This window comes from Pagrus major, chromosome 18 (genome assembly GCF_040436345.1).
Source record: "Pagrus major chromosome 18, Pma_NU_1.0".
Classification (NCBI taxonomy): Eukaryota; Metazoa; Chordata; class Actinopteri; order Spariformes; family Sparidae; genus Pagrus; species Pagrus major.
The window spans coordinates 24,992,614-25,280,971 of NC_133232.1; the positions used below are offsets into that span (position 1 = coordinate 24,992,614).

The 288,358-nt window shown below is 40.6% G+C and overlaps 7 protein-coding genes across 9 annotated transcripts in view; 3 read left to right on the forward strand and 4 right to left on the reverse strand.

Annotated features, from left to right (window-relative positions):
- LOC141012937 (putative methyltransferase NSUN7) overlaps positions 1-15,224 on the forward strand; it is a 23,831-nt gene extending 8,607 nt beyond the window's left edge. The window contains exons 4-13 of the mRNA XM_073486480.1: positions 2,366-2,496; positions 2,634-2,786; positions 3,400-3,583; positions 4,494-4,728; positions 5,317-5,460; positions 7,533-7,634; positions 9,232-9,373; positions 9,981-10,098; positions 14,415-14,667; positions 14,926-15,224. Coding sequence (XP_073342581.1) covers positions 2,366-2,496; positions 2,634-2,786; positions 3,400-3,583; positions 4,494-4,728; positions 5,317-5,460; positions 7,533-7,634; positions 9,232-9,373; positions 9,981-10,098; positions 14,415-14,667; positions 14,926-15,224 — 1,761 coding nt within the window. The remainder of the gene's footprint in view (positions 1-2,365; positions 2,497-2,633; positions 2,787-3,399; positions 3,584-4,493; positions 4,729-5,316; positions 5,461-7,532; positions 7,635-9,231; positions 9,374-9,980; positions 10,099-14,414; positions 14,668-14,925) is intronic.
- A 2,069-nt stretch (positions 15,225-17,293) lies between these two features.
- On the reverse strand, positions 17,294-54,711 carry LOC141013479 (amyloid beta precursor protein binding family B member 2-like). Its single transcript, XM_073487231.1, has 11 exons — positions 54,639-54,711; positions 51,840-51,986; positions 51,339-51,466; positions 33,319-33,324; positions 28,892-29,006; positions 22,930-23,005; positions 22,248-22,250; positions 19,057-19,137; positions 18,854-18,969; positions 18,539-18,721; positions 17,294-17,524 (listed from the first exon to the last, which is right to left on the reverse strand). The coding sequence occupies exons 1-11, from the start codon at positions 54,639-54,641 to the stop codon at positions 17,348-17,350; spliced, it is 1,035 nt and encodes a 344-aa protein (XP_073343332.1). The 5' UTR covers positions 54,642-54,711; the 3' UTR covers positions 17,294-17,347.
- Positions 54,712-66,270: 11,559 nt separating this feature from the next.
- dele1 (DAP3 binding cell death enhancer 1) lies at positions 66,271-73,604 on the reverse strand. Its single transcript, XM_073487631.1, has 12 exons — positions 73,434-73,604; positions 71,729-71,846; positions 71,157-71,259; positions 69,697-69,841; positions 69,167-69,394; positions 68,970-69,052; positions 68,735-68,828; positions 68,455-68,597; positions 68,206-68,364; positions 67,777-67,869; positions 67,239-67,398; positions 66,271-67,112 (listed from the first exon to the last, which is right to left on the reverse strand). The coding sequence occupies exons 1-12, from the start codon at positions 73,462-73,464 to the stop codon at positions 66,874-66,876; spliced, it is 1,596 nt and encodes a 531-aa protein (XP_073343732.1). The 5' UTR covers positions 73,465-73,604; the 3' UTR covers positions 66,271-66,873.
- A 3,811-nt stretch (positions 73,605-77,415) lies between these two features.
- On the forward strand, positions 77,416-86,320 carry LOC141013672 (uncharacterized). Of its 2 annotated transcripts, none has more exons than XR_012180441.1 (4): positions 77,416-77,515; positions 78,600-78,675; positions 85,025-85,114; positions 85,724-86,320. XR_012180441.1 is itself a non-coding variant. In XM_073487484.1 (4 exons), the coding sequence occupies exons 1-4, from the start codon at positions 83,999-84,001 to the stop codon at positions 86,027-86,029; spliced, it is 654 nt and encodes a 217-aa protein (XP_073343585.1). In that variant the 5' UTR covers positions 83,968-83,998; the 3' UTR covers positions 86,030-86,320. The 2 variants fall into 2 exon arrangements, 1 of the variants encoding a protein (XP_073343585.1); XM_073487484.1 differs by lacking the exons at positions 77,416-77,515; positions 78,600-78,675 and adding exons at positions 83,968-84,103; positions 84,490-84,642.
- Positions 86,321-89,227: 2,907 nt separating this feature from the next.
- On the forward strand, positions 89,228-102,948 carry bicc2 (bicaudal C homolog 2). Its single transcript, XM_073487542.1, has 19 exons — positions 89,228-89,489; positions 91,586-91,632; positions 91,991-92,060; positions 92,190-92,269; positions 92,511-92,672; positions 92,762-92,815; positions 94,186-94,401; positions 94,508-94,759; positions 94,949-95,080; positions 95,384-95,573; positions 96,505-96,638; positions 96,726-96,922; positions 97,412-97,517; positions 98,527-98,566; positions 100,450-100,613; positions 101,412-101,622; positions 102,224-102,393; positions 102,603-102,702; positions 102,818-102,948. The coding sequence occupies exons 1-19, from the start codon at positions 89,228-89,230 to the stop codon at positions 102,946-102,948; spliced, it is 2,718 nt and encodes a 905-aa protein (XP_073343643.1).
- A 5,636-nt stretch (positions 102,949-108,584) lies between these two features.
- Positions 108,585-227,321, reverse strand: spock1 (SPARC (osteonectin), cwcv and kazal like domains proteoglycan 1). The gene is made up of 12 exons (XM_073487147.1): positions 227,257-227,321; positions 226,503-226,640; positions 167,359-167,404; positions 151,133-151,213; positions 136,796-136,910; positions 132,357-132,489; positions 128,504-128,624; positions 114,798-114,917; positions 114,122-114,343; positions 113,472-113,534; positions 111,681-111,818; positions 108,585-109,956 (listed from the first exon to the last, which is right to left on the reverse strand). The coding sequence occupies exons 2-12, from the start codon at positions 226,635-226,637 to the stop codon at positions 109,760-109,762; spliced, it is 1,371 nt and encodes a 456-aa protein (XP_073343248.1). The 5' UTR covers positions 226,638-226,640; positions 227,257-227,321; the 3' UTR covers positions 108,585-109,759.
- A 32,407-nt stretch (positions 227,322-259,728) lies between these two features.
- Positions 259,729-271,636, reverse strand: LOC141013784 (uncharacterized). Of its 2 annotated transcripts, XM_073487645.1 has the most exons (11): positions 271,573-271,589; positions 271,374-271,477; positions 271,109-271,246; positions 269,426-269,522; positions 268,211-268,302; positions 268,020-268,103; positions 267,792-267,853; positions 266,341-266,439; positions 265,802-265,856; positions 262,783-262,971; positions 259,729-262,274 (listed from the first exon to the last, which is right to left on the reverse strand). In XM_073487645.1, exons 3-11 carry the CDS (start codon positions 271,229-271,231, stop codon positions 261,333-261,335), a joined length of 1,743 nt encoding a protein of 580 aa, XP_073343746.1. In that variant the 5' UTR covers positions 271,232-271,246; positions 271,374-271,477; positions 271,573-271,589; the 3' UTR covers positions 259,729-261,332. The 2 variants fall into 2 exon arrangements, with proteins under 2 accessions (XP_073343746.1, XP_073343745.1); XM_073487644.1 differs by lacking the exon at positions 271,374-271,477 and having other exon boundaries at positions 271,573-271,636.
- Between the last annotated feature and the right edge of the window lie 16,722 nt (positions 271,637-288,358).

Genomic DNA, 288,358 nt, shown 5'->3' on the forward strand with positions numbered 1-288,358 from the left:
CTACTTCAGTTTAGGTGCAAACATATACACCCATTAATACACATGAATGCATGTTTGCGAAGCACTTCCCACACAGACACACGCAAACATACAGTACACTCACACTGTAGCCTTGTGAAATATGGCCCTGGGTAAAATGAATGGCTCTCCCTGTGTGTCTGTGGCAGGTCGTTACTCTGCATCCCTCTGGCGAGACAATAAAGCCTAGACACAATGAGACAGTCTTTAGAACTCACTCTCACCTCCTTTTACACTGCTGGCATCTATAAAGTTCAACCTTGATAGAGAGAGGAGAAAGAGGTAGAGGGTGAGAGGGAATAGGTGGGTTGGAGGAAGGGAGGTACATGAGAGTGTTTGGAGGAAAAAAATGAGAATGAAAAATGAAGATATACATAGGCTTGCATGCTGAAATAGCCTGAGGCGCCTTTGATCACAGTGGAAGGAGAAAATGAAGCCTAAATCCTGTGGTAGATGGAAATAGCAATGTGACAATGTAAATGTGAGGCAAGCATATTAGGTACACTGGTACATTCAATGTGAAATAGGCCCAAGCCCCACGTAAAATGAGCACTAAGAAACTTTAATTACATCTAGATTCTTGAAAGTAGTTCACATAGTAGGTTCCTCAGTTTAATGTTTAAAATCACCATGTACCAGCTGAGAATTATACATGGTGCCTATGTATGTCTCACAGTCTCAAAATACTTGAATTTTATCATTGGCCAAGTTTATCATCTAGCATTTAGAAGATCCTGCTTATAGTCGCATAATAAAATCAAACATTAGTTCAAGTAAAATGAGACCAAGTCAGTTTCTTATGTCATGGGCATGTTTACTGTAGGTTAGTTTCCCACCATGGGACGCTGCTGCTAGGCAACTCAATGACTGGGATTTTTCCCACACCCAAGGGTTTAACCTTGATAAAGGGCAAGTGGAACTCGAGAGACTAGAGAGAGGAGAAGTGGAGTGCCACCTGCCTCTGAAACCGACCTTTCCAAAAATGAAATTAGAAGCCTCTGGAATGAATAATAAGTGCCGGCTAATTCCTGAGCTGCGGCATAAACCCTTGTAGCATTCTAGCTTCTCGGCCCATTAGCCCAGTAGTAAGGATGTTGCAAGCTGCTGCTGCCGTGGAACACCATCTGCCACTAATGCGACTGGTGCCCTCGCACCCTTAGGGACAGAAAGGTGGAGAGAGAGAGAGAGAGAGAGAGAGAAAGATGGGAATGGGAAGAAAAAGAGAGAGAGGGAAGAGAGCTGAAGGGATGTAGATAATTGTGGGGGAGGAGAGGTAGAGACAACTCTTCCGTCTCTGTTTAATTAAGTGGCAGCAGTAGGGTCATGCCAGGACATCCTTGAGCGTCAGTGTGTGTGTGTGCGTGTCAGTTTCTGCAAACTAGATCATTTAAGAATCAATACCGATAAATTGTTCCGCTGCACTATACCCTTCATTAGGTAACCAAGTAGAGCAATCACAAGTACACTATATGCAAGTTTGAGGTTGTGTTGTCTAGATTGTGTTAATATGTACGTTCCTGCAGTGTTGAAGGTTTCCCACCATCTAATAAGTTGGTGACAACAACGTTACAACATGCTTTTTACAAGATCTGTAGAGCACTGTGTTAATTCACTGCTATGCAAGCCGCACATTCCCTGCAGCTGCAGTTTCACATTAAAAGCATTTCACTTGTGCAAGTTCACTTTCATTTTGAAGAATGCTAGACACAGGACGTGTATTGTTCAGTGAGTTTAGCACTTGCTACTATCATTCATCAAAAATGCGTTTCCAGAGTCATTTTCAGCATTTTTTGGCGGAACAAGATGTAGCTATTAAATGAAGAGTTGCAGGTGACAGGCTGCACACCTCCATCTTGTCAGTGAGGTAACCAACTCCCTCTCCCTCATTAACGTTTTCTGGTTTCCTGTTAGCATTGGGGTTAAATCAGAAATATTGCCAATAGTCGCTTTAGCTTTTCACTTTGACAACAAATTCTCTGCCATCATCGGGTTGGTCAACTCCCCCTACTCTTGTTACCTGATAACTGAAATGTGACTCCTGTTTGTAATTCTTGCATCCATCATCTGATTATGAATTGATTAAAAAAAGCAAAATGACGTGGGGCCAATGGAAAAGTAATGTAATCTGTGTATGCCCGACCACTGGGTAACGCCAACTACTGTGGCAAGCCTATTGTAGATATGTTTTACATGCAGCTAACCTTTGAGGTGTTGTTCACAGCTTGTATTCCAGGCAAAAAATGTGTCTATTAGGCATATAGCCTCTATCCATGTTTGTCCATTTTCATTGTTCTCTTGTCAAAACAGAAGCCACCAATCAGCTGTCCTTTTTGTTGTTATGCTCTAGGCAGATGATCAGATGAGCCTTGTTGCTGTCATGCTCTATGACTTCCAGGACAGAAAGTTCCTCCCACGGAAATGCCAGGGTGAGGAAAAGGTCTTACAGAAAGTTAGAGATGTGGACAACTGCCTGCTCAGGTAATGAAAGAAAAATAACAGGAAGAAAACAGCAAAAAATAAGAAAGATCTTAAACTTGGAGTGGAATTATAAAAGGAAGTTCGAATTGAGGAAGAAATATAAAAAAATCTCTGTCTCTCGTATTTCTTATACGTAGGTTTAAAACCAAGCTGGCAGCCTCTCTGGCCCGCTGCAGGATCAAACATGACCTCTTGTCCATTGAGTGTATCCTGCCGGAGAGTGTGAAGATCAAGCAGGAGAGATCAAGCTGCCTGCCACTGTACGCATGGGTCAACACACTGAAGAGCAGGTCGGCTGAGCACACACGCACATACACCACTCACTCATCCGCTCAGAAGCAGATAACGTACACCTGTACATGCTCACCTGTATATAAACTCAGGAATGCACTGTAAGCATACAGTATATGGAGTGTGTGCAAGCCTCTGCACACAGACCTTTAACTTGGGGTGCTGCCCAATGTTTTATGGGCCAGGTGCCCAGCTGACATCCAATTAAACCACCGTGTGTGTGTATGTGTGTGTGTCTATGTGTTGTTGTGTGTGTGTGCTAACGTGTGTTCTTGCACGCGCCCCGACAGGCTGATTCAGTTAGGTGTAAATCCTGCTGCTGTGGACAGATTCAATCAGGAACAACCCCCAGCAAGCTCTGGGACTGTAAAGGTCACCTGTTGGGACTAGTGGTGTGTGTGTGTGTGTGCATGTGTAAACCTCAATGGCTTTTACAGCACATTTTATTATTATTAAAGTCTTGTAAAAGGCCATATAGCAATTCTACACTATGATTATCTATAATGATAGCCCTCTTTCCTTCCACCTCTCACCTTTTTCCCTCTTTCCCTCAACCTTTCTCTTGGGCCTCCTCTTATCTGCTCTCCTCCCCCTCCTCTCCTTTGTTTCTAGCCTTGATGAGGTCCAATGTGAGCTGAAGAGTGCTGGCTTCTCTCAGGTGAAATCGATTGGGCAGCTGGACGGCCAGACTTTCTGTCTAGATCCCCACTGCGGGGATGTACTGGTACTCCCTGCTCAGCTGAAGGCTCAGCTGTGTTCCACCAAGCTGCTTAGCGACCACAAACTCATCATACAGGTACAAGCTGCACACAGAGCGGGGAAATGTTTCTGACAAGAGCAGCCTTCTCCCTGCAGACTTTCATATAGCTGTGGAAATCAGTTCAGCCCCATCAATCTTCCCGGATATTTATCACATCACTTTGGTAATGGATTTGCTAAAATTGATTATAAGACTGAGATCCCTTATGCCAACTAAGATTAGTTTTCCCAGATACAAATATTTCACATCACTTCCTCTCATACTTCACTCCGAGCCATAAAGAATTCTCCTGGCTGGGCGGGGGAGAGCGGTTTAATCATTTAATTTCTACTCCATTAAAGTCAAGCTGCCGTGCAAACTGTAAGCAGAACACAGCACCACAACACAATTAAATCAGATTTTGCAGCCAAATTCAATCAAATATTCAACACCACTGCCTAATTAATCACCCCCTTCTCTCTCCATCACACTGTCTCTCGTCTGTTTTTTATGTATTTTCAAATGCCCTTGTTCTTCTCCTCCTTGGGTTGTCTTTCCTGACAAAACCTGTGATCTGGCTACTAAGTACAGAAACTCAAGCCAGTCCAGTGGTTCCACAGCGTATGTTCGGCACTATTTTCAGAGGGGACCCCATTGGTTGAAGGGCATCTCTGTTGTAATCTTACTCTCGTTCTTTCTCTATTTACCTCTTTTGCTCCCTCTGCTCCTCTAGCCGCCCCTCAGTACCTGCTTTGCAACAACTGCTCAAGTCTCCCTCTCCTCTTTCATCTATTCTATTCTCAATTCTGTGTACCGCTCATTTTTTCTCCGACTTTCACTTAACCACATTTGTGTCTCATCAGATTGCAGAGTGCTTCTATTGTGCAGAAACCTGAATCTAGAAGTCTGAAGTTAAAGTCTTTTGGTCTCATTGTCAAACTAACACTTCTTCTCAATGTGTCTGCAGGATAAATCATGCAGCCTGGGTCCAAACGCAGTGTCCTCCTTGCTGCCAGAAGAAGGAGATGTTCTTATGGTGGGCTGCTTCTCCGGCCTCACTGTCTCCCACACTGCCTCCCTAAGTGCAGAGAAACTTAAAGCCAATGGCAAGGGCGAGCCCACAGTCTACGTTTGTGTCGGTGATCGGACGAACGCTCAGAGGGAGGAGCTACAGCGGGTTGTCATTGCCATGGGCTGCAAGAGTAGGCATAAAATGGATGTGTCCATAAGTGCAGTATCTGTTTGAGTCATTGTATGAGAGCAAAAAAGAGGACAGAGGCAGAAAGAGATGGAAGCAGAGAAAACAGCTGTCTATGTATTGTCATTGTTTTATTTTACCGTCTGTGTCTTTTATGTGAATGAAAGGAAGAGTGGGAAACACTGGTCTATTATTTTTTCAAACTGATTGCTCTTTTATTAGCAAATAACTGCTTTGGAAAATTAGCTTTTATGGTAAAATGGCTAAATTTTATCAGATTATTAGACATTTTAAAAAAGATTTGAGGTAATCAGACAGAGAGTGAACATACGGAGCAAAAACCAGACGATGTCTGCTGAAATTCTGAGCTGTATGTAAATATTACATGCTGAGAGTAGCTGCCTTCTCAGCAAGTCATTAGGGAAACAATTAAGCGCATTTGACAAAGATGGCATTTTTTGAAATGCAAAAGACACCCTTAGGCAGGGGTGTTTTTCTGCAATGAAATAAGGGGGACCTTGTGAACAGACTTGAAGCAGTGATATAATTTATATATGTGATTATCCCTTAACTCTGTATGCATTCTGCTTAGATGTGAAGCTGATACCAGAAGACTTCCAGTCTTTGGATGGGGGTGACAAGCGACTTCAGAGGGTGCAAGTCATCCTGTTGACCCCAAAGTGTTCTCTGTCTGCAGTCAGCAACCTGGTTGAATACATACTGCAAGAGAAAAGAGGTACAAAGAGATCTACGTGCCACAGCAAAGCCATGTGTGGATTTCAGAAATACATGTTGTGACCTAGTCTACATGACACCCTGCAGTACGCATACTGAAACAGATTCAGTGTCGGTAGGCTATTACTTGTGATGTGTAACCAGTGTGATTGTTGTGGGCGGGACATTGAGTGAACAGACATTGGTGATTACAAACAAAGAGGGTGATGCATCATAACTTAATTAATTTTATCAGCAATCAGACAAAAAGCAAAACAAAAAACACACTGATTCCAATAATAAAAAAAAATTGGATTTGATAGTCAGCCAAGGCAATAATTGGTCTATCCTATAGTGGGTCTACAACATTCATACTGCAGCATTCAAACTGCATGACAATGAGCACACAAACTAATTTTCTGCGAATGCAAATTGTTTAAGTTCCTAAACCTTTGAGGGTCTGGCTAAATATAAAAGTAAATGTTTTGAAGCAGCAGTGCTACCTTACTCTTTAAACTAAGGTTTAAAAGTAAAGTTGTAGGCAACTAGATTTAAGGTTTGATGCAGCAGTATTTATTGATGATCAGTATAAAATAGAATGATTTCACGATAAACAACTGCGTTAGAGAGGCTACTTTAGAGCTTCCTTTTCTATGTTCAAACACAAGATGAAGAGCATGAGTATAGATAACAGTTTCCATTTCATACGTTTTGTTGCTATGTTTGTTTTGAAGGTAATTATTACGGCTGTCCCGAATACCAATTTTTGGCCTCTGGTAGTAATTAATAGCTTTACTAGCAGGGGTAGTGGTGATATATTAAATTCTGAGTATATCAGAGGGACCTCACCTTGCTTTTCCCCTTACTTCTCTACACCTGTGGTCTCTTTATTGCACACATTGGCTGGCCTGCCCCGCCTTATGTCTCTTTTTCGCTCTCTGTCCCTGCATATGTCCGTTCTGTGGACTCGACAGCATAAGTTTTATAAAGTCAGCCAAAAAACACAACTAGTAAACTGGATAATTTTACCTGCGATTCGGTTTTCACAACAGCTCGTGAGCAGTCTGTCACACAATCCAAACACATGTGAAACCAAACTGGGCGCACTCACAAGCTTTTACAAAACAGTGGCATAAGTAGACCTACATTAAACAGGAGAGGTCGCTTGACAATCAGAATGCATTTACAGGAGAGGTTCAATACCTGGGCTGATACCGGAGAACATCTCTCTCTCTCTTTTTCTCTGTGGAGTATGTGCAGGTACCGGAAGGATAGAGCGAGGGCACATTGATCAATCACAGATGGCGTTGTTCTCTCAGACTTATAAAAAAATTTAAATAAGAAATGCTGTAATGTGTTGCCAAATATACTTTAGCAGCCATTTATATACCTGGGCGGCCAGCCCAAGTAAAGTCTGTGTGTTGGAAACACTATGCCATGTTTTTATGAGAGAGTGAGAGAGAGAGCGCAGCCATAAAAATAGAAAGTCAATATGTGGCATTTTGATATTGTGCCAGAAATAAATGAATGTAGGCCTATTGGGAACCTTTTTGCCATCGGTATGCACTTTTTGTGACATAATAACAGCTACTTTGCAGTTGACCTCTATTAATGATTGGTCTATTTTTAGCAGGGGAAAAAAATATAAAAACTGAAAGAGGCTGCGGTGAAAGCCTGGTAAAGCATCACAAAAGAAGAATGCAAAGGTTTGGTGATGACAGTGGGTCGCAGGCTTGATGCAGTTATTGCCAGCAAAGGATTTGCAACTAAATATTAAGTGTTATTCACCTAATCTATTTTTAGTTCCTATACTTTTGCTCACCTAAAATGTTGGTGTTCTGTTACAAATGATACTATCTTCTAAGTTGTGTAACAGATCTAGATGTACCTGGAAATGAAAGCTGAAATGCTGATCTCTTATCCCATATTCATCTTTTGATGTCAAACCCAAATGTTATCAGTGTACAGCAAAAATAAAGGAATTGGCCTCGCTGTTCCAATAGTTTTGGAGGGACTGTATGTAACCCGTACTCACACTCAAACAGATGAGCTGATAAAACAGAGATTCTGCTCTTCACTTCTTGGTTTTCTCAGACACAGACCTGCTGCAGGACTTATCCCAGGGTTCCATAGCCCAGAGCAAACTGGAAGCTCTGGTAGCCCAGCAGAGAAAGGATATTGATCACGCCTTGGAGTGTGAGTGTCAAACCACCAACTCTCATGTTGACATGCACATGCACACGCTCAGACACATGCACCATACGAGCTCAGTCTGGAGCGTGTAGCCTCTCTCACCTCTCTGACACATTAAAGCTTATACTTCCTAATTATCTAATCTGGTATGCCATTAGACTGAAGCCTTGTGGTATCCCTGGGAGATTGTCTGAGTCTTAATTAGGAATGCTAATGTTGCTCTGTGCAGTTCAACCACAGTCTGCTGCAACATTAAATGCATATTTTAAACAAGTGATTAGTGATTCTGCTTTGTACTGCGTTTTTTCTATAGAACTCAACATATCAGATGGACCTACTTTGTTAAGTCACATCATTTTCTTTCCTATACAAATTTCACAGATCTATTATTATTTGACTCCATGAGCTTTATTCCTTAGTCTCAGTCTATCTTGTAATATTCAGCGCTCCTCTCTCTGTGTAGGTCTGGGTCATGGTCAATGAGTAGGTGGAGTCTTCGCAGGTGGAGGCAATGAAAACAGGCTCCTCTAATCAAACAGCCATTGATCGACCCTCGTCTAGGTTTTTGCCAGTGTAGATACTTTCTAATAGGACTGTTAATTAATGGTGGGTGTGTATTGAGTGCCGTGGCTCGGTTGAGTCGATGGTCTCATTTCACTGCCTCTACATAGACACACCCATAGACAAGTGCTCACACAAACATATGAAAACACTCCTCCATAGTGTCCCAGCTGTGAGGTGTTGTAGAACAGGACATCTCACATCTCAGTACTCTCGTCTTCTTGACTCAGTTCCTCTTCCTAAGAAGCAACATTACACATTTGTTTAGAGCCGATCTGTCACATCTGAGCAGGTTTTATTTGTTATCAGCTCAGTGTTAATTGTTTCTGTCGGGCTATAATTAGAGAGCAAGAAAGAAATCAAAGCACAAATGAAGGAAATCAAACGGCCAATCACAAATTTACAAGCCAGCGGCAGTTGAATAAGATAAGCCATGTACGCACGTAAACAGTGCAAAGAAATTAATATTCGAGAGCGCATTTCTTCAAAGGGTGCGCTTGATGAGGAGGATGGCTCAGTCTGAATAATCATATTAAATTGTCATAAAATGAGAAGAAGAAACTTTTGAACTTAATGTGTGTGTTGTCGTCTGCTGTACTGCTTTAATTGAACATGAAATGAGTTTGTTGTTTAGGGGTGTGGATTCATTTTAGATATATTTACATATAAAAATGTCATGTACTGTAGCTGCGACATACTGAGGTTGAGTATTATCTACATCAGTGGTTCTCAGACTTTTTCATGTTAAGGACCCCTAAACTGACTCAAATTAGACCACAACCCCCAACCCCCTGATATGATTTTTGATTTTAGATGTGTAATTACAGAAAGTTTATGAAACCCATGACCAAAATAGTCTTCCATTCTGTCTTTGTTTTACTTATGGAAGGAATTATACTGAAAATAAATGATTCCCCTTTTTACTGGAAACCCTCTGGAACTCCCTACTTGGTGTTTCTCTGGTCCCAACTTTGAGAATTACTGATATGCATTTTGTATAATACAGTATGTTGATACAATGCACACCTATTTTCGACAGTCCCTAAGGTTTTGGCAGTGGTGTATTCTACTTGTTCATCGTACCCGGAGGAGAATCAGGAGGTGGTGAGCAGAGCTCTGGAGCGAGCCAAGGCTGACTCAGAGCAGGAGGGGGAACCAAAACAAGCGAACTTCAGCCTAAGGTCAGCCTCAGTGTCTTGATGCACTCTTTGCATCTGTCTCTGTCATTGTCTTTCTTTGTCTGTTTGCCTCGCTGTCTGTCAGCCTGCTGGGTTGTTTGTCTGTCTCCCTTCAGACAGGTTTCTGTCAAAGTCTCAGCACACCTCAGGCGTCAAGAACTGAACGAGTTTGAAAATATAATCAAAGGTGCCAGTTTATGTCTCTAAATGCTGTGAAAAGGGCAAACAAAAAAGATTTTCAGACCCTTTGGCTTTGCATTTTATTTTTTTGGTTTGTTTGTTTGTGTGTGTGTGCATGCGTGCGTGCGTGCATGTGTGTGTTTGAAGAACTAAAGACTTGTTGAAATGAACCATTCCTGTAGACTCCTGGCTGCAGTGAGCTGGCTTGGTGTGCTGGCCATGCCTCAGGCTATGCTAAATAAAACATACACATAATATCACTTGTATGGAGCACATATGGCCATTATTATGCTATAATAACTGATGGATTTTTGTGCCTTACTTAGTTATTTAATGTGATTTAAGTTGTATGTTTAGCAGCTTGCTTTATGCATTTTTTTTAATAGGCCATTATTCTGTTTGTGTATATGTGTGTTTCGTCCAGGCTTAGTCAATCCCTGTTCAGCATTCCTGACCATGCTGAGAGCCCGGCCGAAACAGAACCCTTCTTTGTGTTGGAGCCCTCAGAAGAGAGCAATGGCTGCTTTCTGGCTGTTATCAACAGAGAGGTAAGAATCTCTTAAACTGAAACCTTAAAGAAAGGATGATATCTGCAGTCCCAATATTCGGTATATCATTTATGTCAATATTTTATCAAGAATAGTAGCAACCACAGGAAACCACCATGGCTCAGTGTTGAAGCCAATCTTATAATTTAGTTGTTTAGTAGTTTATTTGTTAGTTTTTGTAGCAGTTGCAATTGTTATGGGCCCGTATTCACAAACATTCTCAGAATTCTCTCAGAGAGCTCCTAACGTCGCCTAAATATTTCTAGCAAGCAGTCCTAGCTTAAGAGTGATTTAGGAAATGTCTGACTCTGAGCAAGAAAAGGACAGAAACTTCTATCTTAGTAAGGAGGCAGGGTTGACCCTGTTGCTAGGTGTGACACATTCTTTTAAAAGCTGTGATTGGTTGATCAAAAAAGAAATAGCAATGCAATCTTGGTGATAATGGGCATGAAAAGGACAGTAAAATCAATAGGCGTAATTGTAGAATTTAGCCTCTATTAAGACATGATGTAATAATAAATATTATTTCATGTTAAACACAGGCCTACTTGTGTAGTAGCCTATTGACATGCTAATAGATGTTTGCTTACATGTATTTACCATGCAGGTCATTTTAAAAAGTCTACTTAATCCATTTGATATGATATGAAGTTTAGAATTATATTAAAGGGTGCACACCAGTGAGGAGTGTTACATAACAGGACAGAGACTGGGGCTGAGCTGTAAGTGTTTGTGTGATCACTATATTGATGGAAAATTGTGTTTCCAACTATCTCAGTGTTGTGATCACTTTAATTTCTGTTCTTATGGCATTACTGCGTTGGGTCTGAGATGTGAGCGCAATCAGACATTATCTCCCTCTATGTCTTCCCACCTTTTTCTCCTCTGCTTAAGAAACTCCTAAGTCTCTTGAAAGTTCTCCTCCTTACTCTGAACAGATTTTCACCTTTGAAGCTCTCACACACTCACACTTGGCAATCCGTACCGTGCCCAAGCACTTTTGACCCCTGAAGTCCAGTTTTTTAGACTAGTGTGAGCACTTTTTTGGAAGAGTTGTGCTTCGGCACTGTATGGTTGCTCATGCATAAGCACAAGCATGGGTATGCAACAGGGCTAAGATGCTTTGTTAATAACTTTATTGTTTACTAGGACCTAGTCTTAATTTTAAGGAAAAAAGGAAAAGAAGATGAATTTTCACAGAATTTCATCACTAGGAGCAACTCTTTGTACAAGGCAGTTATGAATACGGCCTCTAATGTTATAAATTTAGGATTGGTAAAAACCTATATGCTTTTTCTCGTAAAATGCAAAGTCTGGATCTTTTTCGACAGGTTGTCCACATGATCATAGTACTTCTTGAACACAATCCATTGTAGTGCCTTCCAAAAAGTTACTCCAACCGTCCATTCCTGCTTCTGCTTTCAGACAGTGCAGCCAAAGAGAAAAGCAGGGACAAATTTAGCCCTTTTAGCATCCGGCCCTGGCAAGCTGTCAGGTTTTCGGTGACAGGAAAGATCCAATATTAGCCCTGGACCTGACAATGGATTTTCCAGCATGATACCAGAGTGTTTGGCTGAATGTTATATGTGTGAGTGACCATTTATTTAGTGTTCAGATAGAAAAGTTATCTTTGAGTGTAATTTCTTACACACATGCATACATATGTACACACGCATATGCAGTGTACACCGAAGTTAAACAATGACTGATACTTTATGTCCTTCACCCGCTCTCTTCTGCGTCCTGTAAGGCCAGTTTGCTCTCTTATGTTACACACAGACGCAGACACCACAGACACAGGGTGATAGAAGTTTGATTGGTGAGCTTTAAGACAAGCGTGGGAATTATGATGAAGCTGCGCCGCCTGCTATCTGTCAAAAACAATTCATCCACTGGGAAACTGCAGAGTGTTTGTCTTGTAAGTGGAGCCCTTTGAATGCCTTTTTATCTGGGCAGAAAGGGTGAGGCGAGCTGGGAACCAGGCTACTTAAGATGAGATCAAGTGAAAAAGAACATCACAGGCTGTGACAGGTGCTTGGTCAAACTCTTGAGACAAAAAAACGTAGAGGAGGAAAGAGGTCAGGCAGCTAGACGAAATGAGAATGTTGGGTCACAGATGCAGGCCTCTGATCAGAAATCAGTAAGAGAAAATGTGAGATGTAGGTGGAGAAGGTGGCGGGATGAGTGTGAATGGATGCTGAAATGGGAAAAGAAAGTCAGGTAAGTTAGAATCAGATGAAGTAATGACATGAGTGAAAGAGGTCGAGCAGTTACAGCACAGAGACTGTCTTGTGTGTGAATATGTCCATGAAGGTTTTTGAAGGGTTTACTGTAGCATTTCAACAATGTGTGTGTCTGAAAGGACCTTTCTGATAAATTGTCTTTTGTGAACATTAATAATTGGGATGCAGTCTGTCTCTGACTCTATTGTGTTGTCTAGTCACAGGCTTTTAAGTCTCTTAGTTTTCCTATTTCAGCCAAACTCTCCTTTCTACTATCACCCGACTCTTCTCCTCTATTATTTTTGTTGGTGGTTGTTAAGTGAGACAGGAGGAGCTCTAACTGGCTATAAGTGCAGTGCGTTGTAGTGGATCTGCCCGGTTAGTAAATGTACATCAGCAAACCTCATCAAATCTGTGTGACCGGGCTCCCCCACATCCTCGTAATCCACAACCTACTCCTTCACATTATGAAATCTGCTCTCACACTTACGCTTATGATTGTGGGGTTATTAAGCCGCCGTACCCCCACCGGGTGTGACGGAGCTCTCTCGCACAGAAGCGTCTGTTCCTCTCTGGCCGTCCATCATGTTTTATACCTCCACAGATAGGAATGAAAAGATAATCAAACTGCAGTAATGGTGCTTCAAACAGGATTTTTTTTTCTCCCTTCCTCTAATAAACTCAGCTAATCAAAAGTTATTGTGGCACTCTGAAAAGCGCCATAAAAATAGCAATTATATAAGCGTTTGAATGCTGTCTGGCTTACATCGGCTGTCATAGTAAAGTTCTTTATGAGCCCTCCATACAGAAACAGCTGGGAACAATAAAGACAGTCGAGTGATGTGTATCTGGCCTAATGTCCAGAAGACACAGAGCACATCACAGGTGGACAGACCCCAACCTCTGAAGGACAAATCCTGATCAGCTTTTTGGGAGTACTTTCATAAATTTGCATGTAATTGCCAAAATATATTGGACGTAATGATTCTGAATGTAAATATTGGTTCAGCTCCAGTGGACGCAGTGGCAGCTAAGTTTGTTGAGTGTTGAAGGAAATAAGAGATTTACAGAGTATGGCATAGTTGGTTAGTGGAGATGGAGAGGAAGTGAGATTTACAGAGGTGAGGGGGAAGAAAGGGAGGCGAGGGAGAGTGTCTGATGAATAATTCAGCGCCCCCTGTCTGTATGAGTTAGCATCAATGAAGTTCAGGGCGTCCACCAAAGACTGCATTACAGTAGTGCTTCTGAAGCATGTTTACCTGTGTGCACAGAGTGTAACATCAAGTACAGCCTATGTGCAGAACGCACACTTAACAGTATGTATGCAGACATACCTGTGTATATAGAATTACAGACAGCTTTGCCAAACACATATGCATTTGCATTAAAGTACAAACAAGCACTTAAAAACAAAGTACACACATAAACCCACACAGGCTTCCTGTCCCCGTAGTGTACGCTGTGCTTGTGAATTATTCAGGCGTTGAGGAGAGCAGGAGGCTGCTGTGTGGGCTGGTGCTGAGACAGCAGGTGACCCTGCAGCCAACAGCAAGGACATGGTGGCTCCTCTCCTCTCCTCTCCTCTCCTCTCCTCTCCTCTCCTCTCCTCTCCTCTCCTCTCCTCTCCTCTCCTCTCCTCTCCTCTCCTCTCCTCTCCTCTCCTCTCCTCTCCTGCACTAAAACATCTGTGCACAGCAGCTAGACCATTAATTCTGCTTTTGTTATGGAAGACAAATGTATTTTTTAGTGTATCCATTAAATGTTGATTCTATGATTTTGTTTAGTGCTTAAACAATGTAGATTTGTGATGAAGCCAGAAGTGCTTGAACAATGTAGTGGTATGATTTAGGTACTTCTTAGGACAGATGAACCATTGTATCAGCACACATTTCTGTCTTTAATGCCAGATGTCTCTGTAAACAAAAGAACAATGTCAAATATATGTTGTTATTTGATACTGAAGTGTCCAGGTGGTCTGTCCGTGAGTGAGATCATCAGGTACCTGGAGGGCCAGTTGTTTGCTTCAGTATAAAAATATGTTTAATTCACCAGTACATTCACTATAAAAGATATTGCTTTGTCGCATCTCAACAGCCAGAGCCAGTGGTCAAAGAGGCACCACATGAAGTGATTCTCAGGGCAAATGCCAAAGGGATACTGGACGGGATCGTCTCCAACCACCAGCTAACCAGAAAAGAGAAGCGCAGTCCTACCAACAAGACGACAAAAATAACTCATGCTTGCAACTCTCAGTCCAGCCTCTCTGTCAGTATTCAATCCAGAAACCAAGAGATGTTGGGCAGCAGCAGTATGACTTTGTGTGGACATCAGCGGCAGTCATTACAAGGTGGGCATGATTACTTGAGTCCTATATCTTGCGAGGTATGTACAACTGGTTAAAGAAGACATTCTGGTAAATACGTTAATTCACTTTCTCACCGAAAGTTAAATGAGAAGATTGATGCCGATGTATCAATCTTCAATCTTGAATGGAAGTAGTTCAACATGTAATGTCATGGACTTTCATATCCCATCATATATCATCATCTCGATGCTTTCTATACTCTCCTCTCCCTCTGACCTGTGTCTTGTTTTTGTCCTTTAGGAAAAGCCAAAGCACTGCACTCACAGGCTTCAAAGAACACTGTGTCCAGCTCCTTCTCTTCCTCCAAACAAGACAGCACCTCCTCCTCCAAATCAGAAAAGAGCACAACCAAGAAAAGCATTCACTCTGTACTCAACCTTACATCTTCCACCTCCTCCCTGCATCCTGGCCCTCCCCCTGCTACCCCACTGGCCCCAGTTGTCCGTCCCCGCAGAGCTCATCAAGAGGTGCGGAAGCCTGTGGTGTTCGTCCTACCTCGCGTTCACTTCCCGGACTTTTTCCCGCCTCAACACAGCTGAAAAGGAATCAGCCCCAGCTTCAACTACAACCGGTGGAGGAGCCCTGCTCCCAGTGTACATCTGTCCCGCTCCAGTCTCACAAAGGATGCCATGGTCAAATCCCGGCCTCTGTTTTAAGCTCACAAACACCAACACTAATATAAGAGAAGTATTAACTTTTGTGCCAAATGTTTAAATAAAGTCAGTACACCAAAATGTATAGTGTTATTAAACTGCCAAATGTAGGTCACCTTAAATGGTCGTAGAGCCATTATTACTTGTCATTATAGCAGCGTCTTTGTGTGCCGTAAAGAACAACCTTGCCACAGTCAGACTCTAATCAAACTGCGTATATTTATAGGGCCAATGTCATTTCAATGTGACTACATGATGAATAGCTGTAACAGTACATGGGCTTCCACTGACCTGAAAAAATAAAGGACATATTCAAGAAGCTAATACTTCTTTTTCTTTTGCTAATGCATTTATTGTCACAACAGATTACATTTACATGGTGTAGAGATGAGTGAAGAACAGAACTGAAATGATTTACAGCATCTCTGTCGTTTGTTTCGTTTTGTCTGTGTGTGTCTTTTTCCTTTAGATCGGACTGCATTCATTCACAGAGTTCATGTCGAGTGCAGGTGGTGGCCCCGAGCCATAGGAGCAGTGTGAAGGTTTTGATAGCAGTGACAGCAGACTTTTTTTTTTTTTTTTTTTACTGCTGTATGTGCCTGTGTATGTGTGTGTATGTGTGTGTGAGTGGGAGTAGACTGGCTGGATTTACTGAGGAAGAGAAAATATAGTTAACCCTTACTGTCTGGCACAGACTTGATCTTTTCCTTGGTGTCCTTGCAGGACAAACACTGTTGTGTACCACTGTTCATACAGCCAAGAGCGCTTCACATCTGCCAGAGTCAAGGCCTGGATCTTGAATTTCTTGCTACCACATAAATCTCGGGTGTATGCATAAAGATTCCTGAGGAAATTGTAAAGTCTGAACATAAGAAATGTAACATTCCCGAGCTTTTATGCTCAGCTTTTCTATAATGTATGCAAAAAAATTACAATCTTAACTAATTTAAAGCTTCAAAATACGTACATTAAAAACTGATAACTTTCTTTTGCTGATCTCATTCATCAGGGAATGGAAAGTAAAAACTGACAATCCTTAATTGTTTTTCAGTAAATGGGGCTGAGAGTAACCTTTCATGTATAGGTTAGACTTTTTTTTTTTTGCCAGTGTAAATCCAGTCATGGTCAAGTGGAGATGACTTGTGCTGAGAGCATCTATTTCTCATGTGTTCACCACTCTTCTTACCTCGTCAACATAAAACTTTATCCCATCAAGAAAACATGCAAAATCAAAACCCACGTCTGTCTCTTTCTCTGTCATCTCTCCGTCATATCTACAAGCCTTTTGCCCTAAATTCTCTCTTCCTACGTACAATCATTTACATACACTTCATTATTACAATCACTTCATTCATCCTCAAGGGACATCTGTCTGTTTCAAGTCTGTCACACATCGAAGGGATCGAAACATTTCTATGCCTTTTGGTAGTGGAGTGGGGTGTTGACAGGTCCTGTCTTATCTGGTCTTGGTGGCTTCACCTGTCGGAATCCAGTGACAGCAAGTTGACACCTTTTCCCGTCCTGGATGGCTCCTGTAGCTTGGCGTCCAGTCGTGGAGCTCTGACTGTGCTGATGGATGTTTTTACAGAAGGGGACAGAGCATGAAAGAAAACTGAGTCTGTTAACAGAGTCTTTCTCCTCTGGGTTATCCTGCATCCTGTCTGTAGAGCGCTTGATCGAGTAATCCATCTAGCCCAGAAATCACAGACACTGAGGGCCAATGAAGCCACTTGGACTCAGCAGCGTTCAAAGGTCAAAGTTCAACCAGTGACACATTCCTCCTCATGAAACAGATAAGTCTTCTTGCTATTTTTTTTTTTAATCATCAGACATACTGGATGATTGCTCCTCTTTCCTTCAACTGCGGTGGTGTTTGTTAACATATATGTACATCATTGGTTACCATGACTGGTACTGATTACGTGTTGTTGTGGCGGTAGTGTGTGAGTGGCGTCCAGGCGTCAGCCGGGGGTGGGAGGGGAGGGGTTTTCTGTGGTCACTGGTGACGGTCATTGCTGAGGGAGTTCTGACGGCTGTTTCTTGGTTTTCAGAGTGTCTATGAGAGACTGGACACCACGTTTCACGCTGGTGGTCACCCGGCGGGTCACCGAGTCCGGAGAGGGCGCAGAGGAGGAGCCAGCGCGTTGGGAGGGCGGCCGTGCCACCAAACACTTCTGATACCGCAGCTGAGGGAGAAGAGCACAGGGTTAGATGGGTTGTTGTCACCTGGGCTTTGGGTTAGGATGAACTTATCTGTAGTTTGTGGGTCATTTATTTTCCAACCATATTTAATAACAGTCAGCATACATCATTTGATTCAAGAGAACCTTAAGTTTCAGTCTGCCTTATTTAAAGTCCCAATTTTACAGTTGGTTTGTCTGAAAATGGATGAATTTAAAGGAATAAAAAAAAAAAACGCCAGTCAAAATTTGTTTTGAGTACATTTGAATTAGTACATCAAGTACATCTTGACTTCTATTTGAATTTTTGTCTACATTTGACCTTTCCTAAGCAACTTACAGCCATTTATTATAATATTATCCAAGGCATTTTTAAGTGAAAAACAGGTTTAATCCTACATTTAAATTTACGCAGATGTTTCCAATAAAAAGTTCAGAGAGTAAAAAGAAAGGTTATAAAATCATAACAGAGGATACTGAAGCAAAAGTGACTTTAGTAAGTGAAATATAGTATCCATTGAACATGAACAACAAAGTGAATTGGCTACAACCATTGCTTTTACCCGCCACCGGCTGTCTAGGTCTTTGAGCGTTAATTAGAGTATTTACATGCACGCCTGCATGTAAACAGGAATATTAATAGAATGTTATTTTTCATTATGCTAAACTATGTAAACCGTTTAATAGAAATATTGTCTTTTTTGGAAAAAGGGGAAAAACTGAGTGCATATAAACAAAGTCATTGTGTCATTCTACATTTCAGTTTCTGTCTTGATTTAGAGACCAAACCACGTTAGCTATTTACGCTTACCGTCTCTGTGCTAAGCTAGGCTAACTTCATATTAACTATACAGACATGAGAGCAGTATCGATCTTCTCATCTTTCTATTGGCAAGAAAGCAACAAGCATTTTTTCCTAAAATGTTGTTATATATTTTGATATTCTTTTAAATATAATACCATATTTAGGAATAATGACAAATAGTCTCATCTGATAGCAAAATAATTAAATATTCATACCACACATGCTGCCTGCACAGCCTCAGACACACTGCCTGCGTTGGGCTCGCACCAGAACACATGACACTGGAAATGCTGGTTCCCAGTGTCCATGATGAAGGCAAATGAGTGGATATCCCGTCCCACGCCCATGAAGGACAAGAAGCGGACACGACACTCCACCAGTGCCTCCTCTTCCTCTTCCTGCACAGACAGCCAAGAGAAGACTCAGACTTAGACTCTAAACTCTTCTCTAATAGATCATCTTTCTCTAATCGACATTCACATCTTTTATTTATGTGAACCTCCTCAGGACACAAACAGGAAGTCCCTTGCCTTTTCTTTGATGACAGCCAGAGTGGTGTCAGCAATACTCAGTATGACAGGAGTCCAGTCCTCTTTGCCTGTGGAGGACAGGAGGGTATCTACGGCCCCATTTATGATGTCCATACCTGAGGACAAAACACATGAAAGTCTGAGCAGTGTGACAGAGTTTATTACAGGATGCAGGAGGTGTGATTATGTGTGTATGAGTTTACCTATGGGGCGAGACACAGATGTCATACCCAGATACAGCACATGAAACTTCTGCACCAGCTCAGTCTTTGGCATGGGAAACTCTGCAGAGAGAAAACACACACACACACGCATTAAAACACACGCACAGATCACCCGCAGGGAATTTGTATCACACAACAACATCTAACACAAAGTTCCAAAAGAGAAGTCCACACATGATAATTGGCTTAAACTAGAGAAATAAACAAACACTGGTGAATATTTTAATAATTTAGAGTGCTGTTGACATGATTAGGGCATGATAAATATATTCACACATGAGCGTGCAGGATTTCAGAATTTTCTGCATGAAGAGCCCAGCTGTGCCTGTTTACACAACGTCCTGCAGGCAGAAGAGATCGCCATACAGAGAAAACGAGGAGGATCAAAGATGTGGTCTCACCTGCATTTCAATCAGCGCACACCTTCGCATCATTTACCCTCAGGACCTCGCTATTTACACACCGTGCAATACGCTACATGAGCTCGAGATGATTTCTGACAAGGTGAAATGCAAAACACTAAAAGTGGTGAAATGTTTAACTACGCAATTTAAAGGCTGTTGATCCTTAAATGTGCCCAAAGACAAAACAATAAATATTCAACAGAATCCAACTCAAAATGGTGACATTAATTATTAACTATCTGCTGCGTTGTTAATGACACATCCAGTTCAATTTGTTACTGATGGCATTTATGTGCAAACCTAACGACAGCTGATAGGATATGAGTGCACCTACTGTACATAAGAGTTTAAGGTGCAGGCTGTGTGCAGCATTATCCCCTTGGTTCCTTTGCCTCCTTGCCTGATATCAGACTGAACTATCAACTCATTAAACTGTTTCCATCTTCAGTAAGTTCGGCGGAGTGGGCGGATTGGAAGGTCTGAACCCTGCAGGCAATTTGTTTCCCTAATTACATTGTCATCTCTCGAGTTTCGACTCACTCATAAAGACGGTAAATGCCCAAATACTTTGGATTAAGTGTTGGATACGGGCAGGCCAGATGCTAAAATGTATCACAACACCACTGTGTACACCACTGGTAATAGGAATGCATGGTATGGATTTTGTTTTCAGCCGATTCCGATAATTATCTGCTTCTCATGGCCGATACTGATAAGATAACTAATAATTTCACATTTTTGTATTTTAAAAAGAAGTTCCTAACCTGTAGCTTATGCACACCTGAGGTCAAGAGGTCTCAGATGCAGTGAGCGAAAACTGATGATTCATCATTCCTTAGGTTTAATATGATTTGTTGTGTTAAACGTTGTGTCTTCCTCTGAAACTGTAAAATACGTCCACATCAGTGCCAACACATTTGGCTCTCTAGGCTACACTGTGTGGTTCTACACAGGTGCAAGATTTTGTCATCATGAGCGTGACCACAGTGTGCTGCACTCTGTTTATTGACAGATTGCAAACCAACTTTACCACCTGCTGTATCGGAGTGTGTAAATGCTGCGATAGTTAAGTCAATAAAAGCAGTTTGGCTACATATATTTGGTTCCATTCATTAGCTAAAATTTCACCTCACAATTTCTAACTTGCGTTACGATTCACTGCAATAATAAATATTTTGTTCCCTGTGCCCTCGGTTGAGATTTATGTTTGCTCTAAGCATGCTCTGTCCTTTGTCTCGTAGTGTTGCTTCACATTGCTGCTTTTAATAACTTGTTATGGATTCAGACATGAGTCATACTAATTTTGAACTGCCTGTGGGAGGAATAAACATCTAAGAGTCCAGTCTTGATTAGAGTTTTGTTTTTCGCTGACTTACTTCTCTGAATGTTGTCTCTCGTCTCATCTCTCAACTTTGTGTTCATCGCAACTCAAATCACAGTGCTTGACTTGACTTGAGTAGCATCACGTGAGGGATTTAAAATGCATGCATGTCTGTGAGTTTCCTGGACCACTAGTCCCGCAAAGGCTACAAAAGCTGCAATGGTTTAAATTGGAACGTTCTGTCAAAATGTAATCATTTTCAGTAATTTATCAGTTACAGGTCCACGTCTGGACAGGTTAGTCTGGGCCCAGACCTGGACAGTGGTCTGCCTATTAGTGAGGGATGGAGAGGGATGGCAGGTTAACAAAGGTGATGCAATTTGGTCATTTTGCTAACAAGGGGGAGAGCATCTCCCCTCGTGCCCCCTAAAATCGCCTATTGCCCACTTTTTAACATATAAAAAATAAGGACAGCAAACAGTGCACTGCAGAATTAGTACATTTTTAATGTTTGATGTATTCATGATATTAACATATTGCTCTCAAAGTGATATCTGGAATCAGACAACACTGCACCACTTTTAAGTCTGTGCTGTGCCCTGCAATTTGAAAATTTTTAGACTTTCCAACCCCTTCATATCTTTTGTTACGCTATCACGAAGACACACTGTCACTGTGAGATGAAAGCACAGAAAGATCTGAATCATTTAAAAGATGCTTGAATCATTTAAACAGTGCATACATCGTGACTCAACAGCAGGCTGAAGAGGAGCAGTGTTTTGATGCCTTCTCCTGGTTGAAAAGTTTCAAACCTTTTTGACCTCTGACTACATCCATCACATGGGTGCGGTTGGTGTAGTCAGAACTGTGCTCTAATGCACCTGTGCCCACACACAACAATGATGACAAAGTGTCCGGGAGTGCACCGTCACATCACCCCATTAAGGTGGTGGGGCGTGTTAAGTTTCGCCCATTTTGCACAACCCACATCTTAATTACTGAATTCCAGAGATTAACAATTCATCATGAAGTCATCTCCCTGTGATCGGTATGGACTGAGGGAGGGAAATCAATCAGGGATAATGGCTTTTGCCTGGATTCACCTCATCAGTGTACTATCTGGTCGGTAATATCCCTCAGTCATGATGTACTGCTAAAGCTCAGAAAACAGTAGTTACATGAATGATGAACAGTGAGAGCTTCTCATGCGCGAGTTCCCGGCCAAATCTGATGACGACAGCAGGGCCATTATCCTGGTATTGGAGCTCATCCCAAATCATTTGGCACTAATCTCCTAAAATGTGTCCCAACACAGGATTGCACACTCCCCAGCTACCCTGAAGAGATCTAATCCAGACGAGAACAGGAACTGTTTCCCATCCACGGACCTCTAGTGCTAACGGATTGGTCTGTCTACTTCAAGGGCATCTCCTCTCACTGTATACCAACTGGTTTTCAGTTAAAAGACTATGAGTTCAACAAGTTATAGCTTTAAAAGATGTGAGGGATGTTTCACCAATAAGTTCTTTGATCCTGGGTTGGGATGTGTGCCGTGGAGCACCAGGCCTTGCCTCAAAGAACCACTAATTGGGTTTTAATGAGGTCGACTGCCTCTGTAAGTGAAGAGCCGATATAGTTCTTTTATATTCTGATGCCTGAGCTCCTTTCCCCCCACGCTCAGCAGATACACACACCAGCTGAAGTTACAGCGGAGGATGAATCGCGCTGGTGCTTTTTCTCTTTCTTCCTATAATTACTTGGGACTGAGAGGAACAAGCGGTGGGACTTAGCGAAATGGGAAACGGTGAATAGAATTAGCGCTGGGAGGATAAAGCTCAGCGATTGTGGAACGAGGAGCTGTTCTGGAGTCAGCAATATCTGTGTGTAATTGAACCAAACACTGCTATCTTTTCTATTAACAAATGTTCAGAGTAGCTCCTGAGGCGATAAGGTCATTTTTTAAAAAACATATACATGGTTTCAGAAGAGGAATGCTGTAATATGAGACACGATATCACAGCAGGGAAGATAGCACACGGCTGACAAATCTAATTCTCTCACGAGGGAACTACAAAAGAACAAGACTCAAAGAAAAAGATGTGTGTGTGTTTGTGTGTGTGTGGGTACCTTGTAGGGGTACATCGGAGCCAGTCTGGGAGGAGCTGCCAGCTGCAGCCTTAGCACTTTTCCTTTCAGCCATAATCTAGACGAGGGGAGAAGGAAAAAATGGAGAGAGGGGAGGATGAATGGCACAGAAAGAAAGAGAAGACAAGAGGGGGAAGAAGGAGAAGACAGGAGGGGTGACAGAGAAGGAGAGAAGGGGTAAGCAACCAGAATTTGAATCGGGGAGAAGACGAGGTAAGGTATGGTTAAGGGGTCATTTAGGTTTAGATTGTCTCATAAATTTGTATCAAATGTTTAATTTTTTAAACACATTAATAACCTACTTTAAAAGATAAGGCTGGTGATGTTCTATATTTTAGTTATTGGAAATGAATCCAATGAAAAGTATGTCCAGTATGTCTCATCATACATAAATCTTCAGGGTTACAAATATACACATTAGTGTAATGCAATTCAATACAACAGCACTGCAATAAGTTCTGCCTTTAAAAATATAATGACGTTCAGTTTTGATTGTCAGAGAGGTATTCATTTAACTATATGTTTATTATTGAGGTTGCGGTCAATTTGAAGACTGCCTATAATGTGAGTGTTCCACATTCATGAGGTGTGGGCGTCATGGTCCTATCTTTGTCTCGATACACTCCGGTCTTGGTCATGACTTGGTCTCGGTTTAGGTGGTCTTGAGTACAACATAGGGTTGCAGTGGTGTTGATGTCAACTGCATTATAGTGATTATAGTAAAAATATTTTGTTCGCTTTATTGGCTTTCTAACATTGTCAACAAAAAGACTTAGATTTGTTACGTACTGAGGACTATTTTTGCAGTGGATTTGGTGTAGTATATGTATTTATATTGTATTTATATACAGCAATGGAGCTTTATGGCACAGAAGAATAAGCTGTTTTTTCTGCTGAGAATAAGAAAAATATAGAGTATTACCAGCTTCATCCTTTAAAACCTTCTCTTTGAAATGATGTATTTGAATGTAAGAGTCTCAAAAGAAGCTGTCTCTTTTCTTTTTTTTTCTTTCCTTCATGCTGCAGTGTACACACTCCTTAAAGAGTCTTGAATATTCTGCATGGCCTCTGCACTGAGCTGCTGCACTCTTGCTGCTACAGATACTTGATTAATTGTAGGTGTCATTAATCAAAGTGTATGGTGAGTCTGCAACTCTGCTCACAGGGGAACATGCAAGAAAACGTAGGCACACACACACACACACACACACACACACACACACACACACACACACTCCCTCTCTCTCTCTCTCACATACACACAGACACACTCAAAGGAACCCCGCTCAGCGCAGCTGCAAGACTCGGGTCACCAAGTTTCTCCGCTGCAGTAAAGAGAAAACTACCACTATGTTTAAAATAGGTGGTGTGAAGAGTCATGGTCACACACACACACACACACACACACACACATACATAGACATAGATAGAGATATACAGTCCTCCTTCAGTTTGGGGTAGGCGATAAGAAGACATTAATGGAAAAAAACCTTCCACTCTAAATGGGTCAACATGTCTCAAAGGGAGTAGATCTGTCGTTCCAGGTAGATTCATCCTTTACAAGGTCACTGCTGGACCGAGCACAGTTTCTCTTTGTGTACAGAAGGCTGTGTGTGTGTGTGTGTAGGGGGGAGTTATCTATTACTGTTACACTGCAGTAAACATTGGCTAGCAGTGAAACATTCATTGTCTGTCTTTATGTTACAGATATTGTTGGTGTTCTAATGACTAACCCTGACCAGTGCACTTCTCATACTTGTGATAGGAACCTATCAAACTGTTACTGAAGGGAAGTCAGTGGGGCCGGAAAAGACTTCAGACTGAAGTATTCTTATGAGCTCAGGTGCTGTTCTGTTATTTAACAAATCCCATAAAAACACTGAGTCAGTCTCCCGATATTTTCTGACTAAAGTCTGTTAATTAGCACCACCAAGGCAATTATGTTTTCGCGTTTATGTGTTTGTTGGTTGGTTGGTTTGTGGGCAGGATTACACAAAAACTACTGAAGAGTTTTTCACTAAACTTGAATGGAGGATGGGCCCAGAATAGACCCCATTAACTTTTGGTGCGATTCAGGATTTTTTTCTTTACGTTCTTTAACATTGCGAGATAGGATGATTTTGTTACTGTCTCAGGGTATAATGCATGGATCATGATCAATAGAATCAGATAAAAAGTAAGATATGTCAGATATGTCGCTATCAAGTTTGATATTGGATTAGGCTTGATTGAATTAAAGGGGACTGTTGGGCCTTGGCGGAGGTATGCACTCTACCGAGTGCCAGTCCAGGTCCCACTGTCATATATTTATTTAAAGCTGGGTCGTTAACATAAAATGTCTTCTCTTAAAAGGGTCACAAAAAGCAGTGTCCTCTGCTGCCCAAAATATCTCTTACCAGAGGTTGATTTAGTTTTGTGAACTTACACCACCGTTAATAAGAAGCATCTGACATTCAGTAATATGACATTCTTCCAGTAAAATTACCTGAGAAGTAGACACAAAGAGGTAACAAGACATCTGGGACAAATTAGGAAAATATTCAGGCCAGATCACGGACATTTATAAAAAGGTTAATGTAAGTGCTGTGGATGAAATCTTTTTTTGTGCTATCTGAAGGGAAAAGTCAATAAGTAAATGATTTATGCGTGCAGTCAACAACCTAAATCTTTCTCTAGATTTTTGCAAAAGAGATATCATGACATGATCCAACATTTAAGCTTCTCCTCTCAAGCTATACCCAGACAATCAACAAATTTTAGTGAACAAGTGTGTGAATCCAGCAGGTGAATGATTTGCTTATCTGCAGTGGCGGTAAGTTAACGCTAGGTAAGCAGGACAGCTGAGGAGAGGCAGCCTGTTGTATCACTGCAGAGCAACTTTTTCACTAACCTTGTGACAGACAAGAAGGACACATGTAACCATAGAAACTCATATTACATCTAGAACCAGAAATGTTGAACTTGTTTTAAAAAGTCTTTATCAATAACTTTCTGAATTAGACACATTGTGTTTTCCGGAGCTGATGATGGAAGTAGCTCATCTCTGCTGAGAGTTGCACATGTGCATTGCACAGTACTGATCAGACAGCTGACTTTACTTGGGCAACACGGCTTGGGTAGTGATGTGGAAGCCACTGACATTATAATGGTGGTTACTTATATTAGGCTATCTTTTACTTCAGTCTCTCTTTCAAACTCACAGCCGACTGAACAACGTTCAAGGCTGCTTGAACAGAGACAAAAGTGTTAACAAACCAACGTCCTGAACTTCAACACAATAGCTTCACGTCTGACAAGGGGTGAAATTAGCGATTGTACTCATTCACATAAGAGAAAAAAACCAGATGTTAGTGGGTGTTAGTGGGTTTTTTGACGAGTGTGAAAGGGGGTTTAAGATTCACAAAAAGAGTGAGGATTACATTCTTGGCAGCAAACAGAATTGGAAATGCTGGACTTGGGGTCAAAAGTCACAATTTCAATTTCCAAGACCTTTCATGCCTCGCCTTTGAGATGCTGGATAGGAGCCTTTGGGACCTGATCAGAGAGAGAAAAATGTTCAAATGTTCCCTGTCACACAACAACTGCTCTCCACATCAGAAGCCCTGAGGTGTATCGGCATCCTTCAAAGAGGCCTAATATTATATATATTATACTTGTCATACACAAGGACAGCCCTTCAGTGTGAATTTAATCAACTTTGGTTTGTCCAGTGTCCAAAGTGACACAAGTATGAACTAAACCTTGTAGCCACAGTGCTCCAGAGGTGGCCTTTTGCCTCCCAAAATCTGAAGCCATTGATATGTGAGGACTGAGATGTGTCATGGCATTCTCGTATTTAGGCATCAACCATTTCCCTTAAAACTCCATTTATCACTGGTGTACACCTGCTGGGTCAGACAGGGGACAACCTGCTGAATGTTATGAAGAACACCTGGCAATATTTCAGCAGGGAACAGAGCTACATCAATCCAGAGTGCAGGTGAGTCGCCATATGAATACAATATAACAACTGGTGTCGAGCCAGTTTCATGGAGGGACATGGCCAGAAATCTGGATGATGCAATCCAAATATAGGAGATGCCATTCATTGTGGCATTTCTGAGTCTACTAGAAGGGCAACTTCAACAGAAAGCTAAAATGAGTCACTCCTAGTAAGCCCTAAGGTTTGTCACAATGACTCACCATGGACCGCTTAAATGACCGAGAAGAATCTGTCACCTACAGTGAAGCTGACAAAGAGTCAGGACATAACTGAGCTGACAGAGTCAGGAGGTCAAAGGGCTTCAGCTGCCACTTATTCATATAAAAGAGAGACACGCACTGCTTTGAATTTTACCTACTGCTGTGTTACAAAGCTTCAGTTCACAGTGGTTCAAAGGACATAGATTCTGATACCGCTCCAGTAACAGAGACATCACCGGAGCTGTTTGCTGTGACAGGGCTTCAGTTGTCAGTGACTTACACGATGGAGCCTCAAGAACTGCTACTTCTAGTGATGAAGATCTGACACTACTAGACTCAGACACATCACCAGAACTACCTTTGATCCCAGAGCTTCATCGGCCACTGCCAGGAGAATCTGTTTTCTGAGGATCGGCAAATTTGCTTGTTTTGAATACTCACAAGGTCATGTATGAAGAAAGACATCTCACACTCCTGTTTTTGTGGAGGAGCAACAACCACTGACAGATTGGTGTCAGTTCGTTTCTGGTGCTATGGTGCTCAGTGCATACAAAACTAGTAGGTAATCATTAAATATTAATTACATAATCATTAGTTACTCTTTTTGTGCACCCCTCACATAAAGTGATTCAATACTGAGCAGTTACTAAGTAGTCTCTCAGTACATGATGATTATGACAATGAGCTACTGAGTTTATACTGGGTGTTCACAATTAGCTCTTTAATAACATACATAGACATTCATTTATATTCACATCCAGGTCATACTCTGTCGCACTGTTGATGCTTAGTCTTCTCCCGGTCTGTTCTCCACTAACTTATCATTTTTTACAATATAGTCCTCAAGTAACAGTTATTCAAGGATTACTTACAAACGATTCAGTCATTATCAGGTCGTTCCTGATTCATTTCTCACTTGTTCCTTAGTAACTACTTAATGTGAAGAGTGACCAAATTAGCCTCAAATGAACTCAATGATTCAGGAGTGGTTTCACAGTTTCACAGTTTTTTTTTTTTTGTCTTAGTTAATATTGTTTGTTCTCTGGCCATTTGGCCTAATAGAAGAAGCAGCAATAAAAACTATATAATACATTATATTATATAAAGTTAGATTTTATTGAATGCCAAACTGATTCTAACAAGAAACAAAAAGTGAAAACAGTGAGTTTAAATCTCTTTACAACTGTAATCTCTGTTTTGAGGAGATAGACAGCAGTGACTGCATTGGGAGAGGAGGGGATTACTGATTAGTGTGTATGTGTGTGAGGGAGGGAGAGAGAGAGAAAGTTTGTATCAAGTGTTTGACTTCAATTGATGCTGCAGCTTTGCACCCTCAAGGATCCGGGATTCCCTGTCCTTGAGAGGGTTAAGACACTGTTACCATGAGCTCTCTCTCTCTCTCTCTCTCTCTCTCTTTCTCTCTCACACACACACACACACACACACACACACTGAAAACCCTTTTAAGAAACCCTGCATATGCTCTGTAACCTGAATCTTATCTCCTCTCCATGCTCTTACTTCTCTACGAAAAGATAACAGAAATCTTGTTTTCCCCTCCTGTCCATTGTTTTTTTATAACACATCCATGTAGGAGTAGCATCTAAAGTCATAACCCTAAAACGTGGCTCTGGATAACTGCATCAGCAGAAAAAGATTTTTGTTCTCTCTTCAGTAGTCACCCTAATTAAAGCTTGATAGCTACTTTCAGAGCAGCAGATAAGCTCATTCATGCGGAGGCGGCAGCAATAACGACACCCACCTTGGAGCAGATTTCGTGGAGACTTGTGGCGATGGCTGCGGCAGGAGTATCACATCGGAACACGTGGCACTTCAGCACGCGTGTGTTCTTGTCTCTCGCCACGTAGGCAAAGTCCCTGAAACACGGAGAGAAGACACAGAACAATTACCACACGTGAATTTCTAATGCAGGTGGGAAACAAACACGATATACCTTGTTGCACCTCCACAGCAGATGGACCAAACATGTTGCTTTGTTAAAGGGGCTGTAGGTAACAATCTGTTGTCTCATAATGCAGATTATTCAATATTTATCCAGCGTGTACACTTGATTTCTATTTAAATTTCAGTGACTTCAGTGCAAGTTTCAGCCCATTCTCATCAAAAAAGTGACCATATGCCTGTCTGTCTCTGTCTTTCTCTAAACCAACCAGTCAAAGCAGATGGCTGCCCACCTTCAGTCCGGGTCTGCTCGAGGTTTCTGCCTGTTCAAAGGCATATTTTTCTTGCCACTGTCACGAGTGTTTGCTCATGGGGGAACGTTGGCTAAATTAAAGAGTATGGTCTATTCATGCTCTAATGTAATGCTTTAATTGGCACTCTACAAACAAAACTGACTTGACTTGACATAAGGGTTACAACAGTCTGAGATTTGCAACCGTCATGTCGTTTGGAAGTCGCTGGCAATCGATCGATTCTGTCATTTAGGTATGAGGATGTGTTGCAAGTTTTTGTACACATTTCCCAGCTGCCCTCTAAATTTTATGCTTATATGTTGGAGGAAATGAAAAAGACCAAACCACAACAAACTGAAAAAAATAAAAATAAAAATCATTTGTAAGAAAATAAAAAAACAGTTTCTTTCCTCCATAAGAAGGAAATTAATTTTGCGTGTAGCATGAGGTAAGTGTGTGTATTTGCGTGTCTGATAAGGGAGATGGGGAAGGATAACCGTGGGTTCTTCAGGGTTTAGATATGTTATGATAAATAACCTCATTGCATTAATAAGCCCATTACCGGATCTCATCTTTTTGTTAATTGTTATAACTAAGCGACATTTGTTCCATCTCACAACACTTCTTAATTCCATATATTATACGTGGGAGTCTGGTTTTATCTACTTAACTTCACTGCACTGATTATCTGCGACTAGAAGCTCAACAAATAGGTTACAGTTTTCCCCTCAAAGCCTGCTGGTATCACTCCTTGGAGAACCACTTTTGGACATTGTGGCATATTAAGCTTAAACACCTCTTCCCAGAGGCCACCTAATATGCGGATATGATTGCCAATTTGTATTTTACATTCCCTTCAGCATTTTCCTTGAGTTTGTAATCGGCAGCGTCTGGAAATATCTTGATTACTTTTCATTTGAAATCCCTCTCAGTGATTTTATTCTCAGTTATTCTCATTCCCCTTTTGTCCATGTATTGGAGTGGCTTTTACATATTTTCTTCATTCTGTATGTGTTGTCAGGAGTTGACTCATTGCAAACATCAAAAAACAGTCTGTCCTTGAACCTGTCTTCTCTTCTGAAAGAAAAACTTTCAAACCCTCCCGCTGCAGCCGTGCGCATTGTTAGCTGTTTGGGACTGGAATAACGAGTGAGCGAAGAGCGTTTCACGAAATTTCATGCAGAAGTTAAAAAAGCTAATGACAACGCAACATTTTTATTACCCCGTTTTGCATCATGACACATTTGCTCTGCTCTAATTAGCTCTTTCGTTTATTGTGAAAGTGTTGCTTCGTTATTTTACAACTAGACGGCTGCCATAAGAATATTGCTGCAATTCCTGGTGCACCAGTTAAGGTTTATTTGCAGAAGAGATTACTTAAAGCCCCTTTAACATGTGAGCCATGACAACAGGTTCCTCTGTACGACTCATTCCTTCACTAAAAATGGCGGTTGCCTATTTTGGCTATGATGACACACACACACACACAAATAGGTTCACACAAGCATAGAGCGTGGCAGATGTGTGTCCCAGTGCCCGAGGAAACAATGTGCCGAGCGTTTCACAGTGAAAGTGACAAGTGTGAGGGTGAGACAGAAAGAGGAAGATCCACCGAGAGGCAAACTTTCTGCAGAGAGTGGGTGGCAGCACACATACAAGATGAAACATAGACACGTTTCTTCCTCATTAACAGGTGCGACAAGCTGCAGCACAAAAGGTAAGCGGATGTGTTTCCAGTGATTGAGTAAACAGATGAAGCAAGAGTGAAAGAGGGGAGTGGGGACATGCAGAGAAGCCAACTGGATGGCAGTGTCACCAGATGCAGAGCAGCTTCATGCGCACGCACACACACCCGCCTTCACACACACACACACACACACACACACATTACAGTACAGTGCACAGTCCCAAATAACCATAGACCCAAACAGAAATATGGCAAACACAGCCGGCATTTATCACAGTGGGCTCTTTGTGTTTATGAGTCCATTATCCGGCCCGTCTCTTCTGCTTAATTGTGTGCTCACACACTTCGGGTCGATAATGCTCGCCCCGCCTGTGGCCAGAAAGTAAAATTGTACAATGGGATGTGTTTGTGTGTGTGTGTGCGTGTGTGTGTGTGTGTGTGTGTGGTAAGTGTATGCGTCCAGTGCACTTTGTTCAGGGACATTTGAGCGGTGTGTCACCAAAGCAGCATGAGTGGCCTTGCCTTGCATACTACAAATGGCTCTTTTATGACTTCTGTAGCCTCTCCGGGGGATCAAAACGCTATAAAACAGCATGCAACTCTTAATAGGAAATAGCCTGTGGCCAGTGCGGCTCGCTGATGATTTAACACCAGTGATTTAGACCTTAGTTGCTGCTGCACTCCTGTGAAGAGCAACAGTGACTCTGGGCAAAGCAAAGCCACTGATTTGATGCCTGAAGTGACATATGTGATTGCACGAGGAGGAGAGGAGGTGGGAGTCTTGATACAACGATTACTGAAAACAATGGAGAGGCAGATCACACTTGAGCACACCACGAAGAGCAATTACCTTTCTCTGGGTCCCGGGAAGCAGAAGGGATGAAAGGAGGGTGGTGGGAGAAATGGTGAGGAAAGAATAAATGAGGTTAAGAGAGAAAGTGGGAAATTAAGAGACGGGAAAAATGAAAGGATGAGAGAATTGTATTATGACAAAAGATGAAAAGGGAAATGAAAAACGGGATAAGGAGGTGGGATAGAAAAAAACAGGAGCAATGTTAATACACACGACTCTGTGAGTCAGAAACAGACACAACGCTCTTTCACCTCAATCTTCCCATGAGCTCTGTGTGTGTGTGTGTGTGTGTGTGTGCGCACTGGAGCTCAGTTCTATGTACTTTTCATTTCAGTGGCTTAGCGTTCTGCTACATTATGACACAGCACACCTTTCGTACAAAATGCTCGAACACACTCATGCACACACACCTTGTTTTTTTTACCGCAGCGCTCCCCCTCCCCCCCCACTTCCCTCCACCTTTTTCCTCCTCCTCCCCATCTTTCTTTCATCCTCCAGTTTGCCTTGGTTCTTTTAATCTTCCCTTCCCTTTCCAGAGCCATCTCCATCTCTCACTCCTGTCCTCACTCTCTTTTCTTCCCACAACAGGAGAAGCCCCCTCCTCGCGCGAAAGAAAGAAAGACGCAACACAGAATGATTCATATCAACAGTGTAACTTATCACAGCCGTTCTCTTCCAAATAGTGTGTGACACTATCTATTATCAGGTACACTACAAAGGAGGCACAGGCTGCAAGAACAGAGGGCTAATTCAAACATCGGCTGCCTTTGATTCTTTGATGATCCACTTAGCAAGAAGCTGTGTGTGTGTGTGTGTGTGTTTGTGTGTGTGTGTGTGTGTGTAGCAGCTGGCAGCTTATTTCAAACAGGAATCTTCAGAGTCAGAACACCAGAGCTGCTGCTGCTTTAACTTGCTCTCCAAACAGCCGGTGGTCGCCCACACACACACACACACACACACACACACACACACACACACACACACACACACACACACACACACACACACACACACACTAGGAGGGTAAATCAATACATATAAACTGCTGAAAAGCTCACATTCACCACATGTAAATGTCTCTGCACATGCCATATGAAAATTGCATCTCCCTCTGTTTGAATTTCATTCATGATTTTTTTGCTCTGAATCCATTTACTTCTCATTGTACTTCCTTCTGCTCCATTTCAAATTCTGACTCCATGCTTTTTTCACTGTCAGTCATTTTGGTGGAATTGGATTTTTGCTGTCAAAGTTTTCAATGGCTCGGAAGCTGCTCTCCATTTACCTTGACACTGCACCTCATTCTTCTCTCTCTTCTGCATGTGAGAGTCAGACTGAAAGTGTTGCAAATGCTTTATCACTGATGATGGAACCACATCACACCTGATTCAAACCCACAACAGTATCACATCTACCCCCAAAAAAAACCTCAGTATAGTCATGATCACACTGACCTCTCTCTACTTTGACAGCACGAGACTAATGCAAAGACAGCCACACCTAAAAATGTATCTTTTTCTCTCTGTTATTGCTTTTCCTCAACACTCAGCCAGTGTTTTTTCACAGCTGAAAATTGACCATTTCAGAAGTGAGGAAATATCAATTTTCATCATACAACAACTTCAGCTTGGTCTGTAGGAAAAGTAGGAATGAAGCCATATGGTGTTCACATTAAGTTATATTTATGTTCATTTATGTTTATTTGATGTGTTCAGGTAATACTGTTCATCTGCTTAACTGGTAGCATTAATGAGCTGTGATCAATCCACTAGTTTTTAACCAATCCAAGGGTGTAGGTTCCTTTTAAACACTGGGGGAGACACAGATGTTCTTGGTGGAAGTTAAATAAATATAAAGGTATATGATGTTTGTCAAAGTGTTTCACTTTCATGTGTTTATTAAGGAGGGATAAATGCACGTGCTGCTCTAAACATTGAGGGGGATGAATGAGAAACAAAACATCTTTGTGATAACAAGCAATGCGTTAATGTGGTTTGACACAGTAAAGGTCAAGCCCTTACAGTCTTTTTTTATTTTTGGCTCTTTCTGCACATTTCTCTCTTAAGTTATGTCTTTTTTACTTTCCAATCATTGCATACTGTATGTAATTTTGTTTCTTTTTACTGATCTATTATGTGTTTTTCTTTTATGTGCAATGAAATACAAAAAAGAAAAAAAGCAAGGTGGAGATTGAACCAGCTGAGACTCGACAGAGTAGATGTGCTGTGTCTGTCCAAAACACAGGGCAGTAGCATGTATTAGTCATGGAGTATTTTAAAGAACACCATTTATTTATTGGTCTGGTGCCAGATGTGTAATTCTGCTGGGAGATACAATACATTCATGTAGTTTTCTGTCTACATAAGTGACAAGTTTTGTCTGAAACACTTAAATCAGCCTTAAGAAACTTAACTGCATGGTAAATGTGAATGTCAACCCGATTCCAAATCAGGTGGGTTGCTCGCCGTGTAAAATGTAAATAAAAACAGAATACAAGCCTTTACAAATCAATTGCGTTTACCAGTTCTACGTAGTGTTCCTGAGCTGTATTTCATCACCTCGCCCCATCGCATTTCACAACTTTCACAGTCTTTTGTTGCCCCTGTCCCAACATAGTGTTGGCATCAAATACAGATTAAGCATGTATTTAGAAAAATCAATTAAGTTGACAGTAAAACATTAAATGTATTGTCTTTTTGGACTGTTTTTAATTGGGTATATATCAAAAAGGATGAGCACATTTTTTGACTACTAAATATGACCTTATATGTTTGCTTAAAATTTGGAAAATGAACAAATGCAGTCATTTTTTCTAGTGATTTGGCATTTTAGTGTAGACAGAAATGTTCATGAAAACATCCTAAAAGTGTAAATGTGGATACAGATAAACAACATTTTAGTGTGCCAGAGAGGACAAAAGTAATGTTAATGGAGAAGGTGACACATGGTAGAGACAGACAGGCAGCGAATGAACCAGCAACTGGAGATGAATGACACGCACACCTTGGAGATGCAGGGAGAGTTCTTGGCAGGAAAGTGAAGAGACAGGATAGATAAAATATCCAGAGAGAGGGGAGTGATAAAGGCAGGAGGCCAGAAAGTCAAAATAAAAAGGTGGGAGCGTAGTAGAGAGGAACGGCAACGAGGTGTGAGACACACTGGGGGCCAGGATGGCGGAGGAAGTGATGGAGAGGAAAAAGACAGGTAAAAAGAGGTATGAGATGAAAGGTATGAAAAGCACCAAAGCAGAGAGATGAGTTAAAGCAAGACTCCCTCCACTCGTCTCTCTCTCTCTCTCTCTCTGCGCTCCACATATTTCCAGAGCTGAATAAAGGATGACTGACTCACTACTACCAATCTCTCTTTGATCCTGATGGCTCCGAGGCAGGCTCGGCTAGAGAGGATGTGTACAACTCGGAGATTAAATGAGGTCACAGTTGCAGATGTATGGTGAACCGGGTTTTAAAAAGGTCGCACAGAACCGGCACGTCTGCAGCTCTGACATCAGTCACCCACCATCAGTAGTACTACACTCACAGCAGTGTGTCGTAGTAACATTAGCATATGTGCAGTTGAAGGAAAATCCCACCCTTGCATACTTAAACCCGGTTTCAGTTTGTAATATTTTAAGTTTGATCCCACACTTTTACAGCAGGCAACTGTTATATGTTTAGATTTCTTATATGTGCAATTATTCTCCCATTCATTCAAGTGGAATAAAACATAAGAGAGTGTAGAAATATCATCCACTGCTGACAAATGCTGATGACAAATGTGAGAAGAAGAAACGTGAGAAGAAAATCTATAATGCAAAACACTGAGGACCACTGGTGCTGAAGTTGGTCGTGAAATTGGCGTCGTTGCCTCCTTCATAATGATTTTCTGCATGAAATGAGACTATTGATTGTTAGTGTAAATGCAAGAAAGCTGCAACCAAAACCGGATTTTTCCACACTCATGTCACACTGTGATCACACTATGAGCTGCACTGGTGGGCTGAAGTTAGGGACCGTCTCAAATATATCATTTTCAACCCATTTTAACTCCCCATGCATCAAATACAGCAGCCTGGTCAGTGGTCCTATGCTTCTGAGTTGGATGCTGTAGTTACGCCTCCGGCAACACATCTTGAAGCGCCCCTCTGGTGCAGTAGTGTAGAGAGCGAGAAAAGATGAAGAGGAAGGAGAATCCACTGTTACGAATACTAATTGTGTTGATATTTTGTACGAGTCACCATAATTTGGAGCCCCATATTACGTTAGATAAGTGTTTAATATGGTGTTTAAATTACCAAGACTGAGATATCTAAAGTGTTTCCTAACTGCCATCAATTAGCTCACAGAAGACCGAACTGGGACCGTTTGAAGTCAGTAATGGTCCAAAATATATAATATGTCATATATATTAACTATAACTCTTTATTGGCAAGCTTTATTTTGAAAGCTACTGGATATTGCATATTAGATATGAGTGCTAACTTGACCACTGAGCCTTTATTTTGAAAGCCTACTGGATGTTGCATATTATTTATTATGACTATCTTGACTGCAGAGCCTTTCATGTGCAAAACTAACTCTAGAGGGGTAGATAGGTAGAGCGTCATAGTTTGAAGCATAAGGCCACTGACCAATCTGCCAAATTTGACACGCTGGGAGTGAGAACGTCTTGTTATCGTGATATAAGACCGTCTTACATTTTGGATGTTGTTATACGGTGATATGACAGAAGTGATGTCTTTTCCTGCTTTTAAAGGCTGCATTAGATAAAGTGATGTACTTTCTGAACTTCAGACGAATACTTGACTTTACCCACTTAGTCATTACATTCAGATGACTGATGATTACTTATCAAAAATCTCATTGATCTCACCGATTCGTAGGCAATTGGACTTGTTTCAGTTTCTTTTTTTCAAGAAACCAGTGTCCTACGATATAGCACTTAAAATGACCAAGTAGTCATCCCTACAATATATCAATATTGAGGTATTTTGGTGATATTTGATTTAGCCAGTCTTAGCATTAACGACGTGCTCTGAAGAAGATATCAAGATATATATACAGTATATATTGTGTATTGCAATATAACCTTAATATATCACAATATTATTTTAAAGCTGTATTGCCCAGCACTGCAGTTTTAAGATTTTTGTCTATAGTTTTCTCGCTCTTTTCTTTATTGACACTTTTTATGTGGCTCTCCATCTATTATATTCACCAAAAGTCATGCAATATGGCCCAATTGACTTTTCTGTTTTCTTAACTGTTAAAATGGTTACATTTCCATTAACATTAACCATATTTTCATATGTAAATCATGCTTTAATATTTGATTAATTAAGGTACAATGCTAAAATATGATGCTTTTTTGTATATTTTGTGAGTAGAATGTGTGTGTACACAGACAATAATGCAACTAAATCAAGTAATAACCTGAACACAAAAACAAATACATATTTTTTGTGAAATAAACTGATACAGATAGTGACACTCCTACTGCACATGATGTCAAGTATTTACTTCTGGCCTTTTATCTATAAAAAATAAGAGAATAACATCACTTAACAACTAAACAGGCCCAGGAAAGGGTTTTCTAGTGTTCATTCCCTCCTTATTTTTTGCCATAAGCATCACAATTTGGAAATGTACGACTCAATTATGTAGATAAAACGCTAGTTTCACTGATAATACTGTATTATTTAGATTCAAGCACTTCCATAAAATATAGAGAATAACTTGACTATGCATCTTCAGGTGATAAAAGGCTGTAATAAAAACTAAAGTGTCCACAACCGCTGCGATAAAAGAGGCTTTTTAAGAGGCAGTGAAAACAACACAAATGTAACTAGTCCCCCGCCTGCTCTGCTGTGCTTTCCTCCGCTCTGTAGCTCCCAGTATCGCTCAGTAGAGACTCGTGTCCTCTCCAACCATCTGTCACGCACGCACACAGACACACAGAGCACCGTGGCATCACACACACTTCACACAGACTTCAATTATCAAACAGCTTTACAGAGTGTCTGGTTGGTGGCGGACGCTATGCTAATGCACTTACATACGCTAACTGCACAGCCAAGTGCTGATTAGAAATGTCTGAGGAGGAAGTTCTGGTGACTCTCCTGTCAGCAGAAAGGAGACAGGGTGGCCAGGTGTGTGTGTGTACAGTGTGTGTGTGTGTGTGTGTGTGTGTGTGGAAATATGCTATTGATTGCAACTGAACTGCTAACTCTATGATTGCTGACAGGGTTGTGACTTTGGCTTCAGTCCAAAGTGAATGTGGATCTGATCCAGTTTCACAGCGAGATTCAACGCTGAAGTGTGACATGTGAGAGCAACAGCAGCTGGATGGTGATTTAGAGGAAAGCCCTTTTATCACACTGTAAAGAGAATAACAAATCACCTCACAGGTATGTTTATATTTAGCAGCTGTTTCCCTCTGACGATTCTTCCGTAAAAAGCAGGTTTTTAAAAAGTTGATGCAGCGTGAAATCATCCCCAATAGAGCCAAGCACTTGGCAATATGTTTAAGTTGAAGACTATAATCAGTGCAAAGGCAAAATAAACACATATGACAGCTATAATCATATTCATGAAAAGTATGAGTAGCAGTTAATCCCGAAAAATCCGCCCTAAAGCTTCCTGCGTAGGAAACATTTCTGCTGTCGGGTTTTTATTTTTGATTAATTCTCATTATCTACATGTGTCTGATGGAAAAATCGAAATTTTCATTTGTCCAAACTTAATAAACATCTCAACACACTGCTGAGCATTTTATAAATTGGACCCCTGAGTGCTGATAATTGTGTTTGCAGAAAACAATGCTGCTTGTGACTAAAGTTAATTGCAGTTTATTGCAATGGAATGTAGAATATGGTGATAAAAGGCCCAATAAAACTCACAGATTAAACCAGAAAAGAAGCAAAGTACACACTTTACAGAGCCATTAATAAAGTACGGAGCTGCTGACAGATATTCGGTTGGTTTTACAGTACTGCACTATTGATGGCTCTGTAAAGTCTCCACTATCTGCTATTTACAGTTGTGTCCATAGTATGCTTAGATATCCAACATGTTAATTAGAGCCTGATACTGGGCGGCCGATACTGTAATCTATATTTGAGAGTCTAGAGTCAACAATATATTGGTGAACATTTATTTTTGTCATTAACATTTCTGTTTATTTCATGTTTGGGTGTGAGTTTTGTGTTTGTTTAACTTTTCAGCCTCTCGCATTCTCTGATTAGTTGAAGAAAAATTGTGATTGTGGATTTTATCAGAGTAAAGTTAGCCATTGTCAATAATGACAGCCCATAATAGAACAGTAATTCAAACTAATCAGTTTCATTTGTAAAGTAAAGACAGGAACTATGAGCTCTGACAACACTCTCACAATAAACAAATATAGGTGGAAAATTGATGAAGTTAAACAACAAAGATTAACCTAAAGTAACATTTTCTCAGGTTTTATTCAAACAATCTCACTTATCTGAAGACAGAGATAAGTGGAGTCGAAGCACTGCTGGGTGTTTCTGGTGATCACGTTACATTGCGCTCTTCTAGTCTTATCAACCACTTGAAATGCTTTACAACACAAGTCAGCATTCACACACTTGTGGCAAAGGCTACCCTGCAAGCTTCCACCTACTTATCAGGAACAATAACCATTCATACACACACACTGATGGAAGAGAAAATTGGGGTGCGGTATCTTGCCAAAAGACAATTCAACTTTTTGGCTGCAGGGTTCGGGGATTGAACCACCGACCCTCTGATTAGAGGACAATGGCTCTACCTCCTGAGCAACAGCCGCCTAAAAAGGTCTGTCTCTTTAGCAGTCCTTTCCATAATGTTATCAGACACTTAAAATGACAATCTGAGCCCAGTAGTGGCAAAAACAAGCACTTTAAATGTACAGTGTGTAATTTCTGCTGCTGTGGGTCTCTCAATGAAAACAAAAGATGCAAGTAACATCGATCATGGGGGTTGTTGTCTTCATTGTTAAGCAGCCACCATTGCTGATGAAGGTCTATCCACGTGACTGGCTGGATTGTTGACAGATGAGGGGATGTATTAGTCATGTTCATCGACTACCTTCCTCACTCTCTGACTCTTTCGCTGAAGTTATAGTGAGAGTTACCTTGAATTTTTATCTTTATTTAATTTATATATAAGTTCTTCACAATGAAAATCCTCTGTTACTTCGTTTTTTAAAAACCTTTATTACGATGCAGCAAAATCAGCAAATGTTGGGTTTTCACCATCAGTAACCTAACATGACTCCTGAAATAGCTGAAAACGAACACGATGAAACAGAAAAACATACCAGATATCTGAAAGTGCGAACAGGGACACTGGAGAGAAACTCAAAACCACGGAGATTCAGTAAGGAGCTACAAAATTACTGAGAGCTGAACACACAGAGACTTTTAAAATACATGCAATAACAGACATAAGTTGAGTCTGACAACGCTCCCTGTTTGAGGGAGCGATGCAGGCCATAATGGGCTGGTGCTAGTGCTGATTCGAAGTTGGTTCAACCTGTGAACCTTTTAACAACCAGTATGCTTCTCCACAGGCATGAGAGCCGCTGTAGATTCACATCATTCAGTCACTGTATACGTCTCCAATTTCCCAGCAGTGCTAGGAACAACGATGGCGCTGTTCAGTTTTCCCAGCCCGAAGCCATTCCTTTGGCTGTCAAAATGCAAAGAACTGGTTCCAGAGTATGTACCGGCTCAAACCAGCACCTGAACCGCCTTGGTTGAAAAGGGTTGAAGATGTCACCGCAGCCCGCTTGGAGGCGGGGTGAGCGCTCCTCGGCCCTACTCCGGCGAGGGTCCATCGCGGGCATGCCTTGGACCAACTGGTAAAACTAGTAATAAAAATGCAAATCAGCATGGCTCGGTTTGACTTGGCGTGGCCAACGGTGCCAGTGGAAAACCCCCACAATTAAGTCATTTTGTAAAAAAACTTCAGAAAAAAGGTTTGGGGCTGAAAAGAAAAACAGTCCATGGAGCAGGATTTTGGAGTTTATTTGGTTCCAGCAAAGTAACACCAGTAAACCATCCACAGTGGCACCAGAGTACCTACAGCCTGTGTGACAACTGAGCAGGGTAAACCCCTCTGCAACCTGGTGAATTAGTCATGGCCCACAGCCATTAGGCCTAATGTAGAATGTCTGTACGTAATTACCTCTCTACACCGTAAACTTGTTTACAGCACCAAGATGAGCAACCAAATGAGCACCCAGGGCCAGAGGGCACAGTGAAGGAGGAGGAGGAGGAGGAGGAGGCCCTCTTTGCATCACTGGTACCACACCACACACACTCACAGGCAGACAGAAACACACACACATAATCACTAATATTGCCCAAGGCAGAGAAAAACTAGGACAAAATCAAGTCGAAATAAAAATAAAACTGTTGTCTGCTGTGTATTAAACAGTATACCCAACAAACGGCGCTGCCTGTGTGATTTGAGCAGACAGTTGTCGTCGTTCACAGCAGCAGCAGCAGCAGCAGCAGCAGTGCCTCACCCTCAGTGCCTCTGCATCATTTCTAAGAAAAACGCAAAGATTCACAAAGCCGATGGTGAAAATAGTGATTCGCTGAAAAAGGGGGAGAAACACGTACGATCCCAGTTTATGTTCGTGCAGCTTTGTGACCCAATTCCAAGCGTTCGGTGTGGCAAACGAGAGAGGGAGGGGCAACAAGCTGAGGAGGCACACGCAGTACCCATGTGTCAACAGTCGTCGTATTTCATTACATATTTAAGAGCAGAGATGGGTGGGTGGGTGGGAGAGATGGAAAGACAGAGTATGTGTGTGTGTGTGTGAGGAATGAGGGATGAGGGGAAGAAAGAGGGATTCTGGGTGGGCAAGAGAGGGAGAAAGATAATGTCCTGCTGTTCTCTCCGCTCTTGATCATTTATACATCACACTGCTCCGGAGTGTGTGTGTGTGTGTGTGTGTGTGTGTCTGTGGCTGCGTGTTCATGTTCATGTGTGTGTGATTTTGTACACAAGCGCCGATATTCCCGACTGAGACAAAGCTTCAGTGAGATGTCACTTCTGCAAGACTCCCCCATTCATGTATCTTACTAATGTATGTGTGTGTGTGTGTGTGTGTGTGAGTGAGAGAGAGATAAAGAGTGTGTGTGGGAGAGCGCAGGGATTTGGTGTCGACTGAGTGTCGAGTTCTGCCGAGCTCTACTCACAGAGCAGTTAGGATCATGCTGTATGCATGTAACCTAATTAGCTGCATGTGCCATAAATCATTATGCTTCACACAAACACACTGCACAGTCTCTTTCTCATTCTACTTGAAGTGGATATGCTGAAAATGTAAAGGCACAGTGCAACCAAATAACAAAAAGATAGTTTTTTTTTTTCTAACTAGAGATGAAATGAGAAGTCAGTTAATTGAATGGCTGATTGACAGGAAATGAGCATTCCCTTGTTGCAGCTGCCTGTCTTTGTCTGATAGTAACTGGATCATTTTTGTGTTTTGGACTGTTGGTCAGAAAAAGAAGCTATTCAGAGACGTTAATTTGGGCTTTTGCAGATTGTAGCAGGCTTCCTTTTCAATTTTCCAAACAAATAATTGAAGAAAAAAAATCCTTCTCGAGTCTTTTGTGGTTTGATTTGAGCTATTCACCTCTGAGATTTCTGCTGCGAGTAATTTCCATTAAAACCTTTTTCCTGGTGACTGTACTATGTGTTCTGTGGCTTACTCAGAAAACCAGTTATAGTCTGGGTCCAGACCTTTGAATCCGTCCATTTCAGTGTAACGAGTTGACAATTAAGTTGAATATCAAAAGCAGAACTGTGAAGCTGTTTCTGGAAGGACATGTTGTCGAATGACAGAGGCATACATTTTAAAGATGGATAACTTAAAAACCTGCGCAAATGAAACCAAAACGTGTCTGTATGACTTAAAGCAACATTATGTAGAAATTGGCATTTTGCGCGATCAAGATATGGGTTAATTTAGCTGGTCTCTTGCTAAAGCTGTTCCAAACTATTACATTTGATTGACATGTTATCAGGTCATCAGGTTGAACTCATTTGAATCGGAGGAGTTGAATGATTTGAATAAAGTGTGATATTGATTCTGAAATAACTTAGGTGAGATTAATTTACCACCTAATACATTTATTCTGCTGGGGACATCAAGAACTGCACCACTGAAAACATAATCAAAAACCTACATTAAGCGCTTCCAAACATGTCGGGTATTCAAATATATTCAGCTCAAACTACCTGTGGCCACTACTGTAGTCATCTGTAGTCTGAATAGATGGACGGGCTACAGGCAGACACTGCCTGCGCCAGCGTCCTGCTGCGTTCATCCCTGTATGATCGGTGAATATCAGCATCACCTGCCACGGCCCGGCACCAGTGAGGGTTTTATCGGGAGGAGATTTATTGGCTGGTGGGGCAAGGGAGGGGATCTATAGGAGGAACAGGAGGAGTAATCCGTCAGAAAGACAGGGATTACAGCAGGTGTGCCTAACAATGCTAATGTAAGAGAGAGAGAGGCGGAGAGGGAGAGGTGAGGACAAAATGTTGAGTGAGTGTCTTTGTTTGTAACTCTCTCTGTGTGTGTGTGTGTGTGTGTGTGTGTGTGTGTGTGTGTGTGACATATGACTCTTGGCTGGTCAGCTCCCGCCGTAATGACCCTTCAGAGAATGAGGGTTTCTGGGAGGCTGGGTGGACATATCCTGGACATGAGTGTGTGTGTGTGATGGATTGTGTGAAGATGGAAGGTGCTGACGTGGAGGAGCGATGACTTGCAGGGGAAAGAGAGAGGTTGGTACAGGGCTCAAACCGAAGGAGGAGAGGCCATCAATCACTGTGGCGCTCTATCGAGTGGGTCGAGGTGTTGGGGCTCGGTCCCTGAGGGCCGTCAGAGGGGTCTTGCATGTTAATTAAGGCTACGAGGGGCCTTGACATCAGCAAATAGTCCCTGGAAGGGTGACGGCAACAGCCCAAACATGCACATACAAACTCATCGACATAAATGGAGGCGATCGCTTGAGTGTATTCAGTGTTAAAATATTAATAATACTGGAGGCTTGCGTGTGTCCTCTGCTTTCTTCTTCTCTTCTTATCTCTTGTCTTCTTTTCTCTTGTCTTCTTCTCTTCCTTTCTTCTTGTCTTTCGTGTTCTCTTCTCTCCTCCCTCCGTCTCTACATGCCACAGCTGTCCGAAGAAGGTCAACATCGGGGGGAAATGAGCGTGGCCAGAGGGAATAAGCAAGCATTGCTGCCCGCTAATGAATATGAATGAACATGTAACGAGTGTGTGTACCTATAGTTCACTTTAATAGCAGGAAACACACACAGACATTAGGGCTGAACTGTTAAAGGCGGCACAAACCCTCAGCTTGTCTCAATCCTAATAAGTGTCACACGCCAAGGACAAGAAAACAAGCAGGAACTACCCCCCTCATGTTGTAAATCATCTCACTCCGGCTTTTTTGTTCTTCGCTTAGTGTTTCCCTGCTCATTCCTCATCCTCCTCTCTCCTCCTCCTCCTCCTCTGTGAAGGCATTTATCATGTGCACACACACATTCCTTCACCCAGGTATGTATCCTCACTTAAACAAATTCAGAATGCAGTGCATGATGTCAAAAATAGTAATACGTTTCGGCTCTGCAGATACACACACACAAACACACACACTCATAAAACCAAGTGCAATATCAAACAGTTTCAAACGGCCGTGACACACACTTTGAAAAATCCCCGCAGCACATCCAGACTCTTTAATCCCGTCTTTCTCAATCCTCCCTTTGCTTACTTCATCTCTATTTCTTTCTCTGACTCTTATGTTTTTTTTCTTTTTGCATTCCTATCTGGCTCCCTGAACGTCTCGCTCATGTCTGTGTGTGTGACTCTGGCTGCAAACCTGCTTCTGCTGCTGCTGCCAGCCCACATCACTACACCTGACAGCTAGCCAGAGAGAGAGAGGGACGAGGGAGAGAGGGAGAGACAGAAAGTACACAGCTTGAAGTCAAACACACAGCAGGAGGCTGAGAAGTAAATGAGTGCAAAAATAAAGCGAGAGCTAATGAATGAAAGTAGGTCTGGGAGCTGTGTCCTCTACACAAACAGAGCAGTTAGGAATCAAAACAGGAGAGAGGGAGAGGAAGAGAGGCAGTAATGGATGACTGTAAGGAGAGGGATGGATGGATGGATGGATGGAGGAGTGAATAAATAACAGATACTCACACAGGCAGACATGCTCGCCCCGTTAAAGACGACTACTTCCTTGCCTTGTTAGCTCCTCCGCCACGGTGACATTGCTACAGCCCTTCTCCGTGGTACCCGGGGGAAAATCTTTTCCCGTCTGCCTCTCTGTTTCTTCTTCTTTTTTTTCTTTTAATCCTCTGGGGCTCCTTTCCCCCTTCTTCTCTCCCTCTTTCTTTCCCTTCCCCCCTGCGTCTCCCTCTCCCCCTCTTCCTCCTCCTCCTCCTCTACCCTCTGCTACACCTTTTCTCTCCCTATCTTCCTCTACGGTCAGCTTCCTTTGCTCCGCTCGCCCGGTCCGAAGAGTCTCCTGCAAAGTCCTGCCGTGTCCTAATCAGTGCGAGCAGGGAAGCATGCGCAGCCTCTTCCTCCCTCACTGGCTCTCCATCGCTCTGTTTATATCCCACTCTCTCTCTCAAAAGCACCGCCACTCTTTTTTTTCCCCACCTGCTTGACTATCTTCTCCTCTTCCTCGGCTGCTGCTATCTTTGTCTCACTGAAGCTGGGAAAAAAAAGGGGAAGGCTTACACCCGGCTAAAGTGCAACGACGGGACAAACAAAGAAGAAGAAGCAAAGCTGTGCAGCCAATGGCACAAGAGGGAGGCAGAAAGAGCACTGGAGACAAAGAGTAGAAATAGCGCAAGAGCATTACAGACAGAAAGAGGGGATGGATGGAAAAGTGGGGGGTGGGGGGCACAGACACACCCACTCATTCACCATCACACACACATACAAACAGAGTGCTCCAGATATAGACCTATGACTTCATCAATTCAAGCCCACGTGCAGACTCTCACCACACACGAGTGTGCACAGGGTCGGACTTGCTGAGTGCTCCAGATTTAGCTTCATGACTTCATCGAGGAGCAAACCCCCACTCCAACCCCTCGTCCCGCCCCGCTTAAGAGACACAGGAACTCATTCATATTGAATCAGGCTGAAGGAGATAGAGAGAACATTCAGGACTAGACTGGGAATATTCCTCAGATAGATGGATAGAGGAAGAGACAGGAGACATGAAGAGAGATGGATGGAAGGCGCGAAAGGAGGTTTACTCTGAGGAACCTGACACGCATAAATTCAGAGACATCTCTGTGTCTCTTTCACTCCTTCAATTTTTTTTTTTTTTTTTTTAGTTCATTGTTCATAATGCGCCCCCTTAATTTCCCCGTTCTTTCCTCCCTCCCTTTCTTCTTTACATAATTCAGAAGGTGTCTTTCTTCTTTCGGCCTATCGCCATCTACCAGCTTCAGTCAATTAGCTCGCAGCATTATCTGTCTGACTTTAACACACACACACACACACACACACACTAACACACACACACAAAATACACAGTATGAAGGAATACTGAATACTTAAGGAAGCATGCGGACCTCCACCTGGACTCAGCATCTCTCTCCAAAGCCATGGGTATTAATATGCTGCTATAACAGTCTAAAGCTCCACGGGCCTCATTTATAAAAGCGTTCTTAGATATATACTTGAACTTTGTCTGAAGATCATTTCTGATGGTGTGCTTGTGTTCGATTCATAAAAGATGCCGAGCATACAAAGCCACCCCTAAGCAGGTTTTAAGAATCCTGCGTGTAACTTACACACCTGTGACCTATAAATCTCAAATCAACTTAAATTGACAACACCTGCCTTGTGACCTCCACTTACATAATGGCAGCATAAATGAGGGTTCAGTCAGGAGCAGCTAAACAGCTTTTTTTTAAAGATAGATTTTGGGGCTTTTTGTTCTTCACTCAGTGTTTCCCTGCTCATCTCTTATCCTCCTCTCTCCTCCTCCTCAGCAGCCAAAATGTTTAAATGTTTTGAACATTCTTGGCGCTTTAAGTTGCCATCAAACAGCCCTTTCCTTTGGCACTACATTCCCTCAACCGTACTTGACGGCAACGTAAAGCGCCAAAAATGTTCAACACTTAAATGGATGTACATTTTTTAGATGGGACTTATTTTAGGTGAAATTACATCCTGCTGCTTGTCTGGTTTATAGCAGTACAATGCCCTGTACGTGCTGCTTCTCCACACAGGCGGAGATCTGATGCTCATCTTCTGCAGGTAATACACTGACTAAGGGATAAGTACCTCTTACAACCCCACATCAAAAGACCTTAGCCATCACTATAAAGGACAACTCAATATCATACTGTTTTACTTTGTTCATATTTGGCGGACCCTGCCGCCTGTCTAGCTTCAAACAGTGCTTTGGGGACCTTATTTTCCCCTGAGAATAGCTTGTTTATTCAGTTATGGAAAAGATAAATGGAGTGAGAAAACAATAAATATTTCAGAGTTTGTATTATTACCTCATTAATATTGTAAATATCACAATTCTGAGTTTGAATTTCTTTTCCAAAACTACATAGTGCCCTTTAAAAAGAAAAATAAGAACACATTAACACATAGCATGGAGAAACCAACAATACAGACCAACCAAGATGAAAACACACATGACTTTACAACGAATGCAAGAGCCTGCTTGTTGAAATATAAAATGAGAAATGATAATCATGGTAAAATAAACTATAAGCCTTTCACATTCTGTTCACTGACATACAATGAGCCCTTAGGCAAGAAGCTAAAGCCACCTACACATCGGGAAGTAGACAGATTATACCAATTATATAATGATCACTTCCGAATACATATTATAAAGCTTTCCGAGTGATCACAAGTGTACAGCCTCCTCCACCATATGGGACTCTGCACACACATTCCCCACAGACCAGGGTTAATGTCTGCTCAGTCTTCTGCTCTGATAAAACACAGAAACATTGTTCCAGATACACTGACAAGTTTCTCTAGAGTATAGAGTCCAGTATCTTTCCTGAATATACAGAATACTAATGACAGAATACAATACAAGAGCTGCACTTGTATACAATTGTATATTAAACCCCCCCCTTTTTTTTATGAATCATGCTTTGTGCACAGGGATGTCCTTTAACTGTTGCCACAAAGTTGAAGGCACATTGTCAAAATTATTATCATCCTCAATTAAAAATCGACAGGGTCACCCAAACCATGAAAAAACAGCTCCAGACTAAAAGCACTTATAGAGGTTTCCACATACTCTCGTGTGCACAGCTGCACTAAATGAGCTGCACACACTTTGATTACAGTGCACTCTAGTGGCAAGACAAAGCTATTCCAACCTCTGGCAAAACACTGTCCTTGTCTCTCTCACACACACCAACACACGCAATCCCTCTTCACATGCGGGACGCTATAAAACAATTTGCTGCTTATATGGAAAGTGCATTTGCGGTCTCAGAGCATCAAATATCTTCGAAGTCATACACACTCCGGGCCGGGGTAGAATTATTGCACATTCAAAGTCATGAGCCTGAAACCAAACAGACGAGTGCAGACTGCAGATTTTTAAAGTGCTGGTGGGAGGAGAGGATGAAGAGAGCTGTTATGCTGTAAAGAGAGAGCGAGAGAGAGAGAGAGAGAGAGAGAGAGAGAGAGAGAGAGAAAGATGGAGGGAGAGAAAATAAGGATAAGAGGGAGAGCTAGTCCAGGCCCTCCCCTCTCCCCTCCACTACACGCTTTATCCATTACCGCTGAGAGAGACAGCCACTGAAAAGTTTCTCAATCCTCTGAGACAGTGGAGGGTGGAGGGACTCTCTTTCTTTCTTTCCCTCTTTTTATCACACACACACACGCACACAGCTAATGTTGTTGAGGGACAGAAAAAAGGAAAAAGACAGGAGGAGAGAAGAAGAGCGGGATGCTGCATCCCACAGCCTCTCTACGACTATGGCAGCACTTAAAAGACAAAGAGAAAGACAAAGAAGAGAAAGGTAGAAAGACATACAGTCAGGAAACAAGACGCTGCAAGTATGGGCGAGGGAAGTGAGATCAAGCGTTTTGCACAGACGCTATTTTTAACTCCATTTTCACCCAATCCCTTAACAGCTGATTACACATGTCAGGGCCAGACAGCTCCTTGCACTGCAAAACCTCCACCACTCCCCTCATTTGTACGGTCATTGTGTGACACATCTCCACAGTGAATCTCCCAAAGTCTCTTAGCTCTTAGAGGTTTAATATTTAGCATTGAGAAAAGATTTTCACAAGGCTCCAACACTGGTGTCAGGACGGAGTGTGTTAAGTTTGTTACACTTCATTTTACAGGTCATGGAAAGAAGCTGGTAAAACCAAGAAACATATCTGAAGTTTCTTTGAAACTGTCCCCCAAATTACCACAACAATTACCTCAAAATGTATAGAAAATGACCCCAACATGATTTAATAATAATATTCTGCAATTTTCCAATAAGTAATATGAACCTCTATGGGCAGTCCTTTCAGTCCTAAATGAACTTACTTATGGGACAGTAGATCTAGACATACCTATGTTGCCATAGGTAGATTGATGATTCACTGATACACTTGAGGAATTAGAAGGTTTTTAAGGTGTATCTCAGCTCACAGGTGTCTTGTATCAAATTTGAGAATCAGTGTCCTTTTTGAATTTGAGAGTAAATAAATCAAAATTACCCCAGGCTACAGTTTTTCGTAAACCCCCCCCCAAAAAAACCCCCAAATAAATCTTAGTTACCATCCACACAGTCTGAAAAAAATAGTCAACTGTTGATTTGTAGCTCTGAGAAAGAATTGGATCGACAAGCTGATGAACTTTGTGCCCGATTCTGAGAAAAGAATTACGACCAAAGAATTTTACATACATGTATGTGTAAGGATCATGAAAGAGACAGTAATAGTATTTTATCGCAGCCTGTGGTCTTGACCAACAGTTGACTTCACCTTTGTCTCAGTCCACTAAAAGTGTTGTCAGAAAACATTGGCAGATTCTATCTAGTGATCTCATTGTTGGCCACCAATTTGTTAACAGTCCGATATTTGCTACTAAGCGATTGAGTAATTTGTATGTCTATGTTAGACCTACACATGTTTCCTTCCCTGGGAAATTTTGCTTGTTTGAACTAAAGATCAAGAATCAAGTTTAGGAAGTTGGAGTTCTCTGTCCTGATAATCTGTCCTAAAATTGGCAGGGATACCAGAAAATGTATTTCCTCTTTTACTGCATGAGCAGGGGGAGGAGAGACATGTTTTACTGACCAAACACTCTATAACAGTGATTACTGTTGCAAGATAGAGCTAGTTAACACTTACTCTAATGAGAAAATAATACTTACAGCATTTTTAAGCAGAAACCAGTTGGAAGTTTCCTGGAAATATATGAAAGAAAAACTACCAGCTACTTATTAACAACTTGTTGGAAAATAGCAGAATGTTATTATTAAATAATGCCAGGGTCATTTCAATACATTTTGAGGTAATTTGGGGGTAATTTAAAAGAAATTTCAAACATGTTACTACCTAATTACCCTGAAATTTCCCCCCGGACTTGGAAAATGAAGTGTTATCGTATATGCACACACGCAAATAAGCCCATCCTACATATTACATATATGCATGTATGGATATTACTGTACATCAGCACATATCTTTCCAGATATGTAAAGGCCTTGTGTGAGTGTTGGAAGTGGTTGCTCCATGGGTTAATGGAAACCTTCAAGGGCCCATATCGATGAGGGCTTAGCTTGTACCCCCATTAGCAGCTGTGCAAGCCTCAGCACACCGTCAGCTCAGCAGTGAAAGGTTAAGACCGTGGGACGCTGCCAAATGACTGAAGGCCCCACAGGTTCTCAGTCTGGATGGAAACGTGGAGCAATGAGCATAATTATGGTGTTCTGAACGCAGTTTGTGCATATATGCATCGCATAATTATGAGGCTGATTCCATTCTCTGATGATTAGTTCAACCTCCTGAATCAGCTTCTAGCAGCGAGAATGATTACACAGAACACATGCATTATATAGTGTGTCACTGTATGTGCACATTAATGTGTGTGTCTGCAGCCTGATTCACATGTTTGTGTGTGCTCTTGTTTGCATCTCATTCAAATTCAAGAAGAAATAATACACTTGGAAGTAGAGCAGCAACAATTACACAGAAGATGAAGAAGAAGAAGAAGAAGAAGAAGAAGAGCATTTTATAGACTAAATAATTGATTAACTGTAAAAAAACAAACAAAAGAGCCGGTTAAGTAACATTGAAAATCTTTGGTTGGAGCCCTACTTGGAGCCACTGAAATCTTGGGATCGAATAGCCAAGCATACTCGCAAAGCAACACTGACAAACAAAGGTGTCTTATTAGGAGAAGGATGTTTGCGAGGTCCCCCTACCTGTCGTGGTCTCGGCCGACGCCCCACACACGGATGCTACTGATTGGCTGAGAGTGGAGCAGGCTGCGATCGTCCGGGTCAACAAGGGTCAACATGCGATCCTGAAGCACTAACAGCATCCCTTTACCCTGTCAGACCACAAAGAGGGAAACACTATAACCTCTGCTCACAACCTGACCAGGAACCTTCAAGGGGTTGCAGGATGATTAAAAACATGAGATGATTTGATGAAATTGATGGCTTTAACTCTTCAGGCCTCTAAAAATGACAATCAAATTAAAAAAAAAAGAAGAATGGGCTCTACCAACTGTTTTGGTTGTTGCCATCCAGGAGCAAAGGTGAGTCTGCTTCCACACACACACATTCAAACTAAGAAGGCAAACCACTCTTCTTACAACTCATACTTGCAAACTGTGACAAGGTGTTGTGTCTTGCCAACAATACACCTCCTATACATCCTGTATACATGTATGTAACTATAGTCCCTGCTGACACACTGACCTCTCCCCAGACACCGGCTGAGTCTCGTATGTCCCTCCTGCAGTAGGACAGCTGTCTGATACAGTGGTGGACGGCCACACTGCTCCGCCCCTCACACAGGTCCTGTTCTGCCATCTCCACCCAGCCCAGAGACCGCACTGGAAAAGACTGGACACACACACACACACACACACACACACACACACAAGTTTATTGTTAAATGTCAAAATATCCTGCCCCCATTGCATATCTTTGAATTATTTATTTCTAATATGGGCATTGGCATTGACCCAAAAATCTAGCATTGGTTGGGTTCTAATACTGAGAGCAGTGTAAACCTTGTAGGTGCACACATATTCAGCCAATAAAGCAAATTCTGATTCTGATGATGAACAAACAGTTTGGGGAGTCATTTTCCTGTTCAATTTAATTGTTCTTTTCCAAATGAGTTTGACTAATCCGTGGTTTTGTTTAAAACGTGTCTCATTATCTGATTACTTGTGCGTTTTGCCCTGTCGATCTTCTTTACAGCAATGTCGCCACTGTCCCAGATCGCATTCTCAGTAATTAACTTGTAGATTAAAACATAACTGAAAGAAGCCTCGGCCACATGTAGAGAAATACGAGAGTTTTCCTTTAAAACTCTTCATCACAACTCACCGTTAAACATTAGTTTAATCATTCTGATCTTAAACACAGTGCAGGCGCAGTAGCTGAGACAAAATTCCTCTTAAAATTGAATCTTGCTTACAGAAGTACAGTAGAGTGACAGCTACTGTACCAGCCATCAGAGCGATAACTGAGAGAGGTTTGATTGGGGAAGGCAACACATGAAATATGAAATACTGTGCGTGGGTGTAAGTGTGTGTGTGTGTTTTGTATCTGTATGTGTGTGTACTCTGCCTCAGGCCAGCAGCTATCACTCTCCTCTCTCCTCTCTTCCTTCAACTCTTTCTTCTTCTTTCTCTCCATCACAGCAGGGAGCTCCCCTCTGCTGAGGAGAAGCTCACGATAAATTCTCCTTGCCCCGTAACAGTGTCAAGCAAACACGCACATAAGCACACACACATCCACACATCGTCTCTCTCTCTCTCTCTCTCTCTCTCTTTCTCTCTCCCTCTCTTCCACTGGCCATTTTCTTCACTCTTGGTCTCTCCCTCATTAAACTTTCACACATCCTGAGATCAGATCTGAACTCCCACTCGTCTCCCCTGTGTTTTTTGGGTTCCTCTGAGGTACTGGAGTATCACAGGCTTTTCTTTCACTTGAACATGTAGAAGTCTTATTTTCTGTCCTTGGTGAGTTTAGTTTGTTCTTTTTCTTAACGTGGCACTTTTGGATTTAAAATCTAAAATACGATTTGACATTTGCCATAACTTTATACCATCTTACTGCACAAAAGTGAGCATACGTTTGATTAAATGTTGGATTAATTGAATACATGAACTCCCCAACGTTCATTCTTTGTTGTGTCTCCAAAATGATCATTTCCCCTGTCTGTCTTTACCAAATTCAACCACAGAGCTAGCTTCCCCAGCTCATTCATTTATTCACTCCTGCTTTCACTGAGACCATCCCACATGTCTGCTGGCTGAGCCTCTCTATATGATGTTGTTCCAGCAAAACCTGATTTGGCTGTAAACAATTCACCACGGATCAGTTCACGAAGTAACCACAGAGTGGTGCTGCAACATACAGAGAGAAAGGGAGGGGACAGGACGCCACTGAGCAGGTTCATTACCTCATTGCAAACAATGCCTGGTGACTCCCCTTCAATAACAAACACATGATATGTGAAAAGGCGGATGCTTTGTTCAACAAATACATCCTCATCAAACATTATAAATGAATGCAGTGTCTGGAATACAAATAATTAAATGTGATAATCTCTGAAACCTGTTCTTTCATTTTCTGGAGGCATTTCTTCATCAGAAGTCATACAACGTAGATATGTTGGGTTTAAGTGTGTTTCTCCATGCATCCATACTTCAAAGTCAATGAGATCAGATAAAGGGACGTAAGTATTTATTTATCACTATTTTTGTATGCATCTATATCAGTGTTTTCCAATACTGGTCCTTGCCTCCCTGCTGCAACACCTGATTCAAATGATCAGCTTGTCATCAAGCTCTGCTGAAGCCTGACAACGACCAGGGCTGGTATTGAAAAACACAGATCTATATGTACAAGGTACAGTATATGTAGGTGTGTGTAGATATCTACCTGTATTTATGTGTATGTGTATGGATATGTGTATATGTGTACATGTATGTACGGATGTGCTTCATTGGATGAGTTGTAATCTAACTTGTGCCTTTTAATGCATTCTCTGATGCAACAATAACGGTGCTCTGTTAGCGGAGTGGAGAGAAACACTGAGACCAGGCACTCGAGAACGTGCACAAAGTCACACCCTTGGACTGTCATGGAGTCCTTCACAAAGAAATCCGAAGTCCAGCAGCATTTAACAACTTAAACAAGGTGTCCACAGGCTTGTATAGGGAACCGAGATGGACAGGAAGGTCTAATTTTTCACTCCACGTTACAATCCGCTCATACATGGTCAAAAGTGATTAATACATGTTCAATGTTAATGTTGTCTTGTATTGTCTTCAGCTACTGTACATGTACTGTGATTAAGACCTTTGACCATATGTAATAATAACAATAAAAAAAAGACACATTTCCTCAGCCACTATTTTTGTCTTGTGTCACTGACAAACATAATTATGATTATTATATTCCGTTTCTGTCATCCTCCTAGGTCCATCCTACACACTGGACCTTAAAGTATGTTCTCTGCTGTTATTATGATCTTACCATTGCCTCTGGATCGGAGAAGGTATTGTTGAGGTCCACTGTCTCTAGCTGGGCTGGAGGGCTGCAGAGAACCATCAGACAGAACAATCGGTCACAGTCGAGTCATATCACACAAAGTAGTATATGAAAAAAACATCAGCCTCAGGCTTTGCTGCACAAATCTAGTCAGAAACACTAGAGATTATACATATTTCTCTACTGTAGCGTAAGTCTGTGTGTTACTTGAGTTTAAGTGAAGCATAACGGAGTGTAGCCCCTTCAAACGCCTTCAGACTGGGATCTGGATAGACTGGATAGTCTTTCAGCTCCTGGAGCAAAACAGATATTCAAAAAGTGAGACATGAAATGAAATTAAATGAAAGAATGAAGATGAAAAACTAGCAGATTGTAATATTGCTTTTCCAACGTATTTGATCTATTTGCTTTGTAATAACTGAAGAGGATAATACTCATTTTAACTTGATATTAGAGATATTCATCTTTGTTGAATATGCACTTCAGACAGGCCTGGACAGAGATTACTGTGTGCTCATTTCAATTTAATAAATGCAGCAGTGAAAGCAGAGATATGTCGATAACACGATCAAGCTTTTGGGGGAAAATGACTAATGTCAGCCATGCAGAGTGTCACTCTGACGAACCAGAGCTAATATGTTGACTGTGATGTGAAGATTTTTGACAACAAAGGGAAACCAAGAATGGAGGATTTTGGAGCTGCTGCTGATGATTCCAAACTACTCATTCAAGGAATATGTCAGCAACAGTATACAATAATAAACAGATAATAGTGTTTTTGCAACATTTCCGCTCAAAATGTTTCAATAAAGCCATCCAAACAATTTAACAAACAATTGTATTTGGACAATGAAATCTAGAGAGAGAGAATTTCAACAAGTGAACACCCAAATAAATGTGACTCACGTTGGCTGCGCAGGTGGTGATGTTGAGATTTGGTCCAGAAGAGGTGACATCATTGGAGGGGGTGGAGGAGGAGGAGGAGGGGGAGGGGGAGGAGCCAGAGGGTGAGGGGACCGGCTCCACCGAGCTGTCAGATATCAGACTGCTGGGGCGCTGTGGGAGAGAGAGAGACGGAGAGAGATGCAGCATGGCGAGAGAAACACTGAGACAGACAGAGGAGGGTGTCCACATCACTGATCAGCAGCAGCACTAAAATATATTGGACTTAGATTCATAGAGGTTCCACCCTGAACGCAGCAACATGATTAACTATTACACATGGGGTTAATTTCTTTTTAATGTTTTAGAAAACTAATTTTCTAAATGTTTGACAAAACAATCTTAACTCAAGGTCCACTTATTTACTCAGAGCTTTCAATCACTAAGACAGATACACATGGATAATCTAAACAGCAATGGTGTCATTATTCTATAACCATTACAATGTGCAATCAACGTTACTTCATAATGATAAATCAAAGGTGAAATATGTCAGAAATTCAGTTTAAAACATTCAAAAATGACCTAAAAGAGTGACAGCAGATATGCCAGAAACATAGATAACATGACTTTTCCTTACTTTTCCAATTCAAGGCTTCAGCATTTGACCTTTCATCCAAAACTGGAGATAAAAGTGCCTCAACTGAAAACGTTTTCCACCGATAATGTGTATGATTTGCTATTACTGTTGCTGTAAATGTGTCAGCAGCATGAGGAAAAAGCACATATTTCCGGAGGCCCTCAATGGCCATACGTTGGGGATAACAAAGACCACTTTATCACGATAATAGACTAATTCATCATGTTATCCTGAGAAAACGAGATAAATTAATCTGTTATCAGATATCATGAGCAAAAGTGTGCTTCCACACAGAGTGATGTGTGTGGATGTGCAGGTATCCTCATCTTTTACACATCACTGAACATTTAGCCTTGAATGAATAAACGTCTGTCTGATGAAAAAGATGTCGATGTTTTCTTAAAGCATATATTCATTGAACCTTTGAAGATATAACACTATCATCGTAGATATTCAGCAGGATAAAATGTATTCTCTCTGGGAATTGACTATGTTGGCATTAAACAACCTTCAGCTTTAATAAAGAAAACATTAAAACCCACACTGGTTAAAGCTGAGTTTGTACTATCAAGTTAAATATAAATATGTCCGTGGGTCCTCTCACCTCGTTGGGTGGTTTGAGGGAGTCCTGTGTTTCCTGTTGCGGTTCAAGTTCAGTGTCTTTGTCGGTATCAGGAGGGGTTTGTTGGTTTCCAGCAGCAACAGGTCGGTGGTACTGTGTGGTGCCGGTGGGGACGTGCCAGAAATAGACCTCTGATGAGTCTGAGATCTCCCGCCAGCCTGGGGGCAGGTCCCCATCACCCCATATGTCTGATGGGTGATACACAAACACATATTGCCTGTGAGTGTATCACACAAATGCATACTGTACACATGCATGCTTGCTAGAACACATATGATCATGACATACACACACACAGGGGATAAACTGAGTAAATTTCAGAGATGCTCGGCCTGTCCCTACTTAGTTTCTGTTGTCATAGCAACTCCAGGGCTCATCCCCTGTAGCAGGACCCACAGGGCAGCAGCATGTCTCTCTTCCTCTCTCTCTCCTGCGTTTCTTCTTTACTGTCTGCCTTCTTATATTTCTCTCCATACCCTCACACTTACTATTGTTTTGTCATACATCGCAGGCAATCATCACTCGCTAAATCCAGCTCTGCTTTCCCCCCTTTTTTTTCCTTGTTCACACCCTGCTATCTGCAATATCCTATCCCTCTGTCCATCCTAATCACTCTCTGCGCCATAAGGTGGCTCACAGGGGCCTTAAAGGTTCCAGCAGTATTGCTGGAGTGACTTGCTCGCTAAAGAAGAGGTGTTTGGTAAATTTCCAGATCAGACAGTCTGGAGGAGGTAGAGGGAGGGAGAGAGGAAGAGGAGGAGAGTGTAAAACAGGCACGATTAAAGGCTGACACAGATATGCTGATTTTTTAAAAGACAAACACACGTTTCTAACCTGTCTCTCGGGGCGTCTGAGGAGAGGGTGTCTCCTGGGACAGGGTGGTCCAGCTGGAGTCTTCATCCTCTGATGGAGTATCAGGAGTCATATCCATTCTCAAGCCCACTTTAGGGAGTCCAGTCTCTGGCTCAGGATCAGGCTGGGTTGTGGGCGCCCTGTTCCTGGTCGGAGTGTTCCTCTCTGATGCCCGGGCCTGTTTAGGTGAAGAGGGTGGGTACTGTTGCAAGAACTGGTTCTCATTGTTGGGGTGCAGCTCCACCTTGATCACCCGGGGCTGGGAGCTCCGAGGAGGCTTTGCAGGACTGCGTGGACTCGCCTGAACCTGGACACAAAGCTCCTCTCTGACCTGAGCTGGAGCCTGGTTCTGGTTGTCTGGGATCCACTCGGGGCTGTTGCTGGAAGAGGAGCAGGTGGAGGAAAGAGGGGCTTCCACCACCACTGGTAGAAGAGGCTGTCTTGGTGTTGGTGTGGGGTCATCTTCCTCCTCCTCCTCCTCCACCTCCACCACCGGCTCCACCTCCTCCTTCTCTTCCTGGCAGCTCTGCTTGATGCTGGGCTTCTCCTCCTTCTGGCTCTCCCTCTCCTTGGCAGGGCTGGCCTGCTCCTTCTCTGGGGAAGGCTGTTGCTTCTTCTCCTCCTTGTCCTCTTTTTTCCCCCAGCTGAGATCCAGATCCCAGCCCTTCTCATGGTACTCCAGGAAGCTCTTGGTCCTCCTTCTGAACGGGGGCAGCTGTGAGTTGTCTTTTCCAAACTCTAGCCAATCAGAAGTGGGGTTATTGATGAGATCATTGTGGATTTTGCCCTCTGTATTGGCCCGGCTCAGCTCCAGCTGCTGACTCTCAGCTCTTCTCTGCATGTTGGCCCCATTCTTGGCTAGTTTGGGGTTGGTTGTGTTGAAGAGTGAGGAGGAGGACGAGGAGGAGTAGAGGGCAGAGCTGGAGGAGGACTTGGTCGGGAGACCCCGCCCTCTGGTTACAGGTTGGTTTTTGGAGGCCAGGTTGTCACTGATCCCCATGGCGCTCCGCACACTGGTCATCGCATACCTCTGACGGCTCTTTGGCAAGGTGGCCGAACTTCCTGTTTCCATGGACTCCTTGATGACATCTCGCCCCAGCAGCTGGTTGTACGACGAGCGAAGGGTAAGGGAGGTGGGAGGGGTGGCGGAGCTGCTGCTGCTGCGATTGGCCAGACCCACATTAGAAGGGGAGGAGCCAGAGCGGGAGAGAGGAGGAGTTTGTACTGACGTCATGGCTGACTGGAAATACACTGGCGTGATCGAGCTGATGAGAGAAGAGACAGAAGTCATTACAGTCAGTGGTGGAAGAAGAAGTATTCAGATCCTTTACTTAGTAAAAATACAAAATGGTCCATAATGAATATTGCGACCACACCTATGATTTGCAATAAGTATTCGATAACATCACCTGTAAGAAGCACTTTGGTAACAAGTTCTGGAATGACTACTGTAATAATACATATCGTGATGAGCACCTGGATAATAGGCCAAGATAGCACATTTTTATTTAAGATTATATCGTTGTTTATTATCAAGATGGAGGCTATATTAATTGACAATTTTTTTTTTGTTTTTAAGTTTGCTCAGCTCTAGATGGATGTATGTGATCAGGCCACATTGTGATATAATCATGTTACCAGAATTGGAATTGCATGACGGTAACTTCTGTCTCACTACGTTTACCACTGAATAACAGACTTCAGCTGTGCACTCACTGATGTTCCTTCACTGACTGTGAGGGGGATCGCAGTGAGCAGGAGGTGTGCAACTAAAAGTGCAACTTTAGAGCTACGGCAGCTACATGAGTCATAAATGCCAAACCATAAATCAATGTTTTTAAAGTTTTTGAAATGTTGTACTACAATTCTTTGTTACTTACTGGCACAACAATAGGTAGATGATGATGGAGTACATACTGTATGTGATGAGCTCAGCCTGCATATTGTATCAGTCAGGTTCGGCTTCATCTGTCATTTTAATGCATTCAATCAAGTTCCTTTTAATTAATTGAGCTTCATTGGCATGACATGTAGATCTGAACATAAATGAAATCCAAATACATTTAGATTAAATGTAATAAACTAGTAAATGTGTCACAAGAAATAGATTCTTTGTGTTGTGTATTTTTCTGGATAATAATGACTATAAAGACTATAAAAACTGTGTTCAGCGCCATGACACTAAGATTATGTTGACTAAGAACACTTTTTTCTTTAGATTTTTGGAAAGATACAGAAGGAAGTGTTCCTTACTTTTTATTTTTCCTGAGTCAGAGTACAATAATACTCATTCTTCAAGCTTGATAGCTGCTTTTATGCCTCTGTGCAACTGGTTGGTCAGTGGGTCAGTATATTCTTAAACGGTTTTCTGCTTATATGTTGTATTAATTTACTATACTACAAAAATATGTAACATAAAATGACATAACATAACATGAAATAAAATTATATAACATAACAGGACATGACATGACATAAAATATATATAACATAACATAACATGACATGACATAACATAACATGACATGACATTAAATGACATAACATAACATCACATAACATTATATCACATAACATAAAATGACATGACATAATATAAAATAACATAACATAACATGACATGACATAACATAAATTACATGACATGATATATAACATAACATAACATAACATGACATGACATTAAATGACATAACATAACATCACATAACATTATATTACATAACATAAAATGACATGACATAATATAACATAACATAACATGACATGACATAACATAAATTACATTACATAATATATAACATAACATAACATAACATGACATGACATGACATAACATAAATTACATTACATAATATATAACATAACATAACATTACATTACATGATATGACATGAAATGACATAACATAACATCACATAACATTACATTACATAACAACATAAAATAAAATAACATAAAATAATATAACAAAATAACATAACATAACATAACACAATATAAAATAACACAACAGAACATCTTTTTTGTAATTTCTGATGCAAGTAGACTACTCTCTGATTTTTCTTTGTGTCTCTGTGTATCTCTAACATCATCATAGGGGGTGACATCATCAACTTGAGACATTCAGTACTGTGTCACTCATTTGCATTTCTCTGATGTTACAACTGAACATAAAGCCGATAAAACATCTTTACTCTTTGCTCCCACTGGCTGCAGCACAGTCGGTCTCAGCTGTTATTACCGTTACACTGGGGTACCGACTCTTTTCCAGCCTCACGCCCCTTTTACACATAAGGTGTCACTGTTGAAGTGTCCAAAAACACTGCATCAAAGTCATGAAGCTGGATGGCATTTGCATGATATTGGGAGTGAGTCAGACCCTCAGTGTATTCATCCAGGACTGACATTCAAAGACGGGGCTGAGCCGTAAGCCAGCCTGTGGGGAGGAGAAGTGGCAGCCAGCTCCTGCTAACAAGCTAGCCGTGTCTCTTTTATCTCTGGCTGATTCAGCCCTGTGATACTGAATACAGACAGATGGATAGCAACAAAGACAGCGGCAGAGAATCAAATGATCTTAAAGACACGGCACATGTATGGCCTGCATCACTGTCAACTTCTGTTATTGAATGATTTGATTTTAATTTAAAGCCTGTGGAAAACCGGTAAACAGCTGAACACAGGTAGAAACACATGCCCAGGCACGCAAGCATAATATGTAAACATCCTGTCACATCATAAACACACACACACACACACCCCAAACAATGCTGCAGACATCATCAGCGCCTTTTCTCAGAAACATGGAAACTACAAGGGCAGCAGATTTTAAAGCATGATAACATCTTGGGAAAGAACAGAGGCAGGGTTTTTGGAGGGCAGTTCACTTTGTTCATGCGGGGCCCCTATCGACTCCCCTCTCCCTGGGTGGCTGTCTTGTTGTCCCTCTGTCACTGAGCCAGACAATCACAACAACCTGTTTGTGCTGAGTCTGCGCTGCACGCTCCAAGGCCTGTGACTCAGACACAAACACACTGTCAACAGGTATAAACTACCTGCACTGTCTCATCAGAGCAACAGCTATTCTCGATCATATAAATACCTTGTAACTCCCTTAAAATAATGGATTATATTGTAGTCTGAATTTTGGGGCTTATGAGAACGTTTTAAAAACAAAATGATGTCCAAAATGTTTTGACGCTAGGGCTGCATGATGAGAAAATAATCATATTGTGATTATTCTGACAGATATTGCAATTGCATTATCATTCAACCCTAACCCTAATCTTTTTTGCCTCACAATTTTCATTTTCACTGATATAAAAACCCCATCTTGACGGTATGACATTTGTTGAGGTCTGTACCAAAAGGGGCTGCGATATCAGATTATCCCTCCATGATTATCGTGACCAAATTAATTCACAATAACAATATTATCTCTATATCTCTAGAAATTTTAAAAGAAAATGCTAGCAATCAAATCTATCTTTAACATTGTTTACTGTGTGTTTTGTCTATTTTTTGGGCAAATAAGTTACCCTTATATAGGGAGGTGGAGAGAGAGTACAAAAAAATGTTCACTCGATTACTTGTGAAAAGGCAACCAGATAAACTCATGAACAAAAGATGCACAAGGCCGAACATGTGCGCTGGATAATTCACGCACTATTATCACGTATAATATCAATATTTCACAGTTATAGTGAATATCGTGACACCCCTAGAACCAAACAAACATGTTTTCTTACATCTGGAGAACAAGATTTGCACACCTGGGCATCTCTGCAGCTCTAGAATACTTCATTATAATGCTGTTTTATCACACAATTTACTATGAATTCACACAAACAATAAGGGTGTTTAAAATGATGAATAATCCTTGACATTTCATAAATGTACAACCACTTTATCTTGTTTACATGTGGACATTCTCAAATGTTTGGTTAGGCACAAAAATGCCCTAAATGCTGTAAAAAAACAGCAAAAAAACAAACAAAAAAGGGTTAGAAACTAGAAACTGAATGGCACTCAGTAGAACCATAATTAAAGATCACCAGATCAAGGATCTAATGTTAAAGAAAGTGAGGAATAATTCCTGGATCTGTCTATTATCTGGATCTGCACCAAAAATTAACGGGGTCTATCCTGGGCCGAGCCCCATCCTCCATCAGCAGTTGGCCGTATTGTGATTCTGATGATATTTCCATTAGATTTGCAGCACTAATCGATACCAAACTAAAAGCCTCAAAAGCTGGCGATACAAGCCTTCCACCTGATGGCAACAAATTGTGCCTTGAGCCACTGGAGCTGCAAATCACAGCAAATATGTTGCATGACTCAGAGGACGAATTACACATCCTGACACAGCCCCCAATAGCTGACAAGGAGCAATAAACAAACAGCAGCTCATCTCCCCATTGTCCCTCTCTGCTACTTCTTCATAAGACAAAGTGGATCATCTGGATAAAGATAGCAACCTTTACTTCCTCTCCCCCTGTCTGACAATGCAGCCCGATCTCCATTAGTTAAACAAAGTGGGGCGAGGAGGAGAGGACGCGAGGGGAGTGGTGAGGAGAACAGGACGGTTATTAGAGGGAGAAAGCAAGAATGACACAGCAGTTTGCAGGACAGTGGGGCACGGTTCACACACACACACACACACACACACACACACACACACACACACACACACACACACAAACAGAGGTATTTAAACTGATGTCCTCAATAAATCCGTTGTGCTCAACAACAGCAGAGGTCATTCATGAGATGCACAAGCTTGTCACAAGACAGGAAACAATCTGTATACTAATAAATCAATGATGTCTCGTTACTCTGTTCGCTTTAGGGTTATGGTTGCACTGGAGTACAACTGAGGATACAAGAATTGAATACAAGTCATGAACTCAGATTTACTTGTATGATTAAAAAAAAAAAAGAGGACTTGTTGACAAAATCCTACCTTCCCTCTCTATTTTTAGAGTAAGGTGTGAAAACAGGATCTTATCTCCTCTAACTGTTTATACTGTCTGCTCACCTTGTATGCAGACGAACAGACATGAGTGTTTTCACCTGAAGGTCACACTAAAGAGAAAGATCTGATCCTTATCACTACACCTCAGTAATGATCTTTGGAGATTCATCATCAGACACTGACAGAGATCTCGGCCTGTCAGATCAACTTCCTCCCCCTGTAATGGCAGGCCTCTTTGCTCAACTCTGAACTGCACCCACTGCCTCACGAATGAAATGCAACAGATGACAGCACGAGCTGGGCAGAAAATGAACTTGAGAAAGTCGATGATGTCATGGGTGGAGTATCTGGCCCCTTCTTTCCTTGCCGCCACCTGAATAAACTCCCTCTCTGATGTTTGAGAATCATCATCTTTAAATCAACCGAATCAGCCGAGGTGGAGTCGCCAATAACGCGGAAGCAAAGCTGTCGATATGTGAGGCGCAGTAAATCCTCAGCATCCTCCCCTCTCTCTCCAGCCCCAGCCCCAGCCCCATCAACCAGCACCAGCACCAGCAGCAGCACCACCGCCGCACTGGGAGGGGAGCGCATCCTATCGAGAGCATCTATTTACATCCACTCACCGCTCCTCGGTCAGCCTCCGGGCTTCTGCGCCTCCGCTCCCGCGACGACACGCACAGTAGTAGTGAGCAGGGGCCGAGGTCGACAGCCGCTTATAAGTGCCAGTCCGCCCGTAGCTGCAGCCGACCGCCCGTATTGGGATCACATCACATCATCTGCCCTCCCAGCCCGGCTCGGTGCTCACTGCTGGCGGCCAAAGCTGCGCTTTCTCTCTGCGCCAGAGGATCCCGGAGCGGCGCGGCGCTGTGGAGCTGACCAATCAGAGGCGCGGACGCAGCACGCTCGGCGCACGGAGGAGACGCAAGAACAATAAATCTACCGGTATTATTTTGCTGCTCAGGTAATGAAATCACACATCACCGGAGTCTTACGTCATGCATTAGTCTGTGGAAATGTGAATGGTTTACGCTGCTCAAGGATGTAATTATATATTAAGTAAATCCAGAAAGTTCAGCGGACTGCCGACTTAATTATTCTACTGGGGAAGTTTCACATCCATAAAGCCAAGTTCTCAAGGTCTCGCCCATCGTTTGAATCCTCTAGAGTGGAATTTAAGAAATACTTTGAGTTCATCCAATTTAGAAACAAGGAATGTGCTGATACAGTAGATACATTAGATGATAGATTCAAAGAAATCTGATACCTGCTATCTCATTTTTTTTTGCCTTTTCTTCTTCTTCTTCTTCTGCCTTGTTGAAAGTCTCCCTGAAAGAAAAGCTCTGTGCACTGTACGATATTTATGTTGTCATGATGCCTGTGTCTTTTTTTTTGTATTCATGTCACACCTTGTCATTGACAAATGATCAATAAAGCTTTTTTTTCAAAAATATTTTTAAAAAATGGTTCAGTGCTGCATTCTTCTTAAGTTTAGGAAAGACACTTGTGTGAACTGTCACTGTGTGAAATGTACCCAGAAACGAAGCTGCACCTGTTCTGGTAATGTCTGGAAAGGTTACATTGTTAACATTGAGTCTGAATGTGTGTTTGCAATGGTAAAAAAACGTCATCATCGAAATTATTGATAATGATTTTATTGACCATTTTAGAAAAGTACCATATCCATAAAGTCAAATATGGTCACTCTAAACCTTAATTCATTGTTCTTGAAAAGGAAACCAAACACTACATTATCACCATTTTTGATTCAAAAAATTGAAAGCATTTATTATCCTTGTTTGATATTTTAATTTGAGGACCCCCCTGTCTCTGTTGTTGTTGGTCTGTGGTCTGTATTCATGACTTTAAGGGTAGCTCCACCAATTTTACACATTACAGGTCTTGGGGAGTACTACTACATATGAGATAAAAAGCAGTATAAAGTCTTTTGAGGCTCCAGAGGAAGCTGCATGTCATCTGATAAATTGCCTCCAGTCATGCCACTCAGTGGCTAAGCTGCACTGTGGGCAATGTAGGCTAGATTTGAAAAGCAATCCACTGGTGTAGCATTGCACTCCTATAACACTGCTGGAGTCATTGCAGTTTAAAAACAAATAATCAAAATCTAAACAGCAGAACCAGAGATACTGCCATTTTGACTCCACTCATTCTCCTTCCTTTTCAAAACCTGCCACCTACATTACCCACAATGCAATTTAGCTACTGACGGAAATTTATCAGATTACTTGCAGCTTCCTCTGGAGCCACAGGAGGTTTTATACTACTTTTTTCCACGGTAGTACTCCCCAGGATCTGCGAACACACACTGTAAAATTGGTGGTTACACTTTAAATGTTTCTGTGTATGGTTTGTACTTGTTAATAGAGACAGAAATGGGTTACAGTACTCACATGATCACTGTACCTGAAACTGCACTTTCTTCCCCCCTTTAAATAAATATTGTATTAGGATTGACTCAAAGCGGTCTCGAAACTAATGTTACCATCTGTAAAGTTATTTCCATACAGAGAGAAGAACATATACCCCAGAATGTACTTTAGTACTACTTAATTAAAATTATACTCTCTGCTCCTTAACCGTTTATGCTCATCAGTGAATTTCAATGGTAATTAACCACACAGCCATAAAACAACTTTTTTGGATATTTTTTTAATATTGAACTTGTGCGTATAACAACAGAACATCCTCCTTACAGTGCATCATAATTCACTTTGGTTTGAGTATAGTTAACAGGTTGGACTATCACAAAACATGTAGTAACTTCCCTTTTTCTCCACTGAAGTTGTTATTAGTGATAGACAAGCATGAACCATTTGACTTATTAAGAACGTGTAATATTGAAGGTTAAAATATGACACTAATGTAAAGCACTTTGCCAGCCTCAGAGGCACAAAGGGACAAAATTATGACACTGTTCTAATGTCTGAGACAAGTCACCACTTGATATTCCCAACCTACACAAAGGCACCTAGATCACATTTTCTTACCCAGAGTAGAACTTGTAATACAGAAAACACAACACTTGTATAGAAACATAATAAAAAAAACTTCTATGATTTCCAAGACCATTTATCCAACATCTCTTTCAGATTTGTAAAAAAAACATCAACACACTCGCATATAAAACTCTCACTCTAATCCAGACTTCACTAGATGTACACACTTGACCTTTCTCCTCTGGTGAAAATACATTCACACTATGAAATACATTCCTCAGTTTGGCTCACGATAACTACCCAATCCCTACAGTCCACTGGCAGACTCCTCCCTCAGTGCTGAGGGGGTGGAGATGAAGAGGCGTGGAGGACAGCGGCGGGGGGACACCCAGGCTCCCGGTGCTCCAGGAGTGAGGCAGGAGGGTATGGGTGATGGAGTGACTGGTAGAGGGAGGGACGAGACTGGCCAGGGAGGAGAGATGCTTGGCTATAGAGAAACATGGAGCTGAACGGATGGAGCGCAATACTGCGTCTTCTGAAGAAGAGAAGAATAATATCAGTGCTGTCTTGGCTCATTAAAACCTTATCAAATGCAGCACCATTGCTAAAAAATGCACAAAATCTAATGACTAATACAAATGCGAACAGCATGTGTGCTTACCCCCGATGTCTTTGCCGTTAGGAGGTGTCAGTAGGCTCTTGGCCTGTTTGTTGCCAGCCTGAGCGGCTCGTTTGTAATATTCAATTGCCTTCCTCAAATTCTGCTGCACCCCGAAGCCGCTCTCAAAACACTGACCCAGGAAGAGCAGGGCGGTGTCATCCTGCAAACACAAAAAAACAGGATTTTTAAAAAAATTTTTTTATCTACAACAACAATCGTCTATATGTAAGGACATAGATCACAAACTGAAACCAGGGACTTGAATAGACACAGCAGTACGAGCAGAGGGCTGAAGTTGTCACTATTAAAACAATCACAATAGCTTTGTACCTCTGTACCTCAAAACGGGTTTGTAGCAAGAGTAAGTAACAGTATTACTTCAACAAAACTACAGCAGAGAGTTGAAGAAGCATATTCTATAAATAAGCTGTTAACATCAAACAGCAGGTGATGGTGGGGGTTCTCTGAGATGGCACACTGGGAGTGAAGGTGATAAAGCCACAGATAAAACTCTAGAAGCATCTAGAAGGGTACTCACTCCACTCTCTGCTGCCATCCTCAGGTATCGGACAGACTTGCTCCCGTCTCTCACCGGCTCCTGAGAGTAGACTGAGGCCAGGCAGACCTGAGCCTGAGGAGGGAGGGAAACAGAGAGTTGGTTCACACCCACAGTAACACAGCGATCAGATGATTGTTTGTTAAAGCGCAGGTACAGGGTACAATTACTCTATTAATCAATTAGTGGATTTACAGAAAATAATCTGCAAATACTTTTGATAGTTGCTTAATCATTCAGTCCCTTTTCAAGCAGAAAATGCCAAATATTCTTAAGTTCCAGCTTCTCATTTGTGAGGATTTTCTCCTTTTCTTTAGCGATACTTAAGTAAATATATATAAAGTTTTGTTCCCATAGTCAGACTAAACAGTATTATGTGAAGTTTAAGAAGATGTCATGGCAATTTTCTACCTTGGTGAGTCCAGCTGCAGCAGACTGTTCCAGTAAGTTGATGGCTGTGTTCAGTTCCTCCAAGCTCTGGCGCCCCCTGCTGGTCAGTAGCAGCTTTGCATAGCGGTACTGAGCCTGTTTGTGACCCCCAACTGCTGCCTGCCAGTAGTAATACAAAGCCTTCAAAAGAAAACACATGAGAATCATCTCAAGACGTGTTCAGACTGATGGAGCACTCCAGAAACTAAAGTGTGCTGTCTGGATTCAAACCTTCTCGTTGTCCTTGCTGACTCCTCTGCCTTTCTCGTAGCACACACCCGTGTTAAACTGGGCTTTGCTGTAACCCTGCTGAGCTGCAGCTAAGAAACATGTAAAAGCTTCCTCGTAGTTCTTACTCTTGGCACTTTCTAGACCTGCCATAAACAGAGAGATGAAGATATTAGTTATGGACAGAAAACAAATATTGTTTATTCTTCAAACTTTAAAAGGGAAAACATGTGTTTGTTCGTTGAACATTACTGGGTGTGTAACCATGTCAATAAACTATTACCAATGATGTTGAGGATAACAGGGACGCTAGAGTCTCCCACATGTTGGAGGTTAAGTGCTGCGCCTGCCAGCCTCTCCTCATCAGGCAGCATATCCTGAAAACACAGACGAGCATAAAAAACAAAACAAAAACAATCAAGATTAGATTGACAGTCAGATAGTCAGTCAGGATGAGCAAAAGATGTTGCTGTCTTAAAAATAAAACATCACACAAACTAAAGGAGGCCGACTTTCACCTTATCATTAGCATCTTTAGTCTCCGTGTTATCTCGGTTGGCATCATTCTGCAGAGGACAGGATGCCGACAGCAGTGATTCCTCTGTGAGTCAGGCAAGAATACATTATTATTTTCCTCCCACACATACTAGTTAAACAACATTTTGTGAAAAATACAAATCTGTCAACTTTTACGAGCAAGGAGCACAAAACAAACCGGGAATTGGAGATTCCTGGTCAAGGAGTGCCCTCTGTTGGTCAGAGTTGGAGCAGTCAGCAGTCAGATGATCGTGCTCACTGCTGCTGTGAACACTGGTGCCACCTGCGCTGCTGCTGCTGTTGCTGCTGCTGCTCTGAGCCAGGGACACATCTTCATTCTGTCTCTCTGGCACCTCCTGCAGATGCAACACACTCCTTCCTCTGGGCAGGACATCACGTTGAGACACTGGAGAAGCCAGACAGACAAAAAACAAAGTCAGAATTCTGATCACACAAGAACCAGATGTGAAAGAGTGAGATGGTTAATTTGAACATTTGTATTTTGTACATTTAACAGGTTGAACATTAAATATATTTTGCATTTGACCTGTAACAAATTGCATATAGGTTGAAAAGGATTTGTAAATCATAGTATTCTCTTTTTATTTATGTTGTACACAGTTTTCCAACTTTTTTTGCATTGGGGTTGTAAAATGTAAACCATCAGTGTTCCTACTGCTTACTTACAGTAATGCGATAAATACTCACAGATATCCAGCAGGATGCGACAGCCACACTTGTGCAGGGTTGAGGGCACTGTCAGGGCTCCAGTGATCGGACTTGGCTCAGTGCCTGAAGACAGTCGGGAGTGGATCCTCCTGCAGATCTGCATGAACAGAACTGCTGCAGCACCCTGTGGACAAACATCAGCTCCACTGTCATCGCTGTCATGACAACATGAGATACCAACATACTCTATATCCCACGAGCGGCCAACCATGTGCCACAAAGAGCAAACAGTCGGGTTTTCAACAGATTTTCTCAACAGACTGACAAGTAGGGCTGCATGATATTGAAAAAAAAGACATTGAGATAATTGGATTTTCTGTGATATATATTGTGATATGAAAAATTTAACAGATTTTGTAGGGGAGTGCATCAAGGACCCAAAGTAGGCCCTTCTTTGTTTGATAAATTGATCGAGAATGATTTTGATTGGTGGTTTGATGTGTATGCAGCTAACTCCCATGTAGTCAAGAACCCTTAAATCAGACAGATTTCTTTTAAAGATTAGTCGTGGAAAACGAGAACTGTCCGAGTTTTGCTTTTATATCAAGCAACAAAAAAGTTGTAGCATGACGTGTTCGTGTTTATTTGCCTTACTTGACATTACACATCCTGCAATGTGACTGCAGGGAATGCGCACATTGTGATGTCAATGCTGAAACGATCTATTGTGCAGCCCTATTGATAAGCCCTTCTTTGAGTGGATGGTGTCTTACATGCTCATAAAAAATGCTACACATTTACAGGGCTGTGTGATGCAACCACATTCTGATATCCTGATACAGGTCATTTAAGATAAGATTTTATTGATCCCTCACTGGGGAAATTTACCTGTCCCAGCAGCTTACAGCAGTGATTGAGTGATAGAAAATTGAAAAAGCAAGACAAAATAGAATAATAGAAAATTTACACCCATTATTGTATTACACACAGTGTGTAGTAGTATACTAAAAATGATATATAAATAAAATAAATGTAATTGCAGAGACATTGTAAACAAACAGGAATTGCACAAGGTAGTTGCACTGTGTAAATGTGAGGGATGTACTGATGTGGATGTGCCAAGCACTTTTCAATCCTTGAAAATACGACACCAAATATTAAACTGTTTTCAAGAATTTCTTGCACCCGTATGAACCCTGGTATTTCTATGTCTGGGACCCCCGGAAGACTAAGGGCAAAAACATCGATGTGCTTTTAATGGGGATCCTTAAATAAATGCAAAACACAAACAATTCCTGTCAAATAGTGCATGAAGCCAGGCCATCATGCACTATTTGTCTAATCAGTCCAGACTGTTAAAACCCTCAGTGAGAGGCCTCCTGACACCTTCCTTTAATTTAGAACTGTGATGAACTGATGACATCCAAAAACTCATATGGGACACATTAGTAAATGTGTGAGGTCTTTTATATTTGAAGATGTGATAAGAAAAGACGTACCAATCCCACAGCATCCAGAGCTGTGTAGCGTGGAAGCTCGGCATATCCGAACTGAAAGGTTCTCTGTTTCTTCCTCCTCTCTCCATCTTCCTCTTTTTGAGAGCTGACAGAAAAACAGCACACAAAAAATATAACAATGATAAATGTATGTTTCTATTTCCAATCTACTGTATTAAGGCATCACAGAAATACTGTGTTCAAGTCAGATGGCTTTGTTTCTGTTCCCTCAACAAACCCTGTTCATGCTTACAGCAGATGCTGCTGTATGATGCAACCATCTGAAAGCGCGGCAGCAAGTGTGCTACAGGCAGGGAACAGGTTCAAAGAGGGGGTAAAGGCACAGGAAAGGAGAGGGAAGGGGATGGTCTCTGAGGTTTGACCTCAACTGAAAAGGTTCTCTTTTCATCAGCTGACATTATGGGCAGTGGTTTGAGGGCAAAGACATGATCAAAGTGACTCACTCAATGCTTTTCTTTTCTATTTATTTCTTTTTTTCTTTCTGAGCTCTTGTCATCAGACCTGGTAGAAGTGTGAAGACTGAAAAATACAGAGGATTGAGGTGGAGAAAGTACCTGCAGTCGGAGGTGTGTCGAGAGGTGGAGAGGACAGTCGAGCTGCTGATGACTTCGTCCTCCACATGGTGGTTCTGTGGCAGTCGCAGGGGGGTGCTGCCGTTATATCGGTGGAGTACTGAGAAGTGATGGGAAGAGAAAAACAGCAGAAATTAGACATTAAAGTCCAGTGTTTGAATTTGAGTGAAATAAATGAGGTTGTCCTCCTCAGAAGTACTTGACATACAAAAGATGCTCCTTAATTTCCAAATGAATTCTCGGAAGAACGATGTTTAATATGATACCAAGTAGAGAAAAAAAAGAGACAAAGATCTGAGACAGTTATTTCAGTTTAGTTACTTTTGCAGTTATAGGCGATTGTTGAGTTTTCTCATGAGAACTGCTCCATGTGAACCTAAGTAAATACTCATTAACTAATTCAGAGTTATTACTGAAAACTTTACCCTCCAAATGTTTTGAACTGTATGCAGGATTGTGGACAAATATCACATTTTTGCATGTGCAGCAGATCTGCTGCACACTGCCCAAAACACTCTCTTGATAAGACACTTGAACTAATTGAAATTAATTCACAATTAATTAATTCAAGTGTATGCTTTTGCCTATACTGAGTACCAAATTACAAAGTCCTTTTCAATTATTTAGTTAATTTCTAAAAAACTGATAGCCAGTTAACAGTAAGAATTAGCCTATGCCATTTTTTCCTCGTGCAGATGTGTTTTAAAGAGGTGGTAGGAACCCAAATAATGTGCTCTGATTAGTTATCTTGCATACACTACCTGTATGAAAAGAAATCTGACTGACTGAGCCAGTGTCTTCTTTTAAGTCTCTTCTGAAAATGTACTTTTATCGAAAAGCATATCCTGATTTTATCTAATTAGCCTGCTTATTTTATTTGTTTTAACTTGTTGTTTATTATTTCAGATTTTTGCTTTTCTTGTACATTTTTTCTCTTATTTTGTATCGTATTTCCTTTTATCTATGTAAAGCACTTTGTACTTTGATTTGATAAGTGTTCTACAAATAAAGTTTATTATTAATATTATTGTTATTTTTAAAATCAGTAGTATCAGGTTTTTGTAAATACAAAAGGTGTAGTTTTGCAGTGTAATATTTAATCTGATAAGTTTCTCCTAAATATATGTTATGTAATCAGCAATGACTCATGAGTAAATCTATGCCATGCCAACTTAAAACACAATATTAAGAAAAAAACAAGAGTAAGAATTGCAAAAAAAAAATAGAAACACAAATTTCTGCACCCTGGCTTTTGTGTATGCACCTAAACAACATACACGAGCAGGTGTTTCATGCTGTTAACTGTCTGTGTGTGTACACTTGATACCGTAATGTGTGTTTATGTGTGCAACAGCATTACAGTTCAGCCACACACAGCCTACAGAAACACTTCAGTTGTGGCAGCAGCTCAACAGGATCTGACTTCACCGGCTTCGACCAAAATAAACCGGTTGGCGGTGTCACTTACACTTGACAGAGTGTTTTTAATGTGCATTGACTTCTCTAGCTGTTAGCTAAACTCGTAGACAGCTAACGCTACGTAACAAGTAACAATAACAGCGTTTATGTCTCAATAAAAGCGACACTTGGTGATAATTAGTCTGCGTGAGGAAACAACACGCCACTAGCTGCTCGTTAACTAAGTGAAAGGGGGAGTTTCTCGACTGTCAAAGACATTTTCTCTCACCTCTCCCGACAAAGCCTGAAACTCTCCACATGGTTCGTCTTCTACAGCAGCTTTAGGTGAAGGATTTTCTCCGAGAAGACATGTTTAGGTCCACCCGGAGGGTCGTCTGGCCCCATGGATGACAGCAGCATGAAGACTCTCTCCTGTTTGTTTGGCGGTCACGCGATGTGTCGGGTGGACCAACCCGGAAGTGTCGCAGGTGACGCAACCGAAAATGTTCAAATGTTGGAGAAGGTGTTTTACAGCTGCTCAGCGCCCCCGTGTGGTGCGAGGGGGGATGACAGCCTCACAGCAGAAACTAAAACGACCCCTTGAGTCTATTTCTGAATCATGAAACAGGAGGAGAAGAAGCATTATGGTAAATAAAAGCCTCATACTTTATGTGGATTATATAATACGCTATAATAATAATTTATTCGTGAATTAAATCAAGCAATTGGTGAATAAATGTAGATTTTGTCATGCTTGTTTATAGTATTTATATGAGGCTGTGTGTGTGTAGTTATTTACATACATTCAATTGTCCTCCTGGGACTGTTTGCTGTTCTGATTTGTATGAGGTCCATATATTGTGTGGTTAGATGCTTTCTGCATACATATTATTATGTTTATTGTTGATTAATGTTTCTGAATATCAATGATATATGTGATGATTTGTGTATTCTTATACTGGATATTTTAAAACTTTGACTACTTTTGGGACAAACAAAACAAATAACTTTAAAAAATAAAATAATTAAGTGAGTGGCAAATGTATAATGCTATTAATAAGGCAAAGTAAAAAGAAAAAAGTAGTATAAAGCCTTTTGTTGCTCCAGATGAAGCTGTATTTAATCAGATATAATATTCTCCTTTGATGTCACTCAGTGGCTAATTTGCATTGTGGGTAATGTAGGCAACACTGCACTTCTATAAAAAACATATAACAAAATCAACACAGCAGCATCAGAGATATCACCTCTTTTACTCCACATATTCGTCTTCCTTTTCAAAACCTGCCACCTTAGCTACAATGCAACTTAGCTTCTGAGTGACATCACTTGAGTCAAATTTATTGATTTATTTACATCTAGTGCCCTCTAGAACAACAAAAGGCTTTATACTCCTTTTTTTAAAAAAAACATACGTAGTAGTACTCACCAAGACCTGTAAAAACACTTTAATGTGTGAAGTTGGTGGAGTCACCCTTTAATAGACTTTTTTTCTACAGGAGACATTTTGATTAGTAGCACAGGTGTTACTAATGACATTAATAATGGCTTTGTTACATTCAAGAGTCCCAGTAAGTCATGACACTGTGAACGTGAGCCAGTATGCACAATACCAGGACCCTGAAACTGAAGCAGCTAAATGGAATTCAGCCATCATTAACTGTATTATTTACAACTGTGATTTGTGCCACTGTGAAATGGCAAAATGTCTGTGACTCAGGGGTTTATTCCAACATTGCATGACATTTATGGGACAAGATGCATGCCTGTTAAGTATTAATTGTGGCTTTACAGAAAATATAATTTAACACTTAACCCTTTGGGCTTTGACCATTCATACTTTCAATTAACTAAATGAAACCATCTGAGAGGTTTAGAGGAGAAATCGCTTTCAGGTGTAACTGCTGACAACTCATCCACTCTCTGTCTCTCTCACTCCTGGATATTCATTAACTTACGACATGAGTGAGACAGTGTGTGGGAGTTTTCTCATTTGTATTCAAATTGTGCTTTCCTCCAATGCACCTGCCACATATTCAAGTGTGCAGAGTCTTTTAAAGACATCTGAAACATGACAAGACACTGCTTTTCAGTGTGGGGTCACGAGCTAAAGTGGTTCGAAACCACTTGTTTAATCTTTAACAATGTGTTGTATTTTATGGGCTTGTCGCACAGCACCATTTAAAAGTGTAGACTCACCTGTTATACTGGTGTTTTTCTTTTTTGCCTTCAATAATGGCCTTTCTAACATAGATAAAAACAGAAGTACTTCTTTCTGCCCTTGAACCATTGTACAGCCTTTTGTGTAGAAATACTACACTTCATACTTACATCTATTGTAAGAAGGACTTTCTACAATATAAAGCATGAAAGACCATTTAAAATGATAAAGTGGCCCTCTCAACCATCTGAATGAACTGAATATAGCTTTTATAACAGGCAGTGCCAAACCATTCAGCAGTAGTTTTTATATTAAATCTTAAAATGAAAAGCAGCTGTCAGATAAATGTGGCGAATAAGAAGTATAGAGTAGCATTCAATGAAAATGCTGAAGTTTAAGTACCTAAATTGTTCTTAAGTGGGATACTTGAGTACATGTTCTTAGTTACCCAGCTCCATAACCATGTTTGAATCCAGTGCCAGGCATTCGGTTGTGAATGAGCAGGCAACCAGAAAGTCATAAACTCCAGTGACAGGGGAGAAATAAGATTTCAAATATTGCTTAGCACGGATTAAGTCCCCTCCCAGCTTTAAATTTCTCAAACTTCAGAACTGGAGTACAGACTGAAACACGAGTGAAAACAAACTGCTCAATTAGTCAGCCCCGGTGGGACTCTGTTTCCAGCTCGACGCGGTGTTTTCCATATTGCCCAGACAAATTTGGCCCCGGGCGAATCAACAAACATTATTTGGCAGTGCAGAGGTCTTGCTAACATTACAAACTACTGCAGGCTAGACTTATTCGCCCAAGGAGGATGGTAAGTGAAAGACATGATGACTGTGTCACCATGGAAACTGGTCAAGGAGTGAATTATTCCAGGTTTAATCTGACTTCACAACTGCAGATCTCCTCCCTCCAGCCCCCCTGTTAAACCCCCGTCTGACTGGAAGAGTGTGTGTTTCCAGGAAGAGTCAGAAGCGTGCGTCACTGTTTGACCCGCGGGCAGAGGAAAGAAAAGCCAAACCGTCCTGCAGAATGACTGATGGGTGCTGGACAGTTTACGAAGTCAACCCTTGACCCTATGAGGGAATCTTTCATTCATCTAGATAGAAAGATGGATCAGTACCAGCCTCCTTCTTCACTACAACACTTCACAGCCAATTATACTTTTACACTAAGCACTGAACAGGCCCTCTGATCCTGAGAAACCTCACTGGATGTAACAGACAGATGTGTCCTCAGAGAAATTCTGTGAGAAGAGAGAAGTGCTACAGGAGCCAGAAGTGCGGGAATTAATGTCAAAATATTGTTTAATGTTTGATCAGACTCCATCATAAAGCCCCGTGGTCTCTGTGTTATTCATGACTATGCAGAAACCTCATTTGAAAATAAAATACCACTTCTCTCTGGGAGCTGAATGTCTGCAAATTATTGATTAGCATATTCAATATTTTTCTTTTCAGGTATTTATATTTGAGCATTGCGACAATGTTGTGGTGTGTGCACTGGTTTTAAAACAGCGTTTTAAAAATACAGTTCCCTATTTATGCAGCCTGTATCTCTAATATATACACATGAGCCAATATTTAAAGGCAGGGTGGTGTAGAATTAAGATTGGTGAGGTAATACTCTTATGTTTACCAGTATTTTTGTAATTTCATACTGAAAAGATAATAGCATTTTCTTCACATTCTTGTTGCAATTTAAACCTAGTTTAGGCTCCTGAAAGTCCTGCAGCACACAAATCAGGAAAAAAAACTGTCCATCTGAGCCGGGTTTTACTGAGTTAATGAGTCTCCCACACTGTAAATTGTGATTTTGTCTGTTTGTTATCTTAACATATTATTCTATGTCATTAGGACACATGATTACTGAGGTTGTTATAATAACATGAAATTATTAGTTAAAAACGTCTCAACTACAAAATAAATGCCAATTTGAAAATCCAGGCCCAACTGAATTAGAAATGTAAGTCAACTTGACTTTGGAGATAAAAACGCCTGCACGCTTTTCTTGAAATGCATTGTGGGAATACAGCTGCGAGCAGGTGAACGCGCTCCTTTCCTCCCTTCCTCCATTTTGGACGCAAGTTGGAGGGCATCGTCGACCGCATGTTTCTTCGGAGGTAAAACTTTCACTCGGTGAATTCAGGATTTATTCCGACGACACAGACAGAGCGGTGGGGGAGAAAACGAGTCGACAAGTATTTGGTGAGTTTTCTTTTGTTTTTCTGTCGAGTTATGTGGTTTAACAAGGTGATATGGTTTTAAAGCTAACTTTTAGCTAACTTAGTCTTTGATAAGTGCATGGGAGAAACTCGAATTCAACAGGTTTACTGTTGTAGTTTTCGGTTTGATAAGGGATATAAGTGTGAGGATAATTATATTTTTGGCGTTTGGTGAGTTTGCTCGGTATTTATTCAGTTGCCGTAAATTAACGGGCTGTGTGTGTCTGTGGGGTGGGGTGGTGTGGGGGGGTAGGTGTGTGTGTGCAGCGGGGGAAAAAACGATGTGACGAGTACAAATGTGTAGAAAAAGAACCGTGTGTTTTTCAGGTGTAGCTAAATTAGCAAAGTGAGCAGTGCTGGGAGGGGGTGTCTAGGCTGTGGTGTGTGTGTGTGGGTCGGTACTCTGCACAGACACAGTGGAAAAATTGTGTAAATGTCTACTCAACTGTTAAAAGTTAGTCTTAATCACATTGTTTCTAAACCGTGGCTAACGTTAGCAGTGCTAATAGCACCAGAGTCTGCATGCCTGTGCTGAACGCGTTAACTTTACACTGGCTTCGTCCAGCTTGTGGTGGGGTTATGGAGGTGTGCGCTCCACACACACAAGATGCCTGCAGTGGAAAAATGTGAATGTCTGGTCAACTAGTCTAAAAGTAAAATATAAAGTTAAGCAAAATGAGCACGATTTATTTAACAGGGGTAAGAACATCTGGGAGAAAAATGTGTGTATTAAAAGCCTTTTTTTTGTTTTTGTTTGTGTGTTTGCCGAGTGTGACTAACATTAGCAGTGCTAAAGCAACAGCAGCTTTCTGTTCTTGCTGAGGTCAAATGGTGATATTCCAGTTTCTTATAGGCTACCACAGTTTATGATACGCTTTGGATGGACTAATGGGGGAATAAAGTAAAGAATATTTCATAGGTGATAAGAAGTTTTGTAATATTTTATTATTGTGAATGTTCAATTTGATCTATATCTATTTAGCTTATGTTCATTTTTGTTTTTAAAAAAATTAAAACTTAATCTCTTAAGATTTTAAATACATTTTGTTATTGACTGTCCTCAGCAGTAAGTTGCGGAGCTTCCTGCACCAGTACTCGTGCTGCTTCTCCATTACGGGCCCTGCTGAATGTCATCCATGAAAGGTAATACTCGACTATATAAGTACCTGATAACCACACTTCAAATAATCTGAATTCTCTCTGAGTAGTATAAAGTGCTCTTGAAACTTTCATCCAAGTTTTATGGATGAAATGTTAAGATATGTAAACAACAAATGATTAATTAAGATGTTTGTCAGTACATTGTGTTAGCGGTTCTTAACCTGGGGGTCAGAATATCACGGGTTGTTGTGAGATCACAGGAAATTATAGAAAGGGTGCTAGAACAAGAAATATGAAATAAAAGCTCAGAAAAAAATATTGTTTGCAAAACAGGAAATGTGGAAAAAAAGAAGGCTTAGGATTGTAATAGCGTTCATAACTGAGTTTTTTTTTTGTGTGTGTTGGTTTTGTATAATCTTTTTCCATAGGTCCATGATGACAACTGGCTTTCTCCTGCCCTTTGTTTCATCTTTTTTTTTTTATACTGTTGAATGAAGTGGACTTGTAAACTCTGTACGTTTTTTTGTGGAAATCGTAAGAGAATCCTTGAACATTACCAAAGTAGCCACAGACATTACGGAAGAAATTGTCCACTACCCTGCATATACAAAGACTGTGCGCAGTATTTCAGATCTAAAAAATCCTTGCAGGTCCACTTGAGAGATCATGGACTCATAGAGCAGAGTAGTGGACTTGTTGGCTTTAAAGTAAAATGCTTGTTGTGTGACTTTGAAGAGGCAGTTGGCCTAAAACAATATACTGCTCATCTAGGTAAGCACCTGAGGAATAGGGAGACCGTTACCTGTCCTTTTAATCAGTGTCTTTTCAAATCAAATGTTTTCTCTAGTTTTACGTCACATAAATCTCGTTGTCACCCACTTTGTACTTTAAAAGACTTAAAGACAGAGATCACTGTCCAAGAATGTGAATTGGCAGAATGTGAAACGGCTGAATCACAGTCACAAGTTGCTGATGACAGTGATTTTCATGTGCCACTTGAGGATAATTCTGATAATGAACCAGAGTACCATGACGCCACTGAAAAAATTCAGGAAAGGCTTGCATCATTACTTCTGCGAATGCAAGCAGTCCTGCATGTTTCCAAATTAGCCACTCAAGAAATAGTCAGTGAATTTTATGACATTGGCGTTGTGATTGGTGAACTAAACGAGTATACAGTAAAAAAGGTCTTAAGGCAGCACAGTTGTAACATTGATGAAAACACTGTAACTTTGGTAACAAACGCCCTCCACGGCCTCAATCCACTCAGCTCCATTTCCCAGAGTGGGTGTCTGGGGTCAGATCAAAAAAGGTTGTCCTATTTCAAAGAAAAGTTTGGTGTCATAGACCCAGTTGAGTATGTGTTAGACTTGTCATTGAAGAAAACCTTTGTTTATGTCCCAGTTCTAAAAACACTGCAAAGATTGTTAAATAGGGGTGATGTTATTGACAAAATTTTAGAGGAAGCCAATACAGAATCACTACCTGGACATTACAAGACCACATTTGATGGATCATATTTCAAAGACAACCCACTTCTGTCCGGGGAAGATCAAACAATTTCTTTAGGTCTTTATATCGATGATTTCGAGGTTTGTAATCCTCTAGGCACCTCCAGAAAAAAACATAAATTGTGTGCAATATACTGGGTAATAGCAAATTTACCTGTTAAATACAGAGCATCATTGTCTAGCATATATCTTGCTCTCTTGTGTAAAAGTGTTGATGTTAAAACATTTGGGTATGACAGGATTGTAGAACCACTGTTGAAAGATCTCCAATTGCTTGAAAACCAAGGGATTTACATAAACAGGTTGGGAACCAGTCTAAAGGGAACAGTGTTATATGTATCATCTGATAATTTGGGAGCACATTCATTTGCTGGTTTTCAGGAGTCCTTTAATGTTGACAAGTTTTGTCGTTTTTGTTTAGCCAGTCGTCGTGATATTCAGAGTTGTTCTGTGCAAAGTAAGTCATTTTTGTTGAGAACAAATGAGTCCTACAATGAGAATATTTCCAGGCTGAAGGAGAATGAGTGCTTGAAAAGTGTTGACGGAGTGAAAAGAGACTGTGTATTGAACAAATTATCTTACTTTCATTGTATAAAAGGTTTTCCTCCTGACTTCTTACATGACCTGTTAGAAGGTGTTGTACCTTTTGAACTCTGTTTGTGTTTGAAAAAATTAATTCAACAGAAGTACTTTACATTGGACTATTTGAACACTGTCATACAGCGCTTCCCCTACAAATTTTCTGACAGTGTTAACCGTCCACAGAGAATTCCAGAAAAGGTACTTAAAAGTAAAACTATAGGAGGCAACGGCCATGAAAATTGGACCCTTTTGAGGTTGCTGCCTCTGTTCATAGGGGATGTTGTTCCTGAAAATGATGATGCATGGGCTGTAATTCTGGAACTTAAAGACATTGTGGAACTTTTGGCATCCTCCAGTTTTACAGATGAAAGCTTGTGTTATCTTGATGCCAAAATAAGTGAGCACAGAAAACTATTACTGACTGTGTTTCCAGGACTGCAACTGAAACCTAAACATCATTTTATTGAACACTACACTCATTTGATCCGCTGCTTTGGACCACTGGTAGAGTTTTGGACGTTACGATTCGAAGCGAAACATAGTTTCTTCAAAAAAGTGGTTCGTGATGTCAATAATTTCAAAAACATTCTATTGACTCTGTCCCTCAGACATGAACTTATGTTGGCATACTACCTGGACACGCCCAACCTGTTTAAACCAACAGTGGAATTAAAAGGAGTATCAAATATTTCCCTGGACATTCTGGCCCCCTCTGTCAAACAAGTGATTGAGAAGAAATGTAGAACTCTGAGCAGTGTATCTCTGGCCACAACCGCATACATTCACGGGACAAGATACACCAAGGGAATGTTCTTGTCAGTTGGAAGCACAAGTGGGCTTCCTGATTTTTGTAAGATTATACATGTGTTGCTTGTATGCAACAAGCTATTTTTTCTTCTGGAACCTTTCTCAGCTTGGTATTTGGAGCACCTACGATGTTACGAAGTCTGCAAGAGAGACCCTACTCAACTGACGGTAGCCGAACCTGAAGACCTGAACCACTACATCCCATTGTCAGCATACACCGTGCACGGCCGACTTCTGGTTTCACCGAAGGCATTTCCTGTACATTAAGGTATTGTTTTTTTAAGGTCTTAAGCCCCCCTCTTTTGCACACATGGTTTTCAGTTTGTTAAAAATGTCACTTGTATTTTTTTCACAGTTAAAGTTTGGAGCATCATCTCATAGCTTCTGTCGTGTGTGTGTTTCAGTCAGACGTCAACAACAGAGTACAAGACGGTGCTAGTTCATCCTGTCCAAGATCAACTCCCATCGAGCTGAAGAAAACCAGCAGTCACAAGTCCACTTAAGATCTGTCTGCTTGTGTAGGCCTCTCTCAGGTTGGTTAGAAGACACACCACTCATTAACACACTTACGCACACAAACTCAAGCTTCCACATATCCTCAGACTTATTCACAGATGTTTCTGCTGAGCCACCACATAGGCAGATAAAGGTATGTTATAGTAGTTTATTACAATTCAGTAATAAGCCCTTTGGCCCCACTTCATCGTCCATCCTTTAAACCAGTGGTTCTCAAACCTTTTTACATCAGTGACCCCTAAATCAATCACAAAGTAGACCATGGGACCCCCACTGGACAAAACCTTGAAAACACTTTTCACCAGAAATACACTTTTTTTTTTCTGAGACTGAATTTACAAACTTTTCTGTACATTCAAAATAGGCATGAATGGCAAGCATTTTTGGAAATATTGTAGAGAAATTTCTTGAAAAAAGAAAACTTTTTTTTTTTAAATTCCAGAAAAGAAAGAAAAGTAAAACATTTCTTTACAAAAAGTGGTAGAATTTCTCCAAAAAAATAGTTTTTAAAAAAGAAGATAATCTAGAAAAGTGGAGAGAATTAGGTTATTTTTTTGAAGAGGATATTTGCACATCCATGTCTTGTGTTGCAGGTGCAGAGTTTAATGTGGCTTGCAGTCTGTAGAAAAGAAAAGGCCGCCCTCTGCTTCTTGCTTGGCATCACCATTTAATGGTGGCTGACGTTTCGTTTTGTGACTTGAAACGTCAGTGATTCATTAAATGGGGATGCCAAGCAAGAAGCAGAGTGTGAGTCTTTTCTTTTGTAGAGAATTAGGCTATAAAAATCTAGAAATAGTGGTAAGTTTTTCAGTGAAAGTTATGGCCAAAAAATGATTTAAAACTTCCCTCATTGGACAAAAATGTCCGTCGTGGGGCCAAAGTGATATTCATGGAATGATATACACCTGAGGCACACTGCCTACCTGACCAGTACCCCTTTTCATTTCAGTGCACATATTAACAAGTATGAGTTCAGAATGATACTTCAATGCACAAATAAATAACAGACACTTCAAAGACCTGATCATATTTTGAATTCTATTAATGTGACCACACTCAAACTAATTGTGGAATTATGTAATTTCTGTGGATTTTATTTTCATTTCAGTTTCATCATGCTGCTGCGCATCATCTTGAGCGAAAATGACATAAGAAAGGTTACCATTGACACCTTGCCGGAGACTGTTCATGACTTCTGCTCAATCCTGAAGACCAAACTGGGACTGGAGGGCGACCTTGTGATTCAGTATCAGGACCCCGAGTTCGACAATGAACTGTGCAATTTAAGTAGCATGTCGGAGCTTCCTAAAGATAAAGCAACTTTGAAAGTGCACACCAAGTCTTCTGAATACCACACAGACTCAACTCTAGACACGGCAAGCCTGTCATCATCTTCCCTCGAGGATAGCCCCCATGGTACCCAAACTCGTCAGCTGCCTCAACCATTCGTCATTCCTGCTTTTTCTTTTGATGTTGAGTTGAAACTGAGGCAAGGGAATGATGCCTTCCATAGAGATGGGAGCCTTCTTGACATTTCAAAAGACATGAAATCGGACATCTTAGACAAGTTAGCAGAAGCCATATATGCTCACAATCCCTACCCATCACGTGAGGACTATGATCATGTGGCCCAAGCTCTCATCAACAAGCATCCTTGTCTGAAGGAACCAGGGTCTGTCGGTGGGTGGTATTGCTGGAAGTTTAGTTTAAAGTTCAAAATGGGAAATTTCCGGCAGAAAATGCGAGTGGCTGGTTGCTCCGAGCTCAGAGTGAACGCACGTACCTCTGGATCAACAAGTTCAAAAAGACTAAAGAGGGCCAGAAAGTCAGAAGTGAACTTCCTGCCAGATTTTCCAGAAGGGAAAGCCCAAAGTGACCTTGAGACAGAGAGATCTACCATGGTCAGTGAGATGAAGAAAAGAAAGGTTGATTGGAACCAAATTGGTGAGATGATGAGTAACACGTTCCCCTTACGGAGGAAAGAAATTGTTGAGGATGAACCCCTTGTGGAACAAGTGAAAGACAGGTGGCCAGCCTTGTTTGTTGAACGGCAGGTAAAGTGCTGTTTGAGTCAAATGAAATGTTGCTGCTAAAGAGATACTTTGGATTAATCAAAGTCTGATTCTAAGACATATTTATCCTAGTCATTGTATTGCATACAGTATTGTGGGATCTCCCATCAGAAAAGGCTGTTTTTTTTTATGATGGACCTTTTTAAACACTTTTTGTTGGTGGTGCTTGTCTCTGCTTCTCCAAACTGAGTTTATTTAAGTCTACAGAGATAGTTTTGATTATTTGAAGTGGGTTTGTATTAAGTATTTATTCATAGTCAGTGTAGTAGCTACAGTAGATGCTAGTTAGCATACCCCCCAAAGTGTCCAGTTTGAGTATTAATTAAAAGCATACTCTGACTGTTTTTTGTTTTGTTTTTTATCCACAGATTGAAGCAGAATTTGCTCGCCTTACATCTGTTGATCTGAAGGGCTCCTTCTTTGCTGGGCTGGACCAGTATCTGGCAAGATTCCTTGAGCTGTACAAAGCAAAAAGTGGCATAGTGGGCCTGAACAGGTTGATGAGATGTCTCAATGATGATGTAAGTGTTAAATTATATTTTCCTCATCCATGTCTCCCACATTTGTTGTTAGCATCTTTCACACCATATTTGTGATGGTACTGCAGATCAGGAAGGATCATATACAGTACAGATACAAATGTGTAAAGTTTCTGCCCATACAGCTGGTAGACTCAGTCATGAGCAGAGTTGAGCTGTCAGTCATGACATTAAAACCTGCTTTTTGTTGCATCAAGTAGCTAATTTAAAAAAAAAATTATTTGATTTGTACTTGTCCTATCTATTAATGTCGAGGTGGCTGGCAGAAAGTCTTTATGTCTTATTTTAACTTGAGAGGTCTTAATTGTTTACAAGGTGATACCAAATACCAGTTGTTGAGTACTGTTTCTTTCTTTTTTAACAGAGCTCCACGCACCGCAAGAGGACAGTTCTTCTGCTGGGCCTTCCTCACTTTCTCAAGGAGGATCCGTCCGGTTTTTTTAAGACTGTCGAGGTAAACATTGTTTAACTTTATTGCAGTGGTCAAGAATAAATTAAAGCAGAAGTAAGCGATCCGGTCGTTTTGGCTAATGCTGCGTTCCAGGCAGGCTTTTGAAACCGTAAATTACAGCTTCAAGTCACGACTTACGACTTTGTAGCGTTCCAGGCAACCCACTCGTGTTTCTCCGACCTGTTTTACCTGTGAAAGTCACTATAACGGCCACTCGTAACTTCCGACCGGTGAACTCTACCAGATCGAACTGGTTAAGACTTAGATTAACACAAATATATCACTTACTTCTGCTTTAAGTTACAATGACTTGTAGGGCCTGCATAGTGATGCCTATAAAAACAATTATGTAATGTGCTTTCTGTAGGTATTAGACAAAAATATGCACACCATTCCTTCACAAAAATGGTTGAAAAGATCTGTTCAGCATAGATAAAACTGATTCACATTCTACACAAATCACGAAATTGAACTTTTTGTTCTGTGGCCCTTTAGTCAGCTAATGATTGGTATCGACATGTCTGAAATGGTAATCCTGTCTGAGATGCCAACATATATACATGATAGAACATTTAAAGATATTTTTGCTTTATTTGAAATCTTGTGTTGTAGGCCACAGATGAAGAGGACACGTTCACAAAGGGGATGAAAGTCGGTGTTGTGATGGTGAAGGATGGAGAAGAAATTATTGACACCGCTGTGGTCCTTGAGGAAGCAGTGATCCTGTCTGAACTGAAGGACATCCCACGTGCCATTGCTTTGCTGATGGGTCTGCTTTTTTCTCTAAACATAGACTATCCAAAGGAACTAAGGTACACATTTGAGGTCATTCAGAAAGTCCTGATGAACATCGGTGGAGGACAGTGTTCCTCACTTGTCCATGGTTTCAGAAACCGACTCCTGCGGAATACCATGTGAGATTGTGCTCGGATGACTCGTCTAGCTCCGGACTCATGTTAAAATTGTCTGGTATTCAAGTCAGTTCATATTTTGCTGTCTATTTTTTGTAGCATTTGCTAATGCTATTTTCTGTTAAATGAGCAGGAACACAGCAGACCATTTCTGCCAGTCAAAGAGAAAAGACCCCCCTCCCCAGAGCCAAATTTGTGTTTAAAAAAAAAGTCAAATTGATGAGAAAATGTCCAAATTATGAAATTTAAAATTTGAGTTAAAAATGTAAAAAATTACGAGGGTCAGAACGTCCCCTGAATACCATGGGAACATTTTTTCTCTTTTTTCACAGGCAAAAATGGTCTTCCATACAGATAGACCTGCAGACAGTTTACAAAGTGCCATGTTCAAGGCAAAAGATGGACCTATTTCCATGACACTCAGTTCATCTGCAAAGGAACAGAGCTCCATACAGTATACTGTAGTTATTTGAAGATCTTCACGATCATTCATGGTTGTTTTTTCTATCTGGTTTTTGACAATTTTGCATCAAAAAGTGTTGTCTTTGTATTCAAGACACAGCAATTTAAACAATTAGTCCAGTGGATTTGGTTGAGAAATTCAATTCAACAAATGTGAGATGCTGAGTAGTGTGCACATTTATGCATTTAACATTTTCAGTTTCATGGTGACAGGCATGTGTGCAGTTCAAGAAAATGTTACAAATCTAAAGCTACTCATTTATTTGTATCGACAAATTGATACTTGGAATGTTCAGTTTTTGATTGTATGAAGGAGTTAGAGCAAGTCTTAATATGTTGAAATATGTCCTGTGGTGTTGAAAAAGAATGTTATCCTTGATCTTTGTGGCCCTCCACTGACAACATTTTCATTTTTGGTGACAGCCAGATGAGCATTATGTAAAGCCATTTGTTCTCTTGTATGGCAGTATTGTCACAATGCTTGCAATGCTGTAAATTTTAAGGAGGTTCAGTAAATCGTGACAGGTGTGTGCTCCAATAAATATTTAACTGGCTGCATGTTAATTGTTTTGTCATATTTCTCTTTGAAGCAAACACGCTCAAAGTTCAAAGAAATCTTGGATAAGTTCAAATGATTGATTAATTTAATTCAAATGACCTGACACTTTAATTAAACTAAGATAGATTTGCAAATTCAAATAACAACCAAGCAGTTCAATCAATTAATAAATCCAAGTCAAGTTAACTGACACAAAAGATTAACACAACTCACAATTTTAGTTGAAATGAAACACATTTGCTAGTTCAGACAACTACCCTAAATAGTTCAATCTATTGACAAATCCAAGTTAACTTAACTGAAACCAAAGGTTTACACAACTGACCATTTCAGATTCAAACAACTACTTGAATGAGTTAAATCAATTATGAAAGATAAATCAACCCAAACTAACACAGGTGTTTACCCAACAAGGAATATTTAACCGAGATAACAAATTATTTTCTTTCACTTAACTTGAAATTTTAAGGCAGCCCTTTCACTCGTATTTTTAAGTTGAAACAACACGTTACAATTTACAGTGTACTTTTAAAAGTAACTCATTACGTTACAAGAATGCTGCCATTACAAAATAACTTGTTACATTACTGCGTTATCTACTGAGAAAAGTAACACGTTAGAGTACTTCAAAAATTACGGTAAAACCCCTCTGCATTTCTTTGCGCATGTCAGCTATATTGTCCAGCGTGCGTGTAGCCAGCTCTACATGTACCTTTGAATATATTGACTCTACCGTCATTTTGTAGCCTTCTTTATGGCCCACAATCGGTAAATCTGCAGCCGAGTCATAGGAATGACAGATGCAATATAACATTTACAACTCTTTATTTTGCAAACAATCTGACAGGGAACTGGGCAGAGGCGTACAGTATAAGGCATAGCTGTTTCAATGAAAACAGTTCCTCTTGGGGACAAGGACAAGACTTCCAAGGCTAAAAAGCTCTCCACAGGCAGCAATTTTTCCCAGTAACAGATCACTTTTAGGAAAAACTAACTAAATAACGGATTACTTGAATTTGTCGATTTGTATTTACGACAGTGGTGTTGCACTCAGAAACTGTGGGTGCCACCAAATCACACAAAAATGTCAATTTCCACAGAATGTTGCTTTAATGGCTCTCAAAATGATTTTTTTTATCCCTCATACTCCACTCAAATCTTCACCTCAGTAGCACTTATCCACCAAACCTTTCAGTGTTACTCCTATCTATATTCTGGAGGTTCATACAGAGCGGTTTGTTCATATATCGCCTACATCATGATTTTATTCCTAAAAACATGCCGCAAAAGGATTTTCATAGCCGTTGACAGTATTTTCTGATTCATGGAGTGATAAACAGCGATAAGTAGATGCAAGTAATCAACTGGGGAAGTTTCAGGGTGTTATCAGTTCTGTTTAACTTAAAACATTTACCCTTATCACCAGTAGTATCTAAAGGATATGCCTCTTCCACCACTGATTGGAGGTTTTTTTTTAATCCCAACCGTTGTTGCACGCTCCCCCTTCACACACCGCACACTCACTGCAGCAATACACCCCTCCACTCCCTCCACCCCGGCCTTTGGAATCTCAAGCTCTCGTACTTCTTCTCATTCAGGGGAAGGGGAGGGAGGGCAGACACGGACAGACGTGCGGTGGAACCCAACTGGATGACCTGTTTATTTTGTTAGCTGTGTCTGCTGCTGTGAGGGTGTCAGGGTTTTCGGGATATGTGCGTGTTTGTGTGTGAGATGTGTATCTGGTCTTATCACAGGCCTTGGCTATCTATCCGCTTCATCTGTGGACGTTGAAGTGAGGATTACAGAGGATTTGTTCAAAGCAGAGTGAGCCTCGGGCAAAGTTGTAGAAGTTGTTTGTCTGTCTGGAGCTCCTCAGATGCTGGCCGGTGTCAATAGTAAAGAAGTGACTCTCCGTCCTTACACATGTGTGCAGTGCCAGGCCATGGCAGCAAATCCTTCAAGGCTCAAACAGTTTGAAGAAAGAGAGTAGGAGAGAGAGGGCGAGAGAGAGAGGGAGTTTAGATTTGTTTGCTAAATTAAGTGAAGGGGGCGGGGGGATTTAAAGAAAAGGCACAGGGGGTGTTTCTCGTCCCTTCTCTCCCCTATTCTCTCCCCCGGCCGGTCTCCTTGGTCACACACATGCACACATCCTCACACAAACACTGACGAGGGCTCAGTCCTGCTATGGCCACCACCACCACAGAGGAGAGCTCTCCGCTCCCGGCCACTGTAGCACCCCAGCAGCCTGACTTGGAAAGTAGCGTAGAACCCGGCTCAGCAGCAAAGCCTGAGCCCAGCGAGGCCCAACACGACAGAGAGGAGAAAACAGAAGAGGATGAAGAGGAGGAAGGAGGGCAGGAGAATGGAAGAGGGCAGAGTTTGGACCCGGAGTGGGTGGAGGAGAGGTTCAGGATTGACAGGAAGAAGCTGGAGAACATGTTGTATGGTGAGTGAGCTGAGATGTTACCTGAACCTGAAAGTGAGCCTGTTTTTGAAGTGTGCTCTTCCTCTGTTATCTACCTGACCCTGTGTATCTGTCAGGGCCTCAGCATCAGTATGAGTGCCATCCATTAAACTCATGTTGCTGTATCACCATGATTTATGCTATTATCATTCCTATCATTGAAGCAGAGGTAGCTGCCTTGTTGGTTATCACTGCCTGGCAGGTTTATGACAAATGCCTCCCCTGTTACTGAGGAAACTGTCTGCTGCAGGTCGAGGCTGATGTTTGTCTGTTTGTCCTCACACAGACTCTTGATGGGAGTAAACTCAGCTCTGATAACTGTGGGTTGTTTTAATGTGTGTGTTTGCAGGTGGGACTGTTTAAGCAGCCTTGGCCAGGCAGTAAATATTGTATCTCATCGCTTTAGGTGATAATCTGTCAGACTAGGCTCTCTCTCAACACGTTCCCACTTGATTTTACAGTTGTTAAACCATATACTGAAAAATGTAAGGTGATATATTAAATAGAATAGCACTCAGTAGAGCGCATACCTCTGTCAAGGCCCAACAGTCCCCTTTTGGACTCACTCATAGATAGCAGTCACCTAAATACGCCTGGCTTTTTTCATCAGGATCCATGCATTATTCCCTGAGAAATTAACAAACATGAAAGTGAGAAAAGATTCCTAGATCTGAATCAAAAGATAATGGGGTCTATTCTGGGCTGAGACCCATCCTCCATCCAAGTTTCATGGAAATCCGTTCAGTAATTTTTGTGTTATCCTGCTGACAAACCAACTAACAAACAAACTCCATGGCGGAGGTAAAAATACATTGTTATATATTTGACAATACATGCCAATATATTGCCATTTTGCTTCAAGAATATATTACAAAATATAATGAATATACATAATGCATTGATAATACATTTGTAATATATACTGATATATATTAAAAATACATTACTTACAACGCACAGATAGCTAGATAAAATGTGTTCATATTTTCTTTTTTACAATATATGAAAAATGGTTAATAATAATTGGTATATTTTTACAGTCTCTATATATTTGTTATATTTTTTCAGTAATACATTGTTAGTACATAATTAAATATGTATATTTCTTCTTATATATACCTTTTCATATCAGTGTAGTATGAGGGATGGAATGTATCTAAGTATGTTTACTCAAGTACTGCACTTACAATTTTAAAGTACTTGTACATTACTTGAGTATTTCCATTTTCTGCTACTTTATACTTCCACTTCCACTACATTGGAGGCAGAATATGTACTTTTACTCCACTACATTCATTTGATCATTTTAGTTACTAGTTACTTTGCAGACTGCTGCATCAGAGCCAAAGTAGCACATTTTTACATAAAAAACAAACAAACCAATAATCAGAAAAACGCAGATTATCTGATCTAAAAACCTGCCAGGCCGATAATCACTGGACCCCTAGTATACAATCATGTGAATATATGTACTATTTAACTAACCCTAACCCTCAATGTTACCACTACACTGGTAGTATGTAATTACAAGGTGAAAATACTGTCATGACACGATTTAATTGACACAAATAATGAAAAAACATCAAATGTTAATATATCAGATCAACATACATGTAAAATATATTTCTGTTGCGTAAAGTTAACTTAATTTTTGGGTCGAGTGGGAGGTCTTTACGTCAGCAAATGCCATTGATGTGATTAGCTGTCTCTAGGCTAATTTGTGGTTCCCCCCTCCCAGCCGCCACCTTCTCTCTCCACCCCATACTGTTCTCTTCCCATTCCTCAGCTCCGGCCAGCGTAACCCGTAGTGATGAAGGGGGCTGAGGGCGTTCCTGCTCCCCCCCCTTACCCTGTAAATGTCACCGCGGAGCGATGGCCTTTTAAATTTGTTTATGTTCCCGGCAACCTCTTGTTTCAGCCAAGTCAACATTTAAATGTTGACTTCACAAACATGCTTGATATTGAACACTTGTGCTGTAAACAGAGGAATATTGTGAATGTGACAAATCACACAGCAGGACTTTTGAGATCTACTGTCTTTACCCTGATCTGTTTCTGTGGGCTTATGTGTATTTCAGCTCCAAAGCATGGAGACGGTGAAACAGGAGAGGAGTTTTTTGAAAGAGTAAGTAACTAACCGCACCAGCAAACATTTCATTCAACAATTAAAAATCTGAAACACAAAAGAAAAGCTGCTCTCCTCATAATCAGTAGTGCATAAAGCCTCCGGGTTAAATGCAGCTCACAGATCAGCGAGAGCATCCCTGCCACCATTTCAACATTTCTTCCACACTCTACATCCAGTCATTACTGGTTTTATGGAGGTGATAATTGCAGCCTTTGAAATGCAAATGCAGCCTTGTATTCTGAGATCGAAGAGATCTGCTGTGCGTCTGAATGTGTTTTGACTGTATGTGTGTCTCTGTGGCATACAATGACGGCGCCTGCTTTGTTTCTCACTCCCATTGTTGGTGCTCCCGCAGGTGATGAGGGAAACTGACACTCAGGTGAAATGGCCGTCCAAGCTGAAGATTGGAGCCAAGTCAAAGAAAGGTGGCAAATTCTCAATATAGTCTCACAAAATCAGAGCTCTGTCTTTTACTGCTTTCCTGTCGCACATCTTCTATGTTCCCATATCGATTTAGCATTGACTACTGAAACTGAACTCCAATTTCCATCTAGATCCCCATGTGAAGGTGGAAGGGAAGAGAGCCAACGTGTTGGAAGCCAAAAAGAAGATACTAGAAGTGCTGGAAACTCGGGTGAGGCTCTACTGCTTGATTTTTCACATTTGTCTGAACAGTTATGTAAAAAGATGAAGACATGCTTTCACAGGTTTTCTACTGTGCTTCCCTCAAAGAAAAAAGTGTTCTGAAAATCTTTTTGTGAAAGTTGTAGGAGGGAAAGGCTTTGCAGCTATCATGTGTACAAAAATAATTTAAACTTTTCAATTGGCATTTGATGCAACTGATTATTGAAGAGTTGATGCCACTGTTCATCCAGGTGAACAAGGTGACTCTAAAGATGGACGTGGCCTACACAGAGCACTCCCACGTGATCGGGAAAGGTGGTGGAAACATCAAAAAGGTGATGGAGGTCACATCCTGTCACATCCATTTCCCCGACTCCAACCGCCACAACGCTACCGGAGAGAAAAGCAACCAGGTGACACTAAAGCAGCCGTTTAATAAGCTTTTGACAATGAAGGAACTGAAAACAACCCAATTTAAAAGCCTTCCTTCAACTTTCACCAGGTCTCCATTGCTGGGCCCATAGAGGGAGTGGAGGAAGCCAGGAGGAGGATAAGAGTGAGTGGTCAATGTATGATCTGAGCCGAGACTGCCAGAGATAGATTTTTATTTGTCTCAAAACTCTTCAGTCCTGTCAAGATGCAACGATTAGTAGAGTGATTTATAGAATGGCTGACATGAAGAAGACAGGTAGATTTGTCAAAAAGCTGCTGTCTGTCTTTGCCTCACATCTCTTTATTTCCCTCTTCTTTCTGTCACCGCTTCATCGCACTCTTTCCCATATTTATTTATTTATTTAAAGTTATTGTACAGAAACAAGTATGTAGCTTAAACCAATGACAAACCACTGTTATGGTTCATCAAAAAGGACCCAAATGCGAGACACCGAGGCAGGCAGGGTGAAAAACAAAAGAAGGGCTTTCATTAAGTAAAGCTGAGGTCCACAGAAAGCAAAAGGCAGGAGATACAAATCTGGCTAAAAAACAGGAATCCAAAACAGGAACAAAAAAAACAACAAAAAAAAAACAGTACAGACATGAAACACAGACAAACCAACAAAGAGTGAAGGGAAACACAGACAGGAACTGTGAAGTAAAATGTGACACACAAGGAGAGGCTTTGAACATAAAACAGGAAATAACAAAACTAAAACTCAGGATCATGACAACCACAGCATTTAAAACAAGATAATGTTTGATGCCTGTCCCTAAATAGGCCTTTAAAACACGTAAAACTCAACAACAAATACACAAGAGACAGAACAAAACACAAAGTCAACAATAAATACAGACATTAAGAACACAAATCATAATTCAAATCAGAAAATATAGACAGAACAATACAAGACGCTAACTATAACACAATAATGCATAATTCATGACTGCATTACTGATCTTTCTTTAAAAACTGTCTCAGTTTGAGTTTCAGTGATCCCAGTCAGGATCCAGTTTGAGGTCAGCTGGTGAGGAATTCCACATGTTGATCCCCGTGACAACAAATGCTGTTTGTTTAAATGACAAAGACACGTGACAAGGGCACATTACAACTCCTATTGGAGTCCGAAACGCTGAGTGGAACCACAAAATCACTGAAACCTTAAGGAGCCTGATTATGGAGGCGTTAATTGATGAGTTCAAGATGACCAAATTTAATGAAATGATCAAAACTTAAGATATTTAACTTCTCAAGAACATGGCAATAATGTGATCTAGCTTGCTATCCAAAATTCTAATTGCTCGATTGTACAGACATAAGACACTTGGTTGTTGTAGAAGCTGATTGCAACCAAGAGGTTACACAATAAAATACCATGAGAAGATCATAGAGTGAATGAAACTATTTGCAGCATCAAATGTCAGGCACCCTTTCTCAAATTTTAGGTGTGAATCTAACACAACCTGTTTTCCATCCAATCCTCCGTGTCCTAGGACCTGCAGCCATTGTCCTTGACCTTTGACCTCCCAGTCAGCCTGGTGCCCCAGACTCTTCCAGATGCAGGCTCCCCACTCATCCAGCAGGTTGTGCAGACTTTGGGGGTCAGTGTGAGCTTCAGGGCTTTGCCACCTCATCCTCAGGCACAACCCGTCTTCTATGAGAGCTGCTGCACCGTCTGGGGCCTGCAGGGCAACGCAGCTGCTGTCAAGGTCGGTGTCGAACAGTTAAGAGAGACATTTGATCCATTTCACAGTTTATACACATTTGATATTATGGTTAGATATCATGTTGTGTGTGCACATCATTGTTTTGCAGAAGGCGACCTGCATCCTGATGGACCTGCTGCTGGGGTCAGAGGTCACAGGCGGGATGGTGAGCAGCCAGCTGGATGTCACCTCCCAGCAGCATCTCTTCCTGCTGGGGCAGAACGGAGCTCACTTTATGAGTGTCATGCACCAGACCCAGACCCAGATCATCCTCCCAGACCTCAGTGCTCCTCAGAGCCCTTCGTCGCTTCTCATCCAAGGCAGCCCTGATGGAGTGTGTCTGGCTCGACAGCAGCTGATGGTACAGTGCAGTGTTTAGGTGGAATTGTGCTGATGAAGAGAGAGAGATTGTTTGTTGTTGTATTTTTCAGTCTGGTTTCTTGTGTTTCTGCGTGATATCTTCCTTTGCTGCTGCAATAACAGAAAGTTTTCTTTGACTGTTGTTATTTCACATTCTGTGTGATACATGTGTCTGTGTGTGCACATCCAGGACTGTCTGCCTGTGTGTTTGATGTTTGACATGCGTGAAGACGGCGAGGCAGATCCTTGTAAACTGGCTCAGATGATGCAAAACCTGGGAGTCTTCATTAGTGTCAAGCCCAAAGTAAAACAGACCAGCAAGGTACAATTTTTTCCAATGTAGCTTTGCTGCTTTGTTATTGTTCGAATCACTCCCATCTCAATAGAAATGGTAATTTTGTTGTCTTGTCGGCTACTAGTCCTGTCTTTTTAAATTCACTTTCAATTTAGGACTACACTGTAGAGTGTGTGATTGCTTATTTAGTACACACTGGATTAAATAAGAAATCTCTATTGAATTTCTTCTCGAATGTTCACTTTGATTCTGGGTGACTCTTCCCTGCAGTCTCGCATGCTGTGGTGCTGATTACTAATGTGGAACTCTGTACTGGTGTGTTTTTATCAGTCAGTGGTGGTAAAAGGTCTGGAAAGGAACATCTCCTGTCTCTATGAGGCCCGCTGTCTGCTCCTGGGGTTGGATTCTTGTGAGACTGCCAAGGTAACCGATGTGACCCCTGACCCCGTGTTAGCCGGCAGCGGGCTCACCAGCTATTGGCTCAACATGTTGCTGCAGCAGCTTCGCCTCTCTGAGCAGGGTGAGCATACACACATATTTGGATCAGTGCTGGTGTGTTTCCAAACAAATTTCATGGAAACTTAAAGCCAGTATGAAGCAAATACACTGCAGTATTTATTTACACTTTACAGTATTTACAGACTATAGTCTGGTGTTACGGCACCAAAACAACGTTTGTTTTTCTTTCGCCATCGTCATTTTACAGTTTTTAATCTGACATAGCCACAAATAGATAAATTACCTCATCTCAATTCCTCCTGCAAACAGCCGTGTTTAAAAAAGAAAAATAGTATTAAAAATATGCTTTATATTTTTTTCACTTCACACAATAAATACACTAGAAAGATCAAAATCTTTAGACACAAGGCAATGCTGCTCGTACTGCTTTTGTCCACAGGAGCCACCAGATTAATGAAAGTTTCTTGTAGCAACTTAAAGCAACATTATGTAACTTTTTTACCTTAAAATAACAGCTTTGAAATCATTTTGATGGTAAAGTGTCTTATAATAGGGTGAAGGGTGTCTCTGTCTCAGCCACTTCGCCCCCCCCCCTCACTTGATTCTGCAATATGTAACTTCAGTGAGAGGGTAGGATCACAGTGAAACTGTGGGGGGCGCTACATCACACAAAATGCCAATTTCTACATAATATTGCTTGAAGTAAAAGATCTGATTACTTCTTACTTCGTCTTTTATGCACATTCACAACATTCAAAAATCTGCCATTAGAGGGTGGTCACTTCTGATCCCACATTCTTGTGTTGAAGGATCAGTTTTCAAATTAAAATATTGATATTTAAACTCAGTAAAATGTGTGCTTTATCATCAACAGGAACACGGTAGAAATAAACTAAAATATCAACAGGCTCTAGCTCAAATTTTAAGTAGAAGACAGGTGCTGCTCATCATTCCTATTTTCCATTCACTACCATGTCCCCTCTGTTGATCAGGCTCTGTTCCTGCTCCCACTCCTGAGGTGCTGACTGGTACTAAGCACCGCCCATCCCCTCCACCAGGTCTCAGCCCTCCTTCTGACGAGGGGAGGACTGGACTGAAAGGAACAGAGAGCCGGCCACTGGAGAAGGTTTTTGTTACGGTTTATGAATCCTTCCTGATAGATAAACCTCAGTCGAAAACAAAACTGAGCACTGAATGCCCTCCTTTCCTTCAGATCCTAGAAAATGAGGACCTGTCCGGCCAATCGGAGGATGAGAGCTCTAAGGTTGTGGTGATGTCATCATCTGAGGTGTGTGATGCGGTCAGCAGGTTTAGTTTGATGGGTCGGAGGGGGAGCCTCCAGGGTCCTGAAATCACCAAGGTTTTCATCCAGGGAAGACGCCATTCAACTGGGCAGGCACTGACATACAGGTGAGCGTTCACAGATACAAACAAGTACGGTTGTGTTGGTTTATAATAATTCCCAGATGACTTAACCAAAGTGTGATTCTACCATAAACCATAAAAGATTAATCATACCTAAAAAAATAACTGGGTGACCTTGTAGGGACTGAGGATTTGTCCCTAGATGGAAAATTTGTCCTCACAATGACTGTAAGCAGTGTGATTCACACATACACCTGCTGAAGATCTACAAATACCACAAAAAAAAAGCAGTTAGAGGACATTTTGTAGCAGCTCTCCCTTAATGAGATCCATAAATATATAGCATCATGACACTGTCTTTGAAATCCTACCATCGTATTGCTCCTTTTGCTCTGGGGTTCTGGAGTTCATATGCTCTTAAATGTTGCACACAGCCCTCACAGTTTAACCTTGTCTGTGTATATGTGTGTGTGTGTGTGTGTGTGTGTGTGTCTGGTGTGTGTGTATGTGTGTGTGTGTGTGTGTGTGCGCCAGAGGGCTGAACGCAGAGTTTGAGGGAGGGAGGAGTGAGCGGAGGAACAGCCTGAGGAGGGAGGTGATGCAGGCTCAGGATGTTCGCACTGACTCATCCAAGGCTGAGGTGAGGAAAAACAGGAATGATTCACTGCTTCATCTTTTTAGCTTTATTTGGCTCGGGCTAAATCTCAGTGAAAAGACAGTTAAAGGATAAGTTCACCAAAAATGAAAATTCAGTCATTATCTACTTTAACCCTAAACAACTGAAGTAGATGGGGACCGAAAAACAAAACAAAACAAAACAAAAATTTGATCCATACAGCTCATCCTCTGTGATCCAAGTCTCTGGATTCCCACATTGATTTGAAAAGATGTAATTTACACCCTTGATGCGAGTTGGAGCTCATGCACTCACTCCAGACGGGGTTCATGCTAACGCTTTTAGCTTAGCAGCTACTGTACAGTTAAGATTTCAGCTTTGAAAAGGGTGTAAATAACGTCTTCTCAAACCAATTTGGGATCCTGGGACTTCTGGAGACTTGGATTACGCCGGACGAGCTGTATGGAGCCATTTTATGTTTTTTTTTTTACTAATTGAGTAATGTGAAGTACACTTCATTCATTTGTAATCACATGACTACTTCTGTTTATGGTTACCCAGATACAGGGGGTGGCTAAATTTAACTACTGGCTCAATTTACCCTGTTCTCCCCTAGATTAGTTATTTCTTTTATTTTTTGGTGAACCTTTCCTTTAATGTCTGAAAGACTCAGGACACTGAAGGTATGGTTTTGTTTCAGAGAGCAAGATAAAGAGGAGGCAAGATTCAATACCTTCAAATTCTGTACATCAAACTCAAGATCACATTTTATTTTATGGTGTTGTGTAACCTATTTATTTCCACATTCCTGACCCCGATGCAATCTGATTTTGAGAATCGATTTTTTTGTTTTTCTTATTTGTCAGCTCTCATTCTCGAAGGTTACTGAACGGAGGATTAACAAGTTTACCTCCACAACAGCAGCAGGAAGAGTTACATCGCTCCCTGCCTGTCCTCAGTAACCAGAGAGAAAAAAAACCAAAACAATTTCATGCATTATTTACCCACTCTATTTCCTGTTTGTGCTATGTAGGATTATGACTACGAGAAGAAGAAACTCCTGGCAAGCAGAGGTTAGTGCTCCTAAATGTTTAATATTCTGGTTCAGGATTTTTGCAAAGGCTTCTGCAGCAGCAATTATGGCACTGCTAAGCAAGCATTTTCTTTTTATTGACCTATAGTTGCTGTATGCTGCAGATAAATATATTAAAAACATATTTTGGTCCAAAATTGTTATTGTATATTGTCGTTTTGCTCATCAATAGCTCAATAGCCACTTAGATACAACCAAGCTGTTGTTTTTGGAGCACATACTTTAACTCAGCTCCTCAAACAACACTAAATCAAGGGAATCAAGGGAGAATCAAGTTTTGGTCATATTGTTGTTAAAACATGATTTGCTGCCATATGATTATCCAGGATGAAGTACCCTTTTTGGTTTATTCAAGCACGTTATGGAGGGAACACATTAATATCCTGAGCAGACGCAGGGAGAGAGGGGGCCCATTTCAGTGCCGCTCACTGCCAAGGCGACCGATGAAGGGGACCTGTTTATGTGCTGCACTGTGCCAGCGTTATAATAGAGTAGCACTGGCACTCCCACTTAATCCACACGGGGCTGATACACAATGCAGACAACCAACCCGTGCAGCCAGACACAGTTGTGTGTGCACCCTCATACACACAAACACAGGAAACAGAGCCTCATCCATCATGCAGAATGAGAGATACTGGGAAGATCTGCAGCCAAATGGTACTAAATTCCCTCAGTGTTGCTTTATGGGATTATGAATTATCCGTTTGAATGGGCCATCTGCCTCACAGTCATTAAGACACCCATATGCCAGTATATGAATGGGACGTTTACTCACAAAAAACACACACATAGGCACAGAAACGACAACCCACTTCTTATAATCTTATTGATATCACACTCTTTGGAGCGCTGCTACAGTTTTTATCACACATACACACACTGATCCTGTTCCAGCGCCAAAAGTAGCCCAGGGTCACCTGTTTGCTATTTGAGTGTGTGTATCCGTCTCAGTATCAGCAATTTGAGTGTTATCAAGTGTGCCACATGCTGGCAAGGAGAAGCACTGTTTGTGATTCATTATTTAACACCTGAACCCGGCTTGTCAAATTCAGAATATCAGAGGAGAGGTGGAAAACCTGCAATGCGTTTTCATGATGGACAGACTGGAACTACATGCGCTGTCATAATATTTTAAACTCAACTATGCATTTAGTAACTATGTGTAATGTGACAGCATGCTCATAGTGATAAATCCACAGAGAACTAGAATGACATTGAGTAGAGTGCATACCTCCACCTAACGGTCCGGTCAAATTCAATCAAGACTGATCAAAAATCAAATAAGACGTATTTAAGTTCGCCTGATCCAGACCTTTATTTGGATCTGCATCAAATTGTACTCACTCATTGATTACCATTACCTCATTGACTCACCATACATTATTCCCTGAAAAAAATTATAATATCGTGAAAAGTGCCCTATCTCACAATGTTAAACAAAGTTAGAAAAGCATTTCTTGATCCATTCCTTTATCCTTATCCACAACAGAACTATACTATTCAGTTATGAATCCTCCCAACAGTCATGACAGTGATCCCGAAGGCTGAAATCAAGTGTGATCAAATGAACTGGACTCTAAATTTTTAGAGTTGTTGTTTACCCTTGATAAATGTTCTCTGTATCTCAAGAAATCTGCCTTCTGTTTTGTGGCGAGAAGATAAATTAACCCATTATCATGAAAAAAACAAGCTAAACAAGCTTAAATCTATCAGCAAATGTTAGCTAAAACATGTGGTGACAATATGTCGGTGTTGTGTTCCTAGCTTGTGTCCGCAGCCATCAATTGGCCAAAAAAGTCAGTTAATGCGGTTCTTACGTCAGGATTTGCCCTCTGTGTTTGTTTGCATGTGTTACGTCAGCCATGCAGAGGAAACCTGTGGTCACAGAGGTCCGGACTCCCACAGACACCTGGAGTGGCCTCGGCTTCTCTAAGTCCATGCCAGCCGAGGCTGTCAAAGAGCTGCGCAACATCAGCCGACGCAGCTACAAACCCTACCTGAGCACCATTAACAGCCAGCAACAGGTACGAATGAGCATCATGCTAACTTGTGGCCATTAATTTCAACTTGAGCTGGCCTGACTTATACTTTTGCTGACCTTTCTGAATTATTCTGAGCTGCCACACAGTTCTTTGTTGCAGTGTGGTGAAACAAGCACCCCTAATGTGTCCCCTCCAACACAGTCTCCTTTATTGGTATTGCCCTCTAACAGTTTCAAGTATTTATCTCAATGTGTGGTAAGTACTACCAATTTGTACGCTCAATTACCTGGGGTCTGATACTATCGCCTCAGTCAACACAGCCACCCTTCAGCAACCTGTTTACCTGAGCTCTTTCAGCTCATCTCCCCGGCTCTTAAAAAGCCTCCTGCTCTCTGACTGCTCAGTAGCCAGTGATGGAGGAGCGAACGCATTTAGGTTAATAAGAGCAAGAGGCATTTTCTCCGACAAGTTCAATTTTCTTCTGAGATCCAGGTAGGTGGGTGGAAGCATACACTATGCCCGCTGCATTGATGATTTCCAGTGAGAGAGTACTGCTATCACAGGTCAGCCAAGAGGGGAAGAAAATGAGTTAGTTTAAAAGCATGATCAATCACCTTTTCTTGTTAAATCCTCGGATCTAAGCATGTTATGCCCTCTGAAACCTTCTGCACACAAGAGCATCTACGATCACTTGTTTGTCATGACCTCTAGCACTGACAAAAAGAGAGATAAAAGAAGGGGCCGGTGACAGAAGTGCAAGCTGCTGCTGTGAACTGTTGAACATGAAAGAAACTCCAGTTAATTTTTAATACATCACAATGTCTCTCTGTATCCTTCCAGTCTCGGGCTGCGCAGACGGGGAAGGTGTGTAACGGGAGCAACTCTGAGAACTGGAGGGATAGACGTGGCTCTTCATCCCTGCCTGTCTCTTCCTCCTCCTCCTCTTCTTCCTCCTCCTCCCCCTCCTCACCCCCATGTACGTTCTCCTCCTCATCCTCCTCCTTCCCTGCTTTTGCATCCTCAGCGAACAGGAGCAGAGATGACAAACCCTGTAAGTCTTACTGTGTTTCTTAAAGAATAAGTCCATTTCTGGAGCATCACAGCAAAACAGCGTTGCAGGATTATCTATGGACCTTTAACATAGATTTATAACAGAAGCCAAAGATGGCACCTATTCAGTCCAATGGGAGTTGCTCGCCCGGCACATACGTCAGAAGAAAGTTTCTTGCTTCATGGTTTACTTCCTGGTTATGTGGCCCATTGAATATGGCCCATATGGTGCATTCCCAGTCAGCAATTTCAAATGAAACTTCCCCCTTACTCAGATTTCGGACTCAGAAAGTCAGACGCACCTCACCAGTAATAACGCTTTTCTCGGCTTGAGGAACGTTGTACACGCCTCTATGGATAAAAAAAATAAAAAAATCATAATACTGTTTGCAGTCCATGGTGTCCTGTGAACAGTTTTATAATTGTGGTCTACGGGGAAAATGCTTTTTGGGCCACAAGGGAATATTTAGATCCAACAGCACAAGTGGAATTAAGTATGAAGGGCGCCGCCTTATCCAGTTCTAAATAATAAATTCATGGTTTTTAAGCTCTACTGAGACACTTTTAACCTTTTCCTTTGAACTTTGACTGCCCATGTCTAGCGGAGAGCTTCTTGAGCAGCAGCAGCAGCTATTTTGAAGGTGTGTGCTCATCAAGGAGGGCATCAACCTGCAGTCAGCGGAGCCCCTCCCCCCAGATGATGGATGACCTGCCTGAGCTGCTCAGCACACTTGGCCTGATCAAATACATCGATGTGTTTGAACAACAAGAGGTAGAAACTTGCATTGAATCCTTTATCAGCATGTGAAAATATATTTTTATCATCACTCACGCATATAACACATTGGTCTTAAGTTGCTGCGTGGGAGAAGCTGCTGCAGAAAACACACACAAACAAACTAGCACACACACTCTTGTCCCCCCCAAACAAAATGCATTATAAATGAACATCGTGATGCAACTGCTATCTGTATTGTCCAGATTGACTACCAGACATTCCTCAGTCTGTCTGATGAAGATCTGAAGGAGGTGGGTGTCTCCACCTTTGGAGCCAGACGCAAGATGTTATTGGCAATCTCAGGTGAGAGTTTGACGTCCTGGTGCAGACTCAGATCTGCTTCTCCATCTGTTAACAGGGGAAGGTGGTGCTTGTCTCCTCTCATGAAAATGATGAAGTTATTTATCTTCCCATATAGACCTGAACAAGAGCAAGAGGAGGCTCTCAGATACACCCGCAGTGAGGCCCGGCTACCTGGAGGGCGGTGCTAGTGGTCGACTACCACGAATCATGGATCTGGAATTAGCGGCTCAGAGTAACCGCTGGTGAGACGAGACGCCAGCCTGCTCGACGTGGAGCTATTCAGCCTCTAAACATGTACACAGTCATGCTGTTGCCAGTGCAGAGGTCTAATCGGCTTGTTATTTACCATAAATGGATGCACATGAAATTGCTCTGAAGATCAGCATTCATTACATAAGCATTTGAATCCAGTGCCTTTTTATCTACAGCCATACCCCAAAGCTTTAAATCAAGACAAGGAGGCCTTTCCTTCCAAACCTCTGATTCTACAAGAGACGAACTGTACGAAACACACATGAACATGCTGATCCTTTGTGGTGCCTTTCTTATGCAAACTATCACTGCTATGCTTTGACCATGTGTCCATGTTAACCACTACATTTATGCAATTGTAAATAGATATTTACAAAAAAAAAAAAGACATTGTACTATGATAGTGACGATGAATAAAATGTCAAGGTTTATCCGTCTGGAGTGTATTTTTTTGAGTCTTTTATGTTTTTTCTTTTTTTTAAAGATTTGACAGGATATGATGGGAGAGAGAGAAAAACAGTAAATGACAAGATCATACAATATATATACATATGTATATGTGTTTTACATCACAAATCACATGTTTTGAGCTGTAGTCATACTTGCCACAGTCCCCCCCCTTCCCGGGAGTCTCCTGTTTTTCCTTTTTCAATTTTCACACCTTTCTACGGAAGCCCTAAAGGGCCATGCATTCATACATTTTATTTCCTCCTTTTTCCCGTGATAATGAGTTAATTTCATATGTGTTTCGAGATCTCGAGTTATTATCTCGAAATACCAACTGCCGTTTTCCCGAGATAGCGATATAATTAATTCGAGATCTCGTCATTAACTACATAGCTGGTCAGCTATGTAGTTAATGACGACATCAGGCTCACTTAGATTGCGCCGCCGATATAGCTGAAGCCTTGCTAACCGTCTTTTTAGATTATGCACACTAATGTGTATATTATCTGTAATAGCAAGGCATAATGCTATTTCAGCCTGTGTCAGGCCTTGATTGAAAAGATATGTGACGTGGTGATCGATATGCTCCTGCTCCTCTGACATTGCTACACTGAATGATGTTTCCTGCAATGATTTAATATACTACACTATCGTTTTGTTTTCTCAAGATCTCGAATTAATTATATCGTTATCTCGGGAAAACAAGTTTGGTTATCTCGAGATCTCGAGAAAATTATCTCATTATCTCGGGAAAACAGCAGTTGTTATTTCGAGATAATAACTCATATCTCGAGAAAACAAATGAAATTTACTCGTTATCACGGGAAAACAGAGGAAATAAAATGTATGAATGCATGGCCCTTTAGGGCTTCCGTACCTTTCCCCCCTTTAGTAATCATGATCTGTTTCTAGCACTGTACAGCGTGTAGTCTACTGTTCTACTGTTGTGCCTCATCTTCATCATTCAGTGAGAGACACAGAGAAATGGAGAGGGGGAACACTCAAATACTCAAGCAAGATTCAAATACTAAGGCAAATATTCAAATACTCAAGAAAGACTCAGATACTCAAGCTGTTAATAGCGGGGGTCCCACCATGTCACTCATCATCGAGAGGCTGTAGAGCAGTGGCGTGAGGAGACTCTCTTGGGGACACTCGCTGCCAGATTGTTTTCCTGCTACAAATGTCTACTAATCGTCACAGAATTAATGGAATGTGAAATTCATGCAAGTTCACACCGTTGGGGCAACTTATTCTGCATTGTTTCCTGAGAATTAAAATTAAAATTGAAGTTATATAACATACAATAATCCTCATTATTTTGTTATTTTCATTCTTTAGCAGTCACCAGAATGCAGGAAACACAGTCTCTGAAACTCTTTTCAGGAGGCAGGCCCCCGGACCCCTGCATTGGTCTCAAAATCCTCCCTGTTTTTTAGGTCTCAAGGTTGGCAAGTATGACTGTAGTGTGAACTGCTCATTGACTCACGGCCAGGATCTGACCACTAGAGGGCACTGGTGTCACACACTGTGTTTAGAAATTCAAGTCACATTTGTGTTGCATGAAAAATAATGGATTTGTTTCAATGAGAAAACACAGTGACAACAGCTTTAGAGCTCCCAGTGGACAAGGTGGAGTTGGCTTTGAAATATACAGTAGCAGCAATCAGATAAGGGGAAGAAAATGAATTAGAAAACCCAAATAGGTGAATACATTTATTGGTGTGAGGGTAATGTGACACTCCTTTTAATGTGGTTCGGTCTCGCCTGACTGCTCACCTGAAAGTTCCAATTTAATTTATCAGTGTTGCCAGGAGTGAAGCCGCTGGAACCGCTTATGAGTTGTTTCTTGTTTAATTTATTTAGCGGAGGGCTACACCCAGCAATTTAGTGTTATCAGAGGGACCTCACTGGCAGAGTATTAACGAGAACGCTATAATCTCTCTCTAAATTTACACATTTGGAATAGTGTTGCTGGTTACCACATCAAGACAATTGCTCTGAGAAACCTCCACTGGGGGGCATGAGGGGGTCTGATCTGTTCAGGCTCCACAAACCGGCTGGTGCAGCGGCAGCCAAGCATGAAAGAGAGAGTGTGAGTGGAAGTGGTGGGTTGTGACAGATTAGGGGGAGATGATCCCTGCTTATTACAATGTCTCTGCCAATTACATAGGCAGGCTTTAGACCAGTGATCCTCAAATCTGGTCCTTGGGCTCTGGAGCACTGCTGGATTTCTTTTCTGTCAGGTAGTTAATTGCACTCTCCTGTGGTTGTGGGTCTGAACCGGTCCTTGATCACACAGCTAGAATGAAAACTACCAGGAGGAACCTGCAGCAATCAGGACCCTGAGGACTTTGGAGAGCCACTTGGACTTTTCACCTGCGAAAGTGAGCAATCCTGGCGCATGGCCCAGCTACACGGTAGGTATGCAAAATGAAAAAGTCAGCAGACTCCATTTGCAGCCTGGACTTATTTATTTAAGAGGTCTAACCTGCTCATTATTAAGAAGGTGCAGCACAAGTTAAATCACTGTAAATGCAATGCGCAGCCGAGTAAAAACACTACCATAATCTCAATCGTAGAAGACAATATTTTCTTTTAATGCATTAAAAAATGTAAAAGAGAAACATAAATTACCATATGACTGATGGACTGACACCACCCTGAGGAAGAGAAGATAGCTGAAAAAATGTGGTGCATTTTGATGGACTTTTGTGATGGACCACATTAATAATTCAGAGCAACAACAACACATCTCATTAAATGGCAAAATTCATCAAGCTGCTCCCTTTTGCCCCTTCATAAACCCTTCGCTGTAAGCCAATCACAAGTCTCCATGGAGACCCTGGGCCGATGGGAGGAGCCACCTGACAGGGAAACCAGCTGTGCATAATAAAAAAGCAGCCAGTAGAGAGATGAAACAGAGGAACGGAGTGCCCCGAGGATAAAACACAACCACGCATCTCCCTTACTGAGATGAAGATGGAACTCACCCCAGGAGAGTGAGTGGGAGAGCGAAGAGAAATAGAAACAACAATGAGAGTGTGTGTGACAGTGCTCGTGTGTAATAATTGTGCCATCTGATGGCTGAAGTTAAGTTAAGAAGAAAAGAATTGCCATCAAAAATGTGAATAGTTGAATATATCCACCTTATTCTTAGCCCCATGATACCTTTTGTGAATTATGGGTGCAATTTCTTGTTTCCTTTCACTGAACTGGCAGAAATAAATGGGGAAGTAAACACAGCCTGTCACACCGAAGGAAAGGTAGACAACCTGAAGAAATGGCCTTGGATAATGTGCAGTAGCATATTTAGCTACTTTATTGATTATGTTGATACCAATAGCTCTAAGTAGTATCTAATGTGTGTACAGAAGTAGAGCTGGGACCATATTATTAAAGGAACTGGACACCCTTTCTATCTCAAGGTCACTTCTTCAGGTCTGCCTCCCATTCTCATTCCTTTTAAAGAAAAAGTATTGGGACATAAGAGACTGACACCACTCTCATGTCTTTATGGTAAATATGATGCTACCCATCAGCTTAGCTTAGCACAAAGTCTGAAAAAAGGAAAACAGCCAGCCTGGATAAATAAAAGAGTAAACAAATAACTGTGTTCATTTATGAGCTTCACAGGTTCTGGGAGGTTTTGTTGTTGGTAGGCTTCTTTTCAACAGAGCCAAGTTAGCTTTCCATGTTTCCAATCTTTCTGCTAAGATAAGATAGTCGGTCTCAGGTGGCTTTCGAGTGCTATTAATCTTCTCATCTAACTCTCAGTGGGAAAGATGACAAGTGTTTCCCAAAAATAAGAAACTTTTCCTTTGAGGTTTGACATACTGTGTTCCCACCAAGTGTAAATCCACTGTGACGTCCCCCATTGGTTTATTAAACGACCGTTTTGATGCCATCTTGTTTTTTTTCTGACCAGAATGGGAAACAGGGGAGGATATCCTGATTTGATCTGACTGAGAACCCAAGGGCACACCTTGGCCAGCAACTTGTCAATTTCAAGGTCACCACACCCTAAAGCATACGCTGATTCATCATCTATTTTACTCTAAATGTGACCATAATTTACAAAATAAGCGTCATGCTGTATTGAAGAAGACTCTAACCTAGTGATTGAGACCATAAACTCATTAGGAAACTGTTCTGAGGTAATAAATTGAGTAAGAAGTAGGGTTATTTTTTCATAACCTTATTTAAGATCAGACTTACTTTTGAAACCAGTGGAGTAGCCCCCTGCTGGCAGTTAAGGCATTTCTGCATTGGTTTCACTTTTCAGACCGGTTAAGGCTGTCCACATATTATGCAGTCACTGGTTACCACAGTTTACTTACCAAAAAGAAACGATAAAGAGACGTGTAACATACTGTTAGCAGGGGCAGCTCCAGTGAAAAGGGCCCATTATTCACGAAGGGTGAGGAAAAGAAAAAGCAGCATACACTGCATGTGATGAAAGACGAACAAATGAAACATATTTTCTTTCACAGTTTCTGTCATGTAGCCTGATGACAGAAGACGCTGCACTCGCCATGGTCCCAGAATTGGGTGATTATACACCCTCCATAGCTTCTGGCATAATTTGATGCACATAGTTAAGCCCATTGTCTATTGTATCTGACAGAGTGTGTTGTGAACTGCTGAATACGCTGTTTCAAGCCAGAAGATTCGGTTGTCCTTTTAGCCTCCGATTGTTGGTACAATGTGTTTTCAAAGTGCTGAGCGGGCTGTTTCAAGCCAGTGGGGTCAGCTGTCCCATTAGCCAGTGATATTACAAAAACACTCATTAAGCTTTTATGTTCTTTTGGGCACTGCTTGCTTTGTGGTTCTCCTCTCTCAGAGGCAAGTGATAAGAGTATTTTCTGCCGCTTCCATTTATGTCTGCTTCTAACAGGGGAGGCTGCTTTCTCAAGGTTGGAAAAGGTCAGAATTGATGGAGGGCTTTGATTGTTTCTACTGCAGAGAAATCTGAGCCTCGGAGAAAAAATAAAACCAAAAAAGCATGAGAAGCTCACATAAATGTGCTTGCGGTTTCACAGTGAGGAAAGGGATGTGTTTTTATTTCATCATGATTTGGTGAAATACGATGAAATGTGTCGCTGAAAATGGCACATCAGGAGAACAACAGACACATGGACACAGACCTGTAAGGTTCAAAAGACACCCAAAGTGCCACTTTACTTAAATTTTCAAAGTTACAAATAAAAGTTCACTTGGTTGACATGGTGAAGATTTCAATTTTTAAATCACTGAACATATCCAATGTTGGGAGGCAGAACAGAGCCTCTTCTCTGCTCGCCCGACTTCATGTGTCCTCCCAGCTCAGGAGCAGTTTCTTCCTCTAGTGTCCTTGCACAGTCAAACAGCCTCAGCAATGACCAATTAGTAAAAGCATAGCTGGCTGAGACGCCGCAGATTTGGACTGTAGGCATTGCAGTTCGCTCTTCTACACTGCTATCGCTCTGCAATGCAACTTCCTACCTCCTGAGATTGGGAGAAGAACCAAAAAGACACTAGACAGCATCAACATAGCAACAAAGTATTGTAGCAGCCAAATAGGCATCACTTTCTGTTTGAGATGCATAGAGCTAGACCTGGCCAGGTAAATCTCTCTTTTACAGAAACACGATGAGAAACATGCAACAACAACGACAATACATCATTAATCTCATTGTTTCCTGGGCTTTCTGGGACATTCAAGATCAACGATTAAATAATTTACAATCCTCCATGAAGTAACAGAGAGAGAGGGGGCATCTCTGAGCCTGGGAGCGTGTCGTGGAAACATCTTTGAACACTGGAAGGAGCCCGACGGTGGAACACAGAACATGAGAATGAACCGCTGATGGAAGTACAGGGAAGGTAATCCACAATCTGGCCTCCCTGGAGGGAACATATTTACATCCAGAACATCAGCTGATGTATCTGGACTCACAGACTGACCAGAGGCTCTGACATGGACATACAGAGATAGCAGAGAGGGACAGAATAAGATAACGAAGGAGATAGAGAAGTGGGTTTATGTTAGAAGAGGTTAAAGATTGCAGGTTTGGGGGGAAAGTAGAAGCAGAAGGTGGACAGCTTGACAGGGTCCTGACGGTTGTTGTTGAAATCTAATAGGCTCTCTGTTTTCTGTCTGAGGAAAGAGCGAAACACTTGAAAAGGAAGAGGTCGGATGAGGCTCACTGAACAGAGAGATGTGGTTAAAGGACAGGGATTACAGGAGCAAGTTCAGGAGCCAAAAGATGAACTGCTGCCAAGGTAACTGGAGGAGGAGACATCGGAATGGCTTCAGATCTGTGCTGAGTTAACGGAGTTTCCTGGTCGGCTGATGGCAGGTTTAAATGGAGCGGAGCTACCAAACGTAGCCGATCTCGTCATCCTTGTCATCTTCCTCGTCCTCGTCGTCTTCGATGGCTCCTCGGGGGTGAATCCGCCCCCGTCTCTTCTTCTGCCGGCTCCGCCCGCTCTGTGATGGCTCCTCCTCCTGGTCGTCGAGGAGAATAACTGCACCGCCGCTGCCAAAATCCCCTGATGTCTCCTGGTCCTCATCTGAGATGAGATGCACAAACACAAACAAACAGATTAGAAACGCAGTAAGATGGCCGCCGTCTCTCGGTAGGTAAGTGCTGCTGGTGACTGCTGAGAGATGCGTTCAGTGTAAGTTGTTTAGCTCAGTACTCAGCACAAATGTAGTGAATTCATATCAATGTGAGAACTTAATAATGCTGTGGCTTTAAAGCTTCTTAGACATATTACTCGCAATTTAATGCATTGTGTCACATACTGTAGGCGACCAGCCATCTGTGAGACTGACCAGTACAAATATTCTGTTTCCATCTGGACATTAAATGGTCGCACAGAAGATAAGCAAAAAGTACACACAGACCTCCCATCCATCATTCAGAGTCAAGGGGTTTCTTAACTTGCCAGCTTCATTTGTGTCTGGCTGAGCTCAGTAACATCAAATTACACCTGCAAACATTTTGAGGTTGAATAAATGTTTTTGACACCAATGTTGTCCAGTGTAGCTACAGTGTGAACAGGAGTCATTATCTCAACTGCTGCCTCCAGCATTTTGTAGAACTGGGACCTTAAAATCCTCCCGAGTTCAGTTCTAAACATCCTATTTACACCTGGATACAAATGCAGTCTGGTTGGCGCTTACAGTGTTAAAATGTGTTTGGTGTCCTTGTGTTTGGGCTATTGAGGGGAGAGCTGCTGCATTCCTACTTGTTTGTTCTATGCAAGGCCGAATGGGAGAAACTCCAGGCTGCTCGAGCCCGAGGCCACTCAGCCAGAGTTAGATGAGCTTGTTAGACCGGAGACAAAGGACTGCTGCTGCAGAGTGTGTGTGTGTGTGTGTGTTTGAGTGTGTGATGACCAGAGAGACACCTCATCAATATTGGAAGCTGCAATTACTGGCTTTGGACTAGACTGGCATTCGAGTGAGCTGTAATCTGTGACAGTGAGTTGGCTGTTTGATTGGTAATCAGTATGTCTGCCTGGATTCTTTCTTGCTAATTATTGTTCTTTTTTTCCAGTCAAATCCCACGGCCATTGATTTGCAGCAAAGTGCTTCTATTGGCTTTTTGACCGTTTCCTTTGAATTTCCACTGCTGGTTTGTTAACTGTGTCTTTGACACACAAAAGCACTCAATTACATATGCATTTTTTCTAAACGCATCTTCTTCGATGCAAACACAAACCAGCAGGTCAGGTGTTCACTCTCAACCGAAACGTGCAACTCAGCCACTGCTGCAAATTCATGTTTATAACAAATCTTTTGACGCCGCTCGCTGCTGACAAGCGTGATGGATTTTTCTACTTGACTTGCAAGGCACTGGTGTTTTATCAAAGGTACATGAGCAGAATGTCAGAGGCGGATAGAATCAGACATATGACTGATAGTAAACCAGCCAGACTGGCTCCAGTGGCATGCCTAATGTCATCTATTTCCTAAATGATCACTGATGCATAGATACCGGTAAGGATAAATAGAGACATGGAGAGATATTGAGAAAAGAAACAGCACACAGTTAGAATGTTTCAGCGGTACGTTATGTTTCAAAGAGAAGCACTGCAGTCTCTCTTGTGTGTAGCAGCACCAGATTACAAACGGAGAAGGTGGACGTACAGCAGTCCACTTGGATCAAAGCACTAACTCTGAAAGACAGCCAGACAAATGGGAGCCAATAAGGCAAACACAGCACAACAAACCTCTTGTTTAGCTGTAAGTGAACTTGTGGGTGTGTGCATGTTGGCTGTGGTCTTACCGCAGTTGGGGTTGCCTTGTTTTCTGGAGCCAGCGAGCTCGTTGCCATATTTGTCCACACACCAACACTGGCCGGTGCTGCCGTGACACTGGGTTGGTTTGAAGTAGCCCTCCTCAGTACAACGAGGTATGTAAGAGCCTGAAGAGGAAGAGAGAGGTGTCATGGGTCAGCCTGTACAGAGGGTGGCAACAGGGGTTGGAGCAACCCAGCAGCACAGAAGGCAGAGAAGAAGTCCCTGCAACACCGGAACCCAATCTTGTTAAAGGACTATGAAAGGTCGGGTGACGTTTCATAGTCCACAAAACATTTCTGGAGCTTCACAGCCAAACAGTGTTGCAGCATTCTCCTGCACAACTGAAGTAGATGGGGACTTAATTTAAAATGTCCAAAACGACCCAAAAAACCTAAATTAGCTCCATACAGCTCATCCGGAGGTCTCCAGAAGCCCCGAGATGCCAAATTGATTTGAAAAGACATTCTTGACAACTTTTTTAAAGCTGAAATCTTCACTGTAGCTGCTAAGCTAAAAGCGTTAGCGAGCACCCCGTCTGAAGTGGGTGCCTGATCTCGACCGCATGTCAAGGGTTAAAATAACTTCTTTTCAAATCAGTTTGGGATCTCAGGGCTTCTGGAGACCTCCAGATGAGCTCTATGGAGCTATTTCATGTTTTTTGGGTTGTGTTGGAAATTAAGTCCCCATCTACTTCAGTTGTGCAGGAGAATGCTGCAACACTTTTTGGTTGTGAAGCTCCAGAAATGTTTTGTGGACTGAATATTCTTTTTTGGGTGAACCTATTTCCTTTAAACATTGCAATTAAAGCCTGAGTTTTAATGGCTTGCCTCTGTTTATTTTGCACCTGAGAAATTATTTAATATGTATGCCTGCCTCCAACCTCTTCAAGTAAAGACCTTGTGATTTTGACTGCCGTGTTCTGTCTCCTGAGTTCATGAAGAAGTCAGGGTAGATCCTTTTGAAGACACACAACAATGGCACTCAAGGGAAGGGGGTAGGATGTGTTTGTAGACAGCAGTATCTGTATGAGGCTAGTTAACGGAATATTTAGTTACATTTCAAAGTATAAAGGGCTGTTAAATAAAATCTATCTGTTGCCTCGTGTTGTTTCTTACTCTTTTTGTTTACATAATGCACTGCTGAGGCTTCAATTGTGCGTACACTTGCCAAAGGAACATTACTTTGTCATGGTCAGACCATGTTTTTTGTTTGTACATTTGGAGTTGTGCACCTTGAACGCTTGAGGGAAATTCCAACCTCAAACTTCGACTGGAAGTAAAAGAGGTTTGAGAACATACATTGACAAAACTGGAGGGTAGGATCTGAAGTTTTTGTGTATTCACTGAGGGAGATCAACAATCAATTATAGCTGTTAAGGTTTGCAGGACAACCATACATCCTGCTTAAAGGGAAGCACTCACATCCAAAAACACACACGCAGACACACACAAACCCATGCACACATGGAAACACACACCCAGTCCTGTTACCTTCATTTGACCCAGTCGGAGCTCATTTTTCATGCTGTTCTTTTGTGAGCTGGAGCACTGAACGATCTTGCCCAGTGGGGACAGATGACACGTGTACAAAATGTCAGGATGTGCTTTATAGTGTGTGGACTGTATGTTTAAACCACAGACTTCTTCGTCTGCTCGGAACAACTGAAAAGAGATCCTTTCTTTTATGCTAGTGTGTGTGTGTGTGTGTGTGTGTGTGTGTGTGTGTGTGTTTGTTAGCATCAAAGGTGACCATGTTGGCTGTCAATCATCCAGACTGACCTATGAGGCTCTTCCTCCGACTTTGATTCTGGATCCTGCTCTTCTCCGTTTGGCAAGGCAGTCCTACAACCAGAGAACATGCAAAGTAGCGTAATTAACTGAGTTTGTTAAGTCTTCCTACTGTCATGATTTAACTGAAATGGCTCTTTCTTTGTCTTACCATCTACAATAAAGTTATTCAAACTTCTTACATTGCTCTATCATCTTAATGATTTCTTATACAGTCACCGAAAAGGCATTTGTTTTGATGTTACAGCTGTTCTGATCGTTTTACTGCTTGTCCTCCCACCATGCTGTGCTGTAGATTGGTCACCTTGTCCTCAGATCTCAGAAATTAAGTTCGGTAGTAACATGCCTTCTTATTATAGGAATGATGGCCAAAATTATCATTAGAAAATACAAAGAATATAAAATAAAAATAAAAACAGAAAAGACTGATTGCTGCTTTTTAGGTTTTCATTGGTTTCTATTCTCATCACTACTGACTGGAGACCTGCCCAAGATGAACTTTTCACATCATAATGTGTTAATTGACATACTGTGTAAGTAAGTCATCACATTTAGTACCACTCAAACTCTTTGTTTCCTCCCTGACTGTGGCCTTTTTATTTCATCGTCAGTTTCTTATTCCGCCCTCTCCCCCTCCTCACCGTCAGGCTTCTGGAAGCAGTAGCACCACTCGTTGTTTGACAGCTTTCCGTCCTTGAAGGAGTCGCAGGAGTTGAAGAGGGGCTTCATGCACAGCTCATACTTGTCCAAGTAAATGGCACTCAGCTCTGATTGGTCCAGCAGGAGGTCAAAGTTCATGTCCAGTTTGTTGAACATCCAGCCCAGTGAGTCCTTACAAATGGGCAAGATGCTGGTGTCAAAGTCTGGAGGAGAAAAGAGACCGAGAGGGAAAAAAGATTGAAAGAAATCGTTGGAGTGAACATTTCCGAAACTGCAGAAACTGTCGAGGTCACTTACAATTTTATCACTCAAATTTGAGTGAGAATGTGTGTGTGTGTGTGTGTGTGTGTGTGTGTGTGTGTGTGTGTGTACAGTGGCAGAGCTGAGATGTGTTCAGATGTGTTGACATTACAGAGAACAGAGCAGGGTCGCTGTCAACATCGCCGCCAGCCCTCATGAGGACTGAAAAGCGTGGCTGCTCAACAGAAAAGGGCTGCACATAGACACACACACACACACACACACACACACACACACACACACACACACACACACACACACACACACACACACACACACACACACACACACACACACACACACACACACACACACACACACACACACACACACATTTTGTGGGGGGGATATACTCACGTCCAGTGGCGGAGTCAAAGCTGTCAGAGGATTTGAGGTCTCTGTTGGCGTCGAGGTGGAGAACTCCGAACCAGTCCTTCAGTCTGGCAGCCAGGCTGTGCAGCTCTGTGTCGGTGCAGGCTACACACACAAAAACACAAGATAATGAGGAGAGGGGAAGCTGTCAATCTACGGCTGTCATCAGAGGAAAAAAAAACAATTCTTTTCTTGCTTATCAAACGCTGATTTCATTTCTGCTGTGTACTTTTTCCTCTCTGTCTTCTTGTCTCTTTCTTATCCAACTCTTCTCCTTGAGTAAACACAGTGGAGCGATAACACACACTGACCTGCTGCTATATCTTGACAGTTACCATAGGAACTCAATCTGACATGCACACACACACACACACACACACAACGAAATATAATGTACTCTTTCTTTTCCATTTAGTGTTCAAATGAGTGATTTTATTCATGTGGCAAGCCACACACACACACACACACACACATACATACACATAAAGGTCTGCTTGACCGCAGAGGTAAAACAAACTGATGTTGTGCAGTAAGAGGCCACTTGATTGTTACATTATATCCTCAGTGGAGAAAAATCTGTGTGTGTGTGTGTGTTTTCATGTGTGATCACACTCCTCTGCACAACTATAAAGAAAGCTGATCAAACACTGTAAAGCAAGCTGATGCTACTACTCAGAGAGAGTGCAAACTGCACAATATATTTAATGATAGCCCTAATTAAAAGTATAAACCAGCCTCTGTCAGTGCCTATCAAATCCCTTGTTCCTTCGGCCCGGTGGGACAGACCACTGCCTCTGCCTGTCTCCTTCTGCCTCTCTGTCCGTCAATCTCCGTCTCCATTTTCCCATTCTCTCCCGCGTGTGATTGGCATATTTTCTTCCTCCATTCTGTTTCTTTTGAGCGCTCGATAAATGTGCCTGAAGGACAAGAGCCATTCACCACCACGCGCTCTGCGGCTTTGAGCTGGAGGAGGTTGGATCGAGGCAGTTTGCATCAAAACATACAAAGGTTTTGAGCTAGAGACTTCTAATTCTTAAATATAGTGAAAGAGATCACAAAAGACTGCAAAACCCAAGGTTACTAACATGGAAATACAATGAATCATTAGACACATGAGACAAAGAGAAAGAAAATCTCATTCTCTCTCTCTCTCTCACACACACACACCGAGTTACACACAGGTATTTACTCTAATAGTGAGAACAGAGCAGATAGGTCCCGACGTGCAGACCTGGATCACACTTTGCTGTCAGTGGATAAAGACATCTAAGGCAGGACATCAAAGGAGCTGCATGCACGCCACACACGAGCATGTCACACACACAAGCACCACACACACACACACACACACACACACGGCAAAGAGCCGGTGGGAATTTTAAAGCAGGTATTTCCAGGCTGTGCTGAGAGATGTTACAATCTCTCTTATTAGAAGAGTTTCTGTTTTTGTCGAGTCATTTTCCTCATCCTCCTGCCAAACCATGTCCTGGGGCCGTTTTTATTAAATATTAAGCAGAAAACAAGGTATCTGTAATTATTTATGAAACCTAACTTTGGCGTGGAAATGATCTGTCTCTACAGTCTAGACTTGACGTTAGTGATTTTCCTGCTGGTTATGGAGAGGGGTTTACAGATTGGGACTCCAATGAGCTGTATGTTTGAATAATAAGTGTTTCCTGGCCTTAATCTCCTCTACCAATCGTTGCGCCTCGTTTTCCTGAAAAAAGTTTGATTTTCTCTCTTGGCTGTTCCTGACCAAACCCTGACAAGGCAGGTGCCGTCAATTTAAGTTGATTTGATATTTATAGATCACAGGTGTGTAAGTTAGGGATGGGATTCTTATTGTACCTGGCAACAGGATCCTCTGTTTTCACGCTTCCCATTAATTGCCTATGTAAGCAGCCATGCTATGCATTCTGTTAGCATAGTGTCACATTTCCAGAGACAGGGCATTGCATTGCCTGCTCCTCATTTGCATTATGTTGAATTCTGGCTGCTTCATGCAAATCAGGAGCATCCAACGTGACTCACTGCCTCTGGAAACTCCTGAAAAACCATAAAAAAAGAAACGCTTTTGAGTTAAAATGAAGACGGATCAGGCAACTGCATGGCTTATTTCTCGCCTTAAATGTCTTCAGTCACAAATTTTGCTGAGCTATTTTTGTAATAAGAGAGAAAGTTGGTCCAGTTTGAAATCCTGGAGCAGCAGCCAATGAGTGGCGCTCGTCCAATCAGGTGCAGCCAGTAATTGTTTGCATGGTGGGAAGCGTTGCAGAGCGAAGACAAGCTCCCTTAGAAATAATCAGAAATTATCTGAAGACTTAGTTCAAGATGAACATCAGGGCGTTTATAGAAATAAGGCCCCTGCATCCTTACAGGGATGGAAACAAGTGCATTCACACACACACACACACACACACACACACACACACACACACACACACACACACACACACACACACACACACACACACATTGTTTTATAGCTGTAGTTTGGGGTTGTGTCGTTATTGCACAACTATAAAACAGAGGACGCCCCAGGTAACAGACAGGAGCTGCAGAGGGGACAAATAACATTTATCTGAGCTGGCTATTCATGTGACATTACCTGTGGAATCCCAAGGTGGTCTGTGTCTGAGTGTGTGTGTGTGCCTGTGTATGCATGCACGTGATATAAGCCTTCAGGTACAGACAGATAGCATTTCTGAGTGCTCTTCACTCCACGGTCCGGAGCAGAGAAAGACGAAGAAAAAACAGCTAAACATTATCTGTCTTCAATTAAGATTCCTCCTCTGGCAGTAGTGGAGTCTGTAGCATAATGCTCTTGCTTTACTCCCCTTGTTCATTTATTTGACCGTTCTAAGTTTTCCTCTCACTGTTTTCCTTTCTCTTCCCACAGAATTGCCATTTGAATCACTCTCTGCTTTTGTGATTCTTCTGTCGCCTTTAAGGACTTTCTTGCTCATTTCCAATCTCTCTCTCTCCTCTAACTCTGTCAATTTTCTGAGATTCAATAGAAGCCACTTATCACACCTGGCTGTACCTAACTCAGTTTCTCTTAAGACTTAGAAGACCACTTTGATATGCCCCGCTCCTCTATTTCTTTCTCTCACCTAAATTGCTTTGAGTACTTTATTTCCCATCTCTGTCCTGGCACATCCCCCTATAGAGTCCGAAGATTTAAGTGTTTTTCTTTTTCCCTTTGATATCCTCCTCCTTTGTCTCTCTCCTCGTTCCTCCACTTTATTTTTTCCACATTTGACTCCACCGCTCCCTCCATCTTTTTCTCTCAAGTCTCTTGGACTTTGCACTCCGGCCCACAATGAGTCTCGATGGACCCCTCTTATCTCTCTCGCTCAGTGAGACCCAAATTGTTTCGGACAGGCCCGACACTGCTGCCAGTGTTAGGAGTCCCTTTGTTGGGCAATGAGTCAGAAAGCTGGAGCTGAAAACATTCACGCGCTAAAGGACACAACACACAGATAAAATGGGCTGTTAACCATTTCTTTCTCTCTCTCTCTATATCTCTATCTTTCCGAGCCACAGCTGGGTCAGGGTGGCTTAAAGATGTCAGACATTCACAACATCAAAGCCTTCCCACGGGCAGTTACAAAGATTACAACGTTAAGGCAGAACTGGATTTGATGGAGGACTGAACAAGTGATGTTGCTGCCGTCAGTAGAAACCTGAGTGTCTCAAAATCACTTTCCAGAACGACACTCAAAAGTTTCACTTGATGGAAAAAACAGGGTCATAGCGGTCGTGGTTGATGCCGAGGTTGCTTTTACCTCTAAACGTAAAAACTGGAGTCATATTTGCTCATTATTTCAATGTGGCTTGACCAATTTTCTACTCCAAAAGCACAAGTTCTTGTTTATCCATGTTAGACATTTCTCGAGTCAGTCTTCAGAATGACAATGTTTTTTGGTCATGTTGGTCAGCGGGCAAGGAAAGGATGCACAGGCCAAAGGAGACAGATATAAAATGGTATCCCGATATTTAAACAAAACTAAATGCTAACATTAGCACGCTAACAAGTTGACAATGACAATGTTTAGCTACAGTGACCAGACGTCTCCATTTTTGGAGGTCTGTCCCCATCTCCCTGTCCCTGTCTTTAAATGTGAAATCATATTTTATGTGGCAAGAAAAGACGGGGCAGCAGAGCAGAGCCTGAGTTAATGTCCCAAACATGTTGTGCTTGTCTCAGCCAACAGAGGGGGCTGCTCGATAGCATTTTCATGTCACTATTCTTCTTCTAAGTACTTGCTCTGTTATTTATTTATTTTTTTAGAAAACCAATGTTGAAAACATCTTTTCGAGCCAGTTAGAATGGAGAGGATGAATGGAAGGTTGACTGACAGGAAGAGTGAATAAGGATAGAAGAAAGGTAAAGATATGTTTACAGAGTCTGACGAGTTTTATGCAAGGGCAAATATTGTACAGTTTAATCCCAGAGATTTGTGTGACAGCGTTAATTACTTTTTTTTTTTACTTTTCAGATTACAATTTTTCATCCCCTTCCTGTCCCAAAAAAATCTCCAGGTGTGTTGATTTTGAATGTTACAAAACACAAGTACAAGTACAGCTGAGGCTGATGACAGCGTCCTTAGTTCTGCAGGTTTTTTGTCGTAAACTGAACTATTGGACCAATAAGTTCTGACTTGAATATGTTGCTTCATTAAAAGTCAGGGGGTGATCAAAGTCAGTAGGAGTCCTCTTCTGGGGACCATGGATATCTAGACAAACCTTCATGGTAATCATCCTATGGTTGTTGAAACATCTGGATCAAAGTGGTGGACTGACTGATCACTACCATCCAAACCAGTGTGGCAAAGCTACATAGTGGCTTGTATTCCTGCATGAAGTCACAAGATAAATCGTAGATGATTAAAAGGAGAGAAAAAGAGAAAGAAATAGTTCTAACCTTTGCCTTTTTCTTTTATTATGCTGGTATTTTCACCTCTTCAGGCCTATAAACAGTATTTAAATGAAACAACCCGAGAGAGGAAATTCTCTCTTTTGTAAACCTGCACACAAGTAATGAAAATAATATGCAACATGTGATAATGGGCCTATATTAGAAATTGTTTTATTTATTTTAAAGGGTCATATAGCAAAAAGATTGGAGACCACAGCACTAAATGAACAGTGTGTCTGGTTGATTATGCAAAGCCTTCTCAATTATTCTTTTGACAAAATAAAGTTCCATTATTAATTAACTTTTTTTTAGACAAATCTCATTTTATGCTCAATGAAGCAGATTTTAACTTTGCAATGTTTTTAATTAATTTGGCTATTCTTCCATTCATAGCTATTTTCCAGGACTTTGTAAAGCATTCCATTCTCAAAAGACCTATTATTATTACTTTTTTAATATAATACTGCAAAACAGCCTATAGCCCAAGCATTGGTTTGAAAGACAGCCTGTGAAACCTGTGCAACTGTGTGTAAATCAGAGAGTAAACCCATCCTTTCACCATGGGGACCACCTGTAATGACTCAACTTCCTGTGAGCTTCCCAGAATAAAACCAATCATTTTCCAGCTGAGAACACAAGAGAGAGAAACAGCATGTGAGTCAGGCATCTCATCAGTTTCAAGGAGCAAGACGGACTCTTGCTTTAGATTTAGTGATTCTTACGTTTTGTGAAAAAAGTAACAAAAATATAAAATCAGAACAGCTAGAAGTCTTTGGCTAAGAAGTTGCCATTACAAATCTCCAGATCTGAGAAAAAAATCCCCTCTCCCCTTTAATTTTGATTACTAGTCGACCCTTAATCCAAACAGATACTTCCTTATTGTTCCAATGGAATCGCTCATGTGCAACAGAGACAGAGATATTGGGCTAAAGTCGCCAGAACTGATGTTATAGGCTACACTTCCAAACCATCACAGATAGTTTGACAGTGAACTTTTATCCGAGTTAAAGTGATTGTAGACAGCCAGCCAGACATGCCGTCTGCTTTCGCACAGGAGAGGAAGAATCGATCAGTGCTGCGTCCAATATCAAACACTGAATCATAGCTGGGAATTACCTTCTTATCATTCTTCCTTCCTCCCTCCTGCCCTCTCACCCAATGCTTCCTCACGTCTGCTGTCTTTCATGTCTGCGAATCAGTAGAAACTGGCAGCCAAAAAACCCCACAAGATGTTTTTTTTTCCACAGACTGACACACACATAAACTAACAGCTGCAGTTGGAAAAGTACAGCTGAACTCCAAGGCAACACGCAAGATAAAATGTAGGACAAGATTTCCTCTACGGTGTTTCTGCTCATTTCATTTGCTCTGAACTTCTGGAAACAAACTAACACTAACAGAGACTGATCAGGACATTTCAAGACAAAGTGGCAGATATAACAGAGGCTAGTGGAGTGCTTCTTTATGGAGTTAATCATTAAAGACTATATGCCATTAAGAAGCAGCTATAATTTGCATCTTGTGGAAGCTGAGGACAGTCGGGTGAAGGCAAAGTAACCACAAAGAAAACAACCCTGATTCCTTATATACACAATCAGACACTACTACTTGAGTTTACCAAATATGCTTTGGTGTGAATGTAATCGTTGCCTGCATACTGATCAATAGCAACATCAAGGCTGCAATCCAGGAAGTGCGACATCCTCATACTGCACGTGATGTTTAGTCTCATTCACCGACTTCCATTCCTCACTTTCTGACTCTAATTATATTGACAGATGACCAAATGAAATGCACGTCAACCTTCGACAAAATTACACATTTCACTAGGTTTAAACATTGTTGGAAACATTTGGGTTAATTTAAGTACACAATTCAACGAGATACATAACAACAGAACAGAAAATACGATATCTTTAACTAAATAAAAAGTTAAAACACAAACCGAAATAAAAGCTAAAAACCTTCATAAAGGTGTTTTAAAATCACAGCCTCTCTAATGTATTAACATGGAAATTCACAGACATGAAAAAAACATTTTCTTGCATGTCATTTTCCAGTCATGATATTAGATCTGCTGTCTACCTAAAAAACAACAACTTCTGCATCTTATAAAAAATGTAACTTACGTGATCTTTTCTATCTAACCGGTGCCATAAATATCAATCAATCATTTATTTATCATTATATAAGTCAGAATCATCAGTCTAATTAACAAATTTAGTCAACCTCGAGTAAAGATGCATGCTTTTAGTTTAGCACAAATATGCATCACAGCGTGTTGTGCTTGTGACTGCTATTAGAAGGTGATTGAGCGGAACTGCCCCAAGCTACATATGGTGAAAGTCCCTCCAGGCTGATTTAAGCTGTGAGATAAATGTGTCCTTCAGACTTCCTAATATATAACTGCAACCATCAGAAGACGTCAGGCTTTAAATCCCTCCATGGGTCCCTTTATCATTTATAAATGATTAACTAAGTTTGTCATATAAAAGGGAAGGAGTGGCCCTAAATCCAGACGGAGGGAAGGTGGGTGGTGATCACCTTGAGACATGAGGAGCGTGGTCTGATCAGATCGAGATGAAAGGCAGATGGAAAGAAAGACAGGGGAAATGGGAGGCGGCGGAGTGAGGTGACACTTCTTAACAAGGTAACAGAAGGAGAAAGAAATGGACCGAGACAGTCAGATAGGAGATATGAGGAAGATGGAAGGTCAGATTCATTAAAAAGATACAAGGGTATGTTTGATTTTCTTTGCCCCAAGCTATCAGCTCTCCAGAACAATCTCACAGGCAGTGAGTTAAGGTTAGCCCAGATAATGATCAGTCATACACTGTCTGCACGGACAGGGAGACAGCTAGAGACAGAAGTGAGACGAGTACAAAGAGAGAGCCAGAAAGAGTTTTTAACCTTAAAAGTGAGACTACTACTTGCTTCTTTAATCGTTTGCTGATGGGAGATAGATTTTGTTAAATTTTTGAATGAGGTTTACGCTCAGGCTGAGCATGAATGTTAAGCTTTGTGTTGATTAGGGAGTTGATATGACTGACAACTGACAGTCCCCCAACCAAAACCAAAAGAAATGTCATCCGTCTTACAGCAGACATTTTGACTGTCATATGGAAAAAACACAGTTGTGTCAAATAACACTAACATGGCTTTGTTCCATTAAATTGTCAGCATGGACAATATCAGAACCAAGAAACTGAGGCAGTTAAATGGAATTCATTCGTCATTAATTTAATAATTTACATCTGTGCTCTTCCTGCTGTGACATGTCAAAAACGCCTATTAAGTGAGGACACCAAAGTCCACGCAACCCAGTTGCCAGAATAAAACCATGTTTTGGCTTAATATACTTGTTTTACTCACCATGATCACAAATGGAGATGGTCCAACTTTCCATGAAAAATAACCGGTTTCACTTGCCAGAAAAATGGCTGGAAATGTTCCCAGGTGTCCTTCAAAATATCCAGTGGTGTGACTTGAAGTGCCATGCAACGATATGTGACATTTCATAATAAAATGTCTAAAAAAAGCTAGACCTTTGTTCTCTATTTTGTTGAGTTGTAAACTTACATTATCCAAAATGTTTCCAACAATGTTCAAACTCAGAGAAATCTCCCATGATCCCTAATTACTTACTATTTAATATTGCATATACCTGTTTAGATGGAACTGCTTGCGATGGAGCTTTGCAGCTATTTTATCACAGGTTTGTTGACACCCTATGTAATTATTTTTATCAAGTGGGAGACACTGTAGACATAAATTCATCATATCTCAGACTTTGGTGTGAACCGTTGTTAGTGTGAAATATAAGATGTGAATGTAGTTAAATAAACATAGACTGTTGGTGAGAGAAGTGATGCAAACACTAGTCTCTAGTGCCAAAATTGTGTGCCCAGACATCCATCTCACACCGTCCCTAGGAGGTTTTGCATCACCGTAAAACTGTCCTGGCCACATGAGGCAGCTAGTCAGGAGACCATAGACACAGCTGGTTTTAAGTGTTTGAACAAATGACCAACGTGGACAGTCTCAATAGGACATGCTAAAAATGTTCCATAGGCTCTCTCTCCACGCTGGTAAGCACCCTGGAAAAATCCCTGAGCAATTGGCATGTGTTAGGAGAGGATAGGAAGTGTGGAGGCAGAAGAGAGGACAACACAATCTGTCCTCCTGCGTGCTCTCTGTGGAGCTGTGAGACCGAATTGCCAGCAAAAATTTAATTTAGCGAGGGGATTTAGCCCATTCAGCCTCTTACAGTTCTCTTTGTTTTGTCAATGTCTTTGTTCAACCGTAGCTAAAAGAAAATTAACTATTATTGGTACAAAAAATCTTATTGACCATAACCAGAACAGGATTTTACATAGATCACCAGCAGGATCGCTTTGTGTCTGCTCGAGCAATTGTTTTAAATGAGAGAGAGATGATGTTAGACGTCAGAACAGTGCTGCCTCAGGGGTGGATGACAGATCAAATTAAATCTCAGTGTCTCTGTGTCAATGTGTTAACCTTTGCTGACAAACAGCAGCAATGGATTTTCTGAGCAAATCGGGTTTACGAGATCATTGTGAAAGATCTTAATTAGTCATTAAAATAAAGATTACACAAAATTTTGCAATTAACATTTACAATTAACCTGTAATTATGGCCTAATCTTTGACAGTTTTTCTAATTCCTCTCATTTCAAAACAGTTTCTGCTTGTGTCTTTGTAGTTTACTGTGAAGACTTTGCAGCATCCATTTGTGCCAATTTGACTCAAAGTCAAAAAGGAAAAGGAGAGGGTTCAACTCTGTTTGTAATATTAAAGGATGCATCTCTCGCAGTCCTTTGTGTAATGGATAAAAACAGCAGAAAAATGTATGGTGGGAACTTTAACCCAACACTGAATGATTGGAGGCTTGAGACAAAAAAAAATGAGCAAGAAGAGACGGGCGAGATGGGAGAGAGTGACTGACGGAAAGGGATATGTTCCCAACACACAACCGTTGACACCGAAGAATAAGGGTTATTAGTGTGGTTAAGGCGAAGGTACTCAAAAGTATGATATTTGAAGCCTTCCACTCAGCCTTGTCATATAAAAAATAATATTCTCCGGTATACTGCAGCGAACACTTAATGTACCATCTCCAACTATCACTCGAAATCGAGGGAGTGAGTGAGAGAGAGAGTGGGAATACAGACAGCTTGACAAGAAGAACACCTACATCAGAGTGCGTTTTGTTGATTTTAGCTCAGCATTCAATATAATCTCACCCATGAAATTGACTGTAAACACTCTGGGCTCGAGTACCACACCCTGCAACGATATAGGACTTCCTCACAAGCAGACCCCAGACAGTACGGATTGGCAGTCACACCTCCTTCACATTCGTGCTCAACACTGGAGTCCCCCAGGGCTGTGTGCTCGGCCCCTTTCTGTCTCTAACTGTACACCCATGACTACATTACCAGACATGAAGAGAACTATCTATGTCTATATGTGGACGACACCATCATCTTCAACAACAATGAGAGTTTGAGAGGATCTCAACAATCTTGCAGAGAGGCGCACAGAGAACAATCTACTGCTCAACGTCAGCAAAACTGAGGAGCTGATTGTTGAGAAAACAGGAGGCACATCCCCCACACATCACAAACTGGCGTGGTTCGTGTATGGCCCAGGACAGGAAGGCTCTACAGCGGGTGATTAAAACCTCCCAGATCACCATTGGCACCCATCAACAGAGCATCAGTAATATGAATGAAGTGAGATGTCTGCATAGAACCCAAACGATATTAAAGACAACACCCACCCCAGCCACATCCAGCTGTGAGACTTCTAAACTCAACACTCCATCAAGAAAATAGGTTTCATTCCTGAGTAGCATCAAGTGACTACAGCTTACATTTCAATGTACAACCCTGTGGTGTAGAATGATGGTGATGTTAAATGAACCTTGACCCTGCTGTTTGCCTTTGGAAGAATTCTTCTTCCACCGCCTCCTCTCCTTCGTCTTCAATTCTTGTAACAGTATCAGCTTTTTTCAATCTGAAGACGTACCCCTAAATTCAACCAGATCCGTGTTCGGTCTGTCTCCGAGATAGGTTTCACTCTATTCTCTAACTTTAACCTGCTGTGACATCACTGGCAGATGATTTAGTTTTAGAAAAAAATAATCAGTTTTTTATCACTTGTGCCTAAATTACTGTAATATCTTTAGACTGTGATGCCACTGATATGAACGCGCTAAATAATTAAAGTCACCTAAATAGACTGACCTCGTTTGACTGTCACAGACGCTCAGATAAACAGAATGAAATGAGTACAAGAGATAATGTGCTATAGATAAAAAAAAACATCTAAGCTGTGTGAGCTCATTGGCCTCAGCAAAGCCATTAAGACAGCTGCAAGGACATAAGAGCATGCCATATACAGTATGGATGTCAAACAAAACCTCCATATGATTACTGCTGCTTGACTTAAAAAGTCTAAGTCCCTGCCACTTTAATTAGTTTAGTTCTGCCTGTCCAACTTTATTTCTCCTGATGTCAACTCACCCTGACATTTACCTCATCTGCCCTCCACACAGATGAGCTTGCACGCGCGCGCACACACACACACACACACACACACACACACACACACACACACACACACACACACACACACACACACACACAAACTTTTCATTTAATTATTTTTTACTTATTATGTTGTTTTTTTTTAAAATCCAGCTCTCCTGTTTTGTAAAACTTTTACAAAAATGTCATCATCTTGATCGTGCTAGATCATGGTGACATTTCATGATGTGACTGGAATCTTTCAAAACCAAACCAATATGTTTTTTAAATATGTCGAAAACTTTTATGTACAACTTGAAATCACCCTTTTTTATTTAACTATGTATGCATTATAAATGTGTATTTACCAGTATTCACAATTGTGCTATGAAATGATTATAGCAATGTCAGTGACAACCTAACCACAAGGTATACATTAAGTCTATTTTTTTTTGTTCAGGATATGTAGTTAAATTGGCCCATCTCTAAAGATACATTCACATTTTGTTCACAGCATGTTGTAAACAACATTACAAAGATCCACTGTGGTGGTGTTGATCACACAGCAACCCTGTTTACTGTAAAAATGACACAGGTGTTTACCCGTCTGGTATGAATATCCAGACCCAGTTTGAACCTGTGATAGAGGAGTGATTGCACACACCGAACTTCTGCAATTTTTTGACTGTAACCATAGGAACACAATCTGACACACAGCGTTTTTCTCACCTACTGCCACATACATCTGTTTACCATTTTGTGGTGCAGATCTAATGAGAGATGCTATCGGGCTGGGAGACGACAAACACACTTCACTCATCCCTGAATGTGCACAAACATTTGGACTTGCTATCTCACTGATGGTCTGAGGACAGGCTGTGCTGGAAAGTACAGTCACATTCATCAGAGGAAGATACAGCCAGAGAGAGAGAAGGAGAGAGAGAGGGTTCAATAAGAAATATGGACAGGAGGAAAGACTAAGTTAAGGCAGAAACTTCAGAGAGCCATGCTGCACGATGACACAGTGCAAGATCTAGATCTCCCTTCTCTTCATACTAACTCATCCACTCTGTTCAGAGCCAAGCTCTCAGCAAACCAAACACATAATTATAGTTTCCATTGAGCAAAGATGGAGGGGAATTAATTAGGCAGCAGTCAAGTTGGTTAAACGCTTCTCCATTACACCATCAGTCTCTGTTCCCTCCATCATTCCGACATTAACTAATGGAGGAGAGTGTGAGATAAAGACAGAGCTGCCTTTAATTAGCAGACACTTTTCTTTTGTATTAATTGTGCCTGATGAACCTTGGGATCCTTATAAATGCTTCCTAATCAGCAAGTGATTAGAAAAGATCTGAGAGGGCAGAAGATGAGTGTGTTTGTGTATACTGTACATGTGTATGATAGATAGATAGATAGATAGATAGATAGATAGATAGATAGATAGATAGATAGACTCAACACACACACACACACACACACACACACACACACACACACACACACACACAAACAAAGTAAAACCATCCCGCTACTCCCCCATCTGGGAGAGAGGAAGTCTCTAACGATAACAATCCATCCTTTCCTACGCTGCTTTCCTTTAGATTGCATTTCTCCTCCAGAATCTCTCCATCCATCTACTGAAATCCCATTTTCATGACAAACAATAAGACACACACACTCACTCCGTCACTGCTCCCTGTAGCTGTCAGAAAACTGGTGGGAGTGCGGAGGACAGGGGAAGGGGGTGATGGGAGGGGAAGAAAATAACATGAGTAAGGGGAGAGGTGACAGGAAAGGAATGGAAACACGGTGAATCACCGGAGAATTTGAGGGATTACCTGTGAAGTGTTTTTGTGTGTGTGTATGTGTGTGTGTGTGTAGTCATAACAGTGTGTTTGTGAGGCATCCACCTGAACCTGAAAATGGCTAAAATACAGATAACCTTTTCTCTGTCTGCGCATTCATTCCTTTGTGTAGCTATTCTACCTCTATCTACCCATCCAAGCATCCACATGCATACATCCATGCATACAGCCATACATATTGTCAGAAAAAAAACTTTTGACGATTACTAATGATGTAAAACCCCAAACAACAAGAAATCTCACCTAAATCCAAAGATGTTGTGAGTGTTGTCAGAGTGAAATAGCTAGCAGTTACCCAAACAGAAAGCTACTAATCAGTTTATTTGCGTGAAGAAAGAGCTGCCGTACTCACCGGCCTTTTCAGTCTTATGTGGTGGTTTGCTGAGCTCCTGACCAGGCAAACAGGGACACAGCCCATCACATTTTAGTGAGATCGTCTTCCCAGAGAGGCAGCTCTGAAACTCCAACTTACACTGTAAAAAAACACAAAGAAACATAGGTAATGGAGCATTGATTTCACAGACTGACTTTAGATCAGTATACTTGTCATGGGGCGTACTCAGCATGTCAAAACAGTTGTATATTTTCTGCTGTTGGTCTCCAGAAAAACAACCCCGATGATGACATCAGGGTTAGCTTAGTACGACTCGACGGATGTAGACTGTGGGTATAAGCCTGGCATTGGCCAACTATTTTAGCTGTCATTCTCCTCTCCTTTTGCTTTCTGCTTGTTAGAGTTTTCAAACTCTTTAAAACTTTAAACTGATCGCTTTGAATATAAACAAGCTAGCAGCTGTTACCTTTTTTTTTGCATGGATTTAGGCATAGAAATGCTAAGGCTCGCCTCCCCATGTGTAAATGTTCCCCCCGTCACTAGTTTGCAGGGGCACTGTTGTTGCATCCTGGGAACTGAGCGGCCCAAGACAAATGTGGATGGTTTAAAGAAATGCAAACGAGATACGATTATTTTTCCTCCAAAAGCAGAATGATAATGGGTGCAGTCAGATCTCTTTTCAATTCTGGCACAGCGTTGTGGAAATAGGTGTGACTAGGCGAGACTTAAGTTATCTTAAGTCTCGGCTTGGCTAGCTTGGCCTTGGAGACTACACTGTAAAATCTGGCAGAGGGACTTTATCTATTATCTCAAAATTACCAAGTAAAGTAGACTAATAATTTTAAGTTGTTAAAACTTTTTAGCTCTTACAACTTAAATTAAATAGTCTACTTTACTTTGTAATTTTAGTTTAATTTTACAGTGTACAAACACAGTACACATAAAACTTTATTGGAGTGAAAAAATGTTTCAACCCACCAGGAACTCCAGGTCAAAATATTGCCATTTTTCCTTTGTTGAAAACTACAAGACAGTGAACACGACTACCTTTCTGAAGACTACAAATACATGTGGAGTTTAGAAGACATGGACAAGTCATTGGAGGCCTAGTCAGGAGGTTGCATTATGGGAAGTGTAGTGTCCATTTTTTTGGAAGTTGGCCATAATTGAATCTAAAAGTCAGGCTTTTTTTGGGATTTTCAGCACTGATTTTGACTTTTTTTTTTTTTTTTCAAATCTGCTTTTCTTTATGGAAGTGTGACGCTTAACTGGACCACCTCTTTACCCCTCCTACAGAGAAAGAGTAATGAATTCTACAGGATGTAAGTTATAACTTTGCTCTCAGTATGTCAATACAACAAAAACTTTGAATATGAAACTTTCTTTGTTGAGCTGATTAAGGGAAAGATTTGCTGAGACAGGATTAGTCATTGATCTTCGATGAACAGATGCATCCATTAGGCAGCCATGTAGACACCATTAGACACAGAGATGCCCAGTGACATTCTATTATACACGGCAGTACAACCCTAATGCAATGCATAAAGCAAGTTGGACTACATCAGAATGTAATTTAACACTATAAATCTCATTTCAGGTAAGTGAGGGGTAAGAAATTGTTTGGACTAGTTTGGGGAAAAAAATCCAATTACAAGATCCTTCCAAGAGGAATAATGAAAACTGAAATGAGTTATGTAAATTCTGTTTGCGAGATGATGGCAATGCTTTGTCAGGGTGAGACCATGACTGTGCATAAACACCTATACACATATCATGCCATACACAGGCTTAGCCTTCTCCTGCCAGCCACTTTCATTTCCCATGTTCTCATTTAAATCCGTCTTTTCCTCCCTGTCACCTCTCTGATAGCGCTGCTAATGTTGCTTAATGAAATTTGTTGACAAAGGAACAGCGCTCTGTCCTGTTCTCAACATATTGAATTAGCTGTCTGAGGAGGGAGGAGGTGAGAGGGAGAAGAGAGTGAGAGGGAGTGAGAGAGAAAGCCCAGAAAATGGATGACCTCCCCCAGTCACTGTCAGCACACTGAGAGGCCCCATGAATCTTTATGTTTGTCTCTCTCCAGGGGTTAATGTGGTTTTGATGAAACAGTGTTTTAACACCTGACTTGGTGGAGTAAAAATAGAGGGGAGGCGAGGCGAGGCGAGGCGAGGAGAGGAGAGGAGAGGAGAGGAGAGGAGAGGAGAGGAGAGGAGAGGAGAGGAGAGGAGAGGAGAGGAGAGGAGAGGAGAGGATGATTTAAGAGGGGGAAAGTAATGGACTTAACTTAGTGGGCTGAAGCCTCTCAGGAGATGAGAGCACTGTCCTCTTAATAGGATATTGAGTGTGTGTGTGAGAGGATGTGTGTGTGTGTGTGGTTACGATGAGGGAGGCATGTAATGTAATAATAAAACATGAATAAGCTTGAGACCAGCAGCTCACTGGTGAGCAGAGTTTAAGTTGTGCCACAGGGACCCATCACTCCACCAACTAACTGAACCCCTCCAACTAAATTACCACAGAGAGCAGAGGGACTTCCCAGGCCTCCCTTCTCCTTTGTTCCTGCTCTTGTTACTCCTTCAACGCTTCTCCTCCTCAGCACAGCTTCAGGCAGGTAGGCCATTAGGAAAGCCTATGTCCTTACTTACTCATACACGAAGAGTGAGAGCTCCCAATCTCCGGCTGTTTCATACCTCTGTGTTGGAGGCTTAACCCTGAAGTGAAAGCAGCATGATCGCAAAATGTCTGGAAGTCCATTCGGTTCCTGCAGGGCTGAGCTGAAAATCACGCCTGATGTGCGGACAGACAACAGGAAAACATGACCGCGGATGAACTCTGATGTTTGCTTTTAATGATTCTGTCCCCTGGATGTTTAAAGAATGTCCCTGACTGTAACGCTGCAATGAAAAAATAACACTGAGCTGGTCACAACAGTGTCCTGAAAGCACATACCTCACTCAACTTTGCCAGTATTTGTCTCACAAACACTTTGATTTCAGCTGTGCAAGATACTGAAGAAACGTCTTACGTTGTACATTTGTACGAAGCACCTGTGTATTTGATACTGCTTCACCTCTGGCAACCACAAAATAATACAAATATAAATGTGGATGTCAATAAGCATTCACAGTCTGTTAGACCAAGGACAGACCAGACACAGACCAGTGCTTCACTCCTTTATGTCTTTTTCAGCCACATGATTTAAACTCGACGGTCTGGCCTCCATCTGCTGATTTCCTTCTTGAGTAATCATAAAGGTTAGACATTGCCTCTCTTATCTCCTCTATCATGACATGTCATTGTTAGTTTATGTAATTTAATCAATCTGAAAATGAGATTATGCGCAGAGGTCAGTGGCTGGAAATGTTGCTGGAGTCAGATGAGAAGGTGGATTTTGGAGATCATTTCCCCAAATCATTCAGGGATGATTTTTAGCTGCTGGATATACCTCTGATAGATGACCCTGATCTCAGCCATTTCTTTAAAAGATGGAGAAAAGTAGTGCTGAAATCATCACAGTGGAGGAAGACAGGAGTCAATATATAGATATTAAAAATGGGACAGCAGGAAGAGAAGAGGAGGCAGAAGAAAGACGGGGAAGCAGATGAGCGAAAAGGAGACCGAAGAGTATAATTTAAATATTAGCTATCAAGAAAAAGAATTCAAATATTTACACCATAAATTATACAACTCAGCTCTTCAAGTGCTGTTGTATGCCTTGAAGCAATCCTGTCATCGCTTTTATGGATGAAAACAAACAGAATTTTTGATAAATAATGAAAACTAAGCACTTTAAGTAAGAGTAAAGTATTGAAAGACAGAGGAAAACAAACGTGAAACTTAAAGAGAGATAAAAGCAAAAGGGAAATCTCACCTTGGAGGAGTAGGTGTGTCCATCAGATCCACACACAGGACTTGTCTGGAGTGCCGAGCAGAGCCTGCATTTCCCATGGGCGCCCGCTTCAAGCCGGTGCTTGTGGCCTGCACTGCCTTTCCTGGGTTTCACACTAAGAGAGACGGAATGAAGGGGAGACAGTATGTAAAGTGCATTCATGTGGTGTCAGAATAGTCGGAAAAATGGGTTCCCAATTTGGAAAATTCAAGTGAAAGGCCCCTGAAGTTGGATCAACAACTTGGAAATTCAGTGAAAATGTTAAATCTGATTAATTTCAGAGATTCATTCATCAAAATTTGGAAATTACTCAGTGAAACGAAGTCTCTTGCACATACATGAAAACACAAAACATACAATGATATCTACAGCTCTTGAAACCAACTCCTCTCTAAACTATATATAGCTTTTCTCACATTACTCTCATAAATTTATGTATGAGAGAAAATTGAAGAGCTGTAATAACTATTCAGGCAGGATTATTATCCAAACTAGCAGAATCAGTTTTCTACACAGCAGAAAAGTGTTTGTGGTTGTCAGGGTCAGCTGAAGCAGAGTGAATCCTGATTGGTCCGCAGAGGCCTTTTCCATAACGGGTGTAATTAAGTTTGATCCGAATCTTGCAGCAATTTTCTATCTAAGTGCTCTCAATGAAACCACTGCTGCCTTCTGATCCATCAAGCAGAGATGCAATTAGAGCCAGTCATACTCTTTACAGAGAAACATTCTGGACAACAATAAATGATGCAAAGTGAACATCAACTACTGAAGTGAAGAGGTGGACAGCCATACGTCTTTCACATCTGTGCTCTAAAACAGCCCAAACCTTTTCCCTTAGAGGGCCAAAATTGAAATTTAATGGTGGGCCGTGGGCCAAAAGCAAACATATGGAAGCCCATTTCTGCCAGTTAAAGAAGATAAATTGATGAAAACTTAGCCTTGATGAAAAATAAAGTTCCCATGGTAAATCATCATTTTTAGATGAATGTTGACTTTTTTTAAACCAATAATTATGACTTTTTATCTCATAATGATTACATTTAAGTCATGATTATAAATTATCAGTGGAATATTTTACATTTATGGGATTTTTTTTCATTAAGCTTAGTTTTCATCTTTTTTTAATCTTGAACTGGCTGAAATGAGCTTCCATACAAATGCCTATCGTCTTATGATGCAAAATGGTACTAGGGTGCAAATATCCCTTAATTGATTGACTTGATTATGAAAAAAATACTAATAATTAAGGATCAGGCTTTATTTTTATGAAACTGTATTACTTGCATTAGGCTAATTTAAGAGCAAAATTAAGACTGACGCAACACCACAGACCAGTTTAAAATATCTCTGGCAAACCAGGCCCTGAATTAGCCTTAAAGCTTTGTATAAGGCTAAAGTCAAACAGTTTCGAACATCACATTAAGCAAGAGTTCACTGTTCAGTCCCTTGGTAGAGATCTACACTCTGGTAAAATACAAGACTCAAATCCCAGGCAGCGTGTCAGCCGCTTCCTTTGTTCTTTAAAAGTGTCACACTTTCCGACAGAGCCACAATCATTGTCACGGCAGATTAGATATGCTCACTGCACTGATAAATAAAACAGTGCTGCCAGATAAAGTGAGATTAAGGTAACGATTAAACTTGCAGGTTGATGTTTGAGACGTTTCCCTTCATCTCCCCAATCCTGTACTTCTCTTCCTCTCCTATCAAGTACTCTTTGCATAAATGCAGTGAAGTATGTGCTGAAGTTATTAGTGTGATTTGAAGGGCAGGGGGTTACTTGGCTTGGGAAATTAGTGCATGGATGACAAACATTTAGTGAGAGAGACAGCTACAGAGAGAAGAGTGGACAGATGATCTTTAGATATATTAATCTTGAACAGAAACAAGAAACTGATCTCTCTCTCTCTCGCACTCTCTCCTTCATATACCACTGTGCTTCACCCCTGCTGAGAGCCTCCATGTTGCACTAATCTGGAAAGGCTCTGAATTGACAGCATTGCAACCCCCTCGCAGCAGGAAAGAGGTGTTCACAAATTAACACTGCAAGCCTCCATAATGTTGTTTATGTATTATAGCTTGCTGCTAATGTAGATGTACAAGCCTGAAGCCAAAACATAATCGCCCAATAAGGGAAGTCAAGAAGTATAAAACCACTTGCATCAGTTTCAAGAAGAGGAGGTAAACATTTTGCCTGAGACGTTAGTGTGCTGACAAAATCAAATAGTTTGTGGATTTTAGGAAACACAACAGTGATACAAGAGTGTGTACAGGGCATCGTTAAAAAGGCTATTTTGTTATAGCAGTGAATAACATCATTCTCATATTACATGTATGTATCTCACATAGCCACATAAAGATACATTACCTCATGCAAACAGCTGTGTTAAAAGAAAAGGATAGTATGAAATAAATGTTGTGTTTCCTTCACTTGCTTCCAAAACAAATGCAGATAGAGATCTTTGCGCAGGAGGCGGTGCTGCTCATACTGCTTTTGTCCACAGGGACCGCCAGAATCAACAAAAGAGGAGTTCTTTGTAGCTGCTTTAACTTTTTTGTCTTGAGAGCAACAAAGTTTAGATTTGCCCTCTGAGAGGACCCTGAATCAGTGTTATGCTAATTACTGCAACTAATTTAACTTGTAGATCAAATAATATCATGGTCCAAAGCTTCAGGGAGTGACGCTGTTCGGGAAATACAAATTTCAGGTGAATAGTTTGACAAATTAAGCAACAAATAGGACGTGAAATTAATGCAATACAAAGAAAAGTGTTAAAACCAAGTATCTTGGAAACTAATGACTTGAGGAAATCAATTAAACCCAAGACAGACAAAAAAACATTCAGATGTCTTTTGGGGGGAAATGCTTCTTGAACTGAAAAATTGAAAAACCTTCAAATTGGCAACGTAACAAGGTTGACAACACAAACAAATTGGATGCTGACAGAGTCCAAAGAGCAAAAAGATAGTTTCATTGAAAAGACTTGGCGTTGAGAATATGTGTCTGTCACTGAAGCAGATTGCATTCTTAAACACAGAATACAATTTTGTTGCATGTTTCTGCTGGGTGTGATTTATCTAACGTGTCCTGAGAGTCTTTAAGGTACTGAAATCAACTTTGCATAGTTACTTTGAGTTACAGGAGTTGACTCCAACTTGATAATAATTCCATATTCTTGTCTTGTGTTAAAGCAGCAACAACTCATTCGTTGTTCTAACACTTAACCTGAATCAATGCTTATGTTGTGTTTGGGGCCCTCTTTAACAGCTAAAAAAACATGCTTTATGATTTCATTGTCTTGATGCTTCATGACTTCTTTTCCAATTGATATGATAATTGCTTATGAACATGATATTAAAGCGATGACATGTTTCTGTTTGCTACAGAACATCTAGGATTACTGCTGTTTGTGTTCTCAGAGACTTCAGTGGTGAAATATAGTTAAATACATTGGATCATGCAGTTTTTGCTATATCTGTGGTTGGTGCTGACAGTACTTCTCACTCAGTGCTGACTTTATGTAGCTGGAGTTTTATTTCATTAGCGGTCTAAAAGAGATCACATGCATACAACACAGTTTATTTACCTATGCCATGGAGGTTATGCTTCTGTTGGTTGGTACAAGAATAGACCACATTAACATTTGGTGCAGATCCAGAAAAGGGACGGATCAGGTTTTTCCGACTTTCTTCAACATTGCGAGATTGGGCGTTTCTCAACTTTTTTGTTAATTTCTCTGGGAATAATGCTTGGATCTTTATGAAGAACATAATAAAATCTGGATTTAGTGGATTTACATAAGTTTGCATGGAGCTTAGTCTTCTCTCAGATGATATATGGTAACAAATAGGATATTGGATCAGGCTTGATTGAATTAAAGGGGCCATTCTAGTTCTATATTTGCTCACTTTTTCAACAGTGCCGTTTGTGTCAAATAGAAGAGTTACTACTTCAATACTCTTCTACCTATTGGGTTTTAATGAGGCCAGTGTAATACAAAAAGAAAATATTTGAAGTTATAAAATCAGTTGATTCATTGACATTAATTACACACAAACAGCGGTGGGATCTGGGAGACCCAAAACAATAAGAAAGCAAAATGGTAAACGGCTGCCTTCATATATCACTTTTCCCCAAAAGGCTTTACAATTTGGCTTTCACACACACACACACACACACACAAACACACACTCACACACATCGATGGCAGCAAGCTACCATACAAGAAGCTGGCCCGATCATCAAGTGCTTTGGGGTTCAGTGTTTGCCCGAGAACTCTTCGACATGTGGACAGGAAGAGCTATGGATCCAAGCAATAACCATGTGGGCTGCTCTACATGCTGAGCCGCAGCTGCCCTCTCAGTAAAGTCAATGTTAACAAAACCAGGGGTGAGTAAAATGTCAGATGACTGATTCTCACCTGTGAGTTGGCTGCTTCCGATTGGTGCAGATGGCTGTTTGGTAGTCATGGCTGACACACACCTTGTGAGGAGGGCAGCGAACCTTCAGACAGGGGTCCTTGGTAGCATCCGGACCTACAGGGAGAGATGTCAGGGTTAAACTTAATCTCTGAGCAGCACAAAATAAGTAAGTGGCAACACGCATAGCAGAAGAATCAGCATACTGTATTGCTGAATTTGAAAGTTGATGCAGCAAAACATCAAGCTGTTCTTTTGGTTTTTCACCTGGCAGATTCGTACGTTCTACTAACTGAAGCAGGCAGAAAAATAATGAGTTGGAGAGAAAGATGGAGAAGAAGAATGGTAAAAGGTATGAAGTAAACGTTGAGTTTTCCGCAGTGTGAGCTGCTTAATGAGGACTATTCTCTCCGAGCGTCGACCCCATCTTCCTCCAAATCAATCTCCTCAGTGACATTATAGCCGTGGCAGCCAGGCACAGCTGGCTGTAGTCCAGGGTGACAAAAGATCAAAGCAGCTCATTGACTCTGAGCATTGTGTCATTTCACACAAGGCTAACAGCACAAACCCACTTTTATTTTACAGACAGAGGTAAAGAGGAAAAACAAGAGGCGGAGGAGGTGAAAAAGACACAGTGGCAGTAAAAGGGAGAGACGAGCTTTCTCACTAGCAAGGCCGACACCAGTACAATGTGAGTTTAACGGTTCTAAAAAAAAAAAGAGGAAGCGTTGGATGTTAAGGATGGATGAATGGAGTGATGAACGTGAACTGAAGAAATTGTCCATTTACATCCATTTACACTGTAGATCTCAGCTTTATCTTAGATGCCCAGTCTGGCTGCTGTGCAAGCTGCACCAATGTGGAAGGAATGGCTGATAATATGGCAGAAATGTGGAGGGGGACTTGGTTAAAATGTGTGTGAAACCAGCAATGTGGCCATTCTTCTCTGTTTGGGTAAAAAACAGTGGGTCTTGAGGTGAGCAGTGGTGACGTAGGCTGAGACAGAGAGATTGTCGATGTAGTTGAAGAGACTGTCCTTCCCTTTAGGAGTGCACTGGAGACGGGCCACTGTCTCTAAAGCTTGGTTCAGATTGTGGATATAAAGATGGCTGAGGGGAAGAGTGCATTGTTGGGTACTGTGCATGAGGGAGGTGGTGGATGAGGAGAGATTTGAAGCCGGCTTTCAAGCTATGCCTATGGCGAACGGGATTCTTGGCCCTTGCAGATGGAATAATGGAAGCCTGAGATCAATCTAGACTTGGAGAGATCTCATGGGTTTGAGTGGAGGTGCTTAAAAGGCTGAGGTAAGTAAACCACAGAGAGCCAGAAGTTCTGTTGGAAAGTTAAGCGGATGTTGTAGGAGACTTCCAAATAACTTTATTCATATTTCACCTGCAAGCAGTGCCTCACGTTCACACAGTCCTGTGCGCCTGATGCGTGTTCTCATTGGCTTGCATGGGGGGCGTCACCTGTTAGAAACCTAGAAACTGTAGGCTAAAAAGTTGTTGATTACCCTAATCTTTGCATTAACTTCAAGGTTAATCTTGTCCAACTTTTTAGGTTGCTGCAACGGTGCAATAAAGAACAAAGCGTGGTCTGTTGTTGAGAAAAATTGAGACAAACAGGACAGGAAGGGTTAACCAGGTAGAAGTAGGCTTCACAGGCGATTAGAGGTCTGGTTGAAGTGCGGCCCTGTTCCTGAACCAGTTACTCTCATTAGTTCAAGTGAAGTGAGAGACATGTCAACATCAGGCAGTGAAGTGGTGGTCATGGTGAGCCTTTCAATCACAAAAGCTGTACTGGATATGTATTAAAGAAAGATAAAAGGCCTAACAAAGAACAAAAGCAACAAAAAATAAAAAAGCAGATAAAATGAGATCAAAAACAAAGTCGCTTTAAACCACAGACAGAGACCACATGCAATCACCATGGATAACTGAGTAAAAATGATTTCAAATCCCAAGTTAATTAAGACTGAACACAGAGTGTATAGATCAAAGCGTTATGTACAAGTCATTAGCATGTGGCTGCTAACATCATAAAAATGAGAGTGGCCTTGTCTCCATTAGAGGCCTAATGGGTTGTGTTTGAGCCACAGCTGGCATCTGCTGAGAACATCAACTAGTTTCTGACCTGATCGCACACTGCGCTGCTGTTTACATGTGTGTTTATCAGCGTTAAATCAGCCAGAGAGTCACACACGAAGGCCGGTGGTTTTCTTGTCTCAGTAACGCTGCAATCTCAACAACCATCTATAGGAATAAATAAACACATATCATTTTTTAACATAACTCTGAACATATCTGGAGCTGTTAGAGGATATGGGAGAGCTTTCTTTATCATTGAGGTATAAGAAGGAACACACACAATAAAGATGGTGAAGCTTAGATAGTCTCAAGGGAAGAGATTCATAGTACGCTGCACACATCTGTCATAACTGAGCAACACACTCGTTTCCTTACAATCTGTAAAACACATACACAGATACAAAAACACATTAACCAGCCTGCATGCCCTCTGATATTCCCCAGAATGCAGAGCGACGATATGTCAACCTTCCTCCTGATAGCTGTCTGCTCTGCTGTGTGTTTCCATCGCCTGCTTATTTGGGCCTGTCCTCACCTCCATCTATCAGTGCTGGAGGAAACCCATCTTATTTCACTTCGCTGCAAAATGACTTTATCACTGCGAGGAAATGAAAGATGAAGGGAGAGGGCGAGAGAGAGGAAGGATCGGATGGAAAAAAGGAGGCTCGTATCTGGTTAACAGAGGATTGGAGGGCAATTTAGGATTAGTGCGTGACCTCCACTCTCAGACAAATTGGAAATCAGACACACACATGCGAATGAGCAAGTTTATCCACATACTGTACACGCACTGATACACAGAGCGTCACATATAGATGATTACACTGATAAAACTTTTTCATAAACAGCAAAAAAAAAAAAAGTTAATTTGGAGGGACAATAATGCTGTGAATGTGAAATCGTTTTAAGCTGACATGATTTGAATATTTATGGCATATAAAGGAGGAGAGGAGAAGAGAAGAGAGGAGAGGAGAGAAGAGAAGAGAAGAGCAGGGGAGAGGAGAGGAGATGAAAGGAAAGGAAAGGAAAGGAAAGGAAAGGAAAGGAAAGGTAAGGAAAGGAAAGAGATGAAGAGGTGGATGGAGGCAGGGAGGAGAAGCGAATGGAAGAGTGTAGGGTGAAAGAGAGTCTTATCCATCTATTTAAAGCTTGAGTGAGCAGCACTGGCGGTTAAACCAGCCAATCAATTGTAATGCAGGAGCACTGCAGCACACTCTCGCCACCTCTCTTTCACTTTCCTCAATACGAGTCTCTCGTCTCCTTTTATCCCCCTCTCTTCTTTCTAATCTTAAGTGTGACTTTATTCTCATCCGCGTGTATGAATAAGTCAATGTGCGTGAGCAATAAAACTTGACATGCCTCCATTCATTCCAAAGTGCCAAGTAAAAACTCCTTTTCACACTCTTAACCACCTTTTTACCTTGAAAATGTTATTGATTTATGCAAATGAACAAGTTTGTCTGCTGCTGATAAGACGCTGCAAAATGAATACATGTACATGATTCGTGCCTGCATGTGTGTGCGTGAATTGAAATGAAAGTATTATGATTCCTGATCAGACACTGCTTCATGGAGGAGCTGTGAAGATGCAGTGCTTTGAAACAGGTAGCTGATAAGGGAGGGAAAGACGGGGAGAATTATAATGTATAATGTTATAATTATGGTTTCCGAGCAAGAGCAAGAGTTTTGCTCACAGACATTACAACTCATTTGTCCAGCCATTGTCCTCGGCCATATGTAAGGCTGACTGATGACCCATGGGTGCTGGGTTACCAGTCTGTAGGCGTGAGACAGATGGAGGAGTTGGCGGAGCTGTTGCTGGGGGTGGTGAGGGCACAAGACAACAACTGATCATTAACAAATGAACACAAATATCCTCAGTTTGAATGTATCGGTTAACTCTACTAATTATACACACTGAAGTGTGTTTACAGGTCTTGGGGAGTACTGCTACATACAGTATATGAAAAAAGTGACATAAAGCTTTCTGCGGCTCCAGAGGAAGCTGCATTTAATCTGATAAATTGCCTCCATTGATGTCTCTCAGTGGCTAAGCAGCGTTGTGGGTAATGTAGGCACCAGGTTTTTGAAAAGAAAGGTTTTGAAATGGAGTGTGGATTAAAATATATCTCTCGTTCTGCTGTATTGTTTTGAAACAGTTGCTAATGAGTCCAGTGGTTTTATAGGAGTGCAAAGCTAGACCAGTGGACTGCTTTTCAAAACCTGGCACCTACGTTACCCACAGTGCATTTAGCCAATGAGTGACATCACTGGAGACAATTAATCAGATTACATGCAGCTTCCTCTGGAGACACAAAAGGCTTTATACTACTTTTTTCACATATGTTGTCATACTCCCCAATATCTGTAAATGCACTTTAATGCTTATAATCGGTGGAGTTACCCTTTAGGTTGGGTACATTTACTGTTCTCCAAGCTGGAAACTGACATAGTTTAGTGCTTGTTGTCATTTTCAAAGATTTGTTTGGATAAAAACATTATTTTGTGGTGTCAAAACTTTAAATGAATGTGCAGTTTTTGGTCCGATTACTTTCAAATACTGTGAGATATTGAATACAAATTGCACGGTTATTTATGATCCATTGGATTACTTCAAAATATTGTATGCTAAAAAATTGGATGCAGCCACACAAATCTGAGCTCCACAAATCTTATTTCTCTATAAACATTTCAAATAATTTTCAATGTGAATAAATACACAGCACTGGCACAAACTAAAGGTGTACTGAGTATAATCTACAACATATAGGATGCTGTTTCTTTTTGATGTGGCTGTTTTTTTATTCAAAGGCCAAATGGAGGACTTTGCTCTTGTAACGCAAAGTGGATCACTTGTCTTGGAAACCTCCAGTTAAAAGAGCATTGGTTATCAGGAAGATTCATCCTTTTAAAATTGCCATATTTTAACGATGTTGGTAAAAAAATAGTATCAAGAAATCCTTGACAATGAAACTATAATCTAATTGCACATGTTTTCAAATCTAATCTAGGATGATTTTAGTTTTGTGATCTGATTATGTAATCCCAATTACATGTAGCCTAATACATTACAAACCAACCCTGTGCCTGTTTATTTCAATCAAACCAGTTATTGCAAATGGTAACATAGTTACATTTGGTGGGAAATACTCTTTAATGAAGCTCTCAAAGAGTCTGAGCAGCAATGAGTATTTGGCTTGGAGAATTTATCCCACATTAACATTAGGTCTTAATTTAACAATACCAAAAACTCAACACTAGAGACTCTTATGAGTTAATTGCACATCACAAATGGGTTTAATATTAGATCTGTCTAACTCTAATAGATTGGTATCTGCTGCGAGCAGAGACTTGACACATCTTGGGATTTTTTAAATTTCAGACACTGACAGATGTTTTTGATGCAGCCTTTGGTCTTTGGTTGCCAGGGCTCTAAATTGGCCACTGGTAGACTTTTCTCAAAGGGTGCTGCAGGACCACAGCTTTTGATTGACGACCTATGATTTCATCATGTTTCTCTCACGGTTGTCAGCTTTGGTCTTCACAGCGTAAATGAGCCATTAGGAGGAGGGTGGGGTGGTGAGGGGCACTGTGGCAGCAAGCAGCGTTAACAGTGATAACAGAGTGATAGTGCATGAATATGACTGGATGTTACTGGTCAGCTGCAGTGTCGTGGCCTGCTCTTTGTGCCACCTTGACAGGACTTAAAATCGTGAACAATTGAAATCACAACTCTGCAGCCACTAATTCTGTCGTCCTCAATGAGCTGATTTATTCGCACTTGAAACAAAACGACAAATCAAACACCTCTAACATAGTTGTTTGAAGCAACACAATGTTACTTCCTGGAGAGAGATAGTTGATTATTGAGTCTTATCCCAAGGTTGTCAAACTCGACGGTTTGGGTTGGACGCCAACTCGAAGTGTCAGTATTTGATGATCTGGACTCAACAATCAACTATCTCTCTCAAGGCAGTTACATCTTGTTGCTTTAAATTGCTTCATTTGTACAAACAGTGATGTAAAAGTGATCCCATGTGTATATCTATATGCAGTATCTTCAGCTGTAATCACTTTTTTTTAATTGAACATTAATATTAACCCTAGCAACATAAAGCCTACAATCTGTTTACAATCTGACTTCAAAATCTGGACTCCTCGTTGCTGCTATACATTTCACTGCTGTGTTACTTTGAAAGCGCTGCTGTTGCTGTCAGCCCAGCATCAACAGAGCTACCATCTGGTCAGATCTGCTTTTATATACTGGGGGGGGGGGGAGGATCAATATGCCTCTTGGTTGGTAGCTCATGCACAGCGAGCACAGCAAGTACATAAAAGAAAATATATTCCCTGCTGAAATCAAAACTTGCTGTATCTTAAAAAAAAGCTTCATCTGACTGAACATGAAGATCAAAGTTATCTTCATCAAGCTCATGTGAAAATGATGTGTGTACGTATCTTTCTATGAGGGATCCATTAGCCCTCTGTGCACATGTAAAGGGATATGTGGATTATATGTTCCTTGTATTCACCAGCTCTCCTCACCGTCGCACAGATTTCCCAGCAATCAAAGCTTTGTTCCCCTATGAGTAACGCCATTCTGCCCTCGCTGTTACCACAGTTACAGTGCTCTCTTGTGCACATTGTGAGTCCATTTTCATCTGTAGATGAAGTATGTTCATATATTGACTTCCATCACCTCCCTCCCTTCAAATCCACAGCTCAGAGCCCACAGGGAGCCACAGGGCAAACACAGCCATGCAGAGGAGAGCGAGGGGCATACGGTGGCATTAGAAAATTAAGCGCCACATTCTTATTCAGCTTAGTATTTCTGTGTAGATTAGAGGGGAGATTATGTCTGGATGCAGAAAAGTCAATAATTGGAAATTCAAAACCCAAGTCTTGACATTATGATCCCCTCTAACAATTTTATAAGACTGGGCTGTATCTTCCTCACGGCTGAATCAATTGGATGGTGAAGTGTAACAGATGTAAACGTGCATTGTGTTTACAAATGCACAGTGTTTTAAGAAGTGTTTCCCCGCACATAAACTTTACTTTGTTTGGCCATCTAGGTACATTAACGTTCGCTGAAGTATATTTGGCGACCAATTTTTGCATTTTCTACTTTTATTTTTTTATTTATCCGTCTGAGAGAGCAACGCCATCCACAATCGTTTAACCAGTGAACAATCTGCCCTCGCTCTACCCCACCCATCTACTGACATTCGCACATGTTCTGCAGGGACACAGAGAGAGTGAGAGAGATTGATGAACACTGGATGCAGGGGTGAAAACATCCAAAACATGAGGTCTGGTTTTTAGGCAACTTTATAAAGTCAGCAGGATTGGCAAGCCAGTAGGTCTGCATTAAGTTGGACAATTAAAGCAAAACACTACGTAGGAAAAGTTTTTAAAGCGATTCTGAAAAAGATAGTTGATTTTTGAGTCTCATTGTCAGGTCGTCAAATACACATACTTTGCATCAAGATGCATCGATAATCATTTTATAATCGCATCATAGCCCTCCTAATCGGATTAAAATCAAATAGTGAGGTGGTGAAATTCCCGACCCTACTGAAGTCCAATGAAAATATGCAGATCTGCTTTTTTTTAATGACATTCAACAATAGAAATGGTTTCTTTTCTGAGGAATCAGTCATTTTATTGGTGTTAGCACTGGATTTTAAATTTTGGAATGAAAATTCTTCATCATGACATATTAATTGATTTATACACACCAACCACAGTCACAAACAACCCAGGTGTAGTTTTTTATTATATATTTTTGACTGCATATCCAACAACCCATTGACTGCTGAGGAAAGCTGCAGTCAAGACTGAAAGTTCGAAAGACATGGACGCCAGCGCCCCACAAAAACAAGTAATTATTTGAAATAATTGTAGTCATGGCAGGCAGTCATTAAATCACATTTGGTGCTTGATAGCATCCTTTGTTAAAATAGATACTCTCAATGGGATACTGTAAAATTTCAATGTGCAACACTTTGCAACTCCTCGCAAGGTCATGGTTTTGATCCATGCCTTCACAGGGGAAATGTAGAACAGTCTACAGTAACTGAATCACTGTTAACTGCATTAGTTTGTCAGTGTTGCTGTATCATTGCACCGTCATTTATTGAGTCAAGTGCTGCCGTTTATTGTCCACAGTGTGCATAAAAAACTAAGTCATCCTTTAAAAAGTTACTGGATGATCCAACCCTCAACACATCTTCCAGCGATTTAATTGCTGCAACGCTTCCAAGTAGATTCCTGGCAGAAAAAGCACATTGTGCTGGAAGCTGTAAAATTTTATTACAATTAAAGTTGACAGCAAATTGCCCTGCTCATCCACTTTTTGTCTCCTCAAGAATTTTCCTGCCCCTTTGTTACCCTTAATGTTCCTTAGGAGACAGGAAAAAGTAGCTTGAGAGAAGAGGGGCAAGATAAAATACTCTCCCTGTGTCCTCTAATACTGGACAGAGGCCAGAATGGAGTGCAGTGATTGGATAATAAAGATAGTCAGAGTCCAATAGAAGAGGCCACATCGCCAACAAGCCCTGTCAAAGAGTAGAGGGTGACCTCGAATTAATTGCTGCTGAGCCGGACATAGGTCAACAGGGGTGTTTTTGTAATCTGTGAGTAAGGGTGTGTATGCTCCTTTATCGACACCGTACTCCATTGCTCTCCATTGTTTTCTCTCCCAAGCTACTGTTTCTAATAGCAAATAAACAAGTTTGAAATTAAATAAACAAGTGCTTCAACAACCATTCCCAAAGGACGAATTCTCAGCTGTTATTAGAAAAATGAGCATCACTTTCGGGCTTTGATAAACTAATTAAAAAGGTGTTTCGTGTCTTTTACCAGGGGGCGACTGAGAGAAACAAGAGATGGAGAGAGAGCGAACAGAAAGACAAACAGATCAGGAGGAGATAAAATCTGATTCTGGCTCTGCTTTGTGAACGATCCTCCGGGTCCGACTGTTTGGCCTACGAGAGGCAGTGGAGCGAGGGATGACAGAGAGGAATGATGGAGGGATGAAAGCGCAGAGAGGGCCTCAGGGAGGATGCAGTGATAGAACGGATTCACCATCCATAAAATTAATTATTGAAAACATGGGCAAATCATATTATTGTGGATGTAACTGAGGAATGGAGAAGATAAACAGGCTGCTTCAGCTTGAATGTCAGGGAAGAAACCACATTGGCTTACGGGGGAGAAAAATATCTGGAGAGAGGGAGGCTATTGACTATCGTTTACTAACTGAATATTCATCACTGCCACACAACCATTATGCACACAGCAGCACGTGCACACGCACACTTTATTGTGAAAAGCCCTGAAAGAGGATGTTTTGTGAAGCTGTTGCTGGCAGCAAAGCATTTTTAAAGGAACGCCATGAAAGCAAATAATCAAACAGTCTTTGAAGACAACTTCAAAGCAATGGAGCAAAGATGCATTTAAGGCCAACATGCGCAAACAAGAAGACATTAATTTCAAGTGGAAGTTGCTAATCGTCACAGTCTACATGAAGTTAAACATAACCTGTTTCGCTTGAAGTGTGTTTACAATTCTAGCCGTCATCATGGAGAACTGAGGGAAATAAAATAGATTATGCATGAAATTGGCTTGGTTGGTGGGAACATGCACACTCTCAAAGAGACACAAACAACGGTTGAATCCGAAGCTGCGTCCACCCTCACAAAGAAAAGAGCAGGAAGTCAGCCGAAACAAGCTGCCAGTTAGGCCGGGTTGTAAGGTCTTCATCGTGGCTAACAGGTCTGTTTGGGTACCCAGAATTCAAAATCATTACTAGGCTTTCATAAGAACGCTCACCCTACTATTCGCATGTTTCAATGTGTGTACTGATCACTTCAAGATCATATCTTCGACTAAAGGTGTGTTCGGACAGACAGTACAGCTCACTTTTGAGCCAGCCAACGTACCGACTGTACAGACACTAGCTGTAGGATAGCTACGATGGATGCACCGATTGTGACAGTGGGATTGTGTGTGAACGGCACAGCATTTGACAGAAGTCACCACCTCTTATTCTCACTTAGTCTTTCTTGTTTAACTTCTGGGCTCTGTACATTTAACAACTGAATACATAAAGCTTTGGGTTATGTGCGAAGTTGAAACACTGTCAATTCTGTCAACACCGCTCACAGCAAATTCATGTCTGATGGCGTTTTTCCTTTAACTTTGTATTGAACCTCTAAAATACCCTTTGCATTCTGTCTAAACTCACATAAATGCTGCGTTTTCACCAACGTACTTTCAGTATAATACCCTTTGAACCCTACATAACCTGTGGTAACTACCTGAATGCCACATCTGCTCTGTGTTTCCACTGCGGACAGTACCCTTAAATGTAGGTGGGGTTGTTCATGGCTGGCTTCAGGATAACTGCTTTCACTTTTCCAGCAGTTGGAAATCAACAGGGGAGACTGGTCTTAATTCTTGAGAAGCTGCTGCATTTATTAACTGACACACTGTGACCTGTACTGTACATTACCGCCAGACTGACAGCATACACAAATTGATGACCATTTTTCCTCCGCTCTGCTCGCATTCATCATCTTTTCTGCTGCTCACTCTCTCTTGCTCGACCACACAATCTCTACACACAGCATACACATGTTGTTTATTACAAGGAAACTGGCTTTGCCTGAGAGAAGACTATTGAAAAACAGGAGTTTGTGAAATCCTGTGCAGAGAGAGTGCAGAGGACGAGACCGCTCTGGTTGTTTGGACTGACCGATTAGTGGTCTGCAGTGTTTTAACTGCACCTTTTAGTATCGGATCAGTGTCCTAGGCACCTCAACAGAAGGGTAACAAACTGAACAGTTGTTTTGGTGCCATCCACATCTTTTGACAATGGAAAAGCAATCGTTAATGAACTGGAATGAACTGAACCGGACTGCTTGGTGGAAATGAGACTTACTTCAGTTGTTTTAGCATACTAAAATGTTCTTAGTACTAAACAAAAAAGTACAGCTGAGGCTGATGGGAATGGCATGAGGTGTGCAGGAATTTTAACCAAAATATTGAACAAAATAAAACAGTTCATCCTGAGGGGACCATGAATGTCTTGCTTAAATTTCATGGTAATTGATCTAAACCTCATATGTCAATCTCAAGGTGGCTCAAGAGGAAAAGTCGGAGGATCAAAGACATTAAAACATTTTAAAGAATAAAGTGTAAGCTATACAGTAATTTTGAACATATTTCAGTCGGGACCAAAGTGGTACAAGCACCGAGAGCCAAACCGAGCACAGATCTCAACCTGCATCACTATCCTGAGCGTAAAATGTTACATTTTTGTCATTGTTGACATTCTAATGCAGAGTAACTTCATTCTTCTTTTGTATTAAATCGAACTCCTCGACTGAATAAAGCTGCCGTATATTTTGGCCAGCTGATCATAGAAGGGTCAGAAGTGAAGGGTATTCAGCTGTGCAGGAAGGGAAAGTTTAATATTATTCATCCCAGACTTTTTTTTTTTATACTTGTACAATGTCAAGTTGTCTGTTTTTTGTCTTCGTTAAGAAAAGCTCCTCTAAGCTCCCAACCGACCATGTGTTGCTGCCAGACGAGGAGTTCGTGTCAGGTTGACCTTTAGTCAGTTTCAGGAGAGGTCACAATGAAAGAGCACAAGTTTGACTTACAGGCGATTCTTTGGCTCATTGACACATGGTTATCTCTTCTTCTTTTACCTGTCCTCTCTCTAATTCTCTCTCTCTCTCTCTCTCTCTCACACACAGGTGGATGGCAGATCTGAACCTCCTGCCTCACCTTCAGTGTCAGGGATAATTAAATGTTTTTGCACTGTCCTAGACTGAGGCATTCATTAATCTGAAGCTGACGTGTGTGTCTGTGTGTGTGTGCCTGTGTGTGTGTGTGTCTGTGTGTGTGTGTGTGTGTGTGTGTGTGTAAGCGTGAAGAAGTAAGAGTAGATCAGAGCCTTGTATCTCGTCTACCTCCATCTACTCTCCACACCTCATGTCCAGTGCATCATCCTTTTGCCTGAAGCATGTAGTAAAGCGACTAATAGGAGAAACCCCAGACTGTATTCACTGTATTCAAAGGTTAAAAACCCTTTTCTCTTCATTCTTTACACTTTTTCTAAAAGACTAAATCCATTTGCTGAACTGAACAGTATGCCTGCAGCAAGACTACTTCACTACACACTGACTCACACCACAGTGTAGACTAGGGAACAAAGGAGAGTTCATACGATATGTAATGCAAAATGTCACATTTTGCTCAATTTAAAAGAAAAAAAAATGAGTTTGGGCTTGTTTGCCCATACGGCACCTGGGGGGTCAACACCGGTGACTCACTTACATTTCTACATGAGCTACTGAGATTTTGGCATTCATGATTCACTGTCTGATGTGTTCACTCTTTTCAGAATGATGCTCTTTCAATTTTGAAAGCACATTTTCATATAAATCTCTGAATTGCAGCTTTCAATGAGAGCAACATTCGCTAAAAACTGAAAGGGAAGCAGCTCTACAGGTTTCATCAGAGCTGACACTGAAAACAAGAACATCTGTAATTGCTACACTAAAAATAACCAAACCTTCACCACAGCCCAACCCCGACATCTGAGTCGGAACTGACTCAAGTGCATGAGGATGTACTGAGAAAACGAAGCGATTCATTCAGGCTGACTCTCACAGCAGCACAATATGGCTGTTTTGTAGATTTATCTAGGCTTTGATGCTGTGGATTACTGTATGTTACCATGCATCTTATCCCCAACTGAATTAGATGAAAACATGTGTTATTGGTTTTGTAATTACCTAACAAACAGAACACAATGTGTGCGTCAGTCACATTGCATTGGTTCCCCATTTAGTTTTCCATTTGCAAACGCTGTTTTCATTTACGCAGCACCCTGGAGCCTCGTTGTGGCAAAACTTATCTGCATGTGGTGTAACAAAAATGCTCTTTGGCTTTTTAACTTGTTTAACTCTGGAAATAAATAACTCTGATCTGTTGTCTTTAAAGTTTTTTGGGTGCGCCATGAGTTCAGCTGACAGCCTTTTTGAGTCATAAGGTATGCTAGCCTTGATTTCACCATGACAATATCCCACAAAGGCTGATCTATGTCTATTAACAAATCAATATAACTTCTCTATTTTGTGATTAATTACTGCTGTATGAATGATTTCATTAATTCATCTTTTTACAGTATGATGGGGGGCTGAGTGGCTGAGACAGAGACAATATTCACCCTACTACAAGACACTGTACCATCAACATGATTTTAAATCTGTTATTTTAAGGGAAAAAAGTTACAAAATGTTTCTTTAAGTCTGATGAAAACTCAGCAAGTACAAAAGTAATAGCAACTATACTTAATTAAAGACAAAACAAAAGTAAATGTACTAAATACATGCTCCATATACTCTCAAGTCAGTTAAATTTGTTGTCTCTTAGTGGAGAAATTTAAATGTATCTTATTTTACTTTGGTAATCTATACAGACAATACTACAGAGGATTTCAGCCCACTGCACCCACGCTAGCTTGTTAAATTCTGCTAAGCTGCGAGCACAAACACCAGAACTGACAGATACTCTACTGTGTTCTGAAGAAGGAAATCTTTACTCCAGCACTGCCCACTTGGTAAATCTCAAATTACAATTTCCACGTTCGCCTGCACTAACAGACCATGATGTTAGTACTGACGCTAACCCTGGAAATAGCTCCATGTTACTGAAGGCGCTAGCTTTGATCATCCTGTGTGCATTCGCCATGCTCTATCTGGTTCAGACTATAAGTTGTGAGCTTGGCTATCTCTCTCCTCCACACTGACATCTCTGCACACCAACCTGAGACAGGGTGGAGAACTAATTGTGCTAAACACTGCTGTATTATACCCACCGTTTTATGGGATCTGCAGCTGAGACAGCAGAGCAGAACAATTTAAGCTCAATGTTAAGTAACGTTACACTCTGTTGTGGAACATCAATGACTGGCTATCAAAGCATTTATTTCTCATTAAAACTGATAATCGGGAATGATCTCACTGTGGATCTCACTATAAGTCAAATAGATCAGCACTGAGATCATTATAGCCCAGCACGACAGTAAATCAGAGCTTAATCAGATTAATAAAATAAGCTTTAACAACAAGAACAGGATGGTTGTAGTAAAACCAACTTTTTGCTACATGTTATGTCTTCCAAACACTAAAAAAGCCTCCCCACCCAGATCAAAATGATGTTGCCTGTACTCACCATCTTGTACCGTCTTCTTGGCTGAGCTGGAGTGAGCTGTAGTCACTGGGTTTCCATATCTGTCAGGTTCGGCCTGTCGCTCTGAAAAAAAAAAAGCCAGACAAGGAAATAAGAACTGAATAATTACAACAGCTCATTAATGCTTAAAGTAATAATTTAAGTTTTTGAGAAATTTGCATAAGAAGATTAGAATGATGGCATCATTATGATTGACATAGCTGGAGCCAGGAGTCAATTAGCTTAGCTTAACATAAAGACTGTATGGAAGGGGAAACAGCAAGTATGGCTCTGCCTAAAGTTAATAAAAAACATCACCAGCACCTTTAAAGTTCTCTAATTATCTCTTTTGTTAAATCCGTAGGAAAACACTAATGTAAAAACTAAAACGGAATGTCAAGATACAATAAACATACATACATAAACAAGATACAACGTATTAATTACTGAACTTTAGAGTTGTGGGTTATTTTGAACTTTGGACAGCGCTAAGCTCGGTATTTAACCCGGTCTAGCCTGCATTATTAGACCATCGGACTTGGTGAAAAACTCGCCCTACTCTGCCTCTGATTTTATTTACATTTTTTTGGTTGCGTTCTCTAAACTTGACTTAAACTGCACATAGTAGCTCTGGTTGTTTCTGTTTTTCTTGTGGTTCTGATACGGCGGTTCATGAGTTGTAGTTTCCCGGGTAAACACACTGACCTCTTCGGCCTCTGTCCCGGTCTTCTGCTGCTCCTCTCACTGCAAAAGTGTCTCTGGGTTCATTAGGTAGAGCGGACAAGCCAGGTGTCTGTCCCCTCTACCTAACGAGCCCAGAGACACTGCAGCTGCGACAGCCAAAGTAATCTGTATGTTTTTAATGGGGAACCTACAGCTCACAGTGCTGCATCAGCAGCGTCACTGGCTGTTTGTTCAAGGCACAACCCTTGAACACCGGAAAGCCACTGAACATACAGTTAGGAAATAGCATTCTAGCAAGCTTATTCTTGTCTATTTGTGGTGCAACTAACAGTAAATTGATCGAGGCCCACTGACCGCCCTCCCCCCCTCTGGCTCTCCAGGAGATTACCAGGGCCACAAAAATCTCTGTCAGATTTTTTCTGTTTTTTCGACGGGAAGAAGGCACCTATCAGTTGAACTCACCTTGTTCCATCAAAAAACTTAATGGATGTAATTATCGCAGAGTACCAGGACCGCAAAGCTGTCAAGTCTTTTGTCGTATGAATACGATAGATGCAAGCCAAACAGAGTCTCCTGTCTCCGGCTCTGTACTTAATGCACAGACAGGTATCAATGGAATGGAAAGTAATCAAAGAGAGGCATTTCCTAAAATGTTCTTGTTTTTATGTCCCCAAATTCACAATGCAAAAGATGTTTTGTTTTTATATAATACTTTAAATCTCCTAAAAGTCATTATAAAATCCCCAGCCAGACTCGGCGGAGCTGCAAAGTGACACCAACATAATTTTTCTCGTCTGAGAGGAATAATCACCACAGCATCATTACCTAACACAAAAACAAGTAGACTCAGCCAAGGGAAAGCAAAGTAATGCACCTATCCATCTAGATACAAAAACACTCATCCATCTTCTTTCTTACACACAAACACTTAACACACTGCAGTACAACATCCCATATGGAAGCAGGCCAGTGGTGGCAGAGCCTCAGGGAGGGAGCAGAGCAGCCAAACACTGAGGTACAGGAAGTTTGTCATGTCTGTCTGTAGGCTGTGACATTAACACCCCAAGATGATTAACTCCCCAACTCATCCATCTCCTGTATTTATTAGTGAGCAAGGCTTTTGAGCAAGGACTGACCATGGACTGTATATAAGGAGCAGGACTAAGTAAGGATCTGTGTGTGTGTGTGTGTGTGTGTGTGTGTGTGTGTGTGTGTCTGTGTCTGTGTTCTGGAGGCAAAAAAGTTAGTTCAACTTTGTTTTTTGTCAATATGCCCTCTATTCATTATTCTTCCACTCTTTCCTTTCTCTCCTCTTCGCCGGACCTCTTCTCCTCATTATTGGACGACTTTCTTATCTCCGAGTTATCCTCTGTGCAAGCAATCTCTCTCAAGTGCTCCCTGTAGGCTTCGTGTCTGCATTGTATCTCCCTCCCTGGAGACACTCCGATGCCACTGTCACTTTCACATGCCAGCATTTAGCCTGAGGGCTCCTGCTATGATCGCTAGCAACGGCTGTCTGCTCACATCCTCTGAATTTTATTTATCCTAATTTGTGAGATTCATTGGGGGGCTCTATTTGCTACGGGGCACAAAAGGGCAAAACACACAAACACACACATTCAGTCTTCCCTCTATGTAATCTATTGTGGTGTGTATCTCCCCTTGAAAACAGCCTGTTCAGCAGCGTTCACACGCTGCAGTCCATTGATTCACAGCTTCACTTTGCTTTGAGTTTGTTGTCGCTCTTCTAAACTGGAAGTGTTGGGCAGTAACGATTCACACCACTCCCTCTGCAAACATTTACCCTTCCTAAATCACCATATCTCTTGGCTACTAGCTCCTCACTGCCTCTTCTTCCATACCATTTCTTCTTTTCCATCCTAAACAGACATTTACCTGCTCTGCTGATATGATTGGCTTCATCTGTTCATTAAATTAACAATACCCTCAGCGTGACTGTCTATTTCCTTCCTCTGCGTCTCAGCAGGCTCTCGGTATCATTGATTACCGCCCGTGTGTGTGTGTGTGTGTGTGACTAGTTAATTTACTGCGTACGCCTGAAATCACTGTAGCATGTACGTGTGCGTTTCAGCTGATAGTCCCATTTATGTGTGAAGACTCAACACGGCGAGCGCTCACCCCTCTGAAAGAGCGAGATAAGAGCTGAGCCGAGGGTCGCGGATATTGAGTCACTTTTTATGATGTGGCCAACAAGCCATTAAAATCAGAGCGGTAAACAATGTTTAAAGAACGCCTGGAGAGCGAGCTACAAGCCCTTAGCACATTACACCGAAATGAGATATTTGTTCTTGCTCCAGCTCACACTCCATTTAATACACAGACCTGAGGTTCTCGCTGTTGTTTGTTGTCCTATCTGTCTCTTTTCTTATCACTTTCTCTCTTTCAGATTCTTTTAGCTCCTCCGGGCGCAGATCAAAGATGGTTATGTGAGAATGTATTAAGAAGCAGTGACAGAGTTAGGAGGAGATTAAAGATGGACCGATGAGAAATGGGAGCAGACAGACAGCATATCTTCAGAGAGACGCTGGCTTAGCGAGTTGGAGAAATAGCTGATGAAATTTATAACAGCCACGAACACTCTGCTGGGAAAACACAATGTCACGTCTAATCAGGCTGATTGGCAATTTGGAAGCTCCAGATTTTTCGAGGCTTTGTTTGTGGCTGCGACTGCCAAACCAGAGTGCATCACAAATGACTTCTGTTTCTGTTGCCAAAAACTGTTCCCATGGCAACCGCTTCTTCACTATGTTATCTAATTAGGCAAATGGACAGGAGTAGTAAACACCTGAAAATTAAAATTGTGAACTTAACTTGTATTGTCTTCTCTATGTCGTCTCTCCTGTTGGTTGTGTCTCTGTGCCAGTTCGACTCTCCTGTGCTCTTCTGGACCGGCTGTGATAATGGGCCACTGGCTGCCATTTGTAATCCTCCCTTTGACTGCGCTCTCTGGATAATGCATTGCAATCACAGCCTCACAAATCTGTTGGGCATGCCCATATACAAGAGCCCAGAATGAAATAGCCAGAATACTGATTCTAACATCGGTCTTGCTGACAGTACAACGGTTATCTGCTGCCAGGGACTCCTTCTCTCTTCTTGGGCTTAAAGGCCTTCTGAGGGCAACTCTCCAACAGTACAGATGGGACCGAGCAGAATAATGCAGATGTAGAAAACCAGAAATGAACAAAATTCAGAGTTTCAGTCTGGAACGATGCTGAGCTTACCTCGAGGACGCATGATTGTAGCATGGTGTGTCTAAACGGTTAGACATCAAGTTGGTTTTTATTCTATCAAAGATTTGTTAAGGATGATGACTAGAAATTCCCTCAAGGTGTTCTTGAGATATTGCAGTCACAGGAATGGGACAGACAGACAGACAACGCAGCAGAGGCATAAAAACTGTCCATGCAAATGACAAAAATTGTGTCAACAATAGTCTTCAGCTTGTGCAAATGAGTGTTTGACAGCAGGTATTTTCTCCTCCTTGTAAATTGGAAAAGTAAAAGTAAATGTCAGGACAGTGCTGATATTTTAATGACTGTCATGGCAGCCGCTCTCACTCCAGATTGCTGCAGTCAGTCACAGGTGGGCGGAGAGCGAAAGCACCAACTGAAATCTGTGTGTGTATGTCCATGCTTAGATTTGTGCATGTGTGTGTGTGTTCCTGCGTGTTTATAAGCTCACTGTGTGTATTGCATGGACAAAAAAGAATAAGACTGGTGTGTTTGCTCATATTCCTTTGTCTGGTTATGATGGATAAAACTTGCAAGATATTGGATTTTGCCCCAAAAATAAAACTAATTTTAAAATCTTAAAATAAATACCAAAAAAGTTCTCCAGTAAAAGTTTTCCACTAACATTAATGACCAACCAGGAGAAGCATTTCACTTATTACTTTGACTTATATAAGTTGGAAATATCAGTTTTGACAGAATAATCTCTGGAAAAGGTGCTTTTACTAGCTTTTATTGGAGCTTTCAAATATATCTGACAATCTTTGTTAGTTCAGTTGTCAGCAAAGTTGTTAAAAAAAAAAAAAAGATTATATTGTTCGAACATCATTTCCCATAAGACCTAGGCAACTATTAGTTAAACATCACAGTTCAACATAGTGGGCGAGTCGGTGGTTGGTTGGTGTTAGTCTGTGATAACAGCAGGTCAGAGACAACTGTACGTTGCATACGTTTGTTGAGCTTGTTGAACTTAATTGAAATGGATAACCAAGTACCCACATTATGGTGCTGGTAAATTTTCATTGGGGCCGTCGTTTTCTTCTGTGTTTGCAAAGCAATCCTTGTTTAATTTTCATAAAGTCTAATAGCCAGAGCTGTAGAGGATGCTCATTTATCTATGAATAACAATATAAAACCCCAGGAACACACTTCATTTCTTTAGAAAGACAGATGAAAGAATGAGCGATTGCACTGAGTTACAGTAGCTAGTAGAACAGAGGCTGACGTTAGGACTACAGCTCTCTACGGTAAAACACTGACCCTTTTCCACATGACGTAACTGCCCACGCATCGGTCCTGACTTAGGTTTGGGTAGTGTGTTAGCACACTATGAACATTAGAAGCCCTGATCTGAGAACAGCAGATGTCTGTTTAATCACACCCACGGGGTGAGCTGGGTTTTCTGGGACACAGGCCAGTGTCACCCACACACACACCTCCCTCCTTACAGAACTATAGAATCCAGCATTAAACATAACGTGTAGAGAGGTTAACCATCCGTAGACAGGTCAATGGGCTGTCGCCATGGAAACAAGGTCATGTAGAATTTTGGAGGATTTGCATGATGGAGAGAAGAGATGTTGTGACATTTAAGTGTGGCGTGTTATTTCTAGAACTTTGTTGAATTAAATCACTGTCATTTAATTGTCATTAAATATCCCACTCAGTGCATTTAGACCAAAGGAGCAGTAATCGAAATATAAATCGATGATTGCATTTTATGAGCTCTGGACATACAGAAAGGAGAAAGCCAGGTGATCTTTGTCGTTTGTCATCCAAGTCAGAGGCCCGTACTACGAAGCGAGTTCATCGTACCGAGGCTACGTTTCTGTTATCTGGCTTCACTAACCCGAACAATCGTAATCTCGCTAAGCTGACACATGACACAATTACCAACTTGATAAGTCAGCCCAGGTTTTCCAGGGACAAATCTACTGGCTAAAAACAAAATCTAGGCACCCACAGTTACAGCAGCCAAATGCAGGAAGGACTGTATGAATCTGTAAATTAATAGACTAATAATCATTAGGGCATGAGTAGATCTGACTATAATTACATTTGTGTATTCCATTAAATTAAGCTGCTTAGATGTATTCTTATTGCCTTATTACTTCAGCAGCAACCCCTGTGGTGTCAAATGGAGCAAATAAAAATACATTTAAATACATAATTCAAAGCGTTACTTTAATATCTAACAGGCAGAGATATCAGTATAAAGAAGCACAGTAAAAAGGCTTTGACATTGCTTGCAGCCAACAGGAAAAATATGAAATTAGGAAGACAGAAGGGGGCCCTCCTACAAGGGAGTAAACAGAGGATCCTCTGAATGACAAAGCCATTTTCCAGTGGGCGGTGCTTTAATATGTGTTGATCTGTTATCTCGACCATAACCTCCTCCAGAGCAGGTTAGGTGTACAGCATAAGTTACCATGGCGATGCATCCCACTAATAAGATTCATAACACTGAAAACTCAGCGTTAACCCTAAAGTGACCTCGCTAACTACAAAACATGTTGTCAGTGTTGTGTTGGTTTAGTAAACGATCGTGGTTTAGATTAGAATGAGTTAACTTAGATTATGTAGGTGACTTAATTTATGGCTAAAATGTCTTGATGTGTATGATGTTAGGATAAATGACACATGAAAAGCAAATATATGTGTTGCGATTATATGCAAAATGACACCAGTGTGTTACTATATTCATACAGCATCTGATGAGATTTGTTTATTTATAATCGGTTTATATTATTAATTAATCTGCTCCGAAACTGAAATTTGAATAAGTGGATATTTTGAAAAGCCAAAATCCTGCCTTCAAATAATTTATGTCATGTTTTCTTAATCCAGCCAAATGCAAAGTACAAGATGATCTATTTGGCTTCCCATACCAGCCACAGATTTCTGAGTAGTTGGAAAGTTGAGCAAAAGCAACTATAGAGACTGGATGTCAGATCCAGACTTCCACTGAAGTCACAGTATGTTCTATGAATATGAAGAAATTATCTCTTGCTGTTGCTGTAACATTGTTAAAATTGTACTTTATGAAAAGTGCAGAAATGATCAGGCACATACAGTAAAAGGCAAATGTATCTGTCAAAATGAAGAATGTGCATGTGGAGCTGGAAGGGACAGTATGTGGGTGAGTCTTTCGACTAAAGATTTCCCGCAGGGCGAGAGAAGCCGATGAAAGAAAAGAGAGAAGAGACGCAACTACAATTACACATGGGGAATGTGATAATAATAACCAAACCTCTTTAATTATTAATCAAATATGTACGTAAACGACTAACAATTAATTCTCACAGGCTTTCAGTCCGTGTTTGTGTGTTTACGTCACTGTGGTATGCTGATTCACAGTCACCCATTGTTCATCATTATGTAATTTCCTTCTGATGAACTCAATATGTCAGAAACAATAGAGAACTCTGGAGGGATGATGAACAGAAACACAGATGCGTGAAGTGAAGGAGTGGTGAGAGATAGATGGCCTGAAAATACAGTATGAAGAAGAGCAAGTGGAAATGATGAGAGGATTTAGAGAAAGTGAGGGTAGTGTTTGAAGAAAAGGCAGAAAGATGAGAGAGAAAAGAGTGACTGCAGTGAGGGGGACACACATTACGCAGAGTTGCAGGGTATACTGTATTCTGCATGAATATATTTTTGTGAGAAGCAGCACTTTATAAAAGATTCTGTTGGTTTAATAAATTGCCTGCTGGCAGCGACTGACAGAAGACTTCACCTCCACAGGATGCTAAGTTCGTGACTTCTTCAGTCTTCCCAAAAAAAAAAAAGCTGAAAATATACTCACATTTTGCTGCCATCTATGTTATATAAACAATACATATACAGAGAAATCAAAGGAAACTGGTTTGGACCACCACGTATGTTGGAGTTAAAGCCATTCAACCCATACTTTACTATTTCAAAGCACTAACAGACCACCATTAAACATTGTGACTGTTTGAGTCAGACAGTTATTGGCCTCCATCCTGCTCTGTTTAAAATGCACTGACAGTGTCTCCTACATCATATCAACAGCTTCTACAGCAGCATATGTAGTGGTGGACAGCCCGTCCTCATTCGAAAAATGACCATTTAGATCCATTGTGCAAGCATCTTGTTACATGCCATGTTTAAGTTTCTTCTCAGGCAGGGACCACTAGCGGCAGTAGTAATTGATGAAGTCAGGTGATGTAGTATAAAACTGCACTTAACCCCAGGCTAAGGAGCTGTTAGCCCCATGCTAAGAAAGCGTTCACACTGGCGCAATACTGGCACATTTCAAAGTGGGCTAACCCTGACTTTAGCTTGCACTGCTTGTTGTAGATTGTCTGCCTTTTGAGCAAAAGGGAATACCAGTGCCCCCTTTCACTGCTTTCTCTGGTCATGTAGCACCAATTTCAAAAATATTTGTGCCTTTCTACTGCATAGACAGCCCAGTTTTATGCAGCACTGAAATACTTCTTTAAGTTATGTGAAGTACGTCACTTGAGTTACAAGTAACGTACTAACTCATTCCAGACCACAATATTTTCCTAAACCTTTCCTGCCTTAACCTAATCAAACTGTGACCTTACAATGAAGGTCTAGTACGCCTGTCACTGGTACACTGCAGTGGTCATGTTGTTTAGGAAACGGTGACCTATGTCATTTCGGGAGTCACTGGCAATCGACCTCTACAGTCGTTTTAGTATTAGGATGTATTTTGTGGAGCTTCTTAGAGAGCTTTCACAAAAGTATGACAAAATATGGCAAATGATAGCCTTTTTTTCAATATAAAAACAAAACAGGCTTATTTATCCCAAGGCAATTATCAAAGCTACTGTTGCATGCAAATTACAGAACTTCCACTGTAATAAGATACACAAAAACAAATCATTATTCCACAAAATCAGCACCCTCTATACAGAAGCCCAGTATAAAGAAGACTCTATTGTTGTTAAACATTGTTTAGTCTCTAGAAAGTCAAACATACTAGCAAAACACAATCTGGGGAAACCATAATCGCAACAAATAATAGACAGAAAACAATTATTTAAAATCCATGTTCTATTTGGACATTTTGTTTAGCCTGCTGTCGCCAAACAGATACAAGAGTCGCACAGAAATCAAGACTGCATGCAGATCTAAATCAACAGCCCGATCCTGACATGTGGACACTATCAGTATACTGATGAGCTGAAACATATGTTCGTTTCAGGGAGGCAAAGCAGCCAACTGGCTGGACAGACTGCAGCTAATTCTGAAGTTTCCTCAAATGTATAAGTTTGGATTCAAAAACATGTTTACCACAGTTCCACAAAAGGCTTCAAGTCAACTGCTGGACCTCAATAAGCCATGAGAAGTCTGGATAACAGATTTACCACTGCTAGATTTGATCGCTTGCTGTTCAGTATCACCAAGTAATTTGCGATCCCACTGATTTCATTCATTAGGTGCTACAGAGGGGGGGCATTAATCGGCAAGTGATACATCAAGGGACTGGATTTTCCCCCATCAACCTTCCTGCTGCTGATTAGTCTCCAAGGGCGACCGGTGATTCATTAGTCAAACTGAGATCAGCAGGTACAGTAGTGACTGATACCACTATACTTTAAGCTGTATTGACCCCTCTGTTTGCACAATTTTCTGTATGCTTTCCTTACATTCACTCTGTTTTTCATTTGCAACAATCTGAAGTGATTCTCATCCATCGAAAGCCTAGATGTGCTTTTCAAATAATACATGGACTTTGTGTATATGCACACTAGTTTTTCATTATTATTCAGAATATGACAATATTCCAACTGTGGTCATGTAATCAGCAAATTCCATGTGGATATTCTGAATTAGGCCTTATTCCAAATGCTGCATCTTCCAATTAAGACATGTGGGACATGTAGATATTATTATTATTATTTTTAGGAGCATTCTTTAGAAATATATACATCACATCTGGAATATGCATCTTAATTGGGGTTGTTTTACCACAGTGTGCAACACATATGGTCAGCTCTGTGCATAGCCAACAGTTCGCAAGATACATGCACAAAACACAAGCCTACATTTCTGTTTGGAAAGAGAAACAAACCTACTTTTAAACATTAGAAAACATGTGACAGGTTTTTTGATATGCATAATTAAAGCATAAGTTCACAACAAAAAATAAAAAATGTAGTCATTATCTTGTCACCCACATGCAGGTGAAGTTTCGTAGTCCTCAAAACATTTCTGGAGCTTCATGGCAAAACAGCTTTGCAGCATTCTCCTAAACAACTAAGGTAGATGAGGACTTGTTTTAAAATGTAAATGAAACAACAGAAAAAAAACATAAAATGGCTCCTTTCAGCTCGCCCTGGCGTAATTCAAGTCTCCGGAAGCCCTGAGATCTCAAATTGATATGAAAATAATTTATTTACACCCTTCATAAAACCCAAATCTTCACTGCAGCTGCTAAGCTAAAAGCCTGAGCATGCAAGCTCGACCGCATGTTGTAGGTTTAAATAATAATAAAAAAAATAAATAAAAAAAAATGCTGCAGAAATGTTTTGTGAACACTACGTCAACTGACTTTTCATCAGTATTTGGGCAAGTATATAATGATTTAATTTTTATTTTTGGGTGAACTTATCCTTTAAGGCAATGTCAACCTTTTCAAGAATGTGGTTGAACAAATTAAAAAGGGTGGCTGCGTTTTCAATTAGAGTAGGCGTCTGCATGTACACATTAATATTATTAGAATACTCATTTTCATTCGCCATGTTAACAGCTGTATGAATGTCTTTTTCTAAATAAGGGCAATAACTCAAGTATTTTATGCATGTACTGTAAACGTAGGCACTGTTTCTTTGACTAAAGCAAAAGAAGATATCAATATAACGAGTCAGTATTGTAGCCTTGTGTATGAAAGTAAAGGATTCATGCATTGCCCTTATCATATCCAACACTGAATGAGTCACATTCAAAAGCCTGTCATGCTGACACTGGCTAGAGTCACGAGGTGAAGTTCACAGTTATGAGTGTGATGGCAGCTGGGTGAAAATGGGACCCACTAGAAGCAGCAAATGTTCTAAAGGCGGACCAGATTGCCTGACTGATTCCCATTATTTATTCGGAGTAACTGCATTGTGCCTAGTGATATTGGCAGCTCTGCAGCAGGGGAGCAGTCATATTGCAGCTGAAGTGCATTGCTGCAGCAGAACAGGGAAGACAAAAAGAAGATAAAGACAAATGTTTTTTTTTTATATAATCTGCCATAAAGGGTCTAATTGGCACAAAGCTGCTCTATGCTTCAACTACAGTGAATGTGTCTCTAGAGAAGCGCACAGATGTCACATTCTCAAGAGGACAAAGTCACCTCGTTATGTCCTCTCAGAATGTTGCAGTGACTCACATGCACAGAGCGTACCGTGAGGTGTGGGCAGGGGAAGAGCCGGGATACATTTTACAGAAGAAAAGCGCTTTCAGGGAGAATTTTAAGTATGTAGTCAATGTTGAAAGAAATGTATGAAATGGTTTCTACTGTGGACTTCTAAAGAATGGGCTTCAGTGTCTCCTGTCACATAAATACATGTTTTATTTTATTTTCTAATCTCCTGCCTTCACGTCTGTAGGTTCTAGCAACATTGTACATAGTGCTACGGTTGAGATTTGTTTAGGTAAGTTTAGGCACCATCACAACTTTGTAAAGTTCAGTGTGTTTTTCAGTCCTGGTCCTGGAGGCACCCTGTCCTGCATGTTTTAGACGTTTCCCTGCTCCAACACACCTGATTCAAATGATTGGCTCATCATCAAGCTCTGCTGAAGCCTGATAACAACCCAGTCATTTGAATCAGCTGTGCTGGGGCACGGAAACAGCTCCGGCCCTGTCCACATGTATGCAAGTACCTCTTAAAACAAAGCTCTTCCCATGTGTTTTAGACTTTCATACAGAAGTAAATGGCATTTTTGGTCATTGAAAACAGGCCTTTTGGAAAACCCCTTCCAGGGTGAAGTGTTTACGTCTAGACGGACAGAAACTGGAAACAATGACGCAGCCACCCACGTTTACCAGTGTATGCAGCATCATTGGAAAGTGTGAACTCGGAATATGAGTTATGATATTTGAGCATTTTAATTTTGTACGTTGACGGAATGGATGTTATATAGTTTATATTTAGAAGGAAAGAAATTGATAATGATGCTGCTTGTAATGTGCTGACAAAACAGCACATTCCAAGTAGGTTCTGTGAAGAGCAGTCATGTTTCCCTGCCTCCTTCATAGTGTTTTCTGTAGCTAAGCAACCCGGCAGAGTATCCAATTCACTTCCTGTTTACACCAGCCCGTGCATGCCCAGTGTACATGTGGACTAGACCTACAACATGCTGGGCAGTGGACCCACAGTACCAGGGCTGAAAAGCATTGATTTTGTGTACAATGTTATGGTTAGGGGACTTTCATCACAATAACGATGTGGTATAGGAAAGGTTTTTAAAAAGGAAATGATTGTTGATGCTTTCAGAAAGCAATGTTGACTGTCAGTTGGAAAGAAACCAATGTTTTGGTGACTCATCCAACATCCTCCCTACACAGACTCTGACGCTCTATTATGTCAACTTACTTCTTTCTTTACTCCTGTCATAATTACAACAGGAGAAAGAGGACTTTATCACTCAAACATAAATGGATGTCGTGCTGAAACACTCTCAAGGACAAACTTATTTTGAAAAAAAAAATGAAAGAAACGAAGGTGACACACTGTTGCCGCAGGTGTTTACCTGCACAGTTTGAAGGTATTGTAGTAAAATGACAGGTGCGCTCACTTTTGTTCTTGCCTCAAAATGACGGTTGAGCAGTTGGCTTGTTTACAACCTGTATGACTGTCCCACTGCTTGTGTTTGTTTCCCAGTTGGCCCTGGGGTTGGCTCGTTTAAGGCACCAGCATATTTGATCAGAACTGCTTGACGGATTATTGAACAGCTTCAGAATCCATAAATGTGTTACTTTCAAAAACCAATAATCTGACATTCACACTCACTTCAAACAGGGCTTGGTCAGCTGTGTGAGGGTCACATTTCTATCTCAGCCTCTCTTTTTTCATCCTTTACTCAACTATTTCTTTGCTATGCTGTCACCCTGCCTCAGAATCTTTGGTTTCTTTCTTTGGTGAGTAATGTCAACCCAACTGAAGGATCGGGTGGCATGTGGTACAAAAATAAATCCCATTTTGTAATAAAATGAAATGTTCCTTTAAAGACATCATCACAGAAAAACTGGCAAGTAAAGAGTGACTCGTTTGATCATACAGTAAGCCAGGGTAGTGAGTGTCCTTTCCCTCTGGTTATTTTTTATAATTGGCAATAACATCAGCAATGAAGCACAGTCTGTTTGGTCTCTGGCTTAGCTGAATGAAATATTAGTAAAGTAAGAAGTAAAGTTGATAGACACACCAAAACTATTTACAACTAAAGGTTTGACATTAAGCATAGCCTTCCTGTTTGCACAACAGCCACATGTTTTTCTGTTAGTACATTGTCGTTTCAGCACCAAAATAAGGCTTCTGTACATGTGCAACTGCTGTATTGTGTCACACAGGATTCATAACATCTGACGTATTCAGTCCCTGGTTAGCAGATTGAAGCTCTGTTTACTTTTTTGTCTTTAGCTCTTGCTGAGAAACTGGAGAGTAACACCAGAATTTGATGCAGTGAGGCGAGGCTGTTCTCATTAGGCTCAGTATCCACGAGGAGCTGGCCCAGATAAACCTGCTCAGCAAGTCTTTCCCTGAAGAGTTACACTTACTGTGCTAGATATGCAAAACCAAGCCGGCACAGAACAGAACATACTCTGTGGCAGAAAGATTTAAAGTCTGTTGTGCTCCTCAGAAAGCTGCAGCCCAATCAACCCCCCAACATGTGTCAGTGTGTGTGTGTGTGTGTGTGTGTGTGTGTGTGTGTGTGTGTGTGTGTGTGTGTGTGTACATACAAATGTGTGAGACAGTGAGACTGAGAGTGTGGGTGAGAGTGAGCGAGTGTTTGTAATAATTGAGTTTAGTCAAGAGTTACTGGGGGTCTAAGAGCATTACACACTTGAGTGTGATTGATGAAGTGGTCTTGGCATTGTTGCCGTACTAAGTCCGAAGCAGTATGCAACTGTGAAAAGTAGCTGCTGTTGGCCTTGGAAAGAGACACAAGTACATATGCACACACACCTATGTTTAAAGAGATTATTGCATTTTTGGCAGCAGTTCACTGAACAGCACGAGTTCATTTGAACTCCTTTAAATGTTTGGGCTGTTAAGTTTACCATTAAAAGAGAGTAAAGATAGGAGGATATAACAACTACACTTTACCAACGGTGCATCTACAGTGTTAACCTACAGTATTAAATCAATCACTGTACTGTTCTATCACCTCATGAGATACACCTCTAACCACTAAAAATATGATATGTATCAGGTTGCCATTAACTACCTTTACAGCAGAAGGCTGTGATATTATCTTGGAGTAAAATCAGGTTAGAGGAAAATGGTGACTTTTCTTTGAAGTATTTATGAAAAAAGAAATTCCACTAAAATCCAATAAAAACAGGTGTGTCTCATTGAACGAGTATAGGAAGACATTTTGCCATTGATTTCGAGTCGATCGGTCAAATGACCTGAAAGCTATTGAAATAATCGGCCGATGTTCTCATGAAAAATGGTGACTTTTCTGTATTATATTGAAAAACATGAAAAACACAGATTCCACTGAAATCCAATAAAAACAGATGTGTCTCATTGAACCAGTATAGGAAGATATTTTGCCATTGATTTCGAGTCAATTGGTCAAATGACCTGGAAGCTATTGAAATAATCGACCGATGTTTTCATGAAAAATGGTGACTTAAGCAGGGACACCACCACCCTTGTAAGCAAAATGACCAAAATGCGTACCCATTGTTAACCTGCCATCCCTTTCCATGCACATCACTAATAGGTGGAACACCATCCTATCCAGAACTGGACCTGTAACTGATACATTATTGAGAATTCTTACATTTTGACACAGCGTTTCTATATTAACCTGCGCATCTTTTTTAGCCTGGGGCGGCTGTAGCTCAGTGGGTAGAGCAGGTGACCAACAACCAGAAGGTCGCTAGCTCGAACCCCAGCGCCACATGCCGAAGCATCCTTGAGCAAGATACTGAACCCCGGAATTGCTCCTGACGCGCAGCCGGCACCCTGTGTGGCAGCCTCTGCCGTCAGAAAGGGCCCTGCGACGAGCTGGCGACTCGTCCAGGGATATACCCCTCACGGATAAAGTGGTCAAGAAAAAAATGAAATCTTTTTTAGCCTTTTATGGCACTTACAGCCCAGGAAACTCAGACCAATGGCCTGCATTGTTAATCACTTATGTAATGCTAAGGGGGGTCTTACAGGGGGTCTCAAAGTTAAAATGAACAAATGGCTGACTAGAAACTAAGATAAATACATCTCACTCTAACTAAAAGACGAGAAAGTAAATCAGCATTTCTCTCCGTTCACAGTCCGACAACAAAACAGCTCCCTCACTGGATGATGCTAGGCTTTCAAAATAAAAGAGAAATGTCCCACACTTAAACCTGCACAGCAAAGTTATAAAAACAAACAAAAGTACCGACTTGTCAGTGGCATCCATCTACAATGTTTCCTTCTACTTTGTCTCTCTTTTGGTTCATCTTGATGCACATATTTAGTTTAAAAAGGGCATTGAGGTGAACTTTCAAAATAAAAACATTTAGAGCCATATATTAAATCCAATAAAAAGAGGTGTGTCTCATTCAACTTGTATAGGAAGACATTTTTCTGCATTGAATTTGAGTAAATGGGCCACCTTACATGGAAGCTATTGAAAAAAAGGAACAGGAAATGTAAAATGTAAAAAAGTATTTGTTGTGTGTTGAAATAAGCCTCTCTGTGTTAAACAGTTTTTTTTTATTGAGCAAAATAAAAAGCCTCTCAACTTAATTGAAGTGCATCACAGGAAGGTTAAAAGTCTTAGGAGATGAAATGACTCGCTTGCAATTTGGCACCAAATTACACTTTCAGTTTCAGTTCTTTAGTTTGAGGAATATTTTTGTCCATGTTGTAATCTATCTAAATATATCAAACCCCTCACAGTCACAGTCTAACATAAAACATTTTGTTTGATCAGGATAAGCAGTGTCTGATCACATAAAATAAGGCTGAGTGTGTGACGAACATGCTACACACACATTTTGGTCAGTGCTTATGAAGTAATGAGGTTTGAGATCCACCCTCGTCTCATATACAGTGTGCACTCATGTTATCACACACAAACAGCAGGACTCACCTTGGTCTAGAGACTTGGCCGGAGCCCAGCTTTTGAAGTAGTCATCCTGAGTGGAAACACAACACAAGAAACTGCGTTATGAAAAAATAATGTCGAGAATATCATTGAATTATTTTGTAGAGCACAGAGAGAACAGCCAAAATACTAAACCACACTACTGACAAGTCCTGTCCTCATTCTCCTCTCCCTTTGTTCTTTAACACTTGTCTTTTGTAAAAATGAATGATTGCAGCAAAAAGTGGAAAGACGTTGAAAGGTAGAGGCTTGTTTGGACGTTTAAAGTAGCACACACATATACAGAGAAGCCTGCAGGAGACACACGGGAAAGTAAAGAAACTTACAGGCTTAAAAAGGGTTTAAGTAGGACAAAACCATTTGACGTCAAGGTCAAAATAGACTTCTTCTCTGAGAATCATTTTGCTGTCGTTATTAGGAAGAAATCGCAGCAGGAAAGATGGATTTTGAAGAGAGAGGCAGTGCAGTGTCACATTTAAACTGCTGGGATGTTCCCAAAATTATATTTGAAGAAGCACTTATTATTTTTATTGTCCAGACTCAGTATAGTCTACAGTCATGGAGAACGCTTCATTAACTGAAAATATTAAAATGGAAAATAATTGGCTTGTCTGAGCTAAGCCCAGTTGAGAAGTGGTTTGGATTTGTTAAATCAGTGGGTCCATTCAGAGCGGATCCCCTGCCCAGCCATCTTTTATTCTGTGGAGCAACCTCGTTATGACAAAAGCCGGAGCTTAAACATTGTTGTTTAGTGTTGCATGCATATCACACATTTATGTCAAACAATTTGTTAATAGTGTATTAATCAGCTTTTTAGGACACATACTGTGGATGAAGGCAGGTGTGGTATAGTGGTGTGTTTTCATCTTGCAGTGCAGTAGCAGCCACTGAATAAAAATAGCAGCAGCAAAAGCAAGTTGTGCATTTCAATAGACCTCTCTGTTATGCGAACAGGTTGATGCTCAGGAAGATCAGTTTATCTGTGGGGTGTAAATGGCCGACATCGGTCTTTTTTTCAAGATTACTTTTTAAAGTTCTCGGCCCCGTCTTGGAATCGACTGCATTTTTACTCAGCCTTGTCTTGGTCACAGACAAGCAGGACTCTCTCAAGACCATAACTGCAGGGGTATCACCGTGTTGTCTGATACATACACACTGTGCCACATTCAGCATTAACACTACAAATGATTTATAACGCACCATAATGTAGTTGTAAGCAGATATAAGGACATTTTTAACCCTTCTGTTCCACTGTCACCGCGACCCTGTTTCATTCTGTCCTCCGCACGGCTTCATAGACCACCAGGAGCGCTTCAGAAGCATAGTGCCTGCCCAATTTTGTTGACCTTCTTAGATTTTTGATTTGGATGTTTCACTTATGTCTAAATTAATTGTGTTTAATGTTGTGATTTTCAACAGATCAAGAGTCTGCACACAGTGTTTTATTTTTAAATTGTGCAGCTTGACGCGGCTCTCATTGAAAATAGTTAGGCACGTATTGTAAGCAGACTGGTGAGTTACTTTTGGGACTCGTGCTTTAGAATGAACTTCTTCATTTATAATACATGTATATAATGTATCATTGTCAAGCTATTGGCTTTATTAATTTGATAAGAATGTAAACACATTTTTACAGATTATTTTTGTATCTTAAATCTATTTTTTACCTACACTAAGGATATTTTAGGATACATTTTATCATGCTGTTGTCTACTTGATTGTATATTGAAATAGTCTCCTATTTTATTTTATGTCATTACCGCTTCCATTACCATTTTCATTATTATTTTATTTCATTCTGCTTGATTTGATTTTATTCTGTACTTGTAAATATTTCTTTCTTTCTAAAGATTTCTTGATTAGATAAAGTATATATATATATATATATATATATATATATATATATATATATATGCTATCAGATTGGGGGAACGGTGGTCTAATTTGTGTCACTTTGTGTGATGTGATAAAGTGTTCATTTAGTGCTTATGAATGCTAAAGAATGGGGGTTAAGGTAAAGTGCTACTAAATTTGCACTGTGAGTTGTCTGTGTTTTCTGTACAAAGTGGGCTACACCCACCCATACACACATGTACACACACACACACACACACAGACACACATGCGGCGGTGTTGTCTGCATCTCAAGCAGTGCCCAGGGCGAGCCATATGTGTGTCAGCGGGGAGTGAGCCTGTGTCAGTGACACTATGTGAACGAGGCAGAGAAAACCTGCTGAGTTTAAAAGCAGGAACCTCAGCCTCCTTTATTATTGAATAAGAGAGAGAGAGAGAGAGAGAGAGAGAGAGAGAGAGAGAGAGAGAGAGAGAGAGAGAGAGACAGGATAAATTAAGCAGTCATAGAAAACAGAAAATGGACAGCTGACCCACTCAGCCAGTCCATGTTCTATAAATGACAACCACTGCCACTTGAGCCAGCACAAAAGTTTCAAATGAGGAGCTGAAACCTAATTAGCTTCTCCCTTGGGTCCTTCCTTCACTCATGTCCTCATGTTTTTTTCTCTTATTTTATGTTCGTCCCTCCTGCTCCGTCTCAATTATACAATTATTCTTTATAGCTGTGCAGCAGGATGTTACTGTGGCACAGTAACATCCTGCTGCACAGCTGAGGCCTTCACCATTTAGACAAATGTGAAACCATTACAATTTCATTCTGCAACAACTTTCTAAACACTCTATTCTCTCTCCACACAGTATGCACAATCAATTGGAAGCATAGCAAAAATGGTATAATGCCTAAATATGTCATTAAATAGTAGAGCCACTGTTCTGATCAGGGATCATATTTTTTATCCTTTATATTAAGGCCCAATCCCATTCCCAGTTACAGAGTTACAAGTGGTAGTAGTTGAAATCTCCCCCTATGAAATTCATGAAAGTCATCGACTGGACATTTCTAAGCATGGACGTTAACAATTCATTGATCTGGCCTAGGCCTCTCAGTTCCAATCATGACTAAATACAGCACACAGTGGCAACATGACAATGCCACTTTGCACAAGGGAGATCAATACTGAAATTATGTTCAGAGTTTAAAGAACTTGATAACCTGAACCACATCGAACAGAGGATGAATCCTTCTCACAAACTCCAAACTCACAGAAAATGGAGGTCATTATGCATGATATTAATGCCCATGGCTTCAGAATGAGATGATCAACAATCAATATGGGTGAAATGGGTGCATGTCCACCAACTTTTGTCCGTGTAATTAAAGCTGCCCTTTAAGCTTTCCTCCAGTACGCCAGACATGGACAGCTAATTCACATGTTAGATCTATTTTTCATCACCACTACAGCAACAGTTTAATATGAAACACTACACCACAGTGTTGCTGACCAATGCTGTGCATTTAAATGGGCAACCCCTCCTCAGCTCTGCAACAATGTCTTAAAGCAAGTGTCAGATAAACACTTCAATGTCTGCGGCTTCCACAGAGGTGCTGCAATTTGTTTCAGAATAGTATTATCAAATTACAAACACAATGGATTTACTTACCTCCGCTTCCTTTAAATGATTGCAGAGGAGAGAGGCAGAGGGGGAGAGAGGAGAGGAAGAAAGAAAGACAGAAAGAAAGGTCAGTGATAACGGCACAGTATGCAATGTCTATCAGATCTATTACGAGCCTGTGTTTCTTATTCTGAATACTGAGCTCAACTCCAGAGATTCATTTAATAGGAATCTGATTCAGAAGGTGGTAGAATACCAAAGCAGTCTCACATACACACACTCACGCTCGCAGCCTTATGAGATAGCTTTATTTGATGTGGCATGTAATTTGAAACACATTGAGGGCAAATTATACAGGCTTAGAGTTGAGGCACAGCATAAAGGGAAAGGAGGGAGGGGAGAAAGACAGAAAGGAGAGGCAGGGAAGTCGTGCAAAAGCAGAGTAAAGAGGAAAAAGGTTATATTATTTTAGTGTCTTTTTGATGTGCTAAAATGTGGTTGAGATGAGGAGAGGAACTTTGTGAGGGTTTTCACTATCTGAATGAAGGTCTTACAGAGCCAAAATACAGTAAAAACATATTTTAAAATTCAAAAAAGAGTTATGACACATATATACTTCACGATATAAAATCTTAATATGCCATATAAATGTATGATTACTGTGAAAACATCATGCAAAATAGTCACAGAGAGATGAGAACTAGACAGTAGAGATACATAAATAGAAAGCTAGATGGTGAGACAGCAATGACTAGCCTTAGCTAATACTAAAACTAAATTTTCTTACTCAATTTACTAGCTATAATATATATTTGGAAAAAATCCCCAAAATATCCAATTTCCAACATCTCTGTAAATGATTCATGCAATTTGTTGCATTTGCTACATGCAAATAACATATTTAAATGCATAAAATTTTGGATTAATTCATTTATTGTTAATCTAAATATAGTTATATATGTAAGTGATCATTGTATTCATACACTAAGGCTGAGCAAAACAGATTAATCCTCATGAACAATGGACAGTAAATGATCAGACTAAAAAAATAAAGTATAATACATTCAAATGGACAGGACAGTTAAAAACAAACAAAGAAACATTGTTTTTGCCTGAAGCACGCCAAAAGCTTGAGTACAGTGCGTACATTTTTGTAGGTCTGCTGTAGCTTCTGTGGGTAGTCTGAACCTGTTGTTTTCAATTTCACTGCTTCTGTACTGTTGTGTACAGATTGCAAATGTGTGATTTGTCCTTAAAGCTGTATAAATAAAATTCACTCGAGAAGGATCAATACTAGTCAAGATATAGAGCCTCACATTCTGTCTTAACCCACAGTGTTTTACACCTCCTCTCTAGGTCTCCAGGTCTCTCATCTCATTGCATGCTTGGACTTTCAGTTGGTCCACAGCAGCAAACAAATCTGCTTCTCCGTCCGCCTCCTCAGTCCTTATGAGCAGAAAGAATGCATAATGCCAATCAGTCAACTATTAGTGCCTCAGCTTCCTTTACTTGACAAAGTGAAAGATCTTCTGTATTCATAGACCTGTGATGATCCCCCCTCCTTTCCCCCTCATAACTTCTTGTTTATTAGCCATGTTAAACAATAAAAAAACAAAATGAAATCAATAACCCAGAGTGTTTTACCCTTTCTGTACCTGTTACCCACAGTTACCTTGGTCAACCAGCTGACCATAATGGATTACAGCCCATTTGAGGCTCACAGTGAATAACTCTGTCTGTGTGGATTTATCTGAACCAGATCCTGTGGAGCAAATAAACTTGCTGTCTTGTTGACCACTGTAACATCTGGAACATTTTCGACATGTTGTTGTTTTCTGCTGAGTTAATTTTGACCTGCAGCTGCAAACATGTTGTGCGTACAACAGAAAGTGTTTAATTTTTTATCATCAGATAACAGCGTTTACCGTGTCCAGCAGAGGACCACAGCTGAGCTGAGATGTGCTTGCACTGTTTTTTTACTAGCTGGTGTTACTTCTGGTTCACAGCGGCTGCTACAAGCCCTCTTATTATTCAATCTAAGTCTCAGGGATGACCTTTCCTTGCCTAGGACCCCCATTAATATTTTAGTGCACTCATCTCAAAAGCATTAACTGGCTGTTTAGCTCGCTGCGACACTGCCCCAATGTCATTCAAACCCTTTAAAGTGATTACAAGGAGATAAAACTGCGCCATTATAATCATATCATCTTTGTTGGAGGTGGAGCTGGAACTTTCAGTCGTGAGTAACACAGTGAAGAAAGTCTTTCAAGCGTGTCTATTTAAAGTTGCAAAACACGCCGTAAACTGTTTAATTAAGTCTTTTTTAAAGTTCAATTAAAATCCGTTTAAAATGTAGCACAACAGCTGTGAGTGAAAATGGGATTCCTTTATTATAAAACTCTACATGATGCAGTTTATTTAGAACTGCCTTCATTTTAATTATGGTTAATTGACTGTAGGTCTGCATTCAAACACCTTCATGTCGCAGTGAGTGCTTCCATTAGATGGTGTTCTTTAGCAGTGGGACGATCAAGTTAAACTAGGCTGCAGTGTTCAGACAGTCTCCCCCAGGGGAAGAAAAGGGGCAGACGTGTTATTGAGGAAATGTATTGAGAAAACAATGAAAACAACATGGTGAAAAGTATAAATCAGCATTATTGTGATCCCCGTTTTCTCGTGTCAAAGTCCGACTTCCAGTCAGAAATGAGGTTTTTGTTGTCATAAACAAAAAAATGTAATACTTTCTGGTTTTTTTCCCAACATAAACATAGGTTGGTTAATAAGCAAATGACAAAAACCCAGAAACTTTGATAGACACCAGGATACTGTGTCATGTTATCCAGGTTTCTGATTATTCTTTGTGTGCAAAGGTGCTTCATTAACTCAAGTTATGTAGTATTAAGTCAGAAAAACTGTCCTCAGTCTGACAGGTAATTAATAATGATCAATAATTATTGATATTGACCAATATGAAACTTCACTGTTGTGATAGGCTTGAGTTCTGGGTTCCAGCTATAGTTGCACAGCTGGCTAAGACGTTGCTAAGTTATGAGAGTAAAAGAGACGCGCATCAGAACCACTTCTGTATGGCTACTACTTGTCACTCTGAGCATGAAGGTGAGACTACTCTGTTGAGTATAAAGGCTACAGTATAAAAAGGTGCAATTACAAAGCAGTCTGCTTCAGCACCATGGACAGCGCCATGGATTAGATAAGATACTGACGTGTCAGAGCCGTGGTCAGGGCCACAGATCTTACTTGCACAAACATTAGTTGGATAAAGGATCAATGAGTCAGGGAGACTAGACTAACATATTCAACTTAACAACCCCTCTGCCCCTGGACGCTTATAAAGGAGGCGGCATCCACGCTCAAATCTCACTACAACATGAGGTCACTTGAATGTCAACATGGGTTGTTGAAGCCGTGCTTTCCTTTAATTTGTGAGGACAGTCTCAAAAAGTCGTTCATTTCTGTGATGACCTCTGTGATGAGTCATTCTGTCTCCTGGGTCTCCAGCCGGTCAGCCCTTTTTTTTTCTCTCCAGTTTAAAATGATGAGCTGAGATCTCATCTGATAGCAGATCTCAGAGGAAATGCGTGACATGAAAAGGTAGAGAGGGTACAGAATTGATTCAGAGAGGGAGCAGAGCGGGAATGACTTCAGCCCGATTAGCTTCTCTCAGCAGAAGTAACCTCCACAGAACGTGTGTGTGTGTGTGTGTGTGTGTGTGTGTGTGTGTATGTGTGTGTGTGTGTGTGTGTGTGCACGCGCTCATACTCACAAGTTAGTATTGGTTTGCACAAAACACTCGCATTAACATTAAAATAGGCAAAGCCATGCCCGGAGTGCTGACTGAAGATGTCATAATCAGGGGATGAGGATGCAAATCTGGCCTCTCGGTGGAAACTAAACAGCATTAAAAATTTACTGTGTACATTATGCATTTTATTCATGGGTCTGGAACCTTGCCGAATTCTTTCCCTCCCTCATCTTTTTCCCTGTAGTCTCTAATTCATTCCCCTCTCCTCCGCCTCCTCCTCTCGTTCCTTCCTCTCCACCTAGTCTCTGCTCTCCTCCTCAGGCTACACCCTACTTATAGACAAGCCTTGGTCTGGGATCTGATCAGTGTCCTGTGAAGCTGAAATATGAGCTTTGTGAGCAAAACAGAGTAGAGGGTAGACTTTTTAGAGACAAACTGCATCAGATTACTTTACTGCTAAGCCTATGCAGAAGTAAGGAATGCTGAGTTGGACCAGTGAATCCAGAGAGAAATAGTACATGTGATGAGTCTGTTCTCTCTAAAATACCCTCATTAGTAGGGAAAGAAATATCTGATTTGTAAAACATAACATTGTGCACTGTGTGAGGTCAACCAAGTCGGTCATGGAAAAAAAGAGCAAAAGAACTTCTTCCGTAGTTTGTTAAGTGACTTTGAGAGCATTACATGCTAATAACATTTTGACCAGCACTCAAATCCACAGCAATCTGAAGTCATGTGAGCTTAACTGGAAGAATAAGTATAAACTAATCTGTCAGCATCACCATTACTGCAGCAGCAGTGTCAAACTAAACACATTTACACCAACAGTGAAAGCAGTGCTGTTTAGATGATCACGATCAGCATGCATCCCCTCTAACAGATGGTATTCTGTGTGAATGTGGAAGTTATTTGGTCTAAAAACACAAGTGTGAAACTGGCTGTGACACAAGTTTTTTGAAAAAAAAAACAACATTATAGTTTTTGGTCCAACCCCCACAGTCTGGATGTGAAACCTTCTGTGCAACTCTAAAGCTGGTATCAATACCAAGCTTATGAATAAAAGTCAACAAACTTTCAATCCATGATTTCTTGCATTGTAACTAAAGTATTATCAGGGGACCTTAGAAATTACCACCTCACGTTTGTGTTTCATGTGGTGCATTCACACGGGATAAGTGAAGTCTGTACTTTACTTGTGTTTATCTCCTGGACACGACCTGAAGGTTCCTTTTAACATCAGCCTTTCAGAAGCGAAGCGTCTGTTCTACAGATGTCACGTTATTCATACACTTCCAAGTGGTTTTGCCCACTTTCTACATGTGTTACAAGTATAAATGCATTTTGCAGCAGTTCAAGTAAAAGACGCTTTGTAACTGTACTTGAAAATATCAACCTTTGGTTGCTCCTAACCTTCTCTGTCACCTTAAAAACATCAATATAGCTGAACTCACTGCACAGCTGTCGACTGCTGTCCAACTTATCAAGAGCCTGTCTGTGAAAAGCCTCTTAATCTGTCTGAGAAAAGAAATGTTTAAAAAGAAATATAACCCCAAATCACCAACATGCTGATTTGCACAGGACTAATATTATCAACTACGGGCATGGCTGATTCACACTGGATTAAGATCACAGACGTCCTCCGCAATTATAACAAATTACTAGATGTCCCCAGGTAATACTAGTCCCGTTGGAATACGGCTATAGACTGTATAATAGGAGTGACGTTAATTTTGTAAATTATGGTCCCATTTAGAGTACAAGACAATAATGCAGGGCATATTTTACTATCAATTTATGTCCTTTTTTTTAATAAAATCACAAGCGCATTGCCTCAGTGGGTTTTACAATCTGTACAGTGAACAGTCATTAGACATCCGATTGGAGTCAGGAACATTTGTAGAGGTCTCTTGCCGACATGCTGCCCAGAATTAAAACGTGAGAATATGTAATGGAGATGAATAAAGATCGAACAGATTTCATAGAGTGTGAATTGTGGCTATTACCTTCAGTTCATCGGCAGCTGATGACAGCAGAGAACATTCAGGGTGGGTTTGCTGATTCGTCTAATCGTCTATTCAAGCTGGACTACAGCTGAGGTTTTTTTTGGGTTTATAACATTTTTAGACGACTATAATCTGACACATTTCTTTGCAAAAATGGTAAAAAGCTTAATCTTTTACACACATGGCTACATTGCTGTGCTGGTTTACATGTACGATGCTATGAGCTGGGAATTAACAGGAAAACTGACAGCGAGAGAATAAAGATATACGGTGAAGCACAGATCAAGGAAGAGAAGGGTTGAAGGAATGTTCTCCAGGAACAAAAGAAAGATTGAAGACAAAGGACAAGGAGGAAAGATTACAAGGGTAGACGGAGAGGGGGAGAAGGAGGGGTGAGGAGAACAGGCGGTGCAGAGTAAGAAGACATTGAGAGAGAGTAGAGGGGAGAGGAAGAACAGAGATGGGAATTTGCTGTCCTGTAGGGCAGCTCCACCGTAGTCTATCCACTGTTCCTGTCTACAGCCTCCAGATTGACAGGCGGCATCTCATTCATATGAACAGACAGGTAACACTGAATATTACATGGTGCTGCGAGAATTAGCAGCACACACACACACACACACACACACACACACAAGTTTGCACCTGTGTGTGAGGAGAGCTACACAAACTCAAATTAATAGTTTATTGGAGTGTACTCTCTCTCTCTCTCACACACACAAACATAATTAGCCTGAAAACAAACACGGCTCTGTCATGAAGTCCTTCCACACTTACTGCTACGTAGGAACAGACTAACCAATGACAACATTTGTATTAACAGCCAATCCTGCTTCGATAAACTTACACCGCTTCCCTTTCTGCCTCCTTCCTCCTTCTCCCCTTAGCTTTCTATTTTTATAGCCTCCCTCATTCATCAACTCTCTTCCTCTCTCCTCTACTTCTCTTTCTCTCCCTGCTGAAAACATCCCTCGACTGAACAATGTGGCTCGAAGCCAAACATCAAAAAAACATGTTTCCTCTTCATTCTGTCCCTTCTCTTCACGTTAATGAGGGAAAAACCTTCACCGAGCAGCCTGTTCTATCTCTATCTATCTCTCCATCTTCACACTCTTCAGATTTCTTTCTTTCTTTTCCAATACCCTCTCTGAACGGGTTTCCTTTCCTTTTTCTTCTATTTCCTCTCAGTTTCAGGACATTGAACATGAAAATCACTTGATTACAAGAGTGGTACAGAAGTGGTGGGAAGAGGAGATAGTTGGTTTAACTAGAAACTTAGAGAATGACTAAGAAACAAAAAAAAAAGAGAGAAACAAAGACTGATTGAGTTCTGAGAAACAGCAATCTAAGCACCTTGCTGGTGAGAGAGAGGAGAGGGTTTCAAGCAGTTAATACAGAAACAGAGTGACAACACAGACGGAGCGTAAATGACAGAAACAATTGGAGCAGAGAGAACGAGAGCAGATGAAGGACACTTTGGACTGAACTGTTGCCAGGGCATCCGCAGTCCAGACGTCATGTGGTTGTTTTTTTCAAGCAACTTTTGAAATGATGCAAAGAATAAAATGAATGAGGAGAGCTTCCATTAGCCAGTGTAGAAAAAATGCACTCTTAAAGGCAATTATTGAATCGTATTGTGTGTGCTCTTTGTGAAATCATTTGACAACAAAATCCCTTTTACCTAATATCAGTGAAAAACGTGTGTGTGCGAAGAAGTCATCTAATGAAGGGAAGAAGAGGACAACGGGTAAGAAAGAGCTTCATTGAAAGGAAATGTCCCTCTCCTTTCGACGTCAGGCTCAACACAATATTTACACTTTTGGATTCATACATTTGAAATGAAATCCTATTTGAAGCCTGAAGAATTGCAGAGTGATCAGGATATGCAATTCAGGTGCAATCCATATGCAGCTGGCGGTAGCACCTTCATATTTCACTACGTTGTTGTTTTTTAACTGTTAACTTTGTTGCTGAAACCCCTATTGCCTACGGCAGAAATAACCTAATCAGCATTGTAGAAGAAAGCAGATGTTTTAGATTAAGAGCAGCTGACTTTGAGATGATCGCTGCCGATGCCATCTTTCGACCATCCAACCTGATCAGCCCCTGGGAGGAGACGAAGAGTGTCGGGATGACAGTCATGCTAATCCATCTTGGAGCTTGAGGCTGCTCTTGGCTAATGTCTGGTTGCAGAGAAATTAAATGGTCAGAGAGACCTGTCTCCACCACGCCATCCTGGATCAAGCTGTTGCACTCAATAGGATGACTATGTAGGGAGCTGATAGAGAGCAGGATGAGGAAAATTGGTCTCATGGATGATTGGTGCTCACACGCAAAGTTGACTGACAGTGTTTAAAGGTTGTCCAACAACACAACTGGAATGTTCAATACATGTTCCACAAAGGTTTTGAGAGAAGGAATAAAGGCTTTTAGTTTTAACACAACAAATGTCACCAGAGCAATCCGTCTCTGCTCTCTACCTATCCTTTGTTACTCTCGGATGTAAATAAACGACACACCTACAAACTACAGGCTATGAACTTCTTTTTAAAATACAAACGTGAAATTATGGGTTGTCTTATCAGTATTGGCCTTAAGAAGTCAGAAATGTCAGAAAATTGTGGTAAAATGTCACAATTTCCCAGACAGTGGTGTGTTTCAGATTTCTTGTTTAATCTGACTATGTTTTTGAACGCCCAAAGATATTGCATTTCTGTCTCATTTACAATTACAAAAAACTGAGAAAAGCAGCCAACTGACCTGAAACTGTCAAAGGTTTGACACCTTTGCCTGATAATTGACATAAGCGATAATCATTTCCTTTCTCTTGTTTATCTTGTTTATTTCTGTCAGGTTCTGAATTTGCTAACACTTGAAGGCTTGCCAAGAACCTCTTTCTGCAGTAAGAAAAGTGGATCATGGTCACTCACATCACTGAAATACTGAATGGATGAACGACTGACTGTCAGTCAAGGATAAAGCGAAAAAAAAAAGCAGAACAAATCTCAGCGACACGTTGAAAATGAAACATATCGATGGAGAAAGAACTGAGGAGAAGGAGATTAAGGCAGAGGCAGATGGAAACTGAAAAGGAAAGAATAAAAAGTCTGAAACACTTTGCTGGTGATTCCAACATTTTTTTCCACACACCTCGCTAAGTCTCATGTTTGTTTCTGCTCTCCCTGAGTCACTTTCGGCTCAGCGTTTCTTCACCATGTAAGCCTCACAGCAGCTCACAGGCATTTCGAGGTCAACATATAGATCTGAGGCTGCGGGGCAAGACACAGGCTGGCGGACATAGTGCAATAAATAATAGATAAGACAGCATGTCACTAGATTAGTCTGACATGGCTATAGGTCTGCTGCCTGGTGCCCCGGGCTCTTTGATTGGTGAGGAATCTGGTCAGAGAGAAACATAATAGGAAGTGCTGCTTCTTGTCTTTTTGTCGACTTGACTCCTATACTGTCAAACTGGTGTACTGCGAGGCTGGATCCTTGATGTTCTTATCTGTGAGGTGAGCTCCAGCAGTGACTGTGCAGCTATAAGCTAGATGATGATGAATTGTCTCCTGGTTGTGAACAGTCTCAGCCCTCACACAGTGCTTTCCTGTGGCTGCTGTAACCTTTTCTCGGTGTGAAAAACAAAGCCGTAGCTGCCTCTTTTTCATCTTCTCCTGGATAAAAAAAATCCTCAACAGCTTGTTCTGAACATTGCCTCTTCACTCTCCCTCCTCTCGCTGACAGATGTCACTATTATGCAGGACGCAGATCTTTAGGGTGGAAGTTTTAATATAACCATCTGCTTCTGCTGCTCTGCTTGTGTGGTAGAGAAAGCAATATTTGGGAGGAAACAGCGAGACAAAGAAAATGCTTTTGAGCTGTCTCTTCCCCTAGATCTTCAATTTGTTGAATTAGAGGGAACCCAGCTTATATAAAAGATACACTGGCAGTAACTGAATCCATATATTTGCATTGATGAGCTGCCAAAAGGCTCCAGAAGGGAGATAAATGAAAGCACAGATGTGTAAAGCACACAAAAATGAGGGTAAAGGACGCAAAAGTTCACAACAGACAAAATGTATTCATATGGCGGTTTCCCTCTCTCTGCAGGACAGTTAGTAAACTAAACAGAGATCTAGCTATTCTCACTGTTTGAAAAGTGGACGAAATTCTGCAAACAGAGTGTGATAGGAACCAAAATAGACGTTTCGCAGCAGGATATTCTGGGCATTTTCTTGCTCCAGTCCAAGTTCACATGCAGAATCCAAATATGCTGATTTAAATTCAGCCAACTCACTTCCTGTACAAAACTATCCTATCTTTTTTAACACCGTCCTATCTGACAGAATCCCAGAATCCCTGTCGGTGTCCCAGTGCAGCTATGGCGATGGGCCAAGTGTTAAGCCAATCATACACAGGCTCTCTTATCTGTCTGCTCCACTGGGGAAACAAGGCAAGAGCTCAGGAGAACGGAGAGATAAATGTCCTTTCTTTACTCCAAGTGCATTACTCTGCACTGTTTAATCCTCCTCCTCCACCTCAGTTCCCTTCAGTAAGTTTCGTCCTCCCTCAGCATGTTGGAGCTGTCCTGAAACAGCCAGAGCAGTCCTTTTCCCTCATCTCTTCCTCAGTCGCCTTCATTCTGCTCTGACACTTGCTGTCTTTCTTCTTGTTGTCTATTCGCTGAGTAAACGCCAACAGAAAGTTCAAAGAAAGCCTGTGGGAAGAAGCTCTCACTGCTCACTGTGTGTTCATGTGTGTGTGTCTTTGTGCTGATATGCACCTGTCTCTGAGGCTTTGTCAAACTAAATGCAAGTCAAATGAATGCAGAAGAAACAGCCACACTGGGCCCCTGACGAGCTCTCTCACACTAAACTTTTCACAAAGTGTTTCTATGTTTGCTGCATGTGTCGGTTTTTCACTTTGTTATGGAAAGATACAGTTTGTTTCACTGTGTGGGTTTTTCTGGAGGTCACCCAAACAATATTTACAGTAACAGCTGAGCTCAGCCATAATCCAAACCAGTAAATATACCCTACACTTTCTGTCTAAATACAGAGCCAGTGATGTATTGCAATTCCCAAATGAATCTGCTGATATTTGGTTTGAATCTAAAAATCCTGGTGAGATCAGATCTGACCTAACCGATGCAATGACACCACAACACCACCACATAAACAGTACAGTACCTGTGTGTCTCAAGGAGCTCAAGAGCTGCATTTAAACTGTGCTCGCTGTTTTCTGTTCTGGTATTACTGTTGTAACTGACATTTATCTGCTGTATTTCATAATTTACAAACCTAGAACGAGAATTTTTCAGAATTTCTCAGAGCCCTCTCAGTTGATGTCTACATTTTTTTGTTCAACAGGCAAAGATCTAAATTTACTATAATGTACAACATGTAAAAGAAGCAAATTCTCACACTGGAGAACCATCAAACGTTCAGCATTTTTACAGCTCTAATCCTTTTTAGTCTGAAAATATTTTTAGTATAACAACTACCCTTGGGACATGCTCAAAAAATAATTTGTTATTTGTGAAAATAAGAATTTTGATCTGTATGAACTAACACTTTTTTAAGATCAAGAACTGTTTGATATTCATTGTGCTTTCTACTCAACTCACCAAGCTCTTCTTGTATTTCAAACTGCACCACAGAGCTGTAACAATTAATTGATAAGTTGTCAGCTATTGAATTAATTTCTTAAGAATTTCTTAAGAATTCTCAAAATTAGGTTTGCTGCGGTAGTCAGTGTTACATGTTGGTCCTGATTACACCGATTGCATTACTTGCCCACTGTTGTTTTTCTTTTTTAATAATCAATACTTGGTTGGACGTCAGACGCTACATGTATTACAAATAAATATATCACAGACTGCTGCAAGTCTAACCTACTATTTCACTTATAACGTGACGAGAGTAAGGACAATTGACTGACAGGACGATGGCGGATTTGAACCCAATGCTAACAGGGAACCTGATAACGTTAACAAAAGGAGTTGGTTACCTCACTGAGAAGTTGAAGGTGTGCAGCTCTTAATCTAACAGCTCTTTCTCGTTCCAAATGACCATTGTTTTGCTCTGTAGATGCATTTTTGATGAATGATATTGGTAAGTGCTAAACTCAATGAATACATTGCATTTCCTATGACTAGCCTACTTCAAAATAAAAGTCAACTTGTGTTTTATCAGTTAAAAACTTTGAATGTAAAGCTGCAGTAGAAGGAAATGCTTCGTTTGCATTAGCAGTGAATTAACACAGCGCTCTACAGACAGTGAACGTCTTTTCTTGTAAAAAAGCCGGTGTACCGGACATAACCAGTGATGTCACAAGCTTCTTAGTCAGTAACGCTATCTCAAAGGTGAATATTTTCTGGTTTCTCTTCTAATCTATGACAGTAAACTGAATATCTTTGGATTGTGGACAAAACAAGACAATAAAAGGCGACATCTTAGGCTTTAGGAAGCACTGATATTTTTCAACCAAACAACTTACAGATTAATCAAGATAATAACTGACAGATTAATAGACAATGATAATAAGTGTTAGTTGCAGCACTTACCCTTATGTGCCTGCATCACATATAAACTATTGTCTTTTCTTGTTTTCTTATGTCGTTACATCTTAGGCAGGGGTGAGCTTGACACAATCTAGTTCATTCCTTGTGCTGTCCGATCACGTCTGAAGGCAAAATTGTTTATAGCTGTTCTGAACAGCAAACTCAAAGGCCGTCATAAAGATAGGCAAGAATCCATAATAATATTTCCTCAAGGGCATGTTTCAGTCATTTGTGCTGCCAAACACTGACAGAAGTAATTGTTAGAAGACTGAAGAAAGGAGAAAAAAACCCCTGAAGCATGCACTATACTGACGTTTCATACAATGAATCCTTAATTAGTATCCTATTTCATGTCTTTAAAGTTAATCAGTGTTTATATTCATAATGCCAGACGCAATAGAAATGCAAGGCAAAACGAATTAAAGACTTTTTGTATGTTATAAAAGGAGTATCAGAACTATGTATGTACAGTAATATTGTAAACTTTCCTTCATTTACGTATTTATCACCTAAGGGTGCATCTTGAACAAGGAAACAGCACTGCGTGGAGCAAATGTCATGATCTCACCCACAGTAAGGCAACTTGGACATAACAGCAGATCCCACACACACTAACACACACACACACACACATACATACACACACACGCATACATAAATGGACACACAATGTGGATATTTTAAGGAAAACACAGCTCTGGTGCTTGAGGGAAGGAAAGAGGATTTTAAGCAGGAAGGCACTCTGGACAAATATTGTTCTTCTTCACTGTTACACCCACCGTCTCATAAACACAACAGGGAAACAACAGCCTGCATTATGTCTGATCAAAGTTAGTAGTAGAAAGTACCAAGGCTACTCACTGACACACACACACACACACACACACACACACACACAGAGCTCTACCACCCACAGCAGCCACGAGCTAATTTCACACAGTCTCATGGGGGTTTAAAAGGCTTACTCAGGAACAGAGTCAGTGAGGGAAACAAAGGGAAAAGTGGGAAAGGTGCTGATGAAGGAAAATAAGAAGGAGAGTGAATCGGAAAGGCGAATGCAGGATAAAAAAAAACACAGATGGAGGAAAGAAGAGGAGCATAAAGGCGAGAGATGAAGCAAATGCGGCGGCTGATTTAAGACGTTAGAGACGTCTTTATCTAAACCAGCTCACTCCGTCAAACTTAAACCGACACAAACAATGCACTTGATCCTTTTCATACTTCAAGATAAACAGTGCAGATATTCTTCTGTCAACACTCTTCAAGGCTAAATTCCATCATGTTTTGTTACATTACAACCTAGTTTGTGAAAGCAGAGTTCAGTTTTTTTAATATATATTTTGCTGCTGTGATTTATGCTGCTGTGTGCCACATTTTGACATTGCATGACTTTTAAAACATAACAGATAGTCGTGATTTATGAATGATCAGAGATTCAAAAGCAATTACTTTGATAATGGAAAATTCTCATTCATTCATTCATTAAGTAGAGTTATCATTGGGAATTCATAACAGTCAAGTATTTAAATGAATGATCAAAATGGAGAAAATTAAATCATCATCACGTAAAACATTAAAAACCATAATATGAAGAAAAGTCGTGAATAATTCCCCTTAATTACTGACTTACTACTGAAGTAAGTGTTTCAGTGTAATCCCTTACAAATGATAATTGTACTTGCTTTGTTTGGTGTTGTGAGAAGAAACAGTCTCTATATAAGAACCAATACGCTCTTTTGTTGCCTACAGTGATTATTCAAAAGACGAAAGGTAAGCGTCTGACAGTGTGAACCAGGTGTGTTCCAGTCCACATTGCGGTCCGGTGGGTTTTCATTAAGGAGAGGGAACCAACCGTCAGGAGAACAGAGCTCTTTTAGGATCAGCGGGACACATGAACCCAGATGGTGTTTGACCTTTTCCATTCTGAGCGAGTTAATCCTGTCAGATCTGTTCCCAGGGGTTTAGTCTCAAGAAGTGCAGAATTCCCTCTTACAAAGAGATGCAAGCACTGAAACCATACATGCAATTACACCGCCTGACCACTGGCAAGACAATGGTTAAGGCTGGCTATCAAACGTCAGTACATTTTTGGGTATACATACAAAAATGTCTCTAACCTGATGTGCCAGATGGTTTGTTACACAGTTGTCTTTGTAAACTGGAAAATGCAGGCACTTTCAAAAGATACCTGTCAGGTGATTGATCACAATCTACTTCAACCAATCAGATCAAGTAGGAGAGCACGACCAATTGAGCCTGTTGGTCAATCAAACTAAATCAAACTGCAGGAGACATTTGGGAGAAGATGAATATTCAATTCAATGTTCAATAAAATATACTCTTCAGTTCTGATATAACTGATACTATAGCAACATCTACGCTAACATCTCAAGGAGCCGCCATCGTTTACAAACAAAACCATGCCCGTAGCTGGTAGTAGTTCCTCATAGGACGCTCATTGGTTGAACCGAGATGGATTCTTGCGTGATCGCGCAAATCCAGTTGGCTTGCTTGGTAGAAATGTCTCCATAGCACCAAGTGTTGACCAATACTTGGTCATGGTCTCATTTATTTGTTCTCTGATGATAAGCTTATTTTAAGCCATTTTGTTTAAGTTCTTGCAGGTCTTCTTGTGTTAGACAACATACACTTTTGAGAACTTGTTTTGTTAAATCCAAAAATGGTTTAAAAAAACCTTGTTAAATGTCTGCCTCAAAGTAAGGTTTTGAAAAAAATATCACTTGGGCACCAAATCTCAGAGACCGTGCTGGCACCCATATAACAAAATATCAAACAATACCCAGTCTTAATAATGGTGGGAGAAGATGGGAGTCTGTCCTGACCACTTTTTCCTTCTGTCTCTTCACCTACTGTCACTGAACCATTTCCTACATTGGACCAATGCAGCACAGAACCAAACACATCACCCTCTTCAGACACAGAAAACAGACAGAACCACACCCACATAAATTGCTGTGTTTTCCTTATCGCCTCTATCAGTCTAACCTGTCATTATCTCCTCTCTCTCTTCCCCTCTCTTGCCTCTCGACAAACAAACAACACCAGGTCCCTAACAAGCCCACATGGGGATCAGCCCCTTCCAACTGGGTGATCTCTACACTGATTGGTTGAAGGATGTGATTTCACTCTGTAGGGGTGATCTGATGATCTAGTACAATTATTATTTCCTATCAGAGCATTGCAGCTGCTTCTGCATAATTGTTCTGTATGGAGAGGTCCTAAGAGTACTTCAATATGAGTTATGTCTGTAATGACAAAGGGAAAGGTCTTTCTTCTTTATTCTGACTTAACGAAAACAAAATCAAATTTAATGAGCCCTCCTGGGAGAAGAGCCCTCCCACTGCTTTCATTGGTCGATGGAAGCCTTATTTTACCCTTTAGAGGTGAGATGAGGATTTGCAACACTTCTTGATCATATACAAACCCAATTATTTTGTTCACCCATTAGCGATGATGTATAGCACAGTCAGAAAGCATTAAGAAAGTCGTGTGTTTGTTGGCTGGCCACTTCCCCCTCTCCTTTTTGCTCTTGCAAAAGAACCGATTGCAAAGAGAATTAGACCAGATTCAAAAGTCACAGGTATCAGTAAAGGTAAACATCAATATAAACCTAATTTACCTGCTGATACATTTTTGATGTACCTCACCAACTTAAAAGAAAATCTTTACCACCTTTGTTTTTACTCCACAGTCTGAGGTTCTGAAATGAATGTAGAGAAAACAGGAATATTGGCAGTTGGGAATCATAACAAAAGACAAGGACTTACAAGATTTAAGTGGACAATCAGTTTTAATTACATAGAATATGTAATAAGTGCCAATAAGCAACCAACATAAAAAAATATTGCTCAATAACTTGAAATCTGACTGAATTAAATGGATGAATCTTCTCATATCATCTGGTAAAAAAAAGGACATTCTCATTTTTGTTTTCTATAGTATCAATTACCCCAACTAACATTTTCTTTAAAATACAATTTCTACTATTAAATGCAGAACATGGGGCAGAAAACAGAACAAAAGATTTTACAACTTCCATAGTTTGAGGATGTATTTAATGTGCCAGACAGAGAATTGTGTCATCTTGCCACTCAAGCATTTAATGTTCACCAAATAAGTTACTGTAAATCGTTGGTAAAGAGGGAGGACTGTGAAACATCCATGAACGCAACCTGGGCTTAAATTCCAGGAAAGCCATATATTTGACACAAGCGCAATAACATTTGTTGCAATAACATTACACCTTTCTTAACCCTTCCTAATGGTATGCGACATGCGCAAGCATCAGCGACAAAATCAGCATGGTTTCATTGTTTCCTATTTGATTGTCCTAACTGAGTGATGAAAGCAGTGCGACACGGTGCCACGTTTGAGCCTGACGCGCTGTTCCTATTTTCATTCCTGTCTCTTGCGTTGAAAGCACAACATGAAAATTGAAATGGGCAATACCATACTGTCTCCTTTAAAGCTTAAGTAGACAATTCTAGTGCTTGGTGGCCAACCCAAAGCATCAGTATTTGACAACCTGTGAATGATACTCAATAATCAACAATCGTTCCCTAGAATTGTCTACTTCAGCTTAAACTACAAAAAGCAAACGAAGTTGCCAGCTGGCTGGAGTGAGATCACCGGGGAGCTGAAAGTTCCTGATAAGAAAACACACATCTCAACTTGCTGTTTGCTCAAGTTTGCAGCAAACTTTTTCTACCTTTAAAAGAGCAACAAAATCCTGGTAAATGGAGCAAGAAACCTGTGCTCATGTCGAATTCTTTAATGTGACACTTTTAAATTGCCAATTAGCATCTGCTATAAACACTATGATACGGACAGATGTTCCAGTTTTTCTCTGTATATTGTATCTGTCTCTATCAAATAAACCATAAATAAATAATACATATGCTTTTCCTTGTAGAGAAACATCTAAATATCACAGTATAAAATGTGTGTTTCTGTTTGAAAATATAAATGTAGGAAGAAGGGCTATCTTAGCAAACTGACCCATCTTTTACTTGAGCTGTCAATTCAAATCAATAAAGAATCAGGCCTCTAATGCAGAACTGATAGTGGCATTGGTATTATGATACGATATAAAATCTTATCAAATCCCTTCCCTATGTATTTGACAGGTATTTGCATGTTATTACGCAAAGTGTAGCCTGACTGACCTGTGTGATGATTGGTTCCTTGGCTGGAGGGATCCCAGCATGATTGGTTCCTTCCTGATGATGACAGCCTATCTACATATTAACCCTTAGCAAATGCAATGTGGCTGCTTTGTGGGCCCTTCATAGTAAAGGGGGTTTGCTGAAGTCAGCACTTAGCAAACTCTTAGTCATGGCTCATTTCAGGTGTACAAAGAACAAACACAGCGTTTTCTGTCCTGGCTCTTTGTGACTGCACTGCAGGATCTACAATATTGTCTACCTGTGATGTCATAGACACGTTCCAAACACAGCAGCTGCTCTGACCCCGTGACGTGCTCAGACCTGATAATCCATGTTGTGATTCTTGAGTCATTCTCGATGTTAATTATGCTGAATTTTACATGCGCTCCCGAACAGTGAAAGTGAACTCGCTGGGCTAAGTAAAATCTCTTACTGCTCTCAATGCTGAACCACAATATCAGTCTAGTCCCTCGTCTTTCAGCCGTGCTGCAGAGGAGGTGCTTTTACACGCACCATCAACTTGAGTCTCTCCAGCTGCTCACTGAGAAACCTTGTATTTCTACACTCTGCGGCAACAGAGTTCACCGGCTTATTCACCATTTTATACCCACTTAGATCAGTCAAGTCAGCCTTATTGCTGATATAAAAAATCCTTCTTTTCTGCTGTGTAATTGCAAGATCAGTGTAATTAGACTCAAAACATGAGGCCGATACTAGAGATACTGAGTAGATGCTGAGGCTTGAAGCACTCTCTTTAAACAACAGTGAGTCCCTCGAAGGAGCACTCAGTGGATTCATCTGTGCTTGAAGCTTTTATACAAAACCTCTCTGGATTGAGATGTTGAGAGCCCCGTGAAGAGCTCTCCACGCCCCTGACACACTCTTCCTATCATGCTGTTGGTACAGTAATTCAGTCAGGGTGACGGAGGAGCTTAAAGACATTTGCAGGGACCCTGCTGTAAATGCAGATTTGTTTTGGTTGAAGCTCTGGGAGTCACGAGTGTGACGTTTGGAGAGCTGCTGTGAATAACCAACAAGATCTACATCATTCACTCTGACAGACAGCCTGTTTGACATTCAGTACGAGGAGTGAAGCGTGCTATGTGCCTGTCAGGTGGGTTATCTGCAGACACTTTACCAAATAAGATCTATGAAGAATGCATACAGATTGCATACAGTCTGTTTTTCATCACTTTCATTTGGAAAGTATTATAGTGTTCGCCAACAAAAAAAAGGAAACGACCAGGGACACATTTCAGCTGCAAGTTATCACAATTGTAATTTTTTCCATTCACTAGTGATTTCCTTCCCGTTCGACAAAGCCAGATGGCGTTAAACCCAAACGCATCTATTTATCATGTCATCTTTTCATTTTTACATCCATCGCTTCTTTTCATTACTTCCTAAAAGCTGTTAAATGGGATTTGAGCTTCTGCATGCAAGGGCGATATTCACAAGCTGATGGAATTTTTTTCCCTGTTTGTTTTCCTCTACCAGTTTCTTCCTTTCCTCCACAAATTCTTGTTGTGATTATAGGTCTTAACCTCTGTTTGTCTGTGTGTCTGTGTGTGTGGATGTGTGGTTTGTTTAAACCCTTTTCTTGCAGGAGTGCACTTCACACCCAATTCATAAAGCATCATGTGTGAAACACAAGGACAATTTTCTGGAGAGGAGTTGTTCTTCTGATTATTACTCTCTCTGCTTTGTTTTCTCACCACTCATCCCCCAGGCACCCTGTGTTTGTCTTTCTACATTTCTGAACTCATGAATTTGCATTGAACAATAAGACTGATGGTAAATGTACAGTTTAGGGCTAAAAAATGCATGGACATGAATTAAAACAAGACTTTGACAGAGGTAATATCATTCTTCCCTTTACAAATGAATTGTTGAATTCTTAAGCAATAAAATCACCCATGCTTCATTCTATGGCCCAGAATAAAGGACAAAGTTAATAATACTGAGAGGCCTGCAGAGGCTATATCCTTGCCGAAGCCAGCTACTGATCTGGCCAATGTTAAGCCAGCGCTGGTAACTGAGAGGCCAGTAGGAAATGAGAAGCAGACTATTCATTCGGCTACGCAAGTAACTCATGCGTCTAACCTAGCACCCCCCATGGATCAGCTAGCATTCTTCTACTTTACTCTGAAACTCAGAGCTCACACGTGTCCCTATCGACTCTGTAAGGTCTCTCCCACGCAGAGTTTAAAAGCCTGCCAACTCCTCTCCAGTTAGTTAGAACTGAAGAAGCCTCTTGGATGAGAGGTGAAACGTCTTCAAGAAACTGAAATAAGTTCAGTTGCTTACGACACAGCACTTAGATTTACCATGACCTGGATGACTGAGAACCTTCATCAACAAGACATGAAATATATTTCACAAATATGCATGTTACCATCAACCCAATGTTTACTTTCGTCTGCCATGTTTCAACATCATATGATGTCAACCGGGCAACTTGTGCACCAAAATTTTGTTTACATTCACGTGAATTTTCCCAGTTGGAGATATGTTTCTGCCATTATTCCTATACTACTTGAACACACTATTAGCTGCTGATTAAGCTTATTGAAGCCAAGTGTAGCACATTACCACCACCAACTGCAAAAAAACATGATTATTATCTAAATATTTTTTTTTTTTTTACTCTAAAGCTTTTGGAATTTGCAATCCAATAATTAACTAAAAAATCCACAATTGTAAATAAAGGAATTGTGGAGCCATTCAGAGTGAACGTTCAGTCAGCAAAGTGAGAAGTAAACAATCGTCCTTTTTGTAAAAAGTCACATTTCGTCCAAGTACAATTTAAAGTTTAAGTTGCTTTGTATCTTTAAATAGATTTTTACATCTGTAGTTTTACTTTTGTTTTGTGCCATAGCCTCTGCCGGCTTCTCAGTATTATTCATTTTGCATTTTATCCTGCACTATAGATTTCAGTACACTCAGAGGTTTTGCTGCTACAGCCTCACTTGTTTTGGCATGCCTAGCAATTTATGATGGCGAATGCTAAGCTCACTTTTAACAAAGTTTTGGTCCAGGATAAACAAGCATAAAATATTTCTGAAAACAATAGCTCTGTGGATGTTCAAAATACTATTATACAAGAAGAGCCTGTTCCGACCTATAGATGGAGGTGCACATGGGGGGTATGGGACTTTCAACAGCAATACAAGCTAAATTTATTGCTACTGAATTAATGTGGTAAACTTTCTGAGCAGAAAAGAAAAAAAAATCAATAATCCCCTTGGTGATCTTGCAACTTGCATAATCTGGCTCAACAGCACCGTCGATACCTGTTCTGGAAATTCAAGAGATGATATATATGAAATATGCATCGACAGGGTGAATCTGGTGCTCTCGCAACCCTGTTTTCTTATACAGTATAATAATTATTCTCTCATTTGTTTCTGTAATCCTGCTGGGATGTCTAATTGTATCATTGTTGTACTTCCCCCACGCTCCCAAACATCTGAGAGTTATTTTTATGTTTTATAATGTAATGTTTATTTCAAAATGATATTTTATGCTAAATTTCAACTCCTCCACATCTAACCACCCACTAAGTACAAATCCTGTTTTCAAACACCCTCCACTTTGGTTTGACATCTCTTTCCCTCTATCTGGAAGAGCTCATGCCCAGTTAAAGCTCCTGCTTCCCTTCCTTCAGACTGAGAATTCAACACAGAATGAGTTGAGTGGCTGAAAGATTGCTCCTCTGACAAGGCCACAGTCAATAAGCAGAGTAATCACAAACACAATCATCATCACCATCATCACAACAGTTATGATCACCATAATCGGCATCATAATCATAAAGCTGACAGGGACGCTAATCAAAATGCTGATAGTCGAGGGGAAAAGTAATTGAAATGGATGTGAAGGTATTTATCTCCATTGTGAAGCTGGAGGGGTTTTTTCTTGACTTGAAGACTGACAAATGTGACTGAAGCGACGAAGCCTATTTTACATGCTGTATGCCTGTGAGAGTGCATGTTTACTGTTGTGTTTGTAACTGTGCATCTGAGCATGAATGTGTGAACGCAGAGGAAATGTGTGTCAATTCAGCAGGGACAGAGATGGAGGCGATATTGAAAGAGGAAAGATGTTGGAAACTGTTGTCACTTCAAGGAGACAAAATAACAGAGTGATGCAAAAAAAAACCCCACAAAGACCTACAGTTCAGAAGACTGAGAAAAACAGAACATTTTCAGAAGTTGACACATAAAGAGTTTTGCCATTTTTTGAAATACTTAAAAGGACATTTCACCCCAAAATAAAAAAAATCGAGATTGTTTTGGTGTGAGTTTCCAAGTTTTGGAGATGTCTATTTTCTCTCGAATATAATGTGACCAGATTGCACTTGTTGTGGTGCTCAAGGCACAAAAAATACATTTTGAAAAACTTAACAGCAATGTGTCTTTCCAGAAATCAGAATCAGGTTATACAAGAGAATCCCCAGACCTTTTGGAGGAAGCTTCTATCTACTTACTGATGATGAGGCTCATGCTTGTGGCAGCGCAGGTTGTAAACACTGATGCTGTACTTTTCTGATTAGCTGTAACCAAGCCCCCAGAAACAGCACCAGGCTTTCTTAGTGGCCAAATTGTGTAATTACAATGCTACGTGATGCACTGGGGCTCCAAAAGACTTTTTCTCATAAGCTTACATTGTGAAAAAAGCAGCTGTAAAACGGTGGATAATTTTTTTTAGCATCACAACATTTCGCAAAATGACTCATTTGACTATCATAATTTGAGCCATTCGGTCCAATAGAATTGGAAAAGTCTAGAAGAGCCCCAATAATAAATCATTTTATCTCTATTAACTATATATATTCATGTTAGCCTTGGGCCTAACTGGAAGTTAGCTGGCTCGGTTGGCGGAAGTCTTTAGTGCACATGCTCTATGGGCCATTTTGGCTTCATGCGCCACTGAGCAGCTTTCATAGGAATGAACGGGGCTCCGCCTCCAACACTGTATTCAGATTTTAACATAACATCCTTGGCTATAACGTTAGACAGCTTAGTTAGCTAGCCTCTTGTCCCCGAGTATCCTCATTTCCTCCTGCGTGGTGATACGGTTTAGTGATTGTAGGCAGAAAGATTAAGAAGTAGAAGTGGTTCCTACATGAAACTATTCACAGCGAGGTCTGTGTATTATCTTGAGTAACCAGGTCATTATTTATGGAAAGAGACATTGCTGATAAGTTTTTAAAATGTATTTTTTTGCTCACTTTGAGCACCACAAGCTGATTGCCATCTACATTCATACAGCAACTCACCAAAATAATCTAGATGGATAAATAGCACCACAGGTAAAAGGAGAAAATACGCATTTTTGATATTTGGGGGAACTGTCCAAGAAATCAATAATTGATAACTCACAGGCAAAATGCCATATAAAAGCTTATTCTGAATTTATGCTAATGGCAGTGATGAAGTAGAATTTCTGCTCACTGAGGTGACATGTTAAGTCGAGCTGGACACCTTCCCAAAACCTGACGCCAAAGCCGAGCTGCTCTTTTCCCACGTGAATCTTATCTTCCTCTTCTTTCCATCGCTGCTGACAACATGACAGTGAGTCCTGGCCAGACTGCCAAGTGCCTTGTGGCTTTATGTCCAAGCTCTTATCGTCTCAAATCTCGAACACTGTAACTCCCTTCTAGCCTGGCTGCCAGCACCTTTAGTTCAACCACAGTATTAACTGAACGTTGCAACCTGCCTCTTTTTTAGTCTCAGCGAATTTGTAAGCGTCAATTTGAAACACAAGAAAAACAAACTTTCAAGCCAGAGAAATTCAGCATCAGATCCCGCAAAAAAACCACAAAACCACAAGACTTGACAACAGAGCTTTAAGAGCAAACAGTGGCAGCTAATTTGCTTTACAAATTGAAGATAGTGAATTATGCAATAGCACAGCTAAAAAAAAACTATCTGAAATTGTTTGCCAAAATCCAAGTGTGTGTTGTGGGGAAAAGATTTGTGTAGGGATGAAAGGGAGCTCATATTTTCTCTGGAGTGCACTTGTTAAAAGTGTAGATAAGTCAATGAGCTCTGTTTTATCACTCTGGGTGACAGCACATTAAGCTCCATATGGCTGCAGGCTGACGACAACATGCACTCACTGGGAATCTTTTTCTGTTCTGAATGCCTGTCTCGGATAGAGATGTCAGCCTCCCCGCATCCCAACAAACACCCGGCTAAACATCTTATTTATATAGCAACAAAAAGCAACTTGCAACTGAAACTACTCATGTTAACAGCTCAATTATATCAAGGTTTAAGAACAATACTGCATCAAGGACAACAGTGCTATGAACAAACAGCCCATTAAAACAAAAGCCTTTACCTCCCTCTTATGCCGTATGAGCACTTCAGATCATCATAATGGATAGTGTCATGTTCAGGGCTCAAGAGCAAAGAGGGCAGAGATGCACAGTGTGACAAATGGGAACAAGAATAATGATATAAATGAACACTCTGACACCTGATTTGAAGCACTGGCATGATTTCTATTCGGATGTTGCCTTCCTATATTGGAGAACAACAAAAGCTCTCTTAAGTGTTGCTTAACTGCTCCATAAAACTCTCATAATGAGCCTGCAATTGTTTCAGGCTTCAGACACCTTTGTTTTTTTTATTGTGACCAAGAATGTTGCTAGCTACATTTTTATTGTCACCCACTGACAAACAAAAGAGGAACACTTGCGGATTTGACATGACGACATAGTTAATGCAATGCAACACCCTTTCATGTACTGGAGTCATGTGCCTTACTGTATGTATGTTACATCTGACTTTACCGTATCTAAAGTGTGTTATTTCCGCCAATGTCCAATTCCCTTCTTTACCGGCTATTTTAATCTAAATGGGACCATAATGTACGAAATTAATATCATGCAGCATTGAAGAAGACTCGAAACTAGTGACTGAGACCATGAACTCATTACATTACTCATTATTACTCATTACATTCAATGGAAGTTCTGTTTGAACCCTCTGATGACATGAGAAAGAGTGCAGGTTTAAGACACTTCTGCTTTGGCTTTTTTTTTAAATAGTCAATGAACAGGACAAATTCTATTTAATACAGCTGCCTACACAGGTTGCGTAACAGCTGGTGTTTCATTCGCTCTATACATAGGTCATTACGACCCGAAGCATATTTCTGTGCTTCAAGTCTATACATTGATTGTCTGTTCAGCTAAGAGCATTGCAAAACGCTAGGGTGACCTATGTACACTTACTCACAACCGGAGTCTGTGTGGAAAGTGACACGAGCCCCCCAGCGCTCAGATAAGGCCGTCATCCTTTCCTTGTTGGTGGCAACCGAGGGCATTTAGTGTATGTTGTGGTTTACTAGTAGATCCTACAGCCTACAGCCTTGATGGTAATGAATTCCCCTCAACTAGAACTAAATATAAAACACAAGCAAATAAAAATAAAACATTTATCAATTTGATAAAACAGGCAGCACTGAAGGCCCTATTTCTCTCCCTTGTATGGCTAATCTGTATTGTCTATTAGCGCAGTGGTAGTCAAATTAATCTTTACACGTCTCCACCCAAGAGAGCTGTGTTGTTGTGCTAACCGCATGTTTGCTCTCTTCTCAGATCTACGAGGATGGATGTGTTTCACTGCTGTAGGAAACCTTGTCAAAGAACACAGCACATAAACGGCGAACAAATCAAAGTGAAATTCACAACATGTGTCACACGAGGTCAGAGATCAAGGCAAAGCTTAAAAAATAGTGCCAATGGCTCAGGAACAATGCCTGCAGGGGGGCTGAGTGGGGAATCTGCTGTTTAATACTGTAATTTCAAGCCTCTCTTATTCACAGTAGGGAAGTTTTTTCCGCACATTTTCCATCCATCCGTTTTAATTTTTTTAAATTTAGGATTGAAGCAATACCCATTTCATTTGAAAATGAAGGACAGCAAAGGACAACGGTATTACACACACACACACACACACACACACACACACACACACACACACATACAAACACAGGCTCCAGCGACTACGATTAAATCATTTTTTCATCAGGATCTCAGGCCCTCCAATGACACACAGCCCAATCTTATGAGATCATCACAGCAAGTAGGCAAACATACAGATGACAGAGAGGTCCTAAACAAAAAATGGTCAGAACAGCCATCTGACAAATATTCTGTGGAATAAAAACACAGCAGAGAGAAGCAGTGCTGTCATACAGTCAAAGAGGGACAGTAGTGCAAACCCAGAGAGAATGCTGTTTTACTTGGACACAAGTCTGTTCTTTTTTACTCTACAACCAAGGCTTCTAGTGAATCATGTTGCATTGTGGTGGTTGGAGGTTGTGTTTAATGGAAATCAGGCGTTAAAGTGTAATTTCAGCTCTCCTTTTGACATGAAATTTTTGGTCTGCTTTGGCTCGCTCACACCACCTCTTAACGAAAGAGCAATTTTTGCAGCTTAATTTTGTAGAGGGCTGCACACACAGCCCTCTACAAAATAAAGCCCTTTAATGTGTGAGCTTTGTGGCTTTCACTTTGATTGACATTTTTCATCCAGTTCAGTGCATGTAAACATACACAAAAATGCACATCAGATACCGCTTTTAATGCAATCGAGGCCTTCACTTGGTTAGATTAATGCTTGATCACCATAATGTCATCCACAAGTCTTTATTCTACGCTCTTTTCCTTTCAGCTGATTAAATACTGTTGCCATAATACAGCAGCAAGCCACTTTCCCAACAGCAGCTTGTGATTTGAGTGCATGCAGGTCAAACAGCATGTGCATCCTGATAATTAATTACACAGCACCAGGATCGAATGAAATAGGTACAAGACCCTGTGTGCGTTTCTGCACAACAGAAGCTCTTCATTGTACATCCAAGATTAAAGTGTGAGATCATTTAGATATCAATAAATATATAATATTAATCAAACACTTTCTATTACGCCTATGTCTATTATGCATAATAATTAATTATCAACATACTTTTAGTGCGTTATAATGCACCTATGGTGCTGTACAATCATGGTTATAAGCACTGAATTCTTCATAATGCTTTATAACAACAATCATAACTCATTATGATGCCCAAGCCTATAATACATTAAAGGAGACATATTATTCTCATTTTCAAGTTCATACTTTTACTTTGGGTTACTACTAGAATAGGTTTACATGCTTTAGTGCTCAAAAAACACATCAGTTTTCTCCTACTGTCCAGCGGTGCAGCACTTTGTTCCCCTTCTGTCTGAAACACTTTTAGCTCCTGTTTTACCCAGTCTGCTCTGATTGGTCAGCTCACATAAGTGTGACCCAGCACCGCTATCAACAACAGAGCAGCTATGCTAAATCAGTTCTTATGTGCTAAACTAGCCGTTAGGCATACATTATGCAAATGTGTGACATGGTAACATAGTGTGATGTCACAAAGTCACAGAATTAAAGGTGGAACAACTGGTGTTTCAGGAGCAGTGTTTTCTGTGGGAGAAAGGAGTTTCTGTTGGTGCGGACTTTGACCTTTTTAACTTTCAAGACTTTTTATATGCACAAGCACACTTAAAAAAACACTGAAGGAAAGGAAAAAAACAAACAAACAAAAAGGCATACTATGCCTCCTTTAAGTAAAGTAAGGAATTTCCTGAGCTATAGGCTGATTTAATACATTACAGGCTGGTTATAAGGAACTATGAGCGGTCACTGTTTGCTTTAACTAAAATGAAAAATATAACATCAAGTCAGTTTAAGAACAGGCCAAAAAAAAACACTGTGAAATTAATAATAGTCAGCAAGTTTGTTGTGTAAAATCATCACACTAATTCACACTAATGTTCATAATGCATTAAAGACATTGGTGTTATAAGGATTATGTTACAAAGCATTATACTATGAGTTCTTATAACTGTGATTATACGTCGTTTCCATATAGGCACATTATAATTGTGTTCATAATGCATTTTAATGCATTAACGACATGGGCTTAATAGTGTTACCATAAACATCCACATACGACTGTATGTCATTTAGATAAAACATATATATTATGAGAGACTCTTTGTTTATTCACGTCGTGTCGTTATTGTGCATTTAAAAGTACCCAGACTGAAAACTACTCCAGTGTGTTAATCACTTAATTAAACAAGAAACACGGGCCGTAATAATGAAACACAAGTTACTATTATTGTAGTCTCGCTGCTTCCACAGAAGTTTTTTCTGATGTCACCTGGACTCTCCTCCTGGCTCATTAGAAAACTGTCTGCTGCAATTACCGGGGATGAGAGGAGCTGACGTGATTGGTCATTATACTAAAGTTCACCCCGACTCCACCTTCTGATACTGTATTCCTCCTTCTAATAATGTGCTCATCCTGCTCGGTGCCAGGGCGGCACTTCTGCCTCTGGTCCCCAATATTGGAAAAATTAATTGGTCACACCTTTCTATATATATGTGTGTGTGTGTGTTCGCGTGTGTGTGTGTGTGTGTGTGTGTGTGTGTGTGTGTGTGTGTGTGTGTGTGTGTGTGTGTGTTGACATCGCAGTAATAAGGTTGCAGGCTGGCTCCAAACACAAATCCAATACAGACTCTGCACCACAAAGCAGAATCGAACAGATCAAACCAGGCATCCTGTGCATGTGTATGTGGATGTGTGCGTGTGTGTGTGTGTGTGTGTGTGTGTATAAGTGAGTTGTAACATCACAGCTGCAAGTTTGTTACCAGTTTGCTGCTTTGAGACATAGTCACAGAGTTAAAAGTAATCTGTGTGTGTGTGTGTTGATGCTGATGTTCCCTTCGACACATACATATATCACTTTTAGGGGATATATTCATTTAGCTACACAATCTAAGGCACAAAGGCACAAAGTCAAGTTTTAATTTGTTTGCCAACGTATTCTGTCAACAGTTGATAATGTCAGGGATGAAGTCAGACAGCATTTCTTGGCTCTGGGTCTCAGAAGAACTAAACACTCGCTGCCGCATTGAGATCTGCAAATCAGACAGCTCTAATTACTCTGCAGCTATCAGCGAGCCACATTCATCTTGGGTCTTTGAGACAAATTGACACACTAACTATTGTGCTGCCGTATTTGCATCATGGCAGGAAATTAAAGGGATTTTGTATGCATGTAGAAGAATTATACAGGCTTACAAATTGTCATTTTTTTGGAGGCAAACAAAACAACCAGTAAGCCGTGACAATGTGTATTATATAAATCCCCACTAGTACACTTGACTTATATGTGTTGAGATTATTAGTTGTTTTTGCTTCCATAATATTTTATACTCCAATTTGCTTTTCTAGTATTTGGTTGTATTTTTTGTTTTATATCTCACCACCTACAGCATATTACTTTAGACGCCGCAAAGATCCAGTTTCCCCACGAGGATCAATAAAATTTCATATTGTCTTATCTCATCTCATATAGTCAGAGACACCTGCAGACTTAGTTTGCAGCTGTTGTTCACTTTACTGTCATCTTCTGGGATGCGCACACACGGGCGGACACACCCAAACAGCTTGCCTGCAGGCACAGATAGACGCATTTGTGGTTTTTGTCCTTGCCCATCAGCAGGAAATCTGTTATCGTACTTCAAAACCATCAAGTACCATTGTACTATTCTCCTTTTCAGGGAGAAAGAAAGACCTATAGGAAGTGAGTAAGGCACGGGTAGCGCTGATAATAGAGCAATTATATAAAAAAAGAAAATACTTTAATAGAAAAGGCAGTGACAGGCAGACATAAAAAGGTGTGAAAGAGTAGAATGAATAAAGGCTAGGAAGTAGAAAGATAGGGTGAAGGAGAGAGTGGAAACAGTCTTTTCTCCCTGAAACGTGATTTGTGGACTCCGGTGTGGTAATGATGTAGCAAGGAGACACATAGGACAGACAACACACCACTTCTTTCTCTTTCCTGCCCTTCTCACAGTTAATTACCACTCATAAAACACACGTGGCACACGATGATTGGCATTCTGTTTGAGGCTCGATTTCAGCGCTGTGTTTGTTTGCCACATTTCTACCACTAATGACTTTGCTGTGTCTTCGCAGATGTTGGAAATAATGGAGCTGTCACTGTCCAAACTTAAAGAAAGTCCTTCTCTGCGTCTCGCCTCTCACTCTCATTACCCTGTCATGATATCTTCGGGATCAATTTCCAGACGTCAGCTTTTCATTTGTCTGTTGCAATCCCTCTCCCCCTCGTCATCATCGAAGTCTCCCCGTTGTTTCTCTCCACCCTGACCTCTCCGCTCACTTTCCATTCCCCTCATTTATGTCGGGCTGTTGACACTCTGTTTGAGAACAGAGATTAGCATTGTGTTTGTTTGTCTCTGCGAGCGCCAGGATTCATTTCTCACACTAATGACCTGGCTGGTTATTAATGGATGATAGCAGTAATGGAGCTGTCACTTTCAAAATTCATACTATTCAGTTTGGTTCTTGGTTTTCCCTTAGTTTCCTGCTATTGCTGCTTAGTTTCTCTGTACACTTTAAAGTAACAATATACAGCCACATTATTATTTCACTACTTAACTCTATCTTCATTTATGTTGGAAATACCTACCTTTGCTTTTGACTTGAATCGATTCGTCAATAGGAGAAAAATTAATAGCCAGCTATTTCGGTAATTGATTCACCATTTAAGTTCATTTTCAAGCAAAAAATGTCAAACATTTGCTGGTTCCAGCTTCTTAAATGTGAGGATTTGCTGCTTTTCTTTCTCATTCATATCAGTAAATTAGGAGTCTTTGGGTTTAGAAGTAGTGGTTGGACAAAAGAAACAATTCAAAAATGTCACCTTGGGCTTTGGGAAACTGTAATAATCATTTTTAAATTTTTTTGACATTTTATAGACTGATTCTTACAGAGTGCAGCCTTTCCACACCTTAGCGTCGACAGGTGTGTAGGAGAAGACCGAAGGCTGACAAAATCAGGAAAAGACTCCCGCACCTTCATCAGGTTATCAGATAACCTGATGAAGGTCTGATGAAGGTTAAAGTACCGAAACGTTGTTGTCAATAAACTTAATTGCAACTGAAGTGGACAGTGTGCAGGAGTCTTTTTACTGATAGACTGATTCTTAAAAATAATCAGCTGATGAATCAATAAAATTAAATAATCATTAGTTGCAGCCTGAAATAAAAGCCAAAATGTTCTTCTTCACCACTCCAAGTATCTATATTTGTTTTCAAGTTTAAAATGCACCACCAAATCTAAGAGTCGTATCAAAAGTCACTGGCCTACAGTTTGACAGCGGGGGCAGGATATATACTGTGCACAGCAAACAAGTGTTGACATAAAGCAGCAGTATTAGTGAAGTTAAGGCACTGAAAAGTAGAGCTATTCTTAATGAGGTGCATGGGTTTGTTTGTGTACCAGCTATAAAATACAAACACATGAACCTTTCTCAAAGTTAATCATAATGTTTTTTCCAAGGAGTTGAGTAAACAAATCATATTTACCTCAGTGAACGATATAATTAAAGGGGAACACAAGGCCCAATATTTCTTAATGGGGCTCTATGTGAAAATTTGTGTGTAATTAATCTGTATTAAGAACGTTTTTACTGGTCATACGTGAGCAGATTGCAACATGACATGATAAAATAGACCTTCCCCGTCTCTCTCGGTTGCCTATACAAGCCTGGGGATGATTTTTTAAAGTTGTTTAATGCTGCTGGACTGTGGACTCAGATTTTCTGCAAAGGATGTCCAAAGGATGTGACTTTATTCACTTTCATAAGTGCCCCGGCTTAGTGCCTCTCTCTGCCCCGCTACCAAAGAGCAACAGCAGCTAACGTTAGTTTAGAAATGGAGTCCGCTAACATGAACTAATGACCGGCTTCCAGCACAACATAGAAGTTCCACAGAGCCCTTTCAACAGACTCAAAACACCTCTAATTGTCTCATTTACAGCTATTTACATTGCATTTCTGAATATCACCTCTTTTTATTTTATTTACTTTTGTTGCACTTTTGTCCAAAGCAACTTATTTACTACAATTAAATTGGGGAGCGGCTTGGGATTCTGCGTCAGTGACGCTTTGACATGTAGATATATGGAGGAACTACCCCACCACCCCAGCTACAGCCTGACTCATATAACCATGTTTACATAATCTGGTATAAGAAATAGGGATGCTGCAATACACCGATATTGACATTTTAAAAATCAGGCACAGATGTTAGGCCTTCTGGCTCTTGTGTTTATCAGCTAATCTAATTACTATTTATTATGTGCAACAGTTCGTTTTGTACACTTTTATACAGTTACTATGGTTACAGACTTGCTCTACACTATTTTTAATGTAATTTATTTTCCAAAAAAGAGAAAAAATACACACTAAAGAAAGTTAAAGTAGTAGTAGTACAGCAAGACTGCATGAAAAAGTATCATTTTATGTGCCACCAGTAACCCACAGTCTTGATAGGATATAAAGACAAATAAAGGCTGCTGTTGATAAATAAACTTTACAGCCTGTTGTTTCAGACTGTGTGTTAGGGCTCTACATTGTGCTGGTGGGAAATAGTTTTTTCTATACTGAACTAAAACAAAAAATACACAGTACACGAATAACATTTCCAAAGTGCTATATTTACTTAGTTTATCATATTCACGTCCCAGCTGATCTAGGCTCCATCAGGACTAAACTCAACAAGCAGTGTTTGAATTCTTTTGCATCACTTCTAACATCACTTCACCATTAAATATTATATGCAGCCAATACATGTATTCATTTTCCTCACTCTATCCAACTTTACCTAATTCTTGTGTTTTACCATACGAGATAATAACATAATCTCCACTGTAGCCAGTTAGTTAATGATTTTTTTTCTCATTATGCATCAATACAATATTATGAGGACTGTTTGATTTGCATACAAGTGCATCCTGCTGGCTTTTCATAACACCCACATCAGGGTTGCCATACCCAGGGTAGTGGTATCGTTGGTGCTAGCAGGGGTTTACATCATCACTCGGGTCGAACCAATGCAGCCGTGTTATCGGCTGATTGTGCCAGTTCTCAGCAGTCCAACTAGAAGCCATAGAGTTTTTACTGTCTGTAGTGAAATCAAACTGTACTGTGAGTGTGGAGACTCAGGGGAGAGTCGAGCACAGAGCTGCAAATCTCAGCTGCCACGCTCAAGCCTTGAGGCCACTACTGTAGTTACCAAGGCTGTACCTGCTAAGACACACACAAACACACTTACAGGCTCAAAGCTGACAAACCATCTCGCCAGCGGCACAGATTTGTGTGCGTGCGTGAGTGTCTCAGTGTGGATGTGATTGTGTGTGCAATTCAGATTAAAAAAAGGTGCAAATCCCTGCAGTCACAATTACACACCAACCAGAAAACATGCATAATACCACACCACACACACAAACACACTCTCATTAAAATGCAAGCACTACCTTCTGTGCTGCAACTAAAGTTTGACTGTTATCAGAGGTATTTTTTTTAAGATGCCTCCATGATCAGAACACTTGGTCTCTTTGTGACTTCCTTTGAACACATGAAACAACAACACAATGAACAAATAGAAAATACAGACTTACCTGTTGTACCATCAGTGAAGGAAAGGATCAGACATGAAAGAGAACAACAATTAATATCTTAAGTTACAAAATTGAGATCCTTACGCTGTTTGTCAAACAGACACTCTAAACACACACCCACATGTTCTCTGCACAAGCAAATACTCACAAAATCACTGCATGGCTACTGAGAAAATCAGTTTTTCCATCAAATCACCATTTGGTTCGAGGCTGTCAAGTATTGTATTGCTTTTATTTCCATTTTAACATCAAGTCAATGCGAACTCTCCAAATAGTCACACACACATACAGCGTAACACACCAATGTTTAATAAAGACTGAGATCTAATGTCTGAGTATACACTTTGCTTTGTATTTAACTAGATCTTTCTTTGCCTCGCCTTGTTTGAACATCAGCAGTCAGAGGAAAAGTTTGTCTCACACACACACACACAAACATGTACTGTTTATGTACACACAACCTCACAAAATGGTATATTTTACTTTGACCTTCGCTGCAGAAGTATGAAACTAGGCCAGCTTTAAAATCTGAGTCAGGAATATCACAGTCTGGATATTCTGACCCTTTCTCACTCCCTTGTTGAGTGTCCTTGTTAGACCAGGATGGGAGAGCAAGTGAAGGAAATGTGAATAAGACACACACACAAACACAAAGACACATACACCCAGACAGCAGCCAGTTAAGCCACTGACTTTTGAACTTAGCAGCACAAATATTGATTTGAGCAAAGTATGTCAGAGTCAGGCTATTTCAAGGCCTTCATATAGAGACACTGCTGGTGGAGACGGTCGATGGTGAAGAGAAACATTTCCCCTTGTCAGTAACGCACATTCAGCAAAGTCATCACCACTGCTAACCCTCTTATCATTATTAGTCTTGGAACGAGGTAGGCCATTCAAAGCAACTTGTATCACAAACTAAATTGATACATGTAAATACAAGTGTCCAAAGCATCAGTCATTTCAGCCTGTGCCCCAATATGAGATATGTTTACATTCTAGGGCTGCAACTGGTGATTATTGTGACCATTGATTAATTGGCAGATTATTTCCATGATAAATCCATAAATCATTTAGTCTATAGTCTATTTAGTCTATTATCATAAATAATACTAAATAAATAAATAAATGATTTTCATAAAAGAAAAGCAGCAAATCCTTACAATTAGGGAGATGGATCATGCATGTTTGACGTTTTTGCTTGAAAAATGATTGAAACGATTAATCGATCGTCAAAATAGATCGCAACAAATTTTCTTTTGATCAACTTATCAATTTATCAACCAAAAGTTGCAGCTCTATTACATTTATGTGGCAATTATAGAGTATAGAGTTAATTATAGAGTTAAGTCCTGTTAGGGATAGAACAACAAAACATCAGCCTTAAACATGTTTATCTCCCGTTTCTAACTGGCAGTCATTGTTAATGTTTTAGCGTGACCATGATCTTTCCCAAACCTTAACTGTTTATTATTGTATGATGACAAAGGTCCCTTAACCTTAATGAAATAGACATTTTTACCTACACAAATTGTTTTTGTGCCTAAGCATTTAAACCAAACCTTAAAAATACAATATGTAAGAATTGGCCACGTTTCAAAATTATACTCAAAACCAATAGGGGGCAGCCAAGTGCTGCTAACTGTACTTGCCCTTGGCTAATTAGCCCAGTTAGCTGTGCAGCTAGCAGTTTGGACTGGGAGCTCAGGGACCAGGGAAGTATCAGTGTTTACACTGCAGGCACGGGAGATTTGGACCAGGATGGGCTGGGGCAAGATGGTTAGTGCGCTAATATCTCTGCAACACAATACATAGATATCATGATGTCAAAACTGCTATTTATTCATATTGCCCCTTTAACCATAGTGTTTTTATCATAAATTTAAAAGGATAGATGTTTTGTTATTTAATATGGAACCTGTTGTGAATAAAGTTGCATGAAGTAGCTCTTATCATTCCGTTTTTTAGCAAATTAACCAATCATCATTATTAGGACATGGAGCTACCAAAAAATATGTTACTGTAGCCCAGAGCAACCAGGATCCAAGCTTCCAGCAGGACGGCTCCATCCTCATGAAACTAGTCTCCCTGGGGATCCTGAAGGCATCATGGCAAGGTAACGCAGTTCCTGTATCCCAGGAAGTAAAACAACTGAAGCTTGGCCGACAGAATTTCAGGTCTAGCAAACAACATGCTGTGTGCCATATGGGCACACACACATAATGACAGAAAAAGTATATATAAAAAGGACATATTCAGTGGAGGAGAGCTGCTGAAACTCTCACCCACTCTCTTCTTTTTGAGAAGCCAGACAGTGAGCATCAGAGTGGGTTGGTATTGGCTGTTTCCATCTAAATGTCAGAGCTCTCATGAAAAGTTGCAGTAATAAAAGCAAGAAGACATAGAAGTAAGAGGTCGAGAAGATTTCATTTCAGCGTGTGTGTGTGTGTGTGTATGTGCACCAGGGTCGATTAATATCTGTGCCAACACAAGTAGTTTACAGTCTTCCTGATTACTTAAAATGCAATCAACTGAAGATCATTAAACGGACCACTTAAAGCAGCCTGAATAGACCATATACGTATAATATATAACTGGGTGTGTATACCCTTAATTACTTGTGTTCGAATTAAAGCCCAATCACTATTGGATTTTTGAGGCTACTTCCAATACCTATATATAAGAGTTGAAAAGATATTGGCCAATGTTTGCTTTTAACATAATCACAAAACATAAACAAGAAAGATCCCTCACATTTTACAGTTTTACCATTAACTTTATTGGCCTAAGTCGACACTCACAGTGAATAAAACATAAAAGCTAATTTCGAACAGTAAACTTGACTGTAAATAAAAGAAAGATGTAAAAGAATGAATTAAAATCTACAGTGTAGACACAATAAATATTCAATTTAATCACTTTAACTTACATTAAATGATGGGCTCAGATTTTTGCAAGTGCAAGTGTGTCTTAAAACAATAGTCACACCCCGTACACTTCATCATGTACATGAAACATTGGTTGCTACTGTGGATTTTGTTCCCAACCTCTTCCAAACAGTGTATGGAAGATGTATGTAGAGTATGGTGAACTTGTGAGCGAACAGTTGCTCATTTACACATCTAGCAGTTATAGAGCAACATTAGCATTGATTTAGAGTTGCCACATACTCTGCTATGATCACGAGCTAATCGCTAACTTTGTCTGTTTGGTGCTGGTCAGTCAACGTAAATTTGCCTTAATTTGTAATAATTAAAACAATGGGGGTAAAGGCACTATGATGCTCTGTATAGAGCTATGGGAAAGTGAAGAGTAGGGCAATAATTCTCTAATCACTATAAATGAGCATTTTCACATGTAGTCATGTGATCCAGTGTTACATTATAAAACTAAAGTTACTGCCTCATGGTTGTATGCCTCCGGGCACCAGTCAAGTTGCTGTTCCTCAGCTGTGGCGTTGGATAATGGCCAGAACATTTTTTGCAGAATATCATGATGTCACAGTAAAGTTGACCCCTTGACCTTTTTGGAAATGAATTGTCGCAACAATTTTTCCTGTTAGACCCTTGTTTAAAAATGTTCTCATTTGAGTTGTTGAGCAATGGTCAAAAATGTGCATTGTGAAGTCACAGTGACCTTTAACCTTTGACTACCACTAAATTCTAATCAGTTCACACTTGAGACCAATTGGATGGTTGTGCCAAATATGAAGAAATTCCTTTAAAGCGTTCTTGAGATATCACATCCACAAGAATCAGATGGACGGACAAGCCAAAACATGATGCCTCCTGACCACGGAGGCGTTAAAAAATCTAGGCTGCTTTAAGCCTAATAAAATTTGATGCAAATGTTGCTACAAACAAACAGGGGTTGGTGCACAGAAATAAATAAATAATATCCCTTTTTGCAAATCGACCCCCTACCACTTCAAACCAGTCAGGAGAGCACGGACAGATACACAAATACAGACATCTCTCACATGAAATAAACAAATAAACTAAAACTGTTATAACTATGCCAGAAAATGATGTGTCAGTGTAGGACAAGCATTAAAAAGGTGAATGAGAAAAAAGGTTTTCAGAGCCTTTTACCACACTCTTTCATTTTTCCAACCTATGCTTGTTACATTATATCTGTTATAACCATTTATCAGCCACTAATATCTGCTTGCGAATATATATCAGTCAGGTCTTCTGTAGTTCAAATGTAAAGTTCTGGTTTAATGGATCCCATTATATCACCAGTTAAAATGGTGCCCTTCGAAGTGAAGCTATGTCTGCCAGTATTGGCAGGGATGGACCAGTTTTATCTGTCAGTTCCAGATAAAAGAAGCCCCCAGTATCGATCAGCAGCATCCCAGCTCACCTTATTATTCAGCTCAAAATCCATGAGAAAGTCACTGGGAACGTGCCAAAGGCTGGTGCTTTCAAGGTTAGAAGTATACGCACACACACACACACACACACACACACACACACACACATACCAAAGGCAGACAGAGAGAGGAAGTGAGGTTTAAAGAGACGGACCTTATTCCATGTGTGTGTGGTTCATTAAAATGTGATTGAAGCCGCAGCTCAGAGGCTGACTCAGCGGAGTTTAATTAAAGCTGTCAAACAATTCTTGTGTCACCCTCCAACATGCATATGCATAAAAGTATTCATTTTCACACCCACGCCCATCTCACTCTCTCTCTCTCTCTCTCTCCCATCAATTGAAGTGTGACATTCTCATAATCAGTCTCCCTTTATTCATCCCAAAGACATGACTGGCTTCACTATTCTTCCCATGTCCCTCCCCCGCCCACAGCTCGATCACTGGGACTGCTGTTTTCAGCACGCAACACGCCTGCATCACCAAAATTGAGAAGGAGGAGAGCGATATTTAGGGAAACGAGGGAGCTGAGTCAATCGCTCCGTTATTATTGAGTGGGTTTCCAGTCATCAGATAACACGACCTGCAGGGTTGTGACTGTCACTGGAGACACTGAGCTCCAGACCTCTGTCATTTTTCCCACAAAAAATGACACTGTATTGCTTCAGAACTAAAACAAAGAGCTGTTCTTCTCAGTCTACCACATATGTACACATTAAGGCTGGTAAACTTACACATGCCTCGAATGAGTCTTTCTGTATGGAATTTAATGGTTAAAGTTATATATCAACATGACAGTAATTACCCTGCTGCACATAACAAGTAATATTTGTTGTTATTCATGTCTGACTTTGTCATTCTTCTGTAGCTGCATCCCCTGTGTGCCAACACAGTCATGTTACTGAAATTAGACTTGTTTCGCCTTGTGGTGACTAAGGACCGCTCTCAGTTTGATATCTTTCTTCTGAAGCATTACCTATAAATATAATTCGATTATGTGCAGGTAATTTAATTTTGCCTTGGAAGACAGCACATACAGATTAAGTCGGCAGGAGTCTTCAGGGATAAAACAGTATTTTGTTTTATTAATTGAATAAAACAAATTACTTTGGGAAAGTATATTCACCCTTAAAGGTGTAATTTGAAAAAGCTACCAGAATTTCGAAGGTAGCTCCAAAACTACAGGGGGCTTACTGCCGCTCATTATACTCTTTGCTTTAGCTATCTTTGTCTGTAGCGACTAGCTGCCATTAGCAAGTAGCACAGTTAGCCATGGAGCTAAGTGGTCCTTTAAGCTGACGAGAGTGTGCCCGCACCGCAACCTTGGATGGCGGGGGCAGTCAAGGCAATGGGACTCAATCAACCGGCCTCTTGGACTGAAAGATGCCATTTTGACGACAGGGGATGCAGTATGGAGGTGATTTACAGCACCTCTGACTATCACTCCAGGGATGAGAAGACGTGGCAGGCGGGGGCAGGAGAGGCATGAAGCAGCAGAGGAGTTAGAGAGAGTTGGACATCAGCAGTGGGTGAAAACTGCATGTAGAGCAGGAATATTGTCCCATGAATGGTGATTGCAGAAAGACAAATCAAGATTGTTTTTATGATTTTTATTTCATCTTGTCAAGTCTGAATGAAGAGTATTTTACAGTGCGTTAACAAGGCAATTAAGCTTGTCTTAGTTTGGTAAAAGAGAGTTGATACAGTGTACATTTGTATATTTCTGTAATCGGTGTAAAAATATCTCCTTTCTTGACATTTTGTGAGTTTATTTTGTTTTCTTGACAGACAAAGCAGCGAACACGCCACTGGCACACATCTCCCAGCTGAAACTACAGGGCTATCAGACTATCACCTCTTGGGCGCAAAGTGGTATTACGGGACATGACAGGCTGTGGCTAGCTGGTTAGCATGCTGACTTCAGTAGACAGCTCTGCAACACAGTACATGGATGTCTGCGACATAACGTCAACACTGCTGTTTCTTTACACTCTGTCGATAATGTTGGTTAATTTTTTTTTAAGAAAGCACTGTAAATCATATATATATGTACCACAGATTTGTGTTTGTGAGTACTACTTCCTCTCACAGCATTACCAGGCATTATTTACAGGCAGCTCATTTAAATTCAAACAACATGTTGTCTCCTGCCATGCACCTTGGTAGCACAGTGTCCCATGATGACCCATTTAAAACTCGCACATACAGCACATTACAGGACAGGGCTCATCTTGTGAGTTGTGAAATTGCTTTGCCTATGATTCTAATTACCGTATTCATAGACCAATCAGCAACCCAGTGTTTAATTGCTTTGCTTCAAGTCTTTATGAGTAAATGACTCTTGTTGACTCATTGTTGTTGTATTAATGTGAAAAAAACAAACATGTTTTGCATCAAAAACCCACACAAACTTGGTGTAGGTGTAATATTTTAAAGGTGAATAGAATGTGATATTCATGAGTCAAAATCCCAGTTGGGTGCTGATGAGAAGAGAATTACAGAGCTATTTCTGTCCAATTACTAACTGTGACATTTCAGTTCGATTTAATGACAATATCAAGCTTTCTTGAATGGTGCTTCATGTGCAAACACTGACACAAATCCTTGTCGGAGTATCTGAAAATAATTATGTTGTATAATAACATACTTTCAAATAACTCAGGTAGTCTTTTATTCAACCCTTTACTGTTTGTCGCATTTATGAATGTGTGTGTTATTTACCTGTGAACAAATGGCTGTCATTTTGCTGGATTATGACTCAGACCTAATCAGATTCCAAACGCCCCAAGATTTGTGTGTTTGCTTTGTAGATTGTGTTTAAAAAAGCCTGAAGTGAAATAGAGAGTCAGAGTTATGGGCTTAGTATTAGTGGCTGATGCTGAAGTAGCTGATGTTGATGGCTTACTGTTCATGTGATTAAGTAGCACTAGAAATACTATTAAAAATAACCAAATGACTTTTAAATTAGAGTTTATCCTTCAAATCTGTTTCTATGTGTTCATAATCAAAAAGTTTAAATAGGATATAATGGATAAAAACACCATCTGGCTTAAATCTGGTTACTAGTGCCTCTCTGGGTTTGAAAGTCAGCCTGAAGCAGGACATCCAGCCAGCTGTTACTCTGACAACACCACAGCCTCTGACTAGGGAGTGGTTGTGTAGTGCAGTGTGAAGTTGGCAGTGACCAGCTAAAACTAACTTCAATATCACTGCCATCACACAGAGAGGCAGCAGTCTATCTGAGGGTTTAAAGTTGAACATAGTGTCAAACACTGTTTTTATCCACATGAACTTTTCATTTCTGACCCTCAAACAGGGCAGGAATTGAGTGAGTACTCACCCCGATCTGACAGCAGAAACACACCAACTGAGAGATTAACAATGAACTGGATCCTTCTCGTTTCAGAGTGGACATAAACATCATGGTGCTGAAATGTAGTGCCTGGATTACAGCTGGAGGACTCAAGAATATTTTACGTGAATTATTCCCTTCTATTCTGCCATCCTAAGAGGACATGGAGTAGGGTTAACAACTAAATTAGTGTTTCAAATAAAGTTAAACAACCTATCCTCATGAGGATCCTCAAGGAACTGACCAAATCAAGTCATAGCTTTGCAACTCGGGCAAAATATGCACAAGGTGGAAGTTAGCATTTCTCAACCCGCAAACTTAATGTTGTGAAAGGGTCTGTTTTAATCATGTTTCCTAAACCTAACCAAGCTAGGAAGGAATACTGAAAGCAAGGACAATAGTAAGTCAAAAATATGTTCCACACAGAAAATGGACCTGGATGAAAGTCATGTGCTTAGCCCCTTTAAACACCATTACATGTCGCTACTTGGACCTGGTTGCTTTTTTACTAAATTGCAATGATGGTCCTGGAGCAACATAAATTACGCAGTCCTAGGAACAACACCCACACAACAATATCAAACACATTATTTTGGGACAGCTGATGGGAAAAAAAGAACTAGAATGGCATTCAGTGCATACCTCCGCAAGTACCCAGCAATTTCCTCAAATTGGACTCACTCAAGCCACCTAAATGCGTTTGATTTGTTTCATCAAGATCCATGCAATGAAAATGTTGAAAAATGCCCTTTATCACAATGTTTAAGAGAGTGAGACAAAATTCCTGCACCTATCCCTTCTCATCCTCAACCTCCATCCACGTTTCGTGGATATCTGTTCAGTAGTATTTGTGTAATCCTGCAGATAAACCAACCAACCAACAAACGGACAGGGGTGAAAACATAACCCCCTTGGCGAAGGTACGTATAGGGATACAGAGAGAGAAAGGGACAAAATGCAGCATGATATGAACCAAAACCAGTAAGCCATGTGTGAACCCTAATATACAGTTTATTAAGGAAGAACTGACAGAGGAAGGAGCAGTCTCCTGGTACAGAAAGTTCAGTATCACTATCCAGTTAGTCTTAGGAGAAACAAACACGTTCTAACTAAATTACTCAGAGGGCTATTGGTTTAATTGCCCACACATACACGTACAGAGGGCCCATGATTTTACATGCAGTATTCATTCAACCCCTCTGAGCTCAACTGTTGGTTGCCATTACCGACAATTCCCAGGAGTTTGTCTGTCATAAACAAGAATGCAGCAGGGAGTTACTTAGCTGCACAGAACTACAAAATGATGCAGTAAGGAATATGGAAAGGCACTAAAAGCTACAAGAAACAGATCTGCCATATCTTTGTGTCAATCTCTCTCCCCTCCCCTCCCCCCCGTCTCCTTCCCAGGAGCATCACACAAGCTGCAGTAGCAGTAACCTCCTGAATTATTGAAGCAGACAAGACATCTCTCAAACCCACACACGCACGCTCATGCACACAAACAGTAACTGTATCGCTGCCCTCAGGGGGAAAATGAGATAATGACCAATTCAATCTGACATGGTTTTAGAGACCATAAACATCAGAGTGAGAGAAAGAGGGGTAGGGGGTGGAGAGATGCTGACACTGATCTAAAGGAGGACTGCGGAGGTGTGAAAAAGAGAAACAGACTGGCCATGATTTATTTCACACTGTGACACTCAGAGTCGGAGGGCTACTTTCAAATGCGATCCGAACAAGACCGCTTGCTTGTAAAATAAAATCTGCTGCATTACATAATTGATTAGATTTCCCCCGAAACACAATGCATAGCCAAACAATGATGTTCGTATGATCATCTGCATCAGCTATTACGATGGTGCAAAGCCATGATTGTGTCCATCATCTCTGTAACAACGGCTGTGATTACAGGGAACAAGCAGAGGCAGACACAAACTATCAATCAAAGCATGAAGCTGCTTTATGAATTATAGTGGTATGTGATACATGATAGAGAAAAGAGTAAAATGTTGGTCAGAACTGACCAATTAAGAGCTGATTCATTAGCTTCTATGCAAAAGAAAAGTTTAGGTGAACTTACAAACTGGACTAAAGATTAATGAATTTTAGCCATGCTGGCTCAAGGGATGAAAACGTCTTTGGTCCAGACTGAAATATCAAGGCTACTATTGATCGATTGCTATGAATTTTGCGAAAGATATTCAAGATCCCTAGTGGATAAATACTACATTTTGTAGAGACATTCATGATGCTCAGACGACGTGTTGAAACCACCTTGATAATGACATTGCCATCAGCCATCTGTGTTTCATGCTAACTGGCAAATACCGTTGTCCTGCATCCAAACTTTGTATTGAAGGGCAGCCCTCCCTGCGAACACATGGTCTGTCCACTATACCTAGCTCAGAGACAAACCTGTTAACCGAAGAGGTTGGTGTGTTTACCAGGGAAAGTACAGCAGGCAATCTCCTGTATCACCACCGCCAGCAACACAGACACACCAGCTTACATATTTAAACACTCACAAGGCGTAGGTTACAGTTCTTACATTCTCTGCACAGAATGTGCAACTATAAATCAGCCTTAAGATGGTTAACACGGTTAACATAGCTGACAAACATCAGCATTTCAGCAATGTAGTGAGCATGTTGATTTTAGCATTTAGCTGAAACCCCCAAAGGAAGAGGCACCAAACTAAAAGGAAGCAAAGATGTGGTAGAGATAGATAAAAAATATATATGGACTGATCACTTCTTTAGGCTTCTAAGTTAAAACACCACAAGACAACTCATCCCTTTATTCAGTCAAAAGTCATGTTGAATCATCTACAAATCCAAAAATAGCCCTTCTGAGCTCTTACTTTTTTCTTGAAAAAGGCCAGCCTAATTACAGAGTTTATCTTCAGTGCTGTATAAAGATACTCTTTTTGACTTTAGATGTCTATTGGGTTATATTCCAGGGTCGTCTTTCAAAACAAAAGGTCTGGAGGAGGAGAAGCAATGAATCAAAGATCAGAGAACAGGCATGAACCCAAGACCTCAAACTCCGAACACAACAAATGCATCACTGTGCCAACAGGGACTTTCTATTTGGCAGAGTAACAAGCAGGCAAATAAGGCTGCAATGGCTCATCTCCACTCCAAGATTCAACTTATAAAACAGATTACAAAAGGCAAATCAAACGCTGGCATGTGTAGAGATGTAGAGAGAGCCAAACCCAGACGAAGAAGCATCTTATCCTAGACTAGAACCAGCACGCAGTGGGTATGACAGCTTCACTAATGGCAGTAGCAACAAGAAACACTCACACAAAGCTACATACAAAACTTTTCTGACATATATACGTCCTTTGTTTTTCTCTGATATGCAGACATGATGATCAAAACAAGCTATTCATGTTTTATGCATGAAACTATACACAGTAATGTTCATACGCAGGTTGTGACAAGCTCACTCACACACTCACACACACACACACTGCTATCCTCCTCTTCTGTCAAAACCAGCTCTGAAAATATCACCATATTATTGACATACTGTATGTTGACAGAGAGCTGGCTGCCTGTCATTAGTTTAATGTAGACTTTCTAACAACGACGGCAGACATCCATGAAAATGAAATATGGTGAAAATATAGTGAGGACAGCTTGAAGCCATATGGATCATTACTGTGTGCAGGGTAATGGCATATTTACTCTGGAAATTACATTTTGAATGAGTCTGTTCTAGTGCTGAAATGATTAGCCCAAAAATCAATAACATGATTGACAGAAGATTAGTCAACAGCAATTTTCAATCATTTTTTAATTGAATTGCTGACATTAACTTTCAATTGAAATGCAGCTTTTCTCCGTTTCACATCATTGTAAACTGAATTAAATTTAGATTTTTTTGTTTAAAAAAGAAAAGAAGCATTGGTTGCGGCCCCATTATGGGTTTGCTGAATATATTGTAGTTTGCATTGATATTAGATCCTTAACAGAATATTTAAAAGAGACGAGAAAAAATACTTTAGGTTGGGGTGTGCATTATGGAAAAGTAATCCTCTATCAGCTGTAGTAATGCATGTTAACACGCTAAATGCTTATTCAATTCAGCACTCAACCCAGAGGACAGTTGAGGCTGATGGTAATGTCATCAGTATCACAGCTCATAAATCAAAGTTCTGAACAAAAAAAAAAAAAGATCTGATGAAGGCGCTATATGAAAACTGTTGTCCCTTGACTTTGACCTTCAGTTATTTCACTTTACCCTGCGAGGGACATGAAATAACACACATCTTATGGTAATCCATCCAGTAGAGACATTTTACTTAAAAACTCCAAAATGCCAGCCTCATGGTGGCAATAGAAGAAAAGTCAGAACAAGTCAAGGGATATTCAGTGGGATTCATCCTCTGGGTGGTTAACCACCGACAATCAGACCAACATTATCATCCCAACAGTAGATTCATACAACTAGCCACCAGCTGTCGTCTGAGGATGATTTTGCCTCTGGGGCAACGGCCACTTTTTTGGGACGTCTGCAGATATCTGGATAACAGATAAGAGATATCTAAGCAAAGACTTCCTCTTCTGTTCGCCGGTCATTGTTTTAGTCTGATTAGGAACTTGAGATATGAGAATAGAGTTGGAGTTGAGTGACAACTCTTAATTTATCTGCATGTGAATACAGAAACATTTGACAAAATCTAATAAAATGCTAAATCTTTGCCAAACAATAGCTAATGGATTCCAAGATTGCATTTTGGCCAATGCTGAAACCAATGTTTCCAGTACCAAAATCTTGTCCCTTGCCTCCAAATTGTGCATTCAGGCAAATATCTAGATGAATGAATATTTAAGTAAGTCCAATATTGCCATCAAGCAATCCTTCTAATTGATTTGAAACATTGCCTGCAATTATGTAACGTGTCCAGAGATATTAAAGGGATAGCTATCTCAGTATAAACAGCATTGCAACGTCTCTGATGGTAGACAAATATATAAAATCTCCTAATATATATATAGGGCGGCTGTGGCTCAGGGGTAGAGCCAGCATCTTGTTATTGGAAAGATCGCTGGTTCGATTCCTCTGGTCTGCATGTTGAAGTGTCCTTGGGCAAGATACTGAACCCCAAAAACTGCTCCTGATGTGCTGGTCGGCACCTCATGCCAGCCACCGCCATCAGTGTATGAATGTATGTATGAATTACTGTAAGTCGCTTTGGACAAAAGCGTCTGCTAAATGCCCTCCTATCAGCAGGTTACAGAGGGTAATAAGGCTGGCAGGTAAATATAAACATTAGTTCTGTATGTGTAGTATAGGTGATTCAATGTAATCCCTCTATAGAGACAGGATTTTGGCGTTTAGTGTCTAAAAATATCTCCTCTTGTTAGTGCTCAAAGTAAGAATTAGTAGTGGACAACCACTAATTTTCTGTGGTCCAAGGGTGGTTTCCCTGTCCCTGGTAAATCTTTTGACAAAAGCAGCAAATCAGACAGCATTGCTTCAAACAAATCAACAGCTTAGCAGGAGAGCTTCATATCAGCTCCAAAAAGACGGACAGAAAGACAATCCCCACAGAGAGAGAGAAAGGGGGGAGTCTGGAAGGGCTGCCATGACAAAGCAGACTGAAACACACTCACACACACACACACACACACACACACACACACACACACACACACACACACGTGGTATTGATGATGAATTCCACATTGCTCACATCTTTCCATCCTCAGTCTGTCCATCTGTTCTGCCCACAGCGTTGATGGGCTTCACATTAAAGCTCCTCCTCTTCCTCTCTTCTCCTACCATCTCTCAATTTTCCCATTTCCTCTTTCTTATCCTGAGCCAAAATTACTCTGGCAATCCTTGAGCTCTCCTGCTTTGTCTCTCCGTTCTACCCTACAACACACACACACACACACACATGCACGCATGCACACACGCACACATGCACACACGCACACACGCACACACACATCCAAAACCTATTTGTCCTGGTCATAGGGGACAGTGACCTTTGACTAGCCTGTGACCGAATTGTGTTTGTGTGTGTGTGTGCCTGCATAAGTCTTCCTGTCTATTCACACCCTTATTGATTATATCAGGGCTCCAATCAGGGTTACCAGGCCCTGTAAATTTACTGATCGATCTCTCCCAGAGCCTCAGGCTGGATGGGAAGCTGTGTGTGTGTGTGTGTGTGTGTGTGTGTGTGTGTGTGCGCGCGTGCGTGCGTGTGTGTGTGTTTGGCATCCATGCACATGCAGGGACATCACTAAGAGAGATACGTGAACATTTTCCACCAGTCAGTTTAAAGAGGCACTACATGACACAGAAGAAAGAATGCACTTGCAGCTGCCGCTGCAATGCTTGTACCTCTCCACACACACAACCACAATCCTTCAGAGCAGAGATTAGAATCAGCATTTTCTCATTTGAAATCAATAGCTCAGAGTGAGAAATATGCACATAGAAGGAGAGCGGGGAGAGAGAGAAAGGATGAAAGGAGCAGAAAGCGTGAGAGGGAGAAGGTTTTTCTTGCAACTGTTTCATCGGGAATTAGTCGGGTATAAAACGAGAGAAGGAAGAAGCAGGAGAGGGTGGAGGTGATAAACAGGGTGAATAGAAGGCACAGAGGCAGCTTCGGAGGAGAAAGAGAAATGGAGGACAGAGCAGGAGAGAGATAAGAAAGAATGACAGCTGTTCAGCCAAGTCTTCACTTAATTGACAGAAATACTGTACGTCTGCTGAGGAGTGTTCACTCAGAGAGTTTATGTGTGCGTGTGAGAGAAGGTGAAGGTGACTCCAGGGTTCATCTTGTCTGAGCTGCTTCTCTAAACCGTAGCCTTCCCCTCCCCCCTGAGCTGTCCAGCCAGCCAATCAGGACACACACACACACGCACACACGCAGACACACACTGGGGAGCAAACATAGATATAACAGAAAGCGACCAGTTAATTTTGGATGCAGTGGGAGGCTCCCAGGTGTGATTGTGTTCACCGTGAAGAATGTGAAAGCTCAGCAAAACCTTTCCTCCCATAAATGCAAAAGGGGAAAACATGCAATACAAGTAGCAATCACACCAACCAGCTTTAAAATGAGAATAATAGTGTCACTGCAGCTGCTTCCATCGCAGAAAGAAAACACATAGTAACCCACAAATTGCTGTACACGCATGTGCAAACATGCACACAAGCACACACACAGAGTCCTCTTGTTTTGGTAGAGAGCGACAGCGGGGGTCTGTGACTGGCAGCCTCAGAGAGGATGCCGCTTTGGAAGACTGAATGCTGATGATAAAAGATGACAGCGTTTAATTCTCAACATGAGCGTGAGCTCAGACAGGACGCACGCACTAACACACACACAGGCCCAAGGCAGCCACACAAACACATTCATGGCGTTTTTGAGAATTGCCAAGATTTTCAGCCTGCCACCAGGTCCAGTAGCTAATAAATAGACAGTCTGGAAACAGCGTGCATTTACACAAATACATGAGGAAAATATGCAGCACACATCCGATGTCCCTCACAAATAGGATTTAGTGCATTTCTGCAAAGCTGACAGCATGCAAACTGGGTGGAAGACAGGATTTCAGTAGGAAGAGAGAGAAAAGGAAGCGACGGAGGACAGGACAAGGGAAGCCTTTTTTTAGGAGAAAATAACAACAGGCTCAGGAGAGTAAAAACAACTTTTCCCCCTCTTGAGGATAAAAGTTGAGCCTGTCTGAACGGAAGTGACAGCTTTTCTGTTGCCGTTTGCAGACTGACAATCTGACAAGAGACACGAGAGAGCAGAGGAGACAAAACAAGATGATGGTAGACAAAATGAAAAGATTATACAACACAAGACAACCTGAGACCACATCAGGGCTGGATGTTGTTTGAAATTTTGAGACACTACCCAGCAAATATTGAGACGTTGATTGACCATTGTTTGACAGCCATTCAAGACGTCCCCGCATGGTTCAAAAGTAGTTCCAAATGCAAAGTTGTGCCGATGATACTGGCAGTCAATAATGACAATACCATAAAGACACCCCCTCAGCTTTTTGACTAAAGGTTATGTACAGAGTATACATTCAGCAGCTGTATACACCCTTAAAACTAATAATAATAAGTCAACAAAGTGTTATTTTTTAGACACGAAAACCAGACAGGAAAACCAGCCTGGGTGAAAGTCTTGTTCTTAACCCACTTGATCACCACAAAGTTGAAGGAGTTTGTCGCTTTATTATACTACGTCAAAAAAGAGACCCAGATACATGCATTTGCTTTTTCATGATCATAATGATACATTTTTCCTGGTTCGTAAGAGAGGGTCCCAGTGGACCATCATTGGAAGTAGAATCAACGTCACCAGCTGGCCAGTTTTGGCACCAGCCGTTGTCTGATCAATGGTACATCCAAAATAATAACAAGTTAGGTCGTGGACCAAGACTCACAAATCCTTTTTGGCAAAATTAAGATGTAAACAATCCATAAATCTGACTCAGCATTCAACGCCAACTTCTGGTGTTTTGGTACAATGTACACATTTTGGTTGGTATACCAAAAAAGTACTGAGGTTAGACGACCCAGCTTAAGATGAGACAAGATGAGATGAGTCAACTAAACGTGCCTACCAGTGTCCACATACCCAGACTCATTAAAATCTCCAGTAGTCCTGGTGATCAGCTCTCTACACGTATTCTCAACATGGATCAAAATTCTGCTCATGTTACACACTGACTCTCTAACACTTACTGTACCTTGACCTCAATACAAACTACCCAATAATTTCCTTACACATCATAAATCCACCAATAATAGACTTGCTCAGGCCAGAATAGCAGAACTGGCTTGAACTGGCCAGCTCAGCAATCCACAGACCATTATATGTATTAGCAGACTTCACTATGAATAAAAAGCAATTACACCCGGAGCTTTTCAAACTGTTATTATCCAATGTTAAATCATATATCAATCTTATGACTTTGCCTTGCAATAAACCACACAATGTTAAAAATAGTTTTGCTCCAAATTACCATAAAATATGTGCTCTCTTACTGCAGACACCTCATAAGATTGAGGTCAGCGGTTTTGACACGTAAATTGAAAGAGGTGAAGTAATTAGGCTTGTCATTTAGGAATAGTGAAGGACTGTAATTATCAGCTTAAATTGCATCTATTACTCTAAGAACACTTCTTCTCAGATTCACCCAATTTACAAATACATTGACTGTTATTGTCTCCGGAGAGTCAGAGAGACCGAATGCAGCAACCTCAGGAACGAATGCATAAGCAGCGCCATAAAGAGACAGCGTGGAAATCACTGTAGTTATACATTCATGCACCATGGCCTCATTTGAGCGTGCTGGTGTTGCCAGATTTGGATTGGGTATTAAGGTCTTCTGCTTTACCGCCCCTGCATCTACCACTGTTCCAGCTGGACCCCTCATATTCACTTTTGTCCTGACCAGAATACGTTGATGTAGCCAACAACACAATGCAGTTGCAGGCTTACAACAAAGTTGACCCTGCCTGAAACAGAAACACAGTTGAGCTCAGTGCTGCATACAAATGTGTGTATATTCAACGCGGCCATACTTTATATGCATAAACATCTAAGTGTTGATTGTAACTTTAGGAAACAGAAAGGCCGCTAGTATAAATTACAACAACAAGTGAAGAATAACAAAATTGGTTAAGTGAATTTAAAGATTAAGAATCTATTTAATTAGTCAAAACTGTTAAGATATCCTCTGACAAGCTGTGAATATAGCATGTTGGAAACAAAACAAAATAAGACCCTTATCCACAGGACAACTAATCATGTGTTAGACCAGATCCAGACAGTAAGACAATGGGCGGTGGGTGTGTGAAGAATTAGTGTAGCTCAGCCTGCAAGCCTGTTCACAAACTTCAGTCTGAAGCCAACACAGTGCATCATTTATTCCACAAATGTGTCCTTTTGTTTCAAGAATACATCTGAAATCATGTCTACGACAAGTATACAAGCAAGTAGCAAAGAATGCTGCTTTGTTTTGACTGAAGAAATATGTTTTCGAACAGACACAGTGTGACGGTAATGAGGGACATTGTTTTCACTGCATGTCCTCCCTCAGTAGAAGTGGACTGGAATAAAACTCCATCTGCAATACACTTATCTTCCAACACATTACAGATCAGTTATTAGGAGAGCGACTAGACAAAATAATGAATCAAATCCTGTTTTTCTTATGTTTTCAAGATAAGCCACCTGAACTTTGACTGCTAAACTATTGCACCGGCTCCCCCGCCAACGAATGGATGCTCATACATTATGCAGGAGGGAGCAAGTGGCTCATCAGAGATGCAGAGTGAAACATGGCAGGCAGAGGAGAGCAGCAGAGAGGAGGAGTCATGGGTGAGGGCAGAGGGAGAGGGAGGGGGGAGACAGAGAGGCCTACGGCTGAGGAAGCACAGGGTCATTCACCGCTCCGGAGACAGATAGAGAAAATGAGAGACAGAGAGAAGCGTGGAGGAAAAATGTGGCGTTCATGTCTCAATGAGAACTGAGAGGAGATGGAGGGGTGAGGTTGACTGAGTGACAGAACACAGTCCGTCATGTCTAAAGTGTAAGGAGTGTAAAGCACTATAAGGACTGTTCTCCAGAAGCACAGTAGCTGTTTGGATATTACAGATTGTTCGTCTGGTACAGAAAATGAAAATTATGGTGGTTAAAAAATACTCATCCCTCCAAACAATCTATGAGCAATCAATTACGACACAGGCTCAGAAAATAGTGTCTGATCCAACTCACATCCTCCACTCAAGAGTTCCAACGCTTACCCTCTAATAGGATGAAATTCAGGGGTCCCTCAGAGCGGGCTGAACCGTTTTAAACATTCACTCCTACGTCTGTTAATATACTCTACACCAACAGGCAATTAAGGATGTTGGACGAGGGGGTTGTAAAATATGTCATCATTGTCAGAGGGTGTGCATGTGTTAACTGTTATGTGGAAGCTTTGTGATGTTGAGGTGCTGATGTTTTTTTTTTTCAATGCAGTATGCATCTTTTTATCTTCTGTGGAACTGCAGGACAAATTTCCCAACGGGGACATTTTAGAATATCTTGTCTGATTATGGCTATCTGTTGTAGCACTGAGGTGAATATGCTACAGCTTGCCAGTGTGTGCTGTGTTATTTCAACTAGTATTCCCAATCGGCCTGTTTTTGGTCACCAAAGCTCTAAATAAGTTTGTATTGTAGAGTTAAAGGGCAACCCTACCAATTTTACACTTTAAGGTGTGTTTGCAGATCTTGGGGAGTACTACTGCGTATGGGAAAAAAGAAGTATAAAGCCTTTTGTGGCTCCAGAAGAAGCTGGATGTAGTCTGATAGACAGCCTCCAGTGATGTCACTCGGTGGCTACGTTGCATCGTGGGTAATGTAGGAGCCAGGTTTTGAAAAGAGAGAAGAATGTGTGAAATAAAAAAGATGATTTTGATCCTTTGTTTTTTAACTGTCCATATTGAGTCCAACAGTATTATAGGAGGCAATGTTTGACCAGTGGACTGCTTTTCAAAACCTGGTACCTACATTACCCACAGTGCACTGAGTGACATCACTGGAGTCAATGTATCAGATGACATGAAGCTTCCTCTGGAGCCACAAAAGGCTTGCTACTTTTTTCAAATATGCAGTAGTACACCCCAAGACCTGTAAACACACTTTAAAGTGTAAAATTGGTGGAGCTGCACTTTAGGCCACCTTTTATGATTCATGTCTTTTGATTTCACCTCAAATTTTTCAGAACTTTCATGTGAGACAGCCAAAAAATCACACAGTGTAAAAGGGGTTACTGAACTCATCATGATCACATCTATAGCACCTTAAGATAGTCAATTATCACTTTTAAACAGTTGTGTGTTTTGCTGTTTGAGACTGAGTCAGAGACCCACATTCTCCTTTTCTGTACCAGAGAGAAGAGGAGAGAAATGACTAAGAAAGAATGGAGGAGGAAAGAAGACACAAAACAAAAGAAAGCCAGTGTTGCAGGAGACAAATTACGACCAGCGGGCTTCCCTATATGATAGGGCAGACAACACACACAGACACACACACACACACATAAACACAGCAGCAACTCCAGCATTTGGTTGGTTGCATTGCTTGAAATATTAAACATAAATGTCATAGCCTTTCCACCTATCCATTGCACCTCATCCCCCTTCCCCTCCCTCCTCTCCGCTCCTGTCCTCAGCCCCCTACACTGACAGTTTCCTGTTAATGAGTTTCATTCGCACAGGAGACCACAGCGAGAAATAAACAGTGGGAAGCATTCACACACACACTGCAGGTAGTAGAGCCCTGACTGAGTGTACACAGACATGACTAATACTAGTTCACATCACCACTCCAGTATTGCATGGGAAAGGCAAGCTCTAATAAGGCCAGAGTTAGCCCACTGTCTACTGCAATCTCTGGAGAACATGTTAGCAGACAGCCAGAGACATGGTAAGAGTATGGTATCAAGATGGAAAGGTAGTGGTTACTGTCATGATGGCGACCGGTTAGAATGGAGAGTCAGTTAAGCTTTATTGTCATCGTCTATATGAGGCCAGGATTCAGGACTATACTGTGGGAAGATTTCAAGATTTGTCTGATTATTTGAGGAAAAAATGGCAAGCATTAATATAGCCGATGAAGAAAAATCGTGTGGTATCCGAAACCCATCTATGAGTCACCAGTAGATGTCAGCTGGAGGTCATGTCAATGAAAACATGTTATGGAGATGTGCAATCACACTAAAAAGATACAGAGTCTATCTCAGTACCAACACAGCCAACCCGTGCATTCTCCTAACGCGTCAAATACAGCTGCCTGGTCTGTGGCCCAACGCCGTAGGCACCCTGCTAGCGTCACTTCTTGAAGGACCTAGTGCAGTAGTATAAAGAGTGAGAAAGGTCTGAGCCAGGGTGTAGTTGGTCGGGTCATTCACAGGACTTTCCCTCCAGAGATTGGTGTTCATGTCCGACTGTCATCAAGACTCAAGAGTGATTTCTTTTAATGTATGTAAAGTACAGTAATGTATGTAATGAAGTAACTTATATCACTTAAGTTATGTGAGTAACATTACAGGACATGAGATACGCTACTTGCGTTACGAGACTGACAAAATACGATCTTTTCCTAAACCTAACAAAGTAGTTCTTGTGCCTAAACCTAACCAAACTGCAATATTAATAACATCAACTGTTTGTCAGCAAGATTTATTTTGAAAATCTTACCGGATAAGGCATATTACGCCTTAATGCCAACGAGACAAAATAGTTTTGAAGCCGAAACCTAACCAAGTAGTTTCAGTGCCTCAGTTCCACGTTCCAAAAGTCAGCTGTTTGTCAGCAAGCTTTATTTTGAAAGTCTTACCGCACATTGCATATTACATACTATTGCTAACTTGACCATGGTGCAGTGTTTCCCACACATGTATTTGGCAACCCATTTTCGCATTTTATACTAAAAACGCCTGAAAGAACAACACCAACTTGATGTTGCACATTACGTATTACTGCTAACTTGACCGCGGAGTCCTTCTTGTGCAAAACTGATGCTAGAGGAGTAAGCAGATGTCATAGTTTGAAACTTAATGCCACTGACCAAGCAGCCTTGTTTGAGGGGTTGGGAGGGAACTGAAGTCGTTATGTTCATGACACGTTGGATTGAGTGTAGAAACAACCAACACCTTTATTTTCCCCTGAAGCGGCTATATGGTTGTTAAAACTACACTCTCTGGCAGCGTCACATATATTCAAACCCAAGACTGCATATGCATTTATGGCAGCACCGTTCCTTCAGCTACAAATACTTCACTTTCTTGTGCATTATTTTGAATTCCCCCCAGATTAGGCCTTATAATCTGGCATGACTGAAACCTTGGTGCCCTCTATGGGTTAGAGTAATGTGGCTGCAATAAAGTCAGTTCTGGCTGATCCTGTGCTTTAATTCTTATTTCACAATAATTAGACCTGCATGTTGGAGTCACCGCAGTTAGCTCTAAAAATTGTGCTTCGACTTTAAAATGACTTTCAGCCTCACAATGTGAGCCTCCTACTGTTCTCAGGTAGCTGACCACTCAAGCATTGAGTGCATGTTTTGAACATATAAACCCAGGTTTCAGATCTCAGACAGTCACTGAGTTTCATACACAGTGAAGACAATCGTCTGTCGACTGTAGAGCAAACATGGCTACTTCTTCAACATGCCTGACATCCCTGAGGAAACAAACCGTGACGATTCTCCGTAATGGATTACACTGACATGTATCTGAACCACACCGACCTCTGTACATATAGGTGTACTAGCTCTCATGTAGAAATCATAAAATGGTCTGTCAGGTAAAATATCAAGCATAAACCATTACTGCACGGGTTGTTCTTTGTGTTATGAAGCACCACTGATCTGATAGATGCATATAATAAATCACAGCCTCGCTTCTTCTGATTCTGACCAAAATAGACGATCAATATCAGTTATAAAAGCCCATCGCTGTGGTGTGGCTACTTGAAATAGACTGAAATGATGAACTGTCACCATGAGCAAGTTAAAGCAGTGAATTCAGCTGGGAAATCCTTCAGTCCCATCAGTCAAATCATGAGCTGAAGCGCAGAAGCATAATGCTCTCCGTCTATGAGTCTGCTTCTCTTTCAACCAGGGTTTGAACCTGCTGAGTCTCTACAAGGTGGATTATGCCTGCTGGCAAGTGCTCAAGTACTCAGGGGGGTGTATCAAGGGCGCAGTGCTCCCTCTCTCTCTCTCTCTCCCTCACACACACACACACAGACACACACACACACAAAATGAAGCTAATTATTACCCCCCCTTTGGCTAGATGTTGTGCCTCTCAGATCAAACTCACATCTCTGAATCTGTTCCAGGGTCTGTCCTTGTTGTACTGAGCCACGGTGCTCAGCCATTTGTCGTTACTGTTACCGGAGACCGCCGTTTCTCCGCTCAGCAAGAGAGCCACGACAGGTAGCAGAAAGAAGAACATCTTCTGAAAGCAAAGGCAGAGAGACACAAAGACAAACAGAAGGGGGTGTTAGACGGAGCGGAGGGGAGAGGGAGGGGGGGAGGCAGGGAAGTGTCAGAGGAGCGGGATGAAGTGAGACCGTGCACTTTGCAGGACACAGAACTCTCACTTTGTGGCGCATCAGAGGTCAGGATGTCACCGTGGCGCGTTCGGAGCCTCCAAAACGCAGCTGATGAGTGCGCACGTTGCTCTTTTTTTAAAAATTATTTTGATTTTTTTTTTATTATCAAATTGCTGATCCTCCATCTAATCTAATCGGATTATAAACACCGGAGAGTTGTCGCGGCGGCAGATGGGGCACCGCGAAACGATTAGCTCGCGAGCTTCCCCCTCCGCCAATTTAAAAAAATAAAAAATAAATAAAAAGCAATTAGCGGCGTCAACACAATCGCCGCCCCCACGGAGCTTTGTCTCGGCTTTCATCTGCTTTCTCCCCCATCCTCAGTCAGTCAGTGAGCACCATGAAAGTCGACAAATGGGTAACTACGGACTTTTCTTTTCTTTTCTTTTTTTTCTCTCCAGTTTATATTTATTTAATTTAAAAAAAAAAAGCACGCAGGAGCATCGCCGCTTCACCTACCTGGGATGGTTTGTAGGTGTCCAGTTCTGATTCCCGGGGGAAAAATAAGTCCACAGCCCCGGGTACTCCGGCGGTACCCGACTGGTAGTAGAATTGACTGCGAAAGGGAGCTGCGAGGACGAGCGGACCGGGAGCTTTCTCCTCCTCCTCCTCCTCCTCCTCGGTCACCAGACACCGCCTCCTCTCTCTCTCTCCTCTCTCTCCAATAACCGTGTCATTGATTTTCAGCGGGGGGGGGGGGGGGGAGGTGGGGGAGATTTTTTTTTCGCCGTGTCTGTTCCGGCTGTACCAAACACAAATTTCACGTTAGTCACGCGCCTCTGTTGTGGAGTTCAGGCACGTTCCCACCACAATAAACACAATTAAAAACACGTCAAACCGTAAAATCAGCGCTGCGGCGGTGCCTGAAACGTCCAGGGGGGTCGAGGGGTTGCAACGCTTTTCAGCACCCTGGACAGAGGCAGGAATCATAAAATGAAACGCTATTTTTTTTTTTTCCTTTATTAAAATACACTTCAGAAATGGGCCACATAACTAGGGCGTTCATTTTGGGGGGTAATGTAACGCAGCATGTGTAAATATTTAATCTGTGACTCTCTGCTTTATCTCTCTCTGGGTTTTGTTCGCTTTGGCAACAGACTTGTTTCTCTTTCTCGCTCTTTGCATAATGTGTGTCTGCTTGTGTGGAGTTCAGGGAGGAGATGGTGTCTGCTGTTCACTCTCCAGCTCTGGTGTGTGTGAGGCAGACCAGAAGTCGGAAGGCTCATTTGGCTCATAGGCAACCAGCAATGAGGTACAGTTCCTTATCTGCCTCATTTTTTCACATAAAAGCTTCGCCTATTCCTGCTATTCTGGCTGACATCACAATTCTCTTTTGTGTCGCTTGCACTTTTTTGGAAAGAGTTACCAAGATTCATTTAGTCAGGAACGGCAGTTGGAAGAAAGAGTTTAGTTTCCGTTTGTGAGCCTGTATTCATCGTGATCTGCAAGAAAAGGTTTTGTTTTTGCAAACGCTCTATTGTGTATTTATGTATTTGTATTTGTGCTGTTTTAATGACTCTGAGTTGTTATGTCACCTGAAGTTCACTGCTGTTTTAGTGGTTCCCTCCAGGAAAACTAAACCCTATAGGACTACTGAAGTTGCTCTTTTTTTTCCCCCTCTGTTCTTGGTCCAGAGTCAGAGCTCATTAAAAATGAAACAGATTGAACACAAAGAGGTAATACACACTGGTTTGCAGCTGTGTTTGCTGCAGTGTGGATTCAGATGACACCCAAAACCATTATTTATCAGTGTTCGTTCAATGTTTGTCCACATTAAGTAACGTATAAGTTTCATAGACTCACCCGATGGAGATTGCTCATCATGAACGAGCCTCACTAGTGCTTAAGTGCCTGGCGGTGCCTTTGAAATACACAAATCAGGCCTGCGCCAGCTGGCCTGTGAGGTTTAAAGGATACGTTTGGAAGTTCACAAAACATTTCTGGTGCTGAGCTGCAACTGACGAGGACGGGGACTTTTTTTAATATGTAAAAGAGCAACTGAAATAAAGAAGCATAAAATGGCTTCATAGCTCTTCCAGCATAAACCAAGTCTCTAAGAGCCCCCAGATCCCAAATTGATTTGAACAGACTTTATTTAAACCCTCAATGTGCAGACGAGCTCTTGCACCCACTTCAGACAGAGTGCGTGCAAATGCTTTTAGCTTAGCAGCCACAGTGAAGATATAAGTTTTTAAAAAAGGGTCCAAGTAACATCTTTTGTATGGAGCCATCTTGTGTTTTCTTTCAGTTTTTTGTTTATGTTTTAAAAGAAGTCCCCATCTACTTCAGTTGTAAGGAAATTTTGCTGGGAATCTCTAGAAATGTTTTGTGGATTACGAAACTTCACCCGACTATCCATTTTTTTAAGCCTCCTCCCGCAAAAGTTTAAAAAAACATCATTCACATCAGAGACTCATTATTTCTTTCACTTGATTTTACCAGCATTACAGTTTGCCAACATGAAAAATACAATGTGCTCTGAAGTAGTAATGGTACATTCCAAGCCTCACTAGCTATTTGTCAGTTGGATAGGATTACACTCCAGCTCGCTTGGAGGGACACAAAAACAGCAATTAATGGTAAATTAATCATGAAGTAATGGTGCATTCCTTGTAGCAACTCAGGATGATGCTTTGCTTTCAAAAACAATAGAGAATAGTTATACGCTTTATATCAGAAAAAGTTATTAGTTGTTGGTTCTTTCTTATTCACAGTAGCAGCTGGTTCTGTTTCATGCATTGAGAAAGTGGTCAATATGAATAATCAAATGAATCTTTAGATGCTGGTCATTGACACAGTTAACCTTCCTGCATTTTATCTTATTAATAATTAGCAGTTATTTCCTAGTTTGTTAGTGTGTTTGCACAGTATATTTGTGGTTTAGTGGTTGTGACCAGTGTTGATATTTTGTCCTGATCTGCAGCACTCTATCTCCTCTGATCAGTGTTTTGATACAGATACAGAGTGTGGCAATTTAAGATCAGTAATCAACAGCCACTTCTGGAGAGCATTTAGGTGTACTGAGCCGTGACTGCATATGCATGAGCATCTCTGAGATCAACTTTAAGTTAGAGTGGATGTTTACAAAAGAATAAAAAGGGAAACTCACAGGTGGCCCCATTTTCAGCACGGTGATGGCTGATACATTTGAGTCATGCTTGGAATATACAGTGTTTTCTATTATACAATATGAAAACTAGCTTTGCTCTGAATGTATTCAAAGTTGGTATATTTCAACCATGCCGTCACTGTGATGTCACCCATTGGTTTTTTGTAGCAAGAAGTGACCATATTTGGATGAGAGGGTAAAGCTGCGGAGGACACCCTGATTGTATCTGACTGAAAACAAGAGGACATGCCGTGGTAGAGACTTGTCAATCACAAGGCAGTCATGCCCTGAAGCTTACACTGCTTTTATCGTCTATGTTACTCTAAATGTTACCATAATTTTAAAAATGAACATCATACTGTATTGAAAAATATTTGAAATTAACCATTAATACTCATTAGGAAACTGTTTACTGATGCAATGCATCAAAAGAGAAGCTCATTTTATCATAAGTTTACATACAATCAGACTTTTTGAAACCAGTTGAGTCGCCGCCTGCCAGCCATTGTTTTCACTTTTCAGACCCAGAAATCAAACAAACAGTAAGAGATCATTAACAGTGCGGGACTAAAAAAGGATGCACTGATTTTCACATCCAGACCCTCTTTAAGTGTTACAGTTATCCTGACTTTAGCTTATTTATGCAGTGTTTTAGTAACTATATACATGAAGGAGGCCAGTCATGTCATGTGAGTAAAAATCTGGCAACCCATAGTCCTTTATGGGAATGAAATGGCCAGAAATCCAAAAGTATTGCATTTAAGACCTTGTTTTTATTGCCATACACCTTCATTGTTATAGAAAGGCTCTCATTGTGTTCCTGTACAGTCACATCTACATCCTAAAATTAAAGGATAGAAATGAAGGTCTAATACAGAATTGCAGGCTAATAATGACACTTTCCTCTTTAAAAACATGTTTCTCACTCATTGCCATCTTGTACTGTGAAGTACTGTGTGAGTGGTGAATCTGGAAAGCCCAATAAGCAGCTTATGAGCTGAATGAGACACTTGATTTTGACATTTAGAAGCTCTTATGAGACATTTATATGCAGTATATGTTAACAGTTATGTAGCCTGTGTTAAATGGGTAGCCTGACATTTACAGTAAATCTGGGTAAAGTTGGGACACTTGTGCCGGTCTTGCAAATGAGATCGAGCATTTTGTCCTTAAGCTACTGCCAAATGCCTTATTTACATTCACATTCACATTTTAGCCCTTTTCCAGAAACACTTCACAATGTGCAAAACACCAATGACGATACGTTTGCTCCAAGGGGCTGGTGACACGTAACAAGATATCCTTAAGTTAAAGTAAAAAAGAAAAGGCCTGAAATTATAACATTTATGTCACTTAAGATATTTCAGATTAGGTCAGTGAACATCACCAGTTGCTCATAGGCCATTTAGTAAGGTAAGGTTTGTTACCTCTAGAGTAAATCATTCAGTATGGATACATAGTTTAAGTGTAATTAGAATACAGAGTATTGGCAATTAGTGCTGGTATTTTGAAAATAATAATGATACAACTGAGACATATTTTATTGAATTGATGAGGTGATTCCAGTGACACTAGCATTTTTTGATTTCATTACTTATTTCATAACCTTATTTATTTATTTTGCTGGCAATATAAATGAACAAATAAATGGATGGACCCTGGATAGATGTGAATCACTTTCCCATGGTCTGTGGCAGTGATAAAACATCAACAGTGTAGCTTACCTTACACTCTATGTACCTGGATACCGTGCGCCAGTGCCAAACAACTTAGTGATTGAAGTGTGTCTCGCCCTAGCAGTATTTATTTTCTACTCTTCAGTCCGCTGCTGCATAACCTCTTCAGATTTTGCATTGTGATTAACTTTCAGATTCTTAACAAGGTGTGTAGTGTTGCCACAGTACCCCACAGCCCTACTACACAAATCACATTCAGTGCCGTTGCTGGTCTAACTGAAAAAAACTCCACACATGATGACGCTTGCAGTCAGCTATCATCAACATGCCTGTAAGTAGTACCTGGCTCCTTATACATTTAAAGAGCCGCACTACACATGCGACTGTGACGGGCAGAATGAGAAGTAGTTCCTATCAAACGGCAGTAAATAATAGTGATAGCGTAATCCAAAATGCAAACAACAGAAGGCAGGCAAAGGAAAGTCCAGGGATAAAAACTAAAGAGAAATACAAAACTGAAGACAAACCAGCCACGGTGAACAAAACCGAAGCATAGGGAACACACGAGGATGAAGCACAAGTGTACTCAAAATGGGTGGGAAAACTGACCGAGACAGGAAAATGGGCGGGAAAACAGACAAAGACAGGAAGTGGGAAGTAAAACATGACACATGAGGAGATAATTTATAAAATAAAACAGGGAACAACTAACCGAACACCCAAACTATGACAGTATGTAGTATAGCTGACAATTTAAATGCCTGTTTTATGCCTGACATAGTATAAATTGGAAAATGTCTGTGAGAAGAGCTGATTTATTCACTTAGTGCAAACTAACAGGCTTCATGGTTGAATTGCGAGCAGAAGAGGTAGAAAGGTTTTTGCTTGTTACCTTCAGATTTTACAGAGAGAGCACCATCCTTTCAGCCTCCATAAGAGATGTAACCTCAGGATATTTGTATGCTTTCAAATAGAACACCTGGGTGCCACATACATTCATCATTTCTGACCATCGCTCATTGTTATTGTGTTGTTATGGCAGCTTAGCCAGAGACTCACCACTCTCTGAGTTCAAAGGATCCAATGCAGGCCCACTTCAGTCAGATATTCCCCTGATTTCCTCTTCTTCTTTTTCTCTAAATCCCAGCATCCACTGGAGGGGGGGCTCTGGAAGATGAAGGATGAGCGCAGCGGTAGGGGGGGCCAATTTTGAATAATAAAGATCAAAATGTATGAAACAAAGCAGAGGAGAGCAGTGTCCCAGAAGTAAATTTACTGTCATACACGACCCACATTGCAAATGCAGATGGTGAAAGGAAACGAGGGAGGGGGAGGAAACAAGAGTGATGAAACATGATTAAAGTTGTGTGGTGTGTGTGTGTGTGTGTGTGTAGGTGTGCTGGAAACAAGCACAAAAGAGGCGAGAAGGGGGAAGTGTGCGGGAGATGTTTGAAAGTGAGCAGTGGGGTGTGATAGACTGCCTCTTAATGAGCTGTGTGTCTCTAACTTAACTTGTGCATGAGAACTTCAGTTCCACTTGAGTGACTCCAGAGAAAAGCTCTGTCAGTCTGCCAGAGAATGGACGATGATGATCATGAAGCATATCAGCGTTCTAGATGTGTCTGCCAGGGTTGTCCCACTATGCAAGGTGCCAAACGTTGCAAAATGCAGCGTTTCCATCACACAACAATTCACATTTATGCTTGTTGCTCTCGGGGGCATCCGTAAATCCAATCATACATCTGACGTTCCACATAGGATGAAAAGAGAAAACTCACAGAGCATGAAACCCACCAGCAAATGGGATAAAGAGTATAAATGTCTCAGCCTCCCGAATGATGTTTCTGCACGGATCCTAATCAGTGCCTCATCAAGGACCGCAGTGACAGTAAACAGAATATGTCGTTGACTCGCCCAATCTAAAAACAGGACTAATTTAGCATCCAAATAATAATGGGATAATGTTCAGGATGTAAACACATTAAATCACCACAGAAACAACCTCCAACTGGCTTTGATGTTTTCATCTGCCATTCGGGCACTACTGCATTTATATGGCATCTTTTTCAAAGTGAAGCCCTTTTTGTCATTTCCCTTAATATCTGTGTGACAAGCTGGTTTGTCAAGGTTTGGAGAAGTTCTGAGTGATCACAGCATTTCTTTGTTGAGCTGAAAAAGAAGTTTTGGAGAAGGGACAAAATGAAAAAAAAAAAGAAAAAAAAAGGAAACTTTATGAACATGCCCTAAATAAATTGATAAAACGCATTTGTGCTTTAAAAGTATGTCAGCCAGGTTCAGTTTTCTCTCCACTGAGGATGTGACACTGAACACCACAACAGCTTATTATAGATAATAACACAAATTACTTAGAAACTATTGTTACAAGTTGACATAGATACAAACTCTAGATAATGCTCCCTTGACCTCCCTTTATTACCTCCACATGTGACAGGTCATAATGACTACAAGAATACAAAGATACAAGGAATACATTAAATCCAAGACCTAACAAATATAATAAATTTATTTAGTAATTTTCACTCCTCTATATGACATAATTAGTTTGTTCTCTGATGATGATTGCCTCAGTGGGCTTTACAATTTGTACAGTGAACAACATCCGCTGTCCTAAGCCCCTCTATGCGAGTAACTTCCCATAATAAAAACAAAACCTTGTAATAGCATATAATCAGCAAGCTTTTAAGTTCCCATAAAGCCAGTATAAATTTTATCACTTATGTGCTTGCTCTATATCTCACCACTTTGCCAGCATCAGGCCCAACAATAGCAATAAAAGTTACTCTGTAGGTATTGTTAAAGTTTGTAATTTCCTGGACAATGATAAAAAATGTTGATAACTCATCTGCACTTGGGGCGTATACTAGTTTTGCGTTCAATAAATGCTCTCAGAATTTTTATGACACTGTCGTGGATGTATTAAAAGGAAGGACGCTGCCATAGCCTAGCGTTTCTGGGGACTGGGCCATTTAAAGAATATGTTTGCATTTTAATCGAAGATCATTCAGTAAAAAATGAACACTCATCCAGAAAACAGAAGCTACTCAAAAACTCACAATATTGTAGACCTCTGGGGAAAACCAGCAACACACAACATGATATTAAACTTCTGATGGTAGAACACAACACTCTCTTTGACACCGACACTGTAAGACAGACAGTAGATAAAGAGATGACAGCCCCCATAAGAGACAAACCAGAAGAAAGAGAAAGGAGAGTCAGCAGAAGGAAAAGTCTGCTAAATTTTCAAACAGTATGACATTACCTGTTTCTATATGAAGACAGACTCAACACAGACACCGAGGCAGACAGTGTGGTTATGGCCAAGGACAGTAAAGCTAGTAGTGAATAGGTAAAGATTACAAAAAAGGAATGTAAAAAATATTTCAGGGGCTCTGAGAGCAGCATGCTCTGCTGCAAGTGCTGTGTTCAGGGTCCAAAGACTACAGAGATATTCCAGGAGAGCAGAGGACACAAGAGTTTAGTTTAATAAACCAGCAATGACACAGAGAGGTTATCTTCCTTCAGCAGCCCACTGTTCGAGAGGACACAACAGAAAGAGAGATGCACTGCAATGCAGCACAGCACCAAAAGCTGCTGGGCCTCCCTCCAGGGTAGCAGTGAAGAGGTAGCATGCAAGGTCACCGAGGTTTCTTGACTCGGGCAATGGGGAGAGCTGTTCTCAGGAGGAGTTTCTCACCAGAGGCCGCAACCAGACACAGCAGTACCCCAGGGAGGGATGTTTGACACCATGTCAGAGCTATTATCTGCAATGACGCAGAGCCCCCACTTCACCTTCTTCAAATATGAACGACTTTGAGAGCTTTTGTTTCCCCCCAGAAAGTTTATTTCTGTAAAGCTGCTTTATGATTTTACTTTATTTTATATGCAATGTTGGTACTTCGGAGTGTTTATGCTAGTATAACCTTCTTTGGTCACACTTTATATGTAACTAATAATATAATGCTAAAAGGACCTTAATATAAAATATTACCATTTCCAGTATTTCACAAACACTAACAATAATTAATAATTGGGGAAATGTATGTATGTTGTACATTTGAAAATACCTTAAATTAAACATATGATGCTAATTTTCAGGTTCATAATTTCATTTTTGGTTACTACTAGAATAGGTTTACATGCACTCTGTTTTGGCTCCTGTCTCTTTAAGGCCCCACTCCTGAATACCCAGTCTCCTCTGATTGGTCAGCTCACACACACCTGAACCAACACCACTAACAAGCTGCGTTAAATCAACTCTTACGTGCCAAACTAGCCGCTAGGCATAAAGTATGCAAATTTGTGACATGGTGACATAATGTGATGTCACAAAGTCACAGAATTAAAGGCGGGACTTCTGACAATGTGTTTCAGGAGCAGTGTTTTCTATGGAAGAGAGGAGCTTCTGTTGGTGTGGACTTTGACCTTTTCCATGCCCAAGAACCAATTGTTAATTATGATTTTAGCCTTGACTAACAATCAGTATTTCTTTAGTTTTGTACTTTACAGTGAAGAAAAACAGTTTAGCTAAGTTTTGTATTTTGGTGAATCACAAGAAAACACTTGATTTGGTGCTGATGAAGTAAGAAATAATCGGTCTCTGAAACTTTCTGGTCATGAATGAGTTACAGGCTGCATTGATTAATGTTTCAACCCTTGTTCCTTTGTAATAAGGCGTAGTCAACTGCCTTGAACACCAATGCTAATGTGTCATTTTCTAGTATGTGGGATGATCCCAAATATATCGGTACATAAGATAAAGGGTCTTCTCTATTCGCAGTGACAGGGAGGAAATTCTGTTAGTCGCCACAGCGGTGGGCTCACGCCTGCCTCAGAGTGGGAGGAAATAGATTACCCTTATCAAGGTTTTCTCAAAGGAAAGTTGCAGCCATGAAAGCTAATTACACTCTAGGATCCACTGAGAACAACAATAAAACCCACTGATCCCTTACATTTTATTATCTCTGAACTTCGCTGACAGGTATATGTGCACACATTTTTACTTACAGTACTATTTTGTGTTAACATATTATGTGTTGTGTGAGGACGTATACGTGTTGCCTGTATCCCATAGGCAAGGGGGTGGTGTGGCTTTAATGTGATCTTCTTGACAATAATCAAGGCAGAAAAAGAAAACAAAGAGAGGAAAGAGAGCGACTAATGACCAAAGGAAAGAAGGAATGTACCTCTGCAGAGAGTTGTATTAATAATAACAAATTAATGCTAGAAAGTAGCTCCCTCAACTCCTTCAAACCTGTGTCATATTTGCAGATACTCTCTTTCACTGCTCTCTTTCACAAATCACTCAATCCTTCAAACATCTGACACTGACAGTCTGACTGCCAATTAAGAAGACTTTTCTCCTTCTCTGTCTATCAGTTTATCTCTATGTGTCTTCCCTTTCATTTCTTTCTTTTGTGCAGGTCAAAATAATCCATGAAGAGCACTCTCTTCCAGGCAGTCAATCTGAAAAAAAGACAAATTCTTGGCATGCCCGCATGATCGAAAATGTATGAATATTCCACAAGGAGGCATTTAACATTCAACTGGCAGTTTCTCAAAGTTCAAGCACACCTGACACACCAATCCTTCAGGCAAGACAAGTGGGATAAAAGAATAATGAATTGATATATGTGGCTACAAAAGTACATATCTGAAATGATTGGCCCTTGAACTATAAAAAAGTAACAGCTGTCAGTTTGTAAGTTCTTTAGTAGACAGAGCTGGCAGAAAAGAATGATCCTCTCGTCTCATCTCAGGAATGTTATATCAAAATACAATAAAAATCCTGCATATGATAAAGTTGCATAGTTATACACCTCAATAAGTTTCATCAGAAATAAGCCCATAGTAAACATATAATCAGCATTTTTAAATAGCTCCTGAGTTCTTCTGCATTCTCATCTCACTTGTGTAGAGTGAAAATTAAACACACTGCCCCAAGGGTAACATATATTAAAACAATCTTATTATGAAGCATGACCATGATGCATATTGTGGCTGTCCTGTGACAACATGTATCCTCAACATGTCAAGTTTTCACGAGCTATGGTTTAAGCTTGGTATTGAGTTTTATCAGCCTTGGTAGTTGCACATTTATGAGCCTCAGGAGGATGTATTTCTTCAACCAATCTGACAAAATCATTAAATCAGAAATACATAACGACAATACTGAGTAGGTGGTGTATCAGAATCCCTTTTAGTGTCTTTCTTATTTTCTCCCATCCCTTTCTAGGCACATTTGAGTATAATTGGTATATTTTCTCACTTTTCCTCCATAACTATTCTCTTGAGTTGCTCACTTCAGTTTTTCTCCCAAGTTTATTTCTCAGTCTTTCAAGAGTCTGATCATCCAGTCTGTCATCCTCCTTCTTTCTCTCCTTTTATTTTACTCATCTCTGACTCTTCCTCTGTCTTTGTCAGAGTTTCTTATTTTTTTCTTGCTCCCAAAACACAAAATTGTTCTGACTGCAAGCTTTGTCTCTCATCCCTCCCTTCACTCCCTCCCCTGCAGCTTTAAAATGCTGAAGTACATCTCCAGTTCATCGTCTGCAACTTTTTCATCCTCTGACTTTATATTACTCTTTCTGCCCCGTCTCTCAGTCATTCCGCCTCAGCTCTCTGTAGATTTTGCATCGTGGCTCAGGATGAGTCTCAGAGCACCGCTCTTATCTGTTTCTCTGGGTGTGACCCAAATTGTTTTGGACAGGCATGTCATGGCTGCCTGTGCCAGGGGTCCTTTTGTTGGGCAATGATTCAGAAAGTTGTAGTTGAAAACATTTCACGCGCTGCGAGGCGCACAGATACAAGGATACAACACAGAGAGACAACACAGCCTGTTAACCGTCTCTCTTTGAGGTTCACAGCAGGGTTCTGCACGTTTATACATTAGATGTCAGACGGACAAACAGCATCAAAACCTTTCCAATGGCAGTGGAGAAGTTTCATGGGTTGCACAGTTTGAGCAAAACTTCTGTTATGCAGCTGCTGTCAGTTCAGAAAACATCATCAGCACTATGCCCACGTAACAACAGTATGCCCATGGCTGCAAAAACACCAGCAGAGTTGATGCAGAAACACAGTGGGTGGTACTTGCTCAGGGCTGTGAGAGCTGACCAATCAGAGTAGACTGGGCTTTTCGGGACGGGGTCTTGACGAGACTAAATAAACTAAACTGGATGTCAGACAAAGGGGGGAATAGTGGTGATGCAGCAATTGACAGTATCAGAATAACAATGTGTTTTTGAACATTAAAGCATGTAAATATTTTCTCATACAACATATTATGACAAATTGTACCTTTAAACTCACTTCATTTCAGATTATCTTGAAATTAGCACACAGCTAGGCCTCATAGGAACATGAAAATCTAGGGGAGCGTCATTGTTTAGGTTTTTGTTTAGTTGTTTCCTGTTTTAATTTGTAGATTATATCCTTGTGGGTCATGTTGTTCTTTCCTCTTCCTGTCTTTGTATTTTTCCCACCCTTTTTCTGTTTAAACCTGTGTTTCGTTAATTCCTCAGCTTTTTCTGTCAGTTGTGTGTCCTCTCTGTGTTACTGCCTGTGTTCCCAGTGCTTGATTAGTGTGTACTTTAGTTTTTGTATGTTTCTACTTCTTTAGTTTCTCAGATTTTCCCCTGCCTGCTCCCTTTCTTTTTTGTTGTCTGCCAGTTTTGTTATTTTGAATACGTACTTTATTAAAGCTCACTTTGGGTCATTTTTTGACACAGATAACAGTGAGAAAATGTATAGAACCTGTTGGTTAAAGACCAGGAAGCATCACAGATACAGAGGGAGCAGAAGAGAGAAGAAAGAAGCATTGACCAGGTGAGAAGTGGATTCTGACAGGATCTGTTATGCACTATGAATACTCTGTATGCTTAGCCAGATTGAGAGGCAGCGATAAACTCTACCCGGGGCAATGACTTAGATCTTCCATAGTCTCTTATCGCACACTGAGAAATAACTTTCTACACACGTACAAACTCACACACGCAGGGTTGCGAAAACTAATCCCCACCTTCTGTTACCACAGCAGCCACCTGTGAAGATGCCTTCCTCATGCCCTCATCTCTCCCCACAGAAAAAAAACAAAACAAAACAAATGAATCACTGGTGAAGGGGGAAGAGAGAAAAGGAGAAAAAAAAGAGACTAACAAATGAAACACACACAGGGGTGCCAGGGTGGCAGCTTATCAGCATCTAAACAATACGCAAGGCTGGAAAAAGACTCAGACTAGTGGAGAATACATATGATGGAAAAGCAACTGCAACCTAACAGTAGTTCATACAGGGCAGTGGTGGAAAGTAATTGAGTACATTTACTAATGTCCTGTAATCGAGTACAATTTTGAGGGACTTGTACTGTTTTATGCCACTTTATACTACTTCTCCACAACGTTTCAGTCCAAAAATGAATAGAGATTTGTGTCGCTACTTCTTCTTCTTCTTCTTCTTCTTCTTATTATTATTATTATTATTAATAATAATAAATATGACTACACTTTTACCCAAGTATGATATGGATTGAAGGGTGTTTACTTGTAATGGAGTCATTTTATGTTGTGGAGTGAATGGAGTGTTTCTTAAACTGGTACTCTTACTTAAATAAATGATCTAAAGCCTTCTTCCACCTTTGGTTTAACACTTTAAATATCTCTACTTTAAAACTAATGTGGAGTAGACTATCAGCAATCCCATTTGAAGAGAGATAAAGACATTTGTTACAACAAGTCAAACATCAAAATAAATCAAAGAATCACTACAAACTACAGTTCAAGTTCAACGTAAGTTTATTACCCTTTTAAAGTAAGATTTTATCAGACAATATAATGGTGGATTGAATGGAGATTAAACTGCTGAACTAAAGCAAAGCCACGGTTTGAATAACAGCTAGATTACAGCAATTGACCATTGACATGTAAAAGGCTGGAAAAGAGAGATTGTAACTGGAAGGTCACCAACTCCAATCACAAGTCAATGGCTTCAAAAGAAGCTGCTGCAATCTACAGCTTTGGTGTCTCTGTAACTCGAACGAAATAATGATTCCACCCATAAAGGCAGTGGCTGTAAGAGTGGGTAATAAAAAGCAAGTAGCCTGAAGGACAATAAAAGCAAGCTTCTGACGTGGAGGTATTGTAAGTGGAGTGGGATCGGGTTAGGATATCAAAGGATGGTTGCTGCCTGACCAAGTGATAAAACCTGGACTGTGAGGGTGAATGAAATCTTTAGAAAAATTACAACGAGGATATCCTTGAGCACGTTTGCCATCAGTTTGAGACAGAAAAAAAGATAATAGAGTCCAATCATCTTTAAGCCCATAAGAGATGCTTGATGGTGTGGCTCCTGAGTCACTCAAGGCCACAGTTCAGTACATGGGAAGCCACTGAAAGTGGATCCATTAGTTGGCATTGAACACATCAGCATAAATAGATTTGAAGGCCGAATCCTTCAAGCTCTTAAATATCTCCTCAAGTGCTTTACATGTGTGCCATTTGTCTTTTTATGGCCACGAGGAACAGCTCAGTTGAAGCTATTGATCTGTGCCATAGGTGAAGTATCGAACACTGGAACATGTTTGCCTCAGATCAATTGAGAAGATCACAGTCACAAAAAAAAAAGGCCACCAGCTTTTTCACGGACAAAAACACTGGAGTGACAGCAGAAATAATAATGTAAAAAGAAGTGATGTGCTTCTAATTACTCTCTTGTTAGATTCAGGTTCATGTTGATATGTCGCATCGCTCTCTGACAGAATAACAATGCAGCCGGCGTCACCTGGGAATTCTGTCACCTCAAAGAAAAGAAGAAACAACACCTGTTACAGCCTGACAACCACTGCTGGATTGGATTCACCTTTTAGAGGGCCAGCATTGGTACCCTGGTAACTTACTGTGTTTGGAAGTAGATACAAAGAGAGGTTTGGTGAGAATGGATGGTCCTGATGGGGTTGTTGTGTAAGGAGAACACAGAAATGTAATTGTATCTATCTATCTATCTATCTATCTATCTATCTATCTATCTATCTATCTATCTATCTATCTATCTATCTATCTATCTATCTATCTATCTATCTATCTATCTATCTATCTCCCAAGCCCCAAATTTACTGGCAGTAATATCAAAGTCATTAACTTTTACTATGACTTTATTAATGCCTTAAAATGAATGTTTTACTGTTGGTGCTTTATATAATATATTTTATTCTTTATGTTATATTATACTTTACCCATATCACCCTGGGTTAATAATGTATTACAGTGCAGTTAGCTGATAGCTGAGTGAGACTGGCATGCCTTCCTTCGCAGGAAGAAGAAGATGGGAAAAACAAAAGTAGAAGGGCAGAGGTGCCAGAAAGTGAGACAACTGCACTGGGCAATGATGGATATTAAAGTTGTTGACAGCACATAAATGGGTGAGAAATAGAGCAAAGAGAATTGAGGGTAAATTTAAAGATGGGGAGGATTGACTGACTGATACACCCTGAACACTCTGTAAGAAAATAGGTGTTGTCAGCAAGCATGAGGCAGAAATACTTCATCTGCATGATATTTGACAGCTTCAACTCTGCCCTGAGAGATCCTGCACCCCTATGCATTATATAAAGTTAATTTACTGAGACACTGCAGTCAAACAGAGGCAGCAGTGAGGACTTAAGAGGAGGGAAAAAGTTAGAGTGGGAAAGTAAAGTGAAAAAGTTACAATTTATGTATGTAGCAGCACTTTTACTGTAACAGAGGTCACAGAGTGCTTAAAGAGCATTATGGACAACGCTTTGGAAAAAAACCAGAAAAGAGTCATAAAAATGGGATAGAATGACAAATATTGTACAAACAAGTACATGATGGACTAAACTCAGCTATGTAAAGTGTTTTTAGATACAATGATACTTGAAAGGAGAGAGACATACACTGGAAATCACTGTAATGCTGTTGACACAGTCCAAATCTGGAAATAGTTCTTGTTTCTTCTCACCCGTCCACTCTCTTAACTCCCACAGTCGAGCTCTCAGCAAACCAAACATATAATTATAGTGTCTATTGAACAAAGATAGGGAGGAATTAATTAGGCAGCAGTCAAGTTGGCAAAACACTTCTCTGTTACAGCATCAGTTTCTGTTCCCCCCATCATTCAGTTATAAAGTAATGAAGGCGAGAGTTAGATAAAGAAAGAGTTGTCAGAGGCAGAGGCTTTAAATTTGTATTATGTATGTGCTTTCTTATCAGAGAGGGATTAGAAAAGATCTGTGGGGTAAATGTGTGTGTGTGTGTGTGTGTGTGTGTGTGTGTGTGTGTGTGTGTGCTGTTGGATTACTAATTGCTAATTTACAATATCATCACATTAAATCACTTTTAATAACCTCCATGCTGTATTTATCATTCAATTGTGGGCTTCCCAAAAGTCAGAAGTATTGACACAACGAAAGCAAGTAATGATGATTAAAGATAGTTTAATTTAATTAAAGATAGAAAAGTTGGAGAAATTCCCGTAGTGATAGAAATGTTGAAATGTGAGAATACTGTGTAAAACGCTGCCTTGCATTTACATCCATTAGCAGTTTTCATACGCAGTAAAAATCAAAAATACATACATACACTTGAATATTTACATTCCGGCAGAAAGCAGGAACAGCTGCAGTATGCATGATATACTGTGTGTAAAATATTAAGGGAAAACTTAATCGTCGCGATATAACACCAAGTCAGTTAAACTTCAGGGATATCAATCTTTCCATTTAGGAAGCACAAGTGATTGTGAATCAATTTCACCTGCTTTGGTGCAAATGAAAGTGACAACACGTACAATGGAGAGGCAAAAGAAATTCAACCCCAAAAAGGGAATGGTTTTGCATGTGGTGGCCACAGACAGTTGCTCTCTCCTCATCCTTCCTGACTGATTCTTCTCTAGTTTTGTGTTCTGCTTGTGTCCTTGTCACTACTGGAAGCATGAGACGGTACCTGCAGCCCAATCAGGTTGCACAGGTAGTTCAGCTCCTCCAGCATGGCACATCAATATGTGCGGTCGCAAGGAGTTTTGCTCCCAGGACAGTCTCAAGAGCATAGAGGAGATACCAGGAGACCAGCCGTAGCACGAGCGAGCTGGACAGGGCTGTCAAACTGTCAGAAACAGACTCCATGAGGATGAGACCTGTGCAGCCCGATTGGCATTTGCAAGACACCAGAATTGGCTGGTCCGCCATTGGCGCCCCATTCTCTTCACAGATGAGAGCAGGTTCACACTGAGCACATGTGACAGGCGAGAAAGAGTCTGGGGATGCCATGGTCAACGTTATGCTGCCTGTAACATCATCTAGCATGACCGGTTTGGCGGTGGGTCAGTGATGGTCTGGGGAGACATATCCCTGGAGGGTCGGACAGACCTCCATCTCATAGCCAGCTGTACGCGGAATGCTGTTAGCGATTGTGTGTAGTGGGCCCTGGGTTCCTCCTGGTGCAGGACAATGCCTGGCCTCACTTGGCCAGAGTGTGTAGGCAGTTCCTGGATGATGAAGGCATTGGTGCCATTGACTGGCCCTCTCTTTCTCCTGACCTAAATCCAACTGAGCACCTATGGGACGTTATGTATCGGTGCATCCGACGCCGCCAAATACCGCCACTGACTGTCCAGGAGCTCACTGATGCCCTGATCCAGGTCTGGGAGGAGATCCCCCAGGACACCATCCGCCAACTCATCAGGAGCACGCCCAGACGTTGCCCACACTACTGAGTAACATTATGAGTTGGATCAGCCTGTGATTTCAATTTTTTACTTTGATTTTCGTTGTGATTTTGAATCTGGCCCTCGATGGGTTGATGATATTTGGTTTCCATTGCTACGTCATTTTTCATACAGTGTACATCAGTACAGATTTTCAACTTGAATAATTAGTTCATCAAGATCTGATGTGTGAATACTAATGTGGGATGTGGGAACTAAGTGTTCCTTTAAAATCATCTTTGAATTTCCATGTATCATATTGTTACACAATGTACGTGTTGTTTATAGATGGATAGATATAGATAGATAGATAAGCAGTAGCTTTTGTGTCATCCCTAACATGAAGAGAACTTCCTATCAAAACAGAATACATATTCATAACTCATATGATTAAGAAAAGAAGAAAAGATGAAATAATATGAATATAGATATATATGAATTGTTCATAATCCCCATGGGGAAATCAGGCTCATCATCTCTGCATCACTCAACATCCCAGAGGGAGGCGGAGGAAGGCAGCATTAATATGTGGAATACACTCTGTCTTTTATTTTCTTCCTGTCACTCTTTCAGACACACAATCTGTTAAAATGTCTTACATACAGAGGGTGGTATACAAACAATCAGATGTACGTCTGCTAAACAAGATAATCCCTCCATTTCAATGTGTTCGTAGCGATGTGTGCTTTTGATCACAAATATCAGATTAAAGTTCATTCCTCTGGCATCTCACTGCACAGGTTTCTCCTTTGCTTTTGTAGTCAACGCAGGAATGAATTTCTGCTCTCCCCATTTTACCGCCCACATGAGTCAGATGTCAAGCACGCACACATGAATTCAAATTGTATTAGGACACATGCCGGCACATATCACAGATAGCACACAAGTGCGTGGTTGTGCAGGCACTCACACACAAAGAACAATAGAGTCTGTTACTCCCCCACGTGGGAGAGAGGAAACCGGTAACCATAACAATCTATTCTTTCTGTGTGTACTTCTTTTAGATTGTATTTCTCCTCCAGAATCTCTCCATCCATCTGCTGAAATCCTATTTTCATGACAAACAATGAGACACTCACACTCGCTCCGTCACTGCTCCCTGTCTGCCAAACAGCCAGATGAAGGAGGACAGGGAGGAAAGGAAAACAACAAAACACAGGGAGAGGGAGGCGACAAAAGGGATGGAAACCTTTAGAATCGCAAGATGATTCTTATGCAATCTTTCTGCAACATTTATTGCAAGTGCGATGCTGATGTGCAGTTAGAAGTGTAGAAGTCAAGGTGGTGGCCCTAATGGCCCCTTTAGTGACTTCATTTCAACAAAGGAACCCAGTGATAAATCTACTGTTTTGGGGCAGAGGAGAGCTATATACACTTGAACAGAGTCACCAGTCACTTCAGTTGATTACACTACAGCCAGAATAAAACGTATCCACGACATGTTTGAAATTTGTCAGTGTATCCTTACCTACTGGCTGCACCTGTGCTCCAGCAAAAATTGGTTTGCTTCGAGGAAAATTTCAAATGTGTCGTTGATCTTTTGCTGTCCGTAAACAAATGGTTTAATTTAATTTGTTATGTGCATATATTTACAGTAATGGCTGTCCAAATGAAAATGTTGGCAGTGAACATCCACAGATGGACTGTTTTTGAGGAATCATCAGCAAAATGAATTCCCAAGTCACTGTGAGTGTGTGATTAATTGATAGTTTGAAGAGTTGGATTGCGTGAAACTGTAATGGGAGGGAAGTATGTGTTTGCATAATACCACTGAGCTTCACACTGTAGGCTAATGTGTTGATATTGTTGCTGCTGGCCCAGGAAAGTACTGCAGTCATGTGGTTTAAATCCTGTATGACTGAAGCTCTCCACAGGTGTTGTTGTCCTTCATGCTGTCATCATAGGCTGTATCCTGTCAGCTGGTGACTTCAAATAAAATTTGTATAGAGGCAAGGAAAGAAAAATGACATTACCGTTTAAAAACATTGACGTTTAACCCTGCACACATGTTGCCTTAATTACACCTGTATTAAAATTGTGTAAATTTTACCCAAGCTAGATATTTCAGGAATCAAATAGCTCTGGATTAAAGAAATAGTGTGCATCCCTAACTGTCCTTTTTAAAAAGCAGTCTGCAGTGTTTCCCACTGATTGAAAGCATATATGTAGCGTGGGCTTGGGTGGGTTGGGAATTTGTCTGTTGAAAAATGATTGAAAGGCTACATTACCCCATTTCGAGTAGGTCTTATCTTATTTCCATCCACCTCTGGTCTCTTTATTGCTCACACCCCGGCCAACCTGCCCTGCTCCGTGTCTTTCTGTTTCTCTCTACCTGTATGTGTCTGCTCTGTGGACTTTCTTTGTCAGCAGTATGTTTTATAAAGTCGACCCAAAACTGAACTCATATTTGGATATTTTACCAGCAGGTGAGCCAGAAATGGAGGAAACTTGTTATTAACTATGGAGCCGATCAAAACTGACGTGCGCCGAATGACATGTTTTTGTACAAAACAATGGCATGAGTAGGCCTACATTAAATAGGAGAGGTTGCATCACAATCAGTGTGTTTAAAAGAGGGACGTAATACTGATGAGCTTCTCTCTCTCCACTAATTAATCACAAATCGTGTCGTTCACTGTTGTATATTTGTATCAGATATTCTGTCAATGCAATTTATAAATTATCATTTTGTTGTTCTGTTTCTGTACATGCAACATATATTGCATGTCTGTCCGTCCTGGGAGAGGGATCCCTCTTCTGTGGCCTTTCATGAGGTTTCTTTTTCTCTGTCTCCCTCTGTGTTTTTTCTGTGTGTGGAAAGGAAAAGCAAGGTCAGATTGTCCGCTAGTTAATCGATCACGGGTGGCATCATTCTCTCACACGGATGAAAAAATAAAAATAAGAAATGTAAAAATGGTTGGCCTATTGTACTTTAACGACCGTTAATACACCTGGGCGGCCTGCCCAAGTAAAGTCTACGTCCTGTATGTGTTTGAAACACAAGACAGACAGCTCCAAAATTTAAAAATCAATATGTGGTGGCCAGTGTTGATATTTTGGCACGCTGCCATGAATACTTGAATGTGTCAGAAACTCTGAGTCTGCCATAATGTTTTTTGAAGTGACTTATAACAGCATTTTATCAAAAAATAGATGCAATTTTTGTCAGTGTTGTTTTGTTTTGCTCTGCTAGTGTCAGTCTGTCTGATTTAATAATAGTTTACACCATGACAGATTCATCTAATCAGTATAATTGTCTGACAGCTTCTACAGTACTGGTCTTTAGGGCCGGTTTCAAATAACTAGTTGATTCAGGTCTTTGGGAAACTGTCAGCAGACTGTTGCCTGCTATCCTGCGGGTTTACCTCTTCTCACAGTGGCTGTGTTTAATCAGTGACAATATTCTTTTAACTTTATGCATCTTTGTCCTCACTAGTCAGCAAAGTGACTGCATTTTTTTATCTCTTGTTTATCTTCTCCTGTCACTTTCTTATTATGTTTGCATTTTCATCGCATTCAAACTTTTCTATAGTCCTCCATTTGTTCTTCTCCCTTGCTTGTTTTCATTCACCCTCTTAAGCCTCTATTTCAAATTCACCAATTGAGAGAAAAAGTGCAGTAACTATAAACGGTGTGCGATTAAAATGACTTTTTAATTCTAACGACGTTAAAGGGGAAGGCAAAGTTTGCCATTAGAGACGGGGAGTTGTGGTTTTCTCTGCATTACAGTGAGAAAAAGTCCTAACATCATTACCACGCCATCCATCGTTCTGTGCCCTTCCAGCAACCATCTGTTTAATGGATTGTACATTTACATTTAAGCAATGTCATTTTAGGACACGAGAATTATTTCCGTTTAACTATTTCTAAATGGATTCACTTACAAAACGTGAATGTAAGGAAAGCAATGCTAAAACGGTTCCTTTTCTACAAGACGTTAATAAAACTATCAGGACGGAGAATTTGCAAACCACACCCAGCGTTAACTACTTCAAAAGGTACAGTAATTTAACAGTACTCCCCTCCTCTTGGGTAAACGTAGGCTAAGAAATTCTGCGGGACAAAAAAAAATCCAATTACAAAATCCTTCCAAGAGAAATAATGAAAATTCAAATGGGTTATGTAAATTCAGCCTGTTAAGTGGCTGGGGACAAGTGTGGCAAGTATGAGATTGTGCACATGCACAAACGCACGCACGTACACATATCAGCTGTTTTGCCTCTCCAACACTTTCATTTTCGATATTCTAATCTGAATCCATCATTTCCTCCCTGTCACCTCTTTGATAGCGCTGCTAATGTTGCTTAATGAAATTTGTTGACAAAGGAACAGCGCTCCGTCCTGTTCTCAACATATTGAATTAGCTGTCTGGGGAGAGTGGAGGCGAGAGAGAACCCAGAAGATAGATGACCTCCCCCGGTCGCTGTCAGCGCACTGAGAACTTCGGGAGAATCTCTTCAGGTCTCTCTCTCAATCTCTCCCCCTCCATCTCTGCCTCACTCTCTGGGTTATTATGGTTTCTATACACTGCTCACTGACTTAATGCAGCATGAAAATAAAAGAGAGGAAGAGAAAGAGTGTGAGAAAAAGGATGGCACTTGGCGACAGGCGGTAGGTAAACAGTAAAAACAGAGGAGGGCGGGAGGGAGAAGAGGGTGAAGTCGAGAGTTGGGTTAAAGAAAAGAAAGAGACGAGTGGACGAGAGAGATAGAGGGCCTAATGAGAGGCAGAGGCAGAGTGAAATATGAGGGCAGAACGTGAGAGATAGCAACCACGAGAGGGGGAATGAGAGGGAGGCATAAACTTTGGGAGAAAGCACCAGAGAGAGATTCAGGGGAAATGGTTTGGAAAAACAGCCATGGCATATAATAAAAAAGAATTGTTTGGGAAAAAGGTCAGATGAGCGGAGAGGAGAGGAGAAGAGTGATGGCTAAAGAGGAGGGGGGCAGGTATTGGGTTTGGTCTGGGAGCTCTCTTGAGATGGGAACACTTTCATATTAATAGGATCTGGAGTAGAAAGGGTCAAGGTCGTGTGTGTATATAATCGAAGATAATAAAATAAATCAAGATCTGTCTTTGCCTTCTTCATAAAGAAAAGCTCGCTAGTGAGGCCACTTGTGATTTAAGACGGGGCCAGAGGGACTCGTTAGTGTACCAGTAAGCTAAACCTGTCCGCTGGATGTGCATTGATGAGGACTGGCATCGCTGGTTATCTCTCACACCGCTGTGAGTGAAATCCCACTCTCTTACCCTGCTGGTCCTATTTATTCTGCTTCTTCTTCTTCTACACTGACCCTTCCATGGGAGTAGTGTAATATCTCTGTGATCCTCTTCCCTCTCTTCGCCTTCTTTTAAACCACCAGGGTCCTTGAGACTCCAATCTACCTTTCCTTTCTGTCCTCAGAATGGATGCGGTAATGTTAAGATATATGTGAGAGGGTTTTGTTGGTAAAAGAGGAGGCGTTTTTACTCTTAGGCTGAGATTCCTTTGTCATTTTATCATAATAAAAATGGGGGAAGGAGAGGAGTGACAAGAGTAGATAGGGAGAGTAAGCTGAGATGAAATATGGGGTGGGTTGGAGAGGAGTGCACAAGGTTAGGTAAGGTAAAGAGATACTTTAAGATTTCTGGAAGCAAAAGTAAGCATAGCCTGCACAACATACAACAGGATAATAAAACCTCATCTATTCCATCAGTTGCACAACAGTTGCACAGAAGGACATGAAATCTAAAATAGTTTCAGTGAAAATGTTATACTTTATGAATAAAATGTATTTTATTTACAAAACAAGGTACAGACAGATGAAAAGCATGATAGTGGAAAGGAAATGAAAGGGAGTAAGAGACCAGTCAACTTGCAGGTGAAGGTGTTGGCTCAAGCAGCTCACGTTATCCTAGCAGCACAAGCTTTCAGCATGTGCTGCTGGTGGCTACCTTCTCTCCCTCTCAACTCTCATTTCCTTCAATGACAACGACAACAGAACATATCCATATCAGACAAAGGTGGCCTTGTATGCTCCGCCAGGTGTGTCTTAAGTTTTGTAGCAGTGCAGAAGCTGCATACATGTTACAGGTTTCATTTTTGAAATATATAGCGTAATTTCTTTGGTTTCTTTGGTTTTGCAGCTCGTGGCCCTATTAGCTAACTTGTTTAGAGCAACCGTTACGCTGGGCACAGCAACCTACCAGTCAACATGGCCAGATCAGGACTCAGCACAGCCTACGAGGCTGACAGATACCAGTTTGACAGCAAGGAATTCGGTGCCAAACTGATTTACAGTGGCTCTGACCAGGATGAGAAGACAAGCAAGGACAGGAGACGAGGCAGAGGAAGGTTGCTCATCATCAGCGTAGAAAAGTAGTGGAATATTTTCACGTCAAACTAGTGAACTTAAGACTTCGAACCAGAGGTGATCCTTGGAAAATGTAAAGACAAACCAAGACAGTTATGGTAAATTGTATTTTGTCTGTGATGAGTTTGATTGACGTGTTTTACGATGAGCTAACAAGGCAATTAAGTTAGTCTCAGTTTGATAAAAGAGAAAAACTTGGTTTCAGAAGGTGTATATTGTATATTTCTTTTATAATTACTAAATAAGTGAAATAGGTATACAAATATTTCCTTTCTCCTTTCATTTTATTTATTTTGAGTTTATATTGAAATATTAAACTAAAAAAGGCGAGAGAGCTTGTGAGTGAAACCAGTTGCATTTATATGAAGAAGTGGAGAGAAAAAGGGAGAAAGCATGTTGCATAGTCACGTATGATTTATATATGACTCATAAATATTAAAGAAATTGTACAAATGCCATCGTGTACAAGTCTCAGTGGCCCCAGTTGTAATCAAGACACATTCACTGTCATTACATTCGACATTCAAAGATCATCAGTGATAAAGACAGTCTTAGGATAAGCTGAGGCAGTCCTCCTTTCTGCTTTCTGTTCTCCGATAGCTTAACCCAACACAACTGAAGTGTGTTGAACACATCTGTGTGTACTGAGCTGTGGATTTCCTTCGCCAGAATTCATATGCTTTGTTGTGTGTTAATACATACACACACACACACACCCACACACAAAGTACAGTAAAGAGCCGCATAGGGGATTTCTAATAAGCCCATGTGTGTCCTATTAATATGCTTATCGTGCCCTGCTCAGTGGATTGATGTATGGATGGATTTATTATTTGCAGTATGCATATGCGCTGCCCTTTTAGTAATGTGTTAAATGCCATCCTGCTGTGAGGCTGTCAAAACCAGCTGTCGCTGAGCAAGAACCTCCCCCCACTGTCAAGCATATTTCTGAGTAGTTCAGAAACATCTGGAAATAACTGCCTCTCAGTGCAAGAGAAAGGGAAAGACAAGAACTGCCCAACTGATAAGCAAAGTAGATGGAGCTTCAAGTTACTGAGGTCTTTTCTCCACTGTAAAGTCTTATTTGTAGGGTTTCTGTCACTGTAATGATTACCTCAGTGCTTTTTCAGATAGCATCACAGGGGTCTCCTGGGTAATTAAGCAATACACTAAGGTTGTGTTGTCTGTAGGTTTGCCAAATGACTCTCAATATTACAACACCCATGAGCCTCAGTGGCCTTTGCTATGGAAAGCACTATAGAAGTAAGTGTTGGAGCACATGTTTTGTCTTTGCAGTCAGGGACCAAACGCTGCATCATTACCTCCACCAAGGAGGTTATGTTCTCATCCGTGTCTGTTTGTTTGTCTGTTGGTTTGTCAGCAGGATTAGACAAAAACTACAGAACAGACTTACGTGAAACTTGGATGGAGGATGGGTCTCTGCCCAGAATAGACCCTATTAACTTTTGGTGCGGATCCGGGTAAAGGGACAGATCCAGGGATTTTTTCTCACTTTGTTTAAAGCAACATGATGTATAAATTGGCATTTATTTCAAATAAAGGAAAATCAAGAAAAGATGTGAAAAAAGTGTGTAAACATGATTGACCCACGACTGGTCAGCAGTGATTACTACATTCTTACATGAGACCACACCCATCTTTGACAGAAATCTGTCCACAGACAGACAAACACCTGGTTAAGTACTCAAAACTGCTTCTGTGATAGTTCCTGATACAAAAGGTGGCTGCAGGAATCCATTTTGCCATGATGAAACACACACAGAACACAGGTACCAGCAACACTGTTGCATCTGGTAACCATTCTTAGGTTTGTAAAAATAACACCATGAAAAGAAAGTATAAATTTGAACCAGGCAAAGGGGAGGCTTTGTAGGGAATCAATTTACAAGCACAAACAAAACACAACTGTATATTATCTGTAGAGCTGACAATTTTATTTTTCCTTGTCACATGGAGAGCTGGGCACTGTGATTAACTGCTACTATAAAGGAGACATTATTGTTTTATGTTTCAAGATGTCCTCAACTATTTATCTGCCAAATTAAATTTTGTACCAGACCTTGGTTTTAATCACTGAAAGAATACAGATTAAATATGGAGCTTTTTCTCAGGGTTACACAGAGAAAGTAATACACGATTTATTACAAGTACATTTAATTTTTTTATGCTTTTTTTGGTTTTGTTTTTACACTGGCTCCCAATTAGCTTCAAATTTAAATTAAAAATTCTTCAGTGTTTTTCTAAATGTATAAACACCCTTGCATACTTTTGCATATCAAATACAATTATCTGACCTGCTTGCTCCATAGAAACCTTGTGCCTCAAATCACCTGGTTCTGGCATTTTGACTCTCCTTAGAAAGAAACAAAGTGGCTCTGGAGGATTGAAACTCCAACAACAATAACAACAACAAAACAGAAAAACAGAAAACACTTTTACTCATATTTTTGCAAAACATCTTGTGTATACACTGTTTCATAAATATGCCTTTTATAAATGTTTCCTGAGCACTTTGGGACAAAAACTGAAAACATTTGATTTGATTCAGTCTCACACCTTCACAGATCTATGAAGAATGTTTGTTTGCAGATTTAATTACTTTAAATTTGCCATTTGAGAGTCGTTATGCGAATTATTATAACTCTTAATAGCTGAAGTCTTCTCGAGTGGTACAGGTGGGAAAAGTATGTTTCCGTGTGAATAATTAGTTTGATAGACTTGTCAGCAAAGAGAACTCCCATTAAAATGAATTAAAACCATCAAGAAGTCATTAACCGTAATTTTCAGAATGATAACAGTTTAAATGTTAGATTATTGCTCCGAATTAATGCATTTACCAGGTGATTTGTGTGTGATTAAGTAATCACACACAGCTAAATAAGCAAGAACGAACAGCTCAAGCAACCCACTTAGCTTGAAATCCAACATTATTTTGCAAAGGCACTAACTCAAATCAGCTAATCAGGGTACCAAAAATAATAAAATATTCATCAATTCATCAATCTTTAATCAATGTCAATTTTCCATCCTCTCCTTCCCTCTTTACCCTTTACTCTCAGTTATCATGTGGACCAACCTATGTACATTCATGTAAAAGTTGAAACCCCATGCGTTCTGTGTATCTCCTCTAAACTAATTAAATGATGGAAGATGGAGGACTGTCTCTCTCAAACACAAACATGTAACTTGTTTCCATTCTTAGATCATTAGTTCAACAGTTCTTCTATCAAACACAATGATACAACAGAACAGAAAAAAAACAATATGTCAGAAAATCAGAAAAGGCATATGAGGATCAAAAGAATAACAAAAGACATGTCAGTTTTTTTTATTGCAAGAACAACTTAATAAGGCCTTTTCTCGTGGTGGCACAGCTGGCAGACATCCAAACTGTCCAAAGTTCAAAGCAGCGTATTGACTCTGAGCATTGTGCCATTTCACACAAGGCTAAAAGCACAGACTTACATTCAGGTGACATAGTGGGAGGGAACCAAGCTTGTAGGAAGAAAGAGAGGAAACGGCAGCAAAAGAAAGCGTTGGGCTTTTAGTACAGATGAATCAAAGGTGAAGATCAAGCGGACATCAAGCAGCTGGCTCTTGGTACGGGGTCTTGGTGAGCCTGTCGATCTCACAGGCAATGTTAGATGTGTGTGAAAGAAAGAGACAAAACGTTTAAGATAAGAATTTCAGGTCAGACTCTGACATATCATTTTGTAAAAATAAAACCCCCAAAAGAATTCTGACTTTAATCTCAGTATTTTGAGAAACAAAAGTCTGAATTCTGACTTAAAACTCACCCAGAAAGGATGTAAGAGTTTAAACTTAAACTTCATTATGATGTGGCACAAATCCTCTTCTGTTAAAATCTACCATGCTACGTACAACATTTATAATCAATATTTATGATTGACAGCAATGCGTTAGGTCCTACATAGCTTTCAAAATTTAGATTGTTTTCTTAAAATCCTGGCTTGAATGAACTGTTTGGCTCTGTATCACATAACTGATTTAATGTAAAATGTCAGAGAATAAGACCAGTTCATTAGTTCCAGTGAAAGCCACCTTGTGTCCTGGGGAGAATGAACACAACAGGTCCAGGTCTGGTTGTTTGAAGTAGTAACACTCTATACTCATTTTGATTCAAACTCATTTTTGAACCAAACCAAAACAACAGCTTTATAGAGTGCAGCCAGATGGTTGAACTCACCATACCTCACTCAATTCTCCCTTACAAACATCATTTAGTGAAGTGTGTAATACGTTTCGCTGAGTGGCTGCTGTCAACACTGACATCTCCAGCACCATAAAGGGCATGGGGTTGAAACGAGTAACCTTGAAGAGACTAGAGGCATCTTCTAAATTCAGTCATGTGATGAAAACAGGTTTTAAGACCTTGACTAGTCACCAATAAAGAGAAAGATAAATAGCAGGTAAAACCCACAGCTTCTGCTGCATGATTTTAAAAAAGTACTCAGGACTCCACAAGAAATGTCGGTGTTTATTTCTTTTTCTGTCCAGTTCATCTTCAGTGTAGACTCTTACTGGACAGATGTTGAATGTCAGACAGTGAAGCATGTTTTCAGTCGATGATTGTCTATGAGCCGAGAGCTCTGGGTAACTGTCTCATTCATGTGGAATAGTGCACGCGGGCAGAAAGTTGCTTCTGTCCTGAACTGTCAAAAAAAGGTGCACAAAAGTGACTGGTTGGACTGCCACACACTGGGATTAGACAGCAACCATCTTCTTGATTTAAAGTTAAAGAGGGCAGTTATTTTCATTATTGCTTAATCTTCTGATTGTTTTCTTGATTACTTGAATAGTTGTTTAGTCTATAAAATGTTAAAAATTGTGAAAAATGCTCATTACAACTTCCCAGTTACAAAAGTGACATTTTCAAATACTTCTTTTCAGCCAACAGTCTAAGGGCCCAGACACACCAAACCAACACCAAAAAAAAAGTAGTGATGACGACTGACTGTTGCGCCGCCTCACATTGCCTGTGCCAAAAAGCTGCACTTGAACGCACCACAAAGAATACGGCCAACTGTATTTGTCGTTCAAAAGGGAAAACCGTAAGACTCACGATTGCGGACAAACCGTTGTTATGATAAACCAGCATTTTTTTGACACCACTCTTGCCGATATAGCCACTTCTAATTGAGAATTTGTCTGATAAAAAGTTTGAAATGGCAAAAACAAGAAGAAACTGCACTTAATAGTGAAATCATGGATACTACAGCAACAGGCTCAAGGCACTTTCCTTTTTTTGTTCCGTTTCTGCTCATGCACTGATTTGCTTAGTTGAGTAGCCAATCAGAGTGATTTCTCTCACCGACGGGCTCAATCAGCCAACAAACGTTGAAATGGGCCGACAAGTTCCAACAGCACTGGACATAATGCAATAACTAGGGCCACAGACACTCACCGACGGCCCCAAGAAAGACTCTGGAACCAGCAAATATTTTGCATTTTTGATTAAAAATTACTGAAACAATTAATCCATTATCAAAATAGTTGGCATTAATTAATTTTCTTTTGATTGACTAATAGTTGCAGCTCTATTAAACACAGTAAGGTTGTATTTCTCATGAAGTGCTCAGAAAGTGTCAAGCTTTGGCTGCAATGTATCTGACAGCCACCATTCATCAACCTACCAAAGGCCTTCCTGTTTTGAATCTTTTCTGCCTTAAACCAATGGGAATATCATAAATTTATCACAAACACCCTCATTATTTGCAACCCACTACTACATCTTTCACAGTGTTTGTTCAAAGGTGACAAAACCAAGTTTGCATATACACGATATGTTTATGACACGGATCAATAAAAACATGTCAAAGCAGAAAAGTAATTGAGATTAGAACCAATTATAATTCAAAGTACATTCATGGTACAAGCCATACACACCAGTCAAGTCAAGCTCCCACTCTTTATCCATAAACTCATCTGAGAGTACCAATGATCCGTGTGAATCACATGATTTCTTTATTCAGTTGCGCAGAGCTAAAATGATAAAGTAAATTTTCATTACTTCACAGCAATTTCACAGCTCCTTCTGTTCTCCATGGTGGTTGCCTTGACTACACTATGGGGGGGTTAAATGGAGTAAGGTTTTCTGTTGTTGATGAATGAGATGAGAAGTTGCCAAACAAACAGTGGTGTGTGTGTGTGTGTGTGTGTGTGTGTGTGTGTGTGTGTGTGTGTGTGTGTAATGAATGTGATGATTCTTCATCAGAGGCAGTGAAAAGACGTTCAGAATGATTTTGCTAATAAGAGAGGAACAGAGTGGAAAAAGTCAATGATGTGGGTTAAAAGTGTGTATGCTTGTGTGTGTGTCCAATCACCACATGATGGCGTGAATGGCAGCTGCAGACGGACAAAAGTATTGATATAAACACACACGAACACACAATTGTGTTTATATCACTTCAGAGGACATTATATTGACTTACATTAATTTCCTGAAGACTTCCTCTCACCCTCACCCTAATCACTACTTACCCTAACCATAAATGCACATGTAATTTCTGCCTTTAGAGGTCTCTCAGAAAACAAACAAAAAACAAAACAAAACAAAACATGGAATTTGATGAGGTCGTCAAGTAATGTGGGATCACGGGAGTTGTTATCTTCATTGTTGGATAACCACCAAATAACTGTCTGTTGTGACTCCACCAGTCAATAACCCAGGCCAGCAAATATTTGACATTTTTCCTTGAAAAATGACTGAAAAAGTTAATCAGTTATCAATGTTCTTTTTTCACAATTCTAACTTTTTTCTCAGAAATCTGTGTGTAAAGGCAGATTTCTGAGATAAAGGTCAGAATTATGAAAAAATGTCAGAACTAAACTTTTTTTTTACAGTGGCCCTGATGATAATCAGAAATAAGTACACAACTAAACAAAATAAACAACAAAGGTCTTTTTTAAATAAATGTTACATATTATATTGCTTCCCCCTAAAATATGATGATTTATATAGTTCAGACTTAAGTTTCGCCCCAAAAGAGAGACACAATGTGATTGTGTAAACAAACTACGTCCCTACAACATGAGTAATACACACACACACACATACATGTAAATGTTGCTAACAGTGGACTACATTGCTACACTCGTCATTTTGACAAAACAAAAATAGAATAGAAAACACACACACACACACACACACACACACACACACACACACACACAGACAGCTACAGTTTGTCTGACCACTGTCCGTTACTGCCTTCATTTGGTGAATGACAGTTCTGTGACAGCGGAGTGACCAGACACAGATAGACACAGATGGCAGTGAGTTGGCGGATATGTAAAGTCAGGAAAACCTCAGAGTACACTTCTGGTACAAGGATTACTTAATACACAAAAATATACTTAGTATATTAGTACTCCTAATATAAGGAAAGAGATACTCTCGGAGTACTCTTAGCTGTAATTAAGCACTGGGGCTTTTGGTGTGAATGCTTTACATGGTTATTAAATCATTTCGGTTTCTTTCCATATTTAAACATTTTCTTATGCACAAGTGGTGAGAAATGAGGTTCATGTTCTGTAGCTTAATGGTTTTGCTCCGGTTTAAATGAAGTGTGTGTGCGAGGAGTGAATTTATTTCAATTATAGTGCTTCGACTGTTTATTCTCATTTATTTAATAACAGATTGTAAAGAAACATGTTTTAACATTCTAGTGCTGAAGATATTTGTCTTTATTTTCTTGATTAATTGAAAATGATTTAACTCTTAGCACTGTGCACGCACATATGGGAATATATGTTCACGCCTCTCCATGTGTTGTTTGCTTAAGTGAGTGGTATTTTTCAGGGTTCACTTGGCAATTTTGTGACTGCATACAGTGTGTCAGTGGCAAACCAGAAGTCTGCTGCAATTATTGTGTCTAGAGTGACTGGAGGGACCAGGTCAATGGCAAACTGTGGAGGGCACACCTTGTTTTAGCCCGTCTTGTTGGCAGAGGCACATCAGTCTGTTTGACCTCTCAAAAAATATACAAATCCCTGTCAAAGATGATGTCAGATGATAGTCTTGTCTGTTTGTCTTTGGTTATACATTATTCAACCATATGCACAACATTAAAATTATAAAATGTAACATTTATGCATGTCAAAACATGTCTTGACCTTTGTTATATATGTTTTTGAGTTGTGTACTTACGTTATCCCAAATATTTCCATATTTATGTACATTAACACCCGAAAATGGAGGTCACCTCTGCGGATCACTGCTGCAGTCAGATTGATTAACAGGAGTGAAGATAAATCCACTTTTTAATCCCAGAAATTAAAAAGTCATTTTGAGCTCTCCTCCAGTCCGTAAATGGTTCTGGATCAGAAGATAATATGATGGTACTGCAGGTGTTTATTTCTGGCTCTGGAAATTACATACTGTGCCTTTAAATCCAGTCAAGTTTTAATCAGATTATAGAAAAAAATGGCAGTAAGGAGGAGTTCTGATTGCTTGGGGATTCTTACCACCTTAACATTTGTCATCAGCAACTTCTTGTACATTGCACAAAGCTTTTCCCATTGACTTGACGGGTGTCAGGCAATCAGAGTATATTTTTTCCCTCTGCACTTTAGGATTTGATGAAAGCTTCACCATGAACAAATTATGAAATTTAACACAGTATATAATCAAGAGCAGCACCATATTTTTGCAGAATTAGACAAAAAACAGACTCACTGGGTAAATCACAGGATTAACACAAATAGACATAAAATGACACACTTACAACTAAGGATATTTAAAAAGTTTCCATTTCACCTCACCTGCATGTTCAGTGGGAGGAAAAGGCTGACAGATTTAAACCCAAGACCTTCCTCTTGTCTGGTACTAGCCACTGAGTCACTGTGCCATCATATGATACATCATAAGATCTGAATGATAATTTTACAGCTATGTGAGAGTTAGACCCAGTGAACCACTTACTAAACATAGAATATTATTAAAAGGCATTTATAATAATATTGACATCTTTATGTGGGTGTTAATGATGAATGATAATTATCGAAGAGAGAATCCTTGTAACAACTTGGATTTATTTATTTTTTTCAATACAGATGTTGACAATATTTGTATGTATTATAAATGGATTCATATGGTAATCAGAAGCTTACAGTGATTTAGGAAACATCCAGCATGTCAAGTTCCTACAAAATTATCACAAAAGAAGTGCACAAAAAATGATAAAAAATAATTGTCAAATGACTCACAAACATGCATGTGTTAATGCAGTTAGCCCTGACAAAATATGAGAGAAACACAAGAATAAACTCAAGGTTCAGATTGCTGGCAACCATGGACTACTACTACTACTACTACTACTACTACTACAAACCTCTTATTTTTAAGGTTGCTAGCACTGTAAAACATCATGAAACAGAAATACATTGTGTAACCATACAATAAACATTGAACATTATTTAAGCAGAACTATCATGAACAGAGTTATTAATAACAATCCAATCAAGTAGAAAGCTCAAAACCATGATGATACAGTATTCATCATTATACAATGACTGAAGAAAGTTACTAATTTGACCATTACTAGTTTTTGATTGATCATACTCAGAACAATTTCACCTTTGAACTACTCTCTGAAACTCAGAATTTCCCTTCTGAAGTTATTGTTGTTATCAAGGCTATGAGTATGAGACTAAGTGGACCTACTTAAATGTCGACATACTGCATATTCTAAAAGCAACTTCTACTTTTTTAATGAGGGTAATCACTTCTGCAGTGACTGCGTTGGGTCGAATAACCTGTTGTTGCACTTCTGACATTACATGGTTAGACCTGGTCCGTTGTGTTTTTGACAACACCCAAATATGATGGAACATTGCAAAACGTGTAATGTGAACTGATGTATTACATAGGGTTGGATAACAGCATGAGGCAAACACTAGGTGGCAACACAAACAGAATTTTCTACCGGACCTACACTTAAACATGTAATTTAATGTGCTTCAGATTTCATTAAGTGTGACTGTTGGGCTGCAATAGTCCCCAGTGATGTTGATAGGTTTTGAGTGTAGCCTTGAAGTGTCTGGGACCCACTCAAATGACCACCTGTTGGTGTGTCCCCAATAAAATGTGTTGTTTTTTGACTAATTTGAACTCATATTTGATGTTATAAGGTTATACATATGGTTATATTCTGTATGTTGAAAATGTACCTGAATATAAGAAATCATTTCCCAAATCTCAAACTTTATTTATAAAACAATGTTGAACCATCGGTCAGTGACCCCTCTGACTCAGTCAAATGAAAAATGGCCATAGCTAGCCCAGCTCTAATTTAGCTGTCAGCAGCCCAGCAGGAGAGACGCTCTGTGTTGTGCTGGGATTTTATAACTTAACTATGAGCAGACAAACACGTTTACTTTCTCTGACTGTGTGGAAATCTGATGTTTTCACATCACTGATAAAGTAGAAGTGCATCAAAATGTGTATATTAGACCAGAGCATGTGAGCCAAGTGGAGCGAAGCAAAAGCGAAGGGAAAAATTTGGTGTGTGTCCCCTAACGTGTCAATAGTGAGCTTCCTGTGTCATTTTGGATTTTAACATGTTAGGGATGCAGGACTTGTACCAATCAACATCACTGTATCAGATCCAGCTCTCTCTAATGATTAACTGTAGGGAGAGATGAGGTGATTTTTTCAAGGTCATCCAAGACTCTCTGCAATTCACCTGCTGCCTTTCTGATTGATCGGACAAATTTCATGATCTCAGATCTGATCTGAGTATCGTTTTGGGAAGGCTTGTTCAGTGACTGAGGCGTGACCTCTTGCATTATTGAGCTTGCCACTAGAGCCTCTTGGTCAGAGGTGGACACAAAGTCACTGGTTTCAGTCTCAGACACTGATTCAGTTGCACCTCCTTCTTCTGCTCTTTCCTCTACTGCCTTTGCCTGTCTAATGTGGTGTAGCTCTTTTGCATCCATGGCAATGAAGAAGATGTCCACTGCCAGAAATAAAGCAGAAAACACACCTGTTGCTAGCTCTGCCACACGCACTACTCTGGAAGTTTGTGCTGCAAATCTGCTGATTTTCATCACCTGAACAAGTCGAATCAGCTCAGCAATGCCTCCTAGGCCCCTCCCTGCCCTGGGGCCAAGCCTGGCCAGGTTGCCTTCATTTAACTGGCTACCCTCAGTGTCAAGTGGGTCAGCTAAGTCACATTTGCCCTTGATTGCCTCTAAAATTAACGTAATCTCCTGGAGCCAGGTGACAACTGCATTAATTCTCTCTTCAAACTCTTTAATGATGCTTCGAACAACTTTGCGATCAGAAGACTGATTGACCATATTAGTGATATTGGAAGCACCAGCAGTGACCCCACCAAGTACACCCACTCCTACTCCAACCCCAGTGACAATAAGAGAGGCTCCCAAAGTGAAGGGGGCCAGTGTAAGGCCCACTATGGATGTTATCCCTCCTGCTGCTCCAATCACTCCTCCTGCCAGACTGCCGATGGTGGTGCCCTGGTGCACACGTTCCAAACCGTCTGCCACTTGCCTCAGATTGTCCAACTTGGTCTGGAGGTCCTCCACAGCTCTTTTGCTCTATCAAAAAACAGACACAGTTATACAATTAAAGAGTAACTTAAGATCCTAAAAAACTTGTTTTTGATGATTTCAAAATGTTCTTTAGTGCAACGCACTGTTCAGTCTGGTGCTAAGTTGCTCTTTAAAGCTCTAATTGATCAAGAGAGGAAGAAATTAGAATGAGGAAGTAACTACACAATTCCAGTCAAAATGAGAATAAAAAAATCCAATTCCAGTCTTTCCCATTCAGTGATGAGATCACAATGCTATGGAGCCCTGAAAGTGACGAAATGTTGTTAAAAGGTTATCAGATATGTCTATAATATAACAGAATACACAAATCTTTAAATCAGGTTTAGGAAGATATTAGATGCGCTTGGTTAAATTAAGTTTATCACTCCACTAATGAAACATGGCAGAATTGTGTTGCCTTTAATGTTAAGTTGACAAGGGAAAAAAAATAAACGATGTACAGCATGTGTTGTGGGAGAGTGAGTTCACAACTGTATTTTCAGAAGTTTCACACCTTTTCTGAGAGACAGCTTATCATAATAGGGCGTTCCAGGATCTCGCTGACTGTTGGTCTTGATTGAGGGTCTTTCTTTAATATATCACTCAGTAGTTCACAAAGCTCTGGTGAGAAGTGCTCTGGAAGAGATGGGTAAGAACCTCCAATTATCTTGGGAATGAGCTTGATTGGAGTCTCTGCTGAGAACTGAAGGAGAATTATTGTTAGAAAAGACTTTTTAGACTTTTTGTAATATGGTTACAGTAATTTTGCATTACTTTAATTCTATGTTACTTTCTAAAATTCATGCTCTGCCATATTTGAGATTAGCATCTTGCTCAGAATTTGTCTAAAGGAAGGAACAGAAGGAACTATAATAGTCTGTTTAGCATATTTTGAGACATTAACTTTAGTTGAATGGTTTTAGTATATACGTTTTCAGGTTGACATGATAAATTGCTGGTGGAATGGTGATTCTGACATGGATCTGACCTCATCTATACGAGACAAAAGTCTGCTGATACACTTGTGTTAATATGCTGCATTCTCAGCTATCGTAGCCTGCAGGAGTATTTGTTTAGAAATGATCTAGGATATTTTTCCTCTGGTGGGGATCTGGACATGGTGGTGGAATTTAGGTAAAACAGTTCTGAGGTTTGATTGAAATCACCAGCTACAATAAACATTTCATCTGGTTGTTTTGTCATGTTGCTGCTGATGACATCATACTATTCCTGCATTGCATTTTTTGTGTTTGCGTGTGGAGGAATGTACACAGGAACAATAAAAAACACTGGTGAATTGTCTAGGCAGATAATATGGTTGACATCTTAGCATCAGAAATTCGACATCTGCTGAACACTATCCTTTCACTGTGTTTGTTTCAGCCTGTGTTTGAGCACAAAGCTTAATTTATGTAGACACAGAGCCTGCCTCCCACAGTGTTAACTAGAGCAGGTAAAGACCATACTCTTTGATTGTCTATCAGTCTAAATGTCATTGTTTTTGTGATTCTTTGTATGTGTACTCTAAGCCTCAACAATTGCTTTTTCATTAGATGGGATTGAAATTTTTCCCCAACATCCAATAAACCCTCAGGATAGTTACCTTGGTCTAGGAGGTTATGTTTTCACCCTTGCCCATTTATTTGCTTGCTGGTTGGTCAGCAGGATTACATAAAAAACTACTGAACGGATTTCCACGGAACCTGGATGAACGATGGGTCGATTAACTTTTAGTGCAGATCCTGATAAAGGGGCAGATCCAGGGATTTGATAATAAATAAATATAGAAATAATGATACACTGCTCAAAAAAATAAATAAGGGAACACTTAATTGTCTTAGTGTAACGTAAAGTATGTAAAGTAATGTAAAGTACAAAGGAGAGGCAAAAGAAAGACAACCCCAAAAAGGGAATGGTTTTGCATGTGGTGGCCACAGACAGTTGCTCTCTCCTTATCCTTCCTAACAGATTCTTCTCTAGTTGCATGTTCTGATAGTGTCCTTGTCACTACTCATGAAGTGGTACCTGCAGTCCAATCAGGTTGCACAGGTAGCTTATCCAGGATGGCACATTCATATGTGCGGTCGCAAGAAGGTTTGCTGTGTCCCCCAGCACATTCTCAAGAGCATGGAGGAGATACCAGGAGACTGGCCATTGCAAAAGGAGAGCTGGACAGGGCCATAGAAGGGCATCAACCCAGCATCAACCCAGGAGCAGAACCCGTATCTGGTCCTTTGTGTGAGCAGGAACAAGAGGAGCACTGCCATAGCCCTACCAAATGACCTCCAGCAGGCTACTGGTGTGCATGTTTCTGACCAAACTGTCAGTAACAGAGGGACCTGTGCAGCTTGATGGCATTCACAAGAGAACACCAGAATTGGCAGGTCCGCTATTAGCGCACCGTTCTCTTCTCTTCTCTTCTTCGTTCTCTTCTCTTCAATGCGTGTAGGCAGTTCCTGGCTGAGGAAGGCATTGACGCCATTGACTGGCCCTGTTGTTCTCCTGACCTAAATCCAATTGAGCACCTATGGGACGTTATGTATCAGTGCATCTAGCGCCACCAAGTACTACCACAGACTGTCCAGGAGCCCACTGATGCCTTGATGCAGGTCTGGGATGAGATCCCCCAGGACACCATTTGAGTTGTTGATGTTGTTGGGAGTGCATGCAGGCACATGGGGGCCAAACACACTACTGAGTCACATTATGAGTTGCCATGATAAAATTCATGAGTTGGATCAGCATGTGATATACATTTTTCACTTTGATTTTTGTTGTGATTTTGTATCCAGCCTTCAGTGGGTTGATGATTTTGGTTTCAATTGATTGTTCTGTAATTTTGTTCTCAACAATTTATACAATGTACATCAGTAAAGATTTTCAACTTGAATAATTCATTCATCAAGATCTGATGTGTGATAAAACTGTTACCTTAATTTTTTTGAACAGTGCACATACCATATTTTTAAAAAAGACAAAACATTCCTGTGATCAATGCATTTTTTACTCTAGCTGTGAAGCCCAAAAGTAATTAATCCAGTCAGTTCATTTTACAAGTAAAGACTTTCAAGAAAATGAGCTGAATGTAAGTTCTCAAATAGTGGTCGATGCCTTTTTTCCCGTCAACTGCAGGGGGGTACCATGCCTTTATTGGAAGCAGGCTTTGTTAGAGACAGGCCTCTACAGATAAGTATATTTACCTTGACCAAGGATCTAGCTGATTACAATTTTTTAAATTTTATATTGGATTAGGCTTTGTGTCCTTTGACTTAAGCGGTACTGACTGAAATACTGCTCCAGAGTATACTAAATTTCACATTTTCATTTAGTGGATTTTTTTCATTGTTAAATTTTGTATGTATATTGTTTCTGTTGCCCAGCCCTTTTGATGTTTATGAAGTTAATCTTTGCTGTACGCTCAACATCAGAATAAAGTCGTTTACCACAACATAAGACACACATTATGTCAGAGAAGTACTTTACATTTTCCTTACGTATTGAGTGAAAACCATACAAAACCTTGGGTAACTTACCGCTGAATGTTGAGTACAGAGCTCATAGAGTATGCATCCCATTGACCAAATGTCACTATGAACAAAGCAAAAATGCGATAATTATAATAATGATAACAATAATAATAATAATAATAATAATAATAATGATAATTATTATTATTATTATTATTATTATTATTATTATTATTATTATAATTAGTAGTAGTGGAATACAGATTTATTTAACTTTTTATGGGATTGTTAAATTATTTGTAGTACGTAACATATAAGCTGGTGTATAGATACCCTGTCATTGGTCTGAGCAAACAAACTTTTCACTTCCTTTTTTTTAAAACTTGGTTTCTTGTTGCGCCAAAACATCTGTGCAATATTTCTGGTTCACATTGTCAAAGCTCATCTGACTCAAAAAGTCAATATATAGGAGTGGTATTCCTCTGGTTTCTGTGCGCATAATTCATCTATTCTAATAACCTAAACCAAGTATACTTGTTGTTGCTGTGTTGGGCCTCAAAGTCATTATGAAGTAAATTTCTCCATTTGGCGAAAAAACATTTTACCTTTTGGCATCATACACCCCATTTGTGAAGACTTCTGGTGCCAGAAATTGTATTTTTTCCAATCGATCTGATCCAATAGTTGACTGTGTTTCTTTTGACCTGTGTGGAAAAAACAGACAAAAATTGTTGTATGTATATTGAGGAAGAAAATACACATTTGGAGTGACGTCTGCGATGAGCCCTCTGATTTCCAGACGTAAATGGTGATTCCTGTCTGTCTCCTAAACCCTGCAGATACACATTTGCGTAACACCAGTTAATCAAAGGACGTCTAGACCCGGTTGGATCACTATGTTAAATGTGTGCCCCATACCTCACCCCACCCCCTGTTGTTCACACTCTCCAAAGAGCAGACCCCCCTTTTAGCATGTCTTTTTTTTACCTATTGTTTGAACCTGCCAATTGTCTTCCTTGTTCTTACTGTATAAAATGCTGCTGTTTCATTTGCTCTGGGATCACCCACCGGCTCAGATCCGCTCTGTGCCTGTCTGTTCACCAGTTTACCGGTAGACTCTGATTAAACACATCACCACAGCAAACTATTCAACAGGACTTGAATGATTTCTTCAACAATATACAGTTCATTGGTTCATTGATGTTACAGTACACAAATTTGTCCCTAATCGTCTTGGTACAGATTTTTTGGTGCACGCAGTCATACGACAAATATGTTTTACTGTCATATAGCTAGAGCATGGCCATTAAACATCAAAAGCAGAAAAAGAAGAAGACAAGATAAGTGAAAAGGAAGAAAAAGACACTGATGCGCTAAGGCTAATTCACAAGAGACATCTGAGCTACAGGGCCCACCCGCGACTCTCAACTCAGCTGTTTGGGAAGTTTCAGAGAGCGTGTGGTGGATTGGCCGAGGGCAGTGTGTCAGCATTGTTAGAACGTTGTTTAGGAGTGGTTACACTTCAGACATGTTCACACATATTAGACGGCATCACCCAGATGTGTCAAGTATACATGAGTGCACAAGTCCAACAATATATCCGCTGTTTTTGAGCAGCCTCTAGATATGAGGGCAGACACGGCTAAAGATATAACCGAAATAATTAGAATTTACATCACATTTACATTTGTTTGGTTTTTTAATCAGCCCAGGATAAAGATATGACCTATGTGAGAACGTATGTTCACTGATTTCTGCTTAATACGATAAATGGAACAGCTTTTAGTTTCAATGCTCGCCACCTGTAGAATAAAGTTCTTGAATACCTGAGGCCTGCTAAAACTGTCAGCTCATTAAAATCAGAGTTTAAAACATTACTGTTTACCTTGACTTTCCAATAAGTTAGATACCAAATGTCTTTATGATCAAAAATTATTTAAACTTTTTGTTTTATGTATATATATATATACACACACGCACAAGTGCATACAGTATTGTATACACACACATATATATATAAATATATAAGTACTGTATATATAAAAAAGCACAGTACCTTTCATAGACTTTTCCAGATTCGCTCAAGCGCACTGTTCCATATTCAGTGAGGAATACATTCTGTGAAAAGATTAATGGAAAAACTGTAATTTTAACTAAAAAAGAAAACAAAGTATAGAAAAACAGGTAAACTTGATTCATTGATACATTTATGATGATTTAAAATAGATAATGGATGGATAATGTGGAAACACACATTCTTTCAATCATATAAAATGTGTAGTACCTCTGGTGTCAGATGTTTGTGAGTCAAGCCTTTTTCATGCATGGTTTTCAAAGCCAGACTGATCTCTACAATCCAGCTAAGTACCTAGAAAACAAAAACAACAAAACAATGATGCTACTTTGAGAATACAGGAGAGAGGAGAGGGATCCCTTCTCTGTGGCTCGTCCTGAGGTTGCTTCAGAAGACTGTACCTGAGACCCTGGTGGAGGTGGACTCCCTCTGATCTTTGAAGCAAGGCTCCCTCCCTGACAGTAGTCCATCACCACATAGTAAGTGTTGTGCTCTTTATAACAAAAGTAGATAGAAGAATCTTAGTATTTCATAACATTTTGTATTTTGTTTTCTATTTCCCTTTGAACTCACTTTAAGGTGTTAAAACTTGTTTTGAATTGTTTATAGTTGCATTTGCAACAACAAATGAAAACAAAAGGCTTTTTTTAAAAGATGCTGAAGGTAAAAGTGTCACCCTGCAGGTGAACATCCAGCGAACGGACATTGAGATGGTGACATCTTACAAGTACCTGGGAGTTCACCTGAACAATAAACTGGACTGGACTGGTCACACTGCAGCAACCTATAAGAAAGATCAGAGCAGACTCCATCTGCTGAGGAAACTCAGGTCCTTTGGGGTACAGGGGGTACTCCTGACGACTTTCTATGACTCTGTGGTGGCATCAGCCATCTTCCATAGAGTAGTCTGCTGGAGCAGTAGCATCTCGGCAGCAGGTAGGAAGAGTCTTGATAAACTTCTCAAGAAGGCCAGCTCCATCCTGGAATGCCCTCTTGACCCAGTGCAGGTGCTGGGAGAGAGCAGTATGATGGACAAGCTGTCATTGCCACTGGTGAAGGTGGTCCCACCCCCTGCAGGTCACTATCACAGCTCCTTCAGCAATAGACTGATACACCCCAAGTGTGTGAAGGAGAGGTATTGCAGGTTCTTCCTTCCTGCTGCTGTCAGACTCTACAATCAGCACTGCTCCCAGTAGACCTCACTTGTGCACTGTACAATAAAAACTGTATACGTAGCTCATTTTTCATTTTGGGCTGGGCAATTTTCATACCCATATTTATTATATATTAGTAACATTACACTGCCACACTGTTTATAATTACACAGCTTATATTTGTACATAGTAGGTATATACAAGTCTATTTCTATTTCTTACCTTGTTATTACATTTTTTTATTATTATTATTGTGAAATTGTGAAATTGAACAGTCCTGTAACACACACATTTCCCCGTTTGCAGGACTAATAAAGGAATTCTGATTCTGATTAATAAAAAAAAAACTTTGGTATTAGACTTTAGACTTTTTAGATTGCAATATGGTGACTATGTTCAATTCCTTAACAGCAATAGTATTTCTTGAAAAATTATCATCAATTTTCATTGAATAAAACTTACCTTGGAAAGAGTTCTTGAAGCTCACAATATGAGGATGGCTTGTTGTCTTGAGGATTTCCATCTCGTTTAATGCTGGATCAGCATTTCCAGATGTCTGCTGAAAATAACAATTAATCTTCAACAAACTAGAATCTTAAGCAAAACCCTTCACTTGCACTTTTACCTGCTGCCTCCACTTGTGCTTGCAAAGTCAGGTCACTCTTTCAGTCCCACCACTAACTACCTCACTGAATACAACTATTATGGGCTAGCTCAACTCAAGTTATCATCACCTAACCATCCTTTCCCTCCCAATTTCTCACCAGAGAAGGCACAAAGTTGTGTGTCCCTTCAGTGTGTTTCTTTCAGTGCAATATTTATTCAGAGTTTCTAAGCTTTGCTTTCTCAGCATAGCTAGCCGGCTGACTTTATTTTAAGCTTATGAGGCTGAACACAGCTATGTTAAAGTCATGTGGCCAAGAGACAAAGCCCCTTTGAAACCCAGCAGGATGTATGTCGGTGGCTAAGTGAGACAGTTTCAGGTTGTCGTCAGAGTGACAGTGGGAAACAGCAGTGACTACAATAGTGAGCCAATGAGCAACTAACTTATATTTGTTTTCCTCAAAAATAAGAAAACAAAATACTGTTTCACTTCGAACATTGTCATATGCCAATTCAGCAGACATTGTCATGATCCAGTGCCTGTTTCTGTTTCCTGTTTTACTTTGTAGTTTTACCCTCGTGTGTCACGTCATGCTTGTCAGTTCCTCCTATGTGTTTTTGTCATGGTTCAGTATCTGTTTGGTTTATTTCCTGTTTTATTTTGAAATTGTTCCCTTGTCTGTCGCATCCTACTTGTCACTTCCTCCTGTGTGTTTTTCCATGGATTCCCTCACCTGTCCGTGTCCGTCCTCACTCCACCTGTACCTCGCACGTCATCAGTGTCTCTGTGTATATAGCCTTTGTTCGCCCTCATGTCTTCGCCAGATCGTTCGTTTCCCTCTGTCTTGGTCTGTGTATGCTGTCACTCCGCCGTTCTCTTTGATGTTCCCGTTCCTGTTTCCGTGTCTTCCCGTCCTTCTTCGTGTTAGCTCCTAGCCTGTTAGCCTGTGTTCGTCTTCGTCCGTCTTGGTTTGTCTTTCCCCGTGTTTTCCTCCCAGCTTCGTCCCCAGTGTTTCCTCAGTGTTTCCTCATGTTCCAGTTTTTGTAGTTTGGTTTCTCTTTTGATTTTGTACTTTGCTTTTGTTTGCACTTTGCTTAGCCTTTAGTTGTTACTTTGTTTTTGTCTAGTTAGTTCCTAGTTAGTTCCCCGTATTTTCTCTGCTGTTTTGTCATTCAGCTTATTTATTAAAAGCTCGCTTTTTGTTCCCCCAATACTGCCTCCTGTGTGTGTATGTGTGTGTCTGCGTTTGGGTCCTCTCCTCCATTTAATATCCCTTAAAACCACAACAGACATTGCCCAACCCTAGTGCTAACAAAGCACAAATATTTTTATTTAGTTGAATTTATATATACATACATACATACATATACATATATGTATATATATGTGTGTGTGTGTGTGTGTGTGTGTATATATACATATACATATATATGTATATATATGTATATATATATGTGTGTATATATATATATATATATATATATATATATATATATATATATATGTATGTATATGTGTGTGTGTGTATCAAGAAGTCTTACCTGATGTAAAATGATCTTTTTAATGAGAAATTTCTCATCTCCTTTTGTAGCAACAACAGAAGATCCTGGTTCCTTTTCCACTCTGTAGCCTTCTTTTTGTAGTATGCTCTGTTCTGACCCCATCTTTGTTGTTAATCCCTAATGACACAAATGATTAAACCAACACAAACAGCATTATAGTAGTAGCATTACAGTATTACATACCATGGTATTTTTCCATTTAACATGCTAAGATGCAAATCACATTTAAGTTCAAAGTACAAACTTCCTCTTGCTGTTTCTCTTTGTTTGAGCCCAACCGTGATCTTCACTGAATATTGGACGTATTGGTTTGCAAAGCATTTACACCTGTCGTCGTTTTTGTTTAGTCTATGTTTGATAAAAACAGAACAATAAAAATAGAGCCTTACTATGTGATAATTAAAATGATAAAATATTGTATAACACATAAGTAGTTTACATACCCAAATGCAAAATCATGAATGACCCAACATTAGTGAATGACACACTGCGCTAATAACCGAAAGTGAAACTTATCAAGGCTTCCACCCACATAAGGCTGTCATTTTGCATCATCCTATCAGAGCCTCTGAAGAGCTGTTGATCTCAGTACAGTATTTTTCCATTGATGTGTCTGGTGGTCATTTCAAAAGTCAACATGAAAAACTGTGCTGTAGACCTAACAGTTTTTTTTCTTGTTTGTTTTTTGTATTTCTAAAAAAAAAACCTTTTAATATTTACAGTTTAATTTTATTTATTTATTTTTTTTTGCAATTTCAAACATGCAAAACTTGGATCAAACTGGAGGAGGAAGTGAAGGAACTGAAAAAATAACACCCATGAGGGCAGAATGTTACTACATGTTACAGTTGAATATGTCAACAGATATAATCAACTTTGCCTATTTCACACATTACCATACTGCAAATCAACTGCCAGTTTTCTACCCAGAAGTGACTTGTTGTTTGCACGTCCGCATGGTAATTTGGTCTATATTGTATGTTGTGATTTCTTTTTCAGTTGTAGGCTAAAAGTTATCATTGTTTTCGCAAAAAGATGTCTCAATGAGTTGTGACATGGACATGTGGACATAAGACTGACACTAAATAGTGTCCGGCTTGAAGAATGTCTCAGCAGATAATAATTAAATATACTGTAAATTCTTGTCAAAGTGGTAAAGAAAGAGAGTGAAAGTGAAAGAATATTAATCCAGCAACTGTGACTTTATATGACTTTATATAACTCTCGACACGTACTTCTGCTCTTATGTATATGAAGAGTCAGGGTTTCTGGCCCAACTTCATCTATTCCCCAGGTGCATACAGAAGGCAAAACGTCTGAAGAGGTCAAAACTCCAGCAACACTTGTAGTATACAGAACAACTTTATTGTCAGACCAACATGTTTTGGCTTGTGCTCCTCATCAGGGTCATCATAAAACACATTACACAGCTTCTATGTACACACCAATGTTCAATATTGGATCTACACAAACTTTTTGCATCCAGCTCAGAGTTTTTGCTTCCCAGAAACCTCAAAAGTTGACCTGTTCACCTCTGAAATCCTTGTTCTGCAAATTACTGGTAAGGTCTTTGCTAACAAATCCATTAGTTAGACATGGGTGATGAAACTCAATTAGATACTCTCTGAGGTGCCTTCCTTCATCCCTCCTGTCCCCCTCTCTCCTCCTATTGGTTTCTATCTGCTTGTCTTTATTTCTGTGTCTCTCTTTGTCTTCCTCTTTTCTCTCATTTACTTCCTACTGACTTAATGGTCTGTACTCATTTTACATTTATGGGAATGACTTTGTGAAATGTGATGCCACCAAGGCTTTATTGTGACTTGGGAGAGTGGAAGCCTTTGGTGGAGGGTTATTACTATGATATGAAACTGGATGATTGCTACCACTGAAACTGTGAGAAGATGTACAACACTGTTAGAGTTGGAATTATAGATATGATTATATACACGCTGTGTCCGCTGCAATTGTTACAGCGGCGTTACAGAGTGAGACCTCTTCCCTTACAAATGATCTTTGGTCGAGTACAGACTAGGGTTGTCACGATGTCTGAGTTTCATGATTATCAAGGCCAAACTAATTCACAGCAACAATGTCTGAGATAGAAGAGAGAATCACAAACATCTGTGCTGGATTATCCACACAATTTTATCATATTATTATATGTGTCGTCAATATCGGTATATCTTGACACCCCCAGACACCAACAGACAAGTTAAAAATTTGGCTTCTTATCAGGTCACTCATAAAACTTTGGAGTTTAGCGTATCTGTGCATTTGGAAACTATTGCTGTATTAATACTGATTAGCCAATAATCAATTATTATTAAGCCAACCATCAATTAAAGACATTACTTAAAAGTTGCATCCCTATATCAACATACAGAAAATACACTTGGAGGGAGCTGAATTTCAACTGTTTTATATTAACACACACATACGTACAGTAGGAAGTTATTACTGGATTTCCACTGCAAATGGATTTTTAATACAGTTCTAATCTCATCTAGATTGAGATCATAAATGTGATTGCTGTATATATTGGATTTATTCTTTAAATGGAACAGAAGTAATGTTAGTCAGCACCGAGGGATTCTGTGTTAATCAGTGACACAGTCAGACAGAATAAGATGGATTCTCACTGGCACCAAAGTACGAATCATTTAAGTTGGAATGGTTATTCTCAGAGGAACTGTGCATGATAGAAACCCATTTCTCTATTCGCTGAAGTCAGAGAACTCTCTCTCTCTCTCTGTGTGTGTGTGTGTGTGTGCGTGTGTGTGTGTGTGTGTTGAGTGTGTGACGCTGCACAACAAATATTTGCATTAATATTAAAACCAGGCAAAGCTGTGTGTGGAGATGGGCTAGTCTCCAGGCCCATGAATAAAATGAATAAAGCACGCAGTTAATCTTTAATGCTGTTTAGCCTCAACATGGGACCCTGACTGTGACATCATCAGTTAGCACTTCAAGCATGACTTTGCCAGTTCTAATATTGATGCAAATAATTTGGCAGTGTTTTTGTCGGCTACGTCCGCACACACACTTCCATATACTAAGCAGAAAACAGGGAAATGACTGCTTAAAGAACTATTAATTAGCCTTTAACTTAACAAAATGTCCAATGAGGTTTTCAGCAGGAGGCACACTATTAGAATGAATGTCTGGATATGTTTCATCATACAGTATACTTACAAGACTTCTACAGTATAATAAAAGAGTAAAAAGGGCCTAGACAGTCTTAAAATTAGTTAACACTACTGCCTTAGGGAGGACTTTTGTCTCTCTTAACTGGACACATGAACGCATTTCCTCTTTTTGCACTTCATCTCAGTAATATCCAATCTGTGCAATATGGATAAGGTGTAAAAGATGGAGAGGAAAGATCAGCTAATACAGAAACTGATGTTATTGAGGTAAGATCAAACAGATGAGACTATAAGCAAGGAGGAAAGGATGAGAAAGAGGGTAAATGAGGAATCATGAATGGGTTTCCAAGTGGGAAGTGCAGTCAGTTTGATTTTAAATGGGCGTTCAAATGTTAAAGTGTGGATACAGGTAGAGACAGGCAGAATGTGGAAGGAGAGGAGAGGGAATGAAGAAGAGAGGACAGAGGAGAATGTTTCGGTGAATACAGAATTTGTGGGAAAAGCCCTGGGATAGCACGGCAGAATGAGATATGAAGAGACAAAAGAGGTTCAGAACACACACAATCAGACCTTTACTATTCCCTGGACCCATAACACTAAACCTATTCCCATTGTCATATCTTAAAGGGATATTTATGTTTTTTCCACCATTTCCCAGTATGCACATGCTCCTGTTTGTGGTCATGTGATGTCAGCATTTATTTATGACAGGTCACATCACAGGACTAACACAGGCAAACACATACATAATCACACCTATGGACAGTCTAAAGGCATCCAGTCCACTTTAGCTTCGTGACATCTGATTGAGACTTTGACAGTTATGAATAAATGGAGAACATGCAGCTATCCCACTGAACCCCGAGGCTATCCATTTATTTGATGTTTTTCTAATGCACATCTTCTGTTCAGACAGGTGTCTTTACTCACACGCAGCTCAGCACAAAAGTTCATCTGCACTGGTGCAACCTAAACACTTGATAGACATCTCAGGATCAACTCTTGTAAAAGAACGCTGATAACATTTGTCTACCAACCTAAAACACTGTGTTACTTATTACACAAGGACTGGAAACAATGCTAACAACAGGTGGCATTTCAATATGTATTACTATTGTCTTGGAATTATCTTTAATTCATTTAACTATAAAGCATGTACTCAAAAGGATTAGGACCACAGTGAAAGTGTATTTTTAGTTCTGATGTTTATCGCTGATGTCTGTTTTTCTAAATGTTATCAATATGATAAAGTGGCCCTCATCCTTTATCTGATCCATCCCTGGCAATATTTTGCGAATATGTCCAAACATGCAGCATTCATCAGGGACATCTGATCATGCAGCCCGTGTTCATGAACCTACAATTACAGAATGTTCTGCGTTCTGTTCTGTAGATTATGCATTTCTCTTTTTAGAAGTAGCAAATTGCACCCTAATTTACAGTAATTTTGTGTCATGCGACTTTTAAATGGCACAATTTCTAGAATAGTAAAGTGCCTAAAAAAATACAGTTTTAGTTGTGAGTCAACAGTTCATGAATTTCGAAATATTTGGTCACTGAATGTTTTTTTGTGAACTCAGTATTGAGAAATGTGTGAGAAAAAAAAGAAGCTGAGAATTAAGTCTTTCTGAACAGTCAATATTTTCTTAAACTCAACTCCCTGTTTTTGTAGTCTCTGGCTTCCTCCTCTGATTTCTTTAAAATCACAGATCTGAAAATGTCCTTCAATTGATCCGGGCATCACTGTGATTCTGAGCCAACCATCACTACATCCTCCCACTTCTTTTCTCCCACTGTCTTCTTCTCTCTGCTCGTATCTCTGAATTCATGCTCCCTCACTCCTCCTTCAAAATAATTAGGGGAAAAACTTGAGTCAGCTACAAACGTCAGTATCTGTCATAAAAAGCTCACTCTTTTCAAACTTGCCAAAAAAAGCAATATGTTACTCCTTTTTATCTGATGCAGTATAAATTGTGCCCTGTTTTCCCAAGTCTTTTTAAGCAACATTAAAGGATGGAGAGATCAGCATCTCTGCCAGTCCGCTTGAACCAAATAGTGTGATTTACATGAGAATATTGGTGTGTCAAAGTTGAGGTAGCAAAAACAAGAAGAGGGGGAAAATGACTCGGAGGAAGATGTAACAGGGTAAAATGAGTATAAGGGTCAGTGACATATACACCAGAAAAAAGTGTTTTTTCAAAAACTTCAAATAACAGGCATAAAAATGATTGACTTTTGTTCCACTAACTCTCATCTGTATAGAAACATATGTTGTTTTTAGATTTTCAATTGGAATCAGAAGTTATGTGACAATTTGTTGCATTAGTGCCTAAAATCGTCATATGGTGTGACATGAAAATAATTGTATATAAAATGAAAATGGATTATACCTTTCTTAAGTTACTCACTTTATCAAAGTCCTTTATCATAACTAAACTGTGATCCATTATAGTTTTGTGAAAATTAATTAAATTTGTGTATTATTTTCTAAATCATTGCTCAATGTGAGACCTATGTCGTCAGTCTTTCAACGTATTTTCTATTTATTGTGACAAACCTTGCTATAAAATTATAAAAATATTTGTGACTCTTGCTCATACTATTTTCTATGTATTTCATGAACATTTTCACATTTTATCATTAATAAAGGTGTGTTATTTTCACAATTTGGAATGTCACACCACATGATATAGTGTCACACCATATGATCATGAGATGAGATTCTCTGCATTTCATAACTGCGTTCCTCTTAGTTGCACTGCCTACAGTGTTCTAGTCCAATGATATTTTAGATATCATGTATTGCCAGGCTTCAAGAAATCTGCCCCAAGGCCTTTTGAATCAACAATGAAGGCACCCTCTAAAACCCTCCCTCAGACCTTCCTATTGGTCAGCGAATGGAAACAGACCGTTGTCGTTTACTTTTCTTTTCTTTGCCTCAGCAACTCATCTCTCCTCGCAGGGTGTCATTATTTGCCTCAAGCTGACAAAAGAAAAGGGACTGTATGGTTTAAGACGAAGACAAAACATTGTTTAGACTTAAACAGCATTCTAAGGTTTCTGTGAAGGGGTCTGCTGTGTCTGTCTGATAAACTAGAAATCTGTATCACCCAATAAAACTAAACTAAACTAAACGCAATCTATTGTGGATAATTACAGCTTTTATGTGATGATGGACGCAAACAAATGTTTAAAAGGACAAAACATACATTAGACTTTGTTATTTATTGTTATATCTGCAGGAAATTACAATTCGTATCATATGGTGTGACAATCAAAATCATATGGCGTGACAGGCAGACAGGTCACACCATATGATAAAGTGTCACACCATATTATGTTTTCTGCACTTAGCACAACCTTGAGTCTTGTAGCTACACATTAACATGCTAACAAGATGCTAGCTATAACAAAGCAACATAGATTTACATGTAATTATGACAAAAAAAATAAAATTTCTTTTGCATTTCTATGAAAAATGTGTCACACCAAAAGACATCTGGAAGTGGGACTTTTGTCAGAGTGCCACCAAAATCTGATTTATTGAAAACATAAAACTGATAACTCACCTCAGAAACCTGTCATGGTCTGGTATTAATAGTACTGAACAACCTTGCTGAAGAAGGACCTCTCATTCCCAAGGATGTCAAAACAGTTGCCCGTTGAAATATCCCAAAATAGTGTCACACCATGTGATTTTGATTTGTGGGACAAAATCTTTTTGATCAGAATTGACTCAAAACATTATGCTTGGGCTTTGAAAAGAGTAGGCTCACAAATAGACATCTGTATTATTTTTCTGTATTGTTTTGAGAATTTTTGCATTTATTTTTCTTAGCTTTATTCAAATTCTTACTTTGAGAAACGAGTGTCGGACAGTCACACTACATGAGTTTTGTTGTGTTTGGTTGGAAATTCTGAAAAAATGAGTGATGAACTGTTTTAATGTTGAATATGTTCACATAAAGCATAATCTTCTGCACAATATTGAGAGGGTTTTGACAAATATATTTTATATTTATACATGTTTGACACTGAAGACAGCAAAATTGCCATGTCACGTCACACACCCATAAACACAAAAGGGAAGCTAAAATAGACTAAACCAAGAGTAAGGGACACGTGATAATTGCCTGAGTCTCCAACTGAAAGTGGAGAATGCTCCTTCTTCAGTAATCTTGTAGACCGTCTTTACTAGTTAATCACATTGCATCTGGAAAAGCTGTAGTCAAGGCTCTGAAAGATGGAAAGCTGGAGTCATCCTGTCCAGTCAGCACATGGTGTGCTGGAGATGAAAATGTTTGTAGCTGCTGTAAAAGTTGCAGAAAAGACTTGTGCTGGGAACACTTATCAACTAAAATTGTTGAAATAACCACAGTACTAATGATGTTTGGGCAAATGCACTCCTCTTGTTGACAGGAATGCATGCCGTAGTTTAAAATATTGATAGCAAAATTGTTCCTATGTATGTTTATTTCATCTTATTTCAAAGGCTGAAAGCACGGTGAAACAGTAAGCTAATACCTGTGCCTCCCAAAAGCGCCAAAGGTATTTCTCCATGCTGTTTCTTGTGTGTTGTATGTTGTGTATATAAAGACAAATGAAATTAGATGTATTTGTTGTAGGAGCATTCTTTGTCCACGGATAGATGTACACAACTCCTCAAAATTGTGATTTGATTTATGCAAACCATTTCAAGATACAACCACAGCTTGCAGATACAATCAACAAATAGACGAACAAGCAATTATGAAGTTTTGGCAACTCACCAATGAAGTGCCTTGGTCTTTCAGCAGTGCATCAATGTCTTCTCATACTCCATGCATAAATAGTGATGAAATAGCAAAGAACTGTGATCATGTATGCTTTTATCTGTCCAAAAGCTCCTTTTATCACATTCCATAAGGCCATTATTCAGATACTGAAATGGTCACCATTTGATTGACACCTCATTTGGCCAGATATGAGCTTATATGCCCATCCTGGAGTCTATAACAGCCAACAAGTGATTGCGTAGATGAGAGACCCACTCCTTTTTCCATCCCCTCTGTCCTGAGCCAGTTACACACCAATTTTGAACTTGGACCATATAAGATTATATGATGTCGATCCATAGTGTTTTCCAGCCATTAGGGGCTATTGCAGGTCATCTCCAGGCTTATTTTTGTATTTAAAAAATTCAGGTAAAAATAATAAATATTTCAGTGCGTTCAAACTCCTTTAAATCAATGACAGAAGCATTTATAGAGCTGCTGACTGTTTGGGGAAAAATCAGACCATAACCTTTCAACAGAGCACAACACCATGCCTGTACTCCAATGATTCAAAAACAGCTTTGAATTTACTTTTGGCTAGACTGAAATGGCATTTTAGGATAATTCTATATACATTTTCAGGAATGGTTAGGGTTTCATCAATGCAACGGATCCTGCCAAGGTCAGATTTTAGGATAATTTATCGAATGATTTTCTAAAACTTTTTGCCATTTCTGAGATTGTCTCCCCTATCAGATAGATAACCAAAAAATTATCATTTTGTAGTTCACTTTTCTGCAGTTATCAGGAAGCTCTATTTAGTCAAGCTAAGTTATATAAGCAGTTAATGCATCATTAACTTACCTTATATGCACACACTGCCAGTCCAAACAAAAAACAGATATGACATTTATGGGAGGCAGCTGCCCTCTAGGGAAATTATATTGTGAGAGACACATCTGTGTTGAAAGTGACTGTGATAAGAGAGGTGTTGAGCAATGTGACATTGCTTACACTAGAAGGAGCAACAAAGGCGAGGAGAGGAAGATAAAGAAAGAATGATCAAGACGGGGAGTAAAAGATGGTGACAGAAGCTGCTGTAAGTGGCAACAGAAGATGGAAACAGTTTTCATAGACAAAAGAGGAAGTATTTTGTCAGGCAGCAGAGAGAGTGAGAGGAGGAGGGAGGTGAAAAGAGTGTGAAGGACAAAGTGAGATCAGTGAGTAACTGGCTAATGTAGATGACTTATAGTTCAAAGTATCAGTTCAGAAAAGCTGATATACCTCCCTGGCCATCCATATTCCAAAGCACACTTGTGTAGATGTGTTTAGGTTTGAATAGTTTTCATTTCCTCAAGGACGATGAAATGTACAGTAAGTTTATATTTTTAGGAAAGATTACAGTATAAATACTATGATATATAAGATCACAAATGTAATTGTCTCATATTATCATATTGCCCACCAATACCTCAAGGCAGCTACTGGCTTCAGTTCAGAACAGTCCAGTATGAAAACCAACTAACACAAGCTTGAACTGAAGTTTTGACAGCTTCACATTCGTCATCACACATACATCCTCTGAGGCCACCCAATCATATACATTAATTTTAATAGTAGACCAGTGCAGTGCCTGTTCGAAGCATGCTGTCTGGCCTGCTGGTAATGCGAGGCGGTTACAGACCCAGTCTTAAGCCTCCTGAACTCACTCACAGGCTCATCGGGGTTGCCCAGATAATATCAAAAATCTGGATCATTACATCCATATTTCTGAGCCGAACCACAACAACCATTGAGAGAGGCATCCCGGGGCAGTTGACGGTACTGCCTAGCAATGGTAAACATTCCAACCCTTGAGGCTGATGTTAGCTAGCATACTTCTGTTGACAGACTTAAAATCTTACCTCCATGTCTTGCACATGAATAGAAAACCCATGTTGACTGCGACTCCCCAGTCATTCAGTCTCATTTACCCCTTTGCTTGTGTTTGTTTGTTTTTTTCTCACTGCAACAAATTAGTATAGCAAGTTGTTGCATCTTGCTAATCTCCTTTTTTTAATTCCAGGCCAACATAACCTAGCATACTACTGTTGACTGAAATCTCGCCTCCAGTTCTTGCTGAAGAATAGAACACCTGTGCTAGCTGCGTCTCCATCTTTGTTTATTTCTTCACTTCAGTTGCTGCTCCATGCTAATCTCCATTTTGTTTAAGTCTGCTTCCCCATAAGATCACGTGATCAGGCCCCCAATGCTGCTCAAAATGTGTTTAGCTTTTTTCAAAATATATACATTGTAATGTGTCCCAACTGATAATTGCACAAAATTCAATGCTGCACCACCTTGGGTCCTAAGCAACAAACCTGCAAAGAGTGAAATAGATTGGATGAACAGTTCTCAGGATACACGAATAACATCCAGAAGACAGACAGCGTTTCCTTGCTTTATAGTTAGATAATGTTGTAAATGTTTGATGTAAATGAGGACCCATGATCTGCATCCAGATATGCATAAAAGTAGACAATCATGCTGATTGGCTGATTAGAGTTCTAATTTTATGCGAATACTAATAGGGGTTTTTTACAAAGATGAACTCCGCAAAACATCACATAAGGGGAGAAAAAAATATGACAGATAAGTGGTAGGAGTACAGAAAAAAGCATGTGAGGAAACAAGAAAGAAAAGCAGCAGCAGATTTAAGCTGCTGAGTGATTGCTGCATCAGCTTTGCGAGTACACACATCCTGAATCAAAAGGAAGCCTTCACTGTCGTGCAGTTGTTGTGTTCCCGCAGTTATGGATGTGTTTGTCTGAACTTGGTTGTTGGTCTCAGCTTTTCTTTTTCAGTTCCTGCCTCACTGTTTTCTAGCTGACAGACTTTTCTGTTTCCATCCCATCAGCACTGAGCAGGATACGGTCGTATAGAGCCCACATTATGGGCTGTTAATGGCCCACCTGTTCCTATACTGCAGCTTTGTGGGTGCGTTAGTGTGTGAGTATATATCGTTATTAATAACTTAGAAGCAAAGAGTAGTGGAAACCAGTAATGGGAGCGACATATCACACACCTGTCCTGCCAGTGCTGAATCTGCTTTTCACTATACATCCATCTCTTCCTCATGTTCTCCTTCAGTTTTCTAACATGATGTAGTTTCCGTGCCCGACATGTTGTTCATGGTCATGTGAATGCAGGAATAAACAGTGTAATTGATGTGGAGCGCCTTACTCAAATGTAAATGGTTAATCAGTTGGTGCTATTGGTATGGGGATGGGGGTGGCTAGTAATAAATAAGATGGTAATTGAATCCATACATTTGCATTGATTAACTGTGTTGCACTAATGAAAGTTTCAGAATGGACAGATAAATGGATGTACCGTCGGTAAGTTTATAGAGTGGAGGAGAAAACATCCATACTGAACTTGATTTGAGAAGGAGGAGAAAGTTCTTTGAGGCCACAGTTTGTCAATTTGAGTGATTGCTGGGCTTCAATAATAATTGAATGGTGATGATGAATTATTCTACACACATAATTGTCAAAAGAAGAAGCAAGTCACTTTAAACTACGGATGTCAGCGCGTTGTACTGATTGCATTTATACCTTCCTAAGATCCGAACACAGTGCGAGCCAGACTACCTCCAGATGTGGTCAGGCAGATCCGATCACATTCCATTCACAACACATTTACACCTTGCATTAACACGCATTTTTCCTGATCCAGATAACATGTCTGGATTTACTGTGATGCAACGTAATACCAGGTGTAAATGGGCAGCTATTTTCACAACTATTTTATATTCACATAAATGCATGAGAGCTGCTGATTGTGCAGGATGGATGGATGTATGGATAGAATGAAGATCTTGTCTCTCTCGACACGTTGCAATTTTGCAATTTTCCCTTTTATCGTTCTGTCGTCAAGTTATTTTTCCAAAGCCCTTTTGCTCTACCAGCTCATTAAAGCGGGTCTACAATCCTCTGCTCTTTCTTGTCTCTGACTGTTTGGCCACAGAGAGCAAATGTCAGAGAGAAGGAGAGTTCAAAGCTTGCCTTGTGTGTGTGTGTGTGTGTGTGTGTGTGTGCGGGTGTGGGGGGGAGGGGATTCTTTGTGCTAATTCATGTCTGTCTCTCAGGCTTTTCCAAAACTAATCAACTGAGGGTTTAAGAAATAAAGAAACATCTTTCTCAGGCCAGAGATGTCACCTCATTAATGAGAAACATTCAGTAAAAATGGTGAACGATTCAGTTGGATTTACATTTGGGGCAGTGATGTTTGAGAACATTTCTTTCTCCTTGGTTGCAGTTTTGATCAAACTGAAATGATTAATTTTATGGTGGTCTCAGTTTGCCTGGTAATTAAAAGTCAAAATGTCTCATTTGAAAGAGCCAAGCTCCTTCATAGGAGATTGTATTGAAGGTGATCTGTGAAAGGGTTACAAAAAAAAACCTTGGATATTTTTTACTTGACTGTGGAAAGAAATCATTCACTGTGTGAGTTCTCAAGACTGCACTGACTATATTTACTGTACTGTAAAATCTAAATTAGGAAAGAATCCAAACTCATTCCCCATTGGGAGCTACTGCATTGTATAATACTCTACATGACGTATGCATCCTCTTGCACAGATGCTTTTTAGGGTGATGTATTGCACTTATTAAAGTGATTCATTCCATCTTTTTATATCAGCTCTCCCTCCCCAGAAAGCCCCTCTCGATGATTTCTCTGCAGCTGAAATGATCCTAAAAACACACACTTACACCTCCTCATTTGAAATGACCTTTTCCTAGTCAGTGTTTGATTGATCAATGTTCCTTACTCTGCTGATTCTAAGATACTAGAAATGGTTTGTGTAACTGCACATTTTCTACACTGAAACAAAAGAGCTGACATTCAAGGTAGAGAAAAGTGGAAATTCCTCTCTCACTCCATTCACTTGTTTAATTTAACACACAAACACACACATACACATACACATATATAATTGTCACCCCTGCTAAGGAAGAAAGCGTGGTCATTAATACAAAGAAGGACGGAGAAAGATTAGGGTTCTGTTAGGTCTGCAAATTGGACAACAGAAAATCAATTCAAGCTCAAACAGAGGCTAATATACATTTCCCCATGAAACGAGGTCTCACTATGTGTGTGTGTTTGTATATATATGCGTGTGTGTGTGCCTGTGTGTGTGGAGGTCTCTGCGGCCTCATATGAAGATAATAACAGGGAGACAAGGAAGGTGGAAGCTACCGTTGAAGACAAGGATAAAAGTCACTGAGGAAGAAATATAACTCAAGAAACCACGAGCGAACCTTACATACACAAACGCACACACACACACACAAACACACGCACACTAAGCTAGAACACCCATGGATCCATAAAGTGATCAATTACTTAATCTGTACTGACTGACAGCCTTGATTGGAACCTTGATGTAATCAATAAATGCCTGAGAAAGTAGGGGGAGGCACATGCACATGCAAGTTGAAGGACAGGTAAAGGTTGCAGTCCCATCTGACCACCCTGAGGCTTATAGTTATTATAAAGCAGGTTAATTGACACAACTTGGCATCACCACATCAGCCAACCAAAAACAACAACTATTGGAGATTTAATATGCAACATTTCTGCATTGAAATGTCTAAAAACGACGAGATAGATTTCATCAGCAGTGGTGGTCACTTAACAATGAAGACAACAACTCCCATGACCCCACGCTGCTTGCGTTTGATTGAGAGACCCCTAGTGGCAGAAATGAAATACTCTGAGTTAAAATAGAATTTTGAAAAAGAAAACAAATACACTCAAAAGTCTCAAGCCTAGTCTCCTAAATACACGGCAAAGTAATACTCAGTATTGTAATATGTTGCCAGTAATTGGTGAGAGCAGTTATTTAGCCTATGTCGTCAGAAAAGTTAACATCAGACATTTTTTTGACGGCCAATCTGGTCATTAATCTTACAGAATTCCGGCCATACAGAAAAACAGACATATGTTTTAAGCCCTATATGGCCTGTATTTAAACAGCAATAAAACAAAAACCACGCAAATGCATGGTCCACTTTGATTTGTTCTAGCTGCCCTTCCACCGTTGGTGAGAGTGTGACAGTGTGACATTGACGCATGACTTGAAGGAATAATATTCTAACTTTAATGCGAGTCCAAAAACTGCCAGAAAAATGCAAGACAGGAGCACACGCCATGCTCACTGTATCGAAAGAAACAATGATTCTAGCAACAAGTGTGATCGGCTGCCCGGTTGAGCTTTTCCGGCCAGTCTGGTTTAAAAAATCTTTTTGGCTGCTGTCACAGCTTCCATTTCTTGAGGAGCAGGAGCTTGACACTTCTCTGTGGTATCCACTTCAGTACTTGTTGCACCGTTGCTTTTCTTTCACAGGGATGTCTGCTTCGCCTTCAACATTTTGGATTTGTATTAACTGCTGTCGAGCCAAAGCATGGGGCTGTTGCTGGAGTGTTTGGCTTTTGAATCTCGTGTCCATATAATTTTTTAATTCTCGGGCAGAACACTGGTGACTGCAGGGTTGAAGTGTTTGTGCAGTGAGAGAAAGAAATGCTGCACATGGCCAAACACTCACTGATCTCTCAATGTCTTCACAGCAGAGGGAAAACTAAACTTTTGCATGATATAAGTTTGTATATAAGCTGTCTTGGCAACATCTTACAGGTCATGGAATATTAGGTGAGCTAATATGCTGTTAATGAGTTTATTTGTTTGGCATATTTCCCAACTGACATGTTTACTGCTCATATTCTGTCGGACAACAACGTAAGAATATCATATATGAATGTTTTTTTCGCATTTGATAGAGAGCACTAAACCTAAAATGCTGTTTGATCTAGTCTTAGCAGCTAATCCCTTCTGATCACAGTATCCGTCCAGCTCTCTCATAGATCACCACGTCCACAAACAAAGAAAAGCAGCAGTATTTCCACTTTAAGGTTGAAGGAAAAAGAGGACAGGATGACACATGCTTGGCTTTCGCCGCATAGCCTTATTCTATGTCCCATTTCTTCCCATCACTGTCACCTTCAACCCTCCCCTCTCTGATTGTGTGTTCATGTGAAACGTTGTGGTCTGCAGATACTGTCTGATAGATTAGTGGTGATTCAGCTAGAAGAGGAAGCAGCTTCAGATATAGGTTGCTGTAAAAGAGCTGACTAGCTCACATCAGCCTGCTGGAATTAGACCCATAAAACCAAAGACTGTTGGGCCCCTCACAGGTGATCCAGATAGAGTGCCCCAGAAACACACAATGCTCCATGTGCACTATAGTAACGTGAGGTCACAGCTATTTACTTCACATAAAATTTAACTAGAGACCAATCACCAAGATAAAAGGAGAAAAAAAGAAGGGACAGACCTCACTCTGACTTGAAAATCTATACCCGTACAGTATATTTGTTCTCTTACCCTCAATTCTCACCATCTGTTATCTCAGGCATGAGATAACACCAAAGGGACGCCAATGACCCTTCTTAGCTGAGCAGACAAGGAGATAATTGTTCAGTTTGTGATAGAAGCATGAAATTTGATACATATACTCTTCAAACCCCACTCTTTAAGAAAATCACATTAGCCACGCAAAATTCCAAGATGGCGGCCCCAAAATCCAAGATGTCCGCCCAAAAATGTGTTTTTTCCTTTATAACTCAAAATGCCTTGATTTTAAGCCCCATAAATATATTGGGGTTGAATATAAAGTTGGGTAGTGCGGACATTTTGGTACCTCGTACATGTTTGTATCAATTACGGTTCTCGAGATACAGCATATAGATACTTGTATAGAATTGGGTGAGTGAGAAATTTGTAACACTGATTGTTGTTATGTGTGTAATATATGTTATTTTCATTAGGGTTATAACATGAAATTCAAAAACCAAGATGGTGTCCAAGATGGCTGCCATTGCCTTGAAGTAATCCAATCTTAGTGACTATTAAAATATTTGTGTGCACATGTTTTTGGTGTATCCATCCAATGGGACCATTTAGACATTTAATGCAGTACAAGCTTGCAGATTTAATAGAGTGAATATCAGCACACAACCAGGGCACACTGGTGATATCACTGCTGTGTAACTCAGCATGGGGTTCAGTGTCAGCTAATCTACAGTATATACGTGGTCACAACTTATGCTTTATTAGACTGTAGTATAGTTGTAGTATAATTTAGTTTAGTGTCCCAAATGCTGTCTAACAGCCCCAATTCCATTAGCTAGTTAATCACGGTTGATAGTTAGTAGGTATAGTTAGGTAGCCGCACCTGAATTGACAGGGTGTGCCAGCGCGGGAGAGCCGAGCCAAGGGTAACGGGGCTTCAGTTACCCGGATGGTGTACAGATCACACGGGACTTAAATGGCACTGGATGAATGATCGGGCTAGGTGTAGGTTTACCCAAAAATAAACGGAACCTAGTTGTATCCCATACAGGAATGTGTTATTTGATTAATGTGGTAAAAGGATAACCCCTCGGCCTTAATCAAACCCAAAATGGCAGAGTCCATGTTTACAAGAAAACAAACTGATTGGTCTAAATGTTGTCTTTGTCAAAAAGACAGACCAAACAAAAACTTATCAGCACCTTCAACTCGTTACTCCCTTGAAAATGATGGCTATGCCAATCTTGCTACAAACATACCTTTGTTTCATCAGATGCAGGCAATGCCATTGATCCTGGATCCAGCAAGGCTGGATGAAGGTGGTGGTATTGATGCTACTTTAAGACGAAATGAGGCTAAATATCACTTGAGCTGCCGGTTGTTGTTTAACAACACCAAATGGGATCGGGCAAGGAAACGCAGATCGGCTGGCCCCAGCAGTGAGCCTGAGGATGTTAGCACAAAGCAGCGGCGGAAAAGCTGTGATGTTGAAGCCTGCATTTTCTGTGAGAAAGTAGCACCTGCATCTGATCTCTGCCAGGTTATGACAATGAAGGTGAACCAAAGGTTGCACGAATGTGCACATACACTTAATGATGGCAAGCTTCTTGCCAAATTGGGTGGTGGAGATGCCATTGCCCAAGAGCTCAAGTACCACGCTGCCTGTCTAGTTAATCTTTATAACAGGGAAAGGTCCCACCTGAGAAAACTTGGGGAAGGTGCAAGTGCTACTAAGCATGAGAAGGAAATTTCCCCACTAGTTCTCTCTGAACTAGTCACATACATTGTTGAAACAAGCATCCATTCGGAAGGTCCAACCAAATTTCTCCTTGCAGATATGAGCCGTATGTACCGACAGCGTCTGGAGCAACTAGGTGTTGACTCACCAACTGTCAACTCCACAAGATTAAAAGAGAGATTGCTAGAAGAAATTCCA

Coding starts and splice junctions, on each gene's coding strand:
- LOC141013479 (XM_073487231.1), bottom strand. Junction 18,722..18,853: donor TGGCTGTCATCAAAGAAAAG/GCAAGGGACTTC, acceptor CTGTCTGTGCAG/GAAGAGGAAGAGGAGGCACT. Junction 17,525..18,538: donor CTGTGCAGGCAGCATGTGTG/GTATGAATATTT, acceptor CTTCTCCCTCAG/CTGCGGTATCAGAAGTGTTT.
- LOC141013672 (XM_073487484.1), top strand. CDS start 83,999: ATGATGAGTAACACGTTCCCCTTACGGAGGAAAGAAATTGTTGAGGAT. Junction 84,104..84,489: donor CCTTGTTTGTTGAACGGCAG/GTAAAGTGCTGT, acceptor TTTTATCCACAG/ATTGAAGCAGAATTTGCTCG. Junction 84,643..85,024: donor TGAGATGTCTCAATGATGAT/GTAAGTGTTAAA, acceptor CTTTTTTAACAG/AGCTCCACGCACCGCAAGAG.
- dele1 (XM_073487631.1), bottom strand. CDS start 73,464: ATGTGGAGAGTTTCAGGCTTTGTCGGGAGAG. Junction 68,365..68,454: donor TCAGCAAGGACAACGAGAAG/GTTTGAATCCAG, acceptor TTTCTTTTGAAG/GCTTTGTATTACTACTGGCA. Junction 67,870..68,205: donor CTGCAGCTGGACTCACCAAG/GTAGAAAATTGC, acceptor CTCCCTCCTCAG/GCTCAGGTCTGCCTGGCCTC.
- bicc2 (XM_073487542.1), top strand. CDS start 89,228: ATGGCCACCACCACCACAGAGGAGAGCTCTCCGCTCCCGGCCACTGTA. Junction 91,633..91,990: donor GAGAGGAGTTTTTTGAAAGA/GTAAGTAACTAA, acceptor GTGCTCCCGCAG/GTGATGAGGGAAACTGACAC. Junction 92,270..92,510: donor TAGAAGTGCTGGAAACTCGG/GTGAGGCTCTAC, acceptor CTGTTCATCCAG/GTGAACAAGGTGACTCTAAA.
- LOC141013784 (XM_073487644.1), bottom strand. CDS start 271,231: ATGGGGTCAGAACAGAGCATACTACAAAAAGAAGGCTACAGAGTGGAA. Junction 267,854..268,019: donor ACAAACATCTGACACCAGAG/GTACTACACATT, acceptor ATCTTTTCACAG/AATGTATTCCTCACTGAATA. Junction 265,857..266,340: donor GGGGTGTATGATGCCAAAAG/GTAAAATGTTTT, acceptor CTTTGTTCATAG/TGACATTTGGTCAATGGGAT.
- spock1 (XM_073487147.1), bottom strand. CDS start 226,637: ATGTTCTTCTTTCTGCTACCTGTCGTGGCTCTCTTGCTGAGCGGAGAA. Junction 136,911..151,132: donor CAAGAAGACGGTACAAGATG/GTGAGTACAGGC, acceptor CTCTCCCTGTAG/GTCCGGATGCTACCAAGGAC. Junction 109,957..111,680: donor ACAAGGCAACCCCAACTGCG/GTAAGACCACAG, acceptor ATCTCATCTCAG/ATGAGGACCAGGAGACATCA.